The following is a 283,706-nucleotide window of genomic DNA, read 5'->3' as shown; positions in this document are numbered from 1 at the left end:
AAAATCAACTCACCGAATATTTACAGGCCTAAAAGATCAATTAACTTTTTCTTGGTTCTGTGCTAAAATTTATAGCTGGCACACCAGATCATGACGATCTTATAGAAATCAAAACGTCAATTAATATGCTAATTGAAAATAATAATAAAAAAAGCATTAATTCGCAGTTTGAGAGTAAATACTTGAAACACTCGGATCCTAAAGCAATAAATGAGAATTTAATTATGAGAAATTTTATAATGAATTGCAAACAATTACAAACACTATTAATTTTGCGAAAATAACAATTTTTACTCTGGCACACTTAATTTTAATAATGTGCATGAATTAATAAACCATGAGAGAGTTGGATCTTCCTCCTTATTAATATATTGGAATATTCTGACATCCATATTTGTTACATAGAACAAGCTATAATTACAATTTACAAATATCCAATACTCGAAACTAAATTCAGGCTATATAATGCATACCCTTTAGCACATAAGCATGGTAAAATAGTTTTGGATCCTAAGATAGCAAAATGTAATAATTATCAAAGAATTTCAAAATGTAAGAATTATTTCAGTAGATTTTATTTGTAAATTAGAACCCTCTGATAATTGTACTACAAAAATTTTAAACGATAAATCAGCACAATGCGAAACAATTCATGAAAATAACGCTCCAATTCAAATTTTAGAAAGCGGTCACCTCTTGACAGATTATGAGCATTCTTGGAATAATATGCCTATATTCGGCCCTAAATTAAATCATTTTTCAGAATCCACAAACATAGATGGCATTACATATTACAACCATCAACAACAACTCAGAGAAATCATACACAACCACACAGCGTGAAAACTTGAAGCATCCGCATTCTTTCCTCGAAATCAAATTACAAGTTCAGGAAATTTCAACGTTTTTAATTCCTGTCGAAGAAAACTCAGGTGCAGTTCACACTTACTACCATTATAGCATTTCTTACCTTCACAGCTACTATTTATGGTTTAGTACACCTCTGCAAATATTTCCAAAATGTTAGAATGCTCAACAGACAACGACAAATCGACGGCTTATTTGAAATCGAACTGAACCGCCTACATCAACAGCAATTAGCAGCAAAGTAGCGAGGACGCTCCATTTTTATACGGAGGAGTTAAGGAACATGTGTTACTTATCACATTTTTGTACCGAATAAATAAATTATCAACTGGTAACCTAAACAATCTAATAACAATAGTCTCGCCTACCATCATATATGTAACAAAAAAATGCATGTGCGAAAAATGTAAACTGCACCAAACTATCTCATTAGCAAGTAAGCAAACACTGTAAATGCACTATCAATACAACAAAACCAAATGTATCTAAACAAACAATATATCTGTAAACAAACCTAAACAAATAATATAATCTGTATCTAACAAAAATATCAACTAGGATAAGTAAACATACTAGTTAGTATAAATATAAGTAAGATTATGAAAAATAGGCAGTAAGAAATTATGAATAAAAAGGCAACACAAAATAAGTGTACTGCCAAAGAAATATAATTTCTTTTACTCGCGACAAACAACAGTTTTGTTAACTCGTTTTACTGTGAATATAGCATTCGATGGAACGATGAGCTGTACGGAGATATACGACGACATTGACATAGTTCGGCGAATTAAAAGACGGCGGCTACGCTGGCTAGGTCATGTTGTCCGGATGGATGATAACACTCCAGCTCTGAAAGTATTCGACGCAGTACCCGCCGGGGGAAACAGAGGAAGAGGAAGACTGGCGCGCTATTTTAACTTTCGGCTATAATCGCGCAAGCGGTGTCTGCGCCATCACAGAAGAAGAATCCATTTTTGAAATGATGATTAACCAATTCTGTTGCTTTGCCGTCGTTTGAAACAAATTTTAAAAATCACAGAAGTTCCCCCAATGCAAGTATCAAAATCATAATCACATTTCAGGGCCAAAAAAAAGTCATAGAAGAATAAATTACAGTTAGAAAGCGCCTCCACTACGTTGAAGGACCAAGTGAAGAAGGATCTGGCTACATTTGGAATATCCAATCAGCGCCACGTAACGAAAAGAAGAAACGACTGGCGCGCTGTTGTTAACTCGGCTATAATCGCGTAAGCGGTGTCTGCGCCAATTAAGAAGAAGAAGAATCCATTTTTGAAATGATGATTAACCAATTCTTGTTGCTTTGCCGTCGTTTGGAAACAATTTTAAAAATCACAGAAGTTCCCAATGCAAGTATCAAAATCATAATCACATTTCAGGGCCCAAAAAAGTCATAGAAGAATAAATTACAGTTAGAAAGCGCGAAGTTTAAAACATAATCTGTGACCAGAATACATATGTATATGCAAAGTTTTTTTGTTTTTGAATTTCTACATATGTTCTGTAATGATATCAATATCATCGGCATACGCCAGCAGTTGTACACTCTTATAAAAGATTGTACCTTCTCTATTTAGTTCTGCAGCTCAAACTATTTTCTCCAGAAGCTGGTTGAAGAAAATCGCACGATAGGAAAAGCCTTTTCTGGAAACCGTTTGGTATCGAACGGCTCCAGACATCGCGACATAAAGGCAGCTCCTTTTCGTTCTGTCAAAAGCATCTTTGAAATCGTCGAAGAGGTGGTGTGTGTCGCTTCTCCTTTCACGGGTCTTTTCCAAGATTTGGCGCATGTTGAATATCTGGTCGGTTGTTGATTTTCCAGGTCTGAAGCCACACTGATAAGGTCCAATCAGCTTGTTGACGGTGGGCTTTAATCTTTCACACAATACGCTCGATAGAACCTAATATGCGATGTTTAGGGGGATAATCCTATGGTAGTTGGCGCAGATTGTGGGGTCTCCTTTTTTATGGATTGGGCATAGCACACTTAAATTCCAATCGTTAGGCATGCTTTCGTCCGACCATATTTTACAAAGAAGCTGATGCATGCTCCTTATCAGTTCGTCGCCGCCGTGTTTGAATAGCTCGACCGGTAATCCATCGGCCCCGCCGCTTTGTTGTTCTTTAGGCGGGCAATTGTTATTCGAACTTCTTCATGGTCGGGCAATGGAACGTCTGCTCCATCGTCATCGATTGGGGAATCGGGTTCACCATCTCCCAGCTGTTATACTTTCCACATGCCATTCATCACGCTGGTGAAGTGTTCCCTCCATAATTTATGTATGCTCTGGGCGTCGGTTACTAGATCACCATTGGGGTTCTACAAGAGGTATGCCCGGTCTTGAAATCCCGTAAGCCGCCGCATTTTTCGTAGGAATTTCGAGCATTACCCCCTGTCGGCCAGCTTATCGCTTTTCGTACCACGCATTTCGGTCTCTTTCTTTTTCTCTGTCACAAATAAGTCTCGCTCCCTCTTCAACTTTTTCGGTATCTATTCCATCCCGCATGCGTTGTGGTCGATTGCAACGTTGCGAGGTAGGCAGTCTGTTTCTCCAGACACGGCACTCTCGTCAAAAACAACTGTTCTTTTTGCATTTTCCGAAACCAATGGTTACGGTGGTTACAGCTGTACGTAGGAGTTTGAAATGCCGACCCACAGTTCCCTTATACTGAGTTGTTGACGAGTGCGGCGCGAGTCTTGGCTGCAACAAGATAGTGGTCCGAACGATGTTAGGTCCTCGGGCGCGCGAGTTACATATATAGTTCCACAAACAACAATATGTAATGAAAACTCCAACATAGACGTAATCATGAGAAAATATTTAAATCAACCCAACAACATTACTGTCTAAAACACTTATTTATTTGTTGGTGTGATTTAAAATTGACACTACATAAATATGTATAACGAAAATACAAGTGTCGTTGCTTCATAAAAATTAAACAACGATACTTGCAATGCAAACAAATTGTATATAAACATTGTGGCTCAAATTTCATGACACCGAACTTAAATTTATGAATATTACATGAAATGTTACTTTTACTTTCATAAGCAAAGTCAAAGTAATATCCACCAGGAATATTTGTATGTCCACTTAAAAAAGGTACTTAAGCCACATATGTAAATGCCAATGCACTGAATTATTTGTACGACCACTTAAAAAGTACTTATGCCACATAAATGTCAATCGCACGATTTTGATTTTGTTTATATTTGCTTATTTTGAACAATAGTGAAGGTTTCATTTTAAGAGCGAAACTATTGTAAAATTAGTATTTGAATAAAGGAACAGCTTAAGCTCGGTTTTTAATTAAACCTTTATTTTCATTTCTGGCGCAGTCACGGAGTTGTGTTTCTTAAAAAATACAATAAAAAGTTTACCTATCGCGAAAGTGAAATTTAAATAAAATCAAATTAAATTAAATTAAAATAAAACGCAAAAATAAGTGACATTAAAAACGCAGATGCAGTGTTTCAAAGTGAGAAAATATAAAAAAAAAAATATTTGTGGAATCAATACACGATAAAATAAAACATGAGCCGCTTCGACGCTAACAGGAACCTTGACGAAAGGGAAGAACAGAGCAGTCAACAACAACAAATGGAGCAAATGGCAAATGTCATTAGGCAACAAGAGGAAGCATTTAACCAAATGAGGCTTCAATTCGAGAACGATCTGCAGACACAATCATTATTAAGCACGAAAGAGCTGTTACAACAATTTAGACAGCTGAGGTGCTTGGACAAGGGGCATAATATAATGGCGTTTATAAAATCAGTGGAAGCCATTATCAACTTATTCCCACAAAACAACAATCAATTGATGAACCTGGCAATGAAAATAGTAGCTAATGAAAATCCTGAGATGCAGGAAGATACATACAGGAGCTGGGCGACAACCCAACATGGCAAGAAATCAAAACTAAACTAACTAATACAAAAAGGAAGGCCAAAGACAACATATGGCGACATTTTTAACAAATGGCAGGAATATAAAAGTAAGTAATCTAAGAGAACTATTTGATTATTTTTCAAAAGGCTAAATTTGAGATAAATCAAATTTATTTATTTAATGAGGATAAGCCTTATATTTATGTCAGATAGGGTAGACAGAGACTTAGTTGGCTTATTAATTGAAAAAATTGATGTACCTATGAGATCACATTTAAATGAAAATTGTTCGCTTAATGATATTATAAATAAATATTCTAAAATTAAAGCTTTAGATGATACTAGAACTATACACATTACACACAGAAAAACTTAAGCAAACAAAATTTTTACTATGAATAAAACGCAATATTTTCACACACTAATCAAAACATAAATAGGAACAGCTCAGTTACACGAATTAAACCAAATACCAATATGTATAACCAAAATTATCAAAACACAGAAAATACTAATACACGACAAAATGAACAGTATTCACACAATTTTACACAAAATTACGGCAGAGGAAAAAGTAGCAATAATACCAGATTTTCGCGTAGAAGCACTAACAACAATAATACCACACTAACACCTGAACCAATGGAAATAGGTGTACCTGAGAAAAACGAAGTAAATTTTTTAATAACGCCACAAGAACAAAACTCCCCATAATAAAAATAACGATAGGAAAAACTAAAATTAGTTGCCTTATAGATACAGGATCAACTAAAAGCATATTAAAAGAAAAGATATTATCGGAAAATTATCCCAAAAATAACAATGAAATATGCTATAAAATACAAAACTTTAAACGTAAATCAAATAAAAAGTGTGTAACTAAACACCATTTCCAAAAGAATTTGGATGCTTTGGCACCCTTCAGCGGGAAATTATTGAACTTTTCAAACACAAAATTTTCAGGTATAATAGGCCAAAAATTTCTTAAAACCTTTCTTCTTCTTCTTAATTGACGTAGACACCGCTTACGCGATTATAGCCGAGTTAACAACAGCGCGCCAGTCGTTTCTTCTTTTCGCTACGTGGCGCCAATTGGATATTCCGAGCGTAGCCAGGTCCTTCTCCACCTGGTCCTTCCAACGGAGTGGAGGTCTTCCTCTTCCTCTGCTTCCCCGGCGGCACATCGTCGAATACTTTCAGAGCTGGAGTGTTTTCGTCCATCCGGACAACATGACCTATCCAGCGGAGCCGCTGTCTTTTAATTCGCTGAACTATGTCAATGTCGTCGTATATCTCGTACAGCTCATCGTTCCATCGAATGCGATATTCGCCGTGGCCAATGCGCAAAAGGACCATAAATCTTTCGCAGAACTTTTCTCTCGAAAACTTGCAAGGTCGACCCATCAGTTGATGTCATCGTCCAAAAATCTTTACAAGCAAAATTAATTGTGTGGAAAACTACGTTGAAATTTTAAATAATAATAAAATTTATTTCGAAGGATCTAATATTCCCAATACATAGATAATGTTTGAAATTTGGAGCATACTGAACAAAATTATCTAAAAAATAAATTTAATTTTTCCCATTTTGAATAAAGAAGAAACATCACAACCTTAAGGCTGCTCAATGACTTCAGGAAGACCTTTTAAAGAAGGAGATAAACTATCATGCACCAATGAGGTACAGCATGAAATTATAACAACAAATTGTAAGCCTTTATACTCCAAAAATTTATAGATATCCTCAAATTCAAGAAGAGATAAAATGTCAAATTGAAGAAATGCTACAACAGAAAATAATTAAAAGAAAGCACCACCCTACCATAGTCCTTTATGGATTGTAGAGAAAAAAAGCAGACAATTCGGGAAAAAAAGAAATATTGAATTGTCATATACCACAAAAAGAATAAAATCATTTTTAGAACGACATGATTTTTATAGGAAATTTATTAAGATTATGCAAAAATTGCACATCCTATGACGCAATATCTAAAAAAGGACAAACAATAAATATATACAACCCACAATTTATTGCAGCGTTTGAAAAATTAAAGGATATAGTTACAAATTCACCATATTACGATATCCTAATTTTTAATAAACAATTTAGGATTACAACTGATGCTAGTAATTTCGCAATAGAGCAGTTCTGTCTCAAGATGGCCACCCCTGTACATATGCATCAAGAACACTAAATAATCATGAAACAAATTAATACTCCTACTTGAAAAAGACTCTTGGCAGTAGTATAGACCGTGTGAAATATTTTGAGCCTTATGTGCTGGTAGGCATTTGATTTGGAATGCGATCACCAACTATTGAAATAGCTAATAAAATACTCTGGAAAGGACATAAGTCAAGACTTTAAAGATGGTTAATGAGTTTAGGCAGATATAATTTTTCACAGAATACATTAAAGGAGAAAAACAATTATATAGCAGACTTTTGAAGCAGAATAGAGAAATGATGAAATTATTTCCCCACATAGAGAAATTTTCCAGGGGATGAAAGGTAGCAGCATGTCAGTAGAAGCGGAATGCTGTCCATTCCTGAGAAGAAGAAAGGAATTCAGGATTTGAAATTCAATATTAGATACAATTGTATAATATAATAATAATAATAAAGGAGAAACAAACAGACGTCAAATCCTGTTCTATTATAAACGAATTTATATTGATCAAAGAGATATTGAAGACAAGTAAGGGAAGGGCTAAGTTCGGTGTCCACCGAACATTTTATACTCTCGCATGATAAAGTGATAATCGAGATACCATTATTAAACTTTTTGATAGAGTATAAAAATGATATATCTGAATTACACATGAAATTTTGAGAGATTTACCGATATTTTCGGTGAAAAATTCAGTTGGGATTGGTTGAGCAATGAGTTCTTCGTGCTCGATATCAGGACCTTGAAAGTTATAGTCCGATCGACAATTTTTCCACAAAGGGATACCTCAGCTCAAATACCGTATTTGTGTAAAAAGTTTTTATTCGCTATCATCATTGGTTTCTAATGTATATATTATACAGAGAAGGCATCAGATGGAATTCAAAATAGCGTTGTGTGGAAGAAGGCGTGGTTGTGAACCGATTTCACCCCAGCTTTCGCGGTAATATGTCATCAAGGCGTTAAGAAAATATTATGTACCGATCGGTCGAGTAGTTCCTGAGATATGGTTTTGGTCCATAAGTGGGACGCCACGCCCATTTTCAATTTTAAAAAGCCTGAGCGTAACTGCACCATTTCCCTAACCCGTAAAAATTTAGTGTTTCCTAGTTTTTAATTTGAAGTCAGGTTTAACACTTGGTTATTATCGATTCTTATTTTGAAATGTATGTCAAATACCTGGAAGAAACGACTCTGTAGAGTTTGGTTGACAAGTTTCCAGATATATTACAAAAACTTAGTAGGGCAGGGCCCTGCGCACCAAAAATTACGTCAATGTACCTCTAATGCAGTCTTTGTGCCAAATTTCACTTTAATATCTTTATTTATGGCTTAGTTATAACACTTTATAGGTTTTCGGTTTCCGCCATTTTGTGGGCGTGGCAGAGGGCCGATTTTGCCCATCTTCGGACATGGTAACCTTCTTATGGAGCAAGAATAAAACAAGTCAATATCATGATATATCTCATTTTTACTCAAATTCACAGCTTTCGCGGACGAGACAGACAGACATCCGGATTTCAACTCTACTCGTCACCTGAACACTTGGTATATATAACCTATATCTGACTCTTGGTTTTAGGATTTACAAACAACTGTTATGTGAACAAAACTATAATACTCTCCTTAAGCAACTTTGTTTGCGAGATTATAAAAATAAAGCAAGTCGCTGAGTAGTTCGACCGGAATCATGTCCGCCTGTTTAAAAACGTGTGTTTGAGATAAGCGCGTTTAAAGTTTGAGGTGAACACTCCGAGCGCTCTGAACGCCGAGCGGTATTATTATTTTTGGCCTTTGGAAAACCTTCCAATGGTAAAGTGGAGTTTCTACGACTGTTCTAACGGTATAAAAGGAACAGATAATGCAAAAAAAAAAATTGAAAAAGATATGCAACATTCTTCTTTTTCTTATATAATTATTGCATTTTAATTTCCTATTACTATGGTTTATATTTTCTGTTCTTTTCTTCTTTACTGGCGTAGAGCAACGCTTACGCGGGGTTATAACCGAGTTAACAACAGCGCGCCAGTCGTTTTCTTTTCTCCAGATGGTGCTAATTTTAGATTCCAAGCGAAGCTAAGGCCTTTCTTCACCTCGCTTGTCCAACTGAGCAAAGGTTTCCTCTTCTCTGCTTCTCCGGCGGGTGCTGCGTCAGGCTTTAAGGCGTTGTTTTCGTTCATTCGGACAACATGGCTAGTCAACGCAACCGGTGTCTTTTTATTTTAACTTAACTATGTCAATGTCTGTCACATATCTCGCTGAACTCATCTCGTTCCTACAAAGGATCTTTTCAAGATTTGGCGTGCCATGGTGAATATCTGGTGGACGCTCGATAGGACAATGCGTTGTTGAGGTGGAGATTGCCGGTCTCCCTCTTTCCGGATTGGGCAGAGCACTCGTCCATATTCCACAGAGAAGCAATGCATGCGCTTTTATCATCTTCGCCGCCGTGTTTGAATAACTCGACCGGTAATTCCTATTCGAACCTAACTTCATGGTCGGGCCATTCAGCACACTGGAGAGTGTTCCTCCATAATATTGGTATCCCTAGGCATCCTGTCGTGAGGTTCACTTGTCTTGTTATCCTGATCATTTACATATACATATATGTATGTACTATATATAACTCTTTATCTACTTCGATTATTTTTAGATGATACATGGAACCGTTAGTTGAAAAAACAAATGTTGCAAGAGAATAAATATCTGTGTTCCTGCATATGCCGAATTGCTGGGGAGAAATTCTCCTAAAGAGAGCTTGTAAAAATCGACTGTACCTGTTTTTTACCTATAGAGACCAGAGTTGTTGTGAGAGTGGCATTATGTTACTACCTTTACAATGGCAAGAAGAATATCAAGGTTTTAAGGTAAACCAAAACAAGGAGTCCAGTAGATTCCAATGAAACTGTCATACAAATTTACGGCATATTGTAAAAAAAAATCTTTAGCAGTACATTTATAATATTTCTCGAATAACGAAAGCTTACCAAAATATACGTTTAGAAATCCAAATATACGAAACGCCTGCAATTAAAGATAGTAGTAAACATCCGCAAATGCATATAATAATTAGCGTCAGTTGAAAAATAGAGTCAGTTGCAAACTCCAAAAGTGCTACATCGTTATAACCAGATCTAGTAAAAAATCGAAACACCAAGTAATATTCGGTAGCTGGCTTTAAAGGACCGTTACAATATATCTTTGCAGTTGTGCATTCACTAAAATTCGAGCATATATTTGGTAAGGTCTCGGCACAAGTGCTACTTCCAATTGTATACGTTATGTGAGTTTCATTGGAAAGTAATTCTGACAACGGGTTCCAACGAACTTCTGTTACTTGATATTGATTTACACAGTTTTTTTTATTATTAGCATAAGCATCATTCCATGACATAACATATGGCCAATTTTCCTGCGAGTTTAAAGAATCCAATTCAAGTTTTGGCGCTGGATTACATCCCTGAAAATATAAAATGATATATTATAATGGAATAAAGATTTTAGAAGCGGATGGCTGGAGTTGCTTATTTTATATCATTAATATATGTATAAAGGGTGATTCATTTCGCGGTCCCTTAAAGAAAAAACACAGAAACTTCAAATTTTTGGAAATTTTTATTATCATTCGAAAGAACATACTTTGGCACTTATTTTTTGAAGATTATCTCTTTCAAATGTAGGCCACGGCTACATCTCGAATGGTCCATCTCTTGTGTCCAATTTTGGATGACTAGTTCGAGCATTTTGACTGCCAACAGGCGAATGACATGCCTGATGTTTTGCTCCAAAGCTTAAATTGAAGCGGGATTGACCGCATAGACTTTAGGCTTTATATATCCCCACAGAAAAAAGTATAACGGTGTGGTATCATACGATCTTGTTGGTCAATCGACCAACCCAAAACGTGAAACTATCTGTAACCGAAGTGTTTTCTCAATAAATATATTGATTGATGCGATCTTGGTTATCATGGCGCGATAATGGTCGTCACTGACGGTTATGTTTTCACCGCAACCATTTTTGAAGAAATATGGACCAATTATTCCACCGGTTCACAAGCCACACCAAATCGTTTCTGGACGAAATGGAAGCTTTTGAATCTCTTCAGGTCACTCTTCGTCTCAAATGCAGAAATTTTGCTTGTTTACATATCCATTGAGCCAAAAATGAGCCTCAGCGTTGAACAAAATTTGGCTCGAAAACGTTGGATCTTCTTGGAACTTTTCAAGAGCCTATAGAGCGAAGCGATGTCACTTAGGAAGGTCAAGCGGCTTATATTGTCCATAACTTGAGCGAATAAGTATGAACGAGTTTTAAACGTTGTTCAGTCGTAAATCTTTCCATGATGTAATGCCAAACAATACTGAACAAACATAAGATGACAGCTTGACACGACTCACACGTGATCTGTCAAAAAAAGGCCTTTGAAAGAAGTGTCTCTACTTGGATCACTTGGATCACATTTAACTATGTACCAACTTAGGTAGAATATATAAAAGGGCATTTCTTATTAAAACAAATATTTTAAAAGCGTAAAAAATGTTATAAATAAATATACATATGCTTAAATACAGCACAAACTAAATATCTATCCAATATTTTTTTTTAAAGGAAATCTCATACAAATTTACTTATCAGTATATGCATATATAAGGACTTAAAATTAAAATTGCGCGTTTAAAGATTTTCATAAACATTTTCTAGCAACTGAAGAAACCACAGTAAAAGTGCATGTTAAAAGAACACAAAATTTGTACAGGAAAAAGCGAATTAAAAGCAAATCATCAGTCCGGCATTCAGGTATTTCTGAGCGCGGGAGCAGCAAATTACAACCATCAGAGAGTACAAATTTGTATTATTGAAATTAAGAAACACTGAGAAACACAACTTCGAAGAGAAAAATACATAACGCAACGACGAAAACGGAGGAAAATGTCATAGACACATAGAACGTTTCTGTGATATAGTACAGGCCGACTCGAAGTTGGTGCATCCTGCGTAGCGCTAAATGGCATGTGGCCTTTACGGCCTTTCAACTTAGGAACTCGACTTTAGCTTTTGAAAATGGTTGGTAAACCCCTAGACTGGTGGTTCCGCCCCCGTCCCTTTAAAACCCTGGCAGGACTCATACAACAGCTGATACATTCTTCTTATCAGTTCTTCGCCGCCGTGTTTGAATAGCTGTCGTTTTGTTGTTTTTCAGACGGGTAATTGCTATACGATCTTCTTGACGGTCACGTAATGGAACGTCTGCTCCATCGTAATCGATTGGAGAATCGGGTTCTCCTTCTCCTGGCGTTGTGCGTTCACTGCTATTCAGCAGGCTGGAGAAGTGTTCCCTCCATAATTTAACCATGCTCTGGGCATCAGTGACTAGATCACCTTTGGGGGTTCGACAAGAGTATGCTCCGGTCTTGAAACCTTCTGTAAGCCGCCGTATTTTTCGTAGAATTTTCGAGCATTACCCCTGTCGGCCAGCTTATCAAGTTCTTGATACTCACGCATTTCGGCCTCTTTCTTTTTCTGTCTGCAAATGCGTTTCGCTTCCCTTCTTCAACTCTCGGTATTTATCCCATCCCGCACGTGTTGTGGTCGATCGTAACGTTACGAGGTAGGCAGTCTGTTTTCTCTCCGCTGCGACACGGAACTCCTCATTGTTATAGCTGTTCTTTTGCATTTTCCGAAAACCAATTGTTTCGGTTGCAGCTGTACGTAAGGAGTTTTAAATGCCATTACACAGTTCCCTTATATCGAGTTGTTGACGAGTGCTCTCAGAGAGCAGGAAGTCAAGTCGTGTTGAAAATCGTTCTGCTGTCTGTTGTGATTGCCTTCCTTGCGTTTGCTGACGTGCGTTTTTTGCTGCACAGAGGCGGGTGCGAATCTTGGCTGCAACAAGGAAGTGGTCCGAGTCGATGTTACAGCTAAGTGGCTTGATGAATTTTCTTATGCTGAAATGTAGTACTACAGATAACAATATTTCGGGGCCCGTCGAAGTCGATCAGCCTCGATCCATTTGGGGATGTTTCGACGTGGAGGCTGAATTTGCCGACCGTAGTGCCAAAGGTACCTTCTTTGCCCACCCTGGCGTTAAAGTCGCCAAGCACGAGTTTGATATCGTGGCGGGAGCAGCTCTCATAGGTGCGCTCCAAGCGCTCATAGAAGGCATTCTTGGTCACATCGTCCTTCTCTTTCGTCGGGGCGTGGGCGCATATCGGCGATATGTTGAAGAACTGCGCGTTGATGCGGATTGTGGCTAGACGTTCAACCACCGGGTTGAATGACAATACTTGGCGACGGAGTCTCTCTCCCACCACGAATCTCACACCAAATTTGCGCTTCGTTATATGGCCACTGTAGTAAATGCCACAAGGACCTACTCGCCCCAGTCCTTGTTCCGTCCATCGCATTTTTTGGACGGCTGGGCAGCGGCACCTTCCCAATTAAGGGACCGGACATTCCAGGTGCATGCTCTCAAATCGTAGCCTTTATTTCGTTCGCCATGGTCGTCGTCAAAAGGGAGTGGAATAAGTACAGTGTTGATAAAAAGGTCTATTATAATTTGATATATACAGAAATATTTTCGAACATTGCAGAGCATATGTGTACAATTTCAAACTGATACTGAAACTGGGTACATATGCAACGGGACTGATTTTGACTGAGACCGATATGGTAACCCTAGGTATGGTAGAATAGAAATGCAACCAAATACGCAATGCAATGGATCATAACTGACTCAGTAATCAGTGGATGAATATTATACCAGCTTATTCCAGTATGAGAGCACCTCAAAATAAGCGTTTTTTATAACATTTTCCATTGTGGCCAGATCGAACAAAATAAGAATTTTTGGACATTTAAATTAAAACACCCAACATTTATTGCGATTGCAAATTATTATATATTGGACCTTTAATATATGGCGAAACTACTTAAATCTTTTTTTATGATTTTATGGTATATTAAGACAACTGACCTTTGATCTTTGTAATCATTTTCAATTGGAAATTAATTCTAATATGCATCAAATTGCAATACGTTTCATGAAATATATTTAAATCTTGCATTTTCTTTGATTTTCATTGATTTACAAGTTTTATGAGCGATCTTGAACGGCGGTAACAAATCCCTCCTATTTTTGGTATAATTTCAATCTGGCCGTTCCAGTCATTCCAATTGTAGAACGTCAAAACCTACCCAATTCAGTCAACTGTCAAAGTTCGGTAGGTGAGCGGTTCTCACATTTCCAGTGACAGGAGAGTTGTGCATCTCTTTATCTCTGGACACTTGGTTATTTAATGCATATTGCCACCTGCAATCCATTCTTACATACTATATATGTATATGCATATTCATCTAAACAATAATAATAATATATTTGTAATATTTTAAGCTTACCTTTTCCGATACAAGTAAAGCCATATATATTATTGATCCTAAATCGGTATTTAGCATATCAACCGGAAATTTAACTGCAGCAGTTTTTGTGGGATTGTACGAGGAGAAAGAGTCAACTGCAATTTTCTGAACTTGCAAGTCGTCTAACTTTTCTGGTACTGTTGATGAAATGAATTAAGTACATATTAAACCATTTTGAATGAATTTTTACACAAGATAACAAATTTAATAAAGAAATTTATAAGCATTCCCCTTAATGTTTACTCAATTATTTCCTTTTTACCTTCTATAGGTTCACATAATAGGAATCAAGAAACTTTACTTTAAACTGGGTTAAAGGTATGAGAAAAGTAAAGAAAGACTAAACTCGGGTGTATCCGAATATTTTAAACTCTTGCAAAGTAACCCCCTTTATTATTTTCTTAGATTTAAAAATATTTTTATATATAATACTGGATGCGAGCGAGTTTATTGATTTTTCCAAGAAATTGTACTATTTAATGGCTTCCAAGAAGTTGTGGTTAAGCACCATTAGATTACTTCGTGTGGGGTTATTTGTAGTCATTGGTCTCTAGCAATAAACCAAACTCTTTTCAAGTTTTAGAACTTATAATATTGAACATGTTATTCATGACATAAGACATTCGACATAGAGTGGAAAAAGTATTCGAAAATTGAGTTTATCGAATTCATTCCTTAACAAGTAATTAAGGGCTAAGTTCGGGTGTCACCGAACATTTTATTCTCTCTCATGATAAAATGATAATAATTTACATATTTTTTTATTTTTCTGTAAAATTTTAAAAAAATATATAGTATTAATATTTTCATATTTGAATTTTATTACTAAAATGTCAAAAATGTAACCCAAGATATGAAAAAATTACCTTAAAAATTCTTTCCAAGTATTAATGCACTACATCTTTCCAGAGATTATCTACAAAAATGCGACAGCGTATGTCTAACTGTTATACTAGTAACGACACAGTGTCATTTTATTTTGAATACCGAAGATACCATTTAAACGGTTAAATTTTCGGTAAAAACATCTTTGGCGTTAACTATTAACAAGTCCCAAAACCAAAACCTCCCAATTAATAGGGATCGACCTACGCAGGAAATGTTTTGCTCAGGGTTAACTGTATATTAACATATTTCGATTCGGAGCTCCTGAAAATCAACTTATTTTCCTGCAACAAAATAAAACAACGTCTAATATTGTTTTTCAGGGAATCTCTGACTCAATCAATTTAGTGGCTTTTGTTTTGTAACTGTTGGAGGTAGAACCGAGGATCACCAAATATAACACAATGAAGAAAATTGAAAGTCACGTCTTCACTCATGGGCTTTTATTCAACACATACAGAATACAAAATGGAAGGAAAAACTTATACAGAGTTGTATTATTTAGTAGTACGATCTATTCGAGTTGTAATAGATAGTAACCGAGTACTTTTTCATCAGTAACATTAACTAATAAAACTTTTTACATACATTAAACAAAAAACAAGTAAGGAAGGGCTAAGTTTCGGTGTTTCCGAACTTTTTATACTACTGCAGTGTGCAAGAATCAAGCCGGGGAAATTCCTTCAGGTGCTAGTAAAGCTTTATATTAGAAAATGTTACTAAACAATTCAACAATCATTATTCTAATTTGATATCGTCTAGAGTTATATTGAAGGCTATTAACTTGGACTTAATTTTATTGCTATATTTTACTTCGTTCGTGTCAGCTAAAATTATAATATGTGACCTGGTCTACGAAAAGGGAGCTAACGTGCGAAAACTTTTTGGATTCTATCACGTGAAAAAGCATCTCATCTTCCATCCAAATCAACTAAAAAGTGAAAATTGATTTTTTGACACCTAAGCCCCCTTTCCGTAGACCAGGTCACATATATACAACTTTAATCTTTAACACTTAACACTTAAATTGAGATATCTCGATGAAGCTTGGTACAAAAAAAATGTCGAGTTCGTAGATGGATGTAACCGGACCGCTACCACGCCCACAAATCGCCATTAACCGAAAACATATAAACATATAAACTAAACACTAAATTAAGATATAAAATTTTAATTTGACACAGAGCATCGTTGTAGCAAGGAGCATCTGTGGGTAAAAAATTTTGAAAAAGTGGGTGTGGCCACGCCCTCTAATATGTTTAATGAATATATCTAAACCGCTTAAGTTACAACAACCAAATTTGCTGAGTACAATCGTATAAGAACTTCTATGAAATCAGAGGATAACCTCACTATTTCCTCATATAACGGTACTATTGAAAACTATTAAAACGCGATAAATCAATAAATAATTAAGCCAGAGACATTAAATTTTACGTCGGAGAGCTTAATGGGAGCTGTTGTGAAAAGTGGACCATGGGCGTGGCACCGTCCACTTTTTGGGAAAATCCCATATCTCGTTCCCGACTGACCGATTTCGACAAAATTTTGTACGTCGCATTATTACATTCTTTGTTACACTGTGAAAATGGACGAAATCGGATAACAACCACGCTTACTTCTAATATAGCACGATTTCCACTTGATTCGTTCAGTTTCTAGTACACAAATCAAGAAGCAATTAATATTACGAGATAAAACTTTGCACGAATAATGTCTTTAGTATGTGCCACCTTATGACTAAAAATTTGTTTAATACTTCTCTTATAATGCATGTCTGTATGTCAAAAATGTTTTGAATCGGACCAATACTTCCCCTTCTTCTTCTTCTTAATTGGCATAGACACCGCTTACGCGATTATAGCCGAGTTAACAACAGCGCGCCAGTCGTTTCTTTTTTTCGCTAGGTCCTTCTCCACTTGGTCCTTCCAACGGAGTGGAGGTCTTCCTCTTCCTCTGCTTCCCGCGGGGGGTACAGCGTCGAATACTTTCAGAGCTGGAGTGTTTTCGTCCATTCGGACAACATGACCTAGCCAGTTAGCAAGAGCAATCCTGCGTTGGATTTCCAGGCTGACATTATTGGTGGTGTTAATACTGGTTCCTAAATAGACGAAATTATCTACAACTTCAAAGTTATGACTGTCAACAGTGATGTGAGAGCCAAGTCGCGAGAGTCGTAACGCCGACTCTCAGATGTTGTCATAGCATCTGTTGGAAAAACTTTTCTGCGTGGTTTTTCATTGTCGTTGGTGTTAATAATGGTTTCCAGATAGACGAAATTATCTACGACTTCAAAGTTATGACTATCAACAGGGACGTGGGAGCTAAGTCGGTAGTACGATGACTGTTTGTTTGATGACTGGAGATATTTCGTCTTGCCCTCGTTCACTACCAGACCCAGTCTTAGAAAGTAGAACTAACGGCGCGGGTGTTGAGTCCCCGTACTTCTCCTAGTCCCCGTATATTTAATATAAAGATTTTCGAGATTTGGGGTGACTTTGTACCGCATATATCGGCCAATATGTGGGTTATCCCAATGAAAATAAGAGAGCGTGTTTCATTCATAACAGTGTAAAGATACAATATAACTAATATCAGGATTTTCGAACTTTCGGCTGACTTTACTCTATGTGATTGGTTTTACACCTTAAAGTATTTCCCTGCAAGTTGCAAGAGTATAAAAAATGTTCGGTTGCACCCGAACTTAGCCCTATTCTTGGTGTATAGGATTTCGCAAAAAGTGGGCGGAGCCGCGGGCATTGTATAATTTTTACACCAATTCCAATATTTGGGTGGTGAACGTGGTAATAACTTAACTTAGTTTGTTGAATGAAATATAACAATAGAATACTTTTGCAACATTTTTAACACAAAGTGTTGGTAACACTTCAAAATATTTCCCTTCTTTTGAAGCTTGCAGATTGTTAGGGTATTTTTTTATTTCTATTGTTTGTATAGTATATTTTTCCCCCTTGTTTAACTTTAAAAAGAATAGCTTAATACTTACTTGCAGATGGTGCCTTGAAACTTGTAGATGCTGGTAGGCTACTCTTACTTACTTCCTTTATATTTACAGTGATTTCGACAAGGTAGTCAAAATCAGGTTTTAAATTACTTTCCTTGTAAGTGACGTAGCCGTTACTATCATAGACTGGTAATATTGTTCGATTGTAGGTATGATTGGGTTGCCCCTCACGTACGCCGAAAATATTGAGCTGAAATGTCTGGATTTCTCCGTTTGTATTACATGGAATCGTCCACGTGATGACAACGTGCGCTTGATATTGATCTTCCGTAGGATACGGACCAAATGTTGCTGCGTTAAGGTTTTCAAGTGGTTCTGAAACTATAAATACTATAAAAATATATCCGATTTTTGTTTTTAATCAAAAACGTACTCCATGGTGCAGTTTCCACTACAAGTGGTCTGCTATAATGTCCCACGCCATATTCATTTTGAGCTGCTACTTGAAGGCTGTATGAAGTATATGCCAGTAAGTTTTGAAAAGTCTGCTGCAAACTAGCTGTTTCTCGCGATATGCCTTCCTCAGTTACGAAAGAGCATTTCGATGAAACAAAATATTTTGGTCCTATGTATTGAAAATATGAAATGTATAACTTAATATTTCCATTAGAATTTATTGGCAAATTCCACTCAAACTGTAATGATGTGTTTGTCGATGACTTCAGTGTTAAGAGCTCTGGGGGATTTGGATCTAAAATTATTTAAAGAATATGTTAAATGACATATATAGTATATTTATGTTATATGTTATAAACACATACAAAGCGATGTTAAGATTACTAAAACCATATATTAGAAAAATCATAAGTTAAATTTTAAGGTTTGTTTCGTCGAAAAAAGACATTTTTTCGTGAATTTAAAAAAAAAAATTATTGCTGTAGGTTTATTTTACTTATTATTTTATGAAAGTACAACATTTGAAGGATACTTAAAAAAAGTTTTATCGAAAAATAGCGAAGAATAACGGATTTATAGGCGATCACTGCAGGCACCTCGAAAAAAAGTTTTTGTGCGGTGACCAGCCTACAGCATCACTGGATCATCTGAAACCAAAAAATCAAAATGCTTTCTTTAGTTTATCTTTCAATTGACATCGAGTTTTTTTTTTTAATTTTTCAATTTTTGATACCATTTTCAAGCCAAAATGACGATTTTAGACGAAAAACTCGACTTATTTGTTATTGTAAATTTCTTAGAAATTAAAATTTTTGGAAAAACTCGACGTCATTCGAGAGCTATGTATGTATATATATGTAGAATATTTGTACAAAATTTCAAGACGATCGATGCAGTAGGTTTTTCTGTAGGCTGGTCACCGACTTTAAAAATGACATATTTGGGAAAATCGATTCAAAGTTTTGTACACTCAGCGCGGGTAGCTGGAAGGCGCGCAAACCTAAGTTAAAGGTACCGTTATTCAACCTGCTGTAACTTCGTTAGTTTTTCTCCGAATGACCTAAAACTTTAACACAATATTCTTGAGATGTTGATGGTTCAGAAAAAAAAATAAAAAAAAATGGAAAAAAAGGTATCAAGATATTTATTTATTTATTAAAGGAAATACAATTATGAATAATTATACTACCTATAAAATATAACAGCACTAGCGACAGGGCCTTCGGCTGAGGGATTAAATTAATTTGTACATTTGTTGTGGTTCTTGGAGAAGTTTCGAAGGAGAGGTGTCGATGAAATCTCGTCGTATGTTACAAAGCGTAGGACAGAGGTTTAATATGTGTTCTACGGAGTTTGGTGAACTGTTGCATAGCCGGCAGCCAGGCATTATGTTCCGATCCAGAATATGTTGGTGAGTTAAGATACAGTGTCCTAAGCGAAGTCGTGTGAAAATTTTGATCTCCCGGATGCTGCATGCGGAAGGGTATGCTGCTTTTCTATGATCGGGGTTAATGAGTCGATAGCGGTTGTCAAAAGAATCCCATGCCGCTCTCGCTTTAAGTTTTAAATAGTTTCTTACAAATCGCAAAATGTCGTTGCTTTCATAAATTTTCACGAAAATGCATGGACTACGAGTAACGTTTTCTGCTTTTTTATCAGCGAGTTCGTTACCTGGAATGCCACAGTGGCCTGGAATCCACATTAGTTTAACTTTTCTTTGGCCATCAATTAATTTGTCCTGAATTTCTCTGATTAGAGGGCTACTGTTGGATGTATTTTGAACGGCTGTGATTGTTGCAAGACTGTCGGTACACATTACAAATTTGCCTTTGCAAATCGATGTCCATTGGATAGCTTCTTTTATGGCGTATGCTTCAGCGGTGAAGACCGAGCATGGCGCTAAAAGTAACCATTTTTTATTAATTTTCGAGTTCTCCGAAACCACTGCATAAGCGGTGTTGTGGGAGTTTTTGGAGCCATCTGTGTAAATGAATTTCCATCCTTCTGAAATGAGCACTCTTTCGCGATGCACAAAGAGTTGTTTATATACCTCACCATTCGTGGAAGCTTTGTTCCATCTCATTAATTTGTCTTCTATAACAGAAGAGGAAGAGTCCATGGTGGTTGTTTGCTAATATTCGAAGGGTTAGTTTTAATTTTCATCAATTTCATGGACATACTTTAGGACAAGGTGTATAGTTGAAGGGAACTTGAGTGTTCGTTTGCGTCGTGTGGCAGACCGTACGTCGTTGAGCAAATTAGCGTTAGCGCCTAGATATACCTTTGGTATTAGCTGCAATGTGTTAGTATTCAGTCTTTCGTTTATATGTGGCATTCCGGATTCAGCAAGTATGCTTATGGTGCTGGAGGTTGGAAATGCCTTAGGCTTCTTCTTACTGCCATGTGATAAGGTGCATAGAGTTTTTTTAACTCGCTGCCTGCATGATGCCCGTAGATTGGTAGTCCGTAGTCGATAACCGTTAAAATTAGAGATCCCACGACGTTGATAAGTATTGTAGGATGAGTGAATGCATGTCGTGAGGATAAAAAACTAATTATATTTAACCTTTCAAAAAGTTTTTTCTTTATATTACGTATAAACAATGTTTATTGAGCTTAAACTTAGAATCGAAAATAAGTCCTAAAAGTTTAAGTTCTTCATTTACAGTAGGTATTCTTATGCTCTTAAATGTGATATTAATATTATTACAGTTTCTTTTACGACAGATGTGTAAGATTTTTATCTAGTGATAACTTAGCCCCAGATGTGAGAGACCAATTAGATAAGTATACTCGTATTATTAAGTATGTCCATAAGAGTTAGTTTGACGTTATTCAAATCAAGATGTTTTGAAAATATTAGAATATCATCTGCATACATACAATGGTCGACTTGGTAATTTGATAGTATCTGGCTGATTTCATTAAATACAATTATAAATATTACTACAGATAAAGGGGAACCTTGAGAACCCCGTTTTCCAGCGGAGAACAGTGGGAAAAACTATTGTGAACTTTAATCCGAAATTTACGATTAGTAAGAAATTTTTTGAGGTGATTGTATATTTTCGATCCTAATTTCCAATTTGCTATTTGTTTTAGAACTTTGTGAAGACCGATACGATCGTAAGCTTTTTCAAAGTCTAAGCTTAAGCAAGTAACGTGCCCCTTGTTGGAAATAACTTTGGAGCTATGGTGTTCGAAGTGTAAAAGGGCGTCTATTGTACCTTGGTTTTTTCCGAGAGCGATTTGGTTGTGAGTGATTAGTCTATTCTTCTCTGCGTATCACATCAATCGTTTGGAGATTATTTTCTCCAAGACCTTTCCTAAACAAGATAGCAGCGAAATAGGGCTATAGCTCGTAATTTCTGATGGAGATTTTCCAGGTTTAGGTATTGGAATGATTTCAGCTATTTTCCAACTTTGAGGATATATACCGTCTGAAAGTATTTTATTATAAAGAGTAACTATTCTATTTTTAACGTCTTGTGGGATGTTTCTTAGCATGTCATAGGAAATCCTGTCTAAACCAGGAGTTTTACGCTTGGAGGTGGAAATTGCGTCATCAAATTCGGCAGTGGAAATATTTGGTTCTAAATTTAGCGCTGAATTGCTAATGTTGTCGTTAGGTGGGAGTATATGGCTTAGAGATTTTTGTTTTTCAGCCACAAACTGTTTAGTAAAAGTAGAGTCACAAGAATAGGAGCTCCAGTACGAGGCGAACGCGTTCGCTATGATATTTCGGTCGTTTGTTAATCCAGATTGGGTGTTCAAATAATTAATTGTACTAGGTTTTTGACCGCCAGACAAGCGTCTTCTATCTGTCGAACCTGCACCTTCTCTATGCTTTAAGTTCTCTGGTAGATCACCACACAGACACTGCGTAGAGTGCAATATTATTTGTGTGTCCATACTCTTGGCGGTTTGTACATTGTGCTGGACCATTTCTCTCATGTGGTTTTTCAACGGTAATTCTGCGATAGAGCAGATGTTTTAAATTGTAAATCGGGTGTATTTCATTTTTCTTTAGTTGGTTACAATTTGGCATCAGTTCTATTTTGAACATTGGTTGTGGGACTTTGTTCCTGTTAAAAATATTTACTACTGATTTAATGCTAAAACCACCTTCTTCCAGTGCTTCTTTCACATCGATAGAGTCTACCGAAGACTCTATACCTTTTATGACAACAACTAGGCCTTTTGAGCTCTTCGGTTGGTATGAGTAGTAATTCTTGTTATTGTTTGACAAGTACTTTACGATATCCTTGAAACTTTTTTCAAGTGTATGTTTGAATTTTTGTTTCATCTATGTTACCTTTTTTCAAGGGCACAATATGAAAATTGTTTGTGCCTATTAATGCTTACTTACGGCTTACTTTAAAATCACTTTTTCTGCAAAGTTTTATGCCGATATATTCTGGTACTTTAATTTGTAGCTACATACAAATTATCGAAAATTGAAAAATCGATTTTTTTTGTCTTACCTTTTTGTTTAACATTTCAAGAATATGTCCTTAAAATTTTAAGTCGATAGAAGTAATATTCTTAGAGTTATCGTCTTATTAGTCTCCTGGCCTTTAACGCTCTAACTCTAACAGCTGAGGGCGGTCGAGATAGAAGTGCAATTTTTGACGTGTTTTTCTCAAAACTACTTTTTCAAAGTCCGTGTTCACTGTCATTTCAAAACTACTTAATCGATTCATTTCAAACTTTGAACACATTTTTAACATATAAAATACCGCCCCCAACGTTTATTAAATTTTTTTTTTTTCATTAAGGGTGTTTTCCATCCACAAAATGGCGGAATTTTTAGTGGAAAATAACAGTTTACACTTTAGATGGCCGCCAAAAATTTTTGAATGCAAAAAAAAAAAAATTAACAGAGAACGTTGGGGGGAAGATTTGATTATAGTTTAATTAATTTTTCTTTATTTTTTATTTTCAGATAATTTCCGGCCGAGTTATAGTGAACATCGCAAATTCTTTTTTTCTCAAGACGTTCTGGGGAAAGCACTGTTACCGGCTTATGCCTCAATATTTCTGAAAATTCATGAAAAAATTACCTTACATTGTTAAAAGTGTGCTCTATAATGTACAAAAGGTCCGAATAAAATTACTCAATCCAGATTTGAGAAATAAATTCACAAAAAAGTCTTTTTTTTTACCTTGAAAACCCTACCCCCCTTTAGCTGTTACAAGCAACTGTTAGTTAGACAAATGTATTTTATTCTGAAGCCATACTTATGTAACGAGAGTTTAAAAATAAGAAATTTTCAATTTTAATCATATACAATATATACACTAACACTTTTTATCAAAAAATAAACGAGTTAAACGGAAAAAACTAAATCATAGGAAAATAAGCAGTTACACATTTCACATTTAGTACTAAAAACAAATAAAATGATAGATATGTATGTGTAAACGTACTGAATGGTAGGGTCCACAAAATGATTTCTTCCGCTGAAGACCATCCGGCAACATTGAATAAAGCAATTCCGCATCTAAAATATAAACAATAAATATTATGAGTTACTACATTTTCATAACAAGTACCAATTAGAGCCTCGGCCACTTTTACGCTAAATGTATATGTGTATGTATTTGGGGTTTAATATAGTACCCCGGACAATTGCACTCAAAATTTGCACAATTTTCGATTAAATTGACCGATACTCGTTAAATTGAAGAATTCAATCAATTACAGGAATCCGGCTAATCGGACAACTCAATCAATCAAAGAATCATATGTGAACTTTAACTATTTATTTAGTTTTTAATGATATTTAAACAATATTTTTAACTCTAAACAGAAAAAACATAAGGATAAAACAAGACAATGTACATATATTTAGAGAGAGAGAGCATTGTTAACAAAAATAAGTTTAAGGAACAAAAATAATTCATATTATTGCCGCACATGCATTCACATATTTAGAGACCGTTGCTTACTTTCTTTAAATGTTAATTGAAAAAGTCTGTAATATTTTTTTATAATTCTTAAACTACTCGAAATAGTATGCGGTTCCGTATTCTCCAAATCACACGAATACTTATTTTCTGAATAAAAATATTGTTTGTAAAGTCTGATATTTTTGATGTTATGGTGTACACACACATTCACAGTAACTTGAAATATTCATGGCCGCAAAAAAATGGAATTAAATCGCGAACATTTTCTCGTCAGCTTTTGACGTGGATTAATTTACAAACTATTATTATTTCGTAAAAAAATCAGTGGTGCCAGCATAAATTCAATATTGCATGCACACTTGACTGTAAAAAAAAACAACAACACGTCTATGAAATCGTGACAAATGATGAAACTTGGACGCACAAAAACATCGAATTCGTCAGTAAATTCTTTCATAATCATTTATTGCCAATATCTAACGAAAAAATTTAACATGATAAAAAAATGTATTTTATAAATTTGATTATTCATATAGGCCAAACTTTATTTATCTATTAACACGAACAACAATATCAAAAAGCTTTATAAATTGGTCAAAATTAATATTCTGAAAAAATATTCTGAAAAACGGCATTTTCGATGATTAATATTTATTTTTGTTCTCTAATCTCGAAATATGAAATTAGTGTCCGACCGATGCTCAATTTTTGGCCGATGCCAATCATGTGTTTTATTTATAAGTCTATCTTTGTGCCTAAAATGGATAAAATCGGTCGAAAACTTGACCTAGCTCCAAACATATAACATTCGGGTTAATGAAATTCAGGTAACATTTTATTAGTATGTGGTTTTGACACTAGGAGGATGGAGTCATGTGTAGAAGTTCACGCAAGTGAGGAAAGTTCTGTGAGCGCCATTCACTTGGGATTGGGATTCATCAAGCTACCTGACGGTCTTCGTATCGAAAATCTGGTTGGTGGATTTTCGATCATTTTGTGCTAAACGGAAGACGCATCTCCAGTGTTTTAGATGTGCGTACGCTGACTCGGGCAACTATTTTGTTGCAGGCAAGATACCCACTCGCCTCTGTGTAGTAAAGAACACACGTCAACAAGCATAAGGAAGGCTCGACGTCGAGAAGCTGCAATCACAATAGTCAGACGACCAATTTTCTACTCGATTTGCACTTTTTCTTTCTGAGAGCACTCGTCAGCAACTCGGTATAAGGGGACTATGAAACGGCATTTCAAGCTCCTTACCGAGCAGCTGCAAACGAAACCATTGGTTATCGGAAAATGCAAAAACATTGCTGGTACAATGAAGCGCGAAAACAGACTGCGTTAGACGCATTTAGGCCTCTGTGCTTCACAAGCTGGCCGAGTTATTGCTCGAAAAATGAAAAAGTGGCGACTAACAGAAGGTTTCAAAACCGGAGCAAACCCTTGTAGAATCCCCGAAGGTGATCTGGTAACTGATACTCAAAGCATACTAAAATTATGAAGAGAACATTTCTCCATCCTGCTGAGTGGCAGTGAAAGCAACACGCCAGGAGAAGGCGAATCCTATTCCCTAATCGATGACGATGAAGCAGATGTTCCATTTACCGACCATGAAGAAGTTTGAATAGCAATTACCCGTCTGAAGAAAAACAAAGCGGCGGGGAGCTTCTCTGTGGAAATATGGTCGGACAAGAGCGTGCCCGACGATTGGAAATTAAGTGTACTCTGCCCAATCCACAAAAAGGGAGACCGCACAATCTGCACCAACTACCATGAATAAGCATCCTCAACATCGCGTATAAGGTTCTATCGAGCATATTGTGTCAAAGATTAAAGTCAGCCGTCAACAATCTGATTGGACCTTATCAGTGTGGCTTTAGACTTGGCAAATAAACAACCGACCAAATATTCACCATGCGCCAAATCTTGAAAAAGACCCGTGAAAGGAAAATCGACACACACCACCTCTTCGTCGATTATTCAACAGCACAAAGCCGCGATAAGCTTACTAAACTCACGTTGAGCAACACCAAAACCTTCATCAGGATCGGGAAAGATTTCCGAGCCGTTCGAATACGAAGTTTGATTAAGCGACTAATCTTGCGGATTCTTCAAACTACTACTGGAGAAAATAATTCGAGCTACAGAGCTGAATTGAGAAGACGCAACCTTTTATAAGAGTATACTGCTACTGGCGTGCGCCGATGATAGTCGTCGCATTCGCGACTTGGCTTCCACGTCCCTCTTGACAGTAATAACTTCGAAGTTGTAGATAATTTCGTTTATCTTGGAACACATCATTAACACGAACAACAATATCAGCCTCGAAATGCAACGCGAGTGAGAAAGCAATTGAGAAATAAAGTTCTCTCTCAACGAACAAAAACCAAATTTTAGAAGTTTCCAATTCCATACATTCCCTCTTCTAGTATATATACAACATTGAAAGTTTAACACGGCTACGATAGGTTCATGTCGTCCGAATGGAAGAAAACAATCCAGCTCTCTTATTCGCAGCAGAGAGAAGCAGAGGAGGAAGTTTTCTTAAATGATATGGCTTACTTGGATGATGCCATTGGTCAAACCTCTTATCCCTAATACAAATAATTTCGATCTTCTGGTTGATGTGTTCCACATTAAATCAATACATATATTAAATTTAGCCTCTGTGGTCGAGGTAATGTCAAATATATATGACTCATTTGAAGATGGATGAATTCTTCTATGTCAAGGTCAATAGTAGAATAGAAAAAATTGCATATTAATTTTGCTTTATTTATGAAAGTACATGTATGTATTTCGTTATGAAAATAAGTATTTATGTAAAAGAATGGGTTTCTTTTAATTTTGTGTTTGTTTTTCCAAGCAACGAGACTTAAAGAAACGGCCTTTGGCGAGTGTGATGCTTTTTTGAATTTGGTAAGCATACTCCGATTCGGTGAAGCCTTTTACTACATTCTACAAAAAAAGTTGAAACCGTATGTAGTTATAAATTTCTTTCAATGATAAAAACACGAAAAACTTACCAAATAGTAACGCATTAAAGTGCTTCACTTTCTTCAATTTTAATTAGTCTTCTTATATGCCTTTTCGAGAATATTCTTTTATATCTTTATTCAAAGTTTAAACACAAAAATAAACAAAATTTTTAATTAAATCTTATATGTATATAAGATTAAAAAAATGGCGTGAGATGCAGTAAGATATATGCTGATAAGAGGGATTAGTTTATTATTGCTCGAGGAGAGCATTCAGTCGTGTAGACTTCAGCCAAATTCAGCATGTGGGCACCACGAAAGAATTACATACTATATACCATATTAAAATTAAGGATCGTTCACAACAAATGTTTTCTAGCAACACATTTGTATCTTAACGTTTGCTTTTACGTTGTATGTGATTTTGGGATCCTTCATTTTTATCGCTCATATTACTACCATTACCGTGGACCTGTCCTTTCAAAAAAATGTTGTAATTCCCAATGTTTTGACAACAATAGATTTGCTGCTTTTCTCGTAACAATTCACAAAAGCGAGAAAACGTTCCGGTATGTAATTGACTTCGAGACGGATATAACGCAAAATAAATGTACTTCGCTACCGGCTGTTTCGAGTACTCCTGCCCAAGGGACGATGTCTTTAGAAAAAAATTGATATACCATGAAGAAACTTTCCAAGCCCTGAAAATGCCATTAATCTAAATCTTATTAAGTGCTATAATTCAGTTCAAAAATTAAGATAAAAAACGTAATTTGCTACAGACGTACCCCATATAGCGTAACGGATTTGAAAACTAACAAATGTGCGAAAACTCACTGAATTTATACGTCAGAACCATTATATTACACAACCAATAGGTGATTGAGGGCTTCATAGTACTATGGCGAAATGTGTGTAACTGCCTGGCACCGTAAACTTTTGGGTGAAATTTTGTATCTCAATAGCACGCATACCCATCAAATAATACAATCAAAAGTTTCTACAAATAATGCCTTTAAAGCATGACATATCTGTTGCGCTTAAATCTAGAGTCTAATCCTTATATTCTTAATAAGGTATGAGTCATAAAGATACCAAATATGATTATAATCGATTTATTATTTACTCAATTCTTTCGCAACCTTTTGCTACAGAGTTTTGTTTGTTTTGTTCACCTATGGGTTGTACGTATCACATAAATCTAAGCGAGTGCACCCACTTATGGCCAAAAGATTTGGAAAAAGTGGACGCGGCTCTGCTCTCTAATAAGTTTAATCTATATATCTTCGTGACTACTAAAGATACAACAACCAACAACAATGCATGAAAGAGGAAGATAGCCCGACTTACTCCTCATACAGATCATAACTACTCCCCCGGTACAGTTCATAACTACTGAAAGCGCAATAAATCAACAACTAATGGTGTGAAAATTGGACGATCTGACCGACTGATTTCGACAAAATTTAGTACGTGGCATTTTTCTCATATTCCTATATCACAGCGTGAATATGAGAAAAATCGGACTACAACCACGTCTACTTCCTATATAACACAATTTTAAAATTCAATTGATTTTTTAACTTTCCAGTACACAAATCAAGAAGTAATTAATATAACGGGATAAATTTTGCACTAATAACTCCGGTAAAGTATATCACTTTATGACCAAAAATTTTCAAAATAAAACAAAACTGTTCAAGCCAATAAATACCGAATAGTATGTGGGCCCCAGTAACTATAGTTGATTTTTAGCCGAAAATATCGGTCAATATGTGAGATATACTATTGAAATTCAAACAGAAACCTTTGCTAACAATAGTTTTTCTGTGTATATCGGGTCAATATTTCCCCCCCATATACCTAATAAAAGATTTTCAAACTTCCAGATGACTTTACGCTGAATATATCGACCAATATTTAAAATATCTGAATGAAAATTACAGAGCGTGTTTTACTCCTAACAGTATATCCTGGTGTCTAAAATAAATATATTGGATAAATAAATTGGGCGAAAACTTGACCTAGTCCCATTTAACTAATATCAGGATTTTCGAACATCCGGCTGACTTTGCTCCATACTAAGATATGATTGTAAATGATGTACCTTAATGAAACCCATGGAACATATTTTAAGTATGCGACATAATAGCTAATAGATAGAATCGGTAAAAAAAATCGTCGATACTACTCCAACTCCCATAGCTTATATAAAACAAGTAAGGAAGGGCTAAGTTCGGGTGTCACCGAACATTTTATACTCTCGCATGGTAAAGTGATAATCGAGATTTCATTATACGTCATTTACATATTTTTCAAATACCGTATTTTTGTAAAGTTTTATTCCGCTATCATCATTGGTTCCTAATGTATATACTCGTATTATACAGAGAAGGCATCAGATGGAATTCAAAATAGCGTTATATTGGAAGAAGGCGTGGTTGTGAACCGATTTCACCCATATTTCGTACATGTCATCAGGGTGTTAAGAAAATATTATATACCGAATTTCATTGAAATCGGTCTAGTAGTTCCTGAGATATGGTTCTTGGTCCATAAGTGGGCGGCGCCACGCCCATTTTCAATTTTTAAAAAAGCCTGGGTGCAGCTTCCTTCTGCCATTTCTTGCGTAAAATTTAGTGTTTCTGACGTTTTTTGTTAGTCGGTTAACGCACTTTTAGTGATTTTGAACATAACCTTTGTATGGGAGGTGGGCGTGGTTATTATCCGATTTCTTCCATTTTTGAACTGTATATGGAAATACCTGAAGAAAACGACTCTGTAGAGCTTTGGTTGACATAGCTATAGTAGTTTCCGAGATATTTACAAAAAACTTAGTAGGGGCCGGGGCCACGCCCACTTTTCCAAAACAATTGCGTCCAAATATGCCCCTCCCTAATGCGATCCTTTGTGCCAAATTTCACTTTAATATCTTTATTTATGGCGTAGTTATGACACTTTATAGGTTTTCGGTTTTCGCCATTTTGTGGGCGTGGCAGTGGGCCGATTTTGCCCATCTTCGAACTTAACCTTCTTATGGAGCCAAGGAATACGTGTACCAAGTTTCATCATGTCATGATATCTCAATTTTTACTAAGTTACAGCTTGCACGGACGGACGGACGGACGGGACGGACGGACGGACAGACGGACGGACGGACAGACAGACATCCGGATTTCGACTCTACTCGTCGCCCTGATCACTTTGGTATATATAACCCTATATCTGACTCTTTTAGTTTTAGGACTTACAAACAACCGTTATGTGAACAAAACTATAATACTCTCGTTAGCAACATTGTTGCGAGAGTATAAAAATAAGTTGGGTTTTTGTCTGTTCGCTATAGCTGACTAAACCGTTGCATGAAATGAAAATGTCTAATTCACATTCAAAACTCATGTCAATGTTGAGTATTGCAGTTTGGTGAAATCGATCAAATAGTGCAAGTACGTCACCAAAGATCGCCATATGGCGGTTTTTGGCCTTGAACGAAATGAGATCAGCAAGTATCTAATGGGTCGATACGTGTACTGCAATTAAGCGTTTTGTAAGATATTTTCTTTTGCAATTCATGAACATTTTCCGACTGTTGTTCATCTCGCAGTTCATTTGGAGAAGGCCAAAGGGTGTATTTCAACCCAGGGATTGCAGTACAGCCAGCGGACACACTGTCAACAAAAAAATTGACATTGACGAGTTGTTTCTCAACTTGCGTCAGTGATCCGTTTGCGAGAATATTTCTCTATTCGGAAATGCCTTCATATTATAGATGGAATGCATCGTCGAACAAATGGTTACGCAGTGAGCTAGGCCAAGCGGTAGATGGACATCAGGGCGTGTTCTCAACTAATGCATTGGAACTAATTTATACAATTCACCCGAAAAACGACGATTGCTTCTACCTTCGGTTGCTATTAACTAATGTACGCGGTTCCACTTCATTTGAGTCATTGGTTATTGTGAATGGTGCGGTGTGTGCAACTTTTTGAGAAGCATGCCAGCAATTGCAATTGCTGGAACATGATAGCTACTTCGCATGCAACTGAAGTTCGCACAATTTTCGCGAAGATCATTTCGACATATCAGCCTTCAAATCCGCGTCATTTATGGGATACGAACAAAAATGACATTGCCGAAGACATTTTATATCGTATTCGCTAAGAATTGGATATGGGCAAATTTCGGTTGATACTTCCAGCTGATGAAAAAAAATTAAAATAAACTCAAAATATACATTTATAAAGCATAAACCTAAGCCAAGTTGCTTATAACAGCAAACAATCTTAAGATATTTTATTCCATAAGGAGGGAAAATAAACATTTTATACTATCTCCTTAAAAAACTCCAAACAATCTACACAAAATATTCATTTCAACAAAAGGGCTTCGCAAAAATATTTTTTGTTTATTGATTTTCACTTTTACTTTCAATTTAAATATTTTTGATAAATCTCAAAATGACAGAAAGCATGTGGTTGTGCCAGAAAGGTTTATAGCTTTGGGTGTCTTCAATGAACAATATTACATAATTTCAGTGGTCTCTTCCACTCTATTATGGTCCAGAACTCCATTTGCTTTGAAATAAAAATTCAAAATTCGGTTGACACACAAACCATATGTGCTTAGCATACTACAATATATACTATACGTCGGTCTTTGACATAAGTTTTATGTTCTAGGTAAGCATTAACGTAACAAGTTATACTAACCTGTATGATGTATAAGGTGAAAGTGGAGCCAAAAATGCTTTAAATGTTACTCCTTTGACTTGACCCTCCACGTATTGTCTGGCGACCTGCGACCATAAAGAATTACTCGTACTTGAATTTTAAAATGGATGTAAATACATAATTCCGAACATATAATAATTAAATTGTTATCAATTGTCGTATTATTCCTATAAAATATTTTGAGAGTAATTTATCATAATAAATAAATTATTAGTTATATGAAGGGTAAGGGGAAGTATTAATCCAGTTTTATTAATTGTTGACAACACTATCCATAAATAATACTCTCTATATTTATATATAATTATCTACACACCTTTGGTACCTCGGGCTTAGAGCTTTGACCTACTTTCGATAACAGATAACTTCTTTTATACTAGTACATATGTATAATCTAAAATGAAACATTGGGTTTTTATGGCTTATTGAGTGAAGCTTTAGAAATACAATTTATTCTTGGTTTCAACAAGACGGTGCCACTTCCCACATGTCGCATCAGTCAATAGATTTGTCAAATATTAAAGTATACTTATGTCTATGGAGCAAAACATCATGCGTGTCTTTCATCAGTTACCAGTCGAAATGCTCGAACGAGTCATCCAAAATTGGACTCAACGGGTAGACCACCTGAGTCGTAGCCGCGACCAACATTTGAATCAGATAATGTACAAAAAATAAATGCCAAATGAATGATAATAAATATTCCCCATTAAATTTGAAGTTTCTGTGTTTTTTCTTTGAAATGTAAGGAACCGCGAAATGGGACACCGTTTATTTTCTTGTAATTACTTCATGGTTTAACATTTAAAAAATTCATACTCGCACCGTATTCATAGTACCGTTATTTCTAATGAAAAGTTAGCAATTTTTGTTCTGATTCGGTACAAAATTTAAAAACTTTTAAGTAATTATAGCGCGAATGAGGGTTTAAGAAAACAAAAATAAAATAAAATTTAGGAATTTGTAGGAACTGAATTATCAGATGGGGAGCCTTAATTGATTAAAGTAATGAGTCTGACTAAGCAACGTGTGCCTGAAAATTCATGTATGTACATACATATATTGCAATTCGTGGAAAATATAAATTTCGTGTCGAAGAATTCCATTAATGAAGAGAAATTTAATTTGGATTGACCAGATGGTCTTCATAAATATTGAAGATATTTGAGACGCCCACGGAAGACATATCATAAATGCGTTCATGATGGTAGATCATATGGTATGAACAGCATTTTCACCAAAAGGAAAGTACAAAATATGCTTTGTGCCATGCAAAATAAATGCAGAAATCTACACTGATTTGTTGGAAAAGGAACTCCCTGATTTTGCAGATAATTTGCATGGTGATGAATAAATTCTCCATTGCACCAAAACATTTAGCGAAGAAGGCAAAAGCTTTCTTTAACTCTATGATTGCTCGTGTGGCGTGCCTTAAGTCCAGATTTTCCTTCTGGGAAAATTTATGCATTCTTCAAGCAATATGGCAGCCTTAAGCAACTAAGGTTAGGTTTTTAGCAAAAGCTTGTAGTCAACAACTGGGTATTATGGGTATTAACTATTGGGAAACGTTTTCGCCAGTAATTCGATATTAAACAATTCGTATGGTACTTGCAATTCCTGTTGAGAAAGAGTTACATTTACATCAAGTGGACATCTCAAATGCATATCTTAATAGCAATATAACAGAAGAAGTTTATATGAGACAACCGGAAGGTTTTATAGATCGCAAAAATCCGAATAAGCTATTATATTAAAACTAAATAAGGCTATTTACGGCCTACAACTGTCAGGTAGAGCGTGGAATAATACACGCGATACAGCATTAAAAACTTTAGGTTTCAATCCGTGTATCTCAAACAAGGAGGCAAAGAGTACAACTACCATACATGCCAGTATATGTTGATGACTTACTATAAGCATGTTCTAATGAAAAATAGATTAAAAATACAAAACGCATACTAAGGTCAAAGTTTAAATTACAAAATGGTAATATATTGAAGTTCTTTCTTGGTTTCGAAATAGAACGTGAGGGTAAAACAGGTGCAATTTCTGTGTGTCAGAAAAAATATATCAGAGTGGTTGAGTGTACACGGAGAGAACTAATGTCGTACAGTAAACATTCCTCTCAACTAACATGGGAAAAACCACCTCAACATCGCATGTAAGGTTCGAGCGTAAATAAAGACTGAAGATTTTCACAGTGTGCCAAGCCTTGGAAAAGACCTGTGAAAGGAAGACCGACGTACACCACCGCTTCGTCTATTTTAAAGCCTCTTCCGACATCACGAAAGCTGCCTCTATTCCGCCATGTCTGAAATTGATATTCCCGCAAAGCTACTACGGCTGTGTAAGCTGACGTTGAATCATTGTAGAATCATGCAAGTATCAAAAGAATCATATCAACAGCTGAGATCATCTGATCGAAATAGTTGATTTTTCGGCACAGAGATTTAAATAAAAGGACTAAAAAATAGTAAAGAGGTTGCAACATAAGCGCGTTGCCAATATATTTTGGGTGTTCGGTTCCCCAGGATGCCTAATTTCACCCATATAATATGTACAATACTAAGCAAAACTACTTGTGATAATTTAAACAAAAATAGATATATTCTTCAAATATTTTTAATAAAATAGGCAAGATTTACCAATATTTTGATACAATAAATAAAATTTTAATCAGAACTAGGTAAATTACATACTCACAAATTACTTAAAATATTTAAAGTAATAAATTGTATGGCACTACCCAGCAACACACTCTTGCCTTTTTTAAGGCATTTGGCCGTTTTAGTAGTAGAATATTTAGGAAACCTTAATAAAGTGCCTGGCCTTTTGCCCTGTGTCTCCCTCATTCTATAGCATTCTTAATGTAATTTCTGTCATTTTATAGGCTTTCGCCTGTGTATGTATGGGTGAAAACGATAGGATTTGTTACTTGTAGGTTTCTACAATGCGTTGTACAACGCCAAATGCTCCAGTTCGATCGGGAAGGACCTCTCCGAGCCGTTCTATACAAAGCGAGGTTTCTGACAAGGAGAACGGTGGCAGCATCTTAATTTATGATCGTTAGGATTAGATGTTTTTGCTAACACTTACACTTCTATTCTGTGAACTTGAACAATTAATAAAAGTAATCAAGTTTTTTATCAAATACTTGTACTTTTTATATCTGATTTATATCATATTGCGGAAAACTGTATGCATCTACAACGTAATCATTCACATTCATGAATATAGTAAAGAGAAACAATTGTTCACAATAAAATAATTAAAAATAATATTTTTTTACTATTTTATTTAAAAGTTTTAACGACTTAGTTACATTAGTGTGTATTACTAAAATGAAAAAAAAAATCGATTAAAATTTTTGGTTGCTGGCTTTTTATTCGGTTCAATTCCTTTTACAGAAAAGTTGCATTTAAAATTAAAAAAAACTTATATAAAACAAGTAAGGAAGGGCTAAATTCGGGTGCAACCGAACATTTCACAATCTTGCAACTGGCAAGAATCAAAGCCAGCGAAATACTTTAAAGTGTAAAACCATTCCACCATGTTTGAAAATATGATATTAGTTATGTAGGGGCTAGGCCATTTCAGTTATCACACAATGACCGACATTTTCAAGCAAAAGTCAACTATAGGTTCCGGGGTCTAACAGTTTTTATTTAATTTAAACAATGTTTGGTCATAAGGTGGCATACACTGAAGGCATTATTCTTTCAAAGTTCTATCCCGTTATTTTAATTGCTTCTTGATTTGTGTACAGAAAATTGAACGAATCAAGTGGAATTTAATTACTTATGTATACATATAATTAAGACAAATAATATGTTTATACAAATTATAATTGTGGATGAAATATAATACGCTATATTCTTGTGGTATTTTAATCCTTATATTTTTCTAGTATTATTTATATAATCTATTTTAATTTCTTCAAAAAAAAAAAAACTTTATTGACATAATATATTTCCTCTAGTATCGGATAGTAAAATTTTATTGAAATATTCTTTTTACAATTGAAAATTATTGTTGAAGTAGTTTAAACGTGCAATCTTTCCCTTTTGTCACAATTTCGAATTAAGTCTATGCTATTTAAATTTTTTAGTGACAGTGTTTCTTCACCTATTTCAATTATTTCTGTAACTTTAGTTGCGATTTTGTAAAAACAAAATGCTTAGAAGTGCGTAGTTTATTTATTATTTTGAATTTTTTGTATGTATTAGTTTTATTATGATAATAGTAGAAGAATGTTTCTGATTTCGAAACTATTTCCCTCATTTGTCTTTTTGTAGTAGGTTCCAGAACTCTTAAATATTGAAAGGTCTTTGAAAAATGCTCATTTAATTTGACTTGTTGATTTAGTGTTGTGATAGAATTTTGAATGTTTATACTTATGAATTTTAAGTAATGTTCAATGTCTTTTTTATCATTGTCAACCATTGTCCCGAACAAGTATTTGTTAGCAATAAACAAACTATGTTGATTAATCCTCTTTTGATTTTTTTCGATTAGACTTTGGTTTTTAATATGGCAAGTTCATTTGTAAGCAATTCGCGATATGATTTTTGTAATATGGCTATTTTGTATTAAATTGATTTAATTAAATTTAAAATTTTATAGGGATCTACTGTGTGCATAATAAAGTTTGAAGATGTTACGAGAGATATAGAGATGCCGAACTCATCTCTCATTGGCAGTGAGAGAGAATTTCAGAACGTCAAAACCTTCTGAACTCGATCAGCTGTCAAAGCTCAGGAGGTTTTGACGTTTAGCAATTGCAAACGAGGGATGGCCAGATTGAAATCTTACCAAAAAAAATATGTAAACGGAGTAATTTGTTGCACCGTTCAAGACCACTTATAAAAAGTTTAAAGCAATGAAAGTTAAATAAGTTTGTGAAATTTAAATGTACTTATACGAGTATTTGATGAAACATTTTGTAGTTTGAAATATTATAGGATTAATTTTCAATTTAAAAGTATGAAAAACATTTATTGATTGAGAGCTAACAAGCTTAAATCCTTCTATTGGGTATTCAAAGGGCAAAAGTCATCCCATAAAAAGATTTAAATAGTTTCTCCATATATTAACCGACCTCTATAAGGTAATTTGATATCGTAATAAGTGTTGCCATCAATAAGAGTGTTATCCAATTGATCTGAAGATTTTCTTCGCTTAATATTGGATGTATGAATGTTTTATAATCTTAGTTTCATTTTTTTGTTATGTATTTTTGTTTAACCCTAATGCCTTAGGAGTGTTATTATTAATTTTCATTAATCCCAGTATGTCCAGTTCCATTTTTATGATATTTTGCGAAATGCCGGTATATTTCGTTGTCGTAAGTCATGTTGTTAGCATGATACTATTCTAAAAGTGACTTTTTCCAAACACTATTTTTTTCTAATTTTTTTTTTTTTGTTTATCAATTGATTTGTTCGTAAATTATTTGAATCGTTCAATTTCGGTCGTTTGCTTCCTTTATTTCGACTATTCAAAAGGTAAATTATTCAGTGAAACCTTTATGTGCGTTTCATACAAAGTGATCAATTATAGATTGAAATTTGTTACGAAGCCACGAAGAGGTCGCGCTAATATCGGTCGGCGTTCTTTTTGCCATCAACATACTTACATTGGCAGCCCAAGAAACATGCACGAGTGCTTGCAATGCAAAATGGCCACAGATTACGGAATTATTGAGTCGAGGTCAATCAGCCAGATCGTCACGATGTCACAGCAGGACTTTTCAAACAACAGTACGATGTATATATGGTGATGTTACATGCTAAATGTATTCTGTTGAGTGGCAAAAAAAGGATTTGCCGCATGCAAACATTCTTCTTTGGATGGTGGATGATGGTTACACCAGATCAAATTGATGAAATCATTTCTGCGGAAATTCCTGATGCAGAGAAAGATCCAGTATTATGCGAAGTGATAAAAACCAATATGGTTCATGGATCTTACGAACACCACAACCCCACTTCGGTTTGTATGTCTAACAATAAATGAAGGAAACACTATCCACGTGCTTTTCTTTCGGAAATACAAACTGGAAACGATAGATATCCACTGTATCGGCGTCCCTCACCAGTCAATGTCAGAACATTCAGCATTCAATTTAGAGGAATGGATATCGACGTTGACAACACATGGATCGTACTATATTCACAATTATTGTCTAATTCCCATTCAAAACTCATATCAATGTTGAGTATTGCAGTGCGATACCTACTTCGCATGCCACTGAAGTTCGTACATATTAGCCTTCAAATCCGCGTCAATTATGGGATATGAACAAAAATGACATTGCCGGTGACATTTTATATCGTATTCGCTAAGAACTGGGAATGGGCAAATTTCAGTTAATACTTCCAGTGGTTTGATATCAATTCCACCAGCCTTTTGTCCTTCACTTCAACGAAAGATGAACTCATCACGAATGTTTACCCGAACATTGGCCAAATTATTGTAACTACTATTGCTTTAGTGCACTTGCAATTTTAGCTGCCAAAAATGCCGATGTTAATGACCTAAACTGGAGGATTCTAAATCGAATTCCGTGAGGTTTGCGTTCATACAAATCGATCGATCGTCTTGATTTAGTGAAATTTATAAATTCTTTGGAGAGGTTTGGTATGCCGCCGCATCATTTGCGTCTCAAAGTTGGATCTGTCATTATTATGTTTCGCAATCTTCGTGCGCCGAAACTGTGTAATGGAACCCGACTGATTATGACGCTGCCATCGAATACAAGGGGCAGAATGCTTGATTCTACGAATTCCTTTGAGTTCCAACGACTTGCCATTTCAGTTCAAACATATTCAGTTTCCAGTGAAAATTGCATTTGTGATGACAATCAACAGGACACAAAGATAGTCGCTAGAAGTACGGGGCATAAATCTAGAAATTATATGTTTTTCACACGGCCAGCTACTATATAGTGGGTACGTGGCGTGTTCACGAGTTGGAAAACCATCTTATCTGTATATATACGCACCGGAACAGAAACCAAAAAATGTTGTTTATCAAGCAAACTGAAATGAAAGGATAATCCTTCCTTTAATTTTATTTGCATCTATGTACCCACAAAAGGCAGATTACAATCAGGCGATCTCAGTCGTGTACATTTCTTGGAAAATAGTTTATTATTATCTTACTTTATAAAATGCTGGTGATGCGCGAATGTGTGATGTTGTCAGTGCTGCCAAAATTTTCTCGTAGAACGAGATGTTTTCTCAATTACAAAAAATTACCTTAACATCAAATTAAAACAAGTAAGGAAGGGCTAAGTTCGGGTGTCACCGAACATTTTATACTCTCGCATGATAAAGTGATAATCGAGATTTCATTATCCGTCATTTACATATTTTTCAAATACCGTATTTGTGTAAAGTTTTATTCCGCTATCATCATTGGTTCCTAATGTATATACTCGTATTATACAGAGAAGGCATCAGATGGAATTTAAAATAGCGTTATATTGGAAGAAGGCGTGGTTGTGAACCGATTTCACCCATATTTCGTATATGTCATCAGGGTGTTAAGAAAATATTATATACCGAATTGCATTGAAATCGGTCTAGTAGTTTTTGAGATATGGTTTTTGGTCCATAAGTGGGCGACACCACGCCCATTTTCAATTTAAAAAAAAAGCCTGGGTGCAGCTTCCTTTTGCCATTTCTTCCGTAAAATTTAGTGTTTCTGACGTTTTTTGTTAGTTGGTTAACGCACTTTTAGTGATTTTTAACATAACCTTTGTATGGGAGGTGGGCGTGGTTATTATCCGATTTCTTCTATTTTTGAACTGTATATGGAAATGCCTGAAGGAGACGACTCTATAGAGTTTGGTTGACATAGCTATAGTAGTTTCCGAGATATGTACAAAAAACTTAGTAGGGGGCGGGGCCACGCCCACTTTTCTAAAAAGATTGCGTCCAAATATGCCTCTCCCTAATGCGATCCTTTGTGCCAAATTTCACTTTAATATCTTTATTTATGGCTTAGTTATGACACTTTATAGGTTTTCGCTTTTCGCCATTTTGTGGGCGTGGCAGTGGGCCGATTTTTACCATCTTCGAACTTAACCTTCTTATGGAGCCAAGAAATACGTGTACCAAATTTCATCATATCTCAATTTTTACTCAAGTTACAGCTTGCACGGACGGACGGACGGACAGACGGACAGACAGACATCCGGATTTCAACTCTACTCGTCATCCTGAATACTTTGGTATATATAACCCTAAATCTGACTCTTTTAGTTTTAGGACTTACAAACAACCGTTATGTGAACAAAACTATAATACTCTCCTTAGCAACTTTGTTGCGAGAGTATAGAAACAATTTTTAAAGGTTATCATATTAATTTATATTGGAATATTTGTTTATTGTACTTATTTTAATAACATGTTAATGAAATCAATTTAGAAGGGAACCAAGACCAAAAGGAGTTTATCAACATATTTGTTTCATACCATGCCTACCTATACTGTGGGATATTTTAACAATGTCAAAATTTGCAACTATATGAATATAAAATACATAAACAGTCAGTAACTACCTTATATGTGGCATTTCCGGGCTTGCTTTCTTCGCACAGGAATCTTGCTATTATAGTTTCACATTTGTTATTGAAGTTTGAATCAACAGCGCTAAGCTCGAGAGCATTTGGATACTGAGCCAACGCTTGTATATTACTTGCCATTGCTACCTTTGCTGCAGTTTCGACTTCTGTAATTACTGGTTCCCCATCAGTATTGCCAGTAGTTGGAATTATCTGAATACTATATAACTGACACGCATAAAGCCCAGTAATATAGATTGAGGTGGCATTTGTTTGTTTATCAAAACGTTGACTAGATGAGTTCTTATTAATCCAACCCGTCAAACGATATTCTATTACACATAAATCAGCAAATTGGGAAGGGCTCCATGAAATATTTAATGCTTGTGTTTCTGATATAATGTTGACAGCTTGGACAGGTGTAGGTTCTGCAAATAATATATGTATTTAGAATAAAAATATCTGTCATTAGTCCCAATAGAAAACCCAAAGAGTGTTCACGTAATATAATAGATATATGTATAGTATCGGGTGATTTTTTTGAGGTTAGAATTTTCATGCATTAGTATTTGACAGATCACGTGGGATTTCAGACATGGTGTCAAAGAGAAAGATGCTCAGTATGCTTTGACATTTCATCATGAATAGACTTACTAACGAGCAACGCTTGCAAATCATTGAATTTTATTACCAAAATCAGTGTTCGGTTCGAAATGTGTTTCGCGCTTTACGTCCGATTTATGGTCTACATAATCGACCAAGTGAGCAAACAATTAATGCGATTGTGACCAAGTTTCGCACTCAGTTTACTTTATTGGACATTAAACCAACCACACGAATGCGTACAGTGCGTACAGAAGAGAATATTGCGTCTGTTTCTGAGAGTGTGGCTGAAGACCGTGAAATGTCGATTCGTCGCCGTTCGCAGCAATTGGGTTTGTGTTATTCGACCACATGGAAGATTTTACGCAAAGATCTTGGTGTAAAACCGTATAAAATACAGCTCGTGCAAGAACTGAAGCCGAACGATCTGCCACAACGTCGAATTTTCAGTGAATGGGCCCTAGAAAAGTTGGCAGAAAATCCGCTTTTTTATCGACAAATTTTGTTCAGCGATGAGGCTCATTTCTGGTTGAATGGCTACGTAAATAAGCATGCGATTTAACGCCTTTAGACTATTTTTTGTGGGGCTACGTCAAGTCTAAAGTCTACAGAAATAAGCCAGCAACTATTCCAGCTTTGGAAGACAACATTTCCGAAGAAATTCGGGCTATTCCGGCCGAAATGCTCGAAAAAGTTGCCCAAAATTGGACTTTCCGAATGGACCACCTAAGACGCAGCCGCGGTCAACATTTAAATGAAATTATCTTCAAAAAGTAAATGTCATGAACCAATCTAACGTTTCAAATAAAGAACCGATGAGATTTTGCAAATTTTATGCGTTTTTTTTTTAAAAAAGTTATCAAGCTCTTAAAAAATCACCCGATATATACAAGTAAATGTTTCTCTCTTTTACTTTTCTAGTATAACAAACAAATGTACATATGTATACGCCTTACATTGGATGTAACAATATGAAGAGTAGATATAGAAATATTTTTTTTTTATAAAAATGTATTTTATTTGCAGGCATATAAACATTTCGTTGCAAAATGATAAACTTCTCTATTCGCGTGGCTGTATTACTTAAGCTCATGGTACCGTGGATTGCCGTATACACAATGGATAAAAATAACAGAAGCAAGCATGTGTATTATACATTTTGGTTTTTATTTAAGGAGGTATTCTGGTCTAGAAATTAAAAAAAATCGATTTTTTTTTTTTTTTATATTTTCAAAGTTTGACTATTCAAGAATATGTGTACAAGAGGATTTTTCAAAATTCAAATTATTTTCGGAGATATAGGCATTTTTCTGACCCGGCATCCAAACTGGTTCGGCCGGAACTAATCGAACAAAAGACTTTACGCGAAACTTTAAACGCGTTTTTCTCAAAACTGACTTTTTCGGAACGATACCCACAATTTCTCAGGTTCTAATTGACCTATTTACTTTTGTATAGAGTCTTCTTTATAGGCTTGTCTATGATTGGAACTAGTCCCATTCCCAAGTTTTTATTTTTATTATTTTTTAAAAATTCGAAATAGTCAGAAAAAGTGATCCAAAAAAACTTTTTTTTTGCCATTTTGTGAAAAAAAAAATTTCCCACCTTTCCGTAGTTCCGGCCATTGTGACATTATTCTAGATTAATAAACGTTTTTTTTTAGTTTCAGATAACTAGGAGGGTTGGAATCATGGTTATGGTCACGTGGAAATTTTTAGAGATCCCCCACTTCGTCAACTCGAAATTTTTTACTTTTTTTAGTTTTTAATTTTTTTCTGTACTCTTCTAAAATTAACAAATAACTAATAAAAAATGGATAGTAAAAATATTAATTGCCTTTTTTTTACGACACTTTAAAAATTACCTGAAATTCATTCTTCTAGTTCAGAATACTCCCTTAAAGGAAATCAATTATTTGTGGACCACAAATGGGAACCTATAAATCGGAAGCAGCACACAACAACCCATTATATGCCTGCGTGCGGAGCATGCCAAAACAGTACTTAAAGTAGGCAAAGTAAAGATCGAGTGGTCTATCTAACGAGTGATATTGGACTCCAAATTAAAATTTAAGAAACACCTGGCGTATACTTCGGTTATGGCAAACATAATATATAATGACGGGCATCCACTCGTGGGAACCTACACTTCCACCTAACCAAAATACTGAGTTGACATATTATATATAGTATGCTTTGGAAGCTAACTGTTTCCGATTCCATCGCGACTTTAGTCCATATTGTTCGACGTGTTCACAGTTCATATTCCATGAAGTTATTTTAAATGCGGTGGTGCTGTGGGAGAGATATGAGTTGGCAGTAGATTTGGCTTAGCGGATTAAAGGTCCGCACTTCGGCTTTCGATGCTTTCTCTTATTATAAAAAACATCGTGGTTATAAAAATTAACCGCAACCACTATATATATATACATATATACACTTATAAGCAAATTTAGTTTTTATTATTTTGGTTTTTTGTTAAATACAGCGAATAAAAGTATACCAATTAGTTTACGTTAACTTTTGCTTTATAACCAATAGTAAAAGTATGTATAATAATATAGATGTAATAAATAAATAACTTAAAATAAAATGTTTTTGGAAATTTCAAAAATATTTTTAATTTTGGGTAAACTAGAGCAATTCAGCTTTGTGTTTTTTTATGTGACACTGCTGAATAAGTGTAACAAAGTGGTGAAAGTGTGGAGGATTGTCACCCCGCTATGGCGCGTTCAGCAGTTTTGAAGTTTTGAAGACATAGTGTTTCACTAATTTTAACCACTTTTGACTGGCTGGGTTCAATATGTTTATATATATATGCATGGACATGATAATATTGCTGTAGAAGTACTATCTTTGCTCTTCAATGCAATTCTTAATATCGGATACTATCCTAATTCATGGAAAAAGTCGCAGATTATTTTGATAGATAAACCTGAGAAAGACTTAACACAGCCGTCTTCATACAGACCAATCAGTCTTCCACCCTGTCTTTCTAAAATATTTGAAAAATTGTTACTATCAAAGATGACTCCTTTCCTCCAAAATAGTATAACAACACCGCACCAATTCGGTGTTTCGTGAAAAACATATCACGATAGAGCAAGTAAATAGACTTACTAACGAAATAAGAAAAACATTTGAGCAGAGAGAGTACTGTTCAGCTATATTTCTAGACGTGGCTCCGCCCTTTTATATATATAAGATTAAAAATATTCTATCTTTAGAATTATATAAAACATTGGAGTCTTATTTAAAACAATATACAATTTATTGTAAAGGTGGGAGATTTCATATCTGATGAACCACAGATAAGGGCTGGTGTATCACAGTGTTTTGGGCCCAACTCTATACATAATATATACAACAGATCTTCCAATAGTTAATATCATGTTGATTTCAACTTTTGCGGATGACACAGCTTTATTGAGCCGTAGCAAATGCCCCATTATAGCATCAATAATATTAGCGGAGCACTTGAGTTCTGCCGAAGAATGGCTAGCCAACTGGCGTATAAATGTGAATGAACGGAAGTGTAAGCATGTTACATTTTCGCTAAGGCCAAAAATGTGCCCGGCAGTAAAAATAAACAATATTTTAATACCCCAAGCGAACGTAACTTATCTTGGTATTCACCTAGATAGAAGACTTACGTGGAGAAAACATATATCTAGTAAAATAATTTGCATGAAGATAAGAGCTGCAAATTTAAATTGGCTTTTAAATAAAAACTCCAAACTTAGCCTAGACAACAAAGTGCTTTTATATAATGCGGTCATAAAGCCGATTTGGATGTATGGCATTCAACTGTGGGGTACGACCTGTGCAACTAATATTGATATAATATAAAGGTTCCAATCAAAAATGCTTGGAACAATCACGTGTTCATCATGGTACATGCGTAATGAAAATATCCATAAAGACCTTGCTATTTTTATGGTAAAGAAAGAAGTAGAAGACAGCAGAATTAAATACATATATATCTAAACTGCGAGATCACCCAAACCCTTTCGTTTTTCGGATGTCGAGATAAACCATTTTTATCCCCAAAAACTGAAGCATTCCCCTCTCTTACACTTCCAGACCGAAGAACACCGGAAATTATTTATCCTTTCATTTATGTTATATTCTATTCCTTCTCCAATGGGTTTCTCCGTGGTTCTAAATATAACAAAAACTCTTTGGAACGTAAAAAAGTAACCTGTCCCATGAATGTGGGTATATATGTAGAGTTTCCCCAGCATTTGTTTAGCACTTGTTGCATAGTTATTTGTCTGAAGGAATTTGACAAGAAGGATCAGAAAGGTGTTCTAAATAAGTAAGCCCTACATCACTTCATATTCAGGATAGTAACAAAACGACCATCAAGTGAAACCACGTTTCCGGAGTTTTGTATCTTCTAGTGAATATAACTAGAGTAGTTTTACTTGGTTTAATTACGAACTAGTAGCATCTTCGTGACCAATTAGTAGCATCGCAGAGATACTCAAGAGAGTTTTGCTATGTGTTTGGTTCAATAGGTTGATTATAATAAATTATGAGTTGGTACTCTACAAGGTGGAGGTTCTTGTATACCCATCTAATAGGCGGACTACGTGATTACTACATGTCTCTGTTCCTGGCGAGTGAATTCATCTCAAAATAGGTTTTTGAAAATCGACAGGCCCACGTCAGAGGAATAAGACATGGCACGGCCCACTATACCATATGCCATACCTCAAAAACTACTTGACCCATTTCAACAGGATTGAATTTATATTATTGACATCTTCATATTAAAGTTTAAAATAGGGCAAATTGTGACTATATACAATGGCGAGCATTAGTTTTGGACTATGGACAGAGTGGTGAATTTAACCTCAAATGCACGATCCACATAATTTACACAGTTCAACTTACCGCCTTAAAGACATATGCCTGCTGTTGAAATTGAATAAAAATTTGCACAATACACGTGATTGATATGATGGTTTCCAATTGAAATGTTAGGAAACGAATAACTTATTTTTTTTTTATTTTTTTCACAATTTTACAGTGAACACAATACCGGTTTGTCACATGAAATTAACTGAGCAGAGAACAATGAGTAGCTGTCAAACAATGTACTCGTATCACGCACCGGCGCTATCTACTTAAAATATTTGTTTGTAGTACATGCTATGTATCAGAGATGGCGCTGGTTTCTGTTGAAATTTTTCCTGAAATTTCTTTGCTATAAACCTCACGGAGCCCGAGACCTTTCCAACGAATGCAAAACCGTGGAAATCGGTTAGTGCGTTCTGGAGTTATAGCGTCAGGAAGGAGAACCCGACTTAATTTAATATAGTAAATGATATTTCAAATAAATATTATACAAAAACTTCCAATTACATATCGCAATAATTTTTGGTTTATTTGACTCTGAACGCGAAACTATATAAATATTCCTGATATTAGTTAAGTGGGGCTACGTCAAGTTATAGCCCAATTGTATATGCTTTACGCACAGATATACTATACATAGTAGTTTTCGGCCATTTTCACACAGTCATATGGAATATGAGAAGAAAGCCACGTAATAAATTTAGTCGAAATCGGTAGGTCGGGTCCCGAGATATCTGATTTTATCAAAAAGTGGACGGTGCCCAAATTTTCAAATCGTCTCCCATAAAACCCTCTCATACCATATCGAGGATAAAACTGAATGTCTCTGGCGTATTGGTTATTGATTAATTGCGCTTTTAATAGTTTTGAACAGTATAGTTATATATAAATAACACAAAACTATTATATTTTGTAGCATCAGGTTGCAAAAGTATAACAAATAAAGAAGGACTAAGTTCGGATGCCATCAAACATTTTATACTCTTGCAATTTGAAAGAATCAAAGCCAGGAAAATACTTTAAGTCACCGGGTTATTTAAACTATTATACTCTGTAGTACACTATTGCGAGAGTATAACTGTGATCAAATTGAAATGTGAACTTCGCGTGTTTTTCGAATCTGTAATTTTTTTTTGTAAGTAGATAGTACTGTTAGTGACATCTATGCTAAATTTCACGTCAAAATATTTATTAGTATTTGAGATACTCGTCGTTTTGTGAGGCTGTAAAAGTGAATTCCTCGATTTTTACTATGTCTGTATTTATTGAACAAAGAAGTGATCATTTCGCCATATTTTCAACTAATACTCGTATTGTGTCGCAACCTGATTTACCTTCGTGTTACTTCGGGTTCACATGACCACGTTGAGAACACTTTTGACTCAATTAAGAATAAAAAAGCTGAATCGAAGAAAGCTCTGATGGCCAACGCGACGAGGATTTTCCAAGTGTATATGATAACTGGAAAATTCGTTGGCATAAGTGTATTGCAGCAGGAGGGGATTACTTTGAAGGAGATGAAATGGACAAAATACACGTTTCAATGTGATCACCATCGAGATGCTCAGTAGGCCGATTAAGTTGGCCATAAGTTGAGCGAAGCGCGCGAAAGACGTTCTTTACAGAACGTGAGTTTTGATATTAAAGTTGAACAATTTGTAAACATTGTTCAGACGTAAATATAATATTTTCATGATGAAATGCCAAACTTTCTTCTTCTTAATTGGCGTAGACACCGCTTACGCGATTATAGCCGAGTTAACAACAGCGCGCCAGTCGTTTCTCCTTTTCGCTACGTGGCGCCAATTGGATATTCCAAGCGTAGCCAGGTCCTTCTCCACTTGGTCCTTCCAACGGAGTGGAGGTCTTCCTCTTCCTCTGCTTCCCCCGGCGGGTACAGCGTCGAATACTTTCAGAGCTGGAGTGTTTTCGTCCATTCGGACAACATGACCTAGCCAGCGTAGCCGCTGTCTTTTAATTCGCTGAACTATGTCAATGTCGTCGTATATCTCGTACAGCTCATCGTTCCATCGAATGCGATATTCGCCGTGGCCAACGCGCAAAGGACCATCAATCTTTCGCAGAACTTTTCTCTCGAAAACTCGCAACGTCGACTCATCAGTTGTTGACATCGTCCAAGCCTCTGCACCATATAGCAGGACGGGAATTATGAGCGACTTATAGAGTTTGGCTTTTGTTCGTCGAGAGAGGACTTTACTTTTCAATTGCCTACTCAGTCCGAAGTAGCACCTGTTGGCAAGAGCAATCCTGCGTTGGATTTCCAGGCTGACATTGTTGGTGGTGTTAATACTGGTTCCTAAATAGACGAAATTATCTACAACTTCAAAGTTATGACTGTCAACAGTGACGTGAGTGCCAAGTCGCGAGTGCGACGACTGTTTGTTTGATGATAGGAGATATTTCGTCTTGCCCTCGTTCACTGCCAGACCCATTTGTTTTGCTTCCTTGTCTAGTCTGGAGAAAGCAGAACTAACGGCGCGGGTGTTAAGGCCGATGATATCAATATCATCAGCATACGCCAGCAGCTGTACACTCTTATAAAAGATGGTACCTTCTCTACTAAGTTCTGCAGCTCGAACTATTTTCTCCAGAAGCAGATTGAAAAAGTCTCACGATAGGGAATCGCCTTGTCTGAAACCTCGTTTGGTATCGAACGGCTCGGAGAGGTCCTTCCCGATTCTGACGGAGCTCTTCGTGTTGCTCAGCGTCAGTTTACACAGCCGTATTAGTTTTGCGGGGATACCAAATTCAGACATCGCGGCATAGAGGCAGTTCCTTTTCGTGCTGTCGAAAGCAGCTTTGAAATCAACGAAGAGGTGGTGTGTGTCGATTCTCCTTTCACGGGTCTTTCCCAAGATTTGGCGCATGGTGAATATCTGGTCGGTTGTTGATTTTCCAGGTCTAAAGCCACACTGATAAGGTCCAACCAGTTTGTTGACGGTGGGCTTTAATCTTTCACACAATACGCTCGATAGAACCTTATAAGCGATGTTGAGGAGGCTAATCCCACGGTAGTTGGCGCAAATTGTGGGGTCTCCTTTTTTATGGCCAAACTTTACTGAACAAAAATAACATGACAGCTTGACACGACTAATGCGTGATCAGTCAAGAAAAAGGCTATTGAAAAGTACCTCTACTTGGATCACCTTTTATAATATTATAATATTGACTTAGCATACTGCTACGATGTCATAGATGCGTTTCGAACCGCCGCCAATCGACAGGAGTCCCTTTTTAACTCGATTGGCTACTAATGAGGGATCCAAAAGCTAATAAAATGCTCATGCAATGTGGAATATATGATGGTGTCACTAACGCCTCTAGTTGCCTCAATCAATTTTGTAATATTAGTTTCAATAAGCAAATAAACAATCAATAAACACTGGTTCATGATGGAGTTTTATCGCCAAAAATTTAACTAATCCATGCAAAGTTGCTCAGTTAGAGAAATGTAAAAAATAACCGAACGAAAACGTTAGCGATTTATTTCCAATTTGCATTAAGAAGAATATGTAAGGGATCGTCTCAGTGTGAAATTTTCGAGAAATCGTTTTTTTTTTGTTGCATTATCGGATAGTACACACTATAATAAACATACTCTGAAATTTTGAAATCGAAATTCAAATTACTACGGTCGCTACATCGTTTCACAGAGTGGAGAACGGAGCGAGACATCTGCCGCGTTCGCGTTTTCATTCTTTTCTCAGAATGGTGTTTTTCAAAACGTTTGCCACTCTCAAAGAAAGAGTTTTAAAGAATTGAAGATTTCTAGTTCCAATTTGGAGAGAGCATTTTGAATGTCATTTGCTATCGCGCTATGGAAGCTGTTTTTTTGAAATCTTCCTACTTTTTTCTGCGAAAAACTGTCGAAAAAAGGACAAAATTCGATACTTTTTGTTCAAACCGCCGCCATTTTGTCAAAAAACAAACAAAGAATGCAGAGAGAATAGGAGAAATATCAAATAGCCCAAAAACAACTTCAGTTATCCAAAGCCTACGAAAGCATGATTATGGAACATGGTATATTTTTGACTTTAAATTATATATAGGTTATGTACTGAGTCCTATGCAATAATTTTTTGTTTATTTATAAATACATATGGCAATCGCATTACTACATATATATATATATATATTTTTATTTACTATTACTCACGAGCTTCCAAAGTTTTTAACCTTATTTCGCTGGGTAAACCGAACGACCCATTGATATTTCGCTTCTAGACACTTTTCTGTTTTCACTGAAACATTCCAATATATTCCGAGCTCAGTTGCATACAAAACGAAACAAGGAATACATAGTTAACCGTTAGGCTTGAGGACGCCCGCTGTCATTACTATATAGGACTACGCATCATACGATCAACTCTCTTCTCCTGCTGGCAGCCACCGTGTGCGCATCGTACAATAACCACCACAACTGGTGACCCCGACGTGATTTGAACAGCCAACCCGACGTGATCAATAGTTTTACCGCGATCAATTAATACAAGTATAATTTTAAAATTCGCTAACTATTTCGGCTACAGTGCACCTCGTTTATTAAATAAAACTACGCCAACACTTTTCAACTACAGTGCACTTTGTGTATTGGTTTTTGTGCTCATCTGCGCACGTGGCTGCCCACGCATACGAACTATTGGAGGACAACTGGAGTTTTCCCGCAGTGCTGATCAGTACAGCTTTGAGAGCAGCACATACAACTTTTCAACTGATTAATTTTTTTCGCTAAATCGCTATGCCAGATAGCGCAAACGTGCAAGTGGCAGACAGTATAACGCCACTCCAGCGTGTTTCTATACGATGTCCGCTCTTCAATTCCGAACGACCAGCCTTGTGGTTCGCCCAACTCGAGGGACAATTTCATCTCGCCGGAATTTTCGATGAAATTACGCAATACCACTACGCTTCCTCACACCTTGACGCCAAGGCCGCCGCAGAAGTGGAAGACCTTCTTTTGAATGTTCCCACAGAAACGCCCTACACTCGCCTAAAAGGGACACTGATCGAACGCCTTACGCTCTCTCGAGAAGCACGACTACAACAGCTTCTCGATCGAGAGACCTTGGGTGATAGAAAACCGTCGCAATTTCTACGCCATCTTAGAAGCCTCGACAACACCGTTCCGGACAACATTCTTCGTACTAAGTGGCTTAGCAGACTTCCGATGTCAACGCAATCTATACTTGCATCCCAAGCGGATATGAATCTCGATAAACTCGCGTCTCTGGCAGACAAAATACACGACATCGCACTACCAGCAGAAATTAATTCGCTCCAAGAATCAACAACAACATCAGCAATAGAATCACGCATTTCCCGTCTTGAAGCTTCGATTAACGAGCTAGCTTCCAGTTTTAAGCGGCAGAGCATATCTCGTTCCCGTTCTCGTCAGCGCTTTCGTTCGCGCACATCTTCTCCAGCACTGAACAACGACACATGCTGGTATCATCAAAATTTCGGCAATAAAGCGAAACGTTGCCGATCGCCTTGCTCGTATCAGGGAAACCTACCGTCGGACCGTTAGTGGCGGTTAACGGCTCCTCACTCGAATCAAACCGCCTTTTCATAACAGACCGCGCCACCAAAATCCAATTCCTGGTGGATACTGGCGCTGATCTCTGTACTTTTCCTAAATCACTCGCACCGTGGCCGTCCGAACGAATCAACTATAATCTCACAGCAGCAAATGGGTCTACGATTAACACCTATGGTTGCATAACTCTAACACTAAACCTTGGCCTCAGACGGAATTTTACATGGCGCTTCGTGGTGGCGGACATAACGAAACCTATTATTGGCGCAGATTTTTTAGCTCATTTCGGCATCTTACCCGACCTCAAGAATAGCTGCCTTATCGACTCGATAACTGGACTAAAAGCCGCATGTAAGTTATCTCCATCAAAAATCATTTCGGAAATTAAAGTACTGCCCGTCGATCCTATATGGGCAGATACACTAAAGGAGTTCCCTAACCTGACAAAGCCTGAAGGAATCTGTCAGCCAACAAAACATACGACGCAGCACCACATATCTACTACACCAGGCCCTCCAGTTTCCTGTAAAGCTCGAAGACTTGTTCCCGACAAACTTAAAATTGCCAAGACAGAGTTCGAGAAAATGCTACAACTAGGAATCGCTCAACGTTCGAAGAGCTCCTGGTCATCTCCGCTCCACCTGGTTCCAAAGAAGTCTGGCGAATGGCGACCTTGTGGGGATTATCGACGACTTAACGCCCGTACACTGCCAGACCGATATCCTGTTCGTGTTCTCGAGGACTTTACTGCCAATCTAACCGGCAAAACAGTATTTTCAACAATTGATCTAGTACGCGCTTTTAATCAAATACCTGTTTCCAAAGAAGATGTAGACAAAACCGCAATTATAACACCGTTTGGTCTTTTCGAATTTCCGTTCATGACGTTCGGACTTCGAAATGCCGCACAAACATTCCAACGATTTATCGACGAGGTAACACGGGGACTAGACGACTTCTTATTCCCATACATAGACGACATCCTAATCGCTTCCAAGGATGTTACGCAACACCGCAGTCATCTTCGCTTACTTTTCGAACGACTCACTAAGTATGGTGTCGTAATTAACACCGCTAAGTGCCGTTTTGGTCAGTCTGAAGTGGATTTTTTGGGACACCGCATTTCAGCCAAAGGAATCTTACCACTTTCTGGTAAAGTAGACGCGATAGTTAACTTTCCACGACCAAAAACGATCCGAAAACTGCGTGAGTTCCTTGGCATGATAAATTTTTATCGTAAATTCCTTAAAAACGCTGCTAAGTTACAGACACCCCTGCACGAGTATATCCAAGGAACTTCAATAAAAGGTTCTCATCCGGTCCCCTGGACACCAGAAGGGGATGCAGCGTTCGTTCAATGCAAAGAAGAGCTACGTAAAGCAACAATATTAGCATACCCTGATACAACGCTCCCTTGGGCAATATTTACTGATGCTTCAGAATATGCTATCGGCGCCGTCCTCCAACAACGGCGAGGACAACACTGGGAACCATTGGCCTTCTTCAGCCAAAAGCTTCAACCCGCTCTTAGGAAACACTGTCCTTACGACCGCGAGCTTCACGCTATCTACGCAGCTTTACGAAAATTTCGTTATATTTTCGAAGCACGACACATCACGATATTCACGGATCACAAACCTTTGCTACACGCTTTTTCTCAGGACCCCGATCGAGCGACACCCTGGCAATTCCACCGCCTAGATTTCATCAGCCAGTTTACAACCGATATCCAACATATAGCCGGAAAAGACAACATCGTCGCAGATGCTCTTTCTCGCATCGAAGAAATTTCAATGGCAGTATCTTCAAACGAACTTGCTCAAGCACAAGCTGAGGACGAGGAGCTTCAGCAAAGAATACAAAGGGAACAACACGATTCACTAAACTTGCGACCAGTCAACATTCCAGGCTGCAATAAACCAATTTATTGCGACGTTTCGACCGATATTATTCGTCCATACGTTCCCACCGCGCTGAGGAAGAAAATATTCGACGCTCTCCACAGCATTAGTCATCCCGGAGCACGAGCCTCCGCCAAATTGTTAACGCAACGATACGTTTGGCCTAGCATTAACCGCGACTGCCGTTTGTGGGCTCGAGCATGCCTAGCTTGCCAACGAAATAAGGTATCTCGCCATGTTTTATCACCAATCCAAAACTTTCCAAGCCGCACAAGACGTTTCGAACATATCCATGTGGACATCATTGGTCCATACGTACCTTCAAAGGGGTATCGCTACTGCTTGACAATCATCGATCGTTTCACCAGGTTTCCAGAGGCATTTCCCATTGATAGTATCGACGCCGAATGTGTTGCCCGCACACTTTTTGCTGGATGGATATGCCGCTACGGTGTACCATTACAAATCACAACGGACCAAGGAACACAGTTTAAGAGCCAACTCTTTAGCGCTCTCGCTCGTCTCCTCGGCAGTAAACATATAAATACCACCACTTTCCATCCGCAGTCGAATGGAATGGTGGAACGTCTTCACCGACACCTGAAGGATGCCATTCGTTGTCACGAAAACAGCTCATGGGTCGACATGTTACCCATCGTTCTTCTTGGAATTCGCGCCGCTTGGAAGGAAGATCTTGGCGCAACTCCTGCCGATCTCGTTTATGGAGAGCCAATTCGTTTACCAGGTGAATTCCTAGCGCCTTCGCCACGATCTGGTTTGCCACCATCCAATTTGGCATTACGCTTGAGGAATTACTTCGCAGAGCTTGCACCACAACCCATCGTCCGACATGGTCAGAGGAAAACATTCATTTTCAAAGAATTATCTACATGTTCACACGTTTTTATTCGTCGCGACGCTCCACACCACGCATTCACTTCACCTTATGAAGGACCTCACCGAGTCATTTCAAAGCATGAAAAATATTTCATCGTAAACGTCAGAGGCGAAAACACTACAGTTTCGATCGACCGACTAAAGCCTGTTTATCTACTTCCCGACGATAAGCTCAACGAGAGTGAGCAGAACAACGACGATGACAACAATACTACGCTAACTACATTAACTTCACCAGAGTCATCTGAACCTGGGACATCTCGATTTTCGTCCTCATCATACCGCCCATCTGAATCCGATTCCAATTTATCTACACCATCACCCAAAAGACGGGTTAGATTCCGCTGAACTACTAATCATCTTCCTAAATTATCAATAATTTTGATAACGTTCTCCAAGAAGGGGAGTACTTGTGGGACGAGCCACAATATATTATAATATTATATTTCAACGTTTAATACAACATGGCAACATCATGTCAGCAAGTCAGCTGCGCCTGGCTTACAAGCAACGCTGAAACGAATACGACACAAAGCGAAACAAGGAATACATAGTTAACCGTTAGGCTTGAGGACGCCCGCTGTCATTACTATATAGGACTACGCATCATACGATCAACTCTCTTCTCCTGCTGATAAGCAGCCACAAAAGTGGTCGTGTGAAATACCCCATATACGTAAATAAAATTTAGATTCGATTTGTACTTTATTATTATTCAATGAAGGCGAGTGAACTGCACATTCTGTCTAGAAATTACCATTAAATATGCAAACCACTGGAACACCAATTTGCACCACCGCTAAAAATAAAGCAACTGCCAAGATCCTGCAGGTACGAAAATTTATTGTTTGGAATGAATGCTAATGAGAGGTCACTGGAGACACTACAGAACGTTGAAAGATCTTCATGACAACCAAAATATTTTTGTTGGGCCATGATTCTGTTGTCAGGTGATTTTCGTCAGACTCCTCCAGTTATTCCCCGACCAACTGTTGCTGATGAACTAAATGCATGCCTAAAATCATTGAAATTGTGGCAGTACGTAAAGACACTTCAATTAACAACTAATATGCGAGTAATGTGCAACAAGATGAAACTGCAAATATGTTTGCGAAACAGTTGTTATACTATATATTGGAAATAATAAAGTCGCAGTGGAAATCTCATCGGATTCATCACATTACCTACAGATTTCTGTTACATCACAGACTCAAAAGAGAAGTTTATTTAGCGCATACTCTGCAACCATTATTTTTATTATTTTAAACATTTACAATTTTAAGCACGCCCATAAGCATTGAAAAAAAAATAAATGGGACCCACATTAATTAGTGACATCTCTGAGTGTGAAAATAGTTGAAATTGGATATTCGTCAAAGACATTAAATTTTACACCAAAGATGGTATAAGAAGGCTTAATGTAATCGGTGTGAAAACTAGACAAGCCATCCATAGCTTGGTATCTATTCGACCAACCAAACGTGGTGTTACGGTGTGAAAATACCCGAAATCGGTAGGTACCATGACTACATTCTATTTCCTTTGCTTTACAATATCCAAATCAAACACCAACGAAGTTATCGGGAAAAAGTTTTAAACAAATAGTGCTCTTAAAAGGGGCGATACACGACACACAAGTGCGTTCGATCTGTGTGAAATCGTTTCGCCATACACGACATACGAATCCATTTTGTATGTACGAAGAAAGAGGCCGAAATGCGCGAGTACGAAGAGCTTGATAAGCTGGCCGACAGGGGTAATGCTCGAAAATTCTACGAAAAAATGTGGCGGCTTACAGAAGGTTTCAAGAACGGAGCATACTCTTGTAGAACCCCCAAAGGTGATCTAGTCACCAATGCCCAGAGCATACTTAAATTATGGAGGGAACACTTCTCCAGCCTGCTGAATGGCAGTGAAAGTACAACGCCAGGAGAAGGCGAACCCGATTCCCCAATCGATGACGATGGAGCAGACGTTCCATTGTCCGACCATGAAGAAGTTCGAATAGCAATTACCCGTCTGAAGAACAACAAAGCGGCGGGGGCCAATGGATTGCCGGACGAGCTTTTCAAACGGTGGCGAAGAACTGATAAGGAGCATGCATCAGCTTCTTTGTAAAATATGGTGGGACGAAAGCATGCCCAACGATTGGAATTTAAGTGTGCTATGCCCAATCCATAAAAAAGGAGACCCCACAATCTGCGCCAACTACCGTGGGATTAGCCTCCTCAATATCGCATATAAGGTTCTATCGAGCGTATTGAGTGAAAGATTAAAGCCCACCGTCAACAAACTGATTGGACCTTATCAGTGTGGCTTCAGACCTGGAAAATCAACAACCGACCAGATATTCACCATGCGCCAAATCTTGGAAAAGACCCGTGAAAGGAGAATCGACACACACCACCTCTTCGTCGATTTCAAAGCTGACTTCGACAACACGAAAAGAAGGTGCCTTTATGCCGCGATGTCTAAATTTGGTATCCCCGCAAAGCTAATACGGCTGTGTAAACTGATATTGCTAAACCCTTAACTAAATGCCAAAGTAGATACTAAAAAAATAGATTACATAGAAGCATTCCAAAAGCTAAAGTTATTAATTTCTGAAGACCCAATTCTAACAATACCAAATTTTGAAAATAAATTCATATTAACCATTGACACGAGCAATGCAGCTTTGGCAGCTGTTCTCTACATCAGTAGAACCTTGTGTAAACCAACATGAAGTAAATTACACTGTCATAGAAAAGGAATTGTTAGCTATAGTTTGGGCAACTAAAACCTTCCGACATTATCTGCTAGAACGACATTTCGAAGTAGCATCCAATAATCAGCCATTGAGCTGGCTGCATAAGTTAAAAGAACTTAATGCAAAGTTGAGGAGATGGAAAATTAGACTTTCAGAGTACGACTTCGTTATAAAATATATTAAAGAAAAGAAAATCAAAGGTATTACTAGCATACAACGAGAGACTTATTTAAAAAAACAAATAATACACATCTCCTATAAAGACATAACCATGAAACAGCTAAACAATATTTACTTGACCATTTTTGCTCCAAAAAACAGCGCTCCATATATTGACAGTGATGCAGATTTTGAAATGATTCCAATCGCATATAAAGAAACCATAAATTCAAAATACAACGAAAATGTCTGAAGCCTTATTTACTAAAAAAAACATTCCTAATTGTTTAAGAAATTAGTTCTAACTACACACAAAGAACTCTTACATCCAGGAATTCAGAAAACTACAAAACTTTTTGGCGAAGCACACTAATTTCCCAATAGCCAACTCCTCATTCAGAATATAAGTAACGAATGTCAAACATGCAGATATAGAAAAACTTCACAAAACAATAAATGGATTACGAAAAACTAATTCGACAGTGAACCCAAGCTAAGCAAGATAGAAACAATACTTTATACCTACAATCATAAAACTAAACACGACCCTACTGGACAAACTCATGCTCACATATTTCTTTATGCCGGACAACCGACGTTAGATACACAACGAAACAAAGAAACTAAAACTAACGAAATGAACAAAAACAGAACAGAATACGAAGTTGACACTAGATATAGAAAGGGATCGTTACAAAAGGGAAGGTTTAAAAACCCATTTAAACTAACAAAGAACGTCAAACAAACTGACGACGATCATTACAAAATTACTAACAGAAATAGAGAAACACATTACTATAAGACCGAATTCAAGAAACAAAAAAATATTAATCAAATTCCTAGTCTCTGGTAAGTCATAATACTCCTCCTAACTTGTATGAAATTATGCCAAGCTCAGCTATCGATACACCTATTTTCCGACAAATCAATAAAAATTCCGTCAGAATACCAACATCAATGTCTTCGAATCAACCTTACTGATATTGACAACATAACCAATTATTTCAACACTAAAGTAATCAACTACACCAATATTCCACAAACTAAACATTGTGGATGAACGACGTAATCCAGATATTCAACAGTGCTATGGAAAAGATTAAAGAATTTGAAAATAAACAAAATAATAAAGTAACAGCTATTATATGAACTAATCCAATTTACTGAATTTATAGAAGATATTGCAATGGGAATGCAACTGTCCCGACTGGGATCATTTAACGCAAAATTACTTAATTACGACAAGTAACATTAACCTGGACTAACACAAACAATAGTTTATATCATTAATAGTGTAATACCTTATCCGTATAGTAATGGTTATCAGCTTGATCATGTAGAAAAAATACCTTAATGAATGTAAATATTCATCACATACGACTTAATTTAATAGAGTTCGTTCCTGAAAAAGAAAACGTGGAGGCCATTTGAATGATGTTGTCTTCAGAACTTAATTGTATCGATTGTACTTCGCTTTAGATAAAAAACTTTTTAATTTCCTTAAAAATTAGTGTTTTTATTAAAAAAAAAAATCATAGCACTTTTATTGGAAAACCAAAGATCTTTATCTCGATTTAGTTTGAATGGCAGTTATATGCTGTAGATCAGCGGTTTCCACCAATGAACAGCTTCTCTGGGATAAAGGGCAAAATTTCAGATCAATATCTAAACACAGGTCTATAGATATGTATGTATATATGTAGATGTAAACAGGCTCAGTGCTAAATTTTGTAATAGGAATTTATTTTTTCGAACTAGTAGTAATTACCTGAATATTCCGTACTTGTGTAAAGTGTTCGCTCAATAATCTCACCATCTTCGATAATTAAAGACTTGATTGAAACTGTGGCAACATAATTATTGCATGGCATAAGGTCATAGCTAGAATAAATGTAAATAATATATATTGTAATTGTAGAAAATAAAACCAAGTTTTAATAAATATAAATAAATATTTATTTAATTGCCACGTTCTAACACTAAAGGGAATATTTTAGGGTAGAAATTAGGAAATATTTTACACATGTTGAAAGCTCACCTCAAGAATATTTCCACAAAAAAATTCAGCAAAGTTTTCGGTTCACACCCTACCCAACTTGACGATTCGAATGGTTGGCTGTTGGTCCGTCTGTCTGTCTGTGCTGTTAAAAGTAGCCATATGTATGTAATACCATGTTCAGACCGAAAATTTAAAAGATTAGATTACATTTAAGCATTTCATAACCCAACAGTGTTGAAAAGATTAAAAACAGCTGTTTTTGCCATTCAAGAATTTACATCGCTCAATATTTATCAAAAGAAAACATTGCCATATAGTATTTTGTAATAAAAACCGTATTCTTTTAAATATTTTCCATATAATGGAAACAATGGGCGCATTTTTTCATTTGGGAAGCCGATTTTCAGCAGAAATTAGATTCATTGCTCTAATAAAAATTTGTTTGTTTACATTTTTTCCTTTTTGTAGTGTCTAAATCAGCTGTGATAATGTAATAGATTTCCAATGCAGTCAAGTAGATGGCGCAAAATCAGAGTCGCACAGAGAGCGTTTAGCGTGGATCAGTTTCAAATCACTCCGATGAAGTGATTTTGAACTGTCATTTTTGTATGGCGAAATCTTGATAAATCTATAAGATTAGTGGGATAAACCACTCAACAGCCGAAATCGTGTGATTAAGTGTCGGTCTGAACATGGTATAAAACATTTGAGTTTTCGATTGGTATAGAATCGTTTCGTCAAACACAATATATAAATACAATTGCGAGAATTAAACGGGCAATGTAATTGTAATTTTATCATTGTCGTTTAATCAAAGGATGGCTACATTTTTACCGAACATTTTTAAAACTGATAGGACTCATTGTTCTCATAATTTTAAAATGAAATTGGGATCTCTTCTTATTTGATTGACGTTTTCCTCATATCCCCCATACATTCAATTTAGCTTTGATTGAGTTTATATCACATATGTATGTTCATAACTAATTTCAGTTACTTTGATTTTAATTTAATTAGTTGTAAAAGTTGAAATATATCTTAACTTGGTACGCGGGCTAAGTTCGGATGCAACCGAACATAAACGCAGTGCGCGCATATCGTTAAACGTGGGCATACACGACACCCATGTGCGTTCGATCGGTATGTGTGCGCATGCGGTTTACTCGTGTATGGGCTTGTGCGCGTACCGATCCATGTTCGCGAAAATGTTTGATTTTTTACGATTGGTGTGCGCACATGTGTGTCGTGTATGGCGTTGTGTGCGCACAAAATCTCATTTCTCTCGTGTCGCCGAACAGTGAAGATCGCGAACGAACAATGGCAAGTGTTAAAGTGTTAAGGGGGAAGCCTGCTTTAGAGGCTTCAAAAAATCGATTTTTTTGAGGATTTTTTTGGGGGGGAAAAAATTAATTGATTCAAGCGAAATTTCTTGGCTTTATCGTTATATATTTGAACACTTTTCACAAATTTTTTGGATACGAAATCTTTGATATTCTGCCTTTGGGAAGCAATTGCCCGATGCATCTCGCATGTGCATTTTTCGGACGGCGGGCAGAATGCAGATCGCAATTTATATCGGAAACAAAAAATTCCAAGAGATTCATATTTTTTAATAGTTTATCTTCTAGTTAAACTAAGAAAATATCAAAAAAAGTGTAAAATTTTACTAATTTTTTAAAAATTGTAAAACAGTGGTAGTTGCGTTGCCTGCGCAACTATTTCTTCGACGATGTATTTCCCAATGGAGCAATGTTCTCACAAACGGATCACTGACGAAAGTTGAGAAAAAACTCGTCAATGTTAATTTTGTTGCTGGCGGTATTTCCACTGGCTGTACTGTATTCTCTGGGTTGAAATACACTCTTTGGCCATTCTCCAAATTAACTGCGAGACGCACAACAGTCGGAAAACGTTCATGAATTGCAAAGAAAAGGTCCATGAACCATATTGGTTTTCATCACTTCCTATAATTCAGGAGCTGTCTCTGAATTTGATCTGGTGTAACCACCATCCAAAAAGAAATGTGTGCCACTCTTTTGCCACTCAACAGAGTACATCAAGCATCTAACAGCACCACATATACGTTACTTCAAGATAAAGTCCATCAAACATCGTAACCGTTGTTTGAAAAGTCGTGCTGTGACATCGTGACGATCGCTTGGTGATTGACCGCGTTCCATAATTCCGCACGTATGTCTCCGCATCCTGGGAGTACTTCTTGCTTTGCCTTGGGCTGTCATACATTGATGGCAAAAAGAACGCCGACCGATATTACGGCGACCTCTTCGCAATTGATCACTTTGTGTGAAACACACATAAAGTTTTCACTGAATAATTTTCAATAATTTTTTTTTTAATAGCCGAAATAAAAAAGCAAGCGACAGAAATTGAACGATTCAAATAATTTACAAATCAAAATATTGAAAAACTAAACAAACAAAAACTGAAAAAAATATGTACATATGTATGTATGTACATATGTATGGAAAAAAGTTACTTTTTGGAATTATCCAATTTTCCGACTTTTCCTCATGAAAAGTATAAGGTATTTTTATTTCTAAACCTTCCCCGATCCACAACGAACAACCTCTGAAAATTTCATCAAGATTGGTGCAGCCGTTCTCTTAGCTTTACTAAAAAACAAACATTCATTTTTATTGTAATGTTTGTATGGGGAAAAGAAGGGCTGTTTTTAGGGGTTTTCCGGCAATTATTCGAATTGCCATAAAACCATCCTTGAACCTCAACGAACATTTTAAAAAAAGAATTGGCAAAATTGGTCCAGGCGTTGTTGAGTTATGCGCTTAGCAACACATTTTGCGATTCATTGTTATATACTATATTATATATACATACATACATATGTACATATCGTCACCTGAAATGCAAAATAACGTAACAACATTTTCGGAAATTTACAGTGACATGAATGAAACACGAAATAAAATGGAACATGAGTGAAACAGAATTTTAATATTAGTTAAAACTAGTTTATATTTGATTGGAGAACCAGAAAATGTTGAACATCATGTAGTATTATTTATGTAATTGAAGTATAAAATTCGTAATCAAATAAGACATTCAATTTCGAACCGTTTTTTTGATGATACGTTATTTTGCATTTCAGGTGACGATATGTAGATTTGCTAGAAGTATATAAAAATTTCAAACTTTCCCTTTATAACTTTTAGATTGGCCAATAAGTAAGATATCACAATTCGGGGGTTACATGGGTTTCCTCGGGTAAAAAACTGCATTTATTCAACAATTTTTTTCTTAGAATTTTTTATTATTACAGACATACACTATTAACAAAGTAATTCTGAAATTTTTGGAAAAAAATGCTTAATCATCGGCATCTGAGCTTCGCGTCTACCTCTTCACGCTCAAGCGTCTGTGATCGCATCAAAGGGTGACGTAGCAGATAAAATTGTTACTGCAGACACCATCGCGAACTCCATGAATTTTCAACAAATTAGCATGGTAGCTAATTTAGCTCCCCACGCAAACAAACACGGAATAGACCACGCTAGAGGAAGTAAGAAAGGAAATCGCCGAATTGACGAGGCAAAGAGAATCCATGAAAAAGCACCGACCACGAAGACTCAGCCGAGACAAGGCCGAAACACACGTCAGGAGTGCGCACTGGCAAACCAATTATGCTGGTGTCACCATAAATTTCGGGCTGTTCTTATAATAACAAGCGAAAGACTATTCGAAACGAAAACTGCAGCGCCCATCGGTAACGGAACTCCTGCAGTTACACACTGCTTCAAACTCGTTCACCGACTTTCTCAATACGTATTTTTAATAGAGGACGGGACAGACGCATCGGCAATTCCCAAAACCACTCGAAATAACAATATGAAGCCATCAACAGTTAAATTATTTGCGGCAAACAGCACCCTAATTACCGTATTCGGCGAACTGCTCTTAAAATCAATTTAGTCATAGGCGGAGAATCTCCCCTGAAACTTCCTTTTCACCCACGTTACGAGCGGAATTATTGCAGCCGGCTTTATAGGTCACTATTGACTGTTGGTTGACTTAAAAAAGAAAAGCTCGCAGCATCGAAACATCACCCGATATAATTCAAAAGTCTAATCAATTTGAGTAATGAGCCCTCTTTACATGGTAATGAAAGCAGAAGGCGACCTTGTGGAAATTTCAAAGCCCACAATAGTGGAAAAGATCCAGACCGATATCCAATTCCATATCTACAGCATTTCAATTGTAATTTAAAACGTAAGACGATCTTTTCCAAGATCGATCTGCAAAAGCCTTCCACCAAGTTCCCGTGAATTCAGAGGATGTTCCGAAAACAGCTGTAATTACGCTTTTTGGCCTCTTTGAATTTATGTTTATGCCCTTCGGTTTTCGCAACGCACCGCAGACACTACAAAGACTCATACACGATGTCCTACGAGTACTAGAGTTTGCAATTCCATACATGGATGAAATATGCTACACAGATTCATCATCCTACAAAAACATAACCTAAGATTCAATGCTATAAAGTCAGTCCTTGAAAAATCCGAAATGCCAGTCTTACGACACACTGTATCAGCAAAAGGCGTACGATCGCTGAAACAACGCGTACAAGCTATCAAAGGTATCGACAAACCAACTACAGGCAATGGTCTCAAACGATTCTTAACCACAATAAATTTTACAGACGATATATCTCACATGCAATCGCAAATACCTCTGTTAGCCATGTATTTCGGAAACAAAAAGAACAATCGTTCTAAACTCCACTGGATGGAAATTTCGACAACAGATTCCGAACAATGTAAAACTCAGCTTTCGAATGCCTCCTTTTAGCACATCCTTCGAAGAACGTCGAGTTGTCATTATGGGTCGACGCTTTGAACAAAGCTGCAGGAGCTGTAACGAATAGAAACGTCGAGCCCTTAGCTTACTTTAAAAAAACTTCAATAATACTTATAGCTGTTCGTCATTTTAATACATGCTAGAATGACGCATCTGACTCATCTACAGCGATCACAAACCACTAATTTACGCATTCCAAAAGAATCCCGAAAAGTGCTCCAACCGACAAGCTCATATGCTTGATTACATTTCCCAGATAACTACAGAAATTCGCTACGTTAAAGGGAAAGAGATTGTAATAGCTGACAGCTTCGAAGAATTGCGCAAATCCAAATAACCAGAATAGACTACAAAAATCTCGGCGAGGACCAACAAGTCGATCTAAACCTCTAGTTTCTACGCCAAAATAACGTTACCTCATCGCTTCAGCCAAAATTATTCACAATACCCGGTTGCGACAACCAAATAGTGTGCGACGCATCGTCCGGAAACATAAGACCATTCATCACAAAGAAGTTGCATTCTGAAGCGTTACGAGCTACTCACGGGATATGGAACTCAAGCAGTAGCGTTACAGTTAGACCTTGGCCTGGAACTCACAACGACAGAATTGCATTCACAAGAGCTTGCGAACAAAGCCAAAAGGCAAAAATCATTCGACTTACATTTACGCCTTTTAAACAGTACAAGTCGGGAGACTCGCTATTCGATCACATTAATGTCGACGTTGTAGGTCCATTTCTCTTACATGCACTTACAACCGTTATTGTCCAACAAACATCGAACGTTTCTCGAGATGGCCAGAAGCTATACCTATACCCGATATGACAGCATTAACTATCGCAAAAGCTCTCATCGCCAATTGGACCGCAAGATTTGGAGTTCCAGCCGTCATTACATCAGATCGTTATTTACAAAGCTAACAACGTCGCTTAGCATAACGCACCTGAAGACAACACCATATCACTAACAAGCAAACCGGTATAATAACCAGTAGAATGATGGCCCCGAAATTTCAAGTCCGTAATTTTATGTATTATGAACCCTACAAACAAGACGATTACCGGTAGAATTAATCTACACAAATTCAAGAATTTTCCACACACGACAGCCAAATTAAAACGCAGTCAGAGTCAAGTGGAAAAGTATTACAAAATTGAAATAAAAAGAAAACTAGAAAATAATTCTCTAGATCAATTAAAGTCAGCATATCTACCGAATGAAGACTTACTGCCACAAACTCCTGGAACTCTAGCAATGTGTGCGATATTTAATTGGAGTTCAGGGATAATCTTTTCCTGACAAATGTGTCGAAAATGCGTTCGAATACTTCCCTTAGCTCCCATATACCTAAAACAACGATTTGGGAACTTCCAAGTGACTTTATAACGTGAGGGAAAGTTTATAATGTGAGTTATCTCAATGAAAATTGGCCGGATAAAAATCCGGGTCCGTTGCGGTTACGCAGACTCGACAGTCGTGGGAACGAAACAAACAAGCAAACAAAGTTTTTGTTGTTGCTCGTTAGGACGGTAAGGGTTATCTGTGTTGTCGTCGACGTCATCTATCGGGAGGCCCAGGAAACGTGCTGTTTCGACGGCATATATATATATATATGTATATGTATATATATATATATAAGTATATATATTTGGTGCTTGGATTCTGATCCTTTGGTTGACGCTCTGCACCTTACGGTTTCGATTCTTCCAAGCTGCAAGAGTATACAGTTTTCATATATTGCAATATTGGCATATAGATTTGTATACGCTTGTAATCCACAATCTTATAATAAATATTCTCCTAATATAAATTATTTAATAATTTAATACTATATATGTATGTATTATGCAGCCAGAAATTAGGCAAATATAGTTTGATGTGATATTTTTTTTCAATAATAAATATAATTGATAATTTTTGTCAACATGCGTAAAACCATTAATAGGCCAATTAAATGTACTTACCATGTATCTTTTCCGTCGTAATCAATAGTCACTGCACCCATCAGTGTACATTTGACGCCCACAATTTCATACTTTTCTGTGTCGTTTACGAAAAAAGTAATCTTTTCAGAATAAGTGTTATTCAGAATAAGAAAATCATCTAAAATAAAAACAATGTATGTATTTGGAATACATTAAAATGGAGTATTTTGTTATCGCAAATGTACAAATAATAAACAAATACAAAAGTTAATCTAAGCCTTCAGATTATTATAAAATATAACAGAATTAAATTTCAATTAATAATAGATTTGTTTGATTTGTAAGATCAAACATTGTACTCAACAAAGAATCTTTAAATTCTTACCACTGGTGGGGGAAAAGTAAAGATCTTTCTTGAGTGAGAATAAAGCTAATGTACACACTCTCCCACACATACTCTCTGAAGGAAATTCGAACATGAGAGTATATTTTTTTGCATTATTATTTTTTTAATTTTTGGAAAAAGGCCTTTACTATAAATTTTACCTTCTATGCTCCTGAAAAATAATTTATTGAGTCAATGCTTCCCTATAAACGATATTTGATGTTAATTTATTTTGTGGCAGCAATATAAATTTATTTTCAGGACTTCCGACCAACGATAGACCAACATACAGTTGGTCATTAGTAAAACATTATTTTCGTATTTCAATGCCTACTAATTCGAAAGTTTGGCCTTGGGACTTGTTTGTATTATAGTAAGAGCGAAATATGTTTTCACTGGAAATTGAAGCCGTGGGATCATCGGAATTCTTGATATATGATCTAGTTGAGCAGCTGCTGGGCTGCTGATAATGGTTGCTAAGGTTAAATTGGCCTTCAATTCCTTAATAATCAGCCTCGTCCCGTTGTACAAGCTTGGAGGATTTAAATTCCTCAAAAGCATAATTGGCATTCCAATTTTTAAAGGGATTATAGACTGCATCTTCGATATTAGTCACGGTGTCTATCGATTTGTGGTAGTCCAGTAGAGTTTAATGAATTTACAAACTCCTGGGGATTATAGACTGCATCTTCGATATTAGTCACGGTGTCTATCGATTTGTTTTTTTTATTTGTCCGGGAACTTTTTGAATAATTAATCGTTTATTTCGTTAACACTATCATTCCTGGGTGACACTATTGCCCTAAAACATAACCAATGAAATTCCTTTTCGTGCAAATTCTCGATGTCAGGGTATATAGTATAATACTGCATCTTTTAAAATGTCTAAACTATGTATTATTTGGCCTAGGCACTCATCCAAAAGAATATTACAATTACTTCTTAAATTTGGAGTGGGAAAAATTCCTTTCCCAAGTTTAAGCAGTTGCTGTGAAAAATCACCATCAGTGATTCCATGAAGATGAGCTTTCACATTCGTCCGTAATTTTATATTTTCAATCGAAGGGCGACGATGACATCTGCTCGCGTACCTCTGTTAATGACAGGGCGAGTCTGTCATAACTCTGCAGCGAATGCAAATGTTATCCCGCCCATAAGAGCAAAGGAGTTTCTAAGGTCTTTTAATGTTCTGTCTATGACCTCTATATGTGCTTTATGGCTCATGGTGCATTCATCCCACATAATCAATGAGGCGTCTTGCACTAGTTAACCAAGAGCCCAATTTTTGCGGATAGAACATATTCCAGCTTTAACGAACAGACAAAAAACTCAATTTATTTTTATATATAATATTTTGACCTATGTAGTTCAGCGAATTAAAAGACAGCGGCTACGCTGGCTAGGTCATGAACGAAAACACTCCAGCTCTGAAAGTATTCGACGCTGTACCCGCCGTGGGGAAGCAGAGGAAGAGGAAGACTTCCACTCCGTTGGAAGGACCAAGTAGAGAAGGACCTGGCTTCGCTTGGAATATCCAATTGGCGCCACGCAGCGAAAAGAAGAAACGACTGGCGCGCTGTTGTTAACTCGGCTATAATCGCGTAAGCGGTGTCTACGCCAATTAAGAAGAAGAGGAAAAATTTCTGCAAAGTAACAGCTACCATAACAGGGCACTGGCCATTTGGAGAACATGCGTCCAAAATGGGTATGCCCTACAACAACATCTGCCGAGGCTGCGGAATAGCAGGGAACAAGGAAACACTTTTCCACTTTCTCTGTGAATGTCCAGCCCTATCCCAGATCCGACACACTATTCTACGAATAGTGCATTAAAATAGCACAGCAAGTGCTAATTGAGCCCGAAAGACAACAGGGCTGCACTCCTACCTACCTACCTACCTGAACCTGAAGCGTACAAAATTACAGGCGGTGTCAGTTCTCGGCCCTCTACTCTGGAACGTAATGTACAATGGTGTTCTGAGAGTCGCGATGCCGGATGCGGTAAAGGTAGTTGGATATACGAGGCGAGGAAAAACTGTAATGTTGGCTTACAACTAGCTGCTCACAAAACGGGGGTGGTTTTAATGAGTAGTCATAAAAGAGTGGGAACAATTGAGATATGAATTGGTTATCTGCTACTAGACATAACCCATACATGAAAGGATTTACTTCGGTACACAGACTGGCGTCATTAAGAACTTGCTGCGCATTCAGAACAGTACCGGATGATGCAATCCATCTTCTATCAAGAAGACTCTTCATAGACATAGCAGCAGAGCGTTGCTCATCAGTCGGAACATGAGGGCCAACATATCACCTAGCCAATATAAACAAGAACTGGCAAAAATCGATGAAAAGTACCTCCATAAATGGCAGGAAAGATGGAATACCTCAACGAAAGGAGGGTAGACCCACTATTTGAGACTGGGTTACGCGGGATCATGGTGATGTGAACTACCACCTTACGCAGTTTCTATTTAGCCACGGCTGCTTCAGAAGCTATTTGTAGAAATTCAAGCATGTGGAACCTGCTTTCTGCATGCACTGCGAAAATTGTATGTGGGATAATGGCATATCCATAAAAAAGGTAGGTTTTGATAAAATGCAATAGGGGAAACAGCGTTCTCCACTAGCTACGAACACAGGAAGTGTTAGTAATACCTGTACCTGTCGTTTGAAAAAATATAATTCTAAACGTCCAATGATGTAGTTTTATGAGAAAATTGTCTATCAATAGCTTATAATATGTTGCATCTACAAGGTCTGTCGCAAAGGAAACAGAACTTTTTAAATATAACTGTTTCTTGTGGCGCCACCTATTGGTGGGTATATGAAATAAAAAGTTTGATCTCTTGTTGACATTTCGCAAAAATAATTGTTTAATTTAAGACAATTAGATAAACACAATCGAAGCTATCGATCAAAAAGTGACAGCTGCTTTTGGGCATCGGTCGTAAAATGCAAAGAGCAAATATTAAATTTTGTTTTAAACTTGGGAAAACGTTTACTGAAACATTTCAAATGATGAAAAAAGTTTATGGTGATCAGTGCCTCTCCCGTAGTAATATGCATGAGTGGTTAAAGCGATTCCAAGAAGGTCGTGAGGATCTCTGTGACGATCAGAAGTCGGTCGTCTTCCGAAGTCAAAAATAAAGACTATGCTGATTTGTTTTTACGATTCCGAGGGTATTGTACACCGAGAGTTCGTCTCACCTGGCCAAAAGATTAATTCTGTATTTTACCTTGTCGGTGTTATGAAGCGTATTTTGTCACGCATATTATACAGAGAAGGCATCAGATGGGATTCAAAATAGCGTTATATTGGAAGAAGTCGTGGTTGTGAACCGATTTCACCCATATTTCGTACATGTCATCAGGGTGTTAAGAAAATATTATATACCGAATTTCATTGAAATCGGTCTAGTAGTTCCTGAGATATGGTTTTTGGTTCATAAGTGGGCGACGCCACGGCCATTTTCAATTTTTAAAAAAAGCCTGGATGCAGCTTCCTTTTGCAATTTCTTCTGTAAAATTTAGTGTTTCTGACGTTTTTTGTTAGTCGGTTAACGCACTTTTAGTGATTTTTAACATAACCTTTGTATGGGAGGTGGGCGTGGTTATTATCCGATTTATTCCATTTTTGAACTGTATATGGAAATGCCTGAAGAAAACGACTCTGTAGACATAGCTATAGTAGTTTCCGAGATATGTACAAAAAACTTAGTAGGGGCGGGGCCACGAAAACAATTGCGTCCAAATATTCCCTAATGCGATCCTTTGTGCCAAATTTCACTTTAATATCTTTATTTATGGCTTAGTTATGACACTTTATAGGTTTTCGATTTTCGCCATTTTGTGGGCGTGGCAGTTGGCCGATTTTGCCCATCTTCGAACTTAACCTTCTTATGGAGCCAAGAAATACGTGTACCAAGTTGCATCATGATATCTCAATTTTTACTCAAGTTACAGCTTGCACGGGCGGACGGACAGACAGACATCCGGATTTCAACTCTAAGATCACTGGTATATATAACCCTATATGCTTTTAGTTTTAGGACTTACAAACAACCGTTATGTGAACAAAACTATAATACTCTCCTTAGCAACTTTGTTGCGAGAGTATAAAAATATCACTTTTGAAAAATATTAATTTTTTGTTGTTTTTTTAACAGTCCTGCTTCTTTTGCGACAGACTTTGTATGTATTATTATTTCAGTGATTCTGGAAAAAAATTTACTTTTGATGGTAAGAATATTAAACATGTTCCTATATATAATATGTATTTGAATGACGTTTGTGAATCTATTTGTGGTTAAAATTACGAAGTTAAACTGAACTTTTTGCTTTAAATGTATCACATTTTATCTTAATAACAAACCAGCTTATTTGTGAAAGTAAATTTTGAGGTAAAATTGTTCCATAACGTCCAAGTGACACTTTACAGTAGTACTATACGTTTTCGAAGTCGGTCATACCTTCTTACCTAGGTCTAATATTTTATGAACTAGTATAACATAAGATAATAGTATTATGCAAATCAAATGTAGTAAATTGCGTACCCATGGGTGGATCGTCCAAACTGTTGCAGTGAATGACTCCAAACTCTCGAAATAATATCAACAGAATTATAGATATTTTACAAATCGTAAATTTCTTCTCCATATTTTTCTGAATGCCACCTAGGAAAAGGTAAAAAAAAAATAATTATTTTTGAACAAAGACAAATTGCACGCAAACATTTAATTTACTTAAGAACTGATAATAATTTTCACATTCGTATTGCAAAAGATTGGTGGATTCGTTCATATGAAAAATAATCCGACCACTGCCACACCGTCAAAATGCCATTGAACGAAAACCTCTAAGAGCCAAAACTAAGCACTAAATTAAAATACAGGACGATAATTTTGCATAGGCAATCGCAATGGAAAGTTCACCGGTGGGCCAAACATTTAGGAAAAACGAGCGTGGCCCCGCAATAATTGCAACTGTTCAAGCCCTAGGTACCGCATATCTGCACCCTAGTATCTACAGTTGAGTTTGACCGAAAATATCGGCCAATTTGTAAGATATACAATTGAAACTCAGACAGAATCCTTTCCTGACAATAGTTATTCTGTGTATCAAAAATGGACTGAATATGGTTAATACTTTCCTGAGCACACATATACCTATTTAAATGTTCGGTTGCACTCAATCATTTCCTTACTTGTTTATATATAAAATTGCTTCAAAATATGTTTGCAAGAATACCTGAGCATTGTCAAAATTAATGAAATCAGCCCGTCCCTTTCTTTGCCCCATATCCCATATAATAAATTCCGTCTTCTAATTACCTTCATGTTGATCAAAATGTGTGATATTTTAATGAAATTAAATAAACAAGTTTTCTTGAAATTAATTGAAGTTATTAAATTTAGCCTCTTGTGTTAAATTTTTCGTTTACGCGATTAAAACATATTAGTAAAACTAAGTGAGTACATGACCTTCAATATATGTTCTCCATTCATGTTAACATTTTGCAATACCTGAAAGTATTGGTTCTGCTTTAATCATTGGAAGATGCAAGAAGATATACATATGTTCCGTTAGCATTTCTTTGACAGATTCCCTGCCTACCATACGAGGGCTGCTATACATATTCTGGCCTAGGGCAACACTAAGCGTTGCCAGGTGCAATCTGACATTTCCATTGGAAAGTTTGACATTTTTTAGCATAACATCACTCAGAACGTTTTGTCATTTAATCGTGAATTGTTTTATTTACAGAGAATTAAAAAATTCATCTCGGCCAAAAAATGGAATTAACTCGTGAACATTTTCGTGCGATCATTTTTCACAACTTTCGACGTGGATTATAACGACAAGAGTGCATCGATGAACTAAAATCTTTGTATGGCTATGAAGCACCATCCTATAGCACTGTGAAAAACTGGTACAACGAATTCAATCGTGGCCGACGCTCGCTCAAAGGCGAATTCCGTGAAGGTCGTCCAAAAACAGCCGTTGTGCCAGAAAACATCGATGCCGTACGTGAACTGATAATGCAAGACCGTCATGTAACATACCTTCAGATAGAGGCATGCCTATGCATTTCTCCCACCAGTATACATTCGATATTGCATGAACACCTGGCCGTAAAAAAGGTTTGTTCTCGTTGGATCCCGCACAATTTGACAATCGCTCAAAAAAAGGCTCGTGTGGATTGGTGTAAAGAAATGCTGAAAAAATACGATCGCGGTGCTTTAAAAGACGTTTATAAGATCGTCACAGGTGACGAATCATGGATCTATGCGTATGAGCCCGAAACAAAACAGCAATCGACAAAAAAAAAAAAAAAAAAAAAAAAAAAAAAAATAAAAAAAAACATTTTCGTTGATAAATATGCTTATTTACATTATTAGGCCAGAAATATATATAGCAACCTACGTAATAATGACAAAATTCGTTTTTTTATTCAACATAGTTCCTTTCAATGGTATAGGAGACTAATTTTAGCGACCGTCCAACTTTTTGATACCATTTTTGAAGTGAAATTTGTCCTTTTCCTAGCGATCTTTCCTTTGATACCTGAGAACAGGAAACAGACACTGGGGAGCAGATATGGAGAATATGATGAAAGCGGAAGCAATTCAAATATGTTTGCTTTCATTTTCACTGACATTTGCCTCGCTGAAACAGCACTTTCTTTTCAAATGCGGCCATTTTTCGACGATTTCGTTCTTAAAACGGCCAAAAAAGGCTATGTAATAATCGCTGTTGATGGTCCTTTCTTTTTGAAGGTAGTTAATAAAAATTTTTTCATGCGTATCCTAAAATGTAAACGTCATAACCTTGCCAGTCGATTTCGAAGTGAAATAATAGAGCCCAAACTTGAGCTTATTATGCTTGAACATCTACAAAATTAAATCCCAAGCGCGCACCACTGAGGGATATGATGTACATATTCTGTTGATATCTTTAGAGTGTCTACTATCTCCAACAACTTAATTTACGATTATTCCAAATTATTTTGGTGACTTTTTTCATATTTTCATCAACAACATCCTTTTGGCGCCCACTTGTTCAACGTCATCGATGTTCATTTCATAACGTTTAAATTTAGCTCAACAAACATTGATAATTGATTTTCCGGGGGCATTGTCCGGAAGCACGTCATCAAACCAAGTTTTTGCAAGTGAAATTTCTTTTGATCAACTTTTTCGAATTACAAAAGTTGTTTTACTGAAATTGATATAATTCAAAGACTAACGACTACGACAGCTGTAACTACGCCATTTGAAGATAAGGGCTAATAACTAAAAATTATATGGATTTTATTAAATTATAATATTTGGTGTTTCAACTTTTTTAATTTTTCTTGCTTTGCCTCTATTATTGCCAAAAGCGCTCAATGTTTAAAAATCTATAAAATAAATCTTTATTACTCTCAAAATTTATTTTTATTTAAATTCGTCGGGTGTTCCATAAAATAACTGGAACTAAAACGAGATAAGCGCATGATTTTCTTTGATCTCATTATCTAAAGCGGCATGATAAGTGATAACATGTAAAAAAATTTCAGTTACTTAAGCAATGATTAAGATTTAAAGCAATAAATATTTATTTTGCAAATCAGGGTCGAATTATGGTAGCTAGTTTATGTCACTAAACGCCTTAAGGGACGGGGCCACGACCCTGTTTTCAAAAGTCTTAGCCCACAGGGGCCTTTCCTGCTACGATACAGTTCTACGAACTCATCCTCCATATTTTGTCTGGGAACACGTGTACTAAGTTTCATTACGATATCTCAATTTTTAATCAAGTAACTTCTTGCACAGACGGACGGGCAGACATACTACATATACTGTATATCCGAACTACAACTCATTTCGTCGTCCTGATCATTTATATACTATATATATCAGGGTTTTCATTTAGTACTCCGTAGCAACAAAATTTCTGATATACATACATATATCTATACTAATATTATAAAGAGGAAAGATTTGTACCTATTTGTTTGTTTGTATTGAATAGGCTCAAAAAGTACTGGGCCGATTTAAAAAATTCTTTCACCAATAGAATGCTACATTCTTCCGATTTAACATAGGCAACATATCATTTTGAAAAATATTAGGGATCCTTGGTAAAATTTGAACAATGTAACCGAAGGTGTAGAAAAAGGAGTCTTACCGTGCGATTCTGTACTGTGACACAGTCTTAAATCTCTACATGTGAGATTTTTAGCTAGAGACAATTTTTGAGACTTGAGACGATTTTGCTATTCTGTAAGTGACAGTCACAAAATCTATTACATTTCATTATTCAGAGATGTTTTTACACTTGAATGAAAATAAATATGTCGATAACAAATATTAAATTCTCTATAACATAGTCAAAAAACATAATTATTAATAAAAATAAAAATATTTGTTCACTTTGTTTCATAATATTTACGAAATTTATGTAAAATTGATTTATTTTTAACCTTTTCGTGTTTAAGTTTCTTACAAAATATAAAAAAACGTCAATCCATTAATATCTATGATGATCTCTATTCAGTATATTCAAAATGGCAGACAAGAGTTCTTTTTAGTTTTGTGACCTGCTAACTACCAGGTCTCAAATTTGAGGCAATATTTTGAGACTAACTCTAGAGACTGTTTAGTGAATAGCAACTAGTCACAAATTGAGACTTTACCTCAGAATGTCTCAAATAGAGACTAGAGACTGGTTACAGAATCCCGCTATTAAAATGTCTTTCGCCGAATGCGCTGCCGAAAATATTAGCGATAGAACAAAATAATGTACAACAATATTGAAGAACATCATAATGTCTACAAAAAACTCCGCGGTAGCATATGTCCAACTATTGTAGTTATGTCACTACAAAAGAGGAAATATTCTTATAAGAGGAAAAATTTGTACACATTCTTCTTTGGATGGTGGATGGGGGTTACACCAGACCAAATTGAAGAAATCATTTCTGCGGAAATTCCTGACGCAGAGAAAGATTCAGTATTATAAGAAGTGATGAAAACCAATATGGTACATGGACCTTGCGGACACCACAATCCCACTTCGGTTTGTATGTCTGACAATAAATGCACCAAACACTATCCACGTGCTTTTCTTTCGGAAACACAAACTAGAAATGATGGATATCCAATGTGTCAGCGTCGCTCAGCAGATGACAATGGCAGAACATTTAGCATTCAATTTAGAGGCGTGAATATCGAAGTTAACAACACATCGAAGTCGACAACACATGGATCGTACCATATTCGCCACTGTTGTCTAATTCACATTCAAAAGTCATGTCAATGTTGCGTATTGCAGTTTGGTGTACTCGATCAAATACGTTTGTAAATACGTCACCAAAGGAAGCAACATGGCGGTTACTGGTCTTGAACGATACGGTCGATACGTGAACGACAATAAAGCGCTTTGTATGATATTTATTTTTGCGATTCATGAATGTTTTCCGACTATTCCACTCCTAGCAACAAAATTAACATTTACGAGTTTTTTCTCAACTTTCGTCAGTGAACCGTTTGCGAGAACATTGCTCTATTCGGAAATACCTTGATATTATACATACAATTACAATTACAATTGCTGGAACATGATAATCACTGGAATGCAATTCGCACACTTTTCGCGATGAACAGCCTTCAAACTCGCGTCAGTTATGGGATACGACCAAAAATGACATTGCCGAAGACATTTTACATCGTATACGCTAAGAATTGGAAATGGGTCAATACCGGTTGATACTTCCGGTGGTTTGATATCAATTCCATATGCCGTTTATCAATTCACGAAAGATGGACTCATCAGGAATGTTTATGCGAACATTGGACAAATTATCGTTAGTACGATTCCTTAAATGTATGCGCAATGTTAGCTGGCAAAAATGCCGATGTTGTTGACTTAAACTGGAAGATTCAAAGTCAAATTCCGGGAGAATTGAGCTCATACAAATCGATCGATCATCTTGACAATGAAGACGACGCCGTGAATTATCCAGTGGTATTTCTAAATTCTTTGGATAGGCTTGGTATGCCACCGCATCTTTGCGTCTCAAAGTGGGACCTGTCGTTATTATGTTTCGCAATATGATTGTGAAATATGAAATACATGGGGCAGAATGCTTGATTCTACGGATTTCTTTTGAGTTCTAACGATTTGCCATTTCAGTTCAAACGTATTCCGTTTCCAGGGAAAATTGCATTTGAAATGACAATCGACAGGACACAAGGATAGTCGCATAGTGTGTGGCATAAATTTGGAAATGCTATAATTTTTACACGGCCAGATATACGTGGCGTGCTCATGAGTTGGAAAACCATCTTTTCTGTACACTGGAACAGAAACCAAAAATTGTTGTTTATCAAGCTGCGTTACATTGAAAAAAAATGTAGAAAAATCTCAAATAAATGATAATCAACACAATATGAATTTTTGTCTTTTCAATTCAAAAGACATAATTTCGCGCAGGACAACGGCTGCGGGGTCAGCTAGTATGTATATAAATACAAATGTGTTTTTTTTTTTTTAACTATTAATTTTTTTCAGTCCCATCACGAAATTTCCTTGGAAATACCCTAAAATAAATTCCCTGAAAATTTGAGGATGGAGTCATGTGTAGAAGTTCACGCAAGTGAGGAAAGTTCTCTGTTCGCCATTTACTTGGGAGTGGCCAGAAACGATTCTTATACATATGACTGAAGCAGCTCACGACTTCCGGTCTTTGACCAAGTATCCTCTGGGTAGGCTAAGAACATCCGTTTGAAGGAGAGCTAAAGTGAGAAGGCGAAACATCCCCTACATAGGGCTGTGCGCTGGGTTTGGGACTCGCCACGAAAAGATTTATTTATTTTAATTATTATTATTTATTTTATTTTTCTAGCCTGGCGTTAAAGGCGCCACGAACAATTATTAACATGGTGGTGGGGTAGCTCTCATAGGCGCGCTCCAAGTGCTCTTAGAAGGCATCTTTGGTCGCATCGTCTTTCTCTTCCGTTGGAACGTGGGAGAAAATCAGCGACATGTTTAAGAACCCGCTCGATGCGGATTTCAGCTAGACGTTCAGCCATCGGGGTGAGTGCCAGTACTCGGCGTCAGAGTCTCTCTCCCACCGCGAATCCCACACCGAATTTGCTCTCCTTTATTTGGCCACCATAGTAAATGCTTCAAGTACTACTCGCCTCAGTCCTTATCCCGTTCACCGCATTTCTTGGACGGCGGTGATGTCAGCGTATATTTTCACGAGGACATCAACCATCTGGCTAGCAGTACCTTCCCAATTAATACTTTCAGAGCTGGAGTGTTTTCGTCCATCCGGACAACATGACCTAGCCAGCGTAGCCCCTGTCTTTTAATTCGCTGAACTATGTCAATGTCGTCGTATATCTCGTACAGCAGAGTACAGTACATCGTCCCATCGAATGCGATATTCGCCGTGGACAATGCGCAAAGGACCATAAATCTTTCGCAGAACTTTTCTCTCGAAAACTCGTAACGTCGACTCATCGGTTGCTGTCATCGCCCAAGCCTCTGCACCATATAGCAGGACGGGAATTATTAGCGACTTATAGAGTTTGGCTTTTGTTCGTCGAGAGAGGACTTTACTTTTCAATTGCCTACTCAGTCCGAAGTAGCACCTGTTAGCAAGAGCAATCCTGCGTTGGATTTCCAGGCTGACATTATTGGTGGTGTTAATACTGGTTCTTAAATAGACGAAATTATCTACAACTTCAAAGTTATGACTGTCAACAGTGAAGTGAGAGCCAAGTCGCGAGTGCGACGAATGTTTGTTTGATGACAGGAGATATTTCGTCTTGCCCTCACTCACTGCCAGACCCATTTTCTGTGCTTCCTTGTCCAGCCTGTAGAAAGCAGAACTAACGGCGCGGGTGTTGAGGCCGATGATATCTCCTTTTCATTTACTGTTTTTTTAAATGGCAGGTCCCAGTCCCAGCGCACAACCCTGGGAAAGGAAGTTTTTCGAGGATAATTGGTCTAAGACCGGAAACCGTAAGCTATATGTGAAATAATCATTTTTGGCCACTTCCAAGATACAGGCGCTCAGGGAACTTTTCTCACTTGCGTAAACTTCTACACATGGCGCCATTTAAGTCAATGGCCTTAAATCACAACTTCTTGGATGCCATTCAATGTCACAATTTCTTAAAATAATCGAATCGTTCTTTCCACGGAATAATTTTGTTGTTGCTAGTGATGTGTAACACGTAGGCCCGTCTTGTTGGAGCCAGATATTGTAAAGTTCAATTTCTTCCAACTGTGGCCATAAAAAGTTGGGCATCACCTATCTAAAACGTTCTCTATTGACAATAACGGTGCCACCAGCTTCATTTCGAAGGAATTATCGACCAATGATTCCTCCAGATCAAAACCCACACAAAACTATCAATTCAAAAAAATTGCGGTTTTCAGCAATTCTTGCCTGAAGGACATTCTTTTTCTTCCATTACTTCGAGCGATTCTTTGTCTTACTGGGACTTAAACGTTATGCCAATTAATAATATTTTCAACAATTCGAGGAATAGCAAGCACAAGTGAATGATCGCCATAAAATGGCGAAAGCGCACAGAAAGTTGCAATAGGGAACAAATATTTTGATAACACTGTGGAACATTTTTGGGATTATTGTCTGGGGGGTGAGAAATTCCAAGTCAGGGTGATGGTACTAGGTCAGTGTAGTAAAACCCTCAAAGGGTTTGGCGTTCGTATGTGTCAGTTTTTTTTATAACCTGATCTGGCGGTATTGCGCCGAATACTGTCAGAACTGGAGTGTTTTCGTCCATTCGGACAACATGACTGTCTTTTAATTCGCTGAACTATGTCAATGTCGTCGTATATCTCATACAGCTCATCGTTCCGTCGAATGCGATATTCGCCGTGGCCAACGGCCAAACCTTTCTCTCGAAAACTCGTACGTAACGTCGACTCATCAGATGTTGTCATCGTCCATGCCTCTGCACCATATAGCAGGACGGGAATAATGAGTGACTTATATAGTTTGGTCTTCGTTCGTCGAGAGAGGACTTTGATTCTATATTGTCTACTCAGTCCGAAATATTATAGCACCTGTTCATTATTCTGCGTTAGATTTCGGGGCTGACATTGTTGTTGGTGTTAATACTGGTTCCAAGATAGACGAAATTATAAAACTCTACAAACCTAGAAAAAAATAATTTTATCGCGAAATTTAAATTAAAAAATCTTACTGTGATTTGCTCACAGTAGTACTTATATTTATTTAATAACATTTCTCCAACTTACATTTCATTTGATCTTACACAATTTAATTTCTATCTTATATTTACAAAATTCATATGTAATAACAAATAACACATAATTTAAATTTCCTTAATTAGAATGTTTAGGTATTAATGTACTTTATTTTATTTGATTTTTCTTAAAAACTACTGTGAAAATTACTTGCTATAGAAAGACAAAAACTGTTATGATAGCTGTGCATGGTCTTATAAATAACTGTATTAACATGAGAAGGATCCCTGTTGAAACAATCAATTTATGTACTCGCAGGTGTAGTTGAATGATGTTTTCTTAAAAAAAAATTATTATTGTATTACCTCCAGATTTTAGACAAAAGTTAAAACACCCAAAAATTAGGACGTGATTGCGTATCTCTGAATTAAGAACTTATTGAAGCTCTTCAATTAAATGCCTGACAGTAAAATTAAAAATTTCTTTATAGAACCAGAATATTAATATTGAAATATTTACACCAATTTCTTCTAAAACTTAGCCACTGCCACGCCCATAAATCGCTATTAACTGAAAACCTATAAAGTGCCATAACTATGAAGCTAATTTAGTTATAAAACTGGTAATTTGACCAATGGGCTCAGTAGCAAGTGGCACCTGTGGTTAAAAAATTTTGAAAAAGTGGGCGAGTGGTGTGGTGTTTACTCTCTAATATGTTTAATGTGCATATCTTCTAAACCACTATAGCTAAAACAACCAAATTTGCTAAGCTCGAATATTATAAGAACTCTTTCTTCTTCTTCTTTACTGGCGTAGACACCGCTTAGGCGGTTATAGCCGAGTTAACAACAGCGCGCCAGTCGTTTCTTCTTTTCGTAACGTGGCGCCAATTGGAAATGCCAAGCGAAGCCAGGTCTTTCTCCACCTGATCTTTCCAACGGAAATTTCGGACGACGTGACCTAGCCCGTGCAGCCGCTGTCTCTTAATTCGCTGAAATATGTCATTCGTCGTATAACTCATACAGCTCATGGCCAACGCCCATGGCCAACGCCCAAAGGACCATAAATCTTTCGTAGAACTTTTCTCTCGAAAACTTCTAAGGCCGACTCATCAGATATTGTCATCGTCCATGCCTCTGCACCATATAGCAGGACGGGAATTATGAGTGACTTATAGAGTTTGGTTTTTGTTCGTCGAGAGAGGACTTTTTTTTCCCAATAGCCTACTCAGTCCGAAGTAGCACCTGTTGACAAGAGTTATCCTGCGTGGGATTTTCAGGATGACATTATTTGTGGTGTTTACATGGGTTCCAAGATAGGCGAAATTATTTACGACTTCAAAGTTATGACTGCGAACAGTGACGTGAGAGCCAAGTCGCGAGTACGACGACTGTTTGTTTGACGACAGGATATATTTCGTCGTACCCTCGTTCACTGCCAGACCCATTTGCTTTGCTTCCTTGTCCAGTCTGGAGAAAGCAGAACTAACGGCGCGGGTGTTGAGGCCGATGATATCAATATTATCGGCATACGCCAGCAGCTGTACACTCTTACAAAAGACTGTAACTGCTCAATTAAGTTCTGCAACTTGAATTATTTTCTCCAACAGCAGGTTGAAGAAGTCGCACGATAGGGAGTCGCCTTGTCTCAAAACCTCGTTTGGAATCAAACGGCTCAGAGAGGTCCTTCCCGATCCTGACGCAGCTTTTTGTGTTGCTCAACGTCAGTTTACACAGCCCCTTTTCGTGCTGTCAAAAGCAGTTTGAAATAGACAAAGAGGTGGTGTGTGTCGATTCTTTCCAATCATTGGGCATGCTTTCGTCCGACCATATTTTACAAAGAAGCTGATGCATGCTCCTTATCAGTTTTTCACCGCCGTGTTTATATAGCTCGGCCAACAATCCATCGGCCCCCGCTGCTTTGTTGTTCTTCAGACGAGTAATTGCTATTCGAACTTCTTCATGGTCGGACAATGGAACGTCTGCTCCATCGTCATTGATTGGGGAATCGGGTTCGCCTTCTCCTAGCGTTGTGCATTCACTGCCATTCAGCAGGCTGGAGAAGTGTTCCCTCCATAATTTAAGTATGCTCTGGGCATCGGTCACTAGATCACCTTTGAGGGTTCTACAAGAGTATGCTCTGCATTTTTTCGTAGAATTTTCGAGCATTACCCCTGTCGGCCAGTTTATCAAGCTCTTCATACTCACGCATATCGGCCTCTTTCGTTTTCTGTCTAAAAATGCGTCTCGCTTCCCTCTTCAACTCTCTTTATCTATCCCATCCCGCACATGTTGTGGTCGATTGTAACGTTGCGAAATAGGCAGCCTGTTTTGTCTCCGCTGACACACGGCACTCCTCATTGTAATAGCTGTTCTTTTGCATTTTCCGAAAACAATGGTTTCGTTTGCAACTGTACGTAAGGAGCTTGAAATGCCGTCCCAAAGTTTCCTTATACCGAGTTGTTGACGAGTGCTCTCAGAGAGCAGGAGTGCATGTCGAGTAGAAAATCGTTCTGCTATCTGTTGTGATTGCTGCTTCTCGACGTCGAACCGTTCTTTTGTTTGTTGACGTGCGTTTTTTGCTGCACAGAGGCGGGTGCGAATGTTGGCTACAACAAGGTAGTGGTCCGAGTCGATGTTATGACCTCGCAAGCACATCTAAAACACTGGAGACGTGTCTTCCGTCTATCACAACATGATCGATCTGGTTGGTGGTTTTTCGATCCGGAGACAGCCAGGTGGCTTGATGAATTTTATTATGCTGGAATGTAGTACTACAGATAACAATATTTCAGGCCGCGGCGAAGTCGATCAACTACAACCCATTTGGGGATGTTTCATCGTGGAGGCTGAATTTGGAGGCCAGATAATTTACCGACCGTAGTGCCGGAAGTTGTGAGCTGCTTAAGCCATGTGTAAAAGAATCGTTTCTGGACACTCCCAAGTGAATGGCGATCAGAGAACTTTCCTCACTGGCGTGAACTTCTACACATGACTCCATGTAATTCATAAGTGCATATATATACAAAGTACGTACATATCTATATAAAGGAGAGTCAGGTGAACGACAAAAGCATTCATTCGAGCCTAAAAGAAAGGCGCTGTGGCGAAAACTTAATACGTAATTCAAAACAGTGGAAATTACAAGCATAGTGCGGTATTCAAAAAAAAATATATAGTATATACATATATCTAAATCTATAACGTAAATTAAAAACCAAAAACGATCAAAATTGGCACATACCTATATACATATATAGCCCTAAAAGAACGGGGAAAAATAAAGTGCGGTAAACAAAACATCACTTGCGAAAGCAAAAGTCAAGTTACAAATATTTACACAGAAAAAAATTTTGAAACAAAAATGCAGTGACACAATATATCTAAAAAAAATTAAAAACTTACAAAGAAAAGTCAAGTGAGAAAGTGCACGTACAGACATACACATATACATATATTATACAAAAACAAACTAAACTAAAATAGAATAGAACATAACTCAATATAAACGGTCGGGAAACAATAAAAAACAAATCAAGCAAAACAAATAAAGATAACAAAAACAGAAAAAAAGTAAGTTGGGTTTCTGTTTGTTCGTTATAGCTGACTAAACCGTTGCATGAAATGAGAAATGGCCTGAACCACTATGAAGCGAATCCAATGAGGATGGTTTGCAATCGACTTACTAGAGTAAATTAAAAAAAAATCATTACATGCTAATAACAGACAATGTTAAATTTAGACAGAGAATGTTATTTAACATTTAGCAAAACTATAACTCACTGATAAGGGCAAGAAAATGTTCAGCATTTTCGAGGAAAATATACAATACCAAGTGAAACATGTCTATCTTTGTTTACATTTTTTAAATAACAGTTCGTACAGATTTGGATCAATTGAATTTGACAAATAAAAGTTAAAATTGTTTAATTACAGTGGCCAACAAATTTGTATTTTTTTTGACACATGAAAATTTATATCAAATTTTGAATATACTAGGGTCACCAAGTAATAATATATCAATGAAAAAAAAATTTACACATCATGTTTTCTTGTGACCTCAAAACATATACATATGTATTTTCGTAAAAAGTACAAAATTCAGCCACACTTACAGAATTATTTCCTTATATCTAATAGATACTTATGATTTTCTTGAATATTTGGCTTCCGGTAGGTCCCGTTTAAGTCTCCAGCAATAGTCTGATAGTATTCCTGGACTCCATTTCCTTTGATAACGCTTCTCCATTAAGGAAATGTCTTGATGGAGCCTCTCACCTTGTTAGTCACTCACAGCACCCAAATTTGCCGGAAAGAATTCCAGACGAGAGTCCAGCATATGTATGTATTTTCAAGGTCATATTACTCCCCAAAGCTTTAAATGATATCATAAGTTCATTTATTAAATCTTTGTAATTTTCCGCTTTATGGTTACCTAGAAAATTTTGAACAACATTCACAAAACATTTCCAGGCGAGTTTTTCCTGATCATTCAGTTTTTCTTCAAAGCTCTTATCCTTCATCAATTGCCGTGTTTGTGGGCCTACAAATATTCCCTGTTCGATTTTCGCCTCGCTGAGTTTAGGGAATTTCTCTTTTAGTTATAAAAATCCATCTCCATCTTTAGGCATAGCTTTTACAAAATTTTTTATCAGGCTAAGCTTTATGTGCAACGGTGGTAAAGGTCTGTCATCAGGGTTCACTAGAGGAACATTTTTAACATTTGTATGGCCTGGAGTTAGTGATTCACGCTTGGGCCACACTTTCTTTGTATAGTGACTTTTTCTGTCTCTACTGTCCCATTCACAAATAAAACAGCAAAATTTCGTATAACCAAGCTGTAGTCCAAGTAAAAGTGCAATGACTTTAAAATCACCACAAATTTTCCAAGCGTGTTTACTGTCTTCAATTTTTTCAATTATAAATCTCATATTTTCGTAAGTCTCTTTCATATTAGAACCATGAGCAATCGGCACTGAAGGAAGTTTGTTTCCGTTATGCAGTAACACTGCTTTCAAACTAGTTTTTGAAGAGTCAATAAACAGTCGCCAGTGACTTGGATCATATTCGAAATTTAATAAATTCATCACAACAAGAACGTGATCCTTTTACATGATCCTTTGGTTCCGTCCAAATCATTGGTATAGCAAATGACAAATGTCTAGGTTCTTGTTTAGCTCAACCTAAAAGGAGCCTCACACACGTTACACAACATTTATGTGGAACCCAGGATTTATCTTGATTCCTCACAAGAAAACCAAAATAGTCTAAATAGCACTGTTCAATTAGTGATGTGAAATTTCGACGCTCAGATGTAAAAGTTAATTCTCCACACACATAACAAAAAGTGTCCGGGTTGTTCAAACACTTTGGTGGCATATTGTAAAGTTTTTAATTAATCTTATTTAACAATGCATAGGCAAAAAAATTGTAAGACTTTTTAATTTAAATTTTGCGCGAAAGCCCATTCCTGGGCATTTTCTAGGTTGGTAGGACTGTTAGTGACATCTACAAGGTGCATTCCAAAGTAAACAGGACTCAAAAAAAAAAAAAAACAGAACAAATGGTTTTTTCGGCAAATCAATTTATTTCATACAAAACAGTCTCCTTCTGCTTCAATACAGCTTTTTGCACGGTCCAAAAGCATGTCGAACTGGTGTTTTAGCTCGTTGGCCGGTATGGCCGCCAGTATGCTAGTGCAAGCCTTTTGAATGGCCTCTACGTCTGCATTACGCTTTTCATTCATGGGCAAATGCATTTTTCCGAAAAGGAAGAAGTCGCACGGTACCCATAAGGTGAATACGGGGAGTGGTAAAGGGTTAAAATTTTTGGTCGTCAGTCAATTTGTGCGGAACAAACAAACACGATAAATCGATGTTTTGGAGATGTTCAATTCCATTTCCATGAATTTCAATGATGATGTCGGCTGATTTTTGATGAATTCACTCACAGTTTCGATGGAACTTCCAATCAATAAAATGTCATGAAACTTTCACTGGACAATCCATAAAAATATCAGATTCTTTCGCAACAGTCGACATATAGATGGCGCCAGACACGAAAGATTCCAAAAATCCTGTTTACTTTGGAACACACCTTGTATTCCCAATGCCACATCAAAACAACCATTAGTGCTTCATATAGTGTTGTACATGTATAACAGTTAGGCTTGTCTTTGTGCATTCGGCGATTTTTACGGTGATTGAAATTATTCAACAAAGAAGTTTCATTAAAGTTTGCGTCCGCAATCAAATTTCTGGTGCCGAAATGTTCAAAATGTTTTTTATTGGTACAAATTATTCAAAGAGGGTAGAGAACGAGTTGACGACGAACCACGTCCAGGACAGCCATCAACAGATGAATCACAAGTCAATAAAATAAAGGTGAGGTTCTACAAGTAACAGTCAGAGATCTTACTGGCATCGTTGGAATATCAGAAAGATAAGTGAAAGCCATTTTGAAAGATCATTTGCACCTAAGAAAAGTGAAAGCACGATTGGTTCCAAAACCTCTCAATTTTTGTGTAAAACGCTGTCGCGGTAACATCTCTGAAACAATGCTTTCCGACTACTAGGATGTGAGGAAACGTATTATTACTAGTGATGAGTCTTAAGTTCTATACTTACGACCTGCAAGCAGACGACCAATCAGTCTAATATTGTGGCAAAGTCCGAAGCCGAAAAAACCACGTCAAAGCAAGTCAAAAATCAAGGTTATACTGACAATTTTCTTCGATTTCGAGGTGTGGTGCACTACCGACCGGCCAAACTGTCAACAAGGAATACTATTTCAGCTATCATTCAAAAAACGCGTCGTGTGCGTGAAGCTATAAGTAAAAATAGGCCGGAATTATGGGCCGACATTTCTAGATTTTTGCACCATTGATTTTTTGTGAGTTTTTCGCCAAATTTTCCACATTTATCGTACCAAAACCATCGTACTCGTGTGACTTCAGGTTATTCAGCAAAACCAAACCACCGCTCCAGAGAAACCGTTTTGTTCAAATGAAGCCATTAAACGTGAATCGTTACGCGCATTGAAGGCTTTCCAGAAATTGACTTCTACAACTGTTTCGATTATTAGAAAAAACGTTTGTACAATTGTATTTGGGCCAAGTCCGATTACATCGATGGGGACGACATAGATTTGGAAGAATAAATTAAGAATTTGAAAATTATGAACAAAGTCTTCCTGATTTTTGTTCATTTTAGTATTAAATGTGCGGTGTACAGAATTTGATACGAAGTATGTAGTTACCTTTTGTCAGGCATTCATTTTGCATTTCTAAAATTTTATTTTTAAATTTTTACAACCTAACTTACATGTGATCGAAAAATTAATTGCAATCCCGATCTAGCTTTTTACTTCGTATAAAGGTTGATTATTTACACTACACTTCACTCCCTTATTTGGAAAAGTTTTATATGACTATCACACATGCTTTTGACAACATGCTTGCTGTTATGTATAGTATACATCTTATCTGTCAACAAACACTAAAAACCTTATCACTCTCCGAGTGAAGTTTATGCAGACCATCCAGAACGAAATGTCAACATTACTTCATATGCGGTTGTACGGTTGTATGCTTTGCAACTCGTTCATTGATTTCACTTCCATATTTACGCTTAACATCATTGCATTCCTAAGCGCTTGCGTGCCTACACAAATAATAAATTTTGAGATTCTTATCTAATCAGTAGATAATTTAATAGTTCCCCTTAAGGTACAAAGGCAGAGGGTTCATGACGGGAACAAACTCACTACCAATGGTACATATATACAATCATAAGTCTTCATTATTGTTATTATTGATATTAACCAAACTAGTTCTACGCTTATCTATTATTCATCTCTCTTAATGTGACATTCAGATTTAAAGAATTATACCATCATTGGACCTATCTTTCCACACTGTATGAAATATCTAACTATTAGCTACTTCCATATTGAAATTAATTCTAAATGTAGCTGATAATTCGATGACAACTTTTTGTTTCAAAACTGAGGTCATATTTATTTCCTTCATCAATCCAGCGTCTACCAATAGGAAGGACGCAATTTTAACAGCTCGTGGCGGCCAAGATTGTTTACGGATTTGTGGGAAATTTGGTCAGTGTGTTCAGTAAGGTTTGGAATTTCAAGATGGTTCAAGATTATTACGCTAATTCCCGTTGTCGCTGGTGAGTAAAATCATCGTGTGTTTCAGGAAACGCAATTTCATCTTCAAAAATTTACCGTTTGGTGCGGGCTGTGTTATGGAGGCATTATGGATATAAGAGGGGACAGTGGCTGGCGTATGCCGCTGATATTGATATTAGATTGTCAAATATCTCCCTCCCGCCTTTTTGCCTTTTGAATTTCGCGGCTATGTATAAAGCGCTACAGAGCTCGTATCTGTCAATACTATACATCCTTGAAATGTCTTGACATAACCTACAAAACGACGCTATGCATAATTAGTTCGGATATTGAGTTCAACAGTTATAGACATGTAAACAGAGAGTTCACTAACGCCGAAATTCGAGCTATTTTAAAGTTTTCCTTTGTTAAAGGCAAATACGCTAGAGAAACGTTCCGTGAGATTAATGTTGTTTTGGGGAAGGTACTCTATCACTTCGAACTGCGGACGAATGGTTTCGACGATTCAGAGCGAGTGAAAACGACACCATGGATAAGCCACCCGGCGGAAGACCTGTGACGACGAATACCGATCAAATCATGGAAAACACCATGTTAGACCGGTATGTGGCATCTTCTGACATCGCCAAAAAGATGGAAGTTATTCACCAAACCATTTTAAACCATCTGCAGAAGGCTGGATCAACATTAAAGCTTGATGTTTGGGTGCAGCATGATTTGACGCAAAAAACGTTCTGGACCGAATCAACTTCTGCGATATGCTGCTGAAACGGAACGAACTCGACCCATTTGTGAAGACTATGATGACTGGCGACGAAAAATGGATCACATACGACAATATCGAGCGAAAAAGGTCGTGGTCGAAGGCTGGTGAATCATCCCAAACAGTGGCAAAGCCGGGATTGACGACCAGGAAGATGCAGTAATCTACGCAAGTTTGATTTAAACTTCGACATCAATGAACACATAAAATCATTGAAATTTACTAAAGTTTCACGGATATTGCTTGAATTGTGCGGTTATTTGTAATTAAAATTAGAGGTATAAAACTGGTAACTGATTTAAAAAATCTATGGAATTCAAAAGTGCATACCAAACAATTCCTGAAAGGTAGAAGATATCGATGTTAGCAGTAGTGAAGAAAGTGAAAACACGCAAAAACGAGAAGAGTTTAGTCCGATTAATTCACTTATATCCGATGAAAAATTAATGGAAACAGCTACGAAGAATATGCTTGTGAAATATAAGAAGAAAAAAAAATAGTGAACGAACAATCGAATTTCACAAGAAAGCTCTCATGGGAAACGGTGATATCAGATTGGCAGATACTCAGTAAGAACTTCATGGGAAACAAAACATTATTGCGATTTTTGTAGATTTTAAAAAAGTATTTTAAAAAGTGTATCGTTGTATAAGGCCAAAAAACTTAAAAAATTGATAATACGTGAAAATGGAGGTTTGATGATTCTCTGGCAGAAAGAAAACGAAACAAGAAAAAACCTTAACTTCGGCTGCACCGAAGCTAATATACCCTTCACAGGTGCATTTCTTTTAGTAACTATGTGTTCAGTTTGTATGGAAGCTATATGCTATAGTAATCCGATCTGAACAATTTTTTCGGAGATTACATTGTTGCCGTAGAAAATAATCTATACCAAATTTGGTGAAGATTCATTGTCAAATGTGAAAGTTTTCCATACAAGAACTTGAATCCGATCGTTCAGTTTATATGGCAGCTATATGTTATAGTGGTCCGATATCGGCCGTTCCGACAAATGAGCAGCTTCTTAAAGAGAAAATGACGTTTGCAAAATTTCAAAACGATATCTTAAAAACTGAGGGACTAGTTCGTATATATACAGACGGACGAACGGGACAGACAGACAGACGGACATGGTTAAATCGACTCAGCTCAACATACTGATCATTTATATATATATACTTTATAGGGTCTCCGACGCTTCTTTCTGGGTGTTACAAACATCGTGACAAACTTTAATATCCCCTGTTCAGGGTATAAAACAGTGAAGGATACTTTCAAATCGAATGAAGCTCTAGTTTCTCTCGGATTAACACAGTGCTCAGTATTGGTACCTATACTATTCTGATATAGCGGGTGTTTTTTGGAGGTGTGGTTTTGAATGAGGCAATTCTTTTTTCCGACTTGGTCTTTAGGAAAAATGCTAATTCATTTATACTCAGTTTAGCTTAATATTTAATACTGGGTAGACTTATTCTATAATAATGCTTACAAATCGTGTAAATTTATTGCTAAACTGAAGGGCTTGACGCGATCGACATATACATACATATAATTGCCCAGAAAGGTCGGTAATTCAAGCAACAGCGGCTCGGTTTCGCACCACGTTTACTCTAGTGGATAATGCGTATCCTAAGAGATACCGAATCTGAAGTCTGATATCGTCCGCCAAAACAGGTATTATTGCTTCTGGGCAGGCAAAGTTAAATGATATTGGACATCATTTTCTTTCTGCATCTCGCAAACGTGCGGAATCAGACGAGTCATGAAATTCCAATCAACTTTTTAAACCTCGAGACATAAAACTGCCCAGCAACAAAAACAAAAATTTTAACAGATAAGACTTAAAATACGTTATAACCAATTGTTAAAATTTTATTTAATGAGAGAAAGCAATATAAGTAGTTTTTTAATTTCTAAAAGTAAATCAGAAAAATTAAATATCCAGGAATGAAAACTTAAATCATGACATATGCGACGGAATGGTTCGTTTAACTAGCAATTTGATCCACAAGCCTAAACTGCCTCGAAAAGCGAACCGGGATATTAAATTTAAGTTCAGACAAGAGAAAAAAACTCCTAACTATTCTATTAAAGATTTTGAATGAGAATATAATGCCAAGCATTTTTCTAAGATATGGTTAATAGAGTTATGTGTAGAAGCGCCATTCACTTGGGAGTGGCCAGAAACGATTTTTTTGCAAATGACTCCAGCAGCTTACGACTTCCGGTCTTAGACCAAGTATCTTCTGGGTAGCCAAAAAAAAGTTTGAAAGCGAGCTAAAGTGAAAAGAAAACAAAAGCCTCGGACTAGAGGAGCCCTTTTTGACGATGACCATTGAAAACGAATTAAGGATTGCGATTTAAGGGCATGCAGCTGGAATTCCCGGTTACTTAATTGGGAAGGTGCGGCTGATTAATGCCCTCGTTAAAGTAAAGGCTAACATCATCGCCGTCCAAGAAGTGTGATGGACGGGACAAGTAGAGTAGGTTCTCAGGACATTTACCACAGTGGTCACATAAAAGAGCGCAATGTCGGTGTGGAATTCGAGGTGGGAGAGAGATTTTGTTGCCGAGTCCTGGCATACTTCAAGGTGGATGAAAGTCTAGCACCATGCACATTTGAGAGCTGACACTGCCACGATGTCAAAATCGATCTTGGCGACTTTAACGCCAGAATTGGCAAAGAAGGCATCTTTGGCACAACGGTCGGTAAATTCAGCCTCCATGACGAAACATGCCAAAATGTGTTGAGGCTGATCCATTTCAACGGTGCCCTATATATAGTTATCTGTAGTAGTAGATTCCATCATATTAAAATTCATCAAGCTACCAACCAACAAGATCGCTGATGGTGTGATAGGCGGAAGACACGTCTCCAATGTTTAAGACGTGTGTACCCTCCGAGGTCCTATCATCTACTCATATCACTATCTTTTTGCAGCCAAGATACGCACCCGCTTCAGAGCAGCAAAAAGCACACGTCAACAAACACAAGGAAGGTTCAGCGTCATGAAGCTACAGTGCAAACAGACAGCTAAACGATTTTCTACTCGACTTGCACTCCTGCTCTCTGAGAGCATCAGCATCCCGGTATTAGGGAACTGTGGGACGGCATTTAAAGCTCCTCACGTACAGCTGCAAAATAAGCCATTGGTTTTCGGGAAATGCAAACGACAGTCGATCCATTTTCCGACCATGAAGAAGTTCGAGTTGCGTTTACCCGTCTGAACAACAAAAAAGCAGCGGGGCTGATGGAAAAATGGCTCCGAAAAATTGATAAGGAGCATATTTTAGCTCATTTGTAGAACACGGTCGGACGAAAGCTTGCCCTCCATTGGAATTACAAAAAGAGAGACCCCACAATCTGGTCCAACTGTCGTGGGGTAAGCCTCCTGAAAGTTAAGGCCTACCGTCAACAAACTGATTGGAAATTATGAGTGCGGCTTAAGCCTGGAAAATAAACAACTGACCACATATTCACCATACGCCAAATCTTGGAAAAGACTCGTGGAAATATAACTGACAAACAACAACTGCTTTTAAGCCGCTATGTCTGTATTTGATATCCCCGGAAAACTAGTTCAGCTGTGTGAACTGTCGCCAAGCAATACCAAAAGCTCTGTCTGGATCGGGAGGGACCTCTCCGAGCCGTTCGATACCAAACGAGGTTACAAACAAGGCGACTTCCTTTCGTGCGACTTCTTTAATCTGATGGAAAAAGAACCATCTTCTATAAGCGGCATACGCCGATGATATTAATATCATTGGCCTTAACAGCTGCGCCGTTAGTTCTGCTTTCTCCAGAATGGATAAAGAAGTGAAGCAAATGGGTCTGGTAGTGAACGAGGGCAAGACGTTATATCTTCTATCATCAAACAAACTGTCGTGGCATTCGTGACTAGTCTCTCACGTTATTGTTGATCGTTATAACTTCGAAGTCGTAGATAATTTCGTCTGCCTTGGAACCAAGAACAATGTCAGCCTCAAAATACAACGCAGAATAATTCTTGCCAATAGATGCTAGGTGAGTAAGCAATTGAGAAAAAAAGAACATTCTCGACGAAAAAATACCAAACTACACAAATCACTCATAGTCGCCGTCCTTCCCTATGGTGCAGAGGCATGGATGATGACAACATTTGATGAGTTGACGTTACAAGTTTTCGAGAGAAAGGTTATGCAGAAGATGTATGGTCCTTTCTGAATTGGCAACAACAAATATCGCAGTCGATGGAACAAGAAGCTGTACGAGAGATACAACGACATCGACATTGTTCAGCGAACTAAAAGACAGCGGCTAAGCTAACTAGGTCATGTCGTCCGAGTGGATGAAACCCGATGGAGAAAGCAGAGGAAGAGGTAGACCTCCACTCTTTGTGAAAGACCAAGTGGAAAAGGAGCTGGCTACACTTGGAATGTTTAATTGGCGCCAAAGAATACAAAGGAAAAGCAACTGGCCCGCTGTTGTAAACTCGGTTATAACATCTTAAGGGGGTATTCTACTCTAGAATTTTGAAAAATTCGATTTTTTTTTCATATATTTAAAGTCTAGACCCTTAAGAACATATCCTCCAAAGGATTTTTAAAAATTAAAATTATTTTAAGAGCTACAGTTACTTTAGTGATGCAGTACCTAGCCCGGTTCGGCCGTATCGAATTTTTTAAACGCGTTTTTCTCGAAACTACCTTTTTCCACACGGGACCGGCATTATCTCAAGTTCTATACAACCGATTTACTTGAAATTTTGTGTGAACCTTCTTTATATAATCCTTTATTGTTCCTATAAGCATCGTGTCAAAATTTTTGTTTTTAATATTTAAAAAAAAATTCAGGAATTTCAAAAACAAAGCGTAAAAATGATTTTTATTTTCAGGCAGTCGCCATTTTTTCAAAAAACTTACCTTGCTGATTAAGAATTTCTTTTAATTTTTTTTTCATACCACCAGGAGAGTCAGGATCAATGTCACCAGGATGCGCCATTTTTTTTACACCTGTCTCTCCCCTCCTCTAATTATTTTAATTTTTAATATTTTTTTGTAAAATTTTTTTTCTGTATTTTTAAGATATCAATAAAAATACCATAAAAAATGGATAGTAAAAATATTAATTGCCTTTTTTTACGACACTTTAAAAATTACCTGAAATTCATGCTTCTAGAGTAAAATACCCCCTTAAGCAGTGTCTTCGCCATTAAAGAACACGAAGAACATATTGCAACCGTACCACTGGAATAACGCAGAACAGTAAGTTCTGAATGATACACCCATTTGTTTGCCAGTTCTCTTTGAGGAAATTTGGAAAACCAACCGCCGAAACCGGGTCATGCGAGCTTTCATATATCGCCTGAAGCAACTGAATTTTTAAGTACTTAAAACATTGATTTATTAAGTCATCCACCGCGTTGTCATTAATTGGCTACGTTTTCTTCAGGAATGTAAAAATTAAAGCAAAAAACGTTTCGTCACCTGAATAGCAAATGTGCCAGTAAATTTGGTGCAAACGCATGCGGAAGTGTATAAATTTTAATTGAGATTATTTTGAAAACATTAAAGCTATTTTCGATAATTTGTATTTGTTTTCGTACTAGTTTAAATGTGTGAAACCGATCTACAAATTACCCCATCGCTCATATAGCCCATATATACTATATGCAATTATTTTCGTTATTCCAGCAGAACATCGTTAAAGGTATGGGTTATCTTCATAAAATTGCAAGGAAATACGTATATAGTATATGGTTTTGAGTATACTTTCATTTGATACTTTCTATTTGCAAGAATCAAAATTGTTCGGCTGCAACTCAACGCTTCCTTACTTGATTTGCAACAAATGTGTTGTTTTAGATGTATAAAATTTGATTGTTGACACTACTATATTTCGAACCCTTTAAAAATGGCATGGTAAGGACAGGATTTGATATTGTAATATACTAAGCGGAGAATTGTGAAGAACTTTAGGAACATGCATAAGCATTTGAATTTTAATGGTGGTAACGAGGAGGGTGGAAATTTTAGTGATTAAGTTGTAAGCTGACAATCAAGTTGCTGTAACAGCTGTTTAGATAAAATTATTGAACCATCTCAACATTCTCGTTTAGACTGATATAAAGCACTACACATAAATTATTAATGATTAATATTAATATAATATCATATATGTACTATATATTCTTGCATAGCTTTTTTGATCATATGTGATGTATACCGCCTTCATAAAACTTTTCGTGAATTATTCTTTTTTGATTTCTAGTTTAATTGAGAGTTCAGTAAAATTGATATCGAATTATCTAAACGTTTGTTACATATTTCTATCGATTCCACATAACTAACACTTTATCTAGATATTTTCTCAAGTTACGAATACTCTTGAAGTTTCAAAATTGTCATAAGTCAAAGGTTCATTGCTGTTGATACATGCACATATTAACAGAAGTTTTACTTGCGCATTACTTTCTTACTTGTATTGTCACAATAAAATTTCTCTCACACTTGATGTTATTTTTAGTAATTCGTTATTAAAAAAAATCAGCACTTTTTCGAGAAGCAATGCTTCCACTCTACATGGTTACCTTACGTTAACTAATATCGCATGTATACCGATACAAGTAAAATATGATTGGAAAAAGAGAGAAGTACCTCATAAAGATAGATTGGGAAGTTATCAGTATGAGCAAAAGTATTTACATTTGTGTATATGTTTGTCTGTACATTATTAGGAAAAACACGATTAGACTGTAGTAAAAAAATTGTAGAAACAACTAGGATGATGCTTAGTAGTAGAAAAAATATGTTGATATATGTATGTATGTTATGTGTAAGTTAACAATTACAAAGAAGGACAATTGTTGGTAAACTTATCGATTTTAGACGAGCCACTTTTGCTTTCGAAACTGGTAAGTGGCTTGTGCTCGCATTATCGCTTTGTGTGCGAATATACTATGTATATAGTGACACAATTTGTATTTCCAGAGAAGTCACGGAAGCCGCATAGATCGACTCTGGAACATAATTCATCGTGGGATTTGTATTTGTGAGATATCGTTTAGATTACTCACGAACTGGGACCACTTTTCCAAACGAAGTGGTGATATTGACTCCGTAGTGTATGAAAACTGGTCGGAAATCGCATTCCATTGAATCCGCGGAGTGTTTGTTGTGCGTCGAATATAAGGAAATTAGTGTGCAATAGATTTTCTTTAGGTACTTTAGAATATTAGTGTGGTTCGCCATTATCTTTTTTAACGAAAACCCTGTTGTTTTGAGGGTTTGTGTCACTTATGCTAGTGACTCTTATGCTTGTGGAAGACTGTGATTTCCCGAAAAGATATCATCTACATACGTTTGGTGTTTTCTGTCAATTCGTGTAGTGTTTCAACGCCTAAGAACTGGGCACAATTAACGCCGAAAGATCACTGTTTTTAACTTGTAATCTCGCAGTGGACTATTGGGGGATTTTCGACAAATGATTCTTGATCGTTTTTATGTACGACTTTTCTATGTACGTCTATAAATTTTTTCGATATCTCCGTTGAATTCGTATTTGAAAATATGCCATTAATCCTGGTTGGAACGTGGGCCCCGTAAATAGAATATCCTTTAGGAAATTCTCCGAGCTAGTGGATTTTGGGACATTGAAGACAACTCTTACTTGAGTTGTTTTTTGTCTGGCTTTACTACTGCATGTGCGTTGATGAATTTTGTGCGTGGGCTTACTTCCTCCATGTGATCTAAATGGAGGTATTTTACTTCCAAAACTTCCTCAATTGTGAGTTAAGGTATTTGTTTGAGATTTCCACAACTTGAGTTGTAATGGTGGTAGCTGGTGCTACCGAACCGAAAGTAATATTTTGAGCCAGTGGTGTGTTTAGAAATTTGTCAAATAAACTGCTATTCCCAAATATGTGACAATTCAGACCTCGAATATACAAAATTATTCACTGTGCCCTTCGATGCGGCGACTATGAAAAAGTTCGAAAACCAATAACACGTCTGAAGAACAAGAAAGCGGCGGGGCGATGGTTTGCCGGCCAAGTTATTTCAATACGGCAGCGAAGAACTTAAGAAGCATGCATCAGCTTCTTTGTAAAATATGGTTGGGCGTCCATTTGTTGGAATTTGAGTCTGCTCTGCCCAATCCGGAAAACGTGAGACCCCACAATCTGCGCTAACTACCGTGCGATAAGTCTCCTCCGCATCATGTATAACAGAGATAAAGAGATCCCCATCGATCTTGGACATTTGTGTCAACATTAACCAAACAAAATATTTGTAGAGATCTGTTTGCATCCCAAACTTATTCTCAACTGAAAATGTGACTTTTTGAGCCGAATTCTCGACATTTGCGGGAAATTTTGCTTTTCTTTTTTAATTCCAAGAAAAGTGCGGCTGAAGACCCGTCCACGCTCTACTGAGGCTGACACATACATAGATAATACTATTACTCTACTAGACGGTAGTAGGTGATTTCTATTAGGTATTAAAAAAATATAGACACCAAATGGATCATAAAGCATTTTGTGTGTTAATTAAGCATTGCTTTTTGAGGAAATAAGAGAAAACACTCTTTTAATATGTATTGAAAGATCAAAAGTCATTTGTTTTAATATACCATAAAATCATAAAAAAGGATCTAAGTAGTTTCGCCAAATATTAAAAGTCCAATATATAATAATTTGCAATCGTAATAAATGTTGGATGTTTTAATTTAAATGCCCAAAAGCTCTTATTTTGTTCAATCTGGCCACAATGCAAAATGTTATTAAAAAACGCTTATTTTGAGGCGCTCTCACACTGGAATAAGTTGGGCATCCCATTATGCCTGGTGTATAAGGTTCTACAGAGCATACGAGGTGTGTTCAAAAAGTATCGCGACAGTTTGCTGACCGTATTCCCCAGATCTGGCCCCCTGTGACTTTTTCTTATTCCCTAAACTGAAGAGGCCCATGAAAGGACGACGTTTCGCTTCTCTTGATGAGATAAAGACGGCATCGAAAGAGGAGCTGAAGAAGATAAAAAAAATGATTTTTTGAAGTGCTTCGAAGATTGGACAGTTGGCACAAGTGTATAATATCTCATGGGGATTACTTTAAAGGGGACAAAATAGATATTCATGAATAAATAAATAATTTTTGAAAAATCACAAAATCCGCGATACTTTTTGAACACACCTCGTATTATGTGAAAGATTAAAGCCCACCGTCAACAAATTGACGTTGAGCAATATCAAAAGCTCCAAACAAAAAAAAACCAAAACAAGAAAAAAAATATATAACATTTGCTCTGTCAGTATAACTCGTATATACATATGTATGTGTGCAAAATATATTGGTAATATACTAGTATATGTATATAGATTCTCTTAATATACTGGGCATATACGTGAAATATGTATGTATACATATATTAAATGTTCATTTATACATATGTGTATTTCTTGATTAGATTTTCTTTACCTTTTATCTCTCTTTTTAGTTGCTATACATATATAAAAATATATATGTGTTGGTATGTATATCACCAATACATATATATATAATAATTTGCTCACGTACATACATATGTAAATACATGTTATACTGAGAGAGCACATATATTTTTCCCCTTTTTTGTGTACATACATATGTATGATTAACAGTGCGGTCACAAAAAAGTAGCAGTTATAACAAACAAAAGAAAAACGGGAGAGAAAATAATAGCAATGTGTTTTTGTTTTTTTTCCGTAAACAAACCGAAAAATATATTAGGGCAATTCAGAATCTTGTGCATCTGAGTTTGCAAAATTATGCAATTGCAAATATTTTCCATCAACAATGAACGGCTTTTTTTGTGGTTTCTGTGCTGCAAGGGTTGCACCAATACCATTAATTCACAGCTGATCGGTGAAGAAAAACATTGAGGGTAAACAAAATTTTCGCACAAATTGGAAAATGTGCCGAAAAAAAGTTTTAGGGAAAAATTGACTGACGCTTTATTTGATGAAGCTGCTGAAGAAATTATGGACATTGAAGGTAAGAAATATTTTTTTATATGGCACATAGCACAAATTTCACTTTTATTTCTGGAGTTTCCCGCAAGAAAGGCAGTAAACTCTGGATTTCTGTTTCGCTCCACTTTTTATTCAGCTTTTCCTGTTTTAGCTTTATTTTATTCAAACCGGTTTGCTCCATTTCTTCTCTTTATTTACAATGTTTTTATTTTTGATAGCTGCTGATAATTTGGAAACCAGTGTTGCAAATAATATAATGGTTTTTTAGTGTTGCTTATTTGCAAGGGTGTAGCAGATGCATCGCTATTCATTTTGTTAGTGTAAGAGCAAAAATATGCTCGCTAATTTGCATTTGCAGAGATGCAAGACCATTTGCACCAGATTCTGAATTACCATATTATCTTAATGACAGTTTTAATAATTTTGCTAAGTTGGCAGGACTGTCCTTAATTAGTTTGCCAACTATGAGCGCGATCTGTCAACAGTTTATTTACAGCAGCTGGTTAAGTTGGCAGACCTCAGTAGTGCGTAGCGACTATTACAATGAATAAAAATATCAAACAAAGAATTTGTCTCAAATTTTGTTTTTCTGTTTTGTAATCGCCCATGCCTCTGCACCATAAAGCAGGATGGGACTAATGAGTGACTTATAGAGTTTTGTTTCTGTTCGTCGAGAGAGGGCTTTACTTCTGAATATCCTACTCAGTCCGGAGTAGCACCTGTTGGAAAGCGATATTCTGCGTTGGATTTTGAGGCTGACAATGTTGTTGCTATTAATACTGGTTCCAAGTTTGTTTGATTACAGAAGATATGAATTATGTAATATCAATATCATCGACGTACGCCAGCATCTGTACACTCTTATGAAGATGGTACCTTGTTTATTTAGTTCTGCAGCTCGAATTATTTTCAAGAGTAGATTGAAGAAGTCGTACGAAAAAGAGTGGCCTTGTCTAAAATCTCGTTTGGTATCGAACGGCTCGGAGAGATCCTTCCCGATCCTGATGGAGCTTTTGGAATTGCTCAATTGTCAGCTTGTTGATGGTGGGCCCTTATCTTTCACATAATGTGCTCGATAGAACCTTATACGCGATGTTGGGGAGACTTATCTCATGGTAGTTAGTGCAGATTGTGGGCTCCCACATTTTCAGATTGGGCAGAGCAGACTTAAATTCCAACAAATGGACATGCTTCCATCCAACCATATTTTACAAAGAAGCTGATGCATGCTTCTTAAGTTCTCCGCTGCCGTATTGAAATAGCTTGGCCGGCAAAGCATCGCCCCCCCGCTTTCTTGTTCTTCAGACGTGTTATTGGTATTCAAACTTTTTCATAGCCGCCGCATCGAAGGGCACAGTTTTATTATTGTTTTTCAATTACATTTATGCGCGCTTTCTTCACTGAGAAATAACAAACATACGATTTCATAGTATATACGGAACATATCATTATGCCCTACTAGGGTAGCACTAAATATCAACTAATTTCTAAAAACTGAAACGGCTTGGTAAAGAAAACACAAATACTTATAAATAAATAAATAGCAATAACAAAAAATGTTGTGAATAATTTTGAATATTCGAGGTCTGAATTGCCACATATTTGGGAATAGCAGTTTATTTGACAAATTTCTAAACACACCACTGGCTCAAAATATTACTTTCGGTTCGGTAGCACCAGCTACCACCATTACAGCTCAAGTTGAGGAAATCTCAAACGAATACCTTAATTCACAATTGAGGAAGTTTTGGAAGTAAAATACCTCCATTTAGATCACATGGAGGAAGTAAGCCCATGCAAAAAATTCATCAACGCACATGCAGTAGTAAAGCCAGACAAAAAACAACTCAAGTAAGAGTTATCTTCAATGTCCCAGAAACCACCAGCTCGAGGAATTTCTTAAAGGATATTCTATTTACGGGGCCCACGTTCCAACCAGGATTAATGGCATATTTTCAAATACGAATTCAACGGAGATATCGAAAAAATTTATAGACGTACATAGAAAAGTCGTACATAAAAACGATCAAGAATCATTTGTCGAAAATCCCCCAATAGTCCACTGCGAGATTACAAGTTAAAAACAGTGATCTTTCGGCGTTAATTGTGCCCAGTTCTTAGGCGTTGAAACACTACACGAATTGACAGAAAACACCAAACATATGTAGATGATATCTTTTCGGGAAATCACAGTCTTCCACAAGCATAAGAGTCACTAGCATAAGTGACACAAATCCTCAAAACAACAGAGTTTTCGTTAAAAAAGATAATGGCGAACCACACTAATATTCTAAAGTACCTAAAGAAAATCTATTGCACACTAATTTCCTTATATTCGACGCACAATAAACACTCCGCGGATTCAATGGAATGCGATTTCCGACCAGTTTTCATACACTACGGAGTCAATATCACCACTTCGTTTGGAAAAGTGGTCCCAGTTCGTGAGTAATCTAAATGATATCTCACAAATACAAATCCCACGATGAATTATGTTCCAGAGTCGATTTATGCGGCTTCCGTGACTTCTCTGGAAATACAAATTGTGCTACTATATATATAAACTTTATGTGGTATAATCCGTTTGAGCGATTCCAAAACGGGAACAAAAAACAGTTTGACTAAATATATGATCCATATATTTGTATAATATAAATTCATATGGAAATCATTTACTGCCTTATAAGCTTACCCTTGCGTATACAAGCTCACCCGTTAGAAAGAGAGTTAGAGAAGTTAGAGAAAACCAACAAATTAAATACAAGTTTCTTCAAACAGTAAGCAGGATCGCATAAAATTGGTATGAAAAAGGCACAAAGAAAATCCAATGTTTAAGCGAGAATAAATACAAACATACATATTTACGTATTCACTTCGTATAAAATAAATAAATTTAACAAACATAACTTAGTACTTACTAATATATACATACAAACAAACATTCAAATAAAAATTATATTAAAATATATTGATGCATATAATTACCTATCCACAGGTGCAGAGGTTAATTGCCTGCACATTGTTAATTTTCTTTTCACGATCTCTTCTTATCGAGCAAATATAAGTATACATATCTACACATATATATGTATATATACACATACATCCGGGAATATCCAAACATAAAAACAAAAAAATACACATATAAATTGGTTCAATTTATTATTTATACATACATACATGGGCCATTCCATCAATTGGCGACATGGTTTTGTACCCGTGGTTCTCCGATTTTGACGAAACTTTAGAATATCATAATATAGACCAAAATAAGAATATCTGTAAACTTTTTAGTGGTCAAAGTTGCTCCATTGTTTTTTGGCGCGCAGTTCAGATTGAGATCAAACAAAAAATGACTATTTCTTTTATTTTTTAACGACCTCAAAATTGAGTGAAAAAAATTTTGCAGTTATCCAATTTTATGTAAAAAAATCTCAGCTTTCTGATAAAAATATTTTCAAAATCTAAAAAATTCTACTAAACGACAACTTTGCATTTTTTTTGTTGTTCTTGGGATCAGAGTCCCATACTTTTGAACACTGATTCTTATGTAAAATTGAACAAGGAATCGAATGAAAAAGTCAATTTTGAAAAAAAATTGGGGGAAAAGCACAAAAAACGGGATTTTTGGATTTGGATTTTTATTTACTTAAAAAAACCGATCGTGTTAAATTTTTTCGTGTCTTTTTTCGAAAAAATCATTCAAAAACAAACATTTAAAAAGAAAAGGTCCCCAAAAGTCAATTTCTACAAAAGTTATGGCTATTTGAAAATCAAAAAGCCTCTTTTTGAAAAATTCATAACTTTTTTTGAAGTTGGACAAAAAATTTTGAAAAAATTCTCAAAAATGTTTTTCAAAGGGTAGAAAAGGATCAGCAAAACCTAAAGGGGACGGGCTCAAAAGTGGTCGATTTGGTATGGAATACCCCATATATAACACTATATCTAACTCGATTAGTTTCACCTGATACTTACAACATTAGGTGAACAAAACTATTATACTCTCTTGCGAAATCTTGCTTGAGTATAAAATTGGTATCGAAAAGTTCCTGGGTCACCCTTGAACTACAAAAGAACGAATTTTGCCAAAAAAATGTGTTTTACTATGATAGCCCAGAAGTTTGCAATTGACCAGTTAGTATATAGTTGACATACAGGCTGAAGGATTAAAATACATTTCTTGTAAGGAAAACATTTTTATCTCACAAGCTATCTTCCCAAAATTTGGCATAGAGGATTGTCTACAAACTTCGGAGAAACTTTTCAGATCGTGCCAATAAAACAAATAGTTTTCACCAAAACTGAACGATTGGCATCAGCTTTTCAACTGCAGTTAACGTGTTATCTTGTTTTTTTTTTACATTTTGTACCATATTTTGAATTGGGAATACGGTCTCTGCTAAATTTCGGCAATTTAACTGTTATTTACGTTCTCTTTAAGTTTAGTTGTCTTTTTAGAACTCTTCTCATTTTGCGAAGCTTGAGTCTCTTTCGTAGTTAAGGAATTTTCAAGCGAATTTTCGTCTTGGTTTAAGTTTTGTACAGTTTGAGTTTATCGGGAAATTACAGGCTACGTATTCTATAAATTCTAGATCTTCCCATTATTTTGATTACGCAGGTTTTGCACCGAAAATTTATTGTATATTACCGTAAGCGTAGTTACGATAAAGGGAACTGCTGAGTAAAGTCGGGGAAATGCTTCTAAAAAGCACATGCGCAAAGCAAAGTACCCCATTTTGCGAATTGTGAAAAGCTTAAACTTGTTTACTACGTGTCTCAGCTGTTGAAATGAAAACTTTAAGCAAGTGGTTGTGTATCTTCTTATATATATACTATATATTTAGACATACCTAAATATTAAGTGAGCAAGCGACACAGTTTTCGTCAAAGCAAGCCACATTGGGCTGTCTGCTTTGTGCACAACAAAATCATATGTTTTACGTTCTCTGATCAAACACACAGCGTTGCATGCAACATGTTGCAAGTGAACGTGTTGTGTTTTGAATTTAATAAATTTTGTGTCCAGTGAACATAATATATAATATAACGGTGCAACGTGTTGAGTGAACAAGTTCGTTTAAGCGAGCGTTGCAAAAATTTGTTGTTGCAATAGCTCGTGAATATGCTCGTCGTCTTTATGTCGGTTTGATAAAAAAAAGAGCTGACACATTCGTAATGCGGCCAGTTTTGTCGTAAGCAGCAACGCGTACGTTTGCCGGAAGCGGAAATCCGCGATTAAATTTTGGAAAAAATTAAAACGAAACCAAAAAAAAAAATTTATATATATATATATTACCCAAACAGTTATAATGTGACAAATTTCTTTTTGTTCGGTAGGAGCGATTGATGGGGATTTTTTTTTACTTTTTCCGTAAAAAAATAATTAAATTTGTTTTGTTTTTGTGAAAAATTATTTAAAAAAAAAAATAAATAAATAAAGTCACTTTTGTGTAAATAAACAACAACAGAATGTGTGTGATGCTGAGCAGTATAGTGTTTGAATATAAAATCTTTGGCCCAGCTGTGGTTGCCGTGTAGAGGGCGGAAAAAGTAACGGAAATCAGTGAATTGTGAAAATTTCCGACGGGCGGCAATAAACACCGCCGCAAAGCACAACTGCTGACCTACTCACGCTTAGTGTTACAACTGTCCTCCTATAATCGCGATGGCGATGACGATGCTGTTTGCGCTTGTGTGCGTGTGCTTGTGATGTGTTTTTGGCGGCAGTCAGCCAGTCGGTCGGCCAAGCACACATAATGGACAGCCAAGTGTCGCTAACAAGGAATTGAACTTACTAGCTATGAATTACGCGTTCGCTTTGTGCGTGACTGTATGTGTTAGGGTGCACGGCGTTAAGTAAGAATGCTGGGCGTTGGCAAATAAAACCTTACGATCCACTGGCATATTATGGCACATATGTATGTTAATTATTAAAAAGTTTACATGTCTGTGTGTTCTTGCATATGCTTGTAGGTTGTGGGCATATGCTCACAGACTGCTGGATGCTGTCGCCGGTTGTTTTGCAGTCTCTTTAACCCTTATTTGTCGCTTGTTATTGCTACTCAGCGCCGCTGTTGCCTATATTTAGGGGCAAGCACTTGTTTGTTAGGCTAAAATGCCACGTGCGCGGCACATGAAAGCATAAATTGTACACACATACATGCATATGTGCATGTGGGCAATCGCACGAGTAGATATTTGCTGGACATCCTTTTGACCTAAAACATTTTATTACGTTATGTGTAATCGTTGCTAAGGGAAAGTCCATTGGCATAATAGCGTGTTGCGCGGGGAGTTAATTGCTTGTATGTGGTTGTAGAATGCGCGCGTGTCGGAAATGCAGGATTTGTGCTGCTTGTGTTAAGCACCTATGTTATATTAATTAACGGTTGAGTTGCCACTTCAAAGCGTGAAAAATATACTAGAGTTATTTGTATTGTATTGGCGGTTAATGAGTTTGGAATTCCAACCCGTAGGACTAAGAGGTGTCACTTATTTTAACATGCAGGATAAGCGGTGTTATTTTAAAAATGGAAATTGTTATAAGACCTTAAATTTACTTTGCGTTTGTAGAAAATACAGTAAGAATTCAGCAACTAAAGCCTTCAACTGTTATTTACCAAACGCTGTGACAGCTACTCACACTCATACAAAAAGTGAGTCTGAGTTACTCCGCTACTTCATTATTGGCTGCTAAACTCTAAACTTTTTAAAAAAATATCACGATTTGTGCTTTCAATCAACATTTTAACGTGATGAAATTCATTTCGGAAATCAAAATATCGTTTCATACAATATTTGACTCACATTTCCATCAAATTACAAAATATTGGAAAAATAATTGCCACTTAAGGGTGTTTTTTAGCAAAACACACTTTTTGACAATATTCGTTTTTTATACTCTCGCAACAAAGTTGCTAAGGAGAGTATTATAGTTTTGCTCACATAACGGTTGTTTGTAAGTCCTAAAACTAAAACAGTTAGATATAGGTTTATATATACCAAAGTGATCAGAGTGACGAGTAGAGTTGAAATCCGGATGTCTGTCTGTCCGTCCGTCCGTCTGTCCGTCCGTCCGTGCAAGCTGTAACTTGAGTAAAAATTGAGATATCATGATGAAACTTGGTACACGTATTTCTTGGCTCCATAAGAAGGTTAAGTTCGAAGATGGGCAAAATCGGCCCACTGCCACGCCCACAAAATGGCGAAAACCGAAAACCTATAAATTGTCATAACTAAGGCATAAATAAAGATATTAAAGTGAAATTTGGCACAAAGGATCGCATTAGGGAGGGGCATATTTGGACGAAATTTTTTTGGAAAAGTGGGCTTGGCCCCACCCCCCACTAAATTTTTGTACATATCTCGGAAACTACTATAGCTATGTCAACCAAACTCCATAGAGTCGTTTCCTTCAGGCATTTCCATATACAGTTCAAAAATGGAAGAAATCGGATAATAACCACGCCCACCTCCCATACAAAGGTTATGTTGAAAATCACTAAAAGTGCGTTAACCGACTAACAAAAAACGTCAGAAACACTAAATTTTACGGAAGAAATGGCAGAAGGAAGCTGCACCCAGCCTTTTTTTTTTAAATTGACAATGGGCGTGGCCTCGCCCACTTATGGACCAAAAACCGATTTCAATGAAATTCGGTATATAATATTTTCTTAACACCCTGATGACATGTACGAAATATAGGTGAAATCGGTTCACAACCACGCCTTCTTCCAATATAACGCTATTTTGAATTCCATCTGATGCCTTCTCTGTATAATATATAGATTAGGAACCAATGATGATAGCGGAATAAAATTTTACACAAATACGGTATTTGAAAAATATGTAAATGACGGATAATGAAATCTCGATTATCACTTTATCATGCGAGAGTATAAAATGTTCGGTGACACCCGAACTTAGTCCTTCCTTACTTGTTCTATTCAACATGGGTCACTTTAAGGGTGATATGCTGATTATAATGACCCATCCTTTGTAGTACGATTTGTCCTTTGTTTCAAAATATGCCTCAGTTTCGGCGATCACCTCTTCATTCGATGAAAATGTCTCCCCAGTGAGCTTTCTTTCGAGATTCGACACGGTGCGTTGTCTTGGTGAAATAGCACTTTTGTTTCTTCAAATATGGCCATTTTCCGGCGATTTTGCCCTTCAAACGGTCCCACAACACTGTGTAACAATCGCTGTTGTTTGTACTTCCTTTTTCAAAGTTGTCAATAAAAATTATTCCATCAGCACCCCAAAATACATACGCCATAAGCTTGCCAGCAGACTGTTGCGTTTTTCCACGCCTTAGACTGGGTTCATTGTGTGCAGTCCACTCGATGGCCGTCAATTGAACTTCGCTATGAAATGCTGGAGCTATTTTTCATCGAATGTCACATATCGACGCAAAAAGTTGGATTTAATATGCTTGGATATCATTTTAGAGTGCTTGTTACAGCGAATAACTTAATTTTTATGCTTTCGGCGGTAACAATCCCTTTTAGGCGTCCAACGAGCTCCCCATCTTCGGTGCAGCTTTCTCCACGTCAAAACTTAGCATGATGGCCGATTTTTCTGGTGAAAGTCCTCTAGCCAAGTTTTTCCTTTAACTGTATTTTTCTCTTCAATACAATATTTCGTCAACTCATGCAATTCCTTTTTATTAATTTTTTCACAATAACAAGAGTTCATTCATTCAAAAAGATATATGTAAGTCACAAACTAATACTATGACAGTTGTCAAATTTATACGCGCCTTTTAAAGGTTAGGACTAACGTAAAGTCATATAAATATAGGTGACCTGGTCTACGAAAAGGGAACTAACGTGAAAAATAAAAATTTTTAGTTCAAGTGTTAAAAATAAATATATAAATCAACTAAAAATATTGAATTTTTTGACACCTAAGCCACCTTTCCGTAGACCAGGTCACATAACAGCGCCATCCATGCGACAGGCTGATGACTTTTGAGTTGACCAGTTATATTCCGTTTTCGAAAAAACTTGCAAATTAATTTTTATATGAATAATATCACTTTAACGCAATCTTAAAAGAGCCACACCTAGTCAATAAAGTTCTTATGTTTCTCAAAAAATAAATTATATACCACAGATAGTTTGTACCGCCACCGTTTTGAAATATTCTCATTTTTGCCATAAATTCGGTTACAAAGATTTACAATGCATACAGCGGTGTCAATTTTGAAGAAAAAGAAGTGGCTGTTCTCACGCAGTTCGACCCATTTAGCCATAAAGACTCTTCGCGATTCCATTCGAAAGAGTCATCTTAGAAAATAGCAACTTATGTCAAGGGCAATTGCTATATCGACCAGATCAATATCAATACTTATTCGAGATGATTCTCTACCTAAGAATAACATCTTTATTCTGGGCTCAATCGTCTTTTCGGTAAGTAAAATATTTCTCTATTATCCCCAAAGATATTCATATTGTAAATATTTAGACATTGCTCTAATAGAGGGTGGCTTTTTTAGACAAGTGATTTTCAAGGAGAAATATAACGCATATAATTATGACCAAATATTTAGCATCATTATAATGATAAGGGTTTGACAGTTTGTTTTAAAAACGATTTCGTGCAAGTGACTATCACGGCTGGCTCAAATAAATTTCAACTTAAAGGTCTGATTTTGACCACATTTTGCAGCAATAGTGGCCATATGTCAGCCATAATTGAGCATGTATCGCCGTTTGTTGGAACCAGCCACGAAAAAGCCATTAATAATTTAAGGTTTCTATAGCATTCCTCATTGACTGTAACATTAAGACTGGATTTATTTTTGACAAAATATGGCACTGCTCCATCTTCTTTCTGTCCATAAAAGGCACCGGCACACAAAACAGGGACGGTTATGGCTTGTGGATTATCTTAATTAAATACGACAATTTTATTTATTAGCGCACCTATTTAACCAAAAGTGAGCATCATCGCTGTACAAAATTTTCTTTTGAAAATCGACAATTACAGGCAATTATGTTGACCGGATATAAGATAACTGCATACACAGATTCGCGCGAACGAACCATTATTTTGATAATAAAGTTTGCTGACACATTTTTTTCCATTAGAAGCTGCTCATTTGTGGTAATCGCCAATCGACCACTCTAACATTTAACTGCCATAGAAAATCAAATGCTTGTATGAACAACTTTTTCTTTTAACGAGATATCTTCTTGAAATTTGGCATGGGTAATTTTTAAGACAGTTGTGTAATCCTGGAAGAAATTGTTCAAATCGAACCACAATACCATATGGCTAACATACTAACTAATTGATCGAGTTCTTGTGAGGAATCTTGTAAGGAATATTTTATAAACATTGTGGAAAAAAAGTACCTTGAAATTGTAATTAATTTCCCCGGGTAAATAATATACCAAAAAAATGTATTTTGCGAAGTAGGTAGGACCGCCAGTAATTACTATGCCAAATATGAGCATGATCTGTCAACCAGTTTGTTTACAGTAGCTGCTTAAGTCAGTGCACCTCCTTAGTGCGTTGAGATTTTTACAATGAATTAAAATATATCGGAAACGGAACTTGTCTCAAATTTTACATTTGTAACCAAGTTTCGTGTGCGGAATCGTTACGAATTATGGAAAAGGCCTACGGAGATTCAGTTTTATCAAAAACACAAACCTTTAAAGGCAGTCGAGAGATCGTTGAAGACATGCTTCGTTCTAGATGACCTTTGACCTATTCAACTGATGAAAATATAAAAAAAGTGAAGGATGAAGAAGGACCATTGAACATGCTTCCGATCCCACATTGATGAAGATCATTACAACTGCCGAAAAGACATGAGTTTGACATACAAACAAGTTACAACAATGATTTGAATGATATCCGTTTTCATTCGATCGAAGGGATAAAACAAAATTCGCTGAAGGAGCTGAAGGCCATCCCAAAAAATGCTTATGAAAAGTGTTTCGAGGACTGGAAAAATAAGTAAATAAGTGGCGTAAGTGTATTACATCTATGTCTCAATGTATATGTAAGGGTATTCTAACTTCACTGCAGCCGAAATTAACACTCACTCTTATTTTATTTCGTGAATTTGGCGTTGCGAAACTCTACGAAGGTTAGCTGTTTTCAGCCATACACCTTCTCTGAATTGATAGTTAATGGTGATTTTTGAAAGTTAAACGACCGTTATTTCAAGACGCAAAGAAAATTAAATTATGAAATTACCGATATTTTTGGTTTATTAGCTCAATAGCTAATTGAACAGGTTTTCCGATACTCGGTAACTATGATAGGGGCTTCTGAAAAACATATTGTTCCAATTTTGCAACAGTTTTTTTCGAAAAAAGCAGGCTTCATGTCAATGATGAAGCGTTAACTGGCTTTTAATTGGTTAGTAGTTCATTTCAAGATTAGATATGATGATCAAAAAGTCATCCCGATAATGTGTTTGTTTCTTAGATATATAGATAGATAGAAATTAATTAAGGTTTTGCACTGCGACCTATGTTCTATTGTGCTCTCTGCTATATCACATATGTATATATCTCAAAGATCCAGCATTCATTACGCTTGCTCGGCGCAATGGAGATGATGTGATCCCTGTTCACGTAGTTGGATTCAAAGGATTTGAGCCTGCTTCTACAAGTTTCTGGGCAATCTGGAATCAGGTATTCTGTAGTCACCGGTTCCATGTCACAAAACTGTCAGTTTACATAATGTAGGAAAAGTGCTTCTTGAGCCTGCAGACAGGGAGATTAAATTTGTCTTAGATTTTTATGCTGTAGTGTCTATTTTTTTGAACACCACACGTTAGTTTCAGAAAAAATGTGTCTCCATCCACTTTTCAATATTTTTTCCAAAAAGTCGGCCGTTCCACTACAATACCGCGACTGTCATTTCTAACTGGTTAGCTTTGGCACATTTATCTTCATTGCTTTGAAAGACTTCTCAATAAGTGGTCAATAAATAAGCTCATTTATTGATATAAATCGTTTATGAAATGTTCCTCAAGACATGTGAACCTTATAACTCTAGTTTTGGAAATATATTTATGCCATTTTTAGATATTGTTACTCTAGCTTTGGAAATAAATGATTTCGATTTTCAGTCCTTGTTTGTTGTAAATGATAATTTGTCAAAGTAAACTGAACTTAAATATCAAACACCTTCGAATACTCTACCATCTGGTTTATCAACTATACTTTAAAGAAAGAAAATTAAAAAAATAAATTAAAAATTAAATTAAAAACACCTTAAAACAACCCAACAAGTACAGAGGTGTAAAAAGCCTTGAAAACGTTTAAAGTAAACATTGTCGGCAAATTCATATTCTTTACATTTATAACACTCGGTTAAATTCACACCGGTCTCTCTTGGTAACCCGCAACTGTTGGTTTTCTGTTATCTTACAAATGCTTTGCAGACCATATTCCAATTACCCCACGGCTGATTTCTAAGCTAATTTTAAACTAGTAGTAATTTATTTAAGTAGCCTGCCGCTTTCCCACAGGTTAGCTTTATTGACATTGTTGTTATATTGCTTGTGGGCACTTTTGGTAGTCGCTTTAGCTTTATTGGCTCAAAGTAATATTGAGTTCATGAATTTAAATTGAGTGAAACTGTGACTGACATTCTTTCGTGGCTGTTTTCATGGTTTCTTCGCATTTTTGTGGTTGTGACATATGCACAAGAGGCCAAAGTGGAGACCAGTGTTTTATTAAAATTTTTACGTTTTTACCAATACAATATAGTACTTATATGAAGATTATAAAAAGTATTTGAAGTAATCAAAACTTGCAGTTATATAATATATATACATTCAAAGTGTATTTTTTCCAAAAAGTAATTTTTTGAAGTTATTTAGAATTTAACGAAAGCGAATACGCTAAGTAGGTATATAAAATGTTTTAAAATTCTTAAGTTTTTCTATAAATTCAAGCTCAGTGTAAAACTAATTTAATGCTGCGATCTAAGAGCAGTGAGAGAGAGAAAATGAAAAAAACAAAGGTGGAAAAATATGTGTCTGTCCCTTGATAACTTGCATTAAGAGTCAGTAGATCTTAAAAAAAATTTATAAAAAATATTTAAATGTATTTTCTGACAATACTGTTCCAGTAGTGCCGATGATATTTCACTCATTCACTACTCCAAAGTCACGTGTGTAAAAACTAGCTTACCTCATTGTCAACCATTGCCAAATTTCGACTCCGTACCTAAGTTAATGCATCATGTAAATGTAACAAATTAGTACAGCCTTAGAGAGTGGTGAATAAAATAGACAACTGGTTTAATTACAGTATATATATATATATATATAATAAATGGCTATTCCACTTTTAAGAGGCCTCCACAAACGTTTCACAATACCTTACCTTTAGCAAGGTCCCTCCTTGCTTAGCAATATTGTATAAAATCCACATTTGTATATAGCACATAGAAAAATTGTTTTAGAAGTCAACTTAAAGGCATTATTAAATCTCGGTTGATGAGTTTAGCTTCTATATCATCTTCTTTTATATATTTTGGTTGGTTAGTTGGTTGAAAAGTAAGGCGTATGAGCGTCCGACTATAGGCAGCCACATTTAAGTCATCATTAAGCACATAGCGCTGTCCAGTATCGACACTAGTCCGAAGTAACTGTCCAGTATGCCCTATACTGCTTGTGTTAGAGGATCACCAGGCTACCATTGTTTTATTCCACACTTGAAGGAACTGAATGGCCTGAGGTAGCTTAGGGAAATTCTGCCTCCATCTGCCTGACTGAGAATTGATTTCCTGACCACTTTTTGTTGGATTATATGAAAAGCAAAGTACACATTAGCAATGATCGGATCATTGACGAGCCATGGCACGATTTGCGAATATCGGTTGCACCACCACCTGAGCTTGCCAATTGTGCTTTAGTAGCTATGACCCTGGTTATGTCAAAACAAGGCTCACTGTATTTTATTGTGTCAATAAAGCTGATGAATTCCTAACAATTTTTTACTAAAACTAATGTAAAAAAAGGTGTCAGAGTAAAATTAAAACAAAAAAAACTTGATGTTCAAAACCTTATTTAGCGGTATAAGAGATGGCAATACTGCACTTATTTGTTTTAAAGAAGAGTCTATATGTTGTTAGAAATACAAGAAATCAAATAGTGTGGTAGGATAGTAAAATGTAAGTAATATCCATGTCTATTTATAAAGCAATATATGTAACATATCAGTATTTTAGAACAGTTAAATTAAAAATATTTATACACTTTATATTAAACACAAACATTTTAAATTCCTGTGTTTATCAATTACCAAAGAGCAGCTTGAAAATATTCCAAACAAATTCCCAGTCTTCTTTCCTTTTTTCTTGTATTGAACGAGCATTTAAACTCACGAAAACTTTTTGGGGGAAAAAGGTCTAGCCATGAAAAAAATCTGCTAAATAAAACTTAAAAACCTCAGTTTCTCCGTACCCAGTGCGTTGGCTGTGTGTTGAGGCAATCGATTCGCGAATTCTGCTGAATACGTCATTGGGGTTCACTTAGCGGAGCAGCAGACTTGAAAGAAAATGCTTTGAAAAGCATTTGAATGGTCTTAAATTCATCATTTTGAGAATATGCCTTCACATGAAAATTCCATTCATGGACACACGTATGCATATACACGCACACATATGTAGAGTGTATATGTAGTATACACTCTGATGTATATAAGATGCCCACTTGCGTTGCTGATTCGACGAAATCCGCTTCAATAGAGCACTTCAAATCAATTTGTGCGCCGCTCTGCAGGGACTTCCAGTTTTGTGTAGCCATTTATGTTGATGATCTGTGCTGCGCATACAAACATACAGAAGGTGAACTAAAAAAAACGGTTACAAAAATTGTAGAAGTGGCGAAAAAGGAGCAAACAATAAAGGCACTGAGAGCTAAACGAATCAAGCCGTTGAAATGGCAATCCGCGAAAGCCCAGCTGAAAGCCGCGGGGGTGATTCGGTTGGTGGCCTGCTGACAGCCGCTTTTGTTGGCAGACTGTTGACATTTCACCAGTGAACTGTCAGCGCTTGTTATGTGTAGGTAACTCTCTGCCCACCGCAGCGTCGGATTGCTCAGTTACAGATTTCACTTTAATAAACGATTGCCAACTCGTGGGAATGTGTGCTTTTCATTTATGTTACGGCATAATGTCCCGAGTGTTAACTGGTGTATGCCTGTGGAACCACAGGCGGTCAGCTGATGCGTACTATTGCATAACTTATGCATTTTAATTTACATTGCAAATTTGCGTCGACACGACTGTGTCGAAGGGGCAAGTAAACGTGTTCAGGCGGAGAAATACGTATGCCGGCCACTCGGCTACACTTATACAGTCGTATACATATGTACATAAGTACCTAATGCCATCAAAATCGTTTTACGCAATGCCACTTTTCTTATTTCTATGCATATGCAGAAATTTATTTTGTTTGCTTGCCGTGGCGTATACGTAACCTCTCTGCTGTACATTGCCTTGCATTGCGTTGCTTGATCACGTATACGCCAAGTATGTCACTGCTCAGTGAATTAAGCAGATCTTGCATATGTGCATACATGTCAATTTGCATAAATACTCCTGTGCGTGTGTGTTTTGTTGATTAAGTGTTGCTTACGTGGCGAAAGATATGTATGCGCCTAATGAAATGGTAGAAATTTGCATTGACGGCTGAGTGTTGACCCGATTTGCTTTATATGCATAAAATATCCAAGCTTAAATGCTCATTACGCACAAATGCCCTAGTGTGTATGTTTGAGTGGGGAAATTTTCTCTTGAAGTTTTTAAAAATTGTTTTAAGGAAAAAGTGGTTCAAAAAGAGTATAGGTTTTTCAATTGTTTTTTTTAAATTTGGTGAACGTTAAACTGTTATATTTGTCGAATTGATATATTAATGAGAAGTAGAAAAAATAATAAAAATTTTGTAAAAAAAAAGTTTTCCATTAAAGAACTTAATACTGATCAGTCAATTTGTATGAGCAGCCTTTAGAAAAGCAGATGAAAAAGTGTCGAATCTATACCTCGAAACTGATATATATATATATATATATATATATATAATTTTACTTTATTGTTTATAATAAAACTGCATACAATTTCCATTAAACATAGAAAAATACCTCTTAAGAACCCAAATTTTTCTCATAAACCAGAGAATATTGTGATGTGATAGAACATTAAATTGTGAGTGAATCACATCCATCAGTTTGCCAGCAGGCTTTCAATCAAATCAGGCCAACCGCCGAAGACGGATCACTCTTCACCATGGCAATGCTAGCTCTCACAAAACGACGGAAAGAATTGTAGTTTTCAACACTCAAACCATCCATTTGATGAACCTACCCCATATAATTCTGATTTGGGACCGAATGACTTCTTTTTATCGTACGTAAAAGGTGAACTAATTGGTCAGCACCTGATGATGGCAGTTGATGCGTTCAGAAGACATTTTCTGGAGGTACCTTAATCAGAGTTGAGTAGCAAAAGAGTTCTCAAAATTGGTGCAAACGAATGCAATATTATGGTATATAGACCTTAATGAAGAATATTTTGAAAATATTGTCGATTTTCGATGACTAAAATTTGTTTTTGTTCTCTAATCATGAAATATAAAAGGCAGCGTTCTTCATTGCTTACTTTATCTGTAGCAGCCGCTAAGGAAAAACGTGTTTTTATGAGAGAGTGAGTTTTAGTGACTGTAACAATGTCCCCGCCTTCATATTCCCCAGAAACTATTCGTATAGCAGTTTTCTGGAATTAAATCTTCTGGAAAATGTTTTCGAAACCTAAAAGCCTCGTGACCTTAATCTCACAATAAAATTTCGCTTCTACAGAGACAAATGCGCGCCAGTTTGCTTTTGTGCACTTTTCGTTGCAAATAAATACGAAAGGCATTGTAAATAATTTCTCTTATATTAACGGCAATTTGTTGACAAACTTCTTGTCTTCTTTCCGGTATTAAGCGTGCCAAGCAGCTAACGACATTACTCACCGGTTACAACTGATGACTAACTTCTGCTGCATGAAATCATCTTTGTTAATTTATTTCCCGCAAATTGGCTTCCGCAGCAGTCGCAGGATACACAAAATACAAATAAACATGTTTTTTTTTAATGTTCTTGCTTTTAAGTTGTGAATTTCAGCGTTAACTTTTTGGAATGGAGCACCAAATAATGGTGATATAAATATTGTTGTTGTTTGTTGTGTTCTTATCTACGAAAATATTCAAAAAGTCCACGAAATATTTATGGATGACCGTAAAGTGAAGTTGTTAGAGATAGCAAGCACTCTAAGTATATCTATATCATGTCATTTACAAATCAAATATTTGGGTATGAGAAAGCTCAGCGCGTGAGTGATCTCACCTTTGACCAAAAACAGCGACGAATTGATGATTCGGAGCAGTATTTTGAGATTTTAGAGCATAATAAACACGAGTCCCGGGGCTTCGAATTTCTTTCCAGCGTATTCTCCATATCTGGACACCAGCTACTACTTTCTGTTCTAAGATCTCAAAAGATTGCTTTCAGGGAAGACATTTTCGTTGAATGAAGAGGTGATCACCCAAACTAAGTCCAATTTTGAAGCAAAGAACAAATCGTACCACAAAAATGGTACCGAAAAGTTGGAGGACTGCTGTAATCAGTGTATAGCTCTTAAATGGAATTATATAATGGGGTAATTTAATGTGGTTTCGCGCAATGCAATTTCACACATAATCTTTATAGAAGCTGCCAAGCTGATTCGCTTCTAAAAGACCTCAGGCTAAAATAGGCCAATTTGCAACGAGATTGGCAAAGTCTGACTTCAAGATTGCTGATAGGCAAATCTGCATAGTCCGAGCGCTTTCGGATTTTTTTTTGTCCAAAGACTATTAACTCAGCAGCATTATCCACAATTATTGTTTAGATAAGATAAGGAATGCTAGAGCTTATCAAAATTCCCAAAACTAATTCTGTCATATCACAATTACAACTAGTGTGTGCTGTTTTGAAGATCTCTGATGGAACAAAGGAATGATCAGTGCTCATTAGGCCATCAAAATCATGGTTGACGATTTTAAGGCTATTTATTAGGGGTCGAAAAAATGTTGACATCAGAGCAAGATGCCACTGGTGATTATATAATTCTCACTAAAAAGCGTGACACAGTTTTATCCGGATTTTTATTATATGCACGTTATTGTTACACATTTTCTTATGTTTGACTATATGGGAACAGAGCCACGACCCAGGATGGCATAACTTCTATAGTCGTTCTCCACTACACTCAAAATTCCACTTGAGAAAATCATCCCTAGTAAACACTCGCCTTCCATTAATAAAGAAGAAAGCAAACTAGATGGTGCAGTAGGATACACTCTCATTCTTCTTGTTAAGACTCTTCAATACTAAAATATAAAATCTCGTGCTCTTAACGGACTGGCGAGGTAATTCGGTTGACTGTTAATTCCATTGCTGACAATATTGACACGAAATCTCTAAATAAAATATGTAGCTTTGCAAAGTAAACCACTTTTGACCCAATTAATTCTCACTCAATAAAAAAAGGTTGACACTGTAGCATTTTCAAGCTGGCATATTTGCTCGTGTTTGCACTTTTAAAATAAACCCGAAAGTTAACCACAGCTCACGTTCGGGAATACAAGAGCAAACAACCACATGTGCCGTGTTAATATTTGTATTCTTTTTTCTTTTCTGCAAACACTTTTAAATTGTGTGCTGAAGCCAGCGGTGGAAAGAAAAAAATTTAATAGTTCGGGAAAAAAGTTATAAAACAAAAAAAATTTTGACTTTTTTATTGAAGCAATAATACCCTTTACGTGTGCAATTTTTATATATCATAAAAGTGTATAAAAAGTATAAAAAATTTATTGTGATTTTGATGGTCCGATCTAAACAATTTGTTCGAAGATTGTGACGATATTAAACAGTAAAAATATACCAATTTTCGTGAAAATACTTTGGACAAAAAATGTTTAACTTTCGGATTTTAGTGAATATTTGTACCTATAAAGAGCAATAATAATAATATATACTGATATAAAAACTCCATTTAAGCAATTTTGACTTTAGCACCACCCATCGGTAAGCAACGCTTTAGAATTTAAATTTTTTTTGAAATATGCAAAGAAATTGCAAAGTCCACGATCTTCTATGAATTTAAGGCTCTTTCAATGTGAATTTTCTTCTTTACTGGCGTAGACACCGCTTACGCGATGCCTCGCATTAATTTTAATTCCTTTCTATGCCTTACTCACATATCCACTTTATATGTTACAGCTGTTAGGTTGTTGTTGTTGTAACGCTGAAATCCGATAAACTTTCCAAATGTTTGCGATTTTGCGAATGATTTCGTTCTATTTGTCCACTGGTAGGCTTCATGGTATGTTAGGCCTGCCTTTCTTTTCTGTTGTGGTGGTCAACATTACCAGCAATAATTTCAAATATCCATATAGCGATATTAATATACTCAGTAGTCAAATAAAGTAGTTAGAAACTCGTAAGAAACCCAACCCAACTGGTAAGTCAACTCCCTTTTGCACATACAAAAACAATTTACGTTACGTCGGTCTTCAGACGAGTTTCATATCACTAACTTATAACTAGATCTGTGACTGTTAATCATCAATTCTTAAGCACCAATTCCTTTATTTTATTGACGTTTTGATCATCAGTTAATGATGATGGCCATCATGTACTTGGTTCGTCGTCAACGCGTTCTCGCCCCATTTTCGGCGTTACGAGTTTTCAAGAAAAAAGTTTTAGGGAAGATTTATGGTCTTTGCGCATTGGCCACGTCGAATACCGCATTCGATGGAACGATGATATGTGGGTCAAACCACGTCAAGTAGTCCATGAAAATTTCGAAAAATCTCCCATTTTGAAAATTAGCAGTTCATTAGGAAGGGGACCAGACGCATACCCCGTGATATAGATATTTCGTTAAAATTATTTTTTTTTGTTAAAGTTATTGACGCTTGAAATTTAGAGAATGATAAAATTATTTTCTCATAAACTACTGGAGATAACCAACGATCGATGTGCCATACGTTTTAAGAGCCCGGGACAAAAAATTCAATATCTTTAGAATAATACGAATAAAAAAAAACTTTTTGCTGATTATTAGAGGTGAATATTTTTCGCGTTGTTTTACGAACTTTTCATTTTTTTTTTAGCGTGAGGAACACTTAAAAAAATTAATTTTAATTTAAATTGTTTAACAAAAAATTATTTAAAATATTATTATTTAAACAAATGGATCATGAAAAAATAAACAAAGGCAGAATATCAAAGATTTCGTTTCCAAAAAATTTGTGAATGATGTTTGAATATATTATATAACTATAAACCCTAGAAATTTCGCTTTAATCAATTATTTCTTTCCTTCCTAAAAAACTCTTTAAAAAAATCTAATTTTTTAAGCCTCTAAAGCAGGCTCCTCCCTTTAGTCGGTACAGCTCAGTAGTGTATTGTGATTTTTACAATAAATAAAGATGTTGAACAAAGAGTTTGTATAAAGTTTTGTATTTTTAACGAAATTTCGTATGCGAAAGCATAGTGAATGTTGGAAAAGGCTAACCGTTGTAAAAAAGTGCGATCAAATCAAATATTACAAATATTTAAATGAAATGGCTCAAATTAATTACGAAGGAAATAAAAGTGGCACGGGTCATACTGAGAATGTAGTCAAAATATTATGTATGTATACATAAATACAAATATATATAAGAGTATATAGTGGAGTATGCCATAACTCACAAACAATCGTATTGTTTAAGAAAGTTTGTTTCATTTTGTTCTATGTTAACTAAGGTATGTATACATACTTGTATAAAACAAATTTGTTAAAATCAGAAATATTGTCAAAATTTACTCCCAAAAAGCGATTTTTGTTGTTGGAAAAATTCTTCGCATAATTCAAATAATTATAAAATAGTTAATAAGCTCTAAAGAAACATATCTGATCGCAATAGTAATATGAAGTGTAATGCGGAATATATTCTCATTTCAATAGGTTACTCATACGCCCCGTCAAACATCATGGTGTACTGTAGCTTGTGGGGCTCAAATATAATATATTTACATTCCGTTCCCTAAATGCAAAATTGAGGTTTTTATTGCTTAGGATTCATATATATGTACATATATATATACCTTACATATATGTATCATAAAACTTTCAGCTTCCGTAGTCAGATATACCCAATATATAACCATTTTATAACCAAATATTAACCCAAATATTTTTCAATATAAGTAGTTTCTATCATATTGCTTTTCCTTTGCTAACTAATGAATAATGATTTTACGTTATCTTGCATTTGCATCTATTTAGATTTTGCTTGATTTCGATTTAATTTAAAGATTTTAATAACTAATATGAATTGGCATTTCCAAAACAAAATTGTGGTTAATAAAAATGTAAAAATTTCTTAATTAAATTTAACGTAAACAGAAATCCTTTTCAACTACCTTGTTAATAGTTTGATTTTCATTAATTTCCTTCTTAAGATAATATAACTACGGTCAAAATAATACTCATAAGAACTTAATTTTGAGCGATCAGTTTGTATGACAGCTATATGCTGTAGTGGTCCGATAACGTTGGTCCCGTCAAGTTAACGGCTTCTTAGAGGGAAGAGGTCGTATACAAAGTTTCTACGATGTCTGTACAACTTCTTTAGAAAATCTGGTTTATGGATTTTTGGCGGTACTGTTAACATTTGATAATTATTAGTACTAGAGAAGGGAATATATAGATTACATATAACTTAATTTTATTAAGGTGTGTTTGATTAATATCAAAATTATTTATTTTTAACTCGAACAAACTAATTTCTTATGTGAGAAGTTAGCCTAAAAGAAAAAAAATTATTCAAAGGAAATATTATAGAGGCTAGAAAATAACTGTGAATTTAATTTATAAATTCAATACTAACCCGAATTATAGGTACCAAATTTGGCAATAATTTCATATAAGATATAGATTTATAAAACGCGTGGCCTGGCATTATATTTGAAACTTTCGAGCTAGAAACGAAGAAATGAACTACCATATATGTATTACTCTGTATATACTTACACATCACGGTTAAATATACAAAGCTATTCTATATGTTGTCTTTTGACGGGACAGGATTTAAAAAAAAAACAGAACAAATGATTTTTTCGGCAAAATCAATTTATTTTATTCAAAATAGTCTCTTTCTGCTTCAATACAGCTTTTCGCCCTGTCCAAAAACATGTCGAACGAGTGTTTTAGCTCGTTGGCCGGTATGGCCGCCAGTATGCCGGTGCAAGCCTTTTGAATGGCCTCAACGTCTGCATAACGCTTTCTTTTCATGGGCAAATGCATTTTTCCGAAAAGGATGAAGTCGCACGGTGCCACATCAGGTGAATAAGGGTAGTGATTAATGGCTAAAATGTGATTATTGGTCAAATAATCGTCCTTCGAATGTTGGATTCTGAGCAATTTTTGGTTCATTTTCGTACCGATAACACAAACATACTGACACTTAAACGCAATAACTTCACTTCCAATCTATGAAGCGTAATGAAATTCTTACTGGACAATCGATAAAGATAGCAGCTAAGACCCAACTCTATAAGTGACTAGCTTATGTTTTGCGAGTGGAGGCAAATACTTCAACTCTTAGAGTATTCGACGCAGTACCCGCCGGAGGAAGCAGAGGAAGACCTCCACTCCATTAGAAAACTGGAAAGACCAGGTGGAGAAGGATCTGGCTGCGCTTGAAATCTTCAAATGGTGCCAATGAGTGAAAAGAAGAAACGCCTGGCGCGCTGTTGTAAACTTGGTTATAACCGCGTAAGCGGTGTCTACGCCAATAAAGAAGAAGAACAAGAAATTTTGTTTACACTTTCTCCTTCGCAATATTTTTGTTGTAAATAAATACGAGTGGTAGTATTTAAAGCTGTTGTGCACAAAACACATTGCTTAAGGCCCAATTGAGTTGCTCAGTCATCCGTTTTGTGTGAAAATTACAGGCGAAAACCAGAGAAAAGCGAGGCAAGGCAACAGCGGAAACACCAGAGCAAGCACAGAAAAGGTGTAAGGAAGAAAGAAAAATCGGAAAAATTGTAACTTTTATAAAAAGAACACAAAAACTCAGCAACCTTTTGGAAATACAATTCATTCTTTCGACTAAAGTGGCTGGCAAATAAAACCAGCAACAACAACGCCAACAATAAAAATAGCGCAAAAATCACGACTACTACGAATAAAATGGCAACATTGTTTTTGTTGCTAATGATTTTAAATGAAAGTTTATTTCAATTTCAAATATTCCTAATTTAATCGTGTTGTGTTTTTTTTTATTATTTGTTGAAGCTATTTTTTGTTGTAATCTTTGTTGCACCGGTTGGCGTACTATTTCAGTTTGTCAGCTTCTTTGAGGGCCATCAACACAGCAACGGAAGCTCGCTGGTTTTTAAATATTTTTTTTACTAATCTGCTTTACATTTGTGGTTTGTTTTATTGCGATTTTATTTTTCACCATATGCATACATATATTTTTATATATGTATCCATTAGGGCGGGTCGATTTAAAAATCGCCCATTGCTCTCCAAACATGTAAAATCATATTCTAACGGGAATCAAAATAAGATATTATCGATAAAAAATGGAAACCTCTCATCATGGATAAAAAATACGGATTTTATAGCGGAAAATGTAAGGTCTACTATGTTATTTCGTAAACCCAAACATTAAAGATATGTTAAAATTTGATTATTTTTGAAAGTAAAAAAGACTTTGAAAAAAATAATTTTTTTAATCATAATTTTTAGGAAATTACTGCTCTATAAAAATGGTCTTTATGATTTTTCGATTTTCATTTACGAGATATGTTCGTGAAACATCAATATATTTCTTAAGAAAAAAAAAAATATTATTCGTTAAATACTCTAAATTTGGTAATTGATTATTAGACAGCTCAAAGAAGGTTTCTCCATATATGAGCTCTTAATTTTCGCTTCCAATTATTCAAATATTAACCGTTAATAACTTTTAAGCAATAAGCTTTACGAAAAGATCGTAGATGACCTTTCTTGTAGATCATTGATTTCGCACAAAGTCCGCAAAACGAAATACTTTCTGAAGTAGTTGGAAGAAAGATACACATTTTTCTATCTGGTAGTAATAAAAAGTAGAAAACCATTAGACGATCGACTTTCCCGTTACTATTAAAAGCTCATACTTGGATGGACTTTCTTTGGGGTGTCTATCAACTAATTTTTCAGAGTACGAAGCGAAAAAGTCATGCGTTAATACCCCCTTCCACTGTGTAAAGAGTGTAAATCTTTCGATGACATTTCTATAGTAGCGTACAAATTGAGAAAGGTCATTCCTTCTGCGTACAAAATTGTTCATTACATAATGACTGCTCCTGTTCTCCTTATATGAACGTTCTTAATTTTGCTTTCAATTATTCAAATGGGGGATGAACGTTAATTCTTTATGCTGCTTTCTTCTTACAAAAGATCGTAATCGACCTTTTTTGTAGATCATTGATGTTCATCGCAGAGTCCGAAAATATAACTCAGAAATATTTCTGCAATTCAATTTCTTAAGAAACATTGTTTTTTCCCGCGTAACAAAAAGTATATTTATTTTATATTAAGAAAAATTCCCGCTGATGATTAATAGTATGTACAATACTTATTTGGATGGACTTTCTTTGGGGTGTCTATCAACTAATTTTTCAGAGTACGAAGCGAAAAAGTCATGCGTTATTTTTTTAGCCACATTTATATATATAAGTGTACTTGTAGATACGCGTACATTTTATGGAAATTTTAATGTCAATGGTCGCTTACCTTCTGCCAATTCAACATCAGGCATTAACTTTGTAATATTAACATATATAACTTTACAAGTTTTCTTACCTATCATGAGCGACGACCGCCGACAGGAACTCAGTTGGCATCCGAGTCGTTGTCATTGTCGCAAATTATGCAAATTTGTATTGACCGAGTGGTTATGCAAAGTTACTAGCACTCTATTGCACAGAGGCATATGTTTTTTTCTTTTTTTTTGCTTTGCTGGTTTAACATGATAACCTCAAAAATTAGAAATTTAATAAATTAAAAAAGTTTTAATTACCAAACGCAAAGAGCTTTTGAGAGCTTCTGCGCTTTCTGAATAAGCTTTTATTGTTATTCCACTAAAACGGTTCATACAAGTTTTATGAAATTGTTGGGCGGCTGGTGCATGATGGTCTGAGAGTTTTCCAGATACAAATACATATATGAATGGAGTTGATGGTGCTGGCCGTCTTGGACGTGGTTCGTCGTCAACGCGTTTTCGACCCTCTTTTAATAATTGTTCCTTGAAGACCTTCTTCTACATTCGAAACGTTTCGGCACCGGAACTTTTATACCGCACACAAAATTTAATGGAACTTCTTTGTTAAATAATTTCATTCATCGTAAAAATCGCCGAATGCACTTTATGTACTTCAGACAGACAAGCGTATATTAAACACTAATGATTGTTTTGACGTGACATTAGACACAGTTGTCACTGGCCCCATCCCATACCACCCCATAAAAAACATTTCGTGGAAGGGGTTTGTCTTATTATTTTTTGCCCACACAACAGTAGATATAAATTAGAACTTTTTCTACAGTCTACGCTAAATTCATTCTCAACATAAAGCTTAATATTTATGTGTGGCTGTGTGAGTGTGTGCCATTTGAATTCTATCTACGCTCCTGTTTTTCCTTTTGTCGTGTTTATTTATGCCTTTTTCGTTGTAATTTTCGCATTTTACAATTTCATTTGCACGATTTGTCTGCCATCCTTCCAGCTGTAGGCCATTTCGTGCCTTTAACTAATGTATTACATTACGAGTATGGGTAGGTGTGAGTGTGAGTGTGTGTGCAAAAGTTTTTTGTGATTTCATCTGTCAACTTGCTGTCAACAGCAACGCTGAGCTAATCACAGACATCGACCAACAACAAAATTGCTTGCATAATCAACTTTTATATGAAATTAATTTCTCTCACACTTGGCCCAAGCGCCGTGATTACGCTCACTTAGTGCGCTCGTTGGCCAGGTGAACGAAATGATTTATGACATAACGGCACAAGGTCGACAGCAACAGTTTTTGAAGTAAGTTTTTTAAAGACTTATTTCATTTGCTGCTTGACAAGTGGCATATATACTATTATATATATCATCACTGTTATTTAATTGATTTCTGCTTATAATTTTAACATAATTAAGTCGTTGAAGTATAAGCCTTCTTTATGTATGCCTTGTGTGCCGAATATTTTTACGCTTTTGTAAAGAAATATTATCTGAATTCAAACACAAAGCGAAGAGTAATAGGTTGACTAAGTGGCCACTCAGCCGTGCCTGAAGTTCAGTAAATTTTGTAGCTTTACAATAGAAGTACTTATTTATGCCCGTTGGCCATTTTTCTTCAGATTTTCGCTTATTTTATTATTTTTGTATACTAATTTGGTAATAAAAAATTAAACAAGAAAAATATTAACTTTGGTAGCTAACCTTTGGTATCTAACCTAAAATACCCCTCGTAAGTAAAGAATTTTCCGTACAAGCAGTTGATTCTGATTGTTCAGTTTGTGTGGCATAGCTGAAAGTGTGCACGAAGACCGTGTAGAGTCAATTCGGCGCCTTTCGCAGCAACTCGGACTGACGTTGGAACGACTTGGCGTATTTTACGTCAAGATCTTAAATTAAAAGCGTGCAAATTAAAGTTTGTGCAAGAAATGAAGCCAATCAACCTTCCCAAGCGACATCGCTTCGCTTTATGGGCTCTTGAAAAGTTCCAAAAAGATCTGACGTTTTCGTGCCACATTTTTTTCAGGGATGAGGCCCATTTCTGGTTCAATGGGTATGTAATGAAGCGAAATTGCTGCATTTGGGACGAAGAGCAACTAGAAGAGATTCAAGAGCTGCTATTTCCTACAGAAAAAACAACGGTTTGGTGTGGTTTGTGGGCCGCTGGAGTCATCGGTCGATATTTCTTCACAAATGATGCCGATGAGAAGGTAACCGGCAATGGTGACCGTTATCGCGCCATGATAACTGACTATTTGATGCCTGAAATTGATGCCCGTGATATCGCTCACATTTGCTTTGAACAAGACGGCGCCACTTCCCACACATCACATCAATCAATGGATTTATTGAGAGTACACTTCGGTAATCAGATAATTTCACATTTTGGGCGGGTCGATTGACCACCAAGATTGTGTGATATCACACCGTTAGACTTTTTCCAATGTGGGGATACGTAAAGTCTTAATTCTATGAGGACAATCGCGCAGGCCTTGTCATTTGCCAGTCATCGACAATTGGACTCAACGGATGGACCATCCGAGACGTAGCCGCGGCCAACATTTGAAAGAAATAATCTTCAAAAAATAAATACCAAAGAATGTTCTTTCGAATGATAATTAATGGGTATTTTCCGTGTTTTTTCATTAAAAAAGTAGAAAACCTCGAAATGGATCAGAATCTTTATCTTTATATGAAGATTACAGCTGCCATGTAAGCTGATCAAAATCAAGGTAAAAATCTTTTTATACTCTTTAGTCCTGTAAAAATGCAATAGTGAAGGGTATCATAGCTTCGTTGTACAGTCTAAGTTTTTTCTTGTTGAGCAATTAATTTCCCAAAAAATTTTTTTTTTTTAAATAAAGTTCTTAACATGTTTGCAGTTCACTGTGGTCAAAACAGCAGAATGTAGCTCTAACTAAATAAGGGTGAATTTAACAAGCATTTTTTGATAGCAAATATACATATTTTCTATGCAATTGCTGATATCGTTTAAAATACTAGATTTTATAATTAAAATTGCATGTAAATAACTTCTACTTATTTAGTGAAGAATTATTTTTAAAAGCATGCATTGTAGTTCTGGTTGAAACAATAAGTTTCATTGAAAGCAACACATCAACAACTGGCGCTTTTAAACTTTATGTAGAAAGCACAAAATAATTAGTGCATATCTTAAGGCGCATGACGGGTGTCGAGCGCTAGAATTCGGTTGAGCATTTAATTTCGTTAAGAAAATAATTATTCCATTGGAAATAGGCAACTAGCTTTATTAAGGGAAGCACTTTTTTGCTCATGTATAGGTACATATATGAAGCATATGCATTTGTGAGCCTGTATTTCTTTGCAATTTATTTCTAATTTTTTGAAAAAAAGTTTTTTTGATTCATAAAAGCTGGCAAAAGTCACAAAAACATTTAAGTACGCTCGAAAATTGCAAAAAGCCTCCCGCTGCTGTCTGGAAATTATGAAAACATGAACAATATAGTTTCGCTGCCACACCACCGGTCTATTGCCGCCGCAAACAGCACGCTATTCAAATGAGCGCAAGAATGATGGAAATGTCTTAGCCGAAGCATGTCTGCATATGCGAGTATATGTATGTATGTGTGGTTATATGTATGTATGTGTATCCATGTAAATGTTCTTACGCTGAATTATAATTCGAAGAGCTCGTAGGAAGCACGCAGCTTTTGGTATACATCGGAGAGAGAGTAGAAAAATAATGTCACACACACACTCACACGAAGATGACCATATGTATTACAAGATGAGGCATAAGATCAAAGTGTAAGCGGAAGTAAACCGTGTCATTCCTAAACATGAAGTTATTTGTCAACGTCAGCACTTGCATTTGTGTATAAATACTGTAGTTGACGGATACCATAAAGCGTAATATATGAGTATCTTCAGCGCTGAGCTGCCTTAAAGGTGCGTCGAAATCCCCACAACCACGCTTGACGACGTCCACTGCATTGGAGAGTGTACGCTGATGACATTGCTCATTTGCATCTCGTTCAGAAAGTGCGTAGTTAGCAGCAAACGATTCGCCCTTCAAGACAACTGTCACCTGCAGTGGGTACTGAGTTGGGGACGTCGTTGCACTCGTTTGCTTGAAGACATCGCCATGGTTTGGCGCCCAAGTCAAAGGCAATCCCTCACACTTACATGCCACATAATTGCACTTTACATACATATACATACCTATGTGTTACCTGTAAATGCAAATAACTTATGCAATAATAGCAGAGTTTCTGTGAAATCTTAACGGTAAACGAGAAATTTTACTGACATGAATGCAAAACTTCTATGGACTGAGTAGGCAATTGAGAAGTAAAGACCTCTCTCGATAAATACAGACTGAACTCTATAAGTCACTCATCAATCCCGTTCTGCTATATGGTGCAGAGGCATCTCAACATCTGATGATTTGAGTTTTTGAGAGAAAAGCTGTGCTGAAGAGCTATGGCGATTTCAAGCGAAGCCAGATCCTTTTCCACCTGGTCTTTCCAACGGAGTGAAGGTCTTCCTCTTCCTCTGCTTCGGCGAGTACTGCGTCGGGTACTTTCAGAGTTTGAGTGTTTTCGCCTATTCGGACGACATAACCTAGCCAGTCTATTCACTGTCTTTTAATTCGCTGAACTATGTCAATGCCATCGGCAGACGCCAGCAACTGAACACTCTGGTAGAAGATTGTACCTGTTCGATTTAGTTCTGCAGCTCGAATCCTAACGGAGCTTTTGGTATTGCTATCAAAAGCAGATTTTAAATCGTCAAAGACGTGGTGTGTGTCGATTCTCTTTTCAAGGGTATTTTACAAGATTTGACGCTTGGTGAATATATGGTCGCTTGTTGATTTTCCAGGTCCAATCAGTTGGTTGACGGTGAGCCTTAATCTTTCACACAATACGTTCCATAGAACCTTATACGCGTTGTTGAGGAGGCTTATTCCACGGTAGTTCGCGCAGATTGCGGGAAAGCAATTTCTGTCTATAGCTCTAAAGATCTATTACATTCGCTTTATTTTTAACGGATAACTGTTACCTTTCCAGTTTTTGTGGACCTCAAAATCGGTCGGGAATTTTCGGTATGAAAAGTAAGTAATAATGATAATTCGCTGCTATCTACAGAATTTCTCGGTGAGTGAAAATTTCGATTTGAACAAATAGTTATTAATTTTTGCTGTCACACATGATAAAATCTAACGCTAATGCTTTTTGTGCGCTAACTCGTGGTAAAGTTGATCAACGGTAGTTTCTCAAACGAGTTTGGAGTAAAATCTAGCTCATGACAGAATAGAATAAACTCTTTAATGACTTCTTCTTCTTCTTAATTGGCGTAATATGTGACGGTAAGCTAAACCGAGAGGTGGTAAATTCCCAGAAAACTTGTCAGTTTGAAATTTAGTGGGTTGCTGTAAAGTATATATTTAAAGCTTTATTTTCATGCTTCAGACTATTCTGAAATAATCTAAATGGTGATTATTTGCGTTGGTTGTTTTTATTATAGAATAGAATAAAAATATTTTTCTAAGAAGCCTTCAATTGGGAAATGGTTTGGCAATCGCTTTACTGTTTTTGCAGTTGGTACTTTTACCACCTTTTACTTGTTTGGTTTGCCATTTCTTAATGCACAGACTTACCCCATCCGCCAACGCGCGCAGTTCATCTACTTTATGGTTTTTGCGAAAGGATCTTGGCCTTAAAAATCCAACCCGTGCTAGAACTGAAGCCAACCGACCATCAAGCATATCGCACGTTCGGTGAGTGGACCCACGCCGAAATTATCATCGATCCCGATTTTCATTAGAAAATTTTGTTCGGCGATAGAACTCCAGTTTTGATTGAATGTGCTCGGTAGTTTTAATGAAAAGTGGTTTATTACGTCATATTTAAATTGAAACATTTGAAAGCTCACAAATTCTTTTGGAAGTTAAGCTAAAAATTTTGCTTTATAGGGTTGTTTTTACATCTAAAACGGGTGTATTAATTTCCTTAGAGACCCTATAAAGTATATCAACGTGACGAACTAAGTCGATTTAGCCATATTCGTCTGACTGTACGTTCATTTGTCGAAACCACCGATATCGGTCCATAATTCCGGTCTCTTTTTAGGAATAATTGGACGCATAACACTCAAATAGTATTCCTTGTTGACGGTTCGGCTGGTCGAAAGGAATTCGGAGTGCACCATAATCCATAATCGAACAAAACTGTCAACATAACCTTGATTTTTAACCTGCTCTGACGTTTTTTCGGGTTCGGTATAGTATAGCAACACACACACACTGTTTCTGAGTTATGCATTTACGTGCAGAAATAACATTTTGTATGCTTATATGTGTATTTGCGTCTGTGTATGTGAATATCGCCCACATTTGAACTTTTGTCTCACTTATTACATATTTTCCATTTCGCTACCTTTTGTCATTGGACAATTTTATGTATAGATTAACGCTATATCAACCCTATATATATATATGATCAGGGTGACGAGAAAATTTGAAATCCGTCCGTCCATCCGTCCGTCCGTGCAAGCTGTAACTTGAGTAAAAATTGAGACATCTGGGTTTAACTTGGTATGTAGGTTCCTTAGTACAAAAAATGTAGATGGGCTTAATCGGAATACTGCCACGCCCACAAATCGGCATTAATCGAAAACCTATAAAATTCCATAACTAAGCACTAAATTAAACGGTTCAATCCAAAATAATCAAATTCACTCAGGATAAATCCGGTAAGAACTCCTTCAAACTGTGTGAAAATGAATGAAATCGAATCACAACCCTGTTTACCGCCCATATAACGGTACTGTTAAAAACTACTAAAAGCGCAATAAATCAATAAAGAAAACCTCCAGAGACATCAAATTTCACCGAGGTTGCATTAGTCGGCTTTAAAAAAGCCGTTTTCAAAATTGGACAATGGGCGTGGCACCGCCCTCTTAGGTGAAATCCCATATCTCGAGACCTGCTCGACCGATTTCGACCAAATTCGGTATTTGACATTCCTTTGGTATTTTTGTGGTAAAGTGTTAAAATGGGCGAAATCGAACCTCACCACGCCTACTTACTTTATAACTCAATTTTAAATTTTTTTGTTGCCTTCTCTTTTCCAGTGCATAAATCACGAAGCAAACATTATAACGGGATACAACTCTTCACAAATATTGTGTTTAGGGTATGCCACCTTATGACCAAAACATCTTTGAATCTAACAATATTTGCTCAAGCACCTGGGTACTGAATATGTGAACGCAGCACTTATAGTTGACTTTTTACTGAAAATATCGGTAAATTTGTGAGATATACATGTACTTGAAATTGAGAAAGAATCCTGTTTTTGATTGTAATATGCTTGTGGGGTCCATACTTCCCTGAGCCCCCATAAACCTAATATAAATGTTTTTGATTTTCTGGGTGACATATACCGCAAATGTGCTTACAATGAGTTATCTAAAATGTGAGAGATTTTTTTAAATAACGGTCGTCCTGGGACAATTTAGCTAAAAATCCTAGGAACAATTAACCTGAATGTATTTTCCTTGCTCTAATACCTACAAATTGCAAGAGTATGAAATGTTTGGTAATACCAGATCTGAGCTCTTCCTTACTTCTGTAATATGCATCCTTGTATGCTGCCGGTGCGGCAATTAATGCAATCTGCGTACGCAATTAAGTTGAAATCTTAATTGTATGTTAAAAATAATATTTTCATCAATATGACACAATCTCTCTTCCGCTTACGCTCACTCTGCTGTGTTGCTTAAAATTCTTTGTGGCATTCCATGCAGACACAATTAGTTTTCAAAACTATGCATTTATATGTGCATGTGTGCTTGTCTGCAACCAGCCAAAACCCTTTCAGCTACCACATTTCATTCTCTCTCCCGTTCGCTCACAAGCCAGCCTTCATATTATTACGTGGTAATATTGTAAAACATCAAAAGTCAAACGGAAACTGCACGAAGTTTTCACGAATTCCGTTAAAAGAAATTGGATTACAGTTTTTATGTTGCACTTAATTATTGTTAATTTAATTAGCTTGAAAAGTTTGCATACTCAGCTGGTTATCGAATTAATTGGCTTTTCCAGCACACAATCAGGTTTCAGGTGCATGCTTCATAAACGAGGCTTTGGGAGTGAACTCTTGCAGTCATTGCTTATTTGAAATTAGCAACCATTGAATGTGACTTTTGGAGTAATTGCGAGAGAGCGCAGAAGATACTGTTCTATTTGGTAATTGAAGTTCATGGTTTCAGGTATACTAATACTAGGTGTAACTGAAATTGGCGTCTACCAATCTTCAACAAGATATCGTATAAGAAGATCTTGTGCTCTTTCGTCCTCATTTTTGCTCATAGAAACCTTATAAACTCGGAAATAGCTAAAAAAATTGAGAATACCACTCAAAGCAATTAGATATTAAGCCTGCTGGAGGTTGGTAGAGAACTTTTGTTACCAAAATGCATGAGTTTAAATTGAAGGTTTAAGACTTCTCTATTTTTGTGAGAAGTCATTAATCATTATTAGAATTTAGCAATTGAATTGAAGTGGTTTGTAAGAAGTGAGGTTAAATAGCTTATATCTACCATATATTGAGGTGTTGACTATTCTCAAAAATATATTGGAAAAGAGAACACGATATCGATGCTTCGTATATTGCTTATAGTTCCGATGGAGCAAGCCAAGAATAACAGGGAAGCTCTTGTTTAATCTGGAGCTGAATAATACTAAAATGTCAATGATAGATGGAAATTATAGACCAGAATATGATGATTTTTCGGCATTCTATATTTACATACTGTATCTGCAAAAACATTATAAAAGCTCCGCGCGAAGATATCATAGACTTTTCCTTTCCAGTTTAGCTCCATATATCCAAGTTTAGAGGGTTTAAGAGGATTCGTACGGCAAATTTTTGCTTCTGAAATAAAATCATAAGAATATATAATAGGAAATTTCAGTTTCTTTCAGTGGACTCGAAGATCATGTTCTATTATATATATATGTTAGGTTTGTCAATATGTTTGTAACATCCAAAAGGAAACGTCGAAGCCTCTTTAAAGTATATATCGCTACCAAAAATGCAAAATAACGTACTATCATTTTTTATAAGCTTACAAGTGAAAGAAAAACGATATAATAGAATCCATTCATATTGAAACAAAATGGGAGTTTTGGTTATAAAATGGTTTTATCTTGGATAAATTGGACATCGAAAGCTTAAAAGTTTATGATACATATATGTAATATGATGTAATGAATAAAAAATTCATTTTCGAATTTTTTGATGATACGTTGTTTTGCATTTTAAGTGACGATATGTGATATAATTGATCAGCTGAGTCGATTGAGGCATGGCCGTCTGTTCCTTAAATTTTGAAATATCGACCTACAACTCCCCACACATTTTTTGCTCTACAAAAAACTGCAAATTGCTCGGAACCGCCGATATTGGACTTTTATAGCATATAGCTGACATAGAAACTGAACGATTAAAATCAAGTTCTTGTAGTTATCTGCACGAAATTCGGCATAAATTATTATCTTAGGCATCGCTAAAATTTCTAAGGAAGTTATTTAGATCGGACCATTATAGCATATAGCTGCCATACAAACTGAACGGATCGGAATTAAGTGCTTGTTAGGAAATCCTTTTAATTTGACGAAGTTTCTTCAATAATATCGACAGAGATTATTTTCAAAGCCATAGACTTATGCTATAAAAAGTATACCCGTGAAGGGTATTATACCTTCCGTGCAGCCGAAGTTAAAGTGTTTTCTTGTTTTTCAATGGCTTCGTTGAGTAAGACGAGCGTGTATTTTCATAAAATCAGTAATGGCTCTAGAGCTAATATTTTACTTAGTCACGCATTCAAGTAAATAATACTATGTTCGGACCGACAACGAAAACATGTTTTCGTGGGAAAAACTGGTTTTCGCACGAAAGCTTGTGTTTTCGTCCATGTAAAGTCAAACGAAAACACAGTTTTCGTTGAAAACTACTTGAAAACTTACATTCCACTCATTATAATCGGTGCCTGCTCTAGTTTAATCGATGCTTTGGAAGACATATTTTGCCGGCCCTAAATTATCATTTGATATTTGTTTACATTCCATATATAAATACAGCTGTCGCTTGATATTCTCATATTAGGGGAATTCTCTTGCTCTTGAAAAACCTTGCACGGTGCAGAAATTGCAGAATTTTCCTCTTGGTGCAACGGAACAACAACAAACACACGCAGAAAATTATTATCTTTATTTTCGTGCCGTCATATATCACTAGATTCTGCAATGGGTGCTCTCTTGGCCTTGCATTTTTCGGTATAGGATTTTTGCATTTTGTGTCATCGTGCAATCTTGCAAGAGCAAGAGAATGCCGCTATTGATAGTTGTCAGTGAAAACTTATCGAAAACACATATTGTCGGTCCGAACGACTTAGATTCCCCAACATACAAATGTGTTTTCAAAAAGTTTTCATGTTTCCGAACATAGTATTAGTAGACTGCTTGTTCTAACCACAAGCAATATATATGTAACACACAGGCGTTCCATCTCGCAGAAATACCCGTGAAATTGGATATAAACACCTACGAATTTTGTTAAAGTCTTCATATATTACATTTGTCTAGAGAACAGAGTTATATAGGTCTAATTCATATTTTGATTGAAGTTCAACTTTTACCTTGTCATCTGTGAAGTGGCAGTTTTGCGAATGCTTGAAGTGTCTCAATATTTCGTAGCTAAAGGTGTAGGTAATTACGTTGCTCATACGCCAAGGTGACTTCATTGTAAATTTGTAGAAAAATTCGCATAATCTTTGAATGCTTTGTGATTATAGTTATGACGAACATTTCGTTTCTTCTCACTTTTACTATTAACTTTAGTTTTAAAAGATATCGATAAGCATTTTCTTAAAAGATGGGAAAAACCTTCTTCTACGTTCGGGTTGGAACGTGCGGAAGCTAATTGCTTACGAAGTAAAAATTATAAGAAATAATTGACTGTTTCTGAAATTTAGTTATTTTCAACGTTTACCAAATACTTAGTTCAGTTTAAGAGAGCCTACTGTCGAGAATGAGTAGCACTTTCCGCAATAATACCGAAAATATTAAAGAAATTATGCTGTAAAGAGAGGTTTGTAAGCTTCACATGCCACACACAAAAAGTACATTTGAAAAATATTTATCTTTTCCTGATGAAAATAATGGCTACAGCTGGTATTTGCGCCTCCACAAATAAGAAATATGCCTATTAAACTAATAAGAGTACACTACACCCAAATGTTACTCATACGTCATTATCACTATTAATTGAGCACCAACTGCGTCCGTTTCACAAGTGTATATGAAGTGGCTTACTATGTAACAAATTTAAGTGGACTGTCCACAACATTATGGCTAATTGTCTGGAACATCATTTTAGATGAGCCCAGATAAACTGAGCTTTCTAACCAATTCAACAAAAATATTTAATAGAATGCGCATCTTACCCAAAAGTTACGGAGAAAGTAAATCGTGACCTATGATTATTGAAGAATTTTTGTCTGTCTTTTCCGCTATAGTATATATGTAGAATTTATCGACACGCGGTTAAATCATTTGCCTCAACAAAACTTGTGTTACTCAGCTGGTTCCCATTGGGCTCTTGAAAGTGCACTTTGCTATAGCTTATTGCTTTGCCAGACATGGTTATTTTCGTATATGCCAAGCAAATAAGTTTATATTTAAAACTTTATAGCAATGGAGCAACTCAGAGTACAACACACTCATACAACTCTCATGCAATACCGCAGCCTTGCGTTACATGCCAAGAATTGGTTCGTTTTATTCCGAATACGCCGCCAAACGTGCTTTGGAGAGTTGCTTGTCACCATTTTGCACAGCGTTTAGCACGCTTCATGGCATGGCGCCGTCTGTGCCAGACCCATTTACACTTTATACGGCATGGTCTAGTTTCTATAACCCAACGACGGTTGAGTGAACTTTAATGCGTTTAAACTGGTGTAAAAATTGAAGATTTTGTGTGGATATATTCAAAAGATATATACCACCTTACATGGGCTATAGTTAACTACATTAACTTGTATGTATTATTCAAAGTATAGTCTATCTGAAGCTATAACATTTCCGCATCTTCCTGGCAATTAGTGGATTCCATCTCAAAACACACTGCTGTGACTTGGTCGCCGTGGAGTAATCAAGCTAATTTCCGATACCCAATTCTGATGTAAATAGTATTCCAGTGAAAGCGTTCTGCATCGAGTGAAACAAATGGCGACAGCCTTGTTATTAGTTTCAAACGATTATAAAGAGTCATAACAAATCACACCAAATACAAAATATTACTTCTTCTTCTTAATTGGCGAAGACACCGCTCTCGCGATTATAGCCTAGTTAACAACAGCGCGCCAGTCGTTTCTTCTTTTCGCTACGTGGCGCCAAGCGAAGCCAGGTCCTTCTCCACTTGGTCCTTCCAACGGAGTGGAGGTCTTCCTCTTTCTCTGCTTCCCCCGGCGGGTACTGCGTCAAATACTTTCAGAGCTGGTTTTCGTCCATCCGGACAACATGACCTAGCCAGCGTAGTCGCTGTCTTTTAATTCGCTGAACTATGTCAATGTCGTCGTATATCTCGTACAGCCCATCGAATGCGTTATTCGCCGTGGCCAACGCGCAAAGGACGAATCTTTCGCAGAACTTTTCTCTCGAAAACTCGCAACGTCGACTCATCCGATGTTGACATCGTCCAAGACTCTGCACCATATAGCAGGACGGGAATTACGAGTGACTCAGTAAGTAGTCAGAGTAAGTCACAAAATATTACAGGCTTCAGAAATATTCGACTACGCCGTTGATTTGGCTAGCTGACCAAGTTTCACATATGATTTTTAACGATTAGGGCGGAGATAATGGATCTATTTTTCGAGACAGTCACAATCCGATGTACAAGCGATTTATTTTTGTAGCGTTCAAGCACGACTGAAGATTAAGTGAAGATGCGGATAGCAAGACGTGATCTACTTGTAGACCAATCAGTATACCGTAAGTTATTACATTCTAGCCAAGATTTAATCTGAAATTCGCATCTAAATAAACTGGCGTAGTATTATGAATTCTATCAGCAAAATAAAGCTTCTGGTTGGCTTAATATCAGAGCTCAATATAATTCAGTAAGTAAGGCATAATTTATACCCCAGGTATATAAACCTTGGGGATTCATGACAGTCTTCCACACTTCCGCAGACGGCTCTGCACGAGGCTATCTTTCTTTAATATGGACTTGTATTTAGACATTGTTCGAAGATCTGAACTCAGTCAGTTCTTATGTCCACCAGCGTGGCTTCCTTTTACCTTTCTGAGTTCACAGATTACAGCAGCTTTCATGAGAAGTCCTTCAGACAGAGCTAATGACATCGACGCACTTATTAACGACGTTCGCGGATAATAACGAATCGCTGTAAAAGAGCTGATCTGAGCTTCATCAATACACTGTTCAAGTTGAGTTCCTGAAGTTCCACGAAATCTTAAGAGACAAGTACACCTTATACTTGCTTTCAAGTGCTGTCTAAATGTACTACATTATGTTTTCGCACAAATTACTCCACTGTTTCACTTTAAACTAAGCAAAAGTATAATTTAGTGACACTACCGGTAAATAAAACTTTGAATATTAATATTAAAAATTTAAGTTCACTTCATATGTTCAGCACTTTAGCTAAGTTAATTGATTTCATGGAACTGCAAAGCCAAACAATCGACTATATTGTGTTCTTGGACACCCTTAAAAGTTTTTGTCGGCAACATAAAGGGGTGAAATGAAAGCGAAATTGAAAACATAATCGAGGTAAAAGTGGCAACAAAGTGTTGAACGACACATTTTTGTTATTCTAAGCGCTCTCCGTCGAAGGACGAAAGTCGATGAAAACTTTAAGCAAGTAGAAAATGGATAATTCAAAGTATTTTGACGCGTTTAAGCCAAACATCATAAGCAAAAACACAAATAAACATACTGCAACAAGCAACGACCGATATTAGAGGGAAAATCTCCGAAGTGGACGGCCACCTATTTAGCATACGCCTACGCAACGCTGTCAACAGACTACACGAGTAGCACTGCAGATTTGTGCGCTGGTGCGCCCACATAATACTATGTTAAGTTGGTTGGTTGACTAAGTGAGTTAGTGAGCTACCGAGCCATTGAGCCAACGAACCACTCATTTCAGTTACTTAGCTGCGCTGTCATTAAAGTGACCCATTTCCGGCGAATTATTATGCGAAAAGCGAGCAATTACAGCCGCCAACGGCCATCATACGCTTCACCGTCGAAACACTACCGTTGCATGCAACAATTTTCCGCACTTAACAGCAAAAACCTGTGGGTGTCTCGTTTCTCCCACTCTTCCGCTTACTTGATGAATTTTAGCGCATTGACTTAATGCGAACCACGTTGAAATGCTCGGTAAGGTACTATAAACAACAAAATTGTCAACGACAATTTCTGTTTCTCCTTTTTATCTAACCAGTCTGTGTTGCCCGCATCGTCATCCTCATCAGTTGTTCAAACCGCAAATGACTTACGTTGACGTTACTTGACGCACGAGCCTCTAATGTTTTGTGCTTGTGACCGCTGACAAACTTTGCCCAATATCCTACTGAATAATAGTAGGAGCGTCTTTACGGTTGATTTCCTCTAAGGCATCGGTCTGAATTCCGATTCTTTAAGTGGGTATTCTAGTAGATATTTTTTTGGCTATTATAAAAACCATTTGATATTTTTAATAACAATTTTTTATTATTTGTTTATTTGTTTCTGAAGAGTACAAGATGAATAGTATTAAAACAAGTAAGGAAGGGCTAAAATAATGTAATGTACCCGAATTTGGTCCATCGGTCGTACAGGTCTCGAGATATGTGACTTCACAGAAAAGAGAGTAGTGCCACACCCATTGTCTTATTTTGACCCCAATTGTTATAAAGCTGGCTAATACCATATTTGTTATTGATAAGCTGCGATTTTAGTAGATTTTAATAGGACCGTTATATGGAGAATGAGTGGGGCTTTGATCCGATTATATGAAGTCTCAAGGCATTAATTCAAGTTGTTGGAAACGGAGTTTACTCCGAACAAAATCAGTATCGGAAGCTAATTTAAAATCGGCCTTCTACTTTGGACTTCGCAAATCTTATAGCCATACTACAATCGTTGAGCTTATTGTCCGAGGTATCACTGAAAAACATCGGCCTTATCGGGACGAGTCAAGCAAGAATGTGTTTCATACCCAAAACATTGACCAAAACTATACGAACAGACTCGCGAAAGATGTCGAGATCTCTTGATATCTCCCCCAAAATTGCCTAATGATTTTCAATCACCATATTCTTCACTTTTTTAACATTTTTATCAGTTGAAGAGAACTTACCATAGTTGATACATACAATAGGTGAACAAAATTACAAAAACAATATTACAATAGAAATAATTCGAGAAATGCTTAGAATGGGGATTTTTTACTAATTAGGTTTTCAAGGAGAAAAAAAAAACATAATTTTATTACATGGCTAAGAACTTAGCATTATTATAAAGGTAGAGGTTTGCAATTATTTACGAAAAAATTGGCAAGTGAACGTCGCGGCTGGGTCGAACAAATTCTAGCCGAGGGGCTCGAGTCTTTTACAATTTTTTGCATTAATTGCGACCGTAAGTCAGCAATATTTATTTCCTATTTACTTTAATAATGAAATCTGAAACTGAGATCTCATATAGTCATAATAATAACTATTGTATCATATATAATGGAAAATTAAAAATATTATTTAGTACATGTGATACTACTTTTTGACATTAATCGAGTGGCTGCCAACTATTACAATGCATCACTCAACGAATTTGTATGCTTCTCTGCATACGCCACCACCCACCAACAGTGCAGCGCATTCCTAATCAGCGAACAAGTTAAACAAATACTTAGCCAACGAGTGTCTTCGCCCTGAAATGTTACTTGTGAGTGCAACGAGCCGATTGCATTGCGAGGCGTGTGCATTAGATTGACTGAATGAATGGCTCACTGCCTTCATGCCCTGCTGAAAGCCTCAGTCTCCGCCTGTCCAACCGACTGGGCGAGGCTTTTTGTCTGGAGAGAGTGTTTGTCAATGTCAATATGTGCAAGCGTGCAAACAAAGCTTATTCACTTAAACATACATATGTATATACCATATATCTTCTTCCGCTTACGCGGTTATAGCCGATATATGCACATATACACAGTATATTTCTATGTTCGCGTTTACCACGTGCGGTGTGTCGCTCGATTTGTGGCAACACTTGAACTTTGTATTGAGGTTAATTGCATTTACACATGCCAATGTTTGTTGTTGCGCATTAAATCTAATTCTATTTATGTATGTGTGTGCCTAAGAATGTTCCTTGTAATGTATGAGTTATGACCCTACATGCTTTTAAGTAACACAGTTTAGACATATCACATTTAATGTTGTACGTTTAACTGATCGGATATTAAAAGCATAAGACCATTGTTGTTGTTTTAGTATGGAAGCATATACTAATGTTCTCATTACATAAGTGTAAGACACATTCATTATTCGAGTTGAAAGATGTATGAGTGCTTTCTCAGCGAGGAATGGAAGAAAAAGAAGAAGTAATAATAATAAGGATTTAGAAGCTGAAAAGCTATTCGCATCGTCTTGTTAAGAGTTCATTGTACAAGTATGAATGGTAATCTGAAAAAATATTGCATTATTTTTCATCATCTGTAGTGAGTGCCATGTAATTTGACCTCTCTTAATGACTATAATAAAGCAAACCTTAAGGGCGTTTCGGCATCAATCAAATAGCAGCGGATCTCCAAATATAGAACTCAACAAATTCTGGTTAATGATTCGGTTATGAAGCAAGTGTGTCAATACTGCATTCAAAACTCGAATCTTTTGCAAAACTTACTTTGAGTAGACGTCGCAAAAGCGTTATTCGACAACATAGCTGAAGTCCCTATACTCATCCAACGCATCATTATTGAAGACAAGAAGTGGCCTTATGAGTATGACGTCGAAACTGTCCAACAATCTAGCGCATGGCGCACAAAACTTAGCGAAAACTGTAAAACTCAAACGAGAAACCTCATAACGAGTCTCAGGGTATTGAAATTCATTTTAACCTGATATTCTGGTATCCTTCTGTGTGAAATAAATTTTAATTTAATTGCCCTAATCTATGTAAAGGGTGATCAATTTAGAGGTTCCACAAGAGGAAGTGCTCTCTCAATAAATCCATTGATTGATACGATGTGTGGGAAGTGGAAGTAGGAAGTATTGAAACCAAATTTCGCCAAGATCACGAGCTTCAGTTTCAAGCATCAAATATTCGTTTATCGTAACGGTCGCCATAGACGGTTACGTTCTCTCCGGCATCATTTTTGCAAAAATAAGGACCGATGATTCCACCGGCTCACAAACCACACCAAACTGTTGGTCCAAATGCGACAATTTTGCTATAAAGGAGAATAAAACTTGATCTGCTTCCCAAAGATTCTTTTCACTTTGAAAAGTACACTTTAAGAGCATTTCATAATGCCCCAGATCATAGACTATCTTGAAATCGCAAGAATATTTCTGAACCGCTTCTTATCAATTATTTTTTAAAGACATGATTTGCTTCTGATTATTTCAAGGATCTTATATTATTGTCAAATTAACTTCAATTCTTTAACATTATATGCTCTCTCTACCGTTTTTACTAGAGATGTCTTTAGATATCAAGAACAACTGCTGAATCCGATTTTTGAAATTTTGTTGTCTATAGAAGTTGTTAATGAATCGGTGCCTTACTTGAAATCTTAATGTCATAGCTACAATACACTCAACTATCCTGCAGCCACTTCAAATTATCAGCAGACCTCCTTCTTGTGAGCAGCCTTAATACTCCCCCTGTTCAGATTAAAAAGAGGGATATATGCATGTTGGATTTCTGAAAAAACTTAAAGTGTAAGTGTCAAAAAGTTTGAGTTCCTTTGTAAGTTCTCAAAACTCTGAAATATTCCGATTAAATAACTTGTATTCACTGGTGTGTACAACTAAAATTCATATTTTGTGACTAAATACGAAGTCTTATATTACAGCAACTAAATTATTATGTTTAATGGCTCAAGTGATGAATAGCATACGAGCGGTAAAGAAGTTCGGATCTGTATTCCAGCTTCTTATTCCCCGAAGTTACCTGTCTCAAACCCCACCTTAAATAGATAACCTCTTGGGACGTTACGACCCAAAAAGGTTGTTTCACAGATCCCTCTATCGATGTTTTTGGTGTATCTCAGCGAAAGATAACTATGACGTAATCAGTTATACAAGCTCGATCAGGCTCTCCATTAAATTCTGTAACTGAAAAGCTTTGGTCACACTACTTAGAACTGGTTCTGTTTATGAGTATGAAGCCAAAATTTCTAATATTTAAAACGGTATTTGTGGTTAAGGACGAAGGATATCTTCAGGAGTGGTAGATAACCGAGTAGAAAAAAATTAGTTACCAAAATCGCTTTTTACCTACCAGATTACTGCAGTGCCTTCCAAGCGGAGGTCAAAGCCGTTAAAAACAAACCTCATTCTGACAAGATGTATAATCACAATAAGCAATTTATTTATATATACAGATACCGGATGTGAAATCACCAAAGTCTCTTAGGGTTTCTGCAAAGATAATAAAATAATGTCGATCTTTTTCTGGATTTAGCACCTTATTTTACGGTCATTGATTCCCGGACACGGTGGTTTTCCTAGAAAATGTGAAGCAGTTGAACTAACCAAAACAGGCATCACCCTACAATAAGACTCTGAAAAAAATAATAAGCCTCCGGCTACTCGTAGACATTTAATTGACGAAACACTTTATAAATAAAGCTGAGCCTCACATGAGTTAATCAAGAAGCAGGCGACCGTGGCAAAATGGAATATGCGTCGCTCATGCCGGCTATTAAAACTCAAAAGTAATGACTTAAGTACTCTAACAGCTAACAGGCCGCACAGCGGACTTCGAACTTCATACAATGACTATTGTAGATTCTGTCAGAAATTAAAAGAAGAAGAGATCTTAGAAAATATTTTATGCGAATGCAAAGTTTTGTATAGAAAAATAATCAAAACTATCGGTTGAGGTTTCCTTGACGTTATTTCTGAATTTGCACAGATTATGTACAAGCGAACTTCTTGAAAAGCGTGTGGTTTAGAGATGAGACAATAAGGTTTGGGGAGAAAACCGATGATTTCAAAATTTTTCCTGGTTAAGGCTTAGATGTATCGCCATACAGTCACTCTGTTATCCTCCACTCCACTTATCCTCAGATGTGGAAATATACTGGATATAGTGATAAAATCAAAAAGTTAACTTCGGACAGTTCTTATTGTACAAAAAAAATTTGGGTCATGCGTGGGAATAGAAGAAAATAAAGTTTCCGTATACTGGATTCACTTCTCCTAGATAACAGTTTATTTTTACCATATTATTTTGAGGATAACTCTTTCTTCTTATTTATTTGGTCACTAAATAAGATAAGTGACTGGAAGAGCGTTAAATTATTTTTTCAAAAGAAAATTCAATAGAAAAGTTTTATTCAAAAGCTAATGCAAATATAAGGTGGCAACACTTTCAACAACATTTTTTATAAATTCTTTTACAGATTTTTAACTCAAACAATGCAGAAGAGTACAAATGAAATGCGTTTTGTTAACTGAAGAGTAAAAAGAGCCACTGCTCCGAATACAGAACAGAATTTTTCACCTTCATATATGCTCTAAACAAAAAGACATGCAACAATTTCGGTACAACACCAAATGATAGCACCAGGTATGGAAATTTCGGCGTTGAGATTGTTATTTTTTGTTGTTTTTTCCAGCCTGAATTTCAAGAACCTTTCTTTCTATATTTTCACTGCGTTCCCACCAACTTCGTGCAAAAACACACAAAAAAGTCTTTTTGTGGACTCTTAGACTATAATTAGACGCTGTGTTGCTGAAAAATTTTAGGTCGATGTCTTAAAAATTGAAATACTAATTTACGTATATACAGATAAACAGAAAGACCGACAGACAAAGGGGCAGAAGGACATGGCCAAATAGACTCAAATCGCCATGTTGATGGTTTTTGTATATATAAGGAGTTTTCCAAAGTAAACAGGACTTAAAAAAAAAGAACAAATGGTTTTTTCGGCAAATCAATTTACTTTATTCAAAATAGTCTCCTTTTGCTTCAATACAGCTTTTTTCAAGGTCGAAAAGCATGCCGAACGAGTGTTTTAGCTCGTTGGCCGGTAAGGCCGCCACTATGCCGGCGCAAGCCTTTTGAATGGCGTCAAAGTCTGCATAGCACTTTCCTTTCATGGGCAAATGCATTTTTCCGAAAAGGAAGAAGTCGCATGGTGCCATATCAGGTGAATACGGAGAGTGATTAATGGTTAAAATGTGATTTTTGGTCAAATAATCGTCCTTCGAATGTTGGATTCTGAGCAATTTTTGGTCGTCAGTCAATTTGTGCGGAACAAACCGTGCATACACCTTTCGGAAACCCAAATGTTCGGTCAAAATGCGATAAATCGATGTTTGGAGATGTTCATTTCAATTTCCATGAATTTCAATGATGATTTCGGATATTTTTTGATGAATTTCCGGTGATCACGGATTTTGATTCGCCCACATGTTGATCGTCATTTATGTCCTCATGACAACTTTGAAAGGCAATCATCGTTTCGGTAAAAGGGTTACCAATTTTAAAACAAAATTTAATGTTGGCTCTTTGTACGAAGCTCATTTTCGCCCCCATAACACAAATATACTGAAACTTAAAACGCCAACCTTTGAAATGTCATGAAATTCTAACTGGACAATCGATAAAGATAGAAAATTCTAACGCACCAGCCGACATATAGATGGCGCCACTAGGGGCGCTAGATTCAAAAATATCCTGTTTACTTTGGAACGCTCCTTGTATATTTCTTTTAACGGAACCCGTTTTTACTGAAATTGAAAACTCTCAGATTTATGCAGTTTAATAACATAGAACTGCTCAAGGCATCAGGCAGTACTGATCGTTAATCTGCTGCTTATGAGACCTCAATAAATAAGTCGCTGAAAGCTACAGGTTAGAACATTGACCCCTCAATGCTAACAGAAGTTAGTTTTAAGTCTTATGGGGTAGTTAAATCCTATTTAAAGGCAGGGAAATATTCGAAAAATGTATCCTCTTACAAGGACATCAGATAGCTGGGCAGCGACAGTTTCTCAGTTAAAGGACCAGACATTCCAGGTGCATACCATACCCTTACATCTAAATCTTTCTCACTTTTTTACGTTTGCAGTGGTCATCATCAAAAGTAGGGTCTCTCATCCGAGCGTCTTGTGTACTTCTCATTGAGTGTGTTTTTTTATACGCAGCGTGTCCCAAATCGAGCGCACAATGTGGAGGGATGATTCGCCTTCTCACTTTAGCTCGCCTTCAAACGGATGACTTTTGGCTACCCAGAGCATACTTGGTCTGAGACCAGAAGTCGTGAACTGCTTAAGCCATATGTAAAGGAATCGCTTCTGGCCACTCTCAAGTGAATGACGCTCAGAAAACTTTCCTCACTTGCGTGAGCATGGTTCCTCTTAGCTAGACAAAATCCACTGTTGCTTAAAATTAGGTCACATACATATACTGACGCCAACTTTGTTACTGTTTTCGAGTCTAACCTAAAAGATCGACCAAAATATCGTCTGGAACTCCAAAAATTTTATTTGCGTGATTAAACCCATCTTAAATTTGAACTACCCTCATACTACAATCTCCAACTAATAGAAATGAAGTTTTATAGAAAAACTTCGCAATCCCCTGGCCATGAAGCCCTTAACTTCCACTTAAATTGCCTCCTTTCTTCTGCTGCTTCATATTTTGCACTTCCCGGCCCAAAACCACCTGCTGCGATGCAATTTCACAGCTTAGTCGGCGACTGTTTCTTAAATGAATGTAAATGACAGCACTTTAATGAGTTCTTCCTAAAATGCACCATTATCTCTGTTATAATTTCCACAGTACACTGTTAACGTTCGCAATCCCCAGACAAAATTCGGTTGTTGTGTGCATTCATGTGCTCTTCACGTCAAGTTGAAGCGTCACTTTCTACCTCTTTTGCCTCAATTCATTTTCGAATAATTTCCTGCTGCAAATTATGTTCACAAATTAAAAGTGAAGAGGGAGAGGCGTGTGCTGTACATGTGTGGGTATGTTATGTGACTACGGCGCAGCTGCGCGAATATAAAATAACTGTATCCCCTCTCGCCCACTTTGGTGCTCCGTCACTTTCTATCAATTCGTGGACTCAATGAGCAATCAAAGTCTTTTCCATTCACCTTCAGCAGTTTATTTTAGGTAATTTACGAGCTGATCCCCGGGACGGAGGATAAAAGCATCTCATTTAGACTTGTGAGACACTTGTCGTTTATAATGCCTCTCCAGTATTGTTAAATTTTTGGAATCCCTCTTTAACAACTACTCTGCAACTACTCTGGAAACTAGCTGAAGTTGTGAGATTTCTGAAATGCCTTAAGAATGCATTGGGGTTTTTTAAATTGCATCCATAGAATCGCAATATTTGAGATTTTATAAAAAAGCTGAACACTGTACGAAACCACATCCCGTGAATTATAATAATTGAATTGAATTTTGAATGTTTTTGTGCTAGTACAACTGTTTTTTCATTAAGGGGTCAGTAGGGTAATCTTTTTTCAAATTTTTTTTTTTTGCATTTTCTGTTCCCTTATACCCTTAGAATTAATGTAGAAACCCACTTTACCATTAGAAGGTTTCGAAAAAGGCCTAAAAAATAATAATACCGACGTTCGGAGCGCTCGGAGTGCACACCTTAAACTTTAAACGCGTTTTTCTCAAAACACACTTTTTAAACTGGCGGGCATGATTGCGGTCGAACTGTTCAACCAATTTGCTTTTTTTTTTAATTTTAAATGTTTTTTATAATTTATTGACAATGTTATGACAAAATTTATGTAAAAAAACATGGGAAAAAATTAAAAAAAAACGTTAATTACTTTTTTATTTATCAACATTTTTTCATGATTCTTGTAGGCTCGACAACCATTCGCGTACTTTTTAAGAATAAATTTGGTTTTTGTGCTTCAGATCATCCAAACATGAGAAATCGTGTCCGCCAGTGAAAAAACGCATCTCATTCACCCAGCCATTTCTCCGACAGTTCTCATCAAAAAATTCCGAAAAAATTTGTTTATACACTCCACGATATATCTCATGATATGTGAAAAAAGATCTGTTGTAGAATAGAAATTTCTATGAAAATAAAAATGTCAAAAAAACAGGCCAGATTACTCTACTGACCCCTTAATACAAACGAATTCGACTTTTTAACGGTACCTTCAGCATCATTTCACTTCTAGTATATTGTGCATCACTAGGATGCGGAGCAGCTTCGTTTGATAGCGTTGGTGGCCATTTCTATTATTACTGTTGTTGTTATTGGTGGTAGTGAAGGCGTTTGGACTCTCCTATCATGCAGTTCGCTTGTTAATTAATTTACTAATGTTTGTTCGTGTGTACTTGTGTACTTGTGGGTCAGTGAGGCTGTTGTGAGCACATCAAAGCATCGTGAAATTTCGCAAACTCGAATGAACACTGAAATCACAAAGCAGACGCATTCCTGTATTACTAACTAAGCCTAAGCATCAAAGCGAATCACTGGGTGCGCACACAAAATTTTCAGCGAAAAACCGGCTGAATTAGTTTGCATGCGGATGTGTATGAGTGGCTGATGGGTTTGGCATTGCTTTGGTTTATCCAGAAGCATCGTTTGGTATCCTATTTTACCCTTTGTTTGAACATTCACATGTTCATACGGTCTTCGAATGTTTTTGAAGTCTTATAACCGTAATTTCTATAAACTGTTGATATTCGAGACGTACCTTCTGGAGGGCTGCAGGAGGATTGTGCTGCCTTTGCCGACCTTCTCGATGAGCAGCTCATGTCTTGGCAGATAAACTCGTTCAAACTATTCCAGTTCGCCGGGCCGGACGGCATCATACCAGCGCAGCTGAAACCAGCTGTTAAGGTGTCATGCAAATCATTGGCATTCAACTTTCGGATCGTCCTATTTCCTACTGAAAGCTTATGAGGGGCTGATAGACTGACACTAAGAGGACGCCTTCCGAGAGTAAATTTATCAGGAGCGGAAACACGCTTACTATTGTGCCATGGCTTGAGGAAGCTATAAGACTCAAGGAATTCGCTGTTGGGAGCTTCCTTGATATTGAAAAAGCATTTAGTAACGTCTTACCGAAGGCAGTTGTAACAGCTCTGAACGGTTTTGGGATTGAATCGAACCTCAAACGTGGAATGGGGTAGCGTCTCGGTGAAATGTGATCAAGGGATGCCCCCAAGTTTAAGTTCTATATCTTCTTATATAGATCATGGTCATCAACAATCTGCTTGAGGATAATGGATACCAGGTAATTGCCTATGCCGACAATGTAGCAATAATGGTCAAAGGAAAGTTCTTCTGTTTCGTGTACGAGTTGACGTAAGGTATCTCAGCGTTGTAATTAATTCGACGCCCCGAAGTGGCCGCGCCATTAATCCTAATAAAGCTGTGATGGTTTATTTAGTAGGATTTACAAGATCCCGGAAGTATTACTGCCACGGATGGGAAGCATTCGATCTGTGGATACAGTGAGATATTTAGCACTCGTCCTGGATGGGAAGCCTAATATGGAAAAGTAGTTCTCTGGCTCTACGACACTATAGTCAAACCAATTATGTTCTATAAATTCGTATTGTGGCGGAAGGCTCTAGAAAAGACTCCTACTGCAAAAAAGTTGGAGAGCGTCCAATGAGCAGCTCTCTTCAGCATGTGGCGCTCTAAGATCCATTCCAACAATGACACTTAATGCCATTTTTCATAAATTGCTCATAGATATCGCCGGAAAGTGAATGGGCGCGAAAATAGCTGTCATACTCAGAGAATCTGGGTTTCTCTTCTTCTTTTAATAACATACTCTCATCTTCGCCACAATTTTCGCACATTTAATCAAGATAAAACTATCAATTCAAAAATGAAATTTTATTTAAAATCCTATATTTTTATTGGAAATTCCAATATTTTTTTAAATTTAAACTAACATATTATACAGGGTGGCGCAAAAATAATCCTCCTATCAATAGATGCTATAAGTTTTGCAATTGATCTCTAATGTCAGTTCTGTTTTGAGATTTGTGTAGTAAACACAAGCGAAATACACATAAATAAACAGTGGTACGCTACACGGCTCCAGAACTCGGGTTATTGGTGACTATTTATTTGATCAACAATCGGTCGGTGACTTTGGCACAACGTGAATTTCGTCGCAGATTTCCTCGCCGTCCAACGCCTACTGGTGAAACACTGCGACGTTTAGCCGGTCGCCTAGAAGAGACTGGCACAACATGAGATGCTGCCAGGCGTGGCGGACCCCGGAGTGGCCGTTCGGCAAAGAATATTGCTGCTGTTGCCGAAGATGTCTTGGAAGCGCCGTCGACATCGACCAGACGACCTGCCACGAAAATGGGTACAAAATTTGAAGAAGTTTTCGTACAAAGTCCAGATGGTCCATCAGCTGTTAGCTGCTGACCGCCAATCGCGTTTAACATACGATCAAGCCGCCCTTAATCACCATCAAAAGGAAGATGATTTTTCATCAAAAATAATCATGAGTGATGTTGCCCATTTTCATCTTAGCGGGTACGTAAATAAGCAAAATTTACGCTTCTGGGGCACTGAAAATCCGCGTGTAACCCACGAAAAGCCATTACACCCGCTCAAAGTCACTGTATGGTGTGCTGTTTTCGCTGTTTTTTCTTCGAAGACGTCGCGGGCCAAACAGTTACTGTGAGTGGTAAGCACTACATTGCAATGATCAACAAGCTTTTTTGCCGCTACTTGATGAATTGGGATTGGAAAATATGTGTTTCCAACAGGACGGTGCAACGGCACACACTGCACGTGCCACAACCGATATGCTGAAGGCCAAATAACATCGGACGGTTATTGTTCTCGCAACTGGTGAACTCACCTTTGTTACCGAAACTTACTTTTATAAAAATAACGCAAACAACGGGTTATCTAAATATCAAAGTTCCCAAATTATCATTTTCATTTAATTTTGATTATAACCGATATAAAAGATTGCAAAATTGCAGAATACACAAATCGTCGGCGGAATAAACGTATTTTGCTAGACGTGGGAAAAACCGAGATGCTGCGAAAAGCGTATGCGCATGTGCGTTGAGTCTGAACTCGTACGGGAAAAAAGCGAAGTGAAGGCGGCTGGAGTTGTCCGTCCCTTTTGTGAAAGTTGTGGTGTTTTGGTTGGTAGTGTGGTGCCATATTTGGGTGTGATGTGTAGTTATGTGGAAGGTGAGTGGTGAGTGCGGTGTGTTATTCGTTTATGATGATTTTGTCTGCCAATGTGGGGTGTTGAAATGTGGTGTAGCTGTGTTTCATGATGAGGTAGGCATTTAGACAGTTATTTTTGCGCTACCTTGTATGTAGGTTACCTTTTTTTGACTTTAACATTTTTTATATTATACATTTTCAGCGTGTTTTGACATTCGAGCGCTTTTTGTGTTCTTAATAGTAAGTTAAAACATTCATTCAACCAAAAAATGGAAATAAGTCGCGAACATTTTCTCGTGATTTTTTTAAACATATTTTGATATTGATACCTAATCGTCAGTACATCGATGAAATCAATTTCTGTTGTTGTTGAAGGAACTATTGAGACAGTGCGCAAACTGTTATAGTACAATCGTTATGTGATCTATCATAAGGTAAAGACAACTATAAGCATTAGTGGTAGCAACATACATACATACATTTCAAATTATTTGAACTTTCCGAAAAGCAGTCAATCTCCAAAAAAATATATTTCAAGTTAGAGAGTATATGTATTTCTGAAATCTGCATCATTTTCGATATGCACATCCCTGCCGCTATGTTTTAGCTTTCCTTTCCTGTTAAAGGTTTGCATTTGTACGAAAAACAAAACTGAATTGAACAAAGAGTTTCAGGTTATCACAATAAAATGGTGTAACGACGGTTATTCTATATCGAAGGAATTTTGACGGTTTCTTTGCACTTAATCACAGTTGCTTATTGAAATTTCATTAGGCAAAGGTTATACCCTGCAATTACCTTCTTCTTATACTAAGATTACATCGCGGGATCTTAACTTTAGGAATAATTAAGTAATACGTAAAATGTATGAATAGGCAGTACTTCTCAAAAGCCATTAAAGAAAGCCTTTGAATAGTTTATTACTTATATACAATAAAATCTATATGAATCACTTGAAGAATTATTAAATGATAAAGCTTCTTTGTTAATAATAAGATTAGTTTAATTAAGATTAGAAAAAGACATTCTCATCACTTAGAAGAAGCATAAACCACTTTTTATACATAAAAAAAAATTATTATTGGGCTTAACATTGTCTTTTGAGAATAGGTCTATTTCTGCCTAACGGTTTTGCTTTTTTGACATTTATCCCCTTTTTAGACACTATAAACAGCTACAGTCTCTGAATTGCATTGAGTTGAAAGTCTCAATATTGGCTCTTTCATAGTAAGATAACGACCATTCCTTTACAGAAACCTTAGCTGAAAAAAACAAAAACCACCACTTATTCATGCAACTGTTCAAAAACTAAAAAAACATACATGAGAAATCATAGTTCAGTGTATTAAAATGATTTTATATTTGCATATGTGCAATAATTACCAATTTGTTTGTTTTCTCGTTTAACCAACTAACCACACATCCACATATCTGCATTTGCAAAGAGAAATTCCTACAGCCGTCGACAGAGTTCAGGATCCAAAAACCATTATTAAATTAAGAGCAGGATTTGCAGTATACATTACAACCACAGCATTGTGTATTTTATTTACCGGAATTTAAATATAGTTTGAATATATAGTTGAATGAACGTTACTTGCATCTTAGGCAAGTCACACTATTTTTTTATTTAGCATTTTTTGTACATATGTCATATATTAAGGATAAGGTTTGACAACTTTTTTATTTCCATTTTTTTTTTTTCTGAACCATCAACGTCTCAAGAATATTGTGTTAAAGTTTTAGGTCATTCGGAGAAAAACTAACGAAGTTTGTTGAATAATGGTATTCTTATACAAATCTTTTCGATTTTCCCAAATAGGCATTATTAAAGTTTAAAGAAAAAACTACTGCATTGAAATACAAATATTCTACATATCAAATTGAAAGGTGAATTTTACAATTAATTTCCAAAAAAATTTGGCTTGAAAATGGTTTTTTCGACGTCAATTGAAAGATAAACTCATAAACTAAAGAAAGCATTTTAATTTTTTGGTTTCCGATGATCCAGTGATGCTGTAGGCTGGTGCACAACAACTTTTGTTAGTGACATCTATGCTAAATTTCACGCTAAGAAAATATTCATTGGTATTTAAGATACGCAATAATTTTTTCTAAAAAAATTCACGAAAAAAGGTCTTTTGTGAGGTTATCATACTGTGATCTGAAAGGTGAATTTTTAATTTATCTTCGATTTTTATCTATTTTTGTCTGAATTTATTGAACTAAAACGGAAAAATACATTAGTATAATGCGTCCATCTCATACTGCATTGGTTATTGTACGTGATCATTTCGCCACATTTTCAACTAATATCGTGCCGCAACCACCGCATTCGCCTGTTTTACCTTCGTATAACTTCCGGCTATTCAGCAAATTCTCATGACCACTCCGAGGACACCGTTTTGACTCAATTGAGGATATACTAGTAAAAGCTGAATCGAAAAAGGCTCTGATGGCCATCACGACGGAGAATTTTTCCAAGTGCTATGATGACTGGAAAATTCGTTGGCATAAGTGTATTGCAGCGGGAGGGGATTACTTTGAAGAAGATGAAATGGACAAAATTCACTTTTCAATTTTATCACAGTGGTATGTCGTTAAAGTTATATATCAAATGTTTTGAGCATTCCTACAAGTGCCTTATCTCCGGGAGCTCCTCTCAAAAAAGGATATTTTGCGGTACTATGCTGAACTGGATCCTCTGAAATTAAAAAGACCAAATAGATGTCGTTAAGGCAATGGCAATTCCAGTAACTAATAGAAGGAATCAGCAAAATAAAATATTTTGATAAAATGAGTGTTTTTGTGAAAAAAAATCGATTTTCGGTCTTAAATTGTTTATAAAAAAATATTTATCGGTGAGAAGAAATCATCGCCTAATTACTAAAATTAAATTTAAGAAGCTTGTGTTAAAATTTGAGACTAATCAGATTAGCCGTTTTCAAATAATATAAGTCACCAACTTTGAAATCACTATTTTGAGAAAACGTGTTTAAAAAATACTTTTTGGAAATATTGGACATCCCATGAATTTTTAGTGCACACAGTTTAGTAAAATGGGATTTTACTTGTATTCATGTAAAATCGTCCATAGGAAAATATTAGTACAAAAACATTAGCACATTTACACATACACATAAATACGCATACATGCATACATATATAAATACATACATACACATACATATGCTGTGTTTATATTTGCTAAATGTAAACCCAGCAAAGCGCAGCACTCGAGCGAGTGTTAGTTGCCTACTTTGTCTCGAACAGACGGCTCTTTAGTTTCTTATAACAGTTTAATGTGTGTGTGTGTGACTAATTGTGAGTGTAGCTACCTTTACGCCGCTTAACTGCTATTTGCTTAAGTAAGCAATTTTATACATTTGTTTATGAATATATGTGTGTGTGCCTAGACACAAATACATGGCGAGCAACAGGTCCTTAGTGTATATTTACACGGACGTTTGCTCACACAGACACTATTATGCCGCTGGGAGTATTTGAAAATTGTAAGTGTATGTGTGTTGGCGTGTTGTGTTATTTGTACAGCCATTTATGCACCATATAACTGCGTACGTCTCTCCAATATTACTTCCGTTAGCTATTTTCTATTCTTCAAATAATTTTCAAACTCACTTTTTTGTTGTTGGATTTGCAGCCTTTCAATACATATGCAAACACATCTATATATACATACATATAAAAAGGAATGCCACTTTTCATTGTAATTTTATAACGTAAGAACGGATTCACCTATCCAAACCAAATCCTTAGATATTGTTCTGACTGTTTAGTAGGCACTTTATTTGAAGTTTGCACAAAATAAGAGCGCTACAAAAGTTTTTTTCTCATAATACAAAATCGGTTTGGGATAACAATGAAATTCTTTATTCGTGTGAAAGTAAATTCAATGCCATTATGTATGGAACGGTTCTTTCGCATGGTCACCACGGGCACGCTTGCAGAAGTCCATACGCTGAACCCAATTTTTGATGGTTTTGAAGCATATAAATGCTAAAATTTCACGTTCGCTATTCTTACGAAGTTCATCAATCATCACTGGCTTGTTGGCATAGACCATAGACTTGACGTAGCCCCACAAGAAATAGTCTAACGGTGTTAAAACACACGACCGTGGCGGCCAATCGACTGGCCCATTTCGTGAAATAGCACGTTCACCAAACTTGGTTTTCAATAAATCGATTCTGACATTTGCTGTGTGACTTGTGACGCCGTCCTCTTCGAATATTGTCCAAGTCCATTTCATACAACTCAGGCCAAATATATTCGGTTATCATTGAGCGCTAGCGATTCCTATTCACAGTAAAATGCCGGCGTTGATCATCACGGAAGAAGTACGGCCCATAAAACGCACCAAACCACAATTTTTTCGGGATGCAATGGTGACTCAGGAGTACGTACGTATGTACCTTTAGAGGAATAAATAATGTCATTGATATCGCAAACAATTTTTTGTTTTATTCAAAAAAACTTTTGTATCGCTCTTATTGAAAAATCCGCTCTTAAAGTTGTGGCTATGATGAAATGGCAAACCTTACTGAAGAGAAATGTCGAAAGAGCGGGAAAAATATGGCGTGGTTTCTTGTCCTTATTGGTCTACTTTCGTACCGTAGCTATTGAAAAACCCTCTAGATCTGTTGACCCTGTGCATGTACTGAAATTGCACCATGATCACGAATACGTCGTGTTTTTTTTGGAAATGATGTCTGCTTCTTTTAATTACAACAGTATACATTGGAAGGATGACCGCAATTTATCCACATTGTGAACTTTCAAAGTGATATGCACGGGATGTGTTGTGCTAATGGCAAAGTGAGATTTCCAGCATTAAAAACTCCACCCGAACCATTGTATTCATTAATTCTTGGGACAACTCAAACGTCGAAGCTTTGTTTAAGTCATGTTCAGCAATGCAATTCGACATTTCAAATGACATTTTTGGGTGCGACAAAAATTATTATACTCTTGTAACATATTTCTGTTGGTAGTGAAAAAGCTGTTGCTAATTTGATTGAAGCTACGGACTTAACTGATAAATCAAAAGGAGAAGTTTTTTGATACCGCGTATCCCGATGATTCCAACTGAAATGGCATTTCGATTTAAATGATTAAAATTAAGTTTTAAAATAGCTTGCAAATATTAAAATATTTTTTTAATCGAATAAATGAATTTGATGTTAAAATAGAATTGTATATATATGTATATATTCAGATATCAACAATTATGAATATTGCTTTTATCACTTTAAAACGCTTCTGTGTTTGTTTTTAAAGCACTAATGTTTATATTTCAAATACGACTTTTGCATACAGAATTTACTGTTGCTGAGAGCTAAGGAAATACAAACGTTCCTATTCATGCTGCAGCTCCAGGGCATTTTTGTGTTTGTTGGTTACACATTTTAAGTTTATACAATTTAATCGATTTTTCGTTTTATTCACATAGTAACACTGTTTAGACAAGTAGTTCTCTACTGACGTAGCTTAATTATTATCATATCAATACACCTACTACTCATCAAATGCATGTTAAAGATATTTTTATACCTTTTATGGTATAAAAACTGCATCTATGAAGGGTACTCTAGCTTCTTTGTTCTTGTTTTAGCTTTAAATAGTTTATGTAAAGCATAATTTTTGTTTTAAATATGGATTTTGTATGCAATTTATTCAAAACTAAACCAAATACACTTCCTCACATGCATACATACTAGGGCTGCTATATATATTCTGGCCTAGGGCAACACTAAGTGTTGCCAGGTGCAATCTGACATTTCCATTGGAAAGTTTGACATTTTTATACTCTCGCAACAATGTTGCTAAGGAGAGTATTATAGTTTTGTTCACATAACGGTTATTTGTAAGTCCTAAAACTAAAAGAGTCAGATATAGGGTTATATATACCAAAGTGATCAGGGTGACGAGTAGAGTCGAAATCCGGATGTCTGTCTGTCCGTCCGTCCGTGCAAGCTGTAACTTGAGTAAAAATTGAGATATGATGAAACTTGGTACACGTATTCCTTGGCTCCATAAGAAGGTTAAATTCGAAGATGGGCAAAATCGGCCAACTGCCACGCCCACAAAATGGCGGAAACCAAAAACCTATAAAGTGTCATAACTAAGCCATAAATAAAGATATTAAAGTGAAATTTGGCACAAGGGATCGCATTTGGGAGGGGCATATTTGGACGTAATTTTTTTGGAAAAGTGGGCGTGGCCCCGCCCCCTACTAAGTTTTTTGTACATATCTCGGAAACTACTATAGCTATGTCAACCAAACTCTACAGAGTCATTTTCTTCAGGCATTTCCATATACAGTTCAAAAATAGAAGAAATCGGATAATAACCACGCCCACCTCCCATACAAAGGTTATGTTGAAAATCACTAAAAGTGCGTTAACGGACTAACAAAAACTGCACACAGGCTTTTTTTAAAAATAGAAAATGGGCGTTGCCTCGCCCACTTATGGACCAAAACCATATCTCAGGAACTACTAGACCGATTTCAATGAAATTCGGTATATAATATTTTCTTAACACCCTGATGACATGTACGAAATATAGGTGAAATCGGTTCACAACCACGCCTTCTTCCAATATAACGCTATTTCGAATTCCATCTGATGCCTTCTCTGTATAATATATAGTACATTAGGAACCAATGATGATAGCGGAATAAAACTTTACAAAAATACGGTATTTGAAAAATATTTAAATGACGTATAATGAAATCTCGATTATCACTTTACCATGCGAGAGTATAAAATGTTCGGTGACACCCGAACTTAGCCTTTCCTTACTTGTTTAGCATAACATCACTCAGAACGTTTTGTCATTTAATCGTGAATTGTTTTATTTACAGGGAATTAAAAAATTCATCTCGGCCAAAAAATGGAATTAACTCGTGAACATTTTCGTGCGATCATTTTTCACAACTTTCGACGTGGATTATCACGACAAGAGTGCATCGATGAACTAAAATCTTTGTATGGCTATGAAGCACCATTCTATAGCACTGTGAAAAACTGGTACAACGAATTCAATCGTGGCCGACGCTCGCTCAAAGACGAATTCCGTGAAGGTCGTCCAAAAACAGCCGTTGTGCCAGAAAACATCGATGACGTACGTGAACTGATAATGCAAGACCGTCATGCAACATACCTTCAGATAGAGGCATGCCTATGCATTTCTCCCACCAGCATACATTCGATATTGCATGAACACCTGCCCGTAAAAAAGGTTTGTTCTCGTTGGATCCCGCACAATTTGACAATCGCTCGTGCGGATTGGTGTAAAGAAATGCTGAAAAGATCGTCACAGGTGACGAATCATGGATCTATGCGTATGAGCCCGAAACAAAACAGCATTCGACTAAAAAAAAAAAAAAAAAACATTTTCGTTGATAAATATGCCTATTTACATTATTAGGTCAGAAATATATATAGCAACCTACGTAGAACCTGATTATTCCTAGAAACTTACGCAGCGTTTCAACGAACATTCGCAATTAGTTTCAATTAAAAAGCTTTTGAAAACAAAATCATTTGCATAATTCACTACCAAACAAATAAATTGTAAAAAGCGTGTGTGTGTAAAATGGACAAAAGAATTACATGCAATAGTTATGTGTTTTGGATCAATATTTTTACAATAAATTGCGTTTTCTTGGTAAGTTCCGGGCTCTTTTTTCTTTAACTACATCTGGTGACAGATTGATAACAGTTATATCGTAGAAGCCAAACAACAGTCGCCGAGCCAATTTGCTTTTAGGTAAGCAAAATAAATTATCCCATTTACCGAGTGAGTCCGCATATTGTTGTTTATTCTGCAATTATTTGCGCAATTAAAATTTTGCTTTCATAAAAGTGTATTTATATAAAAATCCATAAAAATGTTTGCTCGTGCATTTGCTTATGTATATATTGACGTTACTTAATAGGGAAGATTATTTTTATTTTTGTCGCGCTTTATTTTGGAATGATTCCCGTAATTGCAGAGCATAAGCACCCAATTGAATTGGTAGACCTTGTCACAAAAAGTTAAGTAGCCACTAATCTTGTGGGTGGTCAGATTTTTTACTTTCTTCAAATTGATCCCGGCGTACAGATTTGAAGTCTACAATAGTTGAAAATATCCATTTCGAGGTTCCCTTATTTTTTTTTAAAGAAAAAATACATAAACTTAAAAATGACACCCGTGATGTTTCACTGGAATCGAAGCGGAATTGCCCGCATAGACTTTAGACTTTACATAACCATACAGAAAAGTGACCCAAAACGTAAAAATATCTGTAACAACTGGCGTCGTCTTGTTGAAATTAAGTGTCGCCAAGTTCACGAGCTTCAATTTCTGATACAAAATGGCACGCTAACGGTCGCCATTGACGATTACATTCTCATCGGCATTATTTTTGAAGAAATATGGACGAAGGATTCAATCGTTCCACAAACCATACCAAACCGTTTGTTTTCTTGATGAAATGACAGCTCTTGAATCTCTCCAGGTTGCCCTTCGTTCCAAATGCGTCAATTTGACTGCTTTACATACTCATTGAGCCAGAAATGGGTCTCATCGCTGAACAAAATTTGGCGCGAGCACGTCGGTTCCTAGAGTAGAATGCAATAGATCTTCTGAATCACTCGCCCTTTGCAAAGTTCATCTTGTCGCAATCGTTAGGTGTTCTTACGCTTCATTGTCCAGCCTTTGCAAGGTTGAAAAAACATCTCAGGAATCATAGCCGCCTTAACCAATTTGTGATAAGCTGAAAGCGCTTTGTTGATTTATGAGGGCCTTTTGATCAATTTTAAAGCGTTTTAGGTACCACAACGGACCAACGTTTTAAAGTGTTCAAGTGAGATCCTTGTTAGGATCGACCTCGACTAAGTTCAAACATTATTTCGATCATATTTAGTATGAAACTTTCGACTGCAGCTGCCAAGCTTCCAATATTTTTGAAATATTGTTCAATAATAAAGATACATATACTTAGCACCTAAATCCAACACACAGTAAATAGAAATTTTATTGTATTTACCGACCAATATACTGAAAATTCATCCATGTACCTACACATATATTTAATCAAAGCCCTTTGCACGGTGTTAGAGCGTCAGTCAATTTCTTAAACAGATTAAAGATAAATATTTGAATATTTGCCATTATAATAGTTATGTGCAGTCTCTTATGTATGTACATAGTTGTGATAGCTGTAAGCGCCAATTAGGATGAAGAATTAGTTGTCGGTTAGGTGTATATGAGTGTGTCGATTTCAAAATGCCTGCGGGCATTTACATCATTTACACCGGATAAATTAGTAGATACATACTTACATTTTACTCTCAACTCAATTAAGCGTAAGAAGCTCTCATTCCCAGACTCAAATATTTTCATAGCCAGAAAAGTAGTGTGTTAAGTGTTAATTGACTGAGCAAGTCCACCTCAACATACTTCGAGTACATACAAGTGCGTTCCAAAGTAAATATGCGAAAATGAGCTTCGAACAAAGAACCAACATTAAATTTTGTTTTAAAATTGGTGAAAATTTTACCGAAACGTTTCAATTGATGAAACAAGTTTGTGGCGATGATTGCCTATCCCGTAGCAGAGTGCATGAGTGGTTTCAAGAATCCAACATTCGTAGGACATTATTATTTGACCAAAAATCACATTTTAACCACTAACCACTCCCCGTATTCACCTGATATGGCACCGTGCGACTTCTTCCTTTTCGAAAAAATGCATTTGCCCATGAAAGGAAAGCGTTATGCAGACGTAGAGGCCATTCAAAAGGCTTGCACCGGCATACTGGCGGCCATACCGACCAACGAGCTGAAACACTCATTCGACAGGCTTTTGGACCGTGCAAAAAGCCGTATTGAAACAGAAGGAGACTATTTTGAATAAAATAAATTGATTTTTGCCGAAAAAACCATTTGTTCTGATTTTTTTTTAAAGTCCTGTTTACTTTGGAACGCACCTTGTATAATTAATAGTAGAGTAGTGTAACAATACTGCTATTTATTTTTCAGTCCTTTTTCATGAAGATTTTTCATGTGGTTTTCAAGAAGAATAAAACGCATATCATTTCATGCTATGGTAGTTTTGTTATAAAGATGATACTACACATTATTTGGAAGAAGATTTTGCATCAACTGCGGTCTTATATCAGCAATAATCTGCCAAATACTCTCTTCCAAGGATCAATTGTTTCGATCTAGTCTGCGTAGACAAGCGCCAATTAGCTTCTTATATAACAAAAATAAACCAATTTTGTCAAATTCAACGGTCTTGGACCACGTCACAGGCTCAAGCCGCGGTATAATGCGCTCACCACAAGTTAAATAAAATGATTGTTTCGTTGACTGGATGGTATATGGATGGCACCGTCATATTAGAACCAAAGGCCGTTCATATTAACATTTCCCAATTCTGACACGAAAAGGTCATTATTTTGGCTCTATAGCATTCCCCATTGACTGTAGCATTATGGTGAGTCTCTTCGCTGAAAAATATTTTCTAATGTTGTAAAAAGTGGTATCGGTGGTGGTGGTTATCTCGTTTTGAGCTCATTCACCGAACGACGTGATTGATGGTCTTTCGGTTTCAATTCCCGCTCGAGCTCAGTTCTGTAATCCCATAAGCCAAGATTCCTCTACAAAATCTACCAAAAATTGTACAACTCTAATTGGCATCTCTGATGATGCACATTATTCACTAGACTGCATGTGGTGCAAAATTGACGAAGACGACTTCTTCTTCCTTAATGGCGTAGATACGCGGTTACAGCCGAGTTCTTCGTTTCGCTGTTTGGCGCCAATTGGAGTTTACAAGTGCAACCAAGTACTTCTCCACGTGGTCTTTCCAGCGGAGTGGAAGTCTTCCTCTTCCTCTACTTCTCCCAACGGGTACGGCGTCGAATACTCTCAGAGCTGGAGTATTTTCATCCGTCTCTTAATCTAATTAATACTATGCCAATGTAGTCGTATATCTCATCGTTCCATAGAATGGTATTCGCCTGCGTCGAATACCATCAGAGCTTCCGCAGAACCTTTCTCTCATCGTAACGTCTCATTAGCTGTTGTCAATCTACTGCCATTCAGAAAGCTGGAGCTGGAGGTGTTCCCTATATAATTTCAGAATGCTCTGGGCATCAGTAACTAAATCACCTGGAGGGTTCTACAAGAGTATGTTTCGGTCTTGAAACCTTCTGTTAGTCGCTACATCTTTGAGTAGATTTTTTAGGCATTGCCCCTGTGCTCCAGTTTTTCAAGCTCTTTGTACTCACGCATTTCCGCCTTTTCCTGGTTTGGTCTGCAAATGCGTTTCGCTTTCCTCTTGAACTATGGGTATCTCTCTCATGCCGCAAGTATTGAGGTCGATTGTAACGTGACGAGGTAGACAGTCATTGCTAGTTAGAAATTGTTTAAAAAAATTTATTATTGGATGTGGACTTTAGACCAGTGTCATTATTAGCCCATGGTTTATTTATAAGAAAGCTGGTGAGGCTGAAAACAATCTCATTCACTACGACGTCAGTCACAGAAAGTAAAGACCAGTTTTTTCTGCTTCAACGAAAAAAATCGACACACTGGTAGTTAAAATTTGTTTCGGGAAGTTATCTGAAAACAGTTTACGATAAAATGCGCTTTCAATGCATCTTTAACTAAAGTCTGTGGCCTTGGTACCGTCCAATGTGCTAAAAGCAATAGACAGAACCTTCAAATTAATGAGGCATGTTTATTATCATTCTCAAGAACATTCTTTGGTATTTATTTTTTGAAGATTATCCTTTTCAAATGTTGTCTGTGGCTACGTCTCAGATTGTCCTTCCGTTGAGTCTAATATTTGATGACTCGTTTGAGCACTTTGATTGGTGATTGGCGGATGAAACACGTGATAATTTGCTCCAAGTCCTGTATCGAAGAGGGATTTTTCACGTAGATTTTGGACTTTACATATCCCTAAAGGAAAAAGTCTAACGGTGTGATATCACAGGTTTTTGGTCGACCGGTGTGATATTATCTGCTCATCGAAGTGTTCTCTCAATAAATCCATTGACTGATACGATGTGTGGGAAGTGGCGCTGTCCTGTTAAAGCCAAATGTCGCCGAGATTAGTTACAGACAACAAATAGTCGGTTGTCACGGTTAAGTTCTCACCGACATCATTTTTGATGAAATACGGACTGATGATTCCACTGGCCCACAAACCTCATCAAACCAAATTGCAGTTCTTGAATCTCTTAAGGTTGCTCTTCTTTCCAAAAGCGGCAATTTTTGGTTGATTACATAACCATTGGAACATTACCATCTTCTTGGACCTTTTCAAAATCCCATAGAGCCAAGCGATGTCGTTTAGGAAGGTCGAGCGGCTTCAATATACGTCAGTCAGAGTTGCTGGGAACTTCGCCGAATCGAATCTCCACGATCTTCGTGTACACCCTCAGCTACGGCTACTTTATTTGTTTTACTGCGTGCTGGACGTCATCTATTCGGTCGAATATTATCCAACATATTATCAAGATGGGTGATGGTATTGCGAATAGTTCGCTCAGTAGGCTGGTTATGTTGACCAGAATATGAGCAAGGCACGCGAAACCCAATGGATCATCCGTTAGTACCGTTTTACCATTATGAAAGACATATTTTGAGCATATCTGCTAGTATTGTATACTGAGAATAGATCCTTAATTCGTTTACCTAATTATTTGGCAAGTTATTTTTCTGGCTCTCGTTGCATTATACCTTATCTTAGATTTTGACTAGATCTCAGCAAAACTCCTTCTAACTTATTTTTCTTGTCATAAAATTTTATAAGAAATTCACTAACCATTTTCTCGTAATTTATCTTCTCAGCTCATTCTTGGTCGCACAATGGCAAAACGGCATGAAATTTGCGCGAACAACCTTGAAGAGATGTAAGAGCAGCATGCAAAGACATCAACAAAAGGCAAACGACATGTGAATTAGTAAGCAATAAAATACGAAAAAGCAATAAAAAGGAAAACAGGAAAAAGGAAGGGGAGAAGTAAAGTAGGCTCCCCGCAAGTCTCAGCGTGTAAAAGAGACACTTGTAGAAAGTGTGAAAAGAGAGAGAGAGACGGCGTTGACAGCATGTGGTGTCACCACAATACTATACATAAATATACGAACTGATAATTGACAATACGTACAACAACAACAAGTGCACAAGAATTGAAAATTTGTGGGATAAAAAGTGAGCAGGCAAATAGCGGAAATGGATAGAATTGTAAGCGAAAGCACAATTAAATTTCCGCACATCCGTCATGCCCCAAATGCCCACACTCACAACAAAAACCGAAGTAATCAGTGCAGAATGTAATGAAAAAGTGTTACATACAAATAAAGAAAGCCAAATTAAGAGCGCTGCAAAAGCTCATTAAAGCAATCTTTTGAGTGAAAGATTTATGCGAAATATTTTTCCCCTTTTTTTTGTAGTGTATGCATGTATTGGGAGTATAGTGTGCAGTGTTGTTATGCGTAAGAAGCTTTAAATTCACCTTTCTCTAATCAGCCAGCGAGCTTTTGAAAGAAAATCTAACTTCCAGGGTTTTTTCTTAAAAATAACGTTAATCCCGGATTTATTTGCCTTCGCTTAAAGCAGAAGAATAAAATAATTTTATACAAAGTAATCTAAATTTAATATTGTGCCTTTATTAAGCCCACAGCCATGTTTAACGAAAGATTTATAAAACTTCCAAGACATAAACGCATTTAAGCTCAGCCCACAAGCTTATAGCTTATAGAATTAAATCAAATAATAACAGTTACTGCTGATAGTTGGTTGCCCAAGCAGCCGTGTGTGTAAGCATTTGGCGAGCATCTACAGTTGCCGTCGTCAGCCGTATTCAGAATGACCGACTTGGAACGCATAAGACTGGTTATGCTGGGCGGTGCTGGTGCGGGCAAAAGTTCCATCATCAAACGTTTCCTCTTCAAGACCTATACGGACAAATATCGTGCCACGGTCGAGGATCTCTTTAGTCGGGAATATGATTTGGGCGGCGTCACACTGAAGGTGAGTAAAATGGAAGCGTAATTTTATTTACGATATTTACAATTTTTAGAAAAAGAATTTAAAAATATTCTATAATAATAGTAAGTATGATCTCTCCGTTAAAGTAGTCATACACTTTCTATCCATTACAAATACAATATTTTCTCGTAAGAGGCTTGAGCAGTCTAGAGTTAAAAACAAAAAACTTGTTTGGCTTAGTAAATCCTATAAACAGTTCAGCTAACAAATATTACACATATATAAGTCCATAATCGAATTATCAGTCATCGTTCGTCCATTATCGTTTGATTTGAATTTATGCATACTGTCTTCTTTAGGACGCCCGTACAGTGGCCGCAAATGGATATGTTGAGCAGTTTAATGTAAGATCCGTAGCATTTGTATGTCGTGTGAGTGGATAGTGTCACCAGGAACAGGCGACTTCACTTCTGCGAGGTGCTAGGTCAGAAACTCAGCGATGGCAGTAGAATGGTCAATAGTCAAGAGTGACATTCTGAAATCGCAACAGACATTGGTAGATCATATCATTCACAAATATTTGGGTATGGGAAAGCTCTGTGGAAAGTGGGTGCCGCGCGAGCCCACTATCAACTAAAAACAATGACGAGTTGATGTTTCGGAGCTGTGTTTGGAGATGTCCAAGCAGCATAAACCTGAGATTTTGCGTCGATATGTGAAAATGTATGAAATATGACTCCATTATTTCACTTCGAAGTTCAATCGACGGTCATTCGAGTAGACTGCACACGATGAACCCATTCCCCAGCGTGGAAAAACGCAACAGTGGAATGTGAAGGTTATGGTGTCTGTATTTTGGGATACATATGGAATAATTTTCATTGACTACCTTGAAAAAGGAAATACCATCGCAAGATCGCAGAGCCACATTTGAAGAAAAAGAAAGTGCTGTATCACCAAGACAATGCACATAAGTCAGTGAAAATTATGACAAAATTCTAATAATTGTGCTTCGAATTGCTTCTGCATTCATCGCATTCTCTAGAACTAGCCCCCAGCGACTATTTTCTATTTTTGGGCCACAAAAGCATGCTCGCTGGGTTGAAATTTTCCTCGAATATTCAATGTATTTTGAAGCAAAAGACAAATCGTACCGCAAAGTGGTTTCGAAAAGTTGGAGGGTTGGAACTATTATTCCCAAAAACTTTGAAGCCGTCTGCGTGAGCGATGAGTGAGACGAAGATGGAACCACAAACTGTATGATCTTAATAGTCCAGGCATTTAAGCTTATTTAGGTAAGAATCTCGGAACTCGATATACCCATTTATATGTCTGTAAATAATAGGTATACCCCACCATATGTGGGTTTTGAGACAACTTTAGGGTGTCAATATACAAGTATTTACAGACATATAAATGGGTATATCGAATTCCGAGGTGAACTTACTATAATGACTGGACTATAACGGCGTCATGGATATAGTAAGGTGTTTCAAATTCCAGACTCATACATGGCCAACGGAAGCAAGGGCGTCAATACACCTAATGGATGGATCAAGTGCATATCGTCCTGTCTTCGCTGGGGATGTACAACTGGCGTGACCTCGCAAAAGATGGAGGTAACTGACAAAATGTCGTGTTCTTAGCCCAGATCGACACATGGTTATCGGTGCTTAATGCTCCATAAGCTGAGTATAAAGTTCAAAGTCATTACAAATAGATTAGTTGATTTTGTTGTTTCAAACATTTCTTGTTCTACACTACTACTATCAAAATTGAGGCAAAGCTGCAACCAATGTCAATGGTGTCTTTGGAAACCCGAAATAATCGACTCCTAAAATATTCCCACATTTCTTTGGCTCTAACGTCGAGCCTTGGCACTTTTACTTTAGTTACTTAATTTCTCAAAAAGCAGCAATTGTCTTTAAGCTCACATTTAATGCGTATATGTGTGCGTATGTTTATGGCTGCGTATTAGGTTACAAAATCCGGTAATTCTTATACCATAAAATGCTTCTGAGCAACATGAAGTGGCGACGCATATTACTGTTTAATTGAATTTCTCATTGATCTTGTATTTGTTATTGTTGTTTCAATGTTTCTGTTTTTGTTTTTGCATTGTAAGTTTTTGCCTGGTATACTCCTGGAGGGATCATGCCTATACACATCTAATGCTTCAATTAATCACCGTAAGGCAATAACAATGCTTACAAACACAAAAGAAAGTCATACACATACATGCGTAGATGTACACATACACACTACATATGCAAGCACTTAACTACACTAAAGTTTGTCTCGCCATGTTGCGCACTGTCGGCGATTTCTAATCACACAAACGCACACATACACTTGGATGACAATTAAAGACAGAACTTTTGTCTGCAAATATCTTTAACATGACACGCTCGACATGGAATATTTATATAGCGCACATACACACACCCACGTACTTATGCTTTTTCCGTTAGTTGACAAAGTTGTCTAGTAGATATTGGCAGCTCTCGGCAACACACAAATTAACAAATCTTCCGTTTAACATGTTGCTTGCACTGATAAGAATGTCTTTAGTAGAATATACATTAGGGTGCTTCATCTTTAGATCATAGACATATTTTTCACTTTGCTACCTGAAAATCTAATCGAGAGAGGTATAGAACTATATATACATACTTGTATATATAATTGATCAGAATTAAGATGCGAGTTGAATTCCGTATATCTCTCTGTCTTCCTAGCGAAGTCAACAAACCCAAAGTTCCTCCATAAGGAATGTTGATCTCGCTCAAGGTAAACTAAAAGACCACTGACCTTCGCGTGGGTAGTACTCCTCGAAAAAGGTTGTTGACTCGACTATAAGTAAAAAAAGAGTTATTGACCACAGAAAAAACCATTGATCTCATGAAGAGTTGTTTGCGCGCTTTAGATTGACAAAACCGTAACTATAAACAAAAAAAATTGTATCTAAGCAAACCGCACATCATCTAAAAGCCATGGAAAAAGTTTGATTTTTATTTTTACCTATTATCCAACCAGTTTGACAACTTCGACTCGATTCCACGTACATATATATAAAACGAAAAAAACCCGAGTTCTAATTAATTAATTTGAGTGAAGCGTCAGCAAAATCGGATAATGTGATTGGTTACATTAAGTATTTAATTTATTTGTAATTTCTATAGATAAACCTTTCATATATATGTGTGTGGATCTGTGTTGCAGTATTTCGAATGTTAAAACTAGTGCATGTCGGGCCTTCTATTAAATCGAATAAACAATTCCAATGCAATTGTGGTAATGTTTAGCAGACATCTGGTCGTGAGATATTTTGCTACGCCGCGCATATCATCCTCACAGCACTCATCACACACAATCCACACACAACCCAATACAACACAACATGTCATCCACACAACCACAGCTACACATCATACCAACCACACTACACACCAACACTTCGCCTTTTTCACCACTCACAACCGATACAAAAGGATTGGTCACATCGGAATGACAGCCTTTTTTCGTTTTACCCGTGACCGCTAAGGTTTTTTCGCCATCGAGACGTTCGTCGACACATCGCTCTACAAGTTCAAAATTTACTGAGTTAAACCAAAGTGATAGTGGAGTATTGTATAAAGCATTCCTTTGAAAAATTTGTTGTGAAAAGAGAAAATAAATACAAAAGCCATTAAGTTGAAAGTGAAATACTTCTTTTCTTTATTTCAAAGAAAATTGGCTAATTAGAAAATTCCAGGTGCAAGTGCAAGTGCAAGTGCAACAAGTGAGTATATCACCGACATCCGGGTGAACAAAAGGTTTGCAACTAAACAAATGGTCCTTCGAGCCTCTTAGACAGGCACCTACGATTTTAAAAGAACTCACCGAGAGGTGGAAAAGTGAATAAAGTGCATGTGAAACTATACAACAGAACAATTAAAAGTACACACAAGGAAAAATAATAAATAAACAGGTACTTAAACATATATTAAGTGATCAAATCTACGTAACGGGCGCGAAACCAACTAAAACAAAACAAATACAAAAAAAAAAACTAAAAATCAAGTACGGGCGCGGTAAAACTAATAATAATCAAACAACAACAAAAATAAAAACCCAAAACCTACATACAAATATATAGGATTCTCAACAGGCAAGCAGCGTGGGAAGAGGAAAAAGACTCAACACGGAAGACATCAAACAAGAAAAAAAAAAAAAAAACTAAGAAGATGAAAGGAGAATAAACGAGAGAAAGAACGAAGAGATACACACATAAATAAGTATTGCTACCCATAAACCCTTGGCGGAGAAAAAAGTAAGTCCGTTCCAATTAAATATTTAATAAAATAATTATGCGCATATGTATGTTTAAAATACAGTTTGAGCTGTAATACGACATACAGTTACTTAGTTAGAAATAACCCAACTGTTCTATACGGAAAACCGGTTAGACAGTTCGGTATGTACATATGTATGTATAGATACCGAAATATATGAAAAAATTACGGTACCTGCCTACTGCTTATTTTGTGTTCCAAAACACACTGTAATTTTCAAAAAACAAAAAAAAAAAAAAAAAAAAATTTCTTCAAAGTCAAGTATCCTACTTGCAAGTTTTGGTGATACCCCTTGGGCTAAAAAAAAAAGCAACAAGCAGGATCGCCTATAATAAATAAGCAGAGGCGAGCAAAAAAAAAAAAACCAACAGAAACTGCAAATCCATACATACATATATACACATACTTATAAGTAAAGGTACTAAATTATATAAAAGATACATACATATGTGCATATACTATATACATACATACATACAAACTTTGCGCGCCAAATTTTATATTCCGCAATTTATATACATATACATATACATATAGTACATGCATGAGTCAACTGTTTTAAGGAAAATTTTTGGAAAACTGTTGTTACACTACCTGCCTTAAAGCTTACTTCGTGTCTCCAAACACAGCAAACAAAAAAAAAAAAAAAAAATTACATATTTCAAAGTCAAGTATTCTTACTTGCAAGTTCTGGTGATACCCCTTGTGCTAACAAAGCAACAAGCAGGATCGCTTTAAAAATAAGCAAAGGCAGAAAAAAAAAAAAACAACAACAACATAACAGTGGATATTTATGTATGTACATATATGCATGTATATCGCGATCCAAATATTTCTCTCCTTTATCTCTCGTACGCTTTCTCTCTCTCTCTAAATAATTACCAAAGAGCCAATAAAGGGTTACAAATACGTACATAACTTTATACAAGTAATAATATATTAAATATATTTATTACTAAGGTCAACGAACTTTAAAAAAAAAAAAAAAAAAAAAAAACCGGAACAAAACGGAATCGAAATACATGTACATGGAGTATATCAATATCAACATTGAAACATTGGAAAATTAAAATTTACCAATATACATATTTACGTATGCGCATTTATACATATATACATACTTATAGTATATATGTACGTACATCGGGTACTTATAAAAAATTTCTTTTTCGTGTTCTTTTTGAGCAAACGTACGAGTATGCAGATGCAATTAACAAAACATTTGCATACATACTCACATATTTAATATTGACATATTTACGAATATATAAAAAATTGTTTACTTATTTTCCGCGCATTTCGTTATATTGCATATGCATACGTACTACATACATATGTACATATGTGACAATTGTGCGAACAAAAGGAACACAAAAACATTAAGCATAACTATATGCATATAAATATATACATACATACGTATTTTTGCGTTATTGTTATTTTCCTTCTCTTTACGTTCTTATCTGAAAAGATACACGTACTAAGGAATAATAAACAAATTAATTTCGAGTAATTCGCAGATACATACGTTTAAATAATACACGGTAAAAAAAAAAAAAATAAAAAAAAAAAAAAAAAAAAAAAAAAAAGACATATTTAACAAAAATAATTACATACGAATACATACATATATTTATGATACAAAGGATTAATCAATTTATGCGGTGAATAAGCGTTCGCAAAGTCATAATCTATTTCATTTATAATATATTTACAAATTTTTTTTTTTTTTTTTTTTACAATACCAATCTTATAATTGTGTTTCGAACGAAATATTTACAAACATTTTTTACAAAAATTTTTAATAATTCCAAGTTTACATTTCAATTGGTTATATATTTTGACATAATACTACCAATTTTACAATTGTAGTATCTCAAAGCTTAAGCTCAAAGCTTCCAATTCAATTTTATAAATGCAATCTGATAAATCTAAAGAGGATAAACCAAGAACACCTCAATTATTGGACATTCCAAAAATGGCTGATGATGATAAATCACAAAGCACGCCTGCAGAAGCTACACGCTCAAAGCAGAGTATAAAACAAAAAAGATCAAAAGATCAGACAATACCTAGATTCATCACTGAAAGTGACAGTTTTATAAGGTATTGTACAAGATTTCAAGCTTCCTCTATTACTGACATCACAGAATCAGTTTTGAATATAAAACTAGAAAGCGTGAACAATCTCTGGGCTCGCCTTCTGGCAGCGTACGATACAGTACTAGATACTGACGACGCAGAACTCCCAGAAAACGCAAAAGCTTCGGCGACAGCCAAGTGTGATAACTGCCGCGATCAGTATGAGTTAACAAAGGGAATGATAACTGAACAAATAAGTTTAGTAAGGCCAAGTAGAGCCACTACTCCCCCTCCCAGAGTAGTTACAACACCAAAAGAAGACCTAGATAAAGGCATGTATCTCAAAGTACCAGCTTGTGATACTGAAGTTTTCAATGGATGTTATGACCAGTGGCCGTCCTTCCGGGACATGTTCACTGCCGTTTATATAAACCATCCTAAACTTTCACAAGCACAAAAGCTATACCATCTCAGGTATAAAACAAAAGGGGAAGCAGGCAGTATCGTCAAGCAATTCGCTTTAAATGACGAAAATTTTAAACTGGCTTGGGAAGCACTTGTCGAAAGGTACGAAAATGAAAGGGTTATGATAGAAAACCCAATAAAAACTTTATTGCATTTGCCAAAAATCCAACAAGAAACTAGCCAGGAATTTCAAAACTTACACTCCACAGTGACCAATTGTTTATCAGTGTTAAAAACACAAAATATCTCCACAGAATCGTGGGACCCTATTATAGTAACCATTTGCGCAGAAACACTGCCTGATGCTGCGTTACTACGATGGGAACAATCACTAGTGGAAAGAAAAATAATGCCCACCTGGCAACAGATGAAAACATTCCTCACTGCTCAATACGAGATAGCTGAGCGAATAGACAAAAAAACTATAAAGCCGAAAAGTCATCACAATGACTCAAGTAAAAACTTGTTCAAACCCCAAGCCAGTAATAACATACAATATAATAGACACGCTAATAGAAGTTACACTTTCGTGTCAAACCAAACAAATAAATGGCAACCATTATGTGAAATTTGTAAGGGAGGTCATAACATAAGATCTTGCGAGAAATTTAAAAAATTATCCGTTTCTGACAGAAACAATCTTGTCAGACAACATAAACTTTGCATCAACTGTCTGTCGAATGCTCATACGACAAAAGACTGTGAAAGCAAATTTAGTTGTGTGTACTGTCAACGAAGACATCACTCATTGCTTCATATTACAAATTTTCAAAATATGAAGCAAAATCAATTTCATAAAACCACCGGGTTAGTCACTACAACCAAAAGTGATAATCCCGAAATCTCAAATCCCGAAAATAGGGAAGAACAACCATGCTGCTCTAAAGCAGCAAAAATTCAAGCTCTTCATTCCGAAAATGAAAGCAAAATTCTTTTACCCACTGCGGTCATCACCATAGAACATAAGGGTGATTTATTCAAACTAAGAGCACTAATAGATCAAGGATCTCAAAGATCCTTTATATAATATATCATCAAAGGCTCAAAATCGGCTCAAATTGCCAATAAAACATTCAAATTTCCAAATTTCGGGAATGGGCGGAAGAATTATCCAAAATTCGAACAAAATATGCCCAATTACCATAGTATCTCCAAATGCGGATATTAGAATAGATGCACAAGCCATCGTTCTACCGCAACTTACAAATTTGCTTCCAAGCTGTGAAGTAAATAAAAAGCAATGGGAAAAATGCTCATATCTCAAATTAGCAGATCCCAACTGCCATACCCCATCACAAATCGATTTGTTATTAGGTAGTGACTTAATACCTCAAATAATTCTTGAAGGTATAGAAAAAATATCCAATAAATTGTTAGCCCAAAATACAATCTTTGGGTGGATATTAAGTGGCCAAGTCACAGAGAAAATTAATTCTTTTACAACTGAAGTTGAAAATATTTCAAACGAATATTTAAATGATGAACTCAAAAAATTCTGGGAAGTAGAAGAATTACCTCAGACTAATCAACTTTCAGAAGAAGATCAGGCATGCGAAGCCTATTACAAGTCCACAACAACAAGAAACGAACATGGTCGTTATGTTGTGCGACTACCATTCAAACCAACTTTTCCTGAAACCATAGCTCTAGGCCACTCTAGAATATCAGCAGTCCAGCAATTTCTAAGCCTGGAAAAAAGCCTGATAAAAAAAGGTGAGCTTAAATCAGCATATGATAATGTGATGGACGAATATCTAGACCTCAATCATATGGAAGAAGCTGTACCATATGAAAAGGTATCTAAAGGCAGATATTTATCTTTTTATCTGCCACATCACGGGGTAATACGACCTGATAAAATCACAACAAAAGTACGAGTGGTTTTCAATGCCTCAAAGTGTACAAGCTCAGGCAAATCACTCAACGACGTACTATATACTGGCCCAACCTTACAACCTGATCTCATGCTGCTAATACTAAATTGGCGCATGTTTAAATACGTTTTCAATGGGGATGTAGAAAAAATGTACAGGCAAATTCTAGTACATGAAGATGACCAAGATTTCCAACGTATAGTCTTCCGCAAATCAAGTAATAGTCCAATCAGCGACTATAAACTTAAAACCGTCACCTTTGGCATCAATTGTGCACCCTATTTGGCCATTAGAACATTGCATGAAGTGGCACAAACAAATGCAACAAATTTGCCTTTAGCATCTTCTGTGTTGCAAACACAAACATACGTTGACGACATACTATCAGGTAGCCACAGTCTGTCCTTAGCGTGCGAATCACTATCTCAAGTGATCAAAGCACTAAATTCAGCGGGATTCCCCTTAAAGAAAATTACATCAAATCATCCCGAAATAATAAAAAACATAAAAAAGGAAGACTTATTAGATACAAATTTCCTTAAATTTGAAACGGCCAGTACAACAAAAACCCTAGGGATTCAATGGAATGCGATAACAGATCAATTCTCATATACAATTGAGTCAATATCTGCAATGTCCGCCAGTACAAAACGCCAAATACTTTCCTCGGTGGCAAAACTTTTCGACCCCGCAGGATGGCTTTCGCCAATAATGATTCAAGCAAAAATCCTCATTCAAGAATTGTGGCAAGATGGCACTGAATGGGATGAACAGGTGAAACCTGTACGTTTAACAAAATGGGTACAATTTGCTAACAATTTGCATAGTATTTCAGAAATTCGAATCCCTCGATGGGTAAATTTCACCCCTAACATTAACACAGAATTACACGGTTTCTGTGATGCCTCTGAAAAGGCTTATTGCGCAACAGTTTACGTACGCACACAGTACGATAACAAAATATCTGCACACCTCTTGGTAGCCAAAGCCAAAGTTGCACCTTTGAAGACACTCAGTCTGCCACGGCTTGAACTGAATGGTGCTCTTCTGTTAGCAAAATTGATTTCAATAGTTCAAACCCATCTGAAATTAACCGATCACAAAACGTATCTTTGGTCAGACTCAGAGATAGTTTTAGCGTGGTTAGAAAAACCACCCTATTGTTGGAAGACCTATGTATCCAACCGAATATCCCAAATTTTAGACTTAGTTGGCCCAGCAAAATGGCAACATGTTGCAAGTGCGGATAACCCAGCGGATCTTGGGACAAGAGGTTGCAAGCCACTGCACCTCACCAGCACTACACTCTGGTGGAATGGTCCAACATGGCTAACAGAATCACAAGAATTCTGGCCAAAGTCTCCCGCTCGTAATATAATACCGCCGGAAAGTCGGAAAATTGAAAATTTTCATATCACTCCAGAAGAGGATGATATTCTCCACCGATTTTCGTCATTTGCTAGAGCACTAAGAGTAGTCGCTTACATGCACAAATTCATTCAAAGACTTAAACTAAAAATGAAAGGAGCACCAAATAATCCTTGCGTACAACTAACGCATTCCGACTTGCAACATGCCAAGGTCAGTCTAATATTATATACACAAACTCGCTATTTCAGCAAAGAGAAATCAAAGTTGCTCGAAAAGCGACCTCTCGAAAAGGGAAGCTCACTTCTCGTCTTAAATCCATTCTTGGATTCTAAGGGATTAATAAGGGCAAATGGAAGATTGGCGAACTCCAGCCTTAGTTATAACGAACGACATCCCATCATTATTCCTGAGAAATCCCGGTTTACTCATTTATTCTTAATATACCTTCACCAGCTTACACTACATGGTGAGCATCGCTTGATGCAGCAAATGGTCCGACAAGAATTTTATATACCGCGACTAAAGCCACAACTTAAAAAGACGATTTTTATGTGTAAACAATGTACCTTGTACAAACATAAAATGCGCACGCAGATCATGGCAGCTTTACCACCTGAACGCTGCAATTATGCTCTACCTTTTACTATTACTGGGGTTGATTTTGCTGGACCTTTCCAGATAAAGGCCTCAATGTTAAGATCATCTACATTTAGAAAAGGGTATGTGGCTGTTTTTGTATGTTTTACGACAAAGGCAGTACACCTCGAGCTTTGTTCAGATCTGACAACTGCGGCTTTCCTCGCAGCATTCGCACGCTTTGTCGGACGACGCGGATTTCCCTCAAAGATTATGAGCGACAATGGGAAAAATTTTATCGGAGCTCAAAGAGCCACCGAAAAGGAGTTCATAAACTTTATGAAAGAAGTTTCCCCTGAAATAGTTAAAAAATATGCACCTCAAGGGATCGATTGGCAGTTTATACCTCCATGTTCTCCACACATGGGTGGACTTTGGGAATCAGCAGTCAAAAGCTTTAAAACCCATTTAAAGAAAACGGCTGGTAATCATAAATTTAATTATGAGGAGTTTACTACATTACTCACTCGTATCGAAGCCGTATTAAATTCAAGACCTATATCACCACTCTCGCAAGATCCCTCCGATTTCACAGCTCTTACACCTGGACACTTCCTCAGAGGAGCTCCTCTTCTCGCCATACCTGAGACAGAAGGAGACTCCCTCACTTTAATAAATCGATGGGAAAGAATCAAGATTCTCCATCATGAATTCAGCCACAGATGGAAGGAGGACTATCTTAAAGATCTCCATAAGAGATATCGATGGAAAACGATCCAGAAGGAACCCAGTACAGGCGAATGCGTCATCATACAGGACGAATGCCTTCCCCCAACCGAATGGCGACTAGGTCGCATTGAAAAGGTACATCGGGGACGTGATGGTCATATAAGAGTAGTAGATGTGCGAACACAAACTGGTCTACTAACTCGACCATTAGTGAAATTGTGTTTTCTTCCAAATACCGAAGAACCGATTACCGAAAACAAGCGAACACAAACGCATACATAGAATCAAACAATAACTAATTAAAAATACACCGTTTTACAATCCGTACGTACAAACCAAACGCATAATGAACGCGGTTAATACTAAGCAATAAAATCCATATATATAATATATAATACATAAATATATATATCTATATATACACACATATATAATGAGTAGCATGTTTCATACTACTAGCCAAACCATATTTAATATACATATTCCTATTCCAATAGAAATGGACATAGAAGACAGCCAACTTACTCCCAAAGCTGTGAGATCCGCCATTGCTGCACCTAGAGCATCAGCGCCACCCATCGCCGCACCAAGGACACGAAGAGTCTTGAGTCCGCCAAGGCAATCATCTGTTGCAACACCCAGGGATACGTTAGAAGATCCATTCGAAGAGACCTTGCCTCCACGATGCAGCTTATGCCATCGGCCCCACGTGCTGAAGAGGTGCACTATCTTCAAAAGCATGAAGCCAGCTCAACGCCAACAGATCGCTCGCGCACACGGCCATTGCATGAATTGCTTGGCAGACTCCCACACCACCTTCGAATGTCCAACCGACGGGTTATGCCAATACTGTCAACGCCCTCATCATACACTGTTTCATCGATTCCCTCGTCGAGTCAATCCGCCAGCAATCCGCACAAATAACGGACACAGACAACACGAGGATCCTGTCCAGCGCCGAAGAGGGCACCATTCCAAACGCACCAGGGGAGCGCACTCACGACCACCTGCACCAACCTACGGTCATCGTAATCCACCCCGCAGACCCACTGGACTGAACGCCGTAGTGAGCACTCTGCAACGGTTGCAACGTCTTCTAGGCGATTAATCCGCCTAGGGGGGGCCGGGATGTTTATGCGACATCTGGTCGTGAGATATTTTGCTACGCCGCGCATATCATCCTCACAGCACTCATCACACACAATCCACACACAACCCAATACAACACAACATGTCATCCACACAACCACAGCTACACATCATACCAACCACACTACACACCAACACTTCGCCTTTTTCACCACTCACAACCGATACAAAAGGATTGGTCACATCGGAATGACAGCCTTTTTTCGTTTTACCCGTGACCGCTAAGGTTTTTTCGCCATCGAGACGTTCGTCGACACATCGCTCTACAAGTTCAAAATTTACTGAGTTAAACCAAAGTGATAGTGGAGTATTGTATAAAGCATTCCTTTGAAAAATTTGTTGTGAAAAGAGAAAATAAATACAAAAGCCATTAAGTTGAAAGTGAAATACTTCTTTTCTTTATTTCAAAGAAAATTGGCTAATTAGAAAATTCCAGGTGCAAGTGCAAGTGCAAGTGCAACAAGTGAGTATATCACCGACCCATCAGGCGCGTTTTAATGACATTCAAATGCGATTGCTGACATATATACGTTAAAAATTTATAGTTATTTGTACGAGTGATAGTTGCTAATTTTCATATATTAGAATTTAATGGCAGCCCAACTATAGTTTAACTATGTTAATTTATGTAAAATTTATTGGCGTAGTATAGCTTTAAGTGCGAATATTCGGTCAACAAAAAAAATTTTGTGCCAACTATTATATAGTTCGGACGAAATGAATTAATTGTTCCGTTATCGCTTAAATGTACCAGTTGTACCTCCAATGTCTCCGACATATAATATTTTACTTCAAACTACATATGGCTCACTCCCAGCGATCGTCTTCACTTTGCTACACAAATTCTTTTCAAGAAGTATTCCTTTGAGAGATTAGTAAAACAAAAAGTCGGGAGAGATCGACTCCATAGAATATTATGCGTCGTGTTCGTTGATTTTTGACACAAAACATTGTCTTGTTTACGATCTCATGGCAGCTCCTTGGCGAAGAGTTTTCGTATAACAAAATATTCATAAAATATTTAAGTCTCCGATTTAGTACCTATCCATAGAGAAGATACGATTTTTCAGACTGCAGAGAAGAAATAGTAACAGGGTTTAATACATTCCAAAATCATGTATACATATATGTGGCTAGATAAATTGCGCAGACTCCTACAGAATTGAGTTCTTCAAATTAAACGAAATTCATCTTTTTTCTTTGGAAATTAATTTTGGAATAATATTTTGTGGTGAATTCCTAAAACGAAGTACGGATACCATCAGTCGATTTAACTATGAAGTTACGTGAAGTCAGTTATCTTTTTATAATTATAAGTAGTTCAGTTATAAAGGCTCATTTCGAAGAATTAACAATCTAACAGCTGCTTGAGATCTCTTAATCATATTTATTCATAAGTTGCTGCCGCACATTCTCTCTGCTCTCATATGTGTGTGCGGCCTGTTGTTCAGTTAAGGGCGATATAGACAGTCATTGAAATATTTTGGTGTTAAACTGAGAGATACTGCCTCATAACATATTTTCAAATATCTATATTAATAAGGAATTGTCTAGGAAAAGTCTAAGCCGATATTGGTCTTTACCATGAAACAAAAGTAAAAATAATTAACAGTTTTCTTTTACAAATTCTTTTGTTGTTTGCTTGATAAAACAATGATCTTTAAATAGTAAAAAAATATCTTGGTTTTAAAGCTTTAACGGCTTAAGGATGGTCACAACACAGCAATACTACTAAGTCTTCGGTTGAGATACTGATACCCATAATACCGAGATCATATACTCTGTTAAGAAAATGTAATAAGTATGAAAACCCATGTTTAGAATATATTTGACAGTGTATTTTGTTTTCAAAGAACCACACTAAATTTTTTGACAAACATTACTTAGCCATCACAGTGTTCAGGATCCAAAGTGTGCTGGATCATCTGATCACTCTGAAACTCTTAATAGAAGCTTCATTCCACATAATGTAGTAAATCAAGGTTTTAAAAGCCGGCGTCAGTGAAACAACTGACAGCGAAGGCTATCAGCCAGGTTCTGCATTTCAATTTCACATACAAACGAAGTGATTTAGTTTCAAAATAGTTGTACCTGTCCAGAAATCGGTGTAGTTTCTTTTCAGCGTACATATCCACAAGTGAGCTTTCTTGCGAGAGCTCTGCTTTAACTTCAGCATCAAGACATCAGTCCACGCCAGAAGTGAATGAAGGTAGATGCACTACTTAGAGGTGCTATCTTATTCAGCGGGATATGCATTATATCCAAAAGCAGCGAGTCAATGCTGACTTTGAGCTCGCTGACAGTGAGGCTAATTATTTTGTTTGCCGCAAATTGTCAAAATGGCATTGAGGAAGGTGAAGCGAAAACATCTGTATAATTTTCTTCCACTGTTAGCCTTTGCTAAATAAGGTTGAAGCAATTCGAGGTACACATGCCTTCTACGAATCAGGCAAATTGGCTGCAGTTGTCAGAAACCGCCTTAACAAATATGTGGCAAGCTTCAGACGCTGTGTTCATATGCGATGGTCGTTTCCTCACAACGAACAGGAGTCTAGTTCTTCAATTTCATGGGAAATAATCAAGATTTTGGTAAAGAATTTTGAAAGTAGACAAATAACTCCTAATACAATCTGAAATCAGATCAATTTCATTTGGTTTCTTGAATATAAATATATAAAGGTTGATCCATTTTGAGAATCCTTACTTTTTAAAGAAAAATCTCAGAAACTTCAAATATAATGAGGATTGTTTATTGTTATTTTTGCTCCACCCGTTGAGTCCAATTTTCAATGACTTGTTCGAGCATTTCGACTTTTAACTGGCGAATGCCACGCGTGATGTTTTGCTCCATTGCTTGAATCGAAGCGATATTATTCGCATATACTTTAGACTTTACATATCCTGACAGGAAAAAGTCTAACAGTGTGACAGTGTTCTCGCAATAAATCCAATTGATTGATGCTATATGTGGGAGGTGGCGCCGAGATCCCGAGCTTCAATTTCGGACATCAAATAGTCGGGTATCATGGCGCGATAAGGATCGCCAAAAGCGGTTACATTCTCATCGGCATTTGTTTTGATGAGATATATACCGATAATACCACCGGACTTCAGACAACATCAAACCGTTGTTTTTTTCTGGATAAAATGACAGCTCTTTAATCTCTTCAGGTTGCTATTCGTCCCAAATGCGGCAATTTTACTGCTTATATACCCATTGAACCAGAAATTTGCCACATCGCTGAACAAAATTTGGTTCGAAAACGTTGGATCTTTTTGGGACTTTTCAAGAGCTCATAGAACGAAGCGATGTCTCTTGGGAAGGTGGAGCGGCTTCAATTCTTCACAAGCTGTATTTTGTACGCTTTCAGTTTAAGACCGCGATGTAAAATGCGACAAGTCATTCCATACGTTAGGCCGAGTTGCTGCGAACGGCGTCGAATCTACTCTCCAAGGTATTTGTTTATACTCTCAACAGCGTCTGCTATATTTGCTTCACTGTGTGCTGAGTGGGTTCTATTCAGTCGAATATTATCTAATAATGATTGTTGGGTTGCAAGATGGGTGATGTTGTCGCAATAGTACAGAAAGTGAATTTTCTTAAAAAAGTTGAACAATTTGTAAACGTTGTTCAAGCGTAAGTTCTTCCATGATGAAATGCCTTTACAAAACCGAATAAAAATAACATCATAAGTTGACATTACGCATGCAAAAGTTGTCGAAAAAATTCCGTTGAAAAATTTACCTCTGCTGTGATCACTCGTCATATAATTCTCTGTTTGATGTATAGTGTAGACACCTAAGATAAAGCATTGCTCCTTAGCCTCACTTTTCTCACTTTCCATTTTCCAAATTAACACATGTGAGAACTTCTAAATGTCGAATGATTATATTTGCTTGGAATTTACAGCAACTGGTAGTCGAAAGAAATTTTCATATCACCCAAAATTATATACAAAATGAATGAGCACATTTAGAAATCACTTGTCTGTGATTTTACAGTTTGAATGATTCACTTGTGAAAGCATCAATGCGGAAAGATAATTATGGTGGAATCGGCTAATGTGAGTGCATACCCAAAACTCAACACTACAAATGCATGATGAGCGCGCGCATGATTGTTAAATGAAGCGCAGCCAAAGCGATGCGATAAAGTAATCGAAAAATTAAATAAGCAATATTAGAAAAGTGCAAAAACACAAAAACAAAACACACAAAGCACAAAATTGGTACAAAAAAAATTAAAGCACACCGAGGTTATTGTTGTGTGACTAAATGTTGTTGTTGCAAAAAATTCATGTTGCTGCTTTACAAAATAAATTTTGTTGCAGCACAAAATAAACGTTGTTGTTGTAATCATAATGAAAAATCGCACATTGCTGTGGTTCAACGGAGCGTATGAGCAACACTAAATAAGCGACGCGATGCGAGATATGAGCCTCGAAGTCTAAATATTTTCGCGCTTTATTACCAATTGGCGCGTGTATGCGTGTGTTTGGGTTTCACAAGATATCAACCAAAAAGACGAGTAAATGATTTTCTCAACGGCTGTCAAAGAAAGGTCAAAGCGACATGAAAAGTGTGTGTAGCAACAAAAACATAATCACATATAGACGACTGTTTTATTTAATTTCAGGCGGACATAGTTATTTCTGCGTATATATTGTATATTTAAGTGTGTATATGCGGCACAAAGCCATGATTTGACGGTTGTGGAGTGTGTACTTTATTTATAAGTGCGAATATGTGTGTGTGTGTTTAAGTATATCTCTATAAGTATGCAAATGACGTCGGAAACGTTGATTTTTCCTTAGACTTAGACTTTTGTAGGTGTGTATTTGCCTTTTTAGTGTGAAAACATGTGCCTTACGGTATTTTATTTTCTTTTTGGCACGTGATTTCAGCGCTTTTATGCTCATTCACTTATTATTTACTGCTCCATTTATAGTTTGCCATTATAATAGAGCGTGTGCGCACATGTTGGCGTCGCTCTCCGTAATTTTCAGTATCATTTTCTCATAAAATGCGCATTTCAACAAACCGAAATATAGTTTAAAATTAATTATGGAAATATATAACAGATATGCATTAGGGTGGCAAATTTTTTAGTTTTCGAAGTGGCACTTATATAGAAATAAAAGAAGCAATTAAATATCGAAACAAGAAAAAAGTTTTTCGCTACAACCATGAGCTAATATACCCTTCCGATCGTTCGGTTTGTATGGGCTAACTATAGTAATCTGATCTGAACAGATTATATTGATACTTTAAGCAGTAAACCATGTATGAAATACCACGTCAAATGCGGTTTTCTGAACAATTTCTTCCGATATTGAACAAGTTCATTATTTCTATGAACAATAACTCATACCAAATTTCGTGAAGATAGGTATATTGTCAAATGTGAAAGTTTTCATACAAGAACTTGATTCGATAATTCAGTTTGCATGGAAGCTATATGTTATAGAGGTCCGATATCGGCGGTTTCGACAAAATAGCAGCTTCTTGAAGAGAAAATGACGTTTGCAAAATTTCAAAACGATATCTTAAAAGACTAGTTCGTATATATACAGACAGACAGTCTGACAGACGGACACGGCTAAATTGACTCAGCAAAACATACTGATCATTTATATATATACTTTATAGGGTCTCCGACGCTTCATTAAGACTTTACATATCCTCACAGAAAAAAGTCGGACGGTGTATTATCACACGATCTTGGTGGCTAATCGACCGGCCGAAACGTGAAATTATCTGCTCAGCGGAATGTTTTCTCAATAAATCCATTGATTGATGCGATGTGTGGGAAGTGGCGCCGTCTTGTTGGAATCAAATGTCACCGAGATCACGAACTTCAATTTCAGGCATTAAATAGTAGCTTATTACGCGATAACGGTCGCTATTAAGAGTTACGTTCTCGCCGGCATCATTTTCGAAGAAGTATGAACCGATGATTTCACCCGTCCCCAAACCACATAAAACTATTGTTTTTTCTGAATACAATGGCAGTTCTGGAATATCTTCAGTTTGCTTTTCGTGCCAATGCAGCAATATTGCTTTTTCACAAACCCATTGAGCCAGAAATGCGCCTCATCACTAAACAAAGTTTGGCTCGAAAACATTGGATATTCTTGGTACTTTTTAAGAGCGCATAGAACGAAGAGATGTCGCTTGCAAAATTATACTCAATTTTTCAACAAACTGTATTTTGTACTCTTTCAATTTTAGATCTCTCAAGAAAGGTAATGTTGTTGCGAAAAGTACTAAACAAAGATTACTAAACTAGAATTACATTGCAGCTTGACACGACTCACACGTGATTTGCCAAAAAAAAACTATTGAAGAAAGCACATTTACTTGGATCAGCAGTGTGGTCCGACAACGGTGGTTGCGACGGTTAGCAGCTTCTTGAAAAGGAGAAGACGTGTTCAAAACTTCAGTTCCATATCCCAAAACTTGAGAGACTAGTTTGCATATTTGCAGATGGATTGACAGCCGAGCATGGCCAAATCGACTCATATCGCAACGCACGATCATTCGTGTACATACTTGTATTTTATAGAGACTCCGACGCTTGCTTAAAGTAAAATTCATAATTCACCGTCGCATACTGTATCGATTCGTATTGAGTTTTTCGTCAAATTTTCAACCAATATCGTACCGTAACCACCGTATTCGCCTGATTTAGTTCTGTGAGACTTCTAGATATTCCGCAAACTTAAACTTCCGCTCCGAGGGAATTGTTTTGAGTCAATTGAAGACATTAAACGTGAATCGCTACGCCAATTTAAGGCTATTCCGGAAATTTGCCATCTTCCTTGTCCTATATTTTTTTGCTGGTGGTAAGCTATTCCCAATCTATTACTTCTGTCCCTCTTTCTCACTCTCGCCCTCTCTATCTTTTTGTTTTGCTTCTATCATAGTTATTTCATGGCTTAATGAGTTCATGACATTTTTTATCTTCAGATGACATTTGTCTTTTAGTGTCCAATTGTATCATTTAGTTGTCTTATCCTTCCAAAGAAGAAGATAGATTGGAGATTTTGAAAGAGAAATACTCGCTTCGGGCTAAGCGAAAAATATGGCATCTCCCATATGACACCTTGCAAACCTTTTGTCCAACCGATTATAAAGTAGTGAAATGTAGAGAACTATTTACTCTCAGCTCACCCCACCAATGAATGTTCCATAATAGGTATACATATCGGTGTATATTTATTTATATTTATTTGTGTATATATATTTAAATATCTGATCTTAGCCACCTGTAGATTTAAAGTAGAACCAAAATTATTTGCTTTATTTAAAAAATAATTCCCCACCTTAGCAATAAAAAAGTCCTCGCAATTCTGAAGAGACTACGAAGGTTGCTAAAGATACGTTTACACACTGGAAATCTTTGCTAAATGCCCAGCAACAAATCCGTAGAGAACAGAAGGCAGAAGCGAATTGCACGAAGTCATACGTACCCATATATTTGTTGGTTGTATGTTTGTATGGCTGTCGATTTATGCACAGCCAAGTTGAGAGCAACATGTGTGTAAATTTGATTAATGATACCTGCAGCGACAAAAAATTGAAATACACACAAGAAAAACAATGGCGATAAGCGCAACAACAATGCGACTGCAAAGCTGTTGAGGTAGTTGTGCCAAAGCCAAAGGAATTAGCGCTCACGGCTTGCGGCTAAATATCTATACTATATATATTCACTAGGGTGTGCCATTTTGAGACAACCTTTTTTTTCAACTGAAAATTAGGCTCAAAACTTTCGAAATGTGTTTAAAAAAAGTCACTCAAAAGATGAGCTCTTAATATTAATATTAAGAGGTGCCTCTTTCAAATTTTCTGTTTTCCATATAAATTACATGGAAAAAAAATCATTTTTTTGTGGTGGTTATTCTGCGGAGGTTATTATATGTGCACGCGATGGCTGCCAGTTGGGATGGTAAACTCGATTCGGATTCTACTCGAGAATCGAGTTTTCTCGTCAAATAATCGAATTTTCGGAATCGATCTTCAGTAGTCGAAGTCGATTAAGAATCGATTCTTGACATTCGAAAAATCTGAACCAGAAAAGATTTATCTGTGCAATTTCCAAGAAATTCTCGACCGATATTTCCGATTAATTTCCTATATAGAGCCCAACATTGGCATGCAAACCATTTGTAGAAAGGCATATTTTGTATTCGAATATCACTATTTTGAAGACAAAAAATCAACTGGGAGAATATTGGATACCTACTCTAATGTATATATACTCGTATGTATATGTAGTGTGAGGTAGAATGTAGAGCTTGAGGATAATTGGATATATCAAGGTTAGTCGAATATTTGCTACTGTTGGCGATATGTAGCGCAAAACTCGTAAAAGTCTGATGTATACAATATACGTATATGTGTGCAGAAATATGTATGTGTGTGTTCCTTTTTGTCGCTAAATGTAATTAATTTACATTATTCTTACATTCCTTTTTGCTTAAGTAAATAAAGTTATTGCTGCTTGACTGCTGGCTCATCACCGACGCGACTTTTAAATTTCGAAGTTTGTGTTTTTGTTGTCGTTATTGCCTTACAATTTTATAAATGCTTAATAATTTGTATTTAGCTCATTTTTATATATTACCCTCTTCACTGTTTTAAAAAGCGCTCACTGAGTGTGCGTATGTATGAAATGAAATGAGTCATGCTTTAAGCTGCAGCTTGTCGAGTCACCGCAGACTAACTGCTATATACAAGCTTCTTATACAATAAAGGAATATGTCCTGCAATGAAAAAGTACGTATGACCTTTACATAAAGTACACCCGAATTACTATTACTTCCCTATAACCCAGAAGAAAATATCTAGGGGTCCACGTTGACATTAAACTGATCTAGAAAATGAATATTTGCTACTCAGCAGAAGCTGGCGCCTAAAACCGATAGTCATGAGACCAATTCTTACACATGAAGCACTGATCTGGTGGCCAGCAATAAAGGGAGAATATATTACCAGAAAATTAAGTGGAGTACAGATAGTAACCCGTGCAGGCGCTGTTAAGTCATATTCAACTGAAACGTATAATATGTTTCAAGTCCACATAGACGTTTAATACGGAAAACAGCAACATTTGGTGGTTGAAACGGGAAGAGTTATGATCACAGCGGTATTCTGAACTTCCTCAAATTAAGTATAAAGCATACTATATCCTCACAAGATTGGATAATAATAGTTACTTCCATCTCTTTTGATGAATCTGAGACAGAGAATATACAGTACCGGCTAGGAACGTTCAAGAGGGAGCTCAGTAGACAACTTGAAAAAATCTCTCAGAACATAAGGAAGCTAATGCAAGATAGTGAAGCAGATATGAGCAAAATATGATAAGAAAAGGACTAAGGACTCACTAAATAGAACCAGGAAAAGTACATATAGGTAATATAAATAGATGGCGATTGCATCGCGACCTTAGATCTATTGTGCTCAAGTGTATATAGAGTACCATAACTGAGCATTGGCCATTTGGAGAACACGCATAACAAGTGGGAATGAACTACAAAAACGGTTATAAATTTCCTTTGTGAGTACCGAGCTTTATTATAAACCCAACACAGACTTCCTTAAATCTATCAGGCACCAAACCCTGAATATCTATCAATAATAAGGATAACAGAGATACACAAGTATTTTTTTTTGAGATTTTTCGTAACATTCACAAAAATCTAAAATGCCATTAGTCACATATCTCTTTGCTCCTGGTCGTCGAATTATCGCGGACTTGTGGCATCTTTTTCGAAGAATTAACAAAACTTAAAGCCTAAGGGCATGTTGGGGTTATGTGTTGATCTGTGGTGACATTTTTTAGGGAATATAAGTCCTTAGATACACATTCTTTGAATATGCGTACACCAAATCTTAAATTAAACCTATGAAGTGTCATACAGTTTTGCCAAAATAATACGAGTATATATATCTCAGTAGATATCTCCATTACTTCGAATGTAAAGAGCGATAATTTCATTCTAATCCAATTAACTAGGAACTTAAAGCTTTCGTGGGCGCTGTAGTTAATGTAATATTATGTCTATCTGTGATACATTGAGTCGACCGTTTGACTTTGCTACCGATGATAAAATGAAAATTTGTCGTAAATTTGCTTATTTTCACAAACATGTAAACATGTCATGTTTATCACATATACACTTGTTCGAGAACTATATATATATTTTTTGAGTCTTCACAGTAGTTATTATCTCTCTGAAGAAGGTATCTTCTTAAAACTTTTGTGTGACCGTAATGTCGTGTTCCTCAATTCCGCCCCTTGTTCTTACAAATAAATCGGTAATTCGTTAACTTTGAGCTGTCAGTCTTTAGTACGAGTTTTCAGAGGATATAATAAATATTTATCATTTATTACTGCTGTTAGAAACGTGAAAACTTAATTTTTTACTGGATATCTTCTTTGTCATAGGTGATACTCTGTACCATTTAGAAATTAGTTAATCTCGATCTTAATATCTAATTTAAATCTGTGGGTTTGTATAACGTTTTCGAATTTTGTAGAAAAAGAGATGGTAACTGAATTGAAATATTTTTACTCTCGTTCTCTTACCTAATTTTCTCGCAGCAATCTACATCTTTTATATCAGTCTAACCTGAGACGACCCGGGTTGATAGCCGGCAAGTAGAACTTTTCAGTAGCAACAATCACGTCTTCTTTCAAACTTTGCATACCTCCTATTTCTAAAGTAATTGATTAAACTTACGATTTCTTTGTAAAAGTCGTATGTTACTCAGAAGAAATATGTATGTTAGATCTGTCGTAAGGACCAGAAGGAATTGGAACTCAGTAGTGCACCCCAAACCGATTTCTGGAGAGTTTTATTCCACAAAAATAACAGTGTTTTTAATAAGTTCTACAATTTTATAAATTATAAATTGTATTGGTTGATATAAATTAGAACTCCAATTGAGGCAAACAACTGTCTGTCTATATATACGCGAACTAGTTCCTCAGTCTTTGGAATAACAAACAGAAATTGTGCACACTTTCTTTTGCCAAGTAGCTTTTCATTTGTTGGAACCGCCGACATCAGACTACTACAGCACATAGCTGTCATACAAACTGTCCGATCAAACTCAAGTCTTTGTATGGGAAACTTTTTAATTTGACAAGTTATCTTTACAAAATTTGGCAGAGATTATTATCTAAGATATCACCACAATCTCGTAAAAGTTTAGATCGGATAACTGCATATACCATATAACTGTTATACAAACTGACTACTCAGCTATATAAATCAAGATAAATATGTTTTTATACCCCTTTATACTAAAATATGCAGCTCGGAAAGGCATTGTAGCTTCAGCGCAGCGGTGTTAACGACTTTTTTTGTTCATCGATAGAAAAAAATCTAGGAAAGAAATTTACAATTATTAAATACATAATATTAAACATTTGGAGTTGTGCTCCACGCAGTCTTAAAATTAAGCCTTTGTAGAAAAATGTCTTAATCCCTTATAAATTTCTCATAAACACTTTCTTAAGACACGCCATGAACTGCCTTAAGGCAGATAAATTGTTCTATTGTTATTGCTTTCTTTTCAATTGTCTTTCGGATTACATTCGTTTACACCTGTAGCACAATAGCATTACAATTAATTTAAATTTGCAATACTGACCACAAACACACGCACACTTTCACCTTGCACCTGCATTTAAGATATATATATTTGTGTGTTTGTGTGGGAATAAATAAACAGCTTGAAATGTTGGCAGCAATCAATGCCTTTGTAGTATTTAAAATCACAAATTGTTGCATAATTGCAATTAGTTGCACGCGTAATTGTTATTAATTGCAGAGTTTTCAAGGTCTCGGCCAGGCACGCAAATACAATAAAATGCCTTCACACAATGTTGCTTGCTCACTGTTAACGAAAAGACAAGCGAAGAAACTAATGCATTTGCAACACTCTTTGAGATATTAAAATAATTATGTTCAATATAAAATCAATTGCAGGTATCACTGTGTGCAGTTGTTTGTGTGGAAGCAGATGTGCGAGAAATCTAATTATCAAGAATTATTAGAATGCACACTAATTATTCCAGTGCTTTTGTTAAAATTTGCTATTGATTGTTAGGAATTATAGCAAGTTCAACGCAGTCTTCCAAAAGTTACTTATCCGCCGCGTTCACATGCCAATTTGTATACCCTGAACAGGGTATATTAAGTTTGTCACGAAGTTTGCAACACCCAGAAGGAAGGGTCGGAGACCCTATAAAGTATATATATAAATGATCAGTATGTCGAGCTGAGTCGATTTATCCATCTCCGCCTGTCTGTCTGTCTGTCCATCTGTCTGTATACGATACAAGTAACTCAGTTTTTAAGATATCGTTTTGAAACTTTGCAAACGTCATTTTCTCTTCAAGAAGCTGCTCATTTGTCGGAACGGCCGATATCGGACAACTATAACATATAGCTGCCATATAAACTGAACGATCGGAATCAAGTTCTTGTATGGAAAACTTTCACATTTGATAAGACATTTTCACGAAATTTTGTATGAGTTATTGTTTATAGAAATAATGTAATATCAGAAGAAATTGTTCAGATCGCCTCACTATAGCATATAGTTGCCATACAAACCGAACGATCGGAGTTAAGGGCTTGTATGGAAAACTTTCGCATTTGACGTGGTATCTTCACCAAATTTGACGTGGATTACTGCTTAATGTAACAACATAATCTCCAAAAAAATTTATCAGAACGAATTACCATAGGATAAAGGCATATAGCTTCCATACAAACTGAACACATAGTTACTAAGAGAAATGCACCTGTGAAGGGTATTTAGCTTCGGTGCAACCGAAGTTAACGTTTTTTCTTGTTAAACTTGAGATATCGATCTGAAATTTTGCGCAAGTCTTTTCCTCCACAAGAAACTACTTATTTGTAGAAACCGTTGATATCGGACTTATATAGCATATAGCTGACATACAAACTGAAGGATCAAAACCATGGCCGTGTATGGAAAACTCTTTTATTTTAAGAGATATCATGAAGAAACTTAACAATAATTATTATCTAAGGCAATAATGCAACCTCCGAAGAAATTGTTCAGATCGGTTCACTATAGCAATGAACTGCCATACAAACTGAATGATCAAAATCAAGTTTTTTGTATCGAAAATTTTTTATTTCTTAAGATTGCAAGGTGCTTTCCAAAGAAAACCGGACTTAAAAAAACAGAACAAATGGTTTTTTCGGCAAAATCAATTTATTTTATTCAAAACAGTATCCTTCTGCTTCAATACAACTTTTTGCAAGGTCCAAAAGCATGTCGAATGAGTGTTTTAGCTCGTTGGACGGTATGGCCGCCAGTATGCCGGAGCAATACTTTTTAATGGCCTCTACATCTGCATAACGCCTTTCTTTCATGAGTAAATGCATTTTTCCGAAAAGGAAGAAGTCGCATGGTGCTATATCAGGTGAATACGGGGAGTGTTAATGGTTAAAATGTGATTTTTGGTCAAATAATCGGTCACAAGCGTCGATCGAATGTTGGATTCTGAGAAATTTTTGGTCGTCAGTCAATTTGTGCGGAACAAACCGTGCACATACCTTTCGCAAAGCCAAATGTTCGGTCAAAGTGCGATAAATCGATGTTTTGGAAATGTTCAATTCCATTTCCAATAATCTCAATGATGATTTGGGCTGATTTTTGATGAATTCACGCACAGTATCGATGGAAGTTTTGGTGATCACGGATTTTGATTAACCCACATGTTGAACGTCAGTTATGTCCTCACGACCACTTTGAAAACGTTGAAACCATTCGTGCACTCTGCTACGGAATGGGCAATCATCGCCATAAACTTATTTCATCAATTGAAACGTTTCGGTAAAAGTTTTACCAATTTTAAAACAAAACTTAATGTTGGCTCTTTGTTCGAAGTTCATTTTCGCACCGATAACACAAATATACTGACACTTAAAACGCAATAACTTCACTTCCAATGGATGAAATGTCATGAAATTCTCACTGGACAATTGATAAAGATAGCACACTCTAACGCACTAGTCGACCAGTCGAGATGGCACCACCAGGGGCGCTAGATTCAAAAAGTCCTTTTTATTTTGGAAAGCACCTTATATTCTAGTTTCGTTGCACTCAAAGGAAATGTTTTTTCTAGTTTTTCTGTACTTCTAGCGAAGCTCCGTACAGATTTTATATAAAAAAAAATTTGTGTTAATATGTGCCAATAAATCTGCTGAATACTTAACCATTTATCTACATATTAAGGAAAAAGGGGACGAAATGTACATTATGTAAGAATATTGGAGTTAAAATATTCTAAAATATATTCCTCGTAAAACTTTGCAGCATTGCATATTCTTCGCTGGAATACAAATTTACGCTCTTTGAAGCGAAAATATCTAAAATTCAGAAAATATTTTTTAGAATACACACATAAGAATTTAATCTGAGATATGCGAAAATTTCAGACTTCGCGCCATATAGATGCTGGTTTTTATGCCAAGTTGGTAATATGTCAATGAAAGTAAGCCAGTAACAGTTTCAAAATCCATTTTCGGGTTCATCAAAGGCGACTCATACGCCATGTACACAAAAAAATTTCTTATGAAATCGTTATGCACTAGTACTAGAGGTCACTCATTCGCCGTGTTTCCATTGAATATATATTTTTTATTTTTATTTTAGTTTTTTACCAATTTTTTTAAAAAGTGCTTCTCCGAAAAGGCCTTCATGAGAGAACAAGAGAGTTTAAATATACTAAAAAAAATTGCTCATCAAATTACTATATTTTAGTTCGACCTGAAATATTATTTAAATAAAAATTAAGTGTTATATTTTGAACGCTTATCTGTTTTTAGATGTATTATTACTAAACTTCCCGTTAGTATGTTCAAGCAAATTCAAATTTATTATCTTTTTGTGTTGGCAGGTTGACATTTTAGACACTTCCGGTGATATGCAATTTCCCGCTATGCGCCGCCTGTCCATTGCCACCGCCCATGCTTTCATGCTGGTCTATGCGTCTACGTCAGCGTCGAGTTTTCAATGTGTCAAAGAGTGTTTTCAGGAGATACGTGAGCAGCGCGCCGACTATCAGGTGAGTTTTATTGTTTGTGTATTGCTTTCAAAAACAATTGCAGAACAGAGTTTGAGGGGTATAGAAATTAAATTTATCTTTTTTTAAGTTATGTGGCTATGTGGTTGATGGGTAGTCACTTTCTCTGAACTAGGTGTGGTTAAACTTTTTTTTTTACTTTCATATAATACATTTTTTCCATTTCTAATTAAACTGAGTATCTAAATCTGACCGATTTTCTTGGGAAAGTCACTAGCAACTTCCCGATCTCATTTATCGATAGAAGAACCGTGAACCTCTGAATTTTGTTTTCTAACCCTTGAAGTTTTAATTTGAAAACTCCGAAGTCCTGAATTAATACTCCGCATTAGAAAAAAACATCTCATTAGGCTTGAAAATTAAAAGTTATGCCCTCCTAGCAAACAGCCATCCGTGAAGACTCTTGGTATCTCCATATGGTTCCATATTTTTAGCAAATGTGGCCTTTGTGAGCGCCCTCCGCCAGACAAACACGCTATAGAATATTGTTGGCTTGACTATGGTTTCAAAACACCACCTTTTGGTAAAACTCCCACCTTTTTCCTAAAGCTCCTCTACAGCAAAATAAGGCAACCGCTCCTTAATTACTCCTCAATATTTGGCCTCCATAAAAGTTTCCTATTAAGGATAAGCCAAGAATTTGGCGAAATATTTATATCACGGGGTATGCGTCGGTCTTCTTCCTAATGAACTGCTAATTTTCCAAATCGGTGATTTTTCGAAATTTTCAAGGATTTGAAGTGGTTTGACCTATATATCAAAAATTTTGTGGTCAACTTAAAACCTGCAGACTTTCAGTACATTTTGAATATACTTTTATTGTAATTATATATTTTATATTTTCTCTTGTTTATAGGCGGCTTCATTTATTATTTTTTCTATTTAGTTTTTTGTTCGCCGGTTAATTTTTTTGATCATCAGAAGTGTCCATGTGGGAATAGTTTTTTTCGTAAATTTCTTGGCATCAACTTGTTTGTATTCCTTGGTGGCAACTCCATTAATTGTGAAATTCTTTTCTGATTTGCGTCCTTCTGCATATGCGGCCAGCGAGCAGAATTTCTCATGTTTCTGAACACTCTTTCCTCTAGTGCTGGATTAGGAATTCCATAAAGGATAATTACGTCATTTGAAGGGTTCGGCATTTGTTCAGCACGAGTCTTTTCCTTTGTTGTGAATGCATTATTGTGTTTAAATGTGTTCGCCATTTGTCCAGAGTATGCACCACTACTTGTCAATAATTAAAATTTTCTTTCGTTGCCTTCTTTTCGCATTCGAGATCCAGTCGGTCCAGTTCCTTATATATAAAAAATGTTTTCATAAATAATTCATTTATAGCTTTCCGTTTCTCGAGCGGCATATTTAAAATTGGCACTTTCTGTAGCAATCGGTTGCAGTACGCTTGCAGATCGTCGAACTCCTTCCGCGACTGTTGTGCCCGGATATCACAGTAGAGTTTCCTTTCCTGTTGCGAGTTTGCAATTGTTACTTCCCGTTTCAAGCGGTTGCGGAACGATTGCTCCCGTCTAAGTATTAGGTATTCATCAGACTTTAGTCGATACATTTTTAGTTTCATATGGGCAATCAACTTGTCTGTTACGTGATATTTTGATTTGGTTAATCGCAAAGAGTTTTCTAAATAAGGAGCGCCGCCATGCTTCATTTCGACGCGATGTAGGAATATAGTGTACCAGAGCGATCCGGGATGAGTTGGCAGCAGCTTTTCGAATGCTGAGATATGCGTGTTTGTTATTTCATATATTTTTGGTGTTGTAGGCTATTCAATGGCAGTGATTTACAGATACTAATAGTTGTCCGGCGTGATGCTCCCGTTTTTATAGTCATAGCACCGAGGATATATTTTTTTTATATTTAAGACTTACTACTATATAGTTTCAATTATTAAAGGCGTAACTTTGAAGACTCTTAGTGCTTTATACCTGCAGGCCAATACTAAGAACCTTAGTGCTAATTCATAAGTGAAGACATTTTAATTACTCGTGTTCGGACAACATCTTTTGTGTTCTTGTTAATTAATTCGGTATTTGTTTAAATTTTGAGAGATACTATGTATATTTATTTATTCAGAAATTTTAATTTTTATCATTGGATTTATATATACTGCAAATCGAATTTAACATAATTATTTTAGAAATTGGTTATTAAGGATAAAAAATAGTTAATTCAAAATATGTTTGTGCACCACTTACATGAACCGAATAAGAATTTGCAACTGAACATTTTATATGCTTGCAACATGAAAGAACTACCTATATACACATAGGTGTTGGTAAGACTTTATATTAAACCTGCACCTTAGCCAATATATCTTGTGACAAAAAATTACCCGGAAATTATAACAAAATTCTCCGGGTAAATGATACAATATTTCGAAAAGATATATTTTGCTAAGTTGGTTCTCTCGCAGGTCCAATCAAGTGATTTTGGTGGATATTTTGATTATGAAATGCGTTCTTGCTCGACTCGCTCCGATTAAGCTGACATTTTTCAAAAAGAGTACCGTAAAAAAGTCTTTTTGGACATGCCTGATCCTGCGATCTCTGACCCATCATTCATGGAGAGCTTTATAACTGCCGATGACACATGAATTTATAAGTTTCAAATGCAAATAAGTCAACAATCATCGGAATAGAGACAAAGAAACGATCCGAAATCAAAAAACCACAACAAAGCCACTCAAAAATTAAACTGATGCTCATTTTTCTTTTTCATATTCGTGGCTTGGTGCATCATGAGTCTGTTCCGTAGGAACAGGCCGTCAATAAACAGAGAACATCCGTCGAAAACGGCCGGAATTGTGGAAAACAATTCATGTATTTTACAAGATAATAAGGCACCATCGCATCAAGCCACGATTGTGACCGAATTTAAACCAAAAAAACGCAATGAATATCATCGATTAACCACCAGATCCTCCAGATTTGACTCCTTGTATTTTTCCTCGTTCTCCAAACTGAACCGCGGAACTCGTTTTCAGTCAATCGCAGAGATAAAACAAAATTCGCTGAAAGAGCTGAAGGCCATCCCATAGTACTTAAGGAAAGCCTTTCGGGGAATGGAAAAATCGTTGACATAAGTATACTACATCTGGTGAGGATTAGAAAGATTATCTCTGAATTTCAATTATACTTGTATATCTTCCACATTAACCAATATTTTCGAGCAAAAGTCAACTATAGCTACTAAGGTCAACATACATATACGGTAACCAGGAAAATAATAAGACGAAATTTAAAATTGACGTGGTTGTAGTCAGATTTCGCACATTTTCGCACTATAATATAAAAATGTTGAAAATATGTCTAGATATCTCTATCTAGAACTCCGTTTTATAAGGAGTACTACTGTGAACAAATTGAAAAGTGAATTTTTAATTTATACTTCGCGTGTTTTCGAATCGGTAAAATTCTGTAAGTTGGTAGTACTGTTAGTGATTTCTATTCCAAATTTCACGTTAAAATATTTATTTGTATTTGAGATACGCGTCGTTTGAGTGAGTTCTTCGATTTTTAATATGTCTGAATTAATTGGACAAAGAAGTGTGATAATGCACCATCTCATACTGCATTGGTTATTCGTGATCATTTCGCGACATTTTCAACGAATATCTTCCCGCAACCACCGCATTCGCCTGTTTTAACTTCTGGCTATTCCGAAAATTCCCATGTCCACTCTGAGGAAACCGTTTTGACTCAATTGAGGATATAAAAGCTGAATCGAAGAAGGCTCTGATGGCCATCACGACGGAGAATTTTTCCAAGTGCTATGATGACTGGAAAATTCGTTGGCATAAGTGTATTGCAGCGGGAGGGGATTACTTTGAAGGAGATGAAATTGACAAAATTCACCTTTCAATTTGATCACTGTAATAGATGGGGTTTTCATCCTATTTCACCTTTTTCACACTATCGTAAGAAAGGTCGAAATCTGGTGCTATCCAACTTTTGGTGGTATGGCTTAAATCTTTTGGCAGATATATACTAACCATTAAACTTATTACAAGTCAGGGCCGTGCCCACATTTTAATGATTCTCAAACCACAGATGCTCCTCCTTAATGCAGTCCATTGTGCCAAATTACTGTTTTATGTCTTAATTTATCGCTGGGTATGGAAATTTACGTGTTTTCGATTAATGGAATTTTGTGGGCGTGGCATTGGTTCGATTACACCCATCTACGAACTCTTTCTATCTTTTTGCCAAGGAACATGTATAGCAAAATTCTTTATGATATCTTCTAACTCATGTTGTTAATTACACGGACGGACGGACAGAGGGCTAGACACTCGGTATTCCACTAGTCTCCTTATTTTCCTCACGTATACAAGTATATATGTAAATGTATATCTATCTCGATTTCTTTAGCCGATGCAAGCAACCGTTAGGTGAACAAAACTATAATACTCTGTAGCAACTGGTTCTTCTTCTTCTTAATTGGCGTAGACACCGCTTACGCGATTATAGCCGAGATAACAACAGCGCGCCAGTCGTTTCTTCTTTTCGCTACGTGGCACCAATTGGATATTCCAAGCGAAGCCAGGTCGTTCTCCACTTGGTCCTTCCAACAGAGTGGAGGTCTTCCTCTTCCTCTGCTTCCCCCGGCGTCGAAAACTTTCAGAGCTGGAGTGTTTTCATCCATCCGGACAACATGACCTAGCCAGCGTAGCCGCTGTCTTTTAATTCGCTGAACTATGTCAATGTCGTCGTATATCTGGTACAGCTCATCGTTCCATCGAATGCGATACTTTTCAAAGGACCATATATCTTTCGCAGAATTTTTCTCTCGAAAACTCGTAACGTCGACTCATCGGTTGCTGTCATCGCCCAAGCCTCTGCACCATATAGCAGGACGGGAATTATGAGCGACTTATGATATTGCTTTTGTTCGTCGAGAGAGGACTTTACTTTTCAATTGCCTACTCAGTCCCAAGTAGCACCTGTTGGCAAGAGCAATCCTGCGGTGGATTTCCAGACTGACATTGTTGGTGGTGTTTACGCTGGTTCCAAGATGGACGAAATTATCTACAACTTCAAAGTTATGACTGTCAACATAGACGTGAGAGCCAAGTCGCGAGTGCGACGACTGTTTGTTTGATGACAGGAGATATTTCGTTTTACCCTCATTCACTGCCAGACCCATTTTCTGTGCTTCCTTGTCCAGCCTGGAGAAAGCAAAACTAACGGCGCGGGTGTTTAGGATATCAATATCATCGGCATACGCCAGCAGCTGTACACTCTTATATAAGATGGTACCTTCTCTATTTAGTTCTGCAGCTCGAACTATTTTCTTCAGCAGCAGATTGAAGAAATCGCACGATAGGGAGTCGTCTTGTCTGAAACCTCGTTTGGAGGACGGAGCTTTTGGTGTTGGTCAACGTCAGCTTACACAGCCGTATTAGGATACCAAATTCAGACATCGCGGCATAAAGGCAGCTCCTTTTCGTGCTGTCGAAAGCAGCATTGAAATCGACGAAGAGGTGTGTGTCGATTCTCCTTTCACGGGTCTTTTCCAAGATTTGGCGCATGGTGAATATCTGGTCGGTTGTTGATTTGCCAGGTCTGAAGCCACACTGATAAGGTCCAATCAGTTTGTTGACGGTGGGCTTTAATCTTTCACACTATACGCTCGATAGAACCTTATATGCGATGTTTAATCTCACGTAGTTGGCCGATTAATGGAATTTTGTGGGCGTGGCATTGGTTCGATTACAAATATCTGATGCGAACTCTTTCATCTTTTTGCCGTGGTTGAATATGTTTCATCGGCCTCCGCCGCTTTGTTGTTCTTCTGAACATGAGTTAATTCCATGGTCGGGCAATGGAACCTCATATATCATCGATATAATCGGGTTTTATATCGTTGTCGTTACTGCCATTAGCCGCTGGAAACCATAATTTAAGTATGTGAACAAAACACTAATCACCTTTGGGGTTTCTGAAGCAACTCGTTGGAAGAGTATAAAAAGCACGATTTTCCAAATCGAATCAAACGAACGATTTATCTCTAAATTCCAAGACAGACCATCACTAGTCGATTTTATTTACTGCTATTTCACTTACTACTAGACTAAAGCCCAAACCTTCTTAAAGCTCTAAACTCACATGCATCAACATAAACTTATGAATATATTTAACTTTTTGACTTTCTCTTCCTTTTTATGTTATAAATTGCTGCTGCCAAAGGATATTCCCATTGTTATCGCCGGCAATAAATCTGATTTGGCCAACACACACCGAGAGGTGCGACTGGAAGAAGTCACGGACTGGGTCTACTGTGAATTGCCGCGTCTAAGGTGAGTTCAGCCAAATCTAAATTTATTTATAAATAAAAGTATGTGTGTCTGCCTCTGTGTGTGCATATGTTTGTGTAACTCAGGTGTTTTGAATATTTTTATCCATGATAACGGCATATTTTTGCGGTTTTAATGTCTGCAAACATAAAATATTTGTGTTTGAAACAACTCTCATTGTTGTTGCTTGCTCCATGGCGTCGTCTTCGTTTGTTTTACATGATAAGCCCGAAACAGCTCCTAACTTCTGCGGTCGATAGCACATTTGACTTTATGTGTGATATTTATATTTAAAAAATTGTGTTTTGGGTAAACGTGTATATCTAGATTAGAAAAAAAATCGTTTAATCGAACATACCGGTTGTGTGGGAGCGTGTACCGATTGACAGGGATACAGTTATGCAAATTGCCGGAATAAATATGTTGCAGCCGATAACAGTTAATATGCTTGATTAAACATAACGACGTAAGCGGAATAAATGTTTGAGTGCGTGCGTACTGCATATACAACTCCATGTCAGTCCTGGCTATTCAGCAAACTTAAACGTCCGCTCCGGGGAAACCGTTTTGAGTCATGTCATGAAGACATTAAACATGAATCGCTACGTGCATTGAAGGCTATTCCGGAAATTGACCTTAAAAACTGTTTCGAGGATTAGAAAAAGTTGGCACAAGTCTATTTGGGCCAAGGTGGACTATTTTGAGAGGAACGGCATAGACTTTGAAAGATAAATAAAGAGTTTCAAAATTATGAACAAAAACTAGGGTAATTAGGAAGTGATATTTACAAACTTATTCACAATTTTGGATAAGATTTAATCACTGAGTGGTTGACGTAAAGTACTGGGAGTAACTATGGACCCAAATTCAATTTTAATTTTCATGCATCTTCCATGGTTTTAAAGCTAAAGGCGCTCTTGGTTTGGTTAAACGTTGGTATAAAGAATTTAGAGAGCCGCATGTTACAAAAATTCTTTTAACATCTTTGGTAGGACCTATACTGAGTAATGCTTCTGTTATATGAAACCCTAGTTATCATTTCTATTCGGAGAATTTGGAGTCTTTTAAAAAAAAAATTATTTTTTGCCTTAAATCATTTACACTGGGATTCCATGTTAAATCTTCCCCCTTACCCTAACCGTTTAAAACTTATAAATCCTCTACATTCGCTAGTCGTAGGGAGATGCTTGGTAAAATATTTCTTGTAAAACTTATGAATGGGTCAGTCTCTAGTCCATCGCAGGTGTTTGACATATATTTTAACATAGTTCCTAATTTTGGCTGTTGAAATGTTAATTTAAGACTCGGCTAATTTCGCTGGTTTGCGAAATGCGCCTTCTGCGTCGGTTGGGCGGAAGGAGGGTAATGGTTGGGTATTAGTAAACCTTATAACTTCCTGATTTCCGTGGAATTTATTTCCTGGATTTCTGAGATCAAGGGCTTATGCTAATAAATCACATTGAATGATGGTCTTAAAGTGGGAACTCACTTAATATAGAGACTGCTTGATAGAGTATTTCGAAGTGGAATAGCTCACCGACAAGAAATTAAGAGATGTAGCAGGGAGCAAACATAAAGTGAAAGCATACGCGTGCTCTAAGAATAAGAATATCTATTTCCGTTTAATAACTATGCGCGAGAGTACGCTAATGAAACAATTTTATAGAATAATTGGATTTCATGTCGATTTTATGTAAATTTAATTATTAACAAGGAAGTCAATTCAATGTGACCAACCTAATCAAAGCGGGGAAAAGTGATGTCAATCGAAGTGAATGTGTGTGTTTGTAATGATAAAACAAAAGGGTGTGTATTGAAATCTGTTGACATGAACCGCAGTTAAACGGGTTTTCCGCGAGCACACATTTCTCGGTTGGTGGGTAATTGTGTCGCCGCTAGCAACAGTTGCAGCTGCGCTTGTGAAATCGGTGCAATCAGTGCAAATCATTGCAAACAGAGCGCCAAACGAAGTAATGCAACGTAGTGTAGTAATTATTTCAGCAAATCGAAAATGGCGGTTACCACTAAGCGGCACACCTTCCCCTCCATTCCCCCACTTGCTGCTCTGCTCTTTATTCTGTGAGATTACAGCTATTTTCCAAATGCCGGCGAACACGCAACAAATCAGCAGACCAAGTTAACAACAAAAAAAAAAAAAAAAAAAACAAACAGTCAAGCTCCAACTGTGACCGTTTAAATGTGGCAACAACAATACGGTGGCGATGGAAAATAAAATTAAAATGCAAACAAAGTGGCGGCCAAGAAATGAAACTCGGAGGGAAAGTTGCACAACAAAACAAACTCGGGAAATGCGCGGTTAATGAAATCGGCAAAGCAAACAACCGCAAAAGACATTAGTAAAAGTTCTTGGTGTTGGTGTAGTATTTGCAGCGCCACAGTTGGATTGTAATGGGCGAAATGCAAATTTATAAGATCAGAAAAGAAAGAAAAGAAATTTATAAGATCAACAGGGAACCTTGTTTTACCAAACCATAGTCTATACCCTGCACTTATATTTTAGTAGCAAAGTTGGATTTTAGGGTTAGAAAGGATAAAAGTTAGTATTTGCTCAGCAATAAACATTTAAAACCAAAAAACCAAGACAAATAGATGACATTAAATTGCAACTTGCTTTTCATACTACTTTAATAAAAAGCCACTTTCTGAACTGCGAAACATAATGCTGTGATCCCAAGGTGTCAGATATAACTTAATTCTTCTTTATTGTTGTAAACACCGTTTACGCGGTTATAGCCGAGTTAACAACAGCGCGCCAGTCGTTTTTAAATTCGCTATTTGGCGCCAATTCCTTCTCCACCTGGTCTTTCCAACAAAGTGGAGGTCTTCTTCTTCCTCTGCTTGCACCGGTGGGTGCTGTGTCGAATATTGTCAGAGCTGGAGTGCTTTCGACCATTCAGACAACATATCCTTGCCAGCGTAGCCGCTGTCTTTTAATTCGCTGAACTATGTCAATGTCGTCATATATCTCATATAGCTTATCGTTATATCGAATGCAATATTCGCTGTGGCTAACGCGTAAAGGACCATAAATCTTTCGCAGAACATTTCTCTGGAAAACTCGTAACGTCAACCCATCAAATGTTGTCATTGTCTATGACTCTGCTCCATATATCAGAACGGGAATAATGAGTGACTTATAGAGTTTGGTTTTTGTTCGTCGAGAGAGGACTTTACTTTTCAATTGCCTACTCAGTCCGAAGTAGCACCTGTTGGCAAGAGCAATCCTGCGTTGGATTTCCAGGCTGACATTGTTGGTGGTGTTTACGCTGGTTCCAAGATAGACGAAATTATCTACAACTTCAAAGTTATGACTGTCAACAGTGACGTGAGAGCCAAGTCGCGAGTGCCGTCGCGTCTGTTTGTTGGATGACAGGAGATATTTCGTCTTACCCTCGTTCATTGCCAGACCCATTTGCTTGAAAACTCCTTTGGTTTCGAACGGCTCAGTGAGGTCCTTCCCGATCTTGACGGAGTTTTTGGTGTTGCTCAATGTCGGTTTACACATACGTATATTGCAGGGATACCAAATTCAGACATCGTGGCATAAAGGCAGCTCTTTTTAGTGCTGTCAAAATATTTTTGAAACCGTTGAAGAGGTGGTGCGTATCGATTTTCTTTTCACGGGTCTTTTCCAAGATTTGTCGCATGGTGATTCTCTGGTCGGTTGTTGATTTGCCAGGTCTAAAGCCACACTGATAATACCTAATCAGTTTGTTGACGGTGGGCTTTAATCTTTCACACAATACGCTCGATAGAACCTTATACGCGAATTTGAGGAGGCTTATCCCACGGTAGTTGACGTAGATTGTGGGGTCTCCCTTTGGTGGATTGGGTTGAGCACACTAAAATTCCAACCATGCTGCTGTTATTCCTCTTGAGTTGGCAGTTCTTGGTTTGAAATAAATTCGGGTACATACCGATTACGTAGACCTGACTGATAATGCATATACATCTAGAATCGAGCTTCGAACATTTCACATATTTTTCTCACAAACTCAACGTATCTCACATCAGTGCCAAGAAGTTCAGACCAATTAGCTAAAACTCGTTTCTGTTGAAAACGTTGGAGAGACTCAAGTATCTTTACGTTAGGATCAGAATATCGAGGCGTAAACCCAGGGCTCAGCATGCCTACGTCAAAGGCAGGTCGATCGACAATACTTTACTAGATGTAGTGTCATCGCTGCAGGGAGCCGCTATGATTACAGCCCTCGAAATGTTTGAGGTGGTATCGAACACGGAGCGTCTCAAATATAATATTATTTGCGAAAGAATAGTGGTGCTGGTTAGGGATAGTGAAAAGCCATTCCGAAAGGTTGACAGAGCACCCATCAGAGTGGGGTGCTTTCCTTACTGCTTTGGGTCTTGGTGGTTAACGAACTTTAAGAACTCGTGAAACTATGCTAACATCAGTCTACGTTGATGACTTTATTCTTATTATTGAAGGAAACTAACCACATAATACCTCAGCATGGTATCTAACTGGGTGAAAGCAGTTAAGCCGTCAATCTAAGTAAAACTGCAGCGATTTTATTTAGCATGAAAATTCCCGCCGTCACTTCCTCCTTACTACGAGGCTTAGGCCTGCAACCTCTTATTGAAATGAAATACCTGGGGCTTATTGAACTACTTGCCTCTAGAAAAGTTGATCTTGATGTTCCCGTAAGATGGAAGTAAGCAAAGTTCCATTAAAGTACAAATTTAAAAGATTGTACACTTTTGAAGAATTTTTTCTCCAGCTCTTTGTGTCTTTGTCTCTTTACAACAGAAACCCAGCGGGATAATGGTTCACCGCTTACATTTTTCTTTGAGAATACTTCGAAGAAAATTCGATGTAGAATTCTTCGATACCTGGTAATGCATAAAAGTAAGCTATGCGGAACCTCGCTTACATTTTTCTTGAATAATACTTCGAAAAAATTCTATGTAGAATTCTTCGATACCAGGTAATGCATAAAAGTAAGCTATGCGGAACTTCGCTTACATTTTTCTTGAAGAATACTTCGAAGAAAATTCTATGTAGAATTCTTCGATACCAGGTAATGCATAAAAGTAAGCTATACGGCTAAATTCTACTGTGTTCATATTTACAAATCAAGTAAGTACATGAAAAACGACAAATACAAATTGATGGAATAAAATTTATAAGTAATTTTTTTTTTCATTATTTCGTCAAATCATCAAGCAAAAAGTTGGTCGTGATCAGGTGAGCTACTATTTTAATTAAAAATTTTGTTTATTTTTTTGTGTTTAAACTTAGAATAAAAAATAAAAGAATGTTCTCAAAAAGACATATGAGAAGACTTATTAAAAATGAAGAAAGTGAATTTTACGGAATGGCTGAAAAATTCTGAAGAGGATTGAATTGTAGTGAATTCTGAAGAGGATGCGATGAATTGTAGCTTTGACAATATTGATGCTGAAGTCGAATTTTTTGAAAAAGAAGAAAGTTCACAAAAAACGAACTGTGACAAATTAATTGAAAAATTGAAAATGTGGACTGCGCGTCATAAAGTCACAAGGAACTGCTTCGATGATTTGTTAAAAATATTGCAGTCGGAGAATATTTCTGTACCAACATCTTCGAAAGGAATTTTACGGCAAGCGACCTGCAGATTGAGAACTGTTGCGCCAGGAAATTATTTGCACATAGGCCTAGAAAAGCAACTAAGGAGTATCGCGATAACGTTGAGTGACGTTGATAAATTTGAAATCGATATCGGTATTGACGGCTTACCTTTGTACAAAAGCTCAAATGTAAGCTTGTGGCCTATATTGGCAAAATTGCATCCAAAAAGAAATACGAAGGTGATGTTGATTGGTGTTTTTGAAGGCAAACAGAAACCGGCAGACGTGAATAACTATTTACACGATTTTGCTTATGAGCTAAAAACTTTAACGCGATACGGAATGGAAGTCAATGGCAGAAGAATCAAAGTGAAAGTGCGATGCTTTATTTGCGATGCCCCAGCAAGGGCATTTAGCTGCCAAACAGTAGGTCACAACTCTTTTCAAGGATGCAGCAAGTGCACACAAGTGGGTAAAAAAATAAACCATACAATAACTTACAGTACATTGACGGAAAATCTTCGAACTGACGATGACTTTGCTGCAAGAAATAGCGTGGGAAAAATCGTGTCTCGAAGAAATAGGTGTGGGAATGGTCTCCGCTTTTCCTGTTGAACCAATGCACCTTTTAGATCTTGGAGTTGTAAGAAATGTGCTAAAATGTCTAATTAATGGTCCGAATGTAGGATATCAGTTGACAAAGCAACAGAAAAATATGCTGTCGAAAACTTTGATTTCGTACATACCTTACACACCCAATGAATTTGCTCGAAAACCACGAAGCTTAGATGAAATTGCAAGATGGAAAGCAATAGAGTTCCGACAGTTTGTACTTTACACGGGAATGGTTGCTTTGAAAGACATTGTATCTGACAGTATTTATTATCATTTTTCTTTGTTGCACTGTGCATATGCATTGCTTTCGTCACAAAAAACCTATGAAAACAATTTAGAAGAAATAAAGCAAATGCTTAAGAAGAAAAAGTAAGTTACAATGTACATTCAGTGCTGCATTTGGTGGATTCCGTTAAATCGTGCGGTTTTCTGAATTCATTCTCAGCATATGCATTCGAAAATTTTTTGCAAACCCTAAAGCGGTTCGTTAAAAGACCCCGAGAAACATTACAACAAATAAATAACAGATACCAATACGAAAACGTGTTTACAAAAGACAGATATGTGGGTCCAAAAGTCAATAGATGTGGGAAGGTTATTCGATTTTATGGAAATGACTTTAATATCAGCGATAAATTACCGGATAATTTTTGCTACGTTAAACCGGGAGTGGCAATACAAATTATAAGATTATCAAAGAAAGATGATGATGTTTATATGCATGGAAAAGTTTTGAAAAACTGCTGCAATCTATTTACGGAACCATTGAAATCGATGATAGATTTGGGCGTTTTCATAGCTGACATTGACACCGAAGAAGCGGAGCAAATCTATGATGTCCAACTTATTTTATACAAATTAATGTGTCTGCCTAACAATAATCAATTTGTATTTCTACCGATTATTCACAGCAAGGACCTATAAGATGAGTTACCACGGGCTGAAGTCTTTTAGCGTGAAATCGGTGGCGGAAAATTACAAAAACGAAAGTAAGTTCTTTTAATACGAAAAGTAGATATTTCACAACGTTATATGTTTAATTTATGTTTTCAGATTCTTGTCCATGCAAAATCGCCAGTCTGGAAAAAAAAATTGATGAAATGCAACAACATATAGAGAAATTGACGAAACAAGTTGACACCACAAATGAGCTGTTGCGAAAATTAACCACCGTGCAGTGCCCTCATAAATGCAATGAGTTGCAGGCGCAAATCTACTAATAAATTTCCATTAAAAACTGATGAAGCATTAAAAGAACTTGACAAAGAATTGGAAGGTAACAAGGAAAAATATGTGAGTTTATTTAAAAATACTACACTTCAGTGTCACATTTTAATTCAAAAATCAACATTTTTTTATTGCAGATGCCTATAATACAAGACCTGCTAGGTCACAATGCAATTGAAAAATCACTGCATAAAATTATAGCAGTTGAATTGTTGCTGGAATACAATTACTTTGGTGTGAAGGGTAAAAAATCTTTGAAGGAATTTACGCACTTTAATGCGTTACTATTTGGTAAGTTTTTCGTATTTTTAACATTGAAGGACATAGCTTCAAATTTATAAACATACTCTTTCAACTTTTTTTGTAGAATGTGTGAAAGTTGAAGGTTTCACCGAGTCGGAGTATATACACCAAATTCAAAAAAGTCCTACGAAAAGTTGCCAAAGGCCGTTTCTTCAAGTCTCGTTGCTTGGATAAAAAACGAAAAGAGACTCAGCTACAAAATTAAAAGCAGCATACCAATTCGAACAAAAAGGAACGAGAAAGGATCTCGCGCACCTTTTTTTCGTTACGACGCCTGTATATATATTTAACGTTTTTAAAACCTGCTGTTTTCAACCTTTGATCATTTTATATATACTATATATAATATAATATGTATTTAACGTTTTTAAACTATTTCAATTTGTAATAATTCAGTTCAGTTAAACACATTTTGTTATAACAATTTTTAAGTGCATTTCGCAAAAAACAAAACCTTTATAACGATTGTATATTTAACTGTGGCATGGTGGAATTCTTTGTTAACTATGGCATCAAAGAATTCTTCGTTAACTGTGGCATCGAAGAATTCTCCGTTAACTGTGGCATAGAAGAATTCTTCGTTAACTATGGCATCGAAGAATTCTTTGTTAACTATGGCATCGGAGAATTCTTTGTTTACTATGCATCGAAAAATTCTTATATAATATTCGAAGATATTCATCGTTAACTGTGGCATCGAAGAATTCTTCGTTTACTTTGGCATCGAAGAATTCTTCGTTAACTATGGCATAGAAGAATTCTTCGTTAACTATGGCATCGAAGAATTCTTTGTTAACTATGGCATCGAAGAATTCTTTGTTAACTATGGCATCGAAGAATTCTTTGTTAACTATGGCATCGAAGAATTCTTTGTTAACTATGGCATCGAAGAATTCTTCGTTAACTATGGCATCGAAGAATTCATCGTTATCTGTGGCATCGAAGAATTCTTCGTTTACTTTGGCATCGAAAAATTCTTCGTTAACTATGGCATCGAAGAATTCATCGTTAACTGTGGCATCGAAGAATTCTTCGTTTACTTTGGCATCGAAGAATTCTTCGTTAACTATGGCATAGAAGAATTCTTCGTTAACTATGGCATCGAAGAATTCTTTGTTAACTATGGCATCGAAGAATTCTTTGTTAACTATGGCATCGAAGAATTCTTTGTTAACTATGGCATCGAAGAATTCTTTGTTAACTATGGCATCGAAGAATTCTTCGTTAACTATGGCATCGAAGAATTCATCGTTAACTGTGGCATCGAAGAATTCTTCGTTTACTTTGGCATCGAAGAATTCTTCGTTAACTATGGCATCGAAGAATTCTTCGTCCCTATGGTAAGCGAAAGGGGTGATCTGTTACTTTTCGTAGGACATCGCCGTGTTAATTTTCATCGGTCGGAGTAAGCGATACAATCATGCTGCATCGTTTACCTTGCTCGCTTACCAATGTCTACCATATCCCGCTGGGAATATTTTGCCGGCATTTTGAAAATTCTCCGAAATTTATAGCACAATTACTTGTATAGTGGTATTCACTTACAAACACATTTGCAGTAGTGTTTTGCTTTGAACTTGAACTTAAAGAGATCACCCCTACGGGTATCGAATTGCTCAGTTTCTTCTACCCCTCGTGGCGATCTGTGTCAGTATATATGCATGTACGTTTGTTTATTCATGGTTGCAATGGTCACCAAAATTTGAGTGCGAATGATAAAAATTGCAAGCACAACAATAACGGTAAATTGCAATGCTGGCAGCTCCCGCCGGGACTTCAGGTCAGCATGTTACTATACTATATATATGTATGTACTTGTATGTAAGTGCGCTTAATAAACGATTAACCGCCGCTGACCACAGCGCTGTATGCAGCTTGGTCTTCTTCGATAATCTGCACCAAAGCAACATTAACGTCTTCGTTGCGCAGAGTACAAAGCCTTTGAGGAAATTCTCGCCTAAATCGCGAAATTATTTAATTATGGACGATGCGTCGACCGTTGAGAATATGAAAGAAAACGGGAAAGTTAAAGTGTATTAATATATAAAAAAGTGTATTAATATATAAAAAAGAAACACGAAATGTGTGTGTGGTATTTGCCAATTAAATTGGATCTTTATTAAATGATAGATTACCTGAGTATTGGTGGTGGTTGTTGTGGTGGCCGGTGGAAAAGTGCACGTCGTCGTCTCGATTCTGAAACCAAAAGTGTCCCTAGCTGATTAGCAGGATCGCTTGCTAACCGGGAATTTTAACGAAACCATTGCCAGTTGAGTGAAAGCTGTTAACCGTTGAGTGAAAGCTATTAACAGCTAACTGGCAATGGTTTGTTATACACTCACTAGGGGTGGTAAAAAGAAATTAGGCGCTGGCCTAAACATACCGGCCCCCTTGCGGTGAGCAACAAAAAAAAAATTAAATGTCCATCGACCACCACAACGATGTACAAATTTATGGTACAATATGAGTACAGATAGAAAATAGTTTATTCATTATTATAATTATATATATATTTTTTTTTTTTTTTTTTTTAAACAAAAAAGAACAATACATATTCTATGTAAGAATTCAAGAAAAAACAATAGAATAAGTTAAAAAAAAAAAAAAACAAAATAAAATACTAAAATATCTTAATCTAGTACCGGGCCGTACCCGAGAGCACCCAGCCGAAGATGGAGCCCTGAGCGAGGAACTGCCCAAATGTGTGTGGCATGACCTGTTGGGTCATGATGCGGGAATACACATCCGCGCCGAGCACCAAGCGTATCGGCGATGACTTATAGAAGTTTGGATCCGCCAGCTTGATGTGTGAGTATGGGGCTGCTAGGTCGGAGTCCAATGTGGTGGTCGGGCTGATGCGCATATAGCCGTTTATTGTCCTCACGTGGGTTGAGATGCGGGTATTTGTCCCGTGTCTGCCGCGCAGTACTACAAGGCAGCCGCGTTGACCGCCGATATGCGTCTGCTCCAATTTCAATTCGACTGCTAGGTCGCGCGCAATTAGCGACGTAGGGGCGCATGCGTCTATCAGCGCCCTGATTAAGTGGAGGCGTCCTCCTGCCTCGATCTTCACTACCGCCGTCGGTAAGATGGCTGTCGTTGGCAGCAAGGAATGAGCCACTCTGCCGGCTCGATTGGTTAGCCCGGCTCTGAAGGAGCTAGCCCGGTGCAGCTGGAGAGACCTGGTCTCCAGTCTGGCCGGGTTGTGCGCTTGGCGACGGCGCAGACGGCGTTTGTGTCCGCGACGTTCATGTTGCAGAAGGGGGCGGAAAGTCCGGGTTTCCGTTTCCCCTCGCTGTGATGGGCGGAAAGGCCGTGTTTCCGCTCCGATTTCAAGGAGTTCTCCCTCCTCCGGTTCTGGTTGGAGAGGCCTAGTCTCCGTTCCAGGGTCTGATGCATCAATGGAGAGGGCATCATCGGAACTTACTTGTTCGCTCCATGATAGGATTTGAGGCACTGCGGGGCGGCGACGGGTATTTTCGCCGATGTGGAGCATCGTGTGGTGCTTCTCGTTGCAGCGCCGGCACCGTGCGTCGCTGGGGCAGTTCGCTGACCGGTGGTTGACCGCGAGGCAATTTATGCAGTACTTTCCGATGAGTGCCTCCCGTAGGCGCTCCTCCGGTGTCTTGGCCCGGAAGGACGAGCAGAGCCGCAATGGGTGCTTTCCCTTGCACAGCGTGCATGAAAGCGGGTAGCGGTTCGGATGTAGCGCCGCGGTCTTCTTTAAGCTTCCATAGCGAGTCATCTTTCTGAAATGAATTTGTTGACGATTTTGCGTTGCTTGGAATCTTATCTACAACTGATTGGGTGGCGAGAAACAGTGCATAAATTATATTATACATATATTGCATAGTGTGTAGGCGGCCTTACGTGGTGTGAACTGCCTTACATTACCATAGTGTGTAGGCGGCCTTATGTGGTGTGACCTGCCTTACCTTACCATAGTGTTGCAAATAATAATAATAAAATAAAAAAATGTATCATCAAATTTATGCTAACGTTATTGTCTTATTTGTCGTATGTTTTCGACAAAGTGACCTGCCACCAACGAAAATGTAAATACGATTTGGTTTAATAAATATATTCAACTCTTACTTGTCATTAAAATAATTCTTGCTCAGTAAATTCAAGGGCAATGCATACATGTGCTGCTGTAGAAGGAAACTTTCGGTTTGCAACTTAGCTATTTGCTAGCAAAAGTTTGAGAGACAACAGTTTTAGATTCACTGTTGTAAAAAATTTTTTAAGGCGAATTAAAAACTGACGGCATGGCATCACCGTATGTCATGATTGACATTCCGCATTTTGGTTATGTGTGGGCACGTGCGCAGAGATATTTGACAGCCGAGTGAAAAGGTAAGTAGATGGCTATAATTAAATTCGCTTATTTATTTGAATATTTTCCTTTTTATTACAGATTTATGCAATAAACTCAATAACAGCAGTTTATTGATTTACATTTGTTTAAACCCATAAAATATCATTGTGGTTTTGTCAACCATTAGCTATTGAATGATGAGCAGCAAATTTAACTAGTTTGGGTCGGAGATTCAATCTCATTTATTAATTCAACAAGATGGACAATACCTTCGTTTAGCTTGCATGTATTTGGAGCCAAATGGCGTAGTACTTAACTGATGTCAGACAATCTTGTGAAGTCCTCAAATACAAATGTCTCCCGTTACGCGAGCGCTGCTAATAATCGCCTCTGAATAGTTGCGATGTTGTTAGAAAGCCTTAGAGAAGGCTTTGGAAATTCTGCCTCAACGTTTGTCATGAAATTCATAATCACAATACTTGGACGGATTGGTTTGTGTTAGGATAACAATTAAACATAATTATAAAAATAATATAAAAAATTATTTAATATAAAATAATATAAAAAATTATTTTCCCAGGCGCTAATATGATTTTCACGTGCGCAACGTGCACCCGGATATACGTTGTCCTCGAAGTTCTTGCCTGCTTTCATCATGCAGTTGATTTCCACGTAGTCGCGCAGTTCGCCCTTCACAGCTAGATGGTTACTGGCACCTTCACCGCATTGGCAACTGCGATCAGCACCAAGAACACACCAACGACGTTATGACTCAAGGGATGGAAAGCTGCACGTAAGGAAGGCAACGCTGGGGGTAAGTGGATATAATAACACAACCATTAAATGACGTGAAGAATACATGCCTTGAGTGTATAAAATATTTATTTACTCTTTGAATTTATTGATTTTTTGTGAGATCGTAGTAAGTGTGTCGGAAAGCTAGGCTTCCGATGTGGCTGGGAATCGGTTGTGTTGAGTAGGGTGTGCCTCCAAGTTCTCCTCCTCGTAGGGTGGTAGTAAGACCAATTTGGCAAGCGGTCTTGTAACTTGGCCTTTTTCGGTGATAATGTCAACTACTCGCACTCGGGTATCAGCACCTGGGTGTATGTTGACAATCCTACCCAATCTCCACTCGTTCGGTGACAAATTGTCTTCCTTGATGACGACAAGCTCACCTGTTTTTATATTTGTCTTTGGATGTTTCCACTTGATGCGTTTCTGCATTTCGTTCAGGTATTCCGTTTTCCACCTTTTGCAGAAGGATTGATGTAAGGCTTTAAGTTTCTGCCATCTATTTACGATAGAGGCACTGCTTTCATTTACATCAGGTTCTGGTGGGGCCATCAAATGTCCGCCGACCAAAAAATGTCCTGGAGTAAGTGGCTCCAAATCGGTAGGTTCGTTTGAGGCTGGGCTTAATGGTCGCGAATTAAGGCAAGACTCAATTCGGCATAAGAGTGTGTTAAACTCTTCAAGAGTGAATTTGTGCCCAGACGCAATCTTCCGAAAATGACTCTTAAAGCTTTTCACACCTGCTTCCCAAAGTCCGCCCATATGAGGAGCTGCAGCAGGTATGAAATGCCATGTGAGAGCTTGGTGGCTATACTTTGAGATAGCATTGATGCGAGCATCGGCTATGACGGCTTTAAGTTCGGACCTTAGGGATCTCGATGCTCCAACGAAGTTTGTTCCGTTGTCTGAATAAATATTTTTGGGGCAACCTCTTCTTGACACGAATCTAGAGAGAGTGCTGCTAAAAACGATTGTGTCGATAAGTCGGTAGTGGCCTCCAGGTGGATGGCCCTTGTTGTAAAGCAGACAAACAGGCAGACATACCCTTTGGATACACGGCATCCTCTTCCACGGTAGCTTTTTATTTCGAACGGACCCGCGAAATCTACCCCCGTATTCGTAAAGGCGCGTGAAAAAGTGGATCGTTCGGACGGAAGTGCACCCATAAGTTGCGTCTGAGCACGTTTTTTTAAAGATCGTGCATGTCTTACAGTTGTGGATAATAGATCGGATCAAGTTTTTTACTCTTGGAATCCAATACTGAGCCCGCGTTAGCCGTAACATCAGCTGATTTTCTCCATGTAAGGAGACTTGATGAATAAACTGGATTATTAGGCGAGACAATACGCAGTTATATGGAAGGATAATCGGATGGCGCTCATTGTATGACAAATCGAGAGACGCACCGAGACGGCCACCAGTTCTCATCACTTCATCTTTATCGAGGAACGGATTAAGAGAGAGGATTTCACTTTTTGCATCGATGGGTTTACCGGATTTCAAACAACTATACTCCCGACCATATTTCTGCTTCTGCGTATTTATTATCAAACGTCTTGTCGTTGCTTTAATTTCTTCGGAAGAAATTAAGCAAGACTTTTGTTGAAAAGAAGCCTTTGTGTTTGGATGAGTTCTTTGAGAGAATCTCATAACATATGATAACACTCTCAAAGCTCTTGGCAAACTAGAAAAACGGTCAAGAATATCGTTGGAATTTCCCTGTATAGTTGTACAAGCATGTACACGTACCTGTTTTTCCTCTATTGTCGTCTCGTAGTCGTTTTGTTGTAATGGCCATTTGCATTGATCTTCTTGCAGCCAAGAAGGTCCCTGCCACCACAAGGTGTTTTCCACCAAATCCTGTGCCATAAGTCCCCGACTGGCTAAGTCTGCAGGGTTAGATCCTGAATCGACATGATTCCAATTTGCGTTGCCAACCTTTTCTATAATTTTCGTCACTCGATGGGATACAAACGTTGACCATGAACATGGTGGCTTGCGAATCCATGCGAGAACGATGGTCGAATCCGTCCATAGTTTAATGTTGAGATGAGTCAGCTCCAGGTTGCTGACGACAGATTCAACTGTTTCGGCCAGTAATACGGCGCCGCATAGTTCCAGACGTGGTAAAGATACAGTTTTGACAGGCGCTACTCTGGTTTTTGCCAATAGTAGGCTGACGAAAACTTCGTTGCTTGTCCTTACGCGCAGGTAGACCGTTGCTGCGTATGCTTTCTCGGATGCATCGCAGAAACCATGTATTGACACATCGTCCGTTGGCGAAAAGTGGACCCATCGTGGAATTTTTATGTTGTTTATATACCGGTGGTTATCCAAGAATGTATTCCAACGATCCAATGTGGTAGGAGAAACAACCTCGTCCCATTGTGTTCCTTCTAACCAAATATGTTGCATTATCATTTTGGCCGTGACTATTATCGGCGCCAGCCATCCTAATGGGTCAAATAGCTTGGCGATATCTGAGAGGATAGCTCTCTTTGTATATGATTCTGGGCTAAGTATGGGTTTTGTTTTGAAATAAAAGAAGTCAGTATGCGCATTCCATCTTATCCCAAGAGCCTTGACATCACTTGTGTCTTCGAAGTCTAAAAACTCCTTGTTAAGCAAGTGGTCTTTTGGAAGGCCTTGTAAAATTTTCCCACAGTTGGCTGTCCATTTTCTTAATGGGAAACCTGCCGACTCCAATGCTGTTTTGATCTCATTCCTAGCTTTAGTTGCAGCCTCTATAGAGTGTCCACCTGCTAAGACATCATCAACATACATGCACTTCCTGAGTATGTTCGAGGCTACTGGTAGTGAGCTTTCAACGTCGTCAGCTAATTGGAGTAACGTCCTTATTGCCAGATAAGGAGCGCAGTTGATTCCGAACGTCACCGTCTTCAATTCGAAAATATTGGTTTGTTCGGTCGGATGGTTGCGGAAAACGATTCGCTGGTACTTCGTTTGATCAGCTTTCAACAGGATTTGGCGATACATCTTCTCAATATCGCTATTGAAGACATATTTAAATAATCGCCATCGCAGAATTAAAATGGTCAGATCTGCCTGAAGAACTGGACCGGGGAGAAGGATGTCATTCAGCGAAGTGCCGTTTGAAGTCGCTTGCGATGCATTGAACACCACACGCACCTTTGTCGATGTGCTCTCTTCCTTCTTTACGGCATGGTGAGGCAGATAATAGTTGTTACTAGAGTCGGCCGTTTGATTGGTATGTACCTTTGCCATATGACCCAGCTCAACATATTCATTTAACACTCTGTTGTATTCTTTTTGCAGGTTTTCGTCTCTGGACAACCGAGCTTCATTGCGATAAAACTGGGAGTACGCAATCTTTAAGGAACTACCTAGACTAATGTTGACCGGATAGTCTTTCTTGAATGGTAGCGATACAACGTACTTCCCGTCTTCATTTCGCTTCGTTGTCTTCTTATAGAGCTCTTCGCAATACCTGTCCTCCTCGCTGAGCTTCCTTTCCTTGGACATCTCTTCCAATTCCCAGAACGAAGCTAACCGCTTTTCCAGCGATATTTCGTTGTAATACGAGACGCAAGTGTTGGTTGGCTTAATTGTATTAGCACGCCCTGTGACTATCCAACCGAACACGGTCTCTTGCGCAAGGAGTGATCCCAGCACGTTCTTGCGTATACCATCCAGCATAATCTGGGGGTAGACGTCACCACCGAGTATGACGTCCACGGGTTCATTGACGAAGAACCTCTTATCCGCCAACGTGAGATCTGGGAAAGCCTGCCGAGTTAGTGCGCTAATATGGCAAGTCGGCAAGTTTCCCGTTAATTTCGGCAGAACCATCATGTTCGTTGTGATTGATACAAGTGGGTCAATTGGTGACCGCAACTCGACACAACATGCTTCCTTCACTTGCGCAGATACGGTGTTGTTGATGCCTGACACCTGGGCATTTATCCTCCTAACTGGCAAGTTGATTCTGCGCTTCAGCCTTTCTGTGATGAAAGAGCACTCTGACCCGGAGTCGATGAGTGCTCTTGCGGCATAAGTAACGCCGCTGTAATTTATATTTATTTGTGCCGTTCCTAACAAGACACCTTTGTCGCTGTTAGCGAAGCACGACTGTACTTGAGTCGTTGGCTTGCCTTTCGACTTGTTGAAGTTGCGTCTCTGCTGCGCTTGCCTGGACGTAGACGGAATCTCGTCCGATGGCGTGGATGAGCCTCTTTGGCTGCTAGGCTGCACTGTCCTCAAATGTAGGAGTGTGTGATGCCTCGCGTGGCACGTGCTGCAGTTGAATGCACTGGTGCATTGCGGCACTAAATGCCCAAAGCCGAGGCAATTGATGCAGCGATTGTTGCGCTTAGCGAACTTGATCCTGTCCGCCGGTGCCATGTTAAGAAACATGGGGCAAGATCTTAATTTGTGATCCGCGCTTTTGCACATCAGACATGTTGATTTCTCAACGCTTACTTGGAAGGCGCCGAGTCTGTTCTGATGGCTATTGTTGTTTTGTTTAATCTGTGTGGGTGCACTGACAGGCTTTACGGAATTGGACGATTTCTTGGCACGTTCTATTGCCTCCAAATCACGGTATCTATCCGTGAGGAAGTTGTCCAATTCCTCCCACTTTGATGTCTTCGTCTTGTTCTTTACAGACTGTTCCCACAGGGCTAATGTTGCCTGTGGCAGCCTCTTAGAGCAAATGCGGATTATGATTGGGTCCCAGTTCCCAATGTCCACTTTATTGGCTGTCAGGCAGGAGATGCAGCTGTTGATCTCCCGCTGTAGCCATTTTATAGAGCTTGAGCACTCCTTGTCGATTGAAGGCAAGTCGAGAAGTATGTCGACTTGGGTTTCGACAAGAATACGCTCATTCTCGTACATATCTGTCAAACCCTTCCATGCCATCGCAAAACCGTCATTGGTAAGAGGGCATTTAGACACAATAACCTTCGCCTCCCCTTGTGTCTTTTTGTTGAGGTGGTACAACTTCTCAACTGGTGACAAGCGCTTGCTCTTGATGTACACGGCCGTGAACATATCCCGGAATGTTGGCCATGAAAGGTAGTCCCCTTTGAAAACATCCGTATCGCAAGGCGGAAGGGAGTGGTTATTGTGGTCCTCAACAGATTTTTCTGTGTCTTTGGGGGTTGAGAGGATCTCAGACATATCCTTCATTGCCCCCATGCACCGTGTGTAGCACTGACCACCTAGCTTGAATTTTTTTTTAATAAGGGCATAGTCCTTTGAGGACATGTCCCCTTTGCTGTTGAGGTCGTCATGGACAGCTTTCGCTTTGCACCACATCTCTCTCAGCTCGTCTTGTTGCATCACAAGAGCGTTCTTCGAGATGTCCTTTGATGCAGCACTGAATTCAGACTCGTATTCGACAACGTAGTCCACTAGGCGCATGAAAGCTTCCATGTCTTGTTGATATGAGTGACAAGAAGAATTGAAAATTCAAATTTAAATTTAAAGGAATAGAGTAATACTCAAGACTGAGCAGACTTTGATCTAAAGAATGTGAGAATCGTTTTGAAAATAATTCCCCACTATTGTAAATTTTTATTTGCAGCACACCACTGCCAACCAAACACGAAAATAGAAAAATAGAAAATTTTTTTTTGAATGTTTCAGCCGATATCGCAATATATCTGGCTGGTCAATAATATTTAATTTATTGGATATATTTTAGCAAACAAAATTTTTATTATAGTAGCCGATATCGCAGTATATCTGGCTTTGTGTACCTTTTTTTTAATAAACGTGAGTTGCAGCACACCACTGCCAACCAAACAAGAAAATAGGAAAAAATAAAATTTTTTTGACTGTTTTAGCCGATATCGCAATATATCTGGCTGGTCAATAATATTTAATTTATTGGATATATTTTAGCAAACAAATTTTTATTATAGTAGCCGATATCGCAGTATATCTGGCTTTGTGTAACTTTTCTTTAATAAACGTGAGTTGCAGCACACCGTACGTACGCAAGTATATATATGCCACACTGTATAAGGATCGCCACCCAAGATACGCCAACAAAAATCAATTTTTAAAAGAAAGTGTTTGAAAGTGAAAAAAGTGCAGTGTCTCAGTGAAAAAAAGAAACAAAAACAAAAGATTCTTGAACAAATAGAACAAAAAACTCAAAAAAATCAATTCCGTAAGTGAAATGTGAAAGAAAAAAAAAAAAAAAAAAAAAATATTACCGCACAAAATCCAAAAATTAAGAAAATCGAAAATTAGTGCCGCGAGTGATATGTGAAAAAATATATTACCGCACAAAATCCAAAAATTAAGAAAATCGAAAATTAGTGCCGCGAGTGAGATGTGAAAAATATATTACCGCACAAAATCCAAAAATTAAGAAAATCGAAAATTAGTGCCGCGAGTGAGATGTGAAAAATATATTACCGCACAAAATCCGAAAAATTGAAAAAATAGAAAATTAGTGCCGTGAGTGATATGTGAAAAGATATTACCGCACAAAATCCGGTACTTAACCGTGCACTTACGGATTATTTTGTCTTTGTACTTATGCCACTGAAACACTAAAAAAAAAAAAAAAAAAAAAAAAAAAACACTAGTCACTGTGTCACTTTTCTTTTGCAAGCGATTTAGTCACCAATAAAATGCGATTAAAAACAACTATTTTTATATATATCCTTTTTTTTTTTTTTTTTTTTTTTTTTTTTTTTTTTTTTTTTTTAAAAAACGATTGGTATCCAAGTGATATTAAAGCAATCACGTACCTGGTTTGCCTGCGTTGGTTGGAAGTGCAACAAGAATTGGTGATATGTGTCCGTTGGTGTGCAACGCCTCGTTTGTATTTGTGCAATGCCAAAAAAACTGAGGATTGGTGTTTTGAGGAAACTTGCTGAGTATTGATATTCCGCTGGTGTACAGTGCCAAAAAAACTGAGTAAAAATATATTTGTTCTTATCCGGCTCGAAGGACCATGAATATTTCTCGAACGATCGACGGGTCAATTTTTGGACGATGCGTCGACCGTTGAGAATATGAAAGAAAACGGGAAAGTTAAAGTGTATTAATATATAAAAAAGAAACACGAAATGTGTGTGTGGTATTTGCCAATTAAATTGGATCTTTATTAAATGATAGATTACCTGAGTATTGGTGGTGGTTGTTGTGGTGGCCGGTGGAAAAGTGCACGTCGTCGTCTCGATTCTGAAACCAAAAGTGTCCCTAGCTGATTAGCAGGATCGCTTGCTAACCGGGAATTTTAACGAAACCATTGCCAGTTGAGTGAAAGCTGTTAACCGTTGAGTGAAAGCTATTAACAGCTAACTGGCAATGGTTTGTTATACACTCACTAGGGGTGGTAAAAAGAAATTAGGCGCTGTCGAGCCATAAAAAGTTCTGCGGAAGATATTTTTTCGACCTCGGAATGACTCGGAGGGAACACTCATATCGGAAACATAAAAAAGTTTGGAGTAAACTATGCACAGACTCAAACTTCAGACACTCCAGGCGTTACCAAAATTGTTCCTAATAGTTTTCGAAACAGATTTCGAAATATGCCACTTATTCATTGAACTTTAGAACAGCATCTTTATAACTAAGGCAACAAAGTAAATCATTTCGTTGAACCAAAAATATTTATTGAATTTTTCGATACAACAAAAAATAACCGAATGACCTTTACCATTGTAATAGCTTGTAGATTAAAAAAAATCGCTTTCGCAGCATACAAAAACTACAACAACAGCACAAACACACTGTGACTTTGTTTCGCGCTCGCATTTTGCCTGGCCAAGCGTGCTTTTCGGCGTTGAAACGCTGGTAATTGTAGCATCCCAGCTGACATATTGCTGCTGACATGCTAAAAATACAAAACCACAGGTTCAATAAGAAAAAACGAAAACTCATAACAGAAGCAAAGACGCCAACGTGAAACAATTTTTGTGCACGAAAAAGTAAAAAGTAAAGTTATAAATACAACGTGTGAAAAAATCGCACACACAGGTCAGAGAATGCAACTCGAGAATGAAATACAATAATAACAACAACAGAAAATCTTTCACTGTGTGCTTTTGCGTGAGGAAAATGTGGAAAAAGCCAATTTGTACGAAATTCAATAAGTGTTGCTCTGTTTATTTTCGCGCAGTGTATTTTATACCAGTTTTCAGCTCTCCGCCTCACATTGTGTGCCGTCAAAATTTTAATTGCACTGACAATTTTGCAAGCTTCTAAAACTCTGTCACTGGTGTGAAATTTTGTTTAGCCGAAAAGCGAGCGCATTCGCTTAAAAATGTTCGCGCTCGAAACTGCTGGTGAACACGAGCTATACATTTTGTTTAATAATATTTTTGTATTGCGCTTTTTATACTCTCGCAACAAAGTTGCTAAGTGGAGTTTTTTTCACATAACGGTTGTTTGTAAGTCCTAAAACTAAAAGAGTCAGATATAGGGTTTACATACCAAAGTGGTCAGGGTGACGAGTAGAGTTGAAATCCGGATGTCTGTCTGTCCATCCGTCCATCTGTCCGTCCGTCCGTCCGTGCAAGCTGTAACTTGAGTAAAAATTGAGATATTATGATGAAACTTGGTACACGTATTCCTTGGCTCCATAAGAAGGTTAAGTTCGAAGATGGGCAAAATCGGCCAACTGCCACGCCCACAAAATGGCGGAAACCGAAAACCTGTAAAGTGTCATAACTAAGCCATAAATAAAGATATTAAAGTGAAATTTGGCACAAATGATCGCATTAGGGAGGGGCATATTTGGAAGTAATTTTTTTGGAAAAGTGGGCGTGGCCCCGCCCCCTACTAAGTTTTTTGTACATATCTCAGAAACTACTATAGCTATGTCAACCAAACTCTACAGAGTCGTTTCCTTCAGGCATTTCCATATACAGTTCAAAAATGGAGGAAATCGGATAATAACCACGCCCACCTCCCATACAAAGGTTATGTTGAAAATCACTAAAAGTGCGTTAACGGACTAACAAAAAACGTCAGAAACACTAAATTTTACGGAAGAAATTGCAGAAGGAAGCTGCACCCATGCTTTTTTTAAAAATTGAAAATAGGCGTGGCGTCGCCCACTTATGGACCAAAAACCATATCTCAGGAACTACTAATCTAATTAATTTTACAGCAAAATAAAAAAATATGTAAATGACGGATAAAGAAATCTCGATTATCACTTTATCATGCGAGAGTATCAAATGTTCGGTGACACCCGAACTTAGCCCTTCCTTACTTGTTTCCATTTCACATTAATATTTTATTGTTTAACTTCCAAAGTGATTATTTTTGCAGCTTCATGCTGGCAAAACTCTAAATATTTTTATTCAGCTAAAATTTTTTTCACATTTGTTTCCTACATTTTTTACTTTAACTGTTGTTTCCAACTGTAGAAAGGCACCAGGGCTGCATCCAATTCAATTAAAAATAACTAAATTTACATTTAAATTAATTATTCGCTGAACAGTTTGCCACCAAGTTTGTAACACACAGGAGGAAACTTCCGTGACACTATAAAATATATATGAGTGACCCAACCACAGATACTTTTCTATAGCCTATTTTTGATAGATCACGGATGAGTCGTGTCAAGCTGTTATGTTATTTTTGTTCAGCATTGTTTGCACTTTCATCATGGAAAACCTTACGCCTGAATAACGTTTACTTCAACTTTATTACAAAAATTCACGTTTTATAAAGAATGTGTTTAGTGCGTTTCGATCGACTTATGGTCAACATAATTGGCCTGCGCATACTATTCGCAACAGCATCACCTATATTGAGACCCAGTATTCATTATTGGATAACATTAGATCGAACAGACCACGTCCAGCATCCGCAAATGAAAATATAGCAGCCATATGTAGGAGTGTACACGTAGACACGGAGAGTCAATCGCGCCGTTCGCAGCAACTCGAAATTACGTATGGAACAACTTGGCGCATTTTACGCCGAGATCTTAAAATAAAATACCAATTTCGAGCCAAATTTTGTTCAGCGATGAGACCCATTTCTGGCTGATTGGATATGTAAATAAGCAAAACAGAGCTACCGTTTCATCCAGAAAAAACAAGGGTTTGGTGTTGTTTTGGGTTCCGGTGGAATCATCGGCCCATATTTTTTCGAAATTGATGCCGGTGAGAACGTAAACGTCAAAGGCGACCGTTATCTTGTCATGGTAATCGTCTATTTGATGCCTAAAATTTAAGCTCGTGATCTCGGCGAAATTTGGTTGCAATAAGACAACGGCACTTCTCACACATCGCCACAATCGATGGATTTATTGAGAGAACACTTCAGTGAGCAGAGAACTTCATTTTTTGGGCCGGTTGTTTGGCCACCAAGATCGTGTGATATCATAGCGTGATGTTTTGCTCCTACATCACGCATCTCATTCGCTAGTTACCTGTCGAAATGCTTGAATGAGCCATCGAAAACTGAACTCATGGATGGGCCCTGAGAGACGTAAACTTGGCCAACATTTGAAAGAGATAATCTTCAAAAAATAAAGAAACAAAGAATATTCTTTGGAATGGTAATAAATATTCCCCACTAAATTTGCATTTCCTCTGTTTTTCTTTAAAAAAATAGGGAACAGCGAAATGGATTACCCTTTATAATAGACAATATACTCAAAGTTGTTTAATTCATGAACTTGACTAAGAAATATCTTAAAAGCTTTCGCAAACCTTCTCTAACACTCCATACTCATTCTAACTGAAAACCGTTTAATGAGTTTGACAAAGGCTTTGTTTGAGTGGAAAAGCAACAAATCAATGGCAACTAATCTTTAAAAAGCTTTTATTCAATCTATAGCTGTTCATCTATTATAGCACCAGACACAATATTCAAAAATATGTGATGATTTGGATCCATTACCCGCAAAAATTTTCAAATCCAATCTCAGACAAAATATTGCTTCTGAGCCCGGCAATATCCTATCTCGCAACACCCTGATCTCACTTATACAAGTATTTTTCTTCCGGTGACAGTTAAAAAAATAATTTGTGTCAGCTGTCCTGATTTGATCTATATTAATTAATAGAGGTTGAGCGAACAGTTGTCGTTAGATGAACAGCTGAGGGTGAAGTGTTGATAGGAAGTAGCTAACCCTCTGTCATATGTAGAAATATGAAAAGTTTAATGTGATTTGTAGACGCATTCGAGTTCAATTCTAGTAGTAAGGGGATAATCGAGCCGTCACCCCGATCTATGTTTTGTAAAGTGTCGGACCTCGATAATACATTTTAAAGGCCATTGTTTTTGTTCCTGAAAGTTACCTGCAATACTCGTGTTGGATATCTCTTAGATTGCTGAGTTTCATTTTTTTTAATATAGTCTTCTACAGTTTCATCGGTCTTGTTGATGAATGGCACCTACCATTCAAAAAATTGATGGTTTAAATAATTCCAAGTCGCTTCTAACGGACTAGTGGTGATTTGGAATTGCTTTGCGAGGTACGAAAAATCGGGATTAAAAAATTATCAGCAACGAATTCAATCATCACCTAAAATTTATTGAATTTGAAATGACTAACACCTAAGTTCTGCTGCGAAGAGAAGTCCAGTCTGTCTGGCACAAATTTTTGCCGTAAACATCTGGCCAATTGATAAGCTGTGTGCCAAAGCATAAGGTACTCGTACAGCTAACCTTTTTGCATCACATTTTCAACACTGCGCCAATTCACGCCTTGCCAAGCTTTTGCTGCGAGCGAGCGCAGGCGAAAAGTAATACAAAATCGATGGTCACTTAAAGTTTCTTAAGCAGTTGGTCAGCTGTTGAATGCTGTGCAAGTAGGCACTACACCCAACAAAACACAAAGAACTTTTGCAAACATTTCCTGCCTCTGTATTTGTTGTTGGAAATTCCTGCATAGCCACAATTGGCGTGTCAGGTCGGCAACAACCGCAAGCGACTGCAGTTCAACCGAAAGTTTCAAAGTCCACTCCTGCATCGATCAGCACAGTCAGCAACGTCGGCATCGCAGCAACTTTGTGGCAACAACTTTACGACGCAACGCTGGACGGACTTATCGTTGCCGCTACAAGTCATCGTTGGAGAAGCATTGACGTTGTTAGTAACTTTGTAGGTTATACTGCGTATATTTTCTAAAGGTTTCTACGCCAGCAAAAAAGTTTGTTTTGTAAAAAATCGTTTTACATATTTGCCAGAGGTTGCCTAACAGGTCAATTGCAAACCGTTTATAGTAAAACACATTTTTTTGACAAAAGTTTCGTAGTAGGATTTGTCTTTTGCTACAAAATAGGCCTCAGTTTCGGCAATTTCCTCCTCCTAATGATCCAGTAGGGCTATGAAATAGTTGCTGTTTGTGGTTCCTGGTTTTCCAGGCTTTGGAGCGGGTGCATCGTATACAATCTACTCGGATGACGGTTGACTGGATTTCATGTTTTATATGTCACATATCTAAGCACAAGTTCGGCTTCATTATACTTGAACATCTGCAAACACTTCTTCGCATCATCAACTCGCCGTTGTTTTTAATTCTAGTAGCGTGCACAATCTTTCTCAAACCCAACTATTTAAATGACCATTTATGTAAATGTTTCTTTCAAATCATGTGTGTAGTTCTGCTTTCTCGGTACACTTAGAAATTTATGATCATTCAAAATAAAATTGGCAGCATATTTGAAGTTTTTGTCGGCAATATTTTGCAAAACGTATCCACGGCGTTTACCGTGTTCGGTGCAAACACATGTCTAAATAAAGCATGCCAATTCTTGATCAATTTTTGGGGAAATGCTCGTCTTAAGCCAAGTTTTTTTCAATTGTATCTTCTCCATTCAAAAAAAATAATTTATCAAGACTCGAAAATTTTTTTCGAATACAACAACAAAGTTTATTCACAGTGGTCGCTGAGGTTATAAATCACAAACTAATGATCCATCAGTCTCAAATTATACAAGCGCCTTGTTTTAAGGCTAAGTCAAAATCATATGAAATTAAATTCTAGTAGTCATCATCTATGTTTCAACCAAGCTTTTTTCAATTGAATTTTTTTTGTAGATTTTTCCTTGTATATATGTGTGTGTAGTTCGTGTCGAAGCTACATTTAGAATTTTTGAACTCGTAAAAATAAAATTGTGTCCGTATTTTCAAGCAAAAATAAAATGCATGTCAAGTCCCCACAGACATATAAACAAGTCATCAAATATTCAAATACTAAGTACATACTGACGGCTGGCGAAACTTTAAAGTTCGGCAACGGTTAAATATGCAAAATGTTCGGCTTTGTTTCGGAGAAAGTTTTCGAATACAACAGCAACATGTTTCCCACAGTGGTCGCTGAATTATGTTCCAAGCGAAACCACGATCCTTGCATCAGTTTTATTTCCAACGATGATTTGTAAGGTCAATGTCCAAGACCAATCTTGTTCCTCCGGATTAATAGTTCAACTGTCAATACTTTCAAGCATAGTTTAGTCCATCCAAAAATATTTAGATCTTACCACCACAAGCTCCGTAATCTTTTTCTTATGAATGTTAATACGTTTGACTATGCCCAGAGCTCGAGCTTGTTAAAGCTTGTTAAAGCTCGTGCGGAAGCTTACAGAGATTCAAGAATACCCCGAATTTTCCTTATGATCTTGTTTTTTTTTACCAAAAGCTTCTTATACATTGTTCTCTGCTGAAATAGTTTCACTCAAAGCAACCGAAAGGACTCCTAAAATAAGTTAATCAATTTTACCCAGCTATCGGCTAGTTGACATTGCTTCCTTGCATTCCCAGTGCATGCCTAAATAATTTTTTTTAATGACGGCTACACAAAAATAATAAAATGTTTTTGAAGAAAGAGGACATAAGCTTCAAATTTAATGAGGAATATTTATTATCATTCGAAACAACGTTCTTTGGCATTTATTTTTTGAAAATTGCCTCTTTCAAATGTTGACCGCGGCTACGTCTCAGATCGTTCATCCGTTGAGTCTAATTTCCAATGTCTCGTCCGAGCATTTCGACTGGTAACTGGCAAATGACACGAGTGATGTTTTTCTCCAAAGCCTGAATCGAAGCGGGGTCGTTCACATAGACTTAAGACTTTACATATTCCCACAGGAAAAAGTCTAACGTTCTGCCCACCGAAGTGTTCTCTCAATAAATCCATTGATTGATGTGATGTTTGGGAAGTGGCGGCGTCTTGTTGAAACCAAATGTTGCCGATATGACAAGCTTCAATTTAAGGCACCAAATAGTCGATTATCATGGCGCGATAACGGTAGCCGTTGCCTGTTACGTTCAAACCGTTGTTTTTTCTGGATGAAATGGCAACTCTTGAATCTCTTCAGGTTGCTCTTCGTCCCAAATGCAGCAATTTTGCTTGTTTACATACCCATTCAGCCAGAAATGGACCGCTGAACAAAATTTGGCTCGACAACGTCGGATCTTCTTGGAACTTTTCAAGAACCCATACATCGAAACGATTTCACTTGAGAAGGTCTAGCGGCTTCAGTTCTAGCACAAGCTGTATTTTGTACGCTTTCCATTTAAGATCTCGACGTAAAATTCGCCAAGTCGTTCCATACGTCAGTCCGAGTTGCTGCGGACGGCGCTCAATCGACTCTCCATATTCGGATGGTCCTCGTGTGCACTTTCAGCTTGACACGATGCACACGTGATTTGTCAAAAAGAGGCTATTGTAAAAAGTACCTCTACTTGGATCACCCGTTACAAATAGTGTTCTTAAATTCTCACATCTTAGAATATTTCATGGCAATTATGTATTTTCTTTTTGACTAGTAAATAAAGATGAACTGAATTCCGAATTTAAGATCGCCCTTACTGGCTTTATTTTCCCGTAAGTAAATACAAATGTATGTTAGTAAAAGTACTTGTGCTCTGACTTTGTATACGTAGCAGTCGGCACTCGACTCCTCCATTGCGGCGTCAATCAACTCAATGACGGTTTTTGTATTGTATGTATATGTGTGTGTGTTTACGGGTGCCTCAGGTTAATTCCTACCCAATTCGGTGTTTTGCACTGCCTGAAGTGGCTGCCAGCTGCCAATTTAGCAAAATGAAACACTTAGTTGCCAACGGCAGTAAGCAGCCATTTACGTATTTAAATCATTTGCAATGATTGCGTCGACATTCTCCGCCATACATAGATACAACTACGTAAGTGGCACGAGCTTGAGCACCGACTGCTGCCACCAATTAGGGAATGGCATAGCTTACCTGAAATGTAATTACCGAAAATATTTGAGCAAATTATCGAACCAAGTGCGTAAGAGCGTTCAAGTGGTCAAACTTGGCAGCACTGATTCGTATGCACAGTGGGTGAAATGAGCATGCAACCTAACTATAAATGGCTCCAGAGTAGGTAAAGGTTGAGCTGTTTGTAGGTGAAACCGCTGCACTGGAAATACCATATTCATAACCTCAATTTGTAGTTATACTAGATTGCAGTACTTTATTATTATTATTAAAAATACAATTTAAATGCATGCAATTTGAAACAAATTCACAATTGCCTAGCTGCTAAGCTGGATTCTCACGCGAATAACAGCAATAAAAAATCTCAAAATCGCGTGTGGCAAAAAACCACTTTAACAGACATTCCGCGACTTGCCACAGAGCGTAGGTGCTATGAAATATAAATATAATGATAACAATAAAAACTAAACAGCTCACTTTAAATCCTCAAAACTAACATATGCCACAGCTGTTTGGCAAGAGATAAACACCGTTGGTACTAGCTAAACTTTTGGCTCTCTATCTATATAAACGTACTTCTATGTGTAACTGTTTGTACATATGTAGTGCAGTGGCGCAATGACGCAAAGACAGCGGGATTAACAACAACGCCATAGTTGTCAGTGAATATATGAGTGATTCCATAAGCGGTGCTGCTTCGTTTCATTTTTGTTCATTTCCGCTGGCCTGCTTTTAGGCGCACCAAATAATAATCGCCAGTTTTCGATTGTGTAGCTTTGAAGGCCAACAATGACGGCACAGCACTGCGTATGTATGTGTGCTTGCCTGCATAAATTGTAGATATATATTCTGAGTTATTGTTCATGGTCTTTTTAGTCAGACAATGAAAGGCAATTAGAAATAAAAGAACTTTCACAAGTAATACCATAAGTTAACGAACTTTTGTGTTAAAGATATTTTGACATTGAGTGTCTTAATACTCTAAAACTTCTAAAAAATTCTTTACAACCTGTGAGTCCCTCAAGCTTTCATACAAATGAGAATCAGTGATGGATACTTTATAATTTATTTAAAATAGCTCAGATGGTAGTGGTAGTTTCTTCTTAACAACAATTTTGAAACAGGGATATTTTATTCTGGTATCGTACGATCATCTTCTTACTTGCGGGCATTAATAATTGGACGGTATTGAAGAAGAAGTACCGATTTAAGCCTTTAAATTAGACACGAGAAGTTTCTTAAAAGTGAGCCAATATAATAGAAACCAAATCTGCTAAATCTGAAAAGTCAAATTCGGTTCATTGTCTCTTAAATATAGACCTAATTAACAAACAACTTACTTAAAAATATGCTAACTTATAAACTGAGGCAGCGACGTCTATTCGGCGAAGCAAGTTAAGTTGGTAACCTTCATTACTTTTAGTCTTACTAATTAATCTTACTTCTTTCTTGCTAAAAGGGAGAGAAAGGATTGTAGCCAACTACATAAGATACAAGGCGCAGAAAATCGCACCCCTTCACGCCAATTAGCACGCGTACAGAGCGGGAAGCTCCACTAACACTGCTCTTACGGCTTAAACATCAAATTCCTAAGCTTCCCATTAGACTGACCCTTACGATGGAATAGGCATGTGAAATTAACATTGTCGAGAGCCACTAAGGCATCAGGTGGCTATATACCATGATCGTAGGGCCTGTTGTCACTTATGGAACGGTTTCTTAGACATCGAAGGCAACGCCGTCTTCGGTAGGTCTTCAACTATCGAAGCAGCAAAGACTCAAAGTCGTCTCAAAAAATGAAAGCCTTGGGAGTAGACACGCCACAGTGTTACGAAGAGGGTAAACTTCACAAAGAAGTTTAAACTTACATTCGGCAGTAAGGCGGAGTGGAGTAATTCCACTGACGGCTTGAAAATACCGGAGGCATTGGAGCAGGCATTGCGGGAGCGAATACCAAACTATCCATATCAACGTCGCCTGGAGTGGTTAAGAATGCTGCACCATATTAGTTCATAGGTCACAACGCAAAACCTCAATTATTTTCTATCTATCTACCTTTAGTAGAGATTGTGGGCATTACAGCATGTGCCTGGAATGGTGCATCCAACTTTTGCGCAAAACTGCAATTATTTTGCAAGTTCATGTGCATAGCACCTGCATTCAACTTAACTTGCAAGTTCATTAGCTCACAGACCACACACTCCGATAACATCCCTTGGTTAATATACGGCAGATTCTTAGGTTAGGTCAGGTTAGATGGCTAATCCCTCGACGTGGCGGAAGGATCTCACAGATCAGATTGTTGTCCAGTTAGAACTCCCATTACAATTGAAAGGTGAACCTTCCTGAGAACGAAGAGTTCTCTAGACTTCTTCCGATTTACCCCGAGCCAGAAGGACCTTGTGAGGGCATAGCTGGTGGTAGAAAAAGTGGATAACTTTAGTCAAAACAGAAAAAAAAATCAATTAGTAGGAATATACGAGTATCCGCACCATCAGAATTTTGATTAAACATTTAGAAACACAAAATTATAGTTGTCGGCAGAACAACATCTGAGTGATTAAGGAGATGAAAGTTTCCGATAATATTGCAATATTATATTTTACCAATGTGATGTACTGATTTTTACACCTCTGTCGAAAAATTACTTGCAGGAATAACTACTTCGGAATCATATTATACGATCAATAACAGATTATATTTTCACAAAACTCAGTTTGGCACCAAATACTTAATTCCTCTGGTTCACTTTAAACTCATTAATATATTAGGTATCAATCAGTTCGAATTCCAATTATACATACATACATACATGCATACAATAAGTGGAAGTCGGCGCAATACCGAGCATCTTGCGAATAGCAAATTATAGTCGAAATCCTCAGAACACGCAGGAGTTGGCAATCGCAGGAAAAATTACTCTCTAAAAGAGATACAGGATTCTACTATGTATGAGAATATGCTCTTAATGTGTGTGAGATTTTCTTAAGTTTCATTTTATTATGGATTCTCTAATTCAATCTATATTCTTGGTAAATAATTCATTGCAAAATTCTTTTATACCTTGTAAAGTGTATATTAAGTTTCTCATGAAGATGGTAAGCCCAGAGAAAAACATTAAAGGCCCTATAAAATGTATGTATAAATGTAGGCAAGACAAACTAACATTAACATTTTTTTCTGTTATTAACACTTTTATGTCAATAAAAAAATTATATTTGTGTACTCGTGAGGACTGTCCTCCTTGAACCCCCATTTTTAATCAGTTACATTATTTTCTCACTTGCAGAGCGAAAGTGCTGGAGTGCTCCGCCAAGGAGGATCAAAACGTGACTGACCTCTTCAAAACGTTGCTGTCTCTATCGCGATTTCTGCCCGTCGGGAGCAATAATGACGGCACGAGTGGACTCAAGCGACGCTCTTCGGCATATGTTAGTGCATCGTCAAGTAGAAGTAAGTACTCTCACTCATAGCCAAATTGACACAGCACAAGCAAACTGAGCGTGCTTAGCAAAGACAGACGAACAGCACCAGCAGAGATAGTAGTGGTAATGGAAAAAAAAGAAGGGCGCAAAAGACACAAGATGAAAATTAAACGAAGATTAGTAAAATTAAATTCAATTGCAAGTGACACGCATTAGTCACTTGCTTGGCGGCCTAGATAGCCTCAATGGTACCGTTGTGTAATTGTTAGTGACAACGGCGGACCAGTAGCAACAAGCAACCACTTAATTGCAACCGTGTGCATTCGTTCTTTAAGTAAATTATGCTTCTTCTCACGCTCAGCGTGTCATCTTACAACGCTTTCCGTGTGGCAATATGGAGGCGGTTTTCTGGCTGGTGCCGTGTCTTCCAATTGCTGATTTCACTTTTGCTGCTTTGACAAATTAATGCAAATTAAATTAAATTCACTCCACTCTTTTACTGAGCAATTTTTTTATCCCACCGAAGGCGTCCAACTTAATAGATATACTACGAGTATATATCTACATTATTTAAAGAAATAAAATTTCGACAAGGAGTAATGGTATTGTAAGAGGTCTGTGGAGTATTTGGGGTGTCCTCACTACAAATTTGAATTCAAAATTTTCCATTACGTACAGCTATTTTTCATTTTAGTAAATAGTGGTGGTTTGACCCCCAACACGCCTTGACTTCTTCTTTATTGGTGTAGATACCGCGTACGCTGTTTCAGCCAAGTTTACAACAGCGCGCCTATCGTTCTTCCTTTACACGGTTTGGCGCCAATTGGAGATTTCAAATGTAGCCAGGTCCTTTAGCAATTTAGAAATCAGCGAAGAATTTGTGTGTGTCGATCCTTTTTCACGGGTCTTTTCCAAGATTTGGCGCATGGTGAATATCTGGTAAGTTGTTGACTTTCCAGGCCTGAAGCCACATTGATAAGGTCCAACCAGTTTGTTGACGATGGGCTTTAATCTTTCACACAGAACCTTATATGCGATGTTGAGGAGGCTTATCCCAAGGGAGTTGCTCCTTATAAGTTCTTCGCCGCCGTATTTGAATAGCTCGGCAAGCATTCCATCGGCCCCCACCGCTTTGTTGTTCTTCAGACAAATAATTGTTAATCGAATTGTGGGACAATGGAACAACGTCCGTCCCATCGTCATCAATTGAATAATTGGGTTCACCATCTCTTATGCTTTCACTGCCATTCAGCAGGCTTGAGAAGTGTTCCATAATTTCAGTTTGCTCTGGGTCTTAGTCACTAGTTTTCGAGAATTACTCCAGTCTACCAGCTGTCAAGCTCTTCATACTCACGCATTTCGGCCTCCAAAGCGGTATCCCCGGAGCAGTCGTTTGAGTTTGTTGAATAGGCAGAAGTCACACCGAGCTAAGTCAGGTGAATACGGTGAATACGGTGCTTGCGGCATGATATTGGTTGAAAATTTGGCGAAAAACTAACGACAAATTATTGCAATATGCGACTGTGCATTATCGTGGTGCAAAAACCAAGAGTTTTCAGTCCATAATTCCGGCCTCTTTTTACGAATAGCTTCGCCCAAACGACGAATAACACTCAATTAGTATTCCTTGTTGACAGTTTGATCGGTCTAAAGGAGTTCGGTGTACATCACACTTCAATAATTGAAGAAAACTGTCAACATAAGCTAGATTTTTGACCTGCTTTGGCGTGTTTCGGCTCACCTTTGCCACTATATTCGGCCGACGATTATCTGTTTCCATGTCATAAGCATAGATACAGAGCACATCTCTGACTAGTAACCGTCAATCGTCAATGCGTCAAGAGGTTCTTAATATCCTAGAAATTAAAAAAAAAATGCCAATCTTTTGTTACCTAGGCTTTATTACTTTTCTCAGACTGAGTCATCGTATTCACATCATTTGTCATATATCCGCATTTCACATGCAATCTGGGAACTTATTTTCTTTAACGTACGAGGTGTGTTCAAAAATTAACCAAAATTCTTACGACATTAATGGTGTCCGCGTATAAATGGTCCCCTTTCGATATTATGCACTTATGTTAGTGCTTATGCCAATCGTAAAAACACTTCTTAAACTCGATTTGTATAGCCCATAGCACTTTCAGCGATATTCATCAATATTGTAAAAAGGTCTCTTTATTTTTGGGTATAAAAAAAAGTCACATGAAGCCATGTCTGGTATGTGGAGGCTAAGGCATTGTTACAGTATTGCTTTAATCCAAGAATTCACGAACAAATTCCCTGATCCATTTCTTTTAGCAAACCAAAGTCACCAAGTTCATAAAAATACGTCTAACCTTAGCAGCTATTACAGACAAAGTAAGCAATGAACATAGCATTTTCACGTACTTCAGAGACATGACATGTATATCAACATAAAACAAAAAAATGACAATTCATCTCTCCAAAATTTATTGTTAGAATTCTCGTTATTTTTCGAGCACACCTAATAGGAACAAACATTTCATTTCCAGCGATTAATTTAACTCTCATACATAAGACCAATGTAATTTCGCTCTTCACTACACTGCGTCTGAGAAGACCCAAAAAGTTACAAGCATTTACATGATGTTTTCACCTTTATTCATATGGACAATTCGCATCGCTTAACCAAGCACCAGCAGGCAACAGCCGGCCGGTAAAACTCAAACATTTACACCGTTTGGTAAAGCATTCGCCGCTGTCACAACGCCACAATCTGCTCCGTAGCCTCCGTTCCTCGCGTAGGTCTCTGGTATTCATTTCAACTCTCGTGCTTTTGTTTCCTCCTCTTTCCTTTTCCTCTTTAATGATTGTTTTTCATATTTTTGTGCCTGTGTGATGGTCGCAGCGTCTGCAGAGTTGCCACACAAATTCGATTGCAGCGAATACAGCGCCAAGAGCGGTTATAGCACCGAGATCCACGACATACATAGATGTGTGCCGCTGCAAGAGCTACAAAGGTTGCCATAGCATTTCCAGTTGCCACCAGAGTTCAGTATGCCAGTGCTTTCGTGCGTTTCTTCGTATTTTCTTTGCGCTTTTACTTTTGCACCGCCTGTCATGGTCACAGTTTAGCACCTCTCCACCTTTTGCACTACGTTGCACTCTGAGGTTCCATATTTCACCACATTTTGCTTCACATCGCTGCTACTGCTTCTTCTTCACCCTCTGCTCTTGTATTTACCTGCAATTTGTTGTTGTTATTATTTACGTTTATTGCTACACTTGCAACTTGCCATTCATTAGTTTTGTGTTTTACTCTGTGTGGACCGTTGCATGCAGCCTGCAGGTACAGTTATTTGGCGGTGTTGTTTTGTCGCCGAGTATTTTACTGGAAATCAGTAAAATGCTCACGCAATCTCAACTATAACAACATATAAATATGTATATTTACAGGGGCGGTTTGATAAATCAGAATTAAAATGCAACTCTGCTCTTCTCAAATGGCACTAGACTGCTGTCAAATTTTGTGGGCAGTGAATTGTTCCGTAGAGCATTTTTTATTTTTTTTCTTTTCATTTTAATTAATTTTCAAAAATTTCACCAAAGACCAAATGGATCACATTTCATACACCTTTTAGAGTTGCCTTGTATTTTAAAAATGTACTAATAGTTTAGCAGAAGCTCTCTTTATTTAGACCCTGTCAAGCGATCGTATCACTCGTCACATAATATACTCTAAATTCTTTCATAAGTTCATCTTAAGTTTACATCAGTTTCTGAGCATTTTCAACTTACAACTTTGACCTTCGGATATAATTGTATATCCAAGTGCCAATAAGACAAAGAACCGCTCGAAGTAATTAAAATAGTGCTGCCGTTCAGGCAAATGTTGCTGAAGACCGCAATTTGTCGATTCCAAGACGTTCCCAAGAATTGGACTGTCTCAAACCACAACCTGGCGGATTTTGAGAAAGGATTTAAGCTTGCATCCGTATAAAGAATTGTTCTCACTCAAGAACTCAAGCCATTGGACCACCGTGAACGCTGTGAATTTGCTGACTTTGCCTTAAAAAAACTTGAAAATGATAATGATTTTTTTAATGAAATCATCTTCTCCGATGAGGCTCACTTTCATCTGAGTGGTGCGGTAAATAAATAAAACGGTCGATTCCGGTGCGAAGAAAATCCACAAATTATTCATGAACAATCATTACATTCACCTAAACTGACAATTTGTTGTGGTTTTTGGTCTAGTGGTATCATCGGTTCGTACTTTTTTCGAAATTATGCTGATGACTCAATTAGCAATCCAATGGAGAGCGGTATAGATAGATGGCAACCAACTTTTTATGGTCACAATTAGAAGAAGTTGATCTTGACAACATTTGGTGCCAACAAGGCTAGGCCACGTGCCACATGGAATGTCAGCAACCGAATTATTGCGAAAAAAGTTTGGAGATTTGATTATTTCAAGAAATTATAACATTAAATGGCCTCCAAGAAGTTGTGATTTAACACCATTAAACTACTTCCTCTGGGGTTATTTGAAGTCATTGTTTTTAGCAATAAACCAGATTCTCTTCAAGTTTTTGAATGTGCTATTCGTGACACACGACTTGATTTAGTGGAAAAAGTACTCGAGAATTGGGTTCATCGAATTCGTTCTTGCAAGAAAAGTCGTGTAGGCCATTTGAATGTTGATTTAGCCATGTCCGCCTGTCTGTATATACGCGAACTAGTCCGTCAGTTTTTGAGATATTGTTCTCAAAATATGCTAACGTCTTTTTTTCCCAAGGAGCTGTTGGTTTATGGGAACGTTTGAAATCGATCTACACTAGCATATAGCTGTCATACCTCCAAAGCAGAAGTGTATTTTTCGAATAAAGTGTTTCAAATCGAATCACTATAGCGTATAGCTGTCATATAAACTTATAGCTTCGGTGCAAGCTAAGTTAACGTTTTTTTTTACTTTTTTTTCAAAAGCGTAGTTCTGTTGTATACTTTAATCAAAGGTACAAGTTCAAGCTTTGCACTAAAATTTTTGAACAATGGTTTTTCAGAACTCGTTACTAGATTTTGTATATGTATAACTCTACTAAAAAGGCTCACGTGCCTTCATCTTACCGTTTACCTCTAAATGGCAATCTCCTTAAGCATTTGTCAGGCTTCAGCATTACCTCTATCGACTTATCTATTATTGGCATAGAGTTTGATAAATTTATCTTATTCGTGATCGGATTTTGGTTTATTCCCAATATTATTCTACGTTCTTCAATTAATGATCCGCTTTTGTTATATTTTTAAAACACTGTCTTCTCAAGCTGCCACTGTACTTATTTTATTCAGACATGCAATTATTCAGCAGTTAAATAAGGTAACCGTGGGTAGCGCCACCGCAATTCGGTTGCTGAATGTTGCTTTTAATTTCTTGCTAGCAGTGATTTGTCGCAGGAAATTGCTTGCCACAAAGTGCGACATTCAGGCATTCCACGAAGCGATGTTGTTTTTGTTATTATATTTTAAATTTCAAAGCACATATTCAACGAAACGAAAATATTCAAATTGCAAATATCAGCGGTTCTTTTAATAAGCTAAAAATGGTTGCTGCAATTCACCATTTTTATATATAATTAGCTTGATTGGCTGGTTTTGGTTAAAATATTAACATTATTTTGGAATATTTGCTAATATACCTACATGAACTGGTTTTAAAATATAACTTATACGACATGGTGGACATACTATATACTACTTTATATGTGGACCCTTTAGAAATATTCCTTCTTCAAAATGTTTGTGATTTTTCAATTTATTTTTTAATTTATTATGCATTTATCAGGGGAGTTTTTCAAGGGAGGACCTAAAGTAACCCCATATTAACAGATCAATCATTAGTTTAATGTTCAATCTTCAAGCCTTCATTTGTAAAAGACAGTCTTAAAAAACAAACAAACAGCCGTCAAGAACTTGAGGATTTGATGACGAATCAATTTCTTATCTCTTTTTGTTTTCATGACGAGCACATGAGCTACATAAAGCATTTCACCTATGTATATGGTCACACAAGGTCCAAAAATATCTTACTGATATTGTTGTTGTTAGATAACCTTGCATGGGCGGTAAAGTTCCGGTTGGTTTTCATCGAAGTCATCTACCGATGGGCACAGAAAACGTGCTGTTTCGACGGTTCGGACGATAGTGAGAGAGCTGTTAGATGAAAGGGGTTTGCTGGGCATTCAAAGAGGTGGTTAGAGACATGCGGGAACTCATTGCATGATGGGCATATATTTGGCATGTCGAAGTCGATTCAGAATAAATAGGAGTTTAACTTGCTACAGTATACAAAGTCCGGTGTGCTTAATGTGGGTATCTGCTAACGACAGCCTTCCCCACGGAGCACAAAAGCACATGAGATCAAATCAATGCGTTGATCAACGCCTTGAAAATACCAAACATTTTGAGTACCGAATGGCAGTGTGGAATGTACACACTAACCAACTTGGTACAATTCGAGGCTCATCTAAAATCTCTGCCGAACTTTGGGTTCGGCACCCGGTTTTAACCCCAACCACCACGATACTCCTTAAGGGGTCAGTCCGATTGAGCAGGTTGGAGTGAACTCCAAAGGCTTCTACCAGAATTAAATCTCTGGTCAGACGTCGTAGCCAAAACTACCACCAGTTGAACTTCCACACTTCTATGAACTGAGGACCAAGGGTTGTACCCCTGGTTGCGCAAGGGTCACTCTAGATTCAAGCAGTAACTCGAGCTCGTCTGCAATGTTCGACTCCAAGTACGCCATTCACATAGGGAGAGTCGGTGAGAGTGTTAATGGTCCCACACTAAATGGTGGTCTGAAGTGAGTTGCGTACGAAGTCTGGTCGGCGCACTGTCCGATGCCGACGACGTAGTCAAGGAAAGACCTGCGGATGTTTCTAGAAATCGGCTTCGCTTCAAGCAAACAACTGCAGAGATGGTTTCCACGAAAACACTGTGGATTTTGTTGGGGAGAGTGTTATGTTCCTTCCAGAAAAAAAGTGAGAGAGATCGGTGGGATGCAGTTTACTTTTGAGCACAAGCCATCGATTCTATTACCCGTCGTTAATATCGCGTAATCATCCCTCTTGTCGTTGAGGGACTTTTGAAATGTAGATATTTGGCAGTAACCAAAAGAGAAAACCACACTGCGGGACCCCTGTATAAATATTCTCAATTTAGAGTTTTTACCTCGAAACAGTACAGACGATTGTCGATCGCTCAGTTCATACAAGGAGTAAACCAAGTAATTCTCAACCCTGGGCGGAGCATGTATTGTCCAATGTCCTCAAGTAGCGTTGTTTGTTTGGGTGTGGCTCTCACAGTATGCGTTTTGGTTCAGGTCATACGTGAACGAACCTGAACTTCTTCCCTACCAAGAACTAACAACTAATCAGCATTCCTCAAAATTAATTGGAACATATTGCTATCCGATTCGTCATGCATTTTAATCCAATTTAGGCAAGTCAAACCTTATGACAACTAAAGAGTTTTCTATTTCGTGGTTGCCTACTTTTTAAAAGGAAAAAAACAGAAACTTCAAGTTTAGCAGGGAATATTTATTATCCTTTGAAAAAAACATTATTTTTCACTTTTTTTTAGGATTATCTCTTTCAAATGTTGGTCGTGGCTCCAACTCAAATGGTCTATCCCTTCATTCCAATTTACGATGACTCGTTTCGACTCCATACTGCCGAATGACACGGATCACGTTTTGCTGCAAGCCTTGAATCAAAGCGTATAGACTTTAGACTCTACATATCCCCACAGAAAAACATCTAGCGGTGTGATATCACACGATATTGGTGGCTAATCTAACGGCCCAAAACTTTAAATTATGTGCTCGCTCGATTTGTGGGAAGTGGCGCCGTCTCAGGCATCAAATAGTCGGTTATCATGACGCGACAACGGTCACAATTGACTGTTACGCTCTCGCTGGCATTATTACAGAAAACTTTTCAAAAGTCCCTAGGGCGAAGCGATGTCGCATGGGAAAGTCGAGCGGCTGCAGTTATTACACATTCTGTATTTTGAACGCTTTCAATTTAAGATCTCGACGTAAAATGCGCCAAGTCGGTCCATTAGTCAGTCTGAGTTGCTGCAAACGACGCCAAAACGGCTCTCTACGGTTTTCTTGTTCACCCTCAGCTACGACTGCTATATTTTCTGCACTGCGTGCCGAGCGTGGTCTATTCGGTCGAATATTATCCAATAATGTATGCTGGATCTCAAGATGGGTGATGGTGTTGCGAAAAGTATGCTCAGTAGGCCGAATACTATGTTGACCATAAGTTGAGCGAAGCGCGCAAATTACAATCTTTTCAGAACGTGAATTTTCTTAATAAATTTCCTTATAACTAGCCCCTTTAGCTGCTATTGCGTCGCTCTAAAATAATTGCTCTCTATTGCATACAATTTATGCTTTACTCACATTCATTATTGGCTTGCCTCGCTGCTTTATCTCCTCTCATAATTTAATATATTTATCACTTGATACTTTTAATTAAGAACTTCAAGCAAAAGCAATACGCTTACTCACTCGCTCGCTCGCTATCTGACTTGCCGACAAATGAGCAAGCAATCGCGGGCTTCTAGCGACATAATCGACTTATTGGCTAATAAGTAAGAACAACATGCAGCAGCTGACATACAAAGCGCTTTTATGTGGTCATCGGTTACTTTTAGGTTATTGTTTGTGCAGTAGTTGAGGTAGCGTTGCCACAGTCACCAGCTGTAAGTGGCTGTAGTGGATAATAATCCTTCCATTGAAAGCCAATGAACGTAGTAATCAGCGGTGCGCCACTTATAGACCAGTATGTGTATACCATTACATTGCTTGATCACTTGGCTACAGCTGGTTTAATATTTTTACCACATGTATTTAATTGAAAATATTATATTACTTTCACCGTCACCTTGATAACGAAAATGCGCTCAAATCAAATTATAAATTGTTAAATTAAGATGAATATAAAGTGTACCGGTCTATTCGTGAAGCTCAGTCAATGCGCTCACAAACATATAAATCAATAAAAGCACAGTTTGTCCCATTTTGTCCTATAATAACTGAAACATTATAGCTAGCATTGTTAATTCAAAAATACTCAAATATGCTTTTTGTTGCTAAAAAAGTTTTTTAAATTCAAAAAAAAAAAAAAAATATTAAATACATAATAAACTCTAATCTATAAAGATAAATCTGATGGAAAAAATAATATGGAGATTAATGCAGTTCATATCCTCTCTTTACATGAGGTTACTCATACGACCCGTCGAACTACATTGTGTACTTTAGACGGTGGGGCGTATGAGTAACATATTGTAAAACATATCGTCACCTAAAATGCAAAACAACGTATCAGCAAAAAAATCGAAATTGAGTTTTTATTGATTAGGATCGAGTACAATATACGAGGGCTGCTATATTTATTCTGGCCTAGGGCAACACTAAGTGTTGCCAGGTGCAATCTGACATTTCCATTGGAAAGTTTGACATTTTTAGCATAACATCACTCAGAACGTTTTGTCATTTAATCGTGAATTGTTTTATTTACAGGGAATTAAAAAATTCATATCGGCCAAAAAATGGAATTAACTCGTGAACATTTTCGTGCGATCATTTTTCACAACTTTCGACGTGGATTATCACGACAAGAGTGCATCGATGAACTAAAATCTTTGTATGGCTATGAAGCACCATCCTATAGAACTGTGAAAAACTGGTACAACGAATTCAATCGTGGTCGACGCTCGCTCAAAGACGAATTCCGTGAAAGTCGTCCAAAAACAGCCGTTGTGCCAGAAAACATCGATGCCGTACGTGAACTGATAATGCAAGACCGTCATGTAACATACCTTCAGATAGAGGCATGCCTATGCATTTCTCCCACAAGCATACATTCGATATTGCATGAACACCTGGCCGGAAGAAAGGTTTTTTCTCGTTGGATCCCGCACAATTTGACAATCGCATGTTAAAAAAGGCTCGTGTGGATTGGTGTAAAGAAATGCTGAAAAAATACGATCGCGGTGCTTCAAAAGCCGCTTTTCGGCTGTCACAATATCTACTTCCTCCCTGTTTTTAAGGGCAATCTCTGACGCAATGCGATGCGATATAACGGCGTTAATTTCTGCTTTGCTATCGACATGTTCCTGCGTTGTTGGCTACGTCAGCAACTTTTGAACCACAAAGACCTGAGAGAAACTTCAGTACTCCGGCAGCTTAAAATGTCGCCTGTGATCTAGCTCTATGAAATGGATCTCGCCGCCCACTTCATCAGTCATTTTTGATACGTACGTTTACGCCTACCACATTATTTTTGCGTGACTTGAAACCTTCTCTCCCAGATAAAGCGCGAGAGTATTAGTTTTCTTTACCGACCCCCTTGCTCTTCAGCTATGTCAGATTTTGACCTTTAAATTTATAAAAAAAAATGCAAACATCCATGTTTATGGTCTTATTTTTATATTTTTATCTTTATCTTATACAAATAAACGTTCTTTCACAAAAATTCGTTTACACTTGCCTTCTTATATCCTAAATGCACTGTATTCTGTTCTAGACCAAAAGTATTGAATTAACACATAATTTTTATTTATTCTGATATTATGAATGAATACAAGCATGTGTCTGCGTTAATAAATCACTGCAAGGTCATACACGATGAAGGCAACCGCCGCACAATAGCCTGAAATTATTATATAATTTTCAATTAAATGTTAATTAAGCAATAAATGAATCAGTGCACTAAAAACAACAACAAAAATACAGCAGCGAAGCACAAAGTGACGTATAACTCGACATTTTTTGTGGCATACTCAGTTGGTGCTTGGCGCTATCGCACATAATTGCTATTGTAATACAGTTCGTATTGTTTGTTGGTATTGCTGTAGTTGGGTTTTTTGCATTTTTGCCATGCGCTTAAGTGACCAATGCACTTTCATCTTCACTTTGCTCTTGCATTATTACCAACGCTCCGAGCACATGTCCTTCCGTCTGTCCATCTTTGTACGCCAGTCCATTCGTCCGTCTGTCCGTCCGTCTGTTCACTTGTTTGTCTACTTTACTGACATGTGCGCACACTGTGGACCAACGAAATGCCGGCAGCAAAACAAAGGGAGGCCGCAACAACCGCCTACTCGCCACTCGCAAGTGCATTCAAGTGCATTTCAAACTAAAACATATTTACATATGTTCATATCAATGTGTATATAACAGTTCAGTTGAAGAACCCCGGCTTTTTATCCAACATAGTTCCCTTCCAGAATTATACACTGATTATAGCGATCCGCACACTTTTCGATATCATTTTTGTAGCACAATTTGTTCTTTGCTTCAAAATAGGCCACAGTTTCGGCGATCACCTCTTCATTCGACGAAAATTTCCTCCCAGCAAGCATTCTTCGGAGATCTGAGAACAACAAATAGTCGCTGGGGGCCAGATCTGGAGAATATGGTAGATAGGAGAGCAATTCGAAACCCAATTCATCGATTTTTGAAATCGTTTTCACCCATTTGAGACACGGCGCATTAGCTTGTTGAAACAGTACTTTCTTCAAATGCGGTTGTATTTTGGCGATTTCGTCATTCAAACGCTCCAATAACGCTATGCGCTGTTGATGGGTTTGCCTTTTTTAAGGTATTTAATAAAAATTATTCCATACGCTTCCCAAAATACAGACGCCATAACCTTTCATGCCGACTGTTGCGTTTTTCCATGCTTTAGGGCGGGTTCATGGTGTGCAGTCCACTCGGCTGACCGTCTATGAGTCTTCGGTATAAAATTATGGAGACTTTTCATTCATTGTCACCTATCGACGCAAAAACCCGGGTATATTACGCTTGAACACCTCCAAACACTGCTGCGAATCATCAACTAGTCGTTGTTTTTGGTCAAAACTGAGCTCGCGCGGCAGCCACTTTGACCTTGAACTTCCACATATCCAATTATTCATGAATGATATGACTTACTATACATATTCAGTTGATATTTTTAGACTGGCTGCTATCTCGAGCAAATCACTTTCCGGACATCCAAAATTATTGTGTGGACTTTTTTGGTGTTCTCGTCGGTAATAACCCCTTTTGAGCGTGCACGGCGTTCACCGTCTTCGGTGCTCATTCCTCCACGTCTAAACTTAGCATAACAATCCTTGGTAGTTGGTTTTCCTGGGACAGTGTCCGTAAACTCGCCATCAAGCCGCAAAACCTTGGCTGTATTCAAAATCAAATAATTCACAAACCAATCATCCCTCAGTTGTTAATTCATTCATTCATTCATTCATATGTATCAGGCCAGGGACTTTTCAATTGACTTCTTATGTATGGATATATAAGCAATATGTGTATGTGCGAGGGTGTGCGAGAATGAATGATTTGAAGTGTATGGTGAGTCGGCCAGCGGCACTTCATTTATTTATATGCAGACATGCGCACATATCTACTCATATATCGTTCTCTTGCGGAAGAGTTCCACATACAAGTCTATAATTATTTGTGTGGGGCCAGGTGAGGGTTGCAAATATACAAATATAAAATCTGTAGGCCACATTCTCATGCTCACAAATATTAATATAATTCCTCAAACATGTAAGACGTGGTTAGCCTACACCACAATCCCCGTAACCATATTGAAACTCTCTCTCTCCCTCTATTTGAATTGATTAACGTGGATTGCTGCAACTTGGCTGCACCGATCGGTCAATGCAAAGCAGACACAATCATGCTATGGTAGAGTCATTTATACATATTTACATTTAAAGTTCAAAAACTGATCGCTGAGGGACCATCTTAGAAAGATTTCCTACGTTAAGCCCTGAAATATGTCACTAATATGTTTAGTTAATGCAGGAAGTGTACTAGGAATCTACCAGCTGTTGTTGTTATTATTGTTGTCGAGTTCACCTAAGCACTATTGACTACAATATTTTAACATTTCCAATGTCAAAATATTTGGGAGGATAAAGCCCTCGGTATCAATGAGTGGTCATGGCGCTGTAATTATAGGATGATACTATTATGATACAAGTGCTGAATAGCAAAGTTTCCAGCAGTCATCAAAGATGTATTTCTCATAGAGCGCTTCCAGCTGCAGACAAAGATAAAGCTCTGATCACATTTCTGTGAAGAAAAATCTGTATATAAAATGGCTTCGATGTGACTAAAATCTTGTAGGATCACTCTTTGTCGGAGTAACAGCAGACACACATACAAAACAGTAATAAAAGTTCGTCTAAACAAGTAACATAAGTAGATAATCATAGGAATTTCATTACAAATCATAGAATCTTTGACATTTGTGACCAATTTTCGAAATTCTCGACATACTTCGGATCTCCTACTTCTACTCAAGCACCTAAACAGAATGAAATTCGAAACCAATTTGAGCCAATTTTATCCCTGATTCATTAACTTTTAAAAAAAATTATCTGACATTTCATGATAACTAGAAAGAATTTAAGAATATGTAATAGTCAATTTATAAACATAAACGACAAAGCGGACTATTTTTGTGATTGCTTTTATCAACGACGGAATTCCAAGTAGTGCTTACGAAGCTTCCCTACAATAGCTCTTTTGAGCAGATTGTCTGGACTTTCAGCGTAATCGTACAGGCTTGTTATGCAGCTTACAAGGTCACGCATAGCTTGATTAATATGTCTCTGACCAGACATCATAGTTTCAAGCTCCTTGATTTTTGTGCCCAGTTTACAAAAAATATTGACAGTTTCACTGCTCTGCACTTGCTCAGATTTTCCTTCGTTTTTGCCTTTTGGAGGCGTTCTCAAAATGTTTGAATTTCTCCGAAAAACTATTTTCAGAGGCCATGGCTCTGCCAGAAAATATTTGGGAACACCTGTAATGGTTATGTTTAGTCCTTTGTCCTAAAACCTTGGTTGCTTCTTTTTTAATGGCTCACAATGCTGTAACCAAAGGCAAAGCGAAGAAGGAGAAACAGCTGATAGAGCAAAAAAAGACAGCAGATTAAAATTAAGTAAACGTTTTGATTCGCTGTTATAAGGAGAAAAATCTAATTTAAATTTTATTTTATGTTATTTACCACGAAAAGACGCAAGAAAGTAAAAATAAAATTTCTAATACTAAGCAGATTTTACTTATCTGTTTTCGCAAATGTTTAGGGATTACAAAGATTCCCGTCTATCGACCCTATTTAATCGTGTGAAGGTCACAAAGTTAAAATTCATATAATTCTTTCATTTTTTTCTCTACACAAATCAAGTTCCAATGAATACTTATATTCAGATCGAACTTGGTACAAATAGTGTGCCATCTCTAGTGTAGAAATTCTCAAAATATAACATATCTATTCAAGCCGCCTCATATCGAATATATGGATCACAGTGCGTATGATTGATCGTTTACCGAAAATATTGGTCTATCTGTGAGATGGTGATTCAAATTTGAAGAAAGTATTACTTTGAAAATAAAGAACGCTCACGGAGTTGCTGAAAGAAAAAAGAAACGGTTTCATTATCGTGTATATTGCCCATCGGTAAAAGAATCCAGAGGTTATAAATTCCGTCCAGAGTATGAGGATATGCTCGATTGTAGTTAATGCTTTAACTAAGGGGTTATATACAGTTTTTATTTCATTTTCTTAATATATACTTACATATATATGTTTGAAAATACACACAGAAAATTTAAAATCATTCCGGTGAATGTTTTCGAAATTGCACGCAAATTTGAAAAGGCGTTTCAGAGTACTTGCAAGTACATTAAACGCGCTTTTCTCAAAATAGTGTTTTCAAAGTCGGTGTAACCAAAGGCAATGCGAAGAAATAGAAAACCTAAAATAAACGTTTTGTCATAACTAAGATTTGCCATAAAATAAACCATATTAAAGTAAAATTTGGCACATCACGCCACAAGGAAATTGTAAGAGAGGGAAACATATTTGGACGAATACAATGCTAAAAAGAGGATATATTTTTTTGATCAGTGGGCTGACTGGTATTGGTTTGTGTCCTACTAAGCATTTTTTAAATCTTGAACAAAGGGAAAAATCTATTTAAATTTTATTTTATGTTATTTACAACCAAAGTCTAAGAAAGTAAAAATAAAATTTTCTACAAGCAGATTTCCATATCTGTTTTCAAAAATGGAAGAAGGGATTACAAAGATTCCTGTCTATCGATCCTATTTTATCCAAAGGTATGTTAAAATCCATAAAATTCTTTTTTTTTTCTCTAACAAATCAAGTTCCAATGAATACTTATATTCAGATCGAACTTGGTACAAATAGTGTGCCATCTCTACTGTACAAATTCTCAAAACATAACATAACTATTCAAGCCGCCTCACATTGAATATAAGGATCACAGTGCGTATGATTGATCTTTTACCGAAAATATTGGTCTATCTGTGAGATGGTGATTCAAATTTGAAAGTATGCCCACTTTGGAAAATAAAGAATATCTCAGGAGTTACTACAAGAAAAAGAAATTTCATTAATGAATATTGCCCATCGGTAAATATTTTCTTATGACCCTGATGACATGTACGTTAAATATGGGTGAAATCGGTTTTATTTAATTTTCACAACCACGCCTTCTTGAAAATATAGCGCTAGAAAATTTAAAAATTCCATCTGATGCCTTTTCTGTATAATACGAGTATAAACATTAGGAACCAATGATGATAGCGGAATAAAACTTACAAAAATACGGTATTTTTAAAAATAGTTTGTAAAGTTTGACGGATAATGAAATCTCGATTATCACTTTGTGATGTGAGAGTATAAAATGTTCGGTGACACCCGAACTTAGCCCTTCCTTACTTGTTTTGCAAACATCATTTTCTCTTCAAGAAGCTGCTCATTTGTCGGAACGGCCGATATCGGACCACTATAACATATAACTGCCATACAAACTGAACGATCGGAATCAAGTTCTTGTATGGAAAACTTTCACATTTCACAATGTATTTTCAGAAAAATTTGGCACAGGTTATTTTCTAAGGCACCAATGTAATCTCCGAAGAAATTGTTCAGATCGGCTAACTGTAGCATATAGCTGCCATACAAACCGAACGATCGGAATGAAATGCTTGTAAGGAAAACTTTCGCATTTGACGTGGTATCTTCACGAAATTTGGCATGGATCACTGCTTAAGGTAATAACATAATCTCCGAAAAAACTGTTCAGATCGGATTACTATAGCATATAGCTTCCATACAAACTGAACATATAGTTACTAAAAGAAATGCACCTGTGAAGGGTATATTAGCTTCGGTGCAGCCGAAGTTAACGTTTTTGCTTGTTTAATAAGCAAGTTGCTCGAGTATAAAATATTCGACTCTACCCGAACATAACCCTTTCTCACTTGTTGTTAATATTACTTGCATTCTATTTCTTAAAGTCAAACTTAAATCAATTTTGATTTAGTGTAATAGAAAACCAAAGTAATAAACGCAGTCGTGCGATCGCCAAGGCACACGTGAGTGAATTTTAAAAATTTCGAGAAAAAAACTTTACAATGAACGAACACGAACACGGGTCGAAATTTTTTAAACACTCAAACACATATAATACACGCTTTATATAGTGCTGAATTTTGCATGTTTTACACGCCAGCGGCACGAAATACATATGAAAAAAATGCATATATTCACGGATGACTAAATCAGAGTTTAAGCTGAAAACCTAATAACGCACACACTCGCACGGGCAGTCAAGATTCAAAAAAACGTTTGAAAGAGGTTGCTACATGATAAAAGCATAAAACCCCATATAAAAACATATATGTACATATAGGTTTCCATTGTTGAGTGTATGTGTATGTGATATGTGGAAAAGTCTTTAAATTTTGTGGGAGTCGGTTTCGACACGTGTTTGCATACATAGACTTTTCACACGAAAAGCGCACATGCCAAAACGCGTCTGCCTTTGCGGGTTTGTGTAAACACATGTGTGTGTTTATATGTTTATTATTATTAATCCCGTTGCAAATGCGTCACATGTATCGCAAGATTTCAGTCAAGCAGTCAGGCAAGTGACTTCACTTCATTGTCTAGAAAACCCGAGTAATTTAAGTGAAAAATTGAAAAGAAACGAAAAGTGGTGCTCAAACGAAAAGAGAATTTATTTATGGTGAAAATATCATAAAATATCGATAAGTTGGAAGAAAGAACGACAAGGCTTTATGCGTTTTGATGCTCTTTTGAAGAAAGGATTAACCGCAATTTAAAGAGACGCACTTACACATACACGCTACATGTTTGTATCTTCGTCGCTACAAAGTAAATTAATTTCCAAGCTTTTCTCGAAAATTTTTAGAAGTAGATTTTGGTAGATTTTTTTGGTTGTTGGTAAGGTCATTTACCCTCCCATTTGGATATACCCATTTAATTTTTTATGGACGATACATATATTACGGTCTATCACAGCGGTGATATTATTTACAAAAAATATGCCTATATTAAAGACTCTTGCTTAGTGTGTAAAGTAGGAATTCTATTCTAAAATAAGTTTACATAAAAGACTATACAATTTTTTCCGAGATACATTAAACTTCAATATGTAATATTTTTGATCCATACATGTCAAAGGAACAGGTCACAGGAATACTCTCTATTTTTATACTCTTGCCACATGTCGCCGAAGCGCCATAACGAAGCCGCAAATTAAGATAAAGAACTCAAATCTTTCCCAACGACTCACGTTAAGGAGGAGTGGGGAGGGGAGGCAATTGCGTCTTAGAAATATTCAAAAATTGGGCGCGACCCCGCTCCCTAATAAGTTTAATGTATTTATCTTCTTTTTCTTTATTGAAACGATTATAGACGTATAACAGGACGCGGATGCTTTCACTGACGTTCAGCCAGCTGGAGAAGTGTTTCCTCCATAACTTTAGTATGCCTTGGGCATCAGTCAGTAGATCACCTCTGAGGGTTCTACAAGAGTATCCTGCGGATACCACATCTTTTCATAGAATTTACGAGCATTACCCTTGTCGGCCTGTTTGTCAAGTTCTTCGTACTCACGTATTTCGGCCTCTCCTATTTTTGTCTGCAAGTGCGTCTCGCTTTCTTCTTCAACTCTCGGTATCTATCCCATCCCGCATGTGTTGTGGTCGATCGCAACGTTGCGAGGTAGAGGCAGTCTGTTTTCTTTCCACGCTGTCGCTCACGACACTTCTCATCGTACCAGCTGTTTTTTTGCCTTTTACGAAAACCAATAGTTTCATTTGAAACTATATGTAAGGAGCTTGAAATGCCCACAGTTCCCTTATACTGAGTTGCTGATGAGTGCTCTCAGAGAGCAGTAGTGCAAGTCGAGTAGAAACTCGTTCGGCTATCTGTTGTGGTTTCAGGTTTTTGACGTTTTGACCTTCCTTGTATTTTTGATGTGCATTTTGTTCTGCAACAAGATAATGGTCCGAGTCGTTGTTAAGAACTCGGAGCGTATGCACGTCTAAACATTTTAGACGTGTGTTCCGTCTGTCACAACATCTGGTTGGCGGCTTTTCGATCCAGAAAGAGCCCAGTAGCTTGATGAATTTTCCTTTTTTAGAATCTAGTAATACAGATAACCATATTTCGGGGCCGGCGAAGTAGATCAGCATCAAACCATTTGAGGATATTTCATCATGTGCCAAAGATACCTTCTTTGCCCACCCTGTCGTTAAAATTGCCAAGTACGAATTTTACATCGTGGTGGGACAGTCCACCACCGGCTCGAAGGCGCATAAAAGACATTTTGGTCACATTTGGTCACATCCTTCTCTTCCGTCGGGACGTGGAAGCAAAGCAGAGATATGTTGAAAAACTTCGCTTTGATGCGGGGTGAATGTCAGGACTCGGGAACGGAGTCTCTCTCCCACCACGAATCCTACACCGAAGTTGCGCTCTTTGCTCGTCTCAGTCCTTGCCTGTCCATCGCACTTTTTGGACGGCGGTAATGTCGGCCTTAATTCTTACGAGGACATCTACCAGCTGGGCACTCGAGGTTGCAGAAGCCGAGTTTTAAATATGTTAGTTTGAAAATTTCACAAACTCTTTGGAAATATGCATCATTGAAAATACAACGTTTTTTGAAAGAGAAACGCATGTGATACCTTATTTTTGTTAACAAAACTGATTCCGTCTATGAATTTCATGCAAAGCCAGGGGCACTTCACTCTCTGATAGTTATCTTATAACTCATATTCACCTCACTATTTAGCTTAGACTTCAATGAAATTATGCTGGAGGCTGCTTTGAAGCCGTGGGCAAACAAACATTTCGGTCGCAAACCATGAACGTTTCAACAAGACTCAGCACCGTCTCACAAAGCGCGAGTGAACCAAGAATGGCTGAAAAGCAACGTTCCCAACTTCATTACGACCACACAATGGCTCTCGAATTCTCCAGAAGCGAATCCAATGGATTATTCTCTCTGGGCCATTTTGGAGAGCAAGATCCGAAGTAAAAAATACAACAGTCTCGAGATGCTGAAGAAAGCCAATGTCCGTGAGTGGGCCAAAATACCGGCAAGTCACATTCGGGCAGCTTGCGATTCGGTTTTTGACCTCAAGGCCATAGTTAAGGCAAAAGGTGGTCACATCGAGTAAAAGTGAATTGGTCCTGAATTATTTTGACATATTTTATACTTTAAAATAAATAAAAATAATTTTCCAAACCGAATTTATGCCTTTTTTTAATTGGTTACACTTCGCGTGTAACCTTTACACGCGCGTTTTGAAGGTTAGGGCTTGATTGAGCCGTTGTCCACTTCACTTCACCTTTTTAACACTTATCACTTTCTTTGGCTTTTTTGAAAAAAAAAACGGCTTGTTTCGGTTTTTAACAATTCTATTTTATGATAATAACGAATGTAGCAAACTGTAAAAACTGTATGTGGGTTCTGTGTGTGTGGTGTATTGGAGTGTTGGCAGTGATGTCACTTCGAGTTTGACTGTGTTGATGGAGTGGCTTTAGGGAGAGGCTTATCCCATTTAGCCAGGGTTAACTAAAAATAATTCGACGTCTATGTGTCAGTTCGATTTTTCAAATTACCTCTAATGGGCGATTATGTCGATGAGTCTCACGAGTCGAACCATTATTTTGGTAATAGCTGTCACAAGGACCTACTTCGAATTGCCGTATTACTACAATGCTAATAAACTAAACCCAAATTTTAATAATTTTTTAATTAAAATATTTATTAATTTTATTTTAATAACATTTAAATAATTTTAGATCGGCAAAGTGTGCGAAAAGGCGTGGATCCAACAAATGGCAGTAGAATATGGCGAACAAAATCTTGGTACAGGTAGTACAGTATTCTATTGATGTTTTTTTTAACCTGCCAATTCCAGTAGAACGCCGAAACCTTCTTATAATTGTTGGGTATACTTTGAAAATCCTTGAAAAAAATTTTGAAATAATAATCCTTAACTAATACATGTGCCTGAATCTCTGCGTACCCGAGTGTATGTGTCATAAATTAGTAATTGTTGGATGATTGAAACTATAAACATGCAGAATATAAGTCGTATTTGTTCTTCTCTTTGCTGCCTTGTAATACACCTCAATCTTAGAACTAAACACAATTCTCAAACTATGTAGTCTCCACCTCACTCTTAAGCAGTGTAATATTTCATTTTCTTCCGCTGTGGAAAACTGTCATTTTTGTATTATTGTTGTACATACATTGTTATTAAATATGCATTATATAAATTAACTTGATGCTTATGTATTTTCTTTCGCAGACAAGAATCGCAATGCTGGTCCTTCCGTTTCGGGTGGTAAAAAGTCCAGCTTAGTCGAAGCTGTGGACCCAGCCACAAGCTGTGGCGATGCCAAGCTGAAGCCCAGATCTAGGTCAGTATGTATGTTATTAGTTTGCTCTATATTTACCACCCCACACACCCCTATCTTTGGTGGGTGTGGTGCTGATGAAAGGCTAATAAAGTAAATGCTCCAAATTGCAGGTCACTCATACGCCGTGGATCACGCAAAACCAAACAGAAAATCAACAACGCGTCCGATGACTGTAATTTGCAATAAAGCAGCGGAAGAAGGCAAGTGTGAAAGATTGAAAGCGCGAAAATTCTATGAAGAGCGCTAGCGAATATATACAATTATACAAAAAATAATAAATCACAGAAGCTAACGGATAACAACATCAACAAAAACAAGCAGCAAAAAGACAAAGCGGAAACTCAATGTTAAAATTGTCTACACAGACATCGAAAACCGGAGTGCGGAACTTTAATCTGCTAAACCTAACCTACTCCCAACTCAAGACACTCCCACGGAACCAGATAAGGTATTACTTCATGGGAGTGGCAGGACATTTTACGTCTCCTCTATAACTCGGACGGACTAACGCCTAATCTGCTGTATTTGTCTTAATGTAGTCATGATGGAAGTTGACGCTTCGCGAACAGCGGACTGACACCTAAATGCAGTCAAATTTCCCACCGTTAGGCTACCATCTAGTGAGGTTTCTAACTTTTTTCTTATGTTTCGAATCAGAATCTTCTTTGGACTCCGTATACATCAAACAATGACGTCATTTTGAAATTTGTATAGGTATCCTCTGAAGCACCCATGCCCACTTAATATTTGAGTGAGGTGCAAATCCAGGTCCCTATGTCGTCTACTTATCCACGTATGGATGTCAGGTATAAGTCTGTGGATCCACCGTCCTTTAGTTGAGGTTTGCCACCGTTGCTGCCACATGTGTGCGTGCTAATGTTGGTGTGCAAGTACCCTGCCAACCACGGCTACCCGCTTGTGACAAATATTCCAATACAACCGCACATTTTTTCTCTATGCACTAACACCAACACACATTTTCGGGTTATTTTTTGTTTACCTTAATGCGATGGAAAAAAGTTTCTTTCATCTCTTGATTTATTTGAATAAGTGCGAAGGAAAAAACATAATTGTCAATAGTGACAAAAGAAAATCCCAAAAAGGGTAATAGAAAAACGATTGAAAGACGTATGTCATTCGTGATCGTACCATCGTAAAGGAGGCTCGTACAACAAGAGGGAAGAAGTGAATGATTTTTTTTAAATAATTTGCAAATAATTACTTCACTTGTTTTTATAGCATTGAAATTAGCAGCTGCAGCAATATCATCAGAAGCAGCAAATTTAAATTGTTAAGTAAGTATGTGAGAAAAAGTGTGTGTTGTTTGAAATTGGATTGCGCAGTTCAACATAATACGCAAAAATAATTACATACATATGTACATAAGTATGTATTTTATGCGTTTAAGGCGGCCTGCACAATCCAATATAATATGTGAAAACAAATGTTTGCTTTAAATATTAAATAATCAGATAATATTATTCTTTTATTTCAGATATTGTTATGATTTTTATTTAATTATTCTTTCTTTTCAGATTTTATCACTATTTTTATTTAATTAATATTTGCTTTCAGAGTAAATTCTATTTGTATTTAATATATTTTATTCTTTCAGATAATATTAATTTTTGTTTTCAGATATTATCATCATTTTATACAATTAATCTTTCTTCAATGTAATTATTATTTATATTCAGGTATTTGTCTTTTATAATATTTTTCCACTCTTTTATTTTCAGGTTTTAATCATTCTTTTTTCAGATATTAAATTTTTTGTAAAGATATAAAAAATAAAATAAAAATTTTGAAAATTAAAAAGTTTAGTTTGAAATTTTAAGAAATTTTAAAAGTAGGAATCAAAAAATGCAACCCTGCATCAGCTATTTAAAAAGAGAAAATGCAATCTTGCATCAGCCGTCGATTGATGTATGATCACATGTATACGAACGTGAGTGGGTAAAATTGTCGCTCGGCCCATCGCAAAGTACACATGATTACCCTATGGATTACCCACATTCTTACCCACTGATTATCTGGTTTTTTACCCGCTCATGGTTGGCAGGGTAAGTAGGCATAGACGCGTCTGTGTGTGTACATTGTGAATATGTACAATTTTAATTAACAATCGTCAAAGCGAATTAACCGCAATGATTGCGTGAATGATGACGCGGAAAAAATTACACATTTTGATATACACGCTTAATTGGAACTATTTAATAATAACAAAAATAAAAAAAAATGTTGTTGATTGGACGGCAAATAGCTATGGTTTTGTTGATATGTATGTCTGTGTGTTTTGTTACATACGTTTGCTTGCGCATACACTGTTTGTCCTAGATTAGACGTACCATCGTTTTTATTTTTAATAAATTGTTATATTTATAATCATGTTTGTTCATATTGTCCAAAATGTTTTTCTTATCAAAGTTCGAATCTTGTCCGAAAAATATTTGCTCACAGTTGGTTGATTTGCGAAAAAAAACTGAACATTCGAAGATTTCAGAAATGCCTGTGGCAATCAAGTGCGTTTTTCGTTGGTCATTGAAATAGACTCACTTTACATTTATGTTTGCATAAACAGGTGCAGTGTTTTTTTATTGAGAAAGTACTAAAAATAAACAAGTAAATTGTTTTTGAAGATACATGTAAAGTAAAAATGGGAAGAGCTACTATTCTGAGCTTATTGGAACGTGAAAAAGTATACTTTTTCACTTCCAAGGACTATGCAATCGAAACATTGCCTAAAAGATAAAACGAAGCACCAGAACCGTTGATAGTTATTTAAAGGATACAGAAACATATGAAAAATAATTAAAAAGAAAAAACGCATTATCTACATATCTATGTTAAGCGTTTAAAAATCAAGAATGAACGTCCTACGAACGAACTACGCAAAGAAAAACAGATTCGATTCGCGAAAGAATACATGACGTGAACTGTTCAATCTGACACTCGACTTAATGATTGCCGTTTAGTTGCTTTTACTGATGAAAAACGTTTTAATTTAGATTACCCTGATGGCTTTCATTACTGTTATCACGATTTGCTGAAAGATGAGCTATATTAAAGTGGCCAACACAGCGGAAAAGGTGGAGTCATGTTGTGGGGTGCCATCACATTTTATGGAACAATTGACTTGATTTTTATCGATCAGAAGATGAGAGGCGATGGCTTCAATACATTGTTGGAGTCCTAATTTCCATCATCCTTGGATGTTTTAACAAGACAATACTCCTATTCATAACGCTCGAGTAGTAGTCATTTATTTCGAGTCAAAACTTGCATGTAATGACCTGGCCACCATTTTCTCCATATCTTAACGTAATTGAAAATGTTTGGAGCTGGCTAACATGGAAGGTTTACGAATAAGAAAAATAATACGAAGATAAGGAAATATTCACTGCAGCTATTAAACGTGCTTGGAGCGAGATTTCCTTGACCAACATACATGTGGGATGGCAACTCTATCCTGAGCGAGCTGACCCAGCGAGCTGTTGCATCATCTCACTGATTGGACGACGAGTAGGAGACGAGACGGCGAGCGCGACTGATCGAGCATTAAAAAGAAGCCTTGTTACTTTTGAATTTTTCGTTCACTTCTAATTAATGTACATTTTCTTGTTGAAATAAACTTAAAGCTACATTCAAATAAACTAAAATCTACATACATATGTAGGTTCCTTGTATCATTCTATGAAGGATTGGATTTATGAAGTTATTAACAAAGGAGGCAGTACTCATTACTGAAATTATTCTATTTTATTTCTTCTAAATCAAATATTAATTAAAATTTATGTAAAAAAAAAAAAATTTATAAAAAATTTTAAAGCCTAAGTGCGTCTATTCTACTGACCAAGAAAAAGGCATTTTTTTTTGAAGTAAATGTTTGAAAATACAATTTTGTTAAGTTTGAATAATCATTTGATAAATATATTTAAAGTATCATTAAGTAGCAAATGTTGTTGCATACCAACTTTTTTCCAATCATTATTACAATAATAAATATTAAAACAATTGTAATGCAAGCAAACATGCGTCTAACCTAATGACTAGTAGTGTGTACTAACATATCTATGTAGGTGTGTATGTATAGGCAGTGATTGTTGTGGTTAAAAGGCGACAGATTAACGGTTGTTAAAAAATAGGTTAACAAAATATTACTAAAAAAATATATATTGTAGTTTAATTATGCACTAGTTGTTATTCAAATTTAACAAGTAATAATTATGATGATAAGCATGATTTTTTATAAGAATTAAGAGATATTAATTGACTTGCAATAACAAAAAAAAAGTTTTTTTATGTAATTAATTTTGGGTAAAAAATTTAGACTTTTTTAACTATAAGGCATAGATGTTGCATTTACATATTCTAGTGTATAAAACAACCATATTTTTCATTGGAAAGTACAATTGCATTGCATTTTCTTATTTTCTTCAACAACCTAATGTTTTTATTTAATTTTTTCATTTTAATACTAATTTTAAAGTTTTTCTAAAATTGTTTATAATATATTTTGCTTTTGATTTTCTCTTTAGAGCTTATTTTTTGATCAACAGTAGCAGACCTCGTACATAGATCCTATACACTTGATTTAGGTTAGGTTAGCTTAGATGGCTTATCGTGAGACAGGAGTTGTTCGAACATATAAATTAGCAAAACGCTTAGTGGTCAATACAAAATTGCACAGGCGTTTATATTCCATTTCCGCCAGTTTAGTGGGATGTCTGAAGGTATACGTTCGCAAGTGCTTAAGCTTTGATCTCCCAAACGCGGGGCAAACAAGAAAGAAGTGCCGAGATGTTTCTACCTCGTCTTCTTCCATACAGCTTCTGTAGATGGCGTCTGGTAAGATTCCCAACCTTACACCATGGACGCCAATAGGACAATGGCCTGTTAAAACCCCCACAACTAGGGAGAGGCTAGCCTTACCACTAGATCCCTTGTGATCGATCTAGGGCCAAAAGAATTTTGCGACAGCACATGTACGGACCTTGTACATCGGTGGCAAAGCTTTCGTAAAGCCCAGCTATCTCGTATAGAGCAAAGGAGAATACGGAAGCAAGGACTCGCTCCCGTTCTATTCATAGCGGACCTTGGGTGCCTTTCCTTGCTAGCTCATCAGCTTAAAATTTCCTGCGATTCCTCTGTGTCCACGCATCCATACTAGATCACAAAGAGACTCGATGCTATTGATAATGAGGTTAAGCACTCTTTGGCCAACCTTGAACGCCCAGTAGTATCGCCTGGTTAGTATTGCCGCACTGCTATCGGAGAGGATGGTCACTTCTCTGAAGAAGGTAAATCCGCTGCTACCATAATGGTTGCAACCTCGGCATGGAAAACAATGCAATAGTCAGGAAGTTTGAAACTGGAGTGGATGGAGAGCTGCTGACCCAAAACTCCTCCCCTACCTTCCCCTCAAGCTGGACTCATCCGTAAAGAAGCTCACTGCCCCTCTTCTCCAACGACTTCTTCCCAGCCGCAACTCCCTTGCCAATATACTTTAGTAGAAGGCGACACCAATCTCACTTTTTCAAAATTGTTCACCCACAGATGCTCCTTTCTACTGCGATTACCTGTGCCAAATTGGAATTTTTTTATCTTACTTTAGTTCTTGGTTACGGCATTTTACATGTTTCCGATTAATAGAGTTTTGTGGGTGTGGCAGTCGTCGGATTACGCCCATCTGCGAACTCTTAATTTTCTTTGTACTAAAAAACCCACACACCAAGTTTTATTATCTCAATTTTTACTCAAGTTACAGTTTACACTAAAAGACGGACGGACAGACAGACAGTCACCCGGATATAAACTTTTTTCGTCATCCTTATAATTTTTATTTACTATATATAACCCTATATCTATTTTGCTTAGTTTAAGGTGATACATACAACTGTTAGGTGAACAAAACTACATATATTACGCTGTAGCAAAAGCTTGCAAGAGTATAAAAATTCTATTACATTCATAAATATTTAAAATTTTTTTCGAAAATCGTGAAATATATGGGCGTGCATTAGTGTGAAGTCCACTTGAGTCATTGATAAACTTAAGCTAAAATCTTGGTTCAGGCAGCGCTGTATATTATTGACGTTTCCTTCAAACTTCCAATTTCACAACGAAGGCTTTCTCGCAAGTATTATACATATAAAACTTCGCACCAGAAAAGTTCTTAAATGTAATGAAAATATATGTAACACGAACCCGTATAAGCCTGAGAGAACTTATAAAAGTTGTATTATAGACATTGGTAATATTAGTTTTGTTTCTGCTTTTCTACGGTGCCAATTTATACTTACTCAGTCTTAAGACCAAAATCAATCCTCGCTAGCTAACTTAAAAGTGGTCTTCCTGAGCAAAATATAATATATATGAGTAATATTTCTTCCGCTGTTTGCGTGTTTATTATTGTTGACATTTTTTAAAGCATATTTAGTATCTAAATGAACTTAACACATATGTATATGTGTTCTTCCACAAACCAGAACTGCAACGCCAATTATAAAAGTCCAGCTTGGGCGAAGCTGTTGATCCAGCCACCAGTAGCGGCGATGCCAAATCAAAGCCAAGTTTTAGATTCATACACATATTCCTCTTACTTCGGTTGGATGCTCATCAAATGAATGAGTTAGATATAAGAAATGTACTGCTAATTGCATGTCACTCATACGCCATGTCTCATGAAAAATCAAACAGCAAATCAACAACACGCTTTATAATTGTAATTTGCGAAGCAGCGGAGGAAGTAGGCATGATTAGTTGAAAGTTGTTGGAGCGGCGCAAGCAAATAAATATAATAAATCAGAAAAACTCAAGGACAACAAGGAAAAATAAGCAGCCAAATTAAAGAAAAGCGGAAGCATGCTGCTAGTGAGCAAGTAAGTAGGCGTAGATGTATGTGGGTTCAGTTTTAAATATATACAAGTTTGATTAAGAGTTGTCAAATTGGTTTGAAACTAGAGTTTTAAGAAAATTTCGGAATGTGTATGAAAGACTAAAATTGATATATAGTACAGTCAGCGGAAAATGGAATTGATTTTTACGTAAAGCTTTAGATACTTTTGCGGTGTCGATTTAGATTTGGTTAGAAATTCTCTTAAATTCTCAAAATCTTTAACTCTCCAAATAACCCAACTTTATTTGGAAGCTGGAGTAAGCTCGCCTCAGAAGCTGAAACCTTGAAATCTAGACTTTTTTGCCCACCTAAAAATTTATTAATTTTTCGCAATTCGGTTGCAACGTCATTTTTGGACAATTAAAAAATTTAGCTTAATGAGTAATAGAGATCAAGATTAGTTTTTAACAAAGATTTTGCTATTATTGTCCTAATAAATCATCCTGTCGTTGTTTTGAGGTATCAAGTATTTTATTTGACTTACTTTTATAGTACTTAAAAATGCGCAGAAATAACGGTGGGCTTTTAAAAGTTAGGTTAGACAATGCTTAGTTGAAACTGAACCTTAAAGTTTTTAACACATTTTATATTTTCAGCCCGTTTGATAGTCATAAACACACTCATCGCTGCAAGCATAATCAACATGGCTGGCACAATTGTATGTTTTCGTCTTTTCATCAGCGTCCAGTTCATTCAAAATTGTTTATTGTTAGCTTTCTTAGCCAGTGAAGGCGGAACACCATAACAGTTTTGCAGCTGTCTAACTTTGCCAGCCGCAAGAGATAAGCCAGCATTTCTGCAGAAAAAGTTTTGTCTAATGCAATGTTTCTTAAATTCAAGTGATTGAATCCCATCAATGACTGCTAAACTTCGAACCATTAGTTCCGGATGAGCGACGGTCAAACGTTAACGATATCAATGTTGCGTGGTGTTGAGTGAGTGAAATATGGATAATCTGCCGATTTGAGCGCGCGTGCAACCGCTGCAGAAGGTTAGTTGTAAGCACTTGACATTAAACGTACATATTTGAGTAACACCCTGTATTTAAATTTGAAGTTGGGTATGGATTCAGTGAGTTTGCTGATTTTAGCAGCATATTTGCAGAAAGCTCTACCGGAAGGTCATTGATGTCAACCATAAGTCTTCCAAGATGGAAATCGTACCCACTTGGATCTGAAAGTATTCAAAGCGGAACATTGATTTGTATTTGTGATAAAAAATAGACCTTTCTACTTTATTGATTAGTTAATTGCCTCGAAGAGGTTTCATAAGTTCTAGTTGGCTAGAAACATATCTTTAAAATAAGCAGATTTAGAATATAATTTTTCTATTTAATAAAGTGTAAACTAGAAATAAATCGTTTAATTTTAATGGAATAAAATCATTTATATCTGATTTCCGATTACTACATTTTTGAGTTGGAATAATGTTCCGTGCAATACAGGTAAGTTTGTTCTAAAATAAGATCTACAAGTCTTTTTAATTAAATTTTAAGGGCAACGTTCTTGCCCTTGTACCCTGTACATTCTCTGCACTGCGGATCTCACAGTGATCAATTCATATTTTACAATTAAAGCAACCTATGCAGATGACTTTGCTTCGCTGGCGTCGAGTAATATCGTATGCAGCCACTACATGGAAGGTCGAGGCTGAAGAGCAAGCTGTATAAGGCAAGACTTAATTTGATTTAGTCGTATGAGATTCAAAGCGGTGACAGCTAAGCTAAATAAGATTTGAAGATTATTCATGCTTCTCTCTCTGAAAAGTTTTTTGTAAAATAATAGGTGCTCCTTTCTATGTGAAAAAGAGACATCGACATTTCTATCAAGATCAACTTGAAAGGAAATTAGTCGTTGTTTCTACAAATTGGTGTTCTATTATAATATACACACTTGAGATTCAACTGCTGTATAACAGTCAAAATATCGAGGTCGAGATAAATACCACCTGCTCGCGCTTCTATACATATTCAATTTATATACATATATAAGAGAAAGTCGTGATAGTTACACTATAATTTAACACAAATACGTTAAACATTTGTAAAATTCGACAAACACTACTGAGGTCGACTGCCATAAACAGGTGCTGTAAACTCACTGGTTGACAGATCGCACTAATCGCACATCATAATTAAGGACAGTTGTACCAACCTAGGAAAAAAGATTACCTGGCTTCCATATAAGCGGGTGATGAGAGGAGGAAATGAAGATACTTTCTTCACAGGGTGTATATTGGATGATCTTTTTCGAGGTTCTCTAAATTTTACAGAAAAACACAGAAACTTCAAACAGAATGGAGAGTGTTTATTACCATTCCAAAGCTGCTGCATCTGGTCGGCATTTGTCATTTTTTGGTAGTCTCTTTGACCCTTATGCGCCGCTTGCAATTTTACCTCAGTGCCGCTCTTGTCAATATTTAGGCGCTAACAGTTGTTTATTAGCGTAAAATGGCACGAGCAGGAAACATGAAAAAATAATATTCAAGTAGGTAAGCAGGAGTGGGCATATGCACAAGCAGATATTTAACTAGTTTGCCGGAAACGACAGAAAGGTCCTTTTGACATAAATCATTTAAGTAAACACAAAAGGCGGTAAGTGAAAATCTTTTGGCATAACAATGTTACTGATGATGAGTTAAATGTTGAAGGGTGTGCAGGGTGTATGCCGCATGTATTTATCAACTATTAATTGAAGGTTTAATAACCACTTCAAAGCGTGCGAAACATTAATTAGTTATTTACATTGGTGATACATAATTAGTGAGTTTAAAATCACAGCTTGAGTGAATGAGATGTACATATTTAAAGTAAATTTAGAATTAAAGATTTAAAGCTCACATGCTTTATTGTAAAAATTTGTTTCAGTTACTTTCAATATTTGTATGTTTAACATTTCAGAACTGAGTGTAAGTATTTAAAACTATACTAACTATGTGAAGATATTGATTGATTCCGCCAAACTTCTTCAAAATAAAACTGAAAATCTGGGACCTTATTCAGAAAAGTATAGTATAGGGAATAATATTGAGACGTATACTTTTATATTCCTTACTACTTACTCGAATATACTCTCACATAAAGTTTATTCTGAAAAGAACTTCTACAGAGGTGTATTACCGCGTAAAAATAGAATGGTTTCAAATAAGAAGCACACATTCTTATAATATAAATTGACTTTAATTTCAAAATTTACTTAGAATAATGATAGCATAAGTGACATCAGTTCTAGAAAGTAATTTAGTGGCAGTAAAAGCAGTTATGAGCTACTAAAATCTTCAATAAAATATAATACACCTGCCCTAACAAACGACGCATCCCGTATATTTCCACTACAAAACTTCCAACAATTTTTATTGTTTTCTCTCCACAATTGCTGCAGCGTTGAAGATTCAATACTATTTTATTTTACTGCGCGTAATTTAAAGCGTCAGCATAAACGTTAGTGGGCTTTGGATGGAGAAAAACGCACACAAGCACACCTATGGATATGAACTGTCCACTTGTGTCGCCGCGGCGACAATATCTAATTCAATGGAGCACTTCAAATCAATTTATGAACGGCACTGGAGGTACTGATATTAATGTGTGATTTAATTGGTGGCAAATCGACAACCGATTTTGTTGAAAGACTATTGTTATTTTGACAGTGACATCTCAGCGCTTTATTTGGCAATCGCATGCATGCCGCAGCGCCGTATTGTACAGGTATACGTTTCACTTTAATAAGTTTGCCCCACTTATTAAAGTTGCCAACTCATGGGAATGTGTGCCTTTCTTATATGTTACGGCACACTGTCGATTGCGTGCAGTTGGATGGTCTAAGGTGCCACAGGCGGCCAACCGATGAGTACTCTTCCATAATTCATGAATTGTAAATTGGATTGCAAAGCTGTGCCAACACTACTGCAAAGATTCTCGGGGCGGCCAAGTAAAAGTGTTCAGGCAGAAAAAATACCTATTACAACCACGCCCACTCTGCTAAACCTACACGGTCGTAAATATGCATACGCAATGCTATCAAGATCGTTTCACACACTGCCGCATCGAATATATCTATTCAGATCCATACCATGTACATATGTATCTTTATATTTGTTGCCCATTGCGCATACGTAACCTCACTGCTCTGCATTGTATTACCTTATCACGTATACGCCGTGTACTCCGCTCTTCAGTGGCTTATGCAAATGTTGTATGCATACATTTAAATTTGCATACATACTCATTCATGTAGGTGTGTGAACGTGTGTTTTATTGATGAAGAGTTGCTTGCATGACAAGAGATATGCGCCTAATGATATGTTAGAAATTTTTCATTGGGTGCTGGGTGTTGACCCGCTTTGCTTTATATTCATATATATAGCCATGCTTAAGTGCTCATTACACATAATTGAATTGTTAACTATTAATTAGTGCCTTCTGATCTTAGTTCAATGTTATTAATGTTTCTGTCCCTGAAACGAAGCTTAAGAGTATTAACGCTGCTTTAGCGAAAGTCCTCTCTACATTTTACTTGCGGTGATCTGCAAAGGACATTCAAGAGCACCGTAAGCATTATTAACAGATATACAAAACCTTTTCGTGCAACTAACCGCCATTTAATCAAAAATATGACAAACGAGAGAAAAACGATTACAGCGAACTTTTGCAGTTGGCACACAAATGACCCGGTTGCATTGCCGCTTTCGAGACTCCGTCTTTTCTTTGTTGTATGAAGTGCATGTATTTGCATTTTTCCACTTCTGTGAGCCGCAGTTCGTTGTAATCATCGCAAAACCGAATATCGCCGAGCTGAGCTGAAGTGAGTTGAGCAGCGTTGAACCACATGTGGGCATCTCACGTAAATGCTGAGTATATGAGCTACCTTATGTGAAGTCAATAGTCTTTTACACGGCTTAAGGTGTGCTCGTTTATATGAGGATACGTGCATACTTGGTTATGTGTGTGCATGTAGTTTTAATTAAGCTTTGCTGCTTTCTTTGTTGGTTGCACAAGACAGCCCAGTTGGCAAGGCAATGTTTCTTTTCACCTTACTCTATAAGCTTTCCGACACTTAATTTCCTACCATCAGCTATTACGTCGTCTAGTGTATGAGTGCTTGTGTTTGCTGTTACGTAAGTGTTTCGTGAAGCCTTTCAAAGAATGATTTTTTCAATCCGACCGAACTGCAAAGAAAGTACTAAAATTCGTATTTACCTAAAGTAAATATGTAAGAGGGTATAAGTAAGTGGTCAACGTAAGTGTAACGAGTGGTTATTCACTCACTGCGAGCATATTAAAGCACTTAGCAGGCGCTGAAGCACAGGTTTACAGTTGTTACACAATTCATTCAAATATGTGTGTATGTTTGTAAATATGTTATATGAAATTTCTTGTGTGCTTTTCAATTCTTATTCTTCGCTTATGCTTCGAAATTAAATTTTGAAACATTGTAAATAAACATCATTTCAGTAATTATCACTAAAAATAAAATCAAAACCCTTAAAGCAGCTATTAAGTCGCTTTACAAAAACAAGTGAAGAGAAAGTGAAGCAAGAAAGTAAAGAGCTAACTATTTGAATTAATTAATTGAACTAATTAAAAATCAAACAGCATCAACATCCACTATAATGGAAAGACCACGTGGAGAAGGACCTGGCTACACTTGGAATCAATTGGAAATCGCTAAAGAGAGAAAAGGGAGGACGACTGGCGCACTGTTGGAAACTCGCCAATATATAAGAAGAAGATATTCCGCAGCATTATTAGAAATAGAGGCTGTTCTTAACGTTGATGGATTTCGAGTGTCCTAAAACAATATTGGCTATAACTAGGTTCTATTTGGGCATATGATTATACAACTCGTACTTAAAATTAGAAATATGGATGTTTGAATTTTATGTTAATAATTGGAGGCGTCTGACCAAATTTATGATAAATTAGATATATGGAATCTGGTACGTCAAGATATTTGTTATACATAGAAAGATTTTGGGCAAAATGTACTCATTTTGTCGATATATTTGCGATTAAATTTAGCTAGAGTTAAGCTGAAATGCTTCAAGTTATGAAGCAAGGCCTCTTTCCATCAACTTTTTGGGTTATCACATATCAAACTGCCCCAAATTAAATATAATAAAAATGAAAGCGTATGATTCAGTGATTTAAGAGAATATTCAGTTAAGGTTATCAGTACTCTCCAGTACAGTCTTAACTGATATTTTAGATGCTCTCTCCGAAGGAATAAAGGATACTATACAGCAAACTAGAGAAACGATTGTTGTATCGTTAAAAATTCAACTTCATTTTTTCCTGCTTTTCCCCTTAACTAATTACCATATACATAGTTACCATTCGCAATTGAAAGATGTTGTGCACAAACAAAGTTGTTTAAGGCACGACTGAGTTGTTCAGGCATTCGCTTGTTGCGAAACTTTCTGATGAAAACCAGAAAAAACAGCAAACCAATGGCACAGCGGAAAAGCTAGAAAAAGCACTGCAAAAATTAAGAAGAAAGAAAAAGCTAAAAACTAAGAGCTAAAAAAAAAAGAAAATAGGAAATGGCTGTCGGAAATACAACTCAACCTTTCGATTTTTCTCAACCAAAAAGGCCAGAAAGTGAAATATCAGCAACAAAAACAATGCAAATAAAAGAAGTAGAGTAAAAATCACAACTGCGGCAAATACATAGATGGATACATTGTTTTGTTGCAAGTGAATTTAGAAGAAATTTTATTTTCACTTCACAAAATTCTTATTCATTTCTGTTATGCTTTTGTGTTTAGTTATTTTTATTATATTGTTGTTGTTATTAATTGCTGTTATTATATTTATAACCGCTTTGTTGCAGCGACAAGCCTGCCGTCCTTTTTCACTTTGTCTCCTTCCGTGAGGACCACCGACCCACCAGCGGTAGTTTGCTTGTATGAAAAATATTTTTGTTTGGTAATCACTTTTTGATTTTTGTTTTGTTTTACTGTTATTGTATTTTTAACAATATGCACATTTCCGTGTGCGTGTGTGTATGTTTGTGTTTAGCTTTTGTATAAATTTCTTTATGTCAAGGGTTTCTCCTTCTGCTTACACAACACCAAGCTTTTACATTCGCACTATTTGCATTTTGGCTTTGTATTTACACGTATGTGTGTAAACTTTCTAACCTATTATCACCGCCGGCCGCACAGGAACTCAGTTAGTATCTGAGTTATAATCATTGTCGAAAATTATGCAAATTTATATTGACCGAGTGGTTATTCAAATTTATTAACACTCAGTTTTTCGGAATTGTGGGCCCATAATAGTTTACCATAGCCCAAAAACTTAAGAAATTTTATTTAACAAGTACTATTACATATTTTTAATGGCAATTACCAGAAAAGAAAAACGAATAATTCCTGACATGAATTTTTATTTTAATAATAACGGTTAATACATCTCTCAAGTGTGTTTTAAACAACTGATGAATATATAGAGAAAGTTCTTTCTGGCTTTGATTTAACGATTTTTAGTGTTGAATAAATTTGTTTAAAACCAGAAAAATACCAATTTCAGCACCTTTTCATTTGCAGTGAAAGATATCTGTAAGTGGTCGACCCGAGCACACAATTCAATCATCTGAGGATTTCCGTGCAATTTAAATATGACCACAATTCTCAAGGGAAATCAGCGTTTGGCGTTAGGCTTTGAGTTGCTACGTACGCAGTGATTTTTAGAAAGAATGAGGTAATTGTTGAGGTTTGGAAATTACGGAAAATAATATAATTTTTTTTAAATGACATAGATACCTATGTAGAAGTACACTTATAATATACATACATATACGAGTGGTATATAGAAATGAGTAGGCATAATCTGAGAGCCAACTTGTGTTGTGTTTTTATTATTATGCTCATTGCCGCTAAATTTTTCGTCAAGGTAATGAAAATATGTAATATACATATGTTAGCATATGGAAATTGGAAACTTCAAACCCAGAAAATTGGTTTCTTAGGAAACCACTTCATATTCGCGGAAAGCGAGCAGCAGTTATGACACACATATGGAAATGCAGGACGTTGATTATCCTTGGCGTCTTTGAACCAGATACCAACTATGAAGATTTGTGACTTGTGCGGTGCTGACTGTAATAAAATTTCTAAATTCGTATACTTGCATGAATATTTATTGACAGTTAAAAGTCCTCGTGTACGAAGGCGTATCTTATACTCACAAAAAGTACTACTCATGGTTATATTGTTATATTTATATTTATATCATGAAAAAATGTTGAGATGAAAATACGATTCGTCAAAGTCGCTACCACCCAGTTGTCTACCAAAAGTATTTTACAGGAGTAATAAAAGCTATTTATTTACAGGTTACGGTTATCCCCGCGCCGAAATGTAGGCAACGGTTTTTATTCAAATATCGTTTTTACTTGATGTTGAAGGTAAATCATTAAGGTGGTAAGGAAACGGTTATGCCTCTAGGACATGCTTTGCGAATTTTAAAGTAAACACAAATTGTCAATTACCGTTAATTTAGTCATGGTTCTGTATAAAGGACATTTCTATGAATTGTTTATCACTACGCGGAATTGATAAAATTAAAAATTTAAAACATCGACGGAGAGTAAATATTAATTAAACCATATGAAAGAGAAATAGAAATAATTCTAACGGCAACTGTCTACAAAAGAACAGTCAATTTAAACGCACACACATTTACAGAAGAGGAATTTTTGCATCTAAAGAGCATGGTACCTTTTCACAATACAACAAAATATAACCACAACAAGAAAATACTAAAATCTGGTAGGAAAAATAACTATCGAGCTTTCTCTCTCAACCTCAAACTACTGGTTCATCTCTAGTTTCTTTGGAAAACTTACTCAAATTCAAATATTTAAATTTGCTGCAAGCGCACTGAAATTTTCCTTATTTATTATATAAAAATTAATCGCAAAACGTGTTGGTAAGCGCATAACTCAACAACGCCTGGACCAGTTTGACCAATTCTTTTTTCGCCGGAAAACCCCTAAAAACAGCACTTTTCTTTTTCCCCTACAAACTTATAAAAATAAGTTGGGTTTTTGTCTCTTCGTTATAGCTGACTAAACCGTTGAATGAAATGAAAAACCACTTTGAAGGTAATCCATTGGCGATGGGCAGATTTGTTTGTTACATTCACCTCCTATTCATAAGGGGCATAGATTTAAACAACCATGCGTTTTGACAAAAAAAGATAATTTTTAATACGTTTAAGTTGCGAAAATGATTAAAATGAGATCATCGGCGGATACTAATAGCGACGTGGAGCAGCTTCCACCGCAAAATACTCCACCACGAATTCCACTGGCGGCGATGTCTGAGGATAGCATTGAGGCTTACTTTTACTCGCTGGAGTTTTGGTTTGAAGCCTCACGCGTTTACTCAGATACAGCCAAATTCAACATAGTACTTACAAGCGTACTTCCGGCAAAATTACTAGAGATGAGTACTCTTATTGAAGATACACCAGCAACGGACAAATTTAGCTACATTTGTCGTAGAATCATCGAAAATTTCGCCGAGAGTCAACGCCGTCCTCAACGTGTTTTGAAAGAGCTTCCACTGGGTGACCGAAGGCAGGTACCACGCTCAGCGAGAGCATACTACATGATCTCTGGGTCAGCCGCTTGCCACCGTACGCACAAGCAGCTATCATCGCGACTAGCGTTCCAATTAGCGACAAAATTAAAATCGCTGATTCCATCACAGAATGCTTATCACTGAAGGACGGTGGACAAATTTTTGAGGTTAGATCCGAATCGCAATCGCAGGGTGAGTTCAGTGATATACGAAACGAAATTGCTGCTCTTTCGAAAACCGTATTACAGTTGATCCGGGAACTGGACGGCAGCGCAGTAGATCTACGTCACGTGGAAGACCGGTAATTCAATATACAAACAATTTTTGTTGGTATCATGCAAAATTTGATGCAAATGCCACTAAATGTGGCCAACCGTGCTCGTTCACTCCAGTATCTAGTCCAAGTCAATAGGCCAGCTCGGCTAATACCATATCAGAGCCCGGCAAACACTCTTTACGACACTTCATCGAAAATAAGCTTTTTAATAGATTCAGGAGCGGACATATCAACATAGGTCGACGAAATTAGCTAGAGCACGTCCATCATCTTTGTCATTGTTTGCCGCAAATGGCTCTCCCTTACAAGCATACTGTGAAGTCATACTTAAGTTAGATTTCAACCTACGCCGTTAATTTCTTTGGAAGTTCATAATCGCCAACATCTCGCAGCGTATACTTGGTGCGGATTTCTTAAGTCATCATAGCTTGATCGTCGACTTACAGGGTCAACGTCTCGTAGACCAAAACACCCTGGTCAAAACGTCGTGTTTAGTAACGTAACACAACATAGACATCCAACGAATATATCAACTATAAATTTTACGAAAAATTTTTCGGATATTTTAAAGGAATTCTCTGACATCACATGTCTGTCAGGACTTGGTATACGTACAAACGCGTCAGTAGTTCATCATATTACAACTACTGGCCCACCAGTATGCGCACGACCATGACGCTTATCACTGGAGAAACTCACAGCTGCACGTGCAGAATTTGAACTCCTGATCAAGCTTGGTATTTGTCGTCCTTCAAACAGCAGCTGGGCCAGTCCTTTGAAAGCAAAGATGACGGATCTTAGAGACCCTGTGGTGATTATATGGGCGAAAGCGTTCCATCAGGTGCCGATTCACCCCGATGATATCTGTAACACCGCCATTACGACGCCGTTTGGCTTGGATTTTACATTTGCGTATTTAGATGATGTTTGCATCGCATCAAAATCGATTGATGAACACAAACAACATCTTCGTATTGTGTTTAACAGTTTTCGATATTATAATTTAACGATCAATGTTGCCAAATTGCAATTCGGAGTAGCTCAACTCGATTTTTTAGGTCATTCAAACATGAAACCACCTAAGATTGCAAAATAGCTTAAACGTTTTTTGGCAATGCTCAACTTTTATCGGATATTTCTTCCAAATGCCTTAGAGTTACAAGACCCTCTATTCGCCATGATTCCTGGAAATAAGAAAAACGACAGCATACTAACGCCATTTTGAGGCTGCGAAAGCCCAAATAGCATGACGTAGAACTTTCGTTGTGGGTAGACGCATCCGATTTTTTAGTTGGAGCAGTTTTAAATCAAATTGTAAAAGACAAACTTCAGCCATTAGAATTTTTCTCAAAAAAGTTTTAATCAGCTGAAATGACCGTGAGTTGACCGCGCTATACAGCGCCGTTTGTCATTTTAGTTACATGTTAGAAGGTCTTAACTGCCACATTTACCCCTACCATAAGCCACTTATATTCGCATTCCGACAACAATTGCATAAAGCTTCAGATCGTCAAGCTAGGAAATTGGATTTCATATCGCAAATCACTACTGATATCCGACATGTCCAAGGTAAAAGAAATATAACCGCTGATCTATTATCGCGAATTCAATCACTTGCGACCGCAATTATTGACTACGATGCCGTCGCCGTAGACCAAGAGAACGATGAAGAGCTCCTAGCACACCTAAACGGCAGCATTGGACACTCACTAAAATTAAAATCTTTTATATTACCTCCAAGTACTAAAAAGGCTTTTTGTGATATATCCACAGGACAAATTCGTCCCTTTGTAACAACAAGATTTCGACAAACTGTTCTTCGGGCTACACACATTCTGTAGCACAACGGCGCGCGCGCTACTGTGAAGATGATGGTCGACAGATTCGTTTGGCCAGGCATTACGAAAGATAGTAGATCCTTTGCTAGATGTTGCATAAAGTGCCAACGGTCTAAAGTCATTCGACACAACAAAAGCTGGAAACGCAGAATAAATTCCAGTAGTTGATTCGGACATTTGCATATTGACATTGTCGGTCCTTTTCCAATATCGGATGGCAACCGATATTGCTTAACCATAATCGATCGATTTACGCGGTGGCCAGATGCCATTCCGATTCCCAATAGCATAACTCCAGTGGTAGCAAAGGCCTTGCTAACCGGCTGGATTTCCCGTTTTGGAGTACCCGTCGAAATAACGTGGGATCTCGGTCGTCAATTCGAAAGCGCCATATTTAAACAACTGCTAAGCTATTTGGGAATGAACCATTTAAAAACAACACAGTAATTTGAAAATATTTCATATATTAAAAGAGAATATTTTATATTTTTTTATAAATAAGTCAACAAATGGTAGCCTACAGAAAATTCTCACAAAAACTCTCAACTTCTTTTCGATTTTTATTTAATGAGCACTTAAACATCATGTTTAAATATGCAGCTCACAAAAACTTTTTGCCCCACAAACATGTATGTATGTCCAGCAACAAATATACCAGACAGGACATAAAAACTTAGTTTTTTCTTACCGTGTCATATAGTAGTACGTTGTGGCAAGCAATGATCGAATTTTGCTGAACACGTCATCGGGGATTACTTTACGCAGCAGCAAACTTGAAATAAAATGCCTCGACAAGTATTTGAATGACCTTAAATTCATTATCTCAAGCAAATGCCTTCATATGAAATTCTCATTGCTCACAACGATTCATGCATATACGCATACACCCACTTTAAAAAATATAAACGGCCCACGTGCCTTGCTGCTACGATAAAATCCGCTTCAATGGAGCACTTCAAATAAATTTGTGAGCCGTACTTCAAGGTCCACTACTGTGCAGCCATTTATTTCGAAAAAGACAGATGACGAGCTTTTCATACAAACACACACGCTCATAAAATTAACAAAGAAAAGCGCCAAAAGAAGGAGAGATGGGTAAAGGAAGCAAACAAGTAGCACGCGAGAGCTCAATGAGTCAAGTGACCACGTAAGATCAGCAGGAAGCCACTTTGGTGGCGCGTCAACATTTTGCCAGTGAAACGCTAGAGCCTTTTGTTTGGAGGCAAGTGTTTGGCTCCCGTAGGAGTCCCGCAGCGCTTGATTGTGTACTTAGTTAAAGATTTTACTTTAATAAACAGACGGGTGGGGTGATAAATCGCGGTAGTGTGTAATTTTCTTATACAATGTTTGCTCCAAATATCGTGTGTGGACATGTGAAAAGCCGGTGTGTAGCGCCAAGCAGTCAGTCAACGAATGTTACTGCATAAAACATGAATTTTATTTTAATTCAAAGCTGTGACAACAAGATTGCCGGCAATGTCGGTGGAGCAAACAAATGTGTTCAGGCGGGCCAACATGTTTCAAATATGTGCTGCAGCCATGCCTACTCTGCAATACCTGTATTGTTATATCTGCACATATATATTGCTATCCAGATTATTTCACACTCTGCTTCATTGCTTATATCAAAACAAATACCTTTTTGTTTGGCGCCATGGCGTATACGTAACCTCACTAATGTGCATTGCATCTCGTGTCACGTATACGCAGTGTTGTGCTGCTTAGTGAATTATGCAAAAGTTGTATGAATGCATGAAAATTTGCATAATTAAATATGTATATGTGTGCGTTATTGATGAAGTGTTGCTTGGCGGGCTAGAGCTTTGCGCCCCATAAAATGTTGGAATTTTTGCATTGAATGCTGACCCGTTCTGCGCTATTTGCATATACATTAGAGCAATTAGCAGGGAGACAAAAATATGGGAACCCGCGTTTACGGATCATCCTGAACAACTTTGCCAAAGAGATTATTGATCTAAACAGTTTTCCAGCCAGCGGTTTTTAATGTAGCCCACATGGGTTTACGGGTTGCAAAAAATCAATTTTTTTATAGTCTTATTCAATTTTACAATAATTCTAGAATATTGTCCTAAATTTCAAATGAATCCAAATAATTGTTAAACTGCGTTCTTGAACTCGGTTGTCAAGATGTCTCGAGAACTACTCAACCGATCTTCATAAAATTTGACACAGGTCTTTAAGATACAATTTTAAAAACTTGGGCGAATGATAATGACTGCCAAAAATCCTATTTTCAGTTTCTTTTCCTTCGTCTGTTGATCGTCTTTGTCCACCCGCTGCATTTGATTTTTTTTGGGTGATGTACCAAACCGGCTTTTGCATTCTTCTACTTCTATGAGCCGCAGTTCGTTGAGTAACTCACCAAGCCCATCAGAGCTGAAATGAACTGAGCAGCTCTGAATTTGGGGTCTCATGCAAATGCTCGGCATATGAGCTCATTTGTGTGCACTCAACGGCCACTTATAGGGGTAAGGACATGCTCTGAGCATGTTGATGCTTTTGTGCTTGCGAGTATGAGTATGTATGTTCATATGATTTTAGATATTTCCTATTGCTGTCGCCTTGCTGCGTTGTTGAATGCAAAATGCAGCTCGTTCATTTCACTTAGTCTATGTGTTTGCTGACACTTCCATTTCCACTTCCCATCAGAAAAATTTATTCGTAGACACGTAAAAAAGCCTCTTTAAGAATGAGCTCTTTTTAACCTCATACCGTTATTAATTTTTGTTTGCAGTTATATCTAATGAATTTCAGGCAATTTCATTTCCTATCCTCTTCCAAGTTGTAGGGGTTCTAACAGCCTATTGCTCTATTGGCGTCCATGCTATTAGTTTGAGAATTTAACCGAATCGCATCTGCAGCAGATCTATGGAAGAAGACAGGGTGGAAACATCACAGCACTTCCTTCTCGATCGTCTCGCGTTTGCGAGATTGAGACTCAAACATTGTAAGCTCACACTTTTAGATATCTCACCGATCCGCTGGAACTAAAAATTAAACGCCTTACCAAATTTTTATCGGCAACCAGGCAATTACAGGAGTTCTATTTTTATGACTTCACGAAGGACTTCATTTAATAGTCCAAGTGCGAATTCTGGATTAGCCATCAAACCTAACCTAATCTTACCACATACATTTCTCAAAAGTAACTACTTAGAATAATTCTTTGTATTAAGGAACGTCTAAAAGTCAACGGTGGGGATAGCTCCGGCAATATCCGATTGTATCAGCTCGTCCCTTTTTGTCATGCATTCCACACATCTATTGCTATCTTTAAATCGGACTTACTGACCGTTTTCTTCCACTTCTTCAACGATAGATCCTAGGGGCATTGATTTCGGATTAGTCGCACTTATAAAATTTAAAGTGTATTTTGGCCTTAAAAAGGCTTTTCATAATATAATGAAATATTACACGCAGGATTTATTATATCTTTTGGTAATGATATTGTCATAGTTCAGCGACCTCAACGGCTTAATTACGTCCTATCGATAGTAGCTTGGAAATGATGATGCAAAATACCTCTATATTGTAAAAACTACGGAGAGGGTATGGCTACCTCTCACTTTTTGCTTTTCTGAACTCTGTACAAGCCGTTAGGAGTTCTTGCGCGTACAAAGGAGAAGAGGCTGGTGATCATATCACTATCCAACAACGAGGCGAAATTATTAAAATTTATCACCGAAAGAGTCAGTGCCCTCCACTTTAAGAGCACTATGTCCAATAAATGGTCGTCATAAAAGTCCTGTCAGATCAACAAATGACCGTCTAGTGATGCTCCCGTGCCAGTGAGACAAAGACGTGCCCGTAGTGTCAAGAATATTGCAGCCGCAGGCGCATCAATTGAGAAAGACCCAAATCAGTCCCATATATGTTGTTCTCAAGCGCGACATCCTTACAAGATCAAATTGAATTAAGAAGTGAAGTTGCTTGACCACCATAATCGTTGTATGTTCATGAAGTGGGCTGAGCAACAGCTTGAAAGTGATCCGAATTTTCATCAAAAAATCATCGTCAGCGATAAGGCTCATTTCTGGCTGAATGGCTTCTTTAATAAGCAAAATATGCGTTAATTGTCAAGCAGCAATCCACACGTACTCTATGCGTCACCATTGACTTATTCACCGAAAAAATTACGGTTTGCGGCGGTTTATGGGCCGGCGGCATCATTGGGCCGTACTTCTTCCGTGATGATTAAGACCGGCACGTTAATGCACATGGTATACCGAATATTTTTGGCCCGAAGTGGATGATATGCACTTGGACAATATGTGGTTCCAACATGAATGTCACAATGGATTTATTGAAAATCAAGTTTGGTGAACGTGTTATCTCCATCCGTCTCGGTCGTGCGCTGTGACACTGTTATACTATTTGCTGTGGGGCTATGTCAAGTCTATAGTGTATGCCAACAAGCCAGCGACGATTTATGAAATTTGTACGAATATCAAACGTGAGACTGCAGCAGTATCGGCCGATTTATGCTTGAAAACCGTCGAAAATAGGGTTCAGCATCTGGACTTCCGCAAGCGTGCCCGTGGTGGCCACGCAAAAGATACATTATTCATGCGTTATTGGCATCGAATCTTGTCTTGCAGTTTTAAGCGCAAGGGAAATGCTGATGAATTCTTGCTTTCTATACTTAAAATTCTGTCTGATTTCTTAGGCTCTTTGTTGACATCATGCAAGTAATGGTAGAGATGAATAAAATTCCTAATTGTGATATTTAATGAGGTCAATCAATACTAAATTATGTTATTTATGTATACATAAGAAATTTCATTGTTTTACTTGGAAATATATTTAAACCCCTAAATTTAATTATTCTGAATCATAGTAGACTTTTGGGTTAGTTAATGCTATTTAAAGTTTTGTATTGAACTTTTGTTTTATTTTGGCTTCAGACAATTTTCTGAACAAATGAAAAGTTGCAAGACAAACTTGATAAAAAGGCAGCGTTTTTCAAACGGAAATACCGCCCTAAACGAAGCGAGAAACAAAGGGAGTGAGTGACTTTCAATGGAAAGTAAAGGTCTATCGATTAAATAAAACAAAGAAGGTGAACAATATTTGATCTCACATCAAAATGGAAAAATGGCCTGCCATAATTAGAAATAATTAAAATGCATGCGTGCCGTCGAGTGATGAATGAGTACAAATTGGCGAAATGAATTGCCTTACCCCTATAAGTTATTGAATTTGAGAGTGAAAACACGAGAAAGGAAAACAGGCAAATAATTAAACTAATTAAAATCAAAACAGCAAAAGGCAAATAATTGTTATAAGAATGGTGAACTTAAGGAGCATGTTAACGACCATCTGATGGGTAATAACCAGATATTTTCAATTAAATAAATCATTAGCATTCATTTCGGAGGATGACCAAAAGCGGAGCATGCAGCACAAGTTACTGTCAATACATGAAGATTAACAGATTGAGGAAAATTTTGGTTATAAATTGACCGTAATGAAGGTAAATGAATGAAAGTAAACGTTTGAAATGGAGCAGAGAGCAGCTGTGCCATGAAATTTATAATTGTATAAGTTAACAAAAACGGTCTGATAAAAACATTATTGAAAACTCAGAAAAACTGATTCCAACTTACTGCGTAATTTAACTATGTGTGACTTGAAAATCTGAAATCTTCTCATACTCTTACAGAAGAAAGTTTTTCTGCCTGATATTTTGTTTTATAATAACGATGTTCCACGATGCTTTACTAATTGCAATAATATTTTCAGCCACAGAAACAGTTGAGACGATATTAGGATCCCTATAAGATAGGAAACGAGCTTTCTCCTGATAATTCGTCGGGCAGATATAGTGAGGTTTACAAGGTTTTGCTTCATTGTATTACGATTTCTTTCGTCAGTGCATGAAACGAAGGAGATTTATGTTCTAATACAATATCAATATCATCGGCATACGCCAGCAGCTGTACACTCTTTTAAAAGATGATACCGGTTCGATTAAGTTCTGTTAAGTTCTTCAGCAGCAGATTGAAGAAATCGCACGATAGGGAGTCATCTTGTCTGAAACCTCGTTTGGAGGACGGAGCTTTTGGTGTTGCTCAACGTCAGCTTACACAGCCGTATTAGTTTTGCAGGGATACCAAATTCAGACATCGCGGCATAAAGGCAGCTCCTATTCGTGTTGTCAAAATCAGCTTTGAAATCGACGAAGAGGTGGGGTCAGGGGTCCTTTCCAAACTTGGCGCATGGTGAATATCTGATCGGTTGTTGATTTGCCAGGTCTAAAACGGCACTGATAAAGTCCAGTCAGTTTGTTGACGGTGTGCTTTAAGCTTTCTCACAATACGCTCGATAGAACCTTATATGCGATGTTTAGGAGAGTTATCCCATGTTAGTTTGCGCATTTTGGTGGGTCTTTCTTTTTGTGGATTGGGCACAGTGCACTTAAATTCCAATCGTCGAGCATGTTTCGTCCGACCATATTCTTTTAATACATGCTCCTTATCAGTTCTTCGCCGCCGTGTTTGAATAGCTCGGCCGGCAATCCATCGGCCTCCGCCGCTTTGTTGTTCTTCAGGCTCGTAATTGCTATTCGAACTTCTTGATGGTCGGACAATGGAACGTTTGCTCCATCGTTATCGATTGAAGAATCGGTTTCACCTTCTCCTGGTGTTAAGCTTTCACTGCCATTCAGCAGGCTGGAGAAGTTTTCCTTCCATAATTTGAGTATGCTCTGGGCATGGGTCACTTGATCACCTTGGGGCGTTCTACGAGAGATTGCTCCGGTCTTGAAACCTCCAGTTAGCCGCCGCATCTTTTCGTAGAATTTTCGAGCATTACCCCTGTCGGCCAGCTTATCAAGCTCTTCATACTCACGCATATCGGTCTCTTTCTTTTTCTGTCTGCAAATGCGTCTCGCTTCCCTCTTCAACTCTCGGTATCTATCCCATCCTGCACGTGTAGTGGTCGATCGTAACGTTGGCAGGTAGGCAGTCTGTTTTCTCTTCGGTGCGATAGGGCACTCCTCGTCGTAATCGTTTATGGCTACTTGCAAGTGAATGGCGATCAGAGATCTTTCCTCAATTGCGTGCAATTCTACACATGACTCCATCCTCCTTGAGGAGTTCAACCACCTTGTAGAATCTCAACCTATGATAAACCCTAAACATTTTTATGCGGCGATTTCTGTCGATCTCTTAATCAAAACTAAACTTTCAATGACTACCACACGCTAACAATTTCAGCTTGCTTCCATTTCAAATTATCACTTAAAATTTCTGATCTATTTAACTGCTTCCGTTTATTTAGAATCTTAAAGCTTGTGCTATAACTGTAGCATCAACTGCTCAGATTTATTTAAAGTAAAGTTACAAAGTATCATGCTCTGTTTTTGAAAACAAATCACCTCGTGATATTAGCGGCCCAAGAAACTTTCGCTTACTTTTCGACAAATGCCAACAAATTTGCCTTTTTGCGATTTTCGTTGCCAACAAATATGAAAAGACATTGTCCACAATTTCTCTAATATTCACGACTATTTGTAAGCAAGTCTTTTGTCAACTTTACGGCGCTGCACGTGCCGAAAAGTTGACGGTAATACTCACGGCTATTACTTCTGTTGGATGATTTTTTTTTGTTAATTTTTTTTGGCAAATGGCAAGCACAGATGTTAGATGACATTCAAAATATGAATGTCCATAATTTTTTTTTATAAGTTGTTGCTTGAAATTTACAAATTTTAAGCATTTTAAATCCACAGGAAGAAAAATTTTTGATTCAGTTCACTTAAGTTAAAGCGAAATAAAACCTTACGCATAATCTCTATGGAGCCAAAAGGGAATCCATTTCAAAGTTACCTACTCTTTTAAGAAAAAATACAGAAACTTCAAATTTAATGCGGCATGTTTATTATCATTCAAAAAACTTTCTTTGGCATTTATTTTTTGAAGAATACCTTTTTCAAATGTTGGCCGTGGCTAGTCTCAAATGGTCCATCCGTTCAGTCCATTATTCCATGACTCGTTCGAGTATTGGTAACTAACGAATGACACGTCTGGTGATTTGCTTCAAGGGCCTTACAGGAAAAGATCTTACGATGTGATGTAATACCATTTTCGTGGCCAGTCGACCGGCTCAAACCGTAAATTATCTGTTCACTGAAATATTCTCTACATAAATCCATTGATGCATACAATGTGTGGAAAGTGGCGCCGTCTTGTTGAAACCAAATGTCGCCAAGATCGCGAGCTGCAATTTCAGACATAGTATACACTATTATACTTGTACACCCAATAAATAAACATACAAAAAATCATTTTGTATTAGTCATGAATGTATTTATTTATAAAAAATTTCAACACTAAAAAAACAGCTACAAAATCAGGGACTTTTCGGATGGTCTCACTGAGACGTTCCCTTAAAAAACTCAAACCACATTTAAACCTAGGTTATATTCAGACACTCGTATGTTTGTAACTATAAATTCAAGATATTCGTTTGCGACCCCTTTCCACTCCGCCCGTTTCTAATGTATTACTATCAAAACTATTTTCAATATATTCACTCGCATCAACAAATGAAGGCATAAATTTTAACCGCTTATAGTTGAAATCTCATCCAAGCTGTTGGTCACCACATTTTTGTTGGACACATCCATTTTGCCACGACTGCTTTCGTGTTATATACACATACATACATTAACGCACGTGGATGATAATGTACTTGGGAACTCTGAATTATTCAAAGCCTTGACCAAAACATGATGCTAACAATAGTGAAGCATACGCATGGGCGTGTGTGAGCGTGAATATGCCGCTTTCTTGCATCAAATTTATTATACATTCGAAATCATATGGCATTATGCAGTTGAAATGCAACTTTCACACCATTTTAATTCGATTTTACATTTATATTATTTGTAAAAGAAATTGTGGAAACACATATTGTGCTTCAGTTGTGTTACTCGTACTCGTACTATACGCGTACACATGCTCACATATGCAGAACTGTTTTGTAATAATTTGCCACAGAGTTTAATCAGTATCCTGGGAGAGATGCAAATTACTCCCACAGCACCTTTGCACACACGATATATGTATAAAGATATATGATATTTTTTAATGTCGAGCAATTTTTGACGAATGAACATATACACTGTGTTCTTGATCAGGTGTTTCTTGAGTAACCAGTTGCAATATTTGCATACAGAAATCACTTTTTTTAGATAATATATGTTATTTGCATTTATATATATATAAGTGTGTGTTCTCAACATTTTAACTTTTTCTCATTAATTACAAACTTTTTATTTCATTACCTTTCGGCTTTACACAATTTTATACAATTTAATATGGAAAATATTTCATAGTATTAATATCTAATTCGCCTATTTGTCTTTTGAATTTCGCGGTTATGTATAAAGCACTACAGAGCTCGTATCTGGCAATACTATACATCTTTGAAAGGTCTTGACATAACCTACAAAACGACGCTAAGCATGATTAGTTTGGATATTGCGTTCAACAGTTATAGACATGTAAACATGTAACGCCGAAATTCGCGCTATTTTAAAGTTTTCCTTCGTTAAAGGCAAATCCGCTAGAGAAACGTTTTGTGAGATTAATGGGATTTTGAAGGATGATACTCAATCACTCCGAACTGTGGTGGAATGGTTTCGACGATTCAGAGCGCCTGAAACCAACACCATGGATAAGCCAGCCGGCGGAAGACCTGTGGTAATGAATACCGATCAGCAGCAAAACATTTTAAACCATTTGCAGAAGGCTGGATACACAAAAAAGCTTGATGTTTGTGTGCCGCATGATTTGACGTAAAACAAATGGATCACATACGACAATATCAAGCGAAAACGGTCACGGTCGAAGGACGGTGAATCGTACCAAACTGTGGCCAAGCCGGGATTGATGGCCAGGACGATTTTGCTATGTGTTTGGTGGCATTGGAAGGGAATCATCCACTATGAGCAGCTCCCATATGGCCAGATGCTTGATTCTATCATCTACTGCGAACAACTGGACCACTTGAAGCAGGCGATAAACGAGAAGCGTCCAGAATTGGCCGACAGGAAAGGTGTAGTATTCCACCAGGACAATGCCAGACTACACACTTGGTTGATGACTCGTCAGAAGCTACGGGAGCTCGGATGGGAGAGCCCCATATAGCCCGGTACATAGCGCCAAGTGATTACCACCTGTTCCTGTCCATGGCGAATGCCCTTGTTGGTGTAAAGTTGAACTCAAAAGGCTTGTGAAAAGTGGCTGTCCGAGTTCTTCGCAAATAAGGAAGGGGGCTTCTACGAGGGGGGTACTATGAAGTTGCCGTCTAGATAAAAACAGATTATCGAACGAAACGGCGCATATTTGAACTAAATCCGATCACTGTAACACTTTTTATAAAGCATTCAATAAAAAGCAAAAAAGCGGAGGGGAAATATTTGACAACCTTATATTTATTGACTTGCAGTTAACAAACTTACACCAACTAAATTGCAACTAAACCATTTATTACCCACTTAGTTCATAGAACGTACTTGGGAAAGTTTTCTGCTTTGCCTTACGCAGTTATTTCCGTATATTCTTTTCGTTTATTTAGAACTCTGTAGTACTTTTTATAGCTATGTAACAACTTAGCGAACAACACTTTTCACTCTCATGTAAGTACTCTTACACTTAATACCATGACCTTGCGCCACATGCAAAAATCTGGTTCGTTGCACTCTGAATGCGTCGCCAGACATGCTCATGTGATTGTGCTTTCCGGTATTTTGCATAGCGTTTAGTGTGCTCCATGCCATAGCGCCGTCTGGACCAAATCCGTTTACATATTATACGTCATAGTCTAGTTATTACAACCTAAACACGGTTGGTTGAACTTTAGTCCACTTTGAAAAATTAATGATTTCCTACAAAATTATGAATATATATGTGGTAGCAAGTGAAGATGTGTGATGTGTTATGCTCGACGTCCAATCAAAGAAGAGATTTATTTCTTATTTTGTTATGACTTAAGAGCTAGTAAGAATATAATGACAAAACTAATGAAGGATTAAAAACATATGATGTTGCTGCCTTTAGGAGTTAGGCAGAGTAGTATTTTAGGAGTATCGTGCCGAAGATTAAATTAACGCCGTAATGATCTTTCGAGGTTGCCACATATATACATATATATTCTTATATATGGTATAATAACATGGATAACTGTACTTTCTGGGAGACAGGTAAACTAAAGTACTTGGGAAGCGACAAAGTACTGAGGTCTGATCCAATGAATAGTTGAGTAGTAAGAGGTCCAAGTAATTGAAATCCTCAAAGCCTACTGTTGATTCTTACGATATTGTGTTTAACAGCAAGTTGAACTACATAGTCATATAAGTAATATATGTACATATTTATCCAAAAACTCCGCAGGTTGATTGAAACTGAATATTTTCTTATGGAATATTAAGTCACAAAGTCTAGGAAGAGTAATTTCAAATTGTTTTGGACGGGGAATGGAGTTGGCGTTGATTTAGTAGGAAAATGTCTGCTTTTGGTTTAAGTTTATAATAAGATAAAAGTTAATTCTTTAAGCCTCGAAAATTTGAATTTGGACAGATAATTTCTAACTTCGCTCATTTCCCTCATTTGGGCCTGGAAGTGAAAAGAGTGAAATTTATTAAATATCTAAATTACTACAAGCAGTGTGAAGGGTTAGGTAACCAACCGTAATTTTCTTGAGCATCAATTGGTCTCTGATACGTTCCGAGTAGGTAAAAGCAGCGCTGTTACTTCTGGTCTTCCAAAATATGTCAAAATTTCATCATCTGGAATCTAGCCTGAATCTAAATAGCTTTAAGAATTATCTTTATTATATGTAGCCTCATGTTTGCTCCATGTCATATTTCATAGTCAGTTGAGAGGTTCGACCCAGATTGCAGCTTGGGCAATGACGATAAATTGTAGTACTGAGAAAGATTCGTAAACAAGACGGAACCAATTAATTTATCTAAACTTCCCGCACAAATTAGGTTGCAGTCAATTACAACATGGTTGTGGCTGGTAAAAATTATACGGTGCAGTGAAATCTCTTTAGCATCTCCTTTCTAGTTTTGCTTCATATATCTCGGTCTGCAAGGAAGAAGTTCCGATGCCTCGCACTTTCTTTTATTTTATCACTTTTTCTCTCTAATCACAATGATTCACGTTTTTTTTGCACTTCCTATCCATATCCCTTTGGCTGTGAAACTTTAAGTTATCTATCGCGTGCAATTGCTTTCTGGGTCTTTCTCCTTCACTCTTTCCTTCTATTCCACTCTCACTGTATGTTTAACACGGCTTTCCATTTCACTTTACTATTTTGCGATATCTCATGATAATATCACGAAGTCCTGTAGTTCAAAGAAGCCTTAAACTGAATTGCTGTATGTTGTATGGTAAATATATTTAACACAGCTCTTTAACAATAAGAAAATTTAAATTTAAATTTATGGCCATCACCGGTTAAAAAATTTTACAAACTGTCATTAAAAATTTAAGTTCCCTCCATAAGTTTGGCACTTTGGCTACGATAATTGATTTCGTGGAACTGCAAAGCCAAGCAGACGACTATATTGTGTTCTTGTTTTCCTTTTAAAGCTTTTTGCCACGAATATAAAGGGCTAAAATATAAGTAAAATTGAAACCATAACCGAAGGAAAAATATGAAAAAAGTGTTGAACGACAAAATGTTGTTGGTCTGAGGATGAAAGTCGGTGAAAACTCTTAACAAGTGGAAATGGATAATATAAAGTAATTTAAAGCGTTTAAGCCAAACATAATAAATAACAATGAAAGTAAACATATTTTGCCTTACACAAAAGCGCATGAGTAAGGAATGATACTGGTGAGAAACTCTTCCAAGTGGATGGCTACCTATTAAGCAAACGGCCGTGCAAAGGGGACGACAGACTACACACGTGCCACTGCAGATTTGTATGCTTGTGTACTCATATAACGCTATGATGAGTTGTTTGCTAAAAGGCGTTAGCGAGCCATCGTGACATTGAGCCACAGGGTAATAGAGCCAGCGGACCAAGCATTTCAGTTACTCAGCTGCAGTGGCATTAAAGTGGCCCATTTCCGGTGAATAATTATGGGAGAAAAAACAATTACAGCTGCCAATTGCCATCAGACGCTGCGGCTTCAAAATGTTACCGTTACTTTCAACAATTTTCCGCACTAGGGAGCAGCAAACAGCCGGTATTTCGCTTCTCCCAATCTTCTGCTCGGTTGATGAATTTTAGCTCAGTGACATAATGCAAATCGAATTAAATAAAGGGAAACGTACTGTATACAACAAAAACTTCAACCTTGGTTGTTTACAATAAACACGATTATCGTTTCTACTTTTCACCTAATCTGTTCATATTGTCCTTACCATCATGCTGTGACATCTGTGCAAGCCACAGATGGCTTTCGTTTGGATGACGAGCGCCTAATGCGTTGTGGTTGTAGCCGCCGACAAATAATCGGGTAACAAAAAAGTTGGTGATATCAATTTGTGCTCTATAACGATGGATTTTAAGAAAAGACTTAATAAAATATCTCAAAAAATTCTTTAAAAATTTAACTACTTTTGATACATACGCTTTTCATTAGGACATCTTAACATTAATCATCCAATTTAGCTAAAACTTTTAAATTTTGTTTTAACTCATTTAAAAAGCCGGTATTTTCTCTCCAACTTCAGAATGTAGCACCATTTGAAAGATGGGGGAATAAGATCTCTTTAAGAATTTCTTTCCAGCTTTGCTTCATATAAGTATATTGATCATAAGAAAAGAAGTTCCGTTGCGGCTTGAACTCTCCTTGCTTTCTTTTTCAACGTTGTATCCTCAGTGAGTCACTTTACAAAATGCATCTGTAGAACTTTTTGAGGAAAATAGTGATGAAAAGTATTAAAAATGTTCTCCCACATATGTCAGGTCTCAATAATTGCCTCTCGCAATTCTAACTAGTTTAAGTATAATGGTTTTCATTAGGAAGTCTTTACCCCAGTGAATGGCACATTTTTACTTGAACTACACTCGCTATTTGGATTTGAAAAATATAGTTCAGAAATCACAAAGAACATTGAAATTTTGAAATACCATTGAACCAAAAATTATCGTAATCACTCCATATATGGTCCATCTTATTCATAGAATATTAGTATGACGATCTGCAATGGATAGCCCCAGAATCACCAAATCAATTGGCATATCGAAAGTGCATTGTACTAAAATTGTCGAGATAAATCCACATATTTGGGGAACCTTTAAATGTTACTGAATATTAGTATGCCTGCTTTGCGGGTGTTTTCACCTATTTTGTCGTTCTGAATTTTTCCAATATTTTTTTAAGTGTTTTAGTTTATCGTTGAATTTGGTCTATACGAGTAACAGGTAAATTGAAAATTTTCTACCTAAAGCCCATTGGTCAGAAATTGTGAGATATATGGGTTAAAAATTCATTTAAGCGTTCAAGATTTTGTTTAGATATTTATTTCGAATATAAAAAGGTGTGGGCATATGTCTGTGTTATTCATGTGCCGTAAATTTTCTTATTTAGTGTGTGATTTGGTGGCCATTTCAGATAGGCACGCATTTGCTTTGGAACATGAGTTCGTTGAAAGTGTTATCATATGCATTCCTGAGTCA

At 36.9% G+C, this 283,706-nt stretch overlaps 4 protein-coding genes and 2 long non-coding RNA genes across 13 annotated transcripts; 3 read left to right on the top strand and 3 right to left on the bottom strand.

Moving 5' to 3' along the window:
* Positions 1 to 9,933: 9,933 nt before the first annotated feature.
* On the bottom strand, positions 9,934 to 50,651 carry LOC126767382 (phosphatidylinositol phosphatase PTPRQ-like). The gene is made up of 9 exons (XM_050484916.1): positions 50,631 to 50,651; positions 50,508 to 50,571; positions 40,863 to 41,293; positions 32,276 to 32,361; positions 24,106 to 24,179; positions 18,653 to 18,970; positions 18,262 to 18,600; positions 14,349 to 14,506; positions 9,934 to 10,410 (listed from the first exon to the last, which is right to left on the bottom strand). The coding sequence occupies exons 1-9, from the start codon at positions 50,649 to 50,651 to the stop codon at positions 9,934 to 9,936; spliced, it is 1,968 nt and encodes a 655-aa protein (XP_050340873.1).
* An 8,696-nt stretch (positions 50,652 to 59,347) lies between these two features.
* LOC126767381 (uncharacterized) lies at positions 59,348 to 95,441 on the bottom strand. The gene is made up of 4 exons (XM_050484915.1): positions 95,340 to 95,441; positions 71,298 to 71,417; positions 66,393 to 66,531; positions 59,348 to 59,474 (listed from the first exon to the last, which is right to left on the bottom strand). The coding sequence occupies exons 2-4, from the start codon at positions 71,398 to 71,400 to the stop codon at positions 59,348 to 59,350; spliced, it is 369 nt and encodes a 122-aa protein (XP_050340872.1). The 5' UTR covers positions 71,401 to 71,417; positions 95,340 to 95,441.
* Positions 95,442 to 104,066: 8,625 nt separating this feature from the next.
* On the top strand, positions 104,067 to 250,770 carry LOC126767379 (GTP-binding protein Di-Ras2-like). Of its 6 annotated transcripts, XR_007669080.1 has the most exons (8): positions 109,069 to 109,850; positions 163,015 to 164,197; positions 191,692 to 191,859; positions 198,078 to 198,187; positions 229,474 to 229,637; positions 249,814 to 249,886; positions 250,326 to 250,437; positions 250,548 to 250,770. XR_007669080.1 is itself a non-coding variant. In XM_050484911.1 (7 exons), exons 2-7 carry the CDS (start codon positions 164,033 to 164,035, stop codon positions 250,621 to 250,623), a joined length of 795 nt encoding a protein of 264 aa, XP_050340868.1. In that variant the 5' UTR covers positions 104,067 to 104,199; positions 163,015 to 164,032; the 3' UTR covers positions 250,624 to 250,770. The 6 variants fall into 6 exon arrangements, 5 of the variants coding, with proteins under 5 accessions (XP_050340868.1, XP_050340867.1, XP_050340870.1 ...); XM_050484911.1 differs by lacking the exons at positions 109,069 to 109,850; positions 249,814 to 249,886 and adding an exon at positions 104,067 to 104,199; XM_050484910.1 differs by lacking the exons at positions 109,069 to 109,850; positions 249,814 to 249,886 and adding an exon at positions 107,992 to 108,279.
* On the top strand, positions 167,469 to 176,896 carry LOC126767380 (uncharacterized). The gene is made up of 2 exons (XR_007669081.1): positions 167,469 to 167,936; positions 176,084 to 176,896. It is a non-coding gene; the product is annotated as an uncharacterized LOC126767380 (long non-coding RNA).
* On the bottom strand, positions 208,016 to 218,378 carry LOC126767378 (uncharacterized). 2 transcript variants are annotated; one of them, XM_050484908.1, is made up of 3 exons: positions 218,150 to 218,378; positions 217,775 to 217,939; positions 208,016 to 209,667 (listed from the first exon to the last, which is right to left on the bottom strand). In XM_050484908.1, the coding sequence occupies exon 3, from the start codon at positions 209,661 to 209,663 to the stop codon at positions 208,554 to 208,556; it is 1,110 nt and encodes a 369-aa protein (XP_050340865.1). In that variant the 5' UTR covers positions 209,664 to 209,667; positions 217,775 to 217,939; positions 218,150 to 218,378; the 3' UTR covers positions 208,016 to 208,553. The 2 variants fall into 2 exon arrangements, with proteins under 2 accessions (XP_050340865.1, XP_050340864.1); XM_050484907.1 differs by having other exon boundaries at positions 217,775 to 218,378.
* Positions 250,771 to 254,415: 3,645 nt separating the features above from the next.
* LOC126767377 (uncharacterized) lies at positions 254,416 to 258,737 on the top strand. Of its 2 annotated transcripts, XR_007669079.1 has the most exons (3): positions 254,764 to 257,318; positions 258,049 to 258,326; positions 258,392 to 258,737. It is a non-coding gene; the product is annotated as an uncharacterized LOC126767377 (long non-coding RNA). The 2 variants fall into 2 exon arrangements; XR_007669078.1 differs by having other exon boundaries at positions 254,416 to 257,318; positions 258,049 to 258,737.
* The last annotated feature ends 24,969 nt before the right edge of the window (positions 258,738 to 283,706 follow it).

This window comes from Bactrocera neohumeralis, unplaced genomic scaffold (assembly GCF_024586455.1).
Source record: "Bactrocera neohumeralis isolate Rockhampton unplaced genomic scaffold, APGP_CSIRO_Bneo_wtdbg2-racon-allhic-juicebox.fasta_v2 ctg584, whole genome shotgun sequence".
Taxonomy (NCBI): domain Eukaryota; kingdom Metazoa; phylum Arthropoda; class Insecta; order Diptera; family Tephritidae; genus Bactrocera; species Bactrocera neohumeralis.
The sequence above is the reverse complement of the archived record's forward strand: the minus strand, read 5'-3'. Positions and strand labels throughout refer to the sequence as shown.

Coding starts and splice junctions, on each gene's coding strand:
- LOC126767382 (XM_050484916.1), bottom strand. CDS start 50,651: ATGTATTCCTTGTTTCGTTTT. Junction 24,180..32,275: donor TCACCTTATACATCATACAG/GTTAGTATAACT, acceptor TTTATATTTTAG/ATGCGGAATTGCTTTATTCA. Junction 14,507..18,261: donor TTTCAAGGCACCATCTGCAA/GTAAGTATTAAG, acceptor TTTCATCAACAG/TACCAGAAAAGTTAGACGAC.
- LOC126767381 (XM_050484915.1), bottom strand. CDS start 71,400: ATGGAGAAGAAATTTACGATTTGTAAAATATCTATAATTCTGTTGATA. Junction 66,532..71,297: donor TTTGGACGATCCACCCATGG/GTACGCAATTTA, acceptor TTTTTATTTTAG/ATGATTTTCTTATTCTGAAT. Junction 59,475..66,392: donor TACGACGGAAAAGATACATG/GTAAGTACATTT, acceptor CATTTATTCTAG/CTATGACCTTATGCCATGCA.
- LOC126767379 (XM_050484911.1), top strand. CDS start 164,033: ATGACCGACTTGGAACGCATAAGACTGGTTATGCTGGGCGGTGCTGGT. Junction 164,198..191,691: donor TGGGCGGCGTCACACTGAAG/GTGAGTAAAATG, acceptor TTGTGTTGGCAG/GTTGACATTTTAGACACTTC. Junction 250,438..250,547: donor AAGCTGAAGCCCAGATCTAG/GTCAGTATGTAT, acceptor TCCAAATTGCAG/GTCACTCATACGCCGTGGAT.
- LOC126767378 (XM_050484907.1), bottom strand. CDS start 209,663: ATGACTCGCTATGGAAGCTTAAAGAAGACCGCGGCGCTACATCCGAAC.